Source organism: Equus caballus, chromosome 16 (assembly GCF_041296265.1).
Source record: "Equus caballus isolate H_3958 breed thoroughbred chromosome 16, TB-T2T, whole genome shotgun sequence".
Taxonomy (NCBI): Eukaryota; Metazoa; Chordata; class Mammalia; order Perissodactyla; family Equidae; genus Equus; species Equus caballus.
In genome coordinates, this window is record NC_091699.1 from 41,802,513 (window position 1) to 42,015,695 (window position 213,183).

At 37.3% G+C, this 213,183-nt stretch overlaps 1 protein-coding gene and 1 pseudogene across 50 annotated transcripts; one reads left to right on the top strand and one right to left on the bottom strand.

Moving 5' to 3' along the window:
• Nucleotides 1-9,100: 9,100 nt before the first annotated feature.
• On the bottom strand, nt 9,101-167,780 carry SLMAP (sarcolemma associated protein). 50 transcript variants are annotated; one of them, XM_070237284.1, is made up of 26 exons: nt 167,698-167,780; nt 166,585-167,490; nt 166,188-166,410; nt 98,168-98,315; nt 84,794-84,866; nt 80,800-80,836; nt 79,092-79,154; nt 75,984-76,079; nt 75,650-75,721; nt 74,203-74,343; nt 72,973-73,110; nt 71,419-71,587; nt 71,282-71,332; nt 70,741-70,791; nt 66,258-66,320; nt 44,784-44,843; nt 38,560-38,640; nt 38,273-38,332; nt 26,620-26,742; nt 25,232-25,306; nt 22,157-22,477; nt 21,586-21,703; nt 18,447-18,618; nt 14,410-14,544; nt 12,357-12,446; nt 9,101-10,981 (listed from the first exon to the last, which is right to left on the bottom strand). In XM_070237284.1, the coding sequence occupies exons 3-25, from the start codon at nt 166,383-166,385 to the stop codon at nt 12,363-12,365; spliced, it is 2,529 nt and encodes an 842-aa protein (XP_070093385.1). In that variant the 5' UTR covers nt 166,386-166,410; nt 166,585-167,490; nt 167,698-167,780; the 3' UTR covers nt 9,101-10,981; nt 12,357-12,362. The 50 variants fall into 50 exon arrangements, with proteins under 50 accessions (XP_070093385.1, XP_070093394.1, XP_070093393.1 ...); XM_070237293.1 differs by lacking the exon at nt 71,282-71,332; XM_070237292.1 differs by lacking the exon at nt 70,741-70,791.
• LOC102148930 (pyruvate dehydrogenase E1 component subunit alpha, somatic form, mitochondrial pseudogene) lies at nt 130,372-131,124 on the top strand (annotated as a pseudogene).
• Nucleotides 167,781-213,183: the final 45,403 nt, after the last annotated feature.

Here is a 213,183-nt window from a genome sequence, read left to right on the forward strand (position 1 = left end):
TTTTGCTCATAGTGGAGCTTGCACAGGTAAAATATACCACTCTTACAGAGATGGTTTGTTTAATGGAAAGAAGACAGTAGAACTCTTTTCTTCAAATACAAGCACGGAAAACAATATAGGAAACATCCCTGTACCTGTCACCCCAAATGAAGAAATGTTAATTTCTGCCACACGTGCCACCAATTTTTTACAGCAATAAACATTCATTTCAGTTAAAGCTGATGTGCCTTCCTTGTTTCTCCTTCACTTCTCTAAACCTCCTTTCCCTTCCACCACTGTTTCAGAAGCAAATATACAAAGTTAGTAGTTAAACCATTACTAGTTACACTTTTCCTACATAGACAACAGAGTGATTTTTGTTTTTCATTCAATATTGTTTGAGCTCTGGCAGAGTTGATACATACAAACCCATTCATTTTCACTGTTGTATAGTGTTCCATCACAGAGTCACACACCATAATTCACCTGTTTCCTTACTGATGGACATTTAGGTTGTTTCTAAGTTTTTGCTATTATATAGAATGCTTCAGTGAACAAAGATCCTTGTACACATTTTCTTTTGCACACACATCTGAGCTTCCCTAATATATATAATTAGAAGAGGGATTGTTGGTCAGTCTTATACACTTTCTGTTGCTCTCCCAAGTGGCCCTATCAAGTGCAATGAATGATAATTCCTGTCTTTCTATACCTTTGCTAACCCTTAGCATTGTCAGATCTTCAATTTTTTCAATGTGAAGATGCATTTAAAATATCTTTAAAAAACCCCACAATAAAAAGCAAAATAAAGATAGCGACTTTTATGACATGGTTTCTCATTGGTGTTTTAGTTTGCAGTTCCCTGAATGATCTTTTTACATTTTATTGGCCATCTGGATTCTTTCCCTGAAAGTTGCTAGTTTGTATCCTTTGACCATTTTTCTTTCAGATTTTTATTACCAGACTGTAGTTACTTATCAATTTGGGATACTAATCCTTTATTTATTTATTTTTCTTATTGCATTAACATTGGTTTATAACATCATATAAATTTCAAGTGTACATCATTATATTTCGACTTCTGTGTAGACTGCATCGTGTTCACCATCCAAAGACTAATTACAGTCCATCACCATACACATGTGCCTAATCACCTCTTTTGCCCTCCTCCCTTGCCCCTTCCCCGCTGGTAACCACCAATCCAATCTCTGTCTCTATGTGATTGATTGTTGCTGTTCTTGTCTTCTACTTATGAACGAGATCATACGGTTTTTGACTTTCTCCCTCTGACTTATTTCACTTAGCATAACACCCTCAAGCTCCATCCATGTTGCCACAAATGGCCAGATTTCATCATTTCTTATGGCTGAGGGATATTCCATTGTATATATATATACCACATCTTCTTTATCCATTCATCCCTTGATGGGCACCTAGGTTGCTTCCAAGTCCTGGCTATTGTGAACAATGCTGCAATGAACATAGGGGTCTAATCCTTTGTTTTCTATGTTGCAAATATCATCTCCCAGTTTGTCTTCTAACTTATTAAATACTTTTCATTGTACAAAAATTTTTAATGTTAATATAATTGAATTTATTTTTACCTTCATAAGTTGAACCAATACCAAAGTCATACAATTATCTGTCCTTCCTTCCTTCTTTTCCTAATAGGTTAACATCTTTAATTCACCTGGCATTCATTTCTGGGTAAGGTATAGAGACCAGCTTTTATTTTTTCTGTATGAAAACCCAATTGTCTTCAAACTGCTTATTGAATTATTTCTCCATGGTTTATAACGTAGTGTAACCTCTCTTATAATGTACCAAGATTCCATGGGGGCTTGGATTGATTTCTGAGCTCTTTTGTTCCACGGATGTGTCTGTCTGGCTCCACCCTAATACTATATTCTAAATCATTATAGCTTTACTAGAAGCCTTGAAATTTGATGGACCAAGTCTGTTCATAGATACTCTTTGGTTTTCTATAGAGATCATTATAAAATCTGAAAATGACAAATGTGTGTCTTCCTTTCCAAACCCTATATTGCATTTCTTATGTCATATAGCATTAGCCAGTATAGCTGAGGATTCGGGGTGAGAATGGGCATTATGTCCAGTTCTCAACTTCAATAAAAATGCTACTGAAGTCATCCCATTAAGTATGATGATTGCTGCACATTTAAGACACACTTTATATATATATATATATATATATATACACACACACACATATATATATATATATTTTTTTTTTTTTTGAGGAAGATTAGCCCTGAGCTAACATCTGCTGCCAATCCTCCTCTTTTTGCTGAGGAAGACTGGCCCTGAGCTAACATCCATGCCCATCCTCCTCTGCTTTATATGTGGGAAGCCTGCCACAGCATGGCTGACAAGTGATGCCATGTCCACACCTGGGATCTGAACCAGCGAACCCCAGGCCGCTGAAGCGGAACATGCACACTTAACCACTGCACCACCAGGCTGGCCCCAAGACATACTTTAAAAAAAAATCTATTGTGGGAAATTTAAAACATACACAAAAGTAGAGCAAATAGTATAATAAGTCCTCATTTACCCGTCCCAGTTTTGACAAATGGTGCTAATCTTTCTTCATTTGCTTTGAATGCTTTTGAAAAGAAGATATTCAGGATCCCCTATATCATAGAGCATGCACGTAAAAAAACAGACTTTATTTTTGGCAGCAGTTTTAGGTTCACAGCAAAATTGAGTGGAACATAGCATGCATTTTTAGAAAAGCCCTGAGAGAAATTCTGATTTAGTCTTTGTAGTTCTCAATAATTTATTATTAATCTTGTGGACACTGACTTTGGTAACTGACCATGATTTTTGGTTTGGTTATCAGAAAGCTTAGCCATATGTGCCGGGTGGCATGGAGTAATTTTTTCCTCTCAGTCTTGGCTCAATTTTAACTAATTAATTAATTAATTTTTTTGGAGGAAGATTAGCCCTGAGCTAACTACTGCCAGTCCTCCTCTTTTTGCTGAGGAAGACTGGCCCTGAGCTAACATCCGTGCCCATATTCCTCTACTTTATATGTGGGATGCCTGCCACAGCATGGCGTGTGCCAAGTGGTGTCATGTCCACACCTGGGATCCGAACTGGCGAACCTCGGGCCACCAAGAAGTGGAACATGCAAACTTAACCACCGTCCCACCAGGCCAGCCCTTTGGCTAAATTTTATATCCTCACTCTTTTTTTACTTTCTTTTTTCCCATTCCCCTGCTCATTTTAACCACGATACTTCATATTTTAGCTATCTGTGTAGGACACCTTGAAACCTTACTGAAATAAGGCAGGCATAAATAAATGCTTATTCAGTACCTTTCTACAGTCATGCACCATACAAGGACGTCTCAGTCAACAACGGACTGTACAGATGACGGTGGTCCCATAAGATTGGTACCATATAGCCTCTGCGTGCAGTAGGCTATACCATCTAGTTTTCGTGTATTTGGTGTAAGTACACTCTACAATGTTCAAACACCGATGAAATTGCCTAATGACACATTTCTCAGAACGTATCCCCCTGTATTCCTGTTAAGTGACACGTGACTATACTTGATAACTGGTAAAAACTAGGTCTGGCTTTTCTCATTGTGATGTTTAAGTGAACACTTTAAATAAGGCTAAAAAGCTGTAAGAAACAAAGTCCTCCTCCATAGTCAAAATTTACCTTCACGGTAAGAGAATGTTCACTGCCACTAAAATTGATTTTATTCCAGACCAATGGCACACCATCTACCAGTGGCTATCATTAACAACCATAAAGTAGTGATTCAAGTCTACCATAAGACTTGGATTCTACTTTTCCTTTAGCCAATAAATATTTATTGAGCATCTAATATATGCTAGGCACTGTACTAGACTCTAGATATACTAAAGAGAGTAAAGCCCCAGTAGCAGCCTTCAGAAAGCTTATGGTCTAGTGGGGAAGACAGAGAAGGAACTAGCAATTATAGCCCAGAGAAGGAGGGGTAAGCTGTGAGGAGAGGTGCACCTAGCCCAGAGTGGGCAAAAAAACCTGTCCCCTTAGTTTTTCCCACAGTGGTTGAAGATAAAGGACATAGTTTTAAAAGATCTACTTTGAGAAATCTTGAAAAAACCTTCTAAATTTAAATTGTAGGTATGACAGTTATCTTGAGGAAGCATAAGTTTGATAATTTGTCATCCAAAGAAGTGCATTTCCTAAGTGCTCTCTTGTTTTGGACTTTCTACAACTTGTTAGGAATCAATAATATCAGTGATACGAGGGAAGAATGTAATTCTTACAGAAGTCTCTTTAGTTTGCCCATTTTGATACATTTCATAAAATCAAGTCTGCCTGCCAACAATTCAGAAGTTTCCTAATGGGAAGTTAGGTGAGGAACCAGGCTCCAAATTGGTTCCCAACCATCCCTGCTGCCTCTTGGTTTCCATGCCCTTGGTTAACCCCCAAACTGCACCTGGGTTCAGTCTGTGTGACCAAGAGAACATGGCAGAGTGATGGTATGTCACTTCAGAGATTCAAAAGACTTCTATCCTTTGTGCTCTTCTCTTGAATCACTTGCTCTGGGGGAAGCCAGCTGCTGTGTCTGAGCAGCCCTGAGGGAGAGGCTCAGGTGGTGAGGAACTGAAGCGTCAGGCTAAAAGCCACCTGAATAAGCTTAGAAACGAATCCTCCAGCCCCAGCCAATAGCTTGACTGCAACTTCATGAGATCCTGGTCCAGAACCACCCAGCTAAGCTGTTCCTGGATCCTCAGAAACCATGTGAGATAATAAACGTTTGCAATTTAATTTTTTTTCTGAGGAAGATTCACCCTGAGCTAACATCTGTTGCCAATCCTCCTCTTTTCTGCTTGAGGAAGATTCGTCCTGAGCTAACATCTGTACCAATCTTCCTCTATTTTGTATGTGGGTCACTGCCATAGCATGGCCACTGACGAGTGTGTAGGTCTGTGCCCAGGAACTGAACCCAGGCCACTGAAACAAAGCATGCCAAACTTAACCACTAGGCCATAAGGCAGGCCCCGAACATTTGCTATTTTAAGCTGATAAACTTTGGAGTAATCTGTTATACAGCAATGGATAACTAAAACAATAGGTTTTGAAGATCTTGCTGTAAAACAAGGCCAGAAAAATAAATATATTTTAAGTATTCAAAGACAGATGACTTAGGCAGATAGAAGGTTCTATTCACTCCAGGTGCGATCACATCACTTACTCTCTTCACTGATATAGAGGGCTTCACATGGACATAGCACCTAATTTTTGGCTAAAGTATCTAAAATACTAGTTGTTTTTTTTCTTACCAAAGTTGCATGACTGACTGAATAAACTCTTCTTAGGGTTTTTTTTTAAATGTGATGTTATTAGCTACATTAAATGCTAAATTAGAATGTATAACTTTAAAACTATACCAGATTTAGTTTGCAGAAGAAAATGTGATTAGCTCTATATACACTGACATTTTAAGGAAAATAAAAATTTGATTAAAACTATCCAAACACATTAACTCTTAGTTAGTTATGGAAGTGCAAGAGGGCAGGGGGAGAGGGGGTTAAATAAGCACAGGCTAATTATCTCAGAGCAAGTTTTCAAACAAAACCAGAATGGCATAACTATGCAGATTTTACGGAGTCAAGTAATTTTAGCAGAAACCTGGGATTCAAGAAGTGGAAATGGTAGAACTTTTTAGTGCCTTTGGTGCTCCCTCCTTGTCTGCATGAAGAGCCTGCCACGAGGAAGGGTTCTCAGTCTAGCAAGAAAGGACCCCTGCCATTTAAGAGGAAAAAGAATGCCTTCCAAGGAGGCACGCCTGCTTCAAATTCTACTGGACAAGATGATGGGACAAATAAACATATAAAAACTTAGAATAAAAGAACCCTTTAGGGTGTAATTTCATAGAGTAGAAGTTTGAACCTCTGTTAAATGAAGTCTGGCTACCTAGATGTACTCTGGCCAATTCAAGGGGTCAAAATGAAAAGATGACGTGAACAGCAGGAGCATAACCAGCACAAGTTTCTGCACTCCCCCCTTCCCACAGCTCCATCCTCTGGTCCCTTTTGCTTTTATTTATTCTCAATGTTCTTGCCTTTTTCAAAGGCATTATCTCAGTGTCCTCGCATGACCAATCATATCAGATCTGGACCAAAACATGCTTAATCTTTAGTAAGAAATATACAGTTGCTTAATCTCCTGAATGAGCAGCACTGTAAACACATGCAGTAGGATATGGTGAACACTTGCTTCCATGTGGAAGGGGTTATTGGTTCCATCTAATCCATGGCCCAGCCCATCAATGGGAGAGTTTTTCAAATAACCAGTCTGGCTAAGACACTTTCCCCTGGCATAAAAAAAAATCCTTCATTAGTTACCAGTTATTTGCAAGGTACAATTAAAACCATTTAACAGGGCAAAACTCCAGGACAGTACACAAAGCCCTAAAAATGCTTTCCAATCACAATGACTTTTCTAGGAAAATCAATCTTAGATCTTAATGGTTTGCAAAGCCTGGTACTTTCAGAGAAACTAGTCTTGTTCCCCAGACTACCTAGAAGGGAAACTCACCTTTGGCTCTGCAGCCAGGTGTCTCTGGCTTGGATGGCTGGATGGTTCAAGGTGAGAGGAAATGCACTTCTCTTCTATGGTTTCATAGGCTCGCACGTCTTCCTCTAGTACATTGTATTGCAATTGCCAGCTTCCTTGCCTATATTTCCTCTCTACACCAAAAGCTCTATGATGCTAGGAACTGAGTATTGCCAGGACCTGGCACAGGGCCTCGTATCAGATACTCAATAAGTATTTGCTAAATGAATAGATATAAAACCATCGAAGCCTAGACACACAATGTGGAGTAGCAAAAAAAAAAAAAAAAGAAAGAATCATCTTAATTCTCAACTTTATAATTAGCTATTATTCTGACTCTGAGTCAAAAATTCTTTAGATTTTCTCCCTGGCAGGCAAAAAGGTGAGAATGGATTGCTAAGACCTCCTCCAGCATTCTAATTCTATGTACATATGTAAAAAACACGTTTAAAATTCTAAGACTGATTTTTAAATGAACACACCAGAATTCAGAAGTGCAAATGAACATTAGCCCCTTTAAATGTAGGTACTTTGACAACTTACTTACTCATTCAATCATGGAAACCACTTTGGAATTCTGCAGAATTCTTTTTGTTTCTAATTTAAGCAAAACCAAATCGCCTTTTAAAAATTTACAAAAGCAACATGTATTTACTACTAAAAATAAATGAGAAATCATAAAAGGGGAAGAGAACTGACCCACCATCATACAGACAGAGGCCCTACTGTGGCCTGGCTATAAATCTTTCTGAGTCCTCCTGCTATCAACATATTCTGTACGTCTACATTTTTTCTTTATAGAACCAGCGTTATTCTATACTGGTAACGTCTTTCTTTTACATAATATAGTATGAATATCTCCCCACATACTTTGCAAGCACAGTAATCCATAGGGTGGCAATTTAAATTTATTTAATCAATGACCTATTGATGGATATTTAGGTTGTTTACCCATTACGATTAGAAAAAAATGCTTCACTAAATGTCCTGGAAGTTAAAATTTTGTGCACACAATTATGTTCTCAGAATAAATTTCCAGAAGTGAAATTTTTGGAGCAAGGCCGCACATTTTTAATACAGTTGATTTGTATGCAGTTTTTTCTCTTTGGTAGGAGATTTCCATCCTTTTCATAGTAGATATAAACACTAGCAGCAGCCAAAAGTCACTTGGGGTCAAGTCTGGTGATTAAAGTGAGAGATCAAGCTAGGCAATACTATTTTTGGTTGAAAGCCTCTGACTATTCAGCAATGTGACTGGTTTTCACATGTGACTCAAAGTGACCCTGAAGGGAGTTACAACAGGAATTCCACACTGTTGTAGGGAATTGGCTCATTAGCAAACTAAGCATATTACTTCCCAAAGACACACTATGAAGGGGACAAATAGAGCTGGGTGACAATGCTTTCTTAGGATTCATTATGTTGCAGTTATATCTCATTCACACATTTAGAAAGTGAACAGTTGAGTCAATCACTTCATTTTAAAGATTGGCACCTGAGGTAACAACTATTGCCAATCTTTTTTTTTCCCTGCTTTTTCTACCCAAATCCCCCCAGTACAAAGTTGCATATCTTACTTGTGGGTCCTTCTAGTTGAGGTATGTGGGACGCTGCCTCAGTGTGGCCTGATGAGCGGTGCCATGTCCACACCCAGGATCCGAACCGGCAAAACCATGGACCGCCAAAGCAGAGCGCGCGAACTCAACCACTCGGCTACGGGGCCGGCCCCCCAATCACTTCATTTTAAATAGCTGTACTAAAACTTAAATGTATGCAGTATTTTTTCCAGTATGACATTCTCATAAACACTTATTTAGCTCTCAAATGCCACTTTACATTCATTGTCTTAACTTTCATACTACCAGTAAAAATACAGATATTATTCTCTCCATTTTATAGATGTCATTTTATAGACTCAGAAAAGATAAATGATTGGCCCAAGGTAACACAGCTGATAAAAAGCAGAGCCAGGATGCCAATATGGATCTGTTTAGCTTCAAACACCACATCTTTTCATTTTCTGACCCAGTCATGTAGCAGTGTTGAGTAATTCTTAAATGTATCATTATAGGGTTGTTCAATTCTTAACTGCTATGATTAAAATTTCTTAATGACTCTATCATTAACAGTGAACAATCCTACTCTTTTGTAACCTGGAAGTGAAGTGAACAAAACTGGAGGTACTGCTTTATGAATAGGCTCATTTATATTAAGAAATACTGGCAGTAACTAGAAAACCCATTTATTCAATTTGAATAAAGTAAATATTGATACTAGACTTTACATTTAAAGAGACTTGTCTGGCAAGTGAGTCATGTTTTAACAATAACCATAGTAAAAGGGAAAAAATTAGAGCAGTAAGTTAAATAAAAGGCTAATAAAACCTGGAGGAAACAGTTCAGTGTTTTCTCATAAACCCCAAGAACACTAAACATATATTATGTTGCATAAGGAGTCATTTCAAGAAAAAACTGAAAACAATCCAATAGTAGAGTCAGCACTAAGAATTTCAATGATATCCAACTCAAAAATGCATAGGGAGAGTAAAGTTATTTTATTAAATCATGCACATCACGTGTGTTAGTGCAAATAGTTTAATCTGTACTCGAGAAATTCTATTGTACTTTATATCTTTACAAAATAGATTTAAAACAATTATTTACTTTAAAAAATGTAATTCTGAAGTTAAGCATTTCAGAACAATATTTGCAATAACCTATATACAAGAGGTACTGGGTACCACTGGCATATCAGCATTCTGTGGTGGAGTGGCTTCCTGCAACAGAAAATGATGAAATGAACTATATGACAGTATTTTCTACAAGTCATTTGTGACTAATTCCTCCATAAATCTAGTGATTCTCCCAACAGCAAATCCCAAATAGCTTAAAATATAACCTTTAAAGTATAAACAATGACTGCCAAACAGCACAAGGCAAATTATATCCTAAACTTCTATTTCAATATGTGGCTAGGCCTGTGGATTGCCACAGAACATCCAAGCCAATTCACTGACATTCCCTCCCAGTCTTCATTGACTGAAAATTTTAACTATATGATACTTTAGGATATTCTATGACCTAAATAAACTTTATTGACATAACTGTGGTGCCGCACAAAACCATAGCTAAACTTTCACTTCTGTGTCTTAAATTTATAATATCAAGCAGTGTTTAGGTGCTTCACTGTGCATGGAACACTATTAACCTTGGGAATAGTGCTTCTCATTAACAGAACGTCCCAATTAACAACAATAAAAAGAAAATAACCATTTGCATACCCAACCAGGAAATTTGTTGGTAGGTAACAACAGCTCACCTCAAACGTGAATTAGCTTTGAAATATCATAACCAAATTAAGTCAGTAAAAGCTTATCTAGAGAGATATTAATTCTTTCTTCAATTAAACATGCTTAGAGGAAGAGATGATAGGAAAAAAAAAACCCATGCTTCCTAAAATGCTGTATATGAGAAAGTAACTTGGCTTTTAAAGAAAATATCTCTTTAAATACATGAGGTTTAATAAATTACATTCCAATTGACTCAACAGTTTGGTTTACTGCACTGAAATTGTATAATTACTGTTTTTGCTCCCAGAAATACTTCAGTTTGCTCAAGAAAATACACACTCTCATGGAAAGTTTTTCAAAGTTGATGCCCTCCACATCATCAAATCACATTAAGGCTGAACAAATGTGCACATATTCCCCAAATTATCACTAGAACAGAATATTTTCCAAGTGTATTTCTCCTTAAAAAAAAAAAAATCCACACAAATAGTTGTCTCTAAGTCTTGTTCCCAACAGCTCAGTGGTTTTATAACAAGTAAAAATGGCGTAAATATGTAAAAAATATATATATATGTGTATATATTTCAAACTGATAGGCACTGAGCACACAGGGCCTCTCTTCCCATGTATGTATAGGTTGTTTGGTTTGGGTAGTTATCGAATCACAAAAATGAATTATCTGGCCACTAGAATTCAGAGTAAAATACCCATAAATTTAATGTTATAAATAATTTGGTGTACCAAGAAGCCTACTTTAGGCCACCATAATATTCAGAATCTCAACAGACTAATTTAAAAATTACATGAAAAATTGCAAGCAAATTATTGCTTACAGTAGAATCAAGTCACAATTTTATATCCTCTTTATAGACAGATACATTTTATATAATTTAAAGCAATGACCCTAACAGCTGTATTCTTGCACTTCTGCTGTTTTAAGAGGTAAAAAGGAAGAAAATGGTTCTGTTTGTCCCCAGCATGAGTGTGATGCCAGCTTCTAGAGGGAGGACGGTGTACGGACTCAAGAAACGTTCTCATGGAGAAGCTCTGGCCAGACCTGGCACGTACAGCACGATGGCTGTCACCGCAACCAGGGCAGCCAACATGGGCATCCAGGGCCAGGGTTTCTGTGTGGAAAGAAACCAAGAGTCAATATCACATTCTCCCCTCTCTTTTCATACCTATTAACCCACTGGATCCAGAGAGTCCTGAATACTTAACAGAACATTAGAAAAACCTTATCTTTGCATAAGAATAAATTTTTAAAGAAAAGAAAAAGTGGTGAGGGAGTGCAGGTGTGAGGAGAGTCATAATAGCAGACACTCTTTTAGAGGACCACTGTGAAAAAGCCTGATACATCTCAGGAAAGTCTTGGGCAGTTTCCAATTTTGTTACAGTTAAAACCTAATGGTGACTTCTAAGGAACCCTCTGGGCTCAGCCTGCTTTATTTACTCTAGTATCCATACATTACAACTAACTGATGTATACAGATGCCTGGAGTATATTTCTGCCTAAAATGTTTATTTCTTGATAAAAACCAGATTCACATGTTGGAGTAGTTTTATATAAGGGGCTGGTGGGTAAGGTGATAGAAAGAAAATCATCTAAGCTTTGATCCTCTAATTTGAAACTGCAGAAGACAAAATCAGATGGGGTTCAAGATGGGGAAGTGCTATTAGGGACCACCCCTGACTGTCTGATACTTTTGGTAAAGACCATGTCCAGTGTAAAAATGTCACATGATCATTAATTTATATGTTCTATTAATATGCAAGCATGGATAGGCTGTTCCCTGTTAACTTTCAGAGGGCTTTATAGTATCAACTTGCTTTGGTTGATAGCTTTATTTTCACGAGTTTTCTGAGAGTCTTATTGAAAAAGCTGGCTTTTAATGAAATATTCTGATATTGCAGATCAGGGCTCAGAAAGATATGGGATAGGTTTATAGTCTCATAAGTAAATGCACAATGGGGTTGAGATTGTGAGCCAATGGCCCATTATGCTAATCTCATCCTTTTTCATCTTCACAGCCACAGTGTAAATATAGGCAAAGAGTTGAAACAAAGAAACTCTACACTATGGAAAAGGGAAGAGAGGAGGGGGAAGAAAGCTGGCTGAAAACCTCAAAGAGGCAAACTCTTCATTTCTCATTCAAATCTGATTAAACATATCAATTGGGAAGAGGGTACTAATATTGCAGCAATTCATAGTTTACTCCAGTTTGCTAGAGACAAAGACTCAGTTAAAGGCAGCATGTTAACAACTGGTTAGGTTGGAATTAATTCATGGTTAGCATTACTACAAAGGAAACAACACAAAATGTTATGTGATTAGTTGATTGTTCAGTTCATTCGTATGACACAATACATGGCATACTAAATGAAGGGTTTGCTTCAGGTAACAAAATACCTGTGTGTGGTTTTGCCATGCACTATATTACAGATATGGCACAAACAGGTGACGGGGACAAACAGACAAGGACTCAACAGTAGTGCTTGTACCTTTCTCTACCACAATGGACCGAAACACCAAAACAGGAAAGCCAGGAATAGGCCGATGAATACGGCTGGGACGGGTTGTAATATGGAAGGCTAAAGAAGGGAAGGGATATTAAAATCATTTTATGCTATAAAAAAAATATCAGATAAGATGATTTAGACCCCAGGAGGGTGGGAGGGAAGATAGGAAGACTGAGGTTTTGCACTGATTCAAACATTTTAAAGACATCTAATACAATCCAGAATGATGGACCGTGGTATGTAAGTCGGCAAACTACCAGTTTAAAAGGAACAGCTGGAGGCAATGGGCAACGTGGGTATCCCTAAGACCCTAACGAAATGTAGCACGTTAAAACAGAGCAATGACAATACCTCACCAGCTGATGCCCTGCTTGACAGTACATTATTTTTGTTCCATATTCGGAATCCATTAGGATTTGACAATGTACTCCCTTGGAAATGGCTAAAGTTTATTTTATCCCTCCATCAAAATCTTTTTATTTTTTAAACCAAAACTCTTTTGCCTGAGATGGTATTGCTTTCATGCTTAAAAATAAATGCCCTGTGATGCGTGCTTCCTAAACCAAGCAAGAGATCTGATACAATGTATGATAAATATTTGGTATTATAAAGAATGCAGCTGAGTCTCAGGGCTTTCAGTTATGTTACCAGAATATAATTAATTTTTAAAATTGGAAGGGAATTACTACAATGAGTGTTATTACAGAGTAATAGTTTAATACTATAAGCCAATATCATAAAAAAAGGAAATCACCCTATTTGTACAACTATAAATAATAATAGCAAGGTTACTTTTGAAAACATTCTAAATAGTATTAGGGGGATCCATTCTGATTATGCTAGATGTCTTCATAGGTTAATTTAGTAGAAGGTGGTTTGAAATTCCACACTCAGAGGGATATGGATTAACATAAAAGAGAGAAGTAACCAAACCATTATGATCTGATTTCAGAAGAGTTCTGTAATCTACGTTTTTGAAACAAATGCAATCCATTTTTGCTTAGCATAAAGCCTCCAAACCCAATTCATCAACTTCTAAAAGGCTTCCTTCCACCTAAGTAACAAGCCTTTATTTTCTAAACAACTGAGACTTTCTTTAGCAAATGACAGTTGGACACAACTCATGAGCATTGTGTGTGCAACTGTGTAACTGGATGGCCATGCAACATCACTCTTTTGTACTTGTGCTGCAGGTTAAGCGGAGTGCGTTCCTTGGTAGGAAGTGTGTGGCTCACGCCCACTGCAGTATCCAAGCCATGACAGGGGTTTGAAGTAAGTCAGAGCACAACCAACCACACTGAACATCCATCAGTTAGGGCCCACAAAGGCAATGATCACCAAAACGTGTAACACAACATTTATTTAGAGTAACATCTTTTTAAAGACTATCTGCCTTTTTAGCAAATGAAAAACAAATTAATATTATTAAACTCAATTTATACCATAATGTTCCAATTTAACACACACACACACAAACACACACACAGAGCCCTGCAGAAACTCACCAAATATTTCCTAATATTTATAAGAGGCCAAAAAGACACTAAGCTTTTTAGGAACGTGCCTTAGTGAGAATGTTATTTGTATAAAATGAAAACCATAATTAAGTCTCCATTTTTTGATACAGCTATGCTAAGGAGTCAAGATGTGCTACTATTTCTTGGGTAGGTCCCTGGTGGTACAGTGCTTCATTTCCTAGCAGGGGAAAGACAAGCGCCAGATGATGGCTTAGTGACAAAACTTCAGATTCATCTGGGAAAGCTGATAGTTCTTAGGTAAATTATTTTCTTGCAAACAAGGCTCTTCCTCCAGGCAGTCCTCGGACTCTTCTAGGGACACAGGTTTAAGGGGCAAATTCTTACTCAAAAATTTGACAGCACAACGATTCCATCATGGAATTTCATAATGAAAAGCTTAGTTCATGTGTTCTACAGGCTTTAGTTTCTCAAACCAGTAACAAAGTCCTCTGAAAAATCAATTTCAGGACTCTCACCTGCCTCTCAATCAAAGCTAAGCCAAGTTTGCAAAGACTTACATTATTTCCTTTCTCTCGGAGCAGCTTCAGGTTGTCTTTACATTGTTTGAGCTCATCTGTGATTGATTGTTTTTCCTGCTCAGTCATTTCAAACTTCAACTTCAGTTCTGAGAGTACAGTCTGTGTCTTTTCATACTAAAGGCAAAGAAAAAAGAGTGTGCAGACTCAACTTAAAATTGGTATGAAGTAATGGTTCTAGTCAGGCTTATATACCAGACCCTACTTAGTCACCTGCAACACCAAAGTCAAGCCTTTTTGTTTTAAGGAGGATAAGAATCATTTGCACTAAGAAGAAGTCTTGAATGCTAACTTGGTTTTATGTAAGAATTTTCTGGCCCTGGAATTTAAAAAAAAGTAAGAGAAGTCACCATTCTGTCATCTGTTTGCAAGGTAAAGGGTCATTTTTTTCTATTAAGTGAGTGAAAGGAGAAAATCAAAATTTCAAACTGAGCAAAAGAAAAGCAAATGAAGAAAAACTCCACGGCCTAATTAAATGTCAAGGTTAGGAAGTCTGAGTTTATATCCTGGTAGGAATGTTAGCCAAGCTATTTTAGCCTTAAAGTAAAAAGTGTTAACTCCCATTAGGCCTCCTTTTACTCAGCATTAAAGTGTTCTGGGTAAGTGAATTTCTAGGCAAATGAAGCAAAGAAATGTATCTAAGGTACCAACAACTAGAACTGGGACATTTCTATCTTTCTATTTAAAACGTAAGCACCAAATAAAAATAATTTTTAAAGATCTGTTTCTGATAGACATTTTTCTACAGTGAAACACACCACTTCCTGCTCTGGAAAACAGTTCACTGTATAGAATTTGACTTTCAGATGGACGAGCTATCCCTTGCACAAAGGTGAGGCCAACGTGAAACGTAGTATGGTTTGCCCCTACTTTAAATGCTCTGGGAGGCAGGAATTCTAGACTGATTCTACTTGTAGATATTGCATCTTACATGCAAGCTGAGCTCCCAGTCAAAGAGCAAAGACTGTTCTGCTGCTGGTTGTGCTTTTGTCTCAGGCTCCGCTGCCCCACTCTGCCATCTCTGAAGGTTTTAAAAGGAAGAAAGAAAGACAAGGGCTGAGTATAAAATAAATATACTGCAAGTCTGGCATACCAGAAAGGTTTCTCCTCTTCCCCAAATATAGCCCATGAGGCTGGAAAGTCACCAGTTCTTTTCCGCCTATAACCTAGAAATTCCCCCAATAAAGGACACCCTCTACATGGTGCTTCTGAATAATGCAAATACCTTGGAGTGACTAATTAGGAGCTCATCATTATGCACTCCAGAGATAACTATTAAAAGGATGCAAATGTACAAAAACATTAGTCAGAAGAAGTAGGGGTGGGAGGGCTAGAGTCAGCAGAGAGGTCACCAAAAAGTGGGAAGAAAGATATGGGTACAGAGAAGGAGGTAAAATATGAAAGGAACTCCCTGTTACCTAACAATGTTCCCAGAACAAGTTTGGGTAGGATGCCAGAGAATGAACTAAGGAGTAAGATTCATGGACTTTATGACAGTTTTTTTTTGTGGGATCTGTGGACTTCCTTCCAGAAGGCAGAAGGTTACCAGCAGGCTGCCAAAATAAATTCAGTGTACCCAGGCTAGTCTCTGCACGAGTCTCTTAGAACATAATCAATTCTCAATGATCTGATTCTTAACAGTGACTAACAAAGAATAAGTGAAAAGTGATCTGCTGACCTAAACTTTCCCTTACTTTCCTTTTCTGCCATTCTTACATCCAGCCTGTCCTTTCCACCAAAGTACTTAATCATTTCTCTGCTCCAGGAGTTGTGAAACATAATGACAGGAAGGCAGCTCAGTCAGGAAGATCCTGCTGTTAACCTTCAGCATGTGAGTGGGTGGGAAGGATTCTGGCCCCAGGGCAAGAGTGAAGCCAAACAACTTTCCTGAGTCAGTCTTTGCAGGTGGACTTGTGTACTCAATGTTTTATGAATTCTTAAATTAGATATTCCTACTAAATTAAAATATAGAGATGCTTTCTTAAGTCAAACATAAAGATGATACACTATTATTTTTCTCTTAATACTGAGGATTAAAATTTACTTTTCTCATATACTTTTTCTTTATTAAATGTTCAAATAAAAGCTGCCACAAATATAAAATTTAATTGTTGGAACAAAGGTCACCTTTTGCAGCCTTAGTTGCACATCTCACTTGGATATCATTTTTGCTCCGTCTTGCTTTCTAACTCAGAGGTGAAAAATGAGCTCAGTTCTGATTAAAAGGGAAATACCACACAGTATTACCAATACTTTTGGTTCTTCTTCATAAAAATAATCGTATCTGGGCTTGCTTAGCTTGTAATATTTTAGCTTGTCACAGTGCTGAAGACACATAATCATAATACTGTGCACATAGAAAGGAGAACAAAGGGGAAATGTTGAAAGGGGATATGTACATTAATAAAAAGGAGTAATTCATTTGCAGTGGATTACACAGATATAGGAACCTCATTAAAGAATATGTTAGTTACAGACTAGTATCCAATAGTTGACATCAGGACAAACGGAAAGAGAAGCAATTTTACATTACAAAGAAGTGTGATGACCACATTATTTCACAATGGAAAACACTGAACAAGAAAATAGAAAAGAAACATATTGACAAGATCAGACATATTTTTAAATGTGCTGCATTTAATGCAATCCAAAGGCTATCAACAATTTAGATGCTGTGACAACATGCCACTGCCATTTATGGAAACAGTTAAAGCAATTCGCACTGATTGCTCAGTGACCAAAAACAGGCAAACAAATAATGCAACAAAACGGCTAATGCATTCATATTAACATACAACAGAATTATCTTCCAACCACAGCATTCTTCCCAGACTTTGAAAGAATTATAGCATATGGACTGGAAGGACACAAAGTGCTTACAGTATTAAATACCAGCATATTTACTTTGGCACAAAATTTGTGTTCCAATTAAATAAAATGAGATTTCTCCCAAAACACATATCCTTAGCAAGAAGATAAAAACGAACATATTACAAAATCAATATGGCCACATGTAAATAAAAAAATGTTACAGTTTTTTTTTCTTTAGGAACAAACATGAAGATAGAAGAACAATAATCATTCTCAAGTTCAGGATACTATAAGGAAAGGAAAGTGCAAACAAAAACTGCATTGATTAAATAGATCCAAAAACAACTTGGGGAAAATTCATTATTAAAAACAAAGAATTGTCTTCAACTTCCTTTAATTTATAACGAATCCTTCATTTAAGAGAGTCAGCAACTGGGGTGGGGCCCTGACCAGTAGGAGATCAAGATGCATCAGCCTTCTCCATCCCCCTAAGCTGGCCAGGAGTCTATGCAGAGGAGTAGTATAAGGCAAACTGGACTGAACGCAGCTCTAACTGCCTCACTGTCAACTTCAAGGCTTTGCTCAGAAAGAGACTGGGTGGGTTCTCTGCTCCAAAGTAAACCCTCACCATTTTTAACATGATTTTTTTAAAAGCCACCCAAGTCAAGGTTTTAAGAAAAATGACATGAAAAGTGAGCAGCATATTTGTGAAGAAGAGGAAAAAGGGGTAGGAGGAGAGGAAGTAAAAGGTCATAGAAGATGTGTTTGGCTGGCTGGCTATGAGGTGAATTTTAAGTAACTTTTCAGGCCAGTTTCACCTGAGGAGTTTAGACAGCATTACAGTGTGGCCCCAGTTTGCTTTCCAAAAGTATTCTATGTTAAATATGATACTGTCTTTCAAAGATAAATAATGAATTGAGTGATCCGGTACAAAGTGCTTCTCATATAGGTTAACTAACTGGTAGAGAAAATTTTTTTAATGTAATTTTGCATATTTATATTTTTGAGAACAAATCCTACTGATGAATTCTCTACATATGGACCATGATACATAGCTAGAAATCACCAAGCAGAGATGCTCCAAGTATCAACTTTTTAACAGGTAATGTGACTTCTGCTTCCCTTTATTTCTAACTAGCATGAATATCTGATTTGCTTTTGGCTTTAAGTCCAACCATAATTGGGCTCATAATGTCTTTTCGCTTTACCTCTTTCTGTACATCCTTTGCTTGGGTTTCAGCCTTACTGAGAAGACTTTTTAAATCAGCTGAATCTCGAAGATGCTGTTCTTTCAAGGATCCCACTTGATTCTCAAGCTCTTTTCTAGTCATCTGAAGGATGCTGAGATCACTGGTAAGCTCTAAACTCTGCTTCTGAGAACTGCAACATAAATATTGACAGAGTTATTCATGTAGAAACTAGACACAGCAGGAAGTCCAATTTCTTATACATGTCACTAGGAGGGATGGAGTGGATTTCAGGGGAGGAAAGAAAAGTGTAAAAAAGAATAAGATACTTTCAATAAGTAAAAAGCGTTAAAACATTAAAAAAGTGCAAGTTTAAAGCTATGTCCTATTTTTAGATAATCAAATATATACAAAAGTTGAAATTTTAAAAATAGAAGTAGGCAGTGACATTATATGTTTTGTTGTATTACATTATATTAACTATATCATAAAAAGATTCAATATAGGTCTTCTACAGGAAAAGAAGACCATGTATTTCAACTATTTTCTTATAAGTTTCAGTACTTGACAAATAGGTTGGGGGACAGAAACTTAAAGCTTAGGAGCCACTGCCAACTTAAGTAAAGATAAACCTAATGAAAAGAGAAAACATACCAAAGTGGGGGAAAAGCATGGGACAAAGAACCAGGAGGCTGAGTTTTGCCCCAGCTCTGCCACTATTTAGTTGTGAGATATTAAGCAAGTCACTTAACTAGTGCAATTTCATTCTCTGAGTAAGCATTTCCTGAGTTCTTAGATCTGTGCCAGGCACCAGGTTACATAGATACAAACAACACAAGGAGAGTCTCAATGCCCTCCACTGTCAAACAAGAAGATTGAACTCAATAATTTCTGAGGCTGTTTTCTGGCTTAAATTCTACGATTACTTTTATAACCTGATGTAAAAAAATCCGATTTACATACTAGGAAAACAGCTTGATAGGCATGAATAGAAATTCTTTGTTCAGTTCCTTCTACATCACAGACAACAAAGAACAAAAGATCTGTATAGTGTAGCTGTGTCAAAGAATTTGGCTGCCATCTACAACAGAAAGAGCTAAAGGAGGATAAGGTTTCCAAGATGACAGTTGTATGTCTCAGAACGGAACAAAAGACTCAGACTCAATATTGTAACAGATACTATAGAGTATAAATCCCATTCTGATTGTATGCTAGGCAGATTCTCAGGGAGTAAGTGTGATGCTGTCAGGCCAATACAGCTAGGAACTAAATGGCATATAAGACTCTATAAAGGAAGACTAGCTTCTAAATACTACTTAAATGCTGGGGAGGCTTACCAAATAAATTTAGAGAACTACTAAATCAGAAAAGTTTAAGGAAAAGAATTAGCCTTAAATAGTTTATATGAATTTAGGCAGACAACTTGACCAATGATCTACCATATTCCACCCTTTTGGGGCCTAAAATTTTTAAACCAGAGGCTTCTAACTCTTAAGGAATTTGTAGGCTTGCTTTTCAACACTTCAACAAATTTTGAAGGAATTAAGAAAATAGCATTTAACAATACGCTAGAGTCCAATTAATCACATCTCAAAAATGAGGGATCGAGTCTGAACCTTTATAATACCAATAATTCCAAAACAAGAATAATTTAAGATAATCAATATTGGTAATCAAACATCAGTATTTCTTGCTTGATAGAATACTAAACTAAATGGATTCACTAAGATCCAAATGTATTCCAAATATGAAGAACCTGAGTGTCTGCATCATCTTATGCACACTTTATACCAAATAATTTGTCCAAATGTGCTGTAACATAGATAATCAGTTGGTACATACATGTACATATATATATACACACATGTACAACATTAATAAATTGCTTTTGGACCTTTATTTTGTCATCTTCATATTTTGGAATTTGCTTTTACAAACTTTTACATGTTATAAACAAACATTTGTTTTATTCTTTATTTATAAACATTTGTACTATTCTTTATTATTGTTTTATTCTTTATTCTCTAAACATTCAAAAGATAATACACATAAATAAATGAAAAGACTACAGTAAGCTATGACACTGGAAGAGAAAAAAGCGCTTTACAGATATTGATATGGAGAAGACATGGTATCGTAAGGAGTTTTAGAGAATAAATCAGCACATCTTGTTTCTTCAACTAGTTCTTAATTTTTAAAAATGTATAATCAATATTACAATTGGTTTTTTTTAATAAGCAGATAATGAAGCTTACTATTTTCTGATGTATCTAGTCCTTTATCATTTTTCCGTAAAGCTTGTTTTCTATGGGAACTGACCTTGATCACTGAGTTTTTGCTAACCTTAATGCTCTTCTGGAGTGTAAACATAAGGCTAACAAGAGAGTAATGACTCCCATTTTTTGCGTACCGGCAGGGAGGGAGATGGAGTAATTAAGAGCGGCTTCAATAATAAACAAGTACTACTTTTGTATTCTGAATCAGAACATAAACATTATTTAAATAATAAATATGGAATGGATCAAATTTTTAAGGAAGAAATCAATTTTAAACTATGCAACAAATGTTGGTGGGAAAACAGGACTTCACTAAATTTGCTGGAATAAATCTATTGCATTCATTGGTTTACCTGTAGGGTACTGGATACTAGAAAGATTTAACTGGTTTTAGAGACTTCTTGATGTTACACATTATTACTCTTTATATAATCCTGCTTGAAATTCAGAAGATGAATTTATATCTTTCAATAGTATAAATTCTTTATTATAGTCATCTCCTGATCACCCTTATTAACAGAAAGGATCACTGGCATGGAAGAAAAACAAATTTGTATTTGAAATTTATTATCATTTAGTTTATAGGGAAAGTTCAATCATTAATTATAGATCTTTGCTGTTTGTTTAGGGCTTTTTGGGGGAGGGGGCCTTTACTGAATATGTATTCCATGAGTACACCAAAAGTAAAGAACATATAGGATGATGGTGGCAGCAGGAAAAAAATGCTAAACTGTTCATTTAGCATGGTTAACCTGGCAAATAGCCAAGAGTCTGGCTGAACATTTTGCTCCAAAAAGATATTTAAGTATCAAAATTAAATTTAATTTGGATGAAAATTTAAGAAAAAAAGTATTTTGAAGCTAAAAAAAAGAGTTCTTGCATACTTATGCAATTCTTTTTCTTGCCGCTGCAGTTCTGATGATAGCAAAACATTTTCCTTTTTTAGAGAACGGCATTCGGTTTCCAACATATTCCATTCCTTTCTCAACTTCTCTAGTTCACCTAAAACAGTCCCAAAACATATTTGTTAATATAGGAACATAACTTCCATAGTAATTCAGAGGAGAAAGGGAAATATTTCAGTGAAGAACATACGTTTTTCTCCCTTAAAAACATGTAGAGTTTACATGGCTATCCTTTGATTTCTGTTACATTGCATTTATAACTCAGGGAAGTCCCGTGACCTTGAACTTCAGTAATATTTGTTTCCCATTTCACTTTTATAAGACAAATAATTTTTAACAGCATTTAAATAAAATATAAAATTGTAAAAAATTTCAATTTATTGTAGAACTTGGAAACCTGAAGAATATTTAGAGCCCCTAACATAAAAACACTGCTTTATACAACCAATTGCTATCAAAGAGAAAAACAGCCTGAATGGTTATCCTGTACAACTTACAAAGTTATCATTGTCAAGTGTTAAAGAGCTTCACGTAAAATACATTTACTCACCTTGTAGCCTTGTTGCTTCCTCTCTCTGTTGGTCCTCACATTGTTGACATCGAAGCTGAAAACTGTTTTGCAGACTTGTGATTTCTTTCTCATATTCAGACGCTGCTTTCCGCCACCGCTCAAGCTCAGCTCGCACCTTCTTAAGCTCTTCTTGTAAAGAAGCAATGTCAGTGTCCCGCTCAGAGGCAGCCTTTTCTGCTGCTTGATGAAGGAGCAAAATTTCATCTCGGGCACTAAGCAATTCATCGCGGGTGCTTGTGATTTCATTGTCCTTCTCCTCCCGGAGATTCTCAATATTGATGTGTAACCTCTGCAGTTGGGCTACAAAAGTATATTTATCCATCATTTTCTTAGTCCATAGCAATTAGGAATAAAAGAATAGCCCATATGGGATTGTAGTTACTGCACAGCCCAGGCTGTCAGGACTGTTTATTTCTTTTGATTAAACTGTACAAGCAATCCATGTTTAATGCAGAAAATGTCCAAATACAGAAACACAGAAAAAACCAAAGGGATCTTTATTTCTCCCATACAGAGAAACTGCTTCTAACATTTGGTACTTATTCCTCTAGGTTTTTTCTACGTATTTACACATACATAAAAACAAAAATAGGGAGGGATCATAATATATATAGTGTTCTCTATCCTGCTGGTGATGAACATCTTTTAAAACAAAAAAGTTACACTGTAACTTTCTTGACTAATCCTTTATTTTAGACATTTTAGGCTAAGTTTTAAATTACTAAGCTATAATATAAACAATACTGCTTATAATGCAATCCTGATTTTTTTCTTAGGGCGAATTCTTAGACACAATTGCTTGGTCAGAAGGGAGCATTAGTAAAACCTTTGATGTTCTTTATTCAACTTTCTGTTCAAATGTCAATTCCTTAAAGAAGGCTTCTCTGATGACTTACCTAAAAACAGCCCTCTGTCATTCTCTAGCCCTTTACTCTGCCCTTATTGGAGAACATATTATATATTTATTTGCTTATTGTTTATCTTTTCCACTAGACTGTATTTCTCATGTGTGCACTATCCCCAAACAGCAGAGTAAACAATCAAGAATTGGTTGAATTAATGAATTGATAAAATTAATGAATACGCCTGATCAAAGAGGTATATTTTAATTAATTAATTTATTTTTTAAAAGATTCTTTTTTTTTTTTGAGGCAGACTAGCTCTGAGCTAACTACTGCCAGTTCTCCTCTTTTTGCTGAGGAAGACTGGCCCTGAGCTAACATCCGTGCCCATCTTCCTCTACTTTATATGTGGGACGCCTACCACAGCATGGCGTGCCAAGCGGTGCCATGTCTGCACTCAGGATTCGAACTGGAGAACCCCGGGCCACCGAGAAGTGGAACATGTGAACTTAACCGCTGCGCCACTGGGTCGTCCCCAAAAAAGATTTTATTTTTTTCCTTTTTCTCCCCAAAGCCCCCCAGTACATAGTTGTATATTTTTAGTTGTGGGTCCTTCTAATTGTGGCACGTGGGATGCTGCCTTAGCATGGCTTGATGAGCGGTGCCATGTCCGCAACCAGGATCCGAACCTGTGAAACACCAGGCCACTGAAGTGGAGTGCTCGAACTTAAGCACTTGGCCACGGGGCTGGCCCATAAGAGGTGTATTTTTAAAAGATCTGGTTTTGTGCCCTCTTGACTTGAACTGGAAACAATTTGTATAAAATCATACTTGGTTCAGAACTAGACTACTAGTCTTGGTTACTATAACACAAGAAAATTATAGGTAGAAAAGAAGAATAATTAAAATAATTGAGGCGATTTAAGGCTGGGAGGGGGGAGGTTATCTCATAAATAAACATTAAAGACAAAATTGTAGGAATCATTTTTAAATTTGTAGGAAGCATTGAGAGGTAACAGATTCAAAATCTGAAAAGATACAATGGCCAGACATAACATAACCACAGACTTGTAGATAAAGCCCTGAAATATACATGCTGGCACTAGGGGGCACTCAATGATGCCTAGGTAAGACAGCTTTAAGACAAAAGGCAGTACAATGACATACAACCTTTAGGAAAAATTGCCCATACACAGTACAGGATACAAACATAGACTCAAATCAGAATTATATAAACTGAGTAACAGCATTAAACTATAATAAGAGTTTAAAGAGTTTTCAACTTAAAGAAATAGAACCTACACCAGATATTCTAATTTGACCATAATAAAATTAAAAATTTTAAATAATTCAAATGTCCCACTCAAAAATAAGAAAATAAAACCCCCCAAATTGGTTTTTTTCTCTGGGATATTTTAGGGCAAATATCATAGGTCTCATACAATGACTTCCCATTTCTTATGAACTGAGATTGCCTGTCTATTTAATTTCTTCTCACCCTATGTCTCAAACTAATATTTTAAAATAACATTGGTTCCCTGTTTGACAATGCAGGCAAATTAATTTTGCTTTAGGAATTTTACAATGGCATGGGAACGAAAGACCTCCCCTGGGGTATCTCAAGACTATAGCCTCAGAGTACCAGGAGCTCTGGTTAAGAAAACCCTTGACATGCAGGGAGGGGTCGTTCTGGTCATTTCTGTCATGACCCTGTGATAGTCCACACAAAGAGACAGCACAACAGTGGGTATGAAGAGAAGCCTTCACCAATGAAGGCAGTGAGGGGACCATTATTCTATTCCATGTGGTATATCATTTTTGTTGCAATGTAGGTGTGTTAGGAGCATTAGAAATAATGCCACCAACAAGCTAAAAGTGCTGATGCACAGAGCAGCTCAAACTGGTTTCCTGTCTAAAGGCCCCGTTTGTACTAATTCACTACATAATCCAGAAAGTGAGTCTTACCAAATCTGTGTCTTCACCCGTGATCATCCCACTCCAAGTGTCTACTATTGGAGTACTTGGGAACCTTCCCTTGTAGCTTCTTTAAAAAAAAAAACAAAACCACCAAGAGCCTAGTTATAGTCTCAGATTCTAGGGAAGAACCAAAGCCATGAAAAGAAAAATGGGACTCCTCTGCACTCTTACTTTCCATTCCTTAGGAATCACTACAAACAATAACAATCCCAAATAGCCTTGGGGTGTTCCATACCTTGAAGAACCTGTATTTGTTTAGTGGATTCCTCAACTTGATTTCGATAGGCTTTTCTTTCTTCTTCCAAAAGAGCTACAAGTGAAAGACAGAATATCTAATTTTGTGAGTTAATGAAAATGTTCAGAATTGAGCAGCTGGAAATTTCTAAGAAATTCTCTCCTAAAGTTTATTGACAGAAACAAAAGTTAGGCAGTAAGTATTATCAGTATGAGCAATTAGATTGTTTAAAGATTTTTAGGAGCACAAACAGTAAGTAATAAATCTATTTAATTAAGTAGTGGAGTTTTCTAGACCTTGTATCACCAAGATATTATGTGCTATTCTTTACATGAGAAGGATCCTTGATAGTCGTTAATCAGCACTCAGAGCTTAAATTTAAAAACAGACCTAAAATCCTCATGTTTACGACTAAGCACATAGTAAGTACCCACTAACCGGAAGTTCCCAGTTCCCCTTGGGATATGAATCTTCCTCCTGGTCAGGAAGGCTGTCTTAGAGAACATGAAGACTCCATAGGTCATTCACTTTCTCCTTGTTCTAAGACTTTCTAAGGTACTAATTGACTACAACTAGGTAGTTACTGTGAATGATATAGAAACGTAAACTCTAAGGAATAACACAGAATCCACTGGCCTATGACACTATAGATAAGTGAGCTACTAGAAAAGAAAGTGGTTGGGACATTAGAAGATTCTATACCTTAACCTTGCCTGGTTCCTTCCATTTATTGAAGAATATACTATAAAATCATAGGGAATATAAATTTCCCTTATCTTATACTGAGTAGTTAGCATTAGGTGTAACTAAAACTTAGAAATGTATATACAGTATGTTTTTCCTTTTGCTGTCTTAATATGTAATTAACTACTAAGATCTTTAATTAATACAGGTCTTTTTTATTTATTTATTTTAAGGAAGATTAGCCCTGAGCTAACATCTGCCGCCAATCCTCCTCTTTTTGCTGAGGAAGACTGGCCCTGAGCTAACATCGTGCCCATCTTTCTCTACTTATATGTGGGATGCCTAACACAGCATGGCTTGCCAAGCGGTGCCATGTCCACACCCGGGATCCAAACTGGTGAACCCCAGGCCACCAAAGCGGAACGTGCGCACTTAACTGCTGCGCCACCAGGCCGGCCCAATACAGGTCTTTCTTGATCACATCAACAATGGGAAGGAAGTAGGGCAACCGTAACTCTCCCCACTTTATTGATCTGAAGCATAAGTTCAGACAGGTTAAATCAATGTCCCAAGGTCACATAACTAATAACAAAATTGTGGATCTGGAACAGAATACCATGCTTCTGGACGCCAAGTTTGGGGCCACTCAGTTATATCATGTTGTCTTCACATTCCCTAAAGAATCAAAGTAATCTTGATCTCACCTTGAAGTTCAAAGCATTTTTGTTTACTTGCTCTAGCTAGCTCCTGGGCTTCAATCAATTCCTTGCGAAGATGCTGAATTTCTTGTTTTGCCTCAATTTCTGACTGTGCACCCTGCAAGTCATCTGACAAAAATATGTTTATTTTAAAAGCAAGAGTTAGTATCACACCACAATCTCTACAACCAAAGATTAGCAATCTCTTTCATGTTTAGACATGCATAGTTAAACAACACAGGACAACTGAGTTAAATAAACTTTAGAAGCAAATTATATTAAGCATTTTAGTCATTTTACCCTGGAGAAAGAACACAGGTACAGTTAAATATATATTAGTAATTCAAGGCAATGGTCCTATAAAATACATATTATTATACACTAAGTTAAATATTTCACTCATGTAGAGCTTATGTAAGGTTTGAAATTCAGTAAGATGGGCATAATGCTATTCTTCTTTATCAATTTTGAAATTTCTTCATAACAAGTCAGAAAAATTTCACTTGGAACTTAACTGGAAATGGAAAAACAGAAATAAACTTTTCTTTAGGAGAAAGTATTTTAGCACGATTTCTCCAGTTGTGAAATACAAAATAAAAATTAGGCTGAAAGTTCCACTGTGCTCACTTTGTCATCACTGTTTCCCCAACACTACACACGTATAACAAATGAATATTCGCTGAATTATTAGATGATGGTTTTTATCAAAATAAATTCAATCCAGCATTACATCTCAAATATGCCACCTCCCCTAACCTCTGCCCATTCTAGTCACTCTGTTCATCTTTCATTGTATTAAAACTTTCTGCTACTGAACACTGCTTGAAATAAATATATCATCAGGTGGGCCATATTCTTATAGTAGATTCTATTTGACTATTACTTTGGCTTACAAGTAGCTCAGGCATAACAACTTTAATCCATCAAAAAAAAGCTAAAACTAAAATTTCACAGTACTATCACAGTAGGTCACACACATATTTTCATATTCATAGATTATACCCTACTTTTCTGTCAAAAATTTTCACTCTGGGTTCATCTATTCTAATCAACCTATCAATTCTTCCTTCAAATGGCCTCTGGGTAAGGGGAGAGGCACATAGAGAGATTTTCCAGTGGCAGGAACACTCTCACAGCAACTACAAAACTTCTCTTTCAACCCTGCACATTGGAGTCTGCAAAGGTCCTAGCAACCCATCTTTGGATTTGTCATTACGTAGGACAGTGTCCATATTTTTAAGAGTAGTTAGGAGGGAAGTATCATGATCCTTATATATATATATATTTTTTTTTTTTGAGGAAGATTAGCCCTGAGCTAACTACTGCCAATCCTCCTCTTTTTGCTGAAGAAGACTGGCCCTGAACTAACATCCATGCCCATCTTCCTCTACTTTATATGTGGGACGCCTACCACGGCATGGCTTTTGCCAAGCTGTGCCACGTCCGCACCCGGGATCCGAACTGGCGAACCCCAGGCCGCCAAGAAGCGGAACGTGCGAACTTAACTGCTGCGCCACTGGGCCAGCCCCCCTATATCTTATTTTCAAGTGGTTTAGCAAAAAATATCTACATGACATCCTTCAATAGATATTTTCCTAGTTGCATGCTAGCGTTTTTTTAACCTTAGCATTTTTGACATTTTGGGATGAAAAATTCTTTGTTCTGGGGGCTGTCCTGTGAATTGTGGGTGTTTAACAGTTTCCCTGGTCTCTGTTCACTAGATGCCAGTAGCACTCCCTCTGAGTTGTAACAACCAAAAATGTTTCCATATATTGCCAAATGTCCCTGGGGGTGTAAAATTACTCCATGTTGAGAACTATTGTTCTATGTTAATAATTTGATGAGCAAGAAAAAACAAATCTACACATAGGCTTCTTTTCCATAGAAGCATTGGTTAGTAACTCTGAAACTACTTTTTCTGTATTCTAAAAATGATCAAATAAATAAACATATTGTAGATAAAGGAAGCCAGGTTTCTCACTGTCGGAGAAGAGAATAACAGACATGGAAATAGGGAAGATAGAATTAATCCTGTGGTGTAGGTTATGAATTAGAGTGTGAACTCTAATAGATTTCGATGTATAGAAAAATACAGATGTAGAAATAAATATAGATATGTGAGACTGCATATATATACATTCAAGTATGTACAGGTGTATGTATTTACATATAGTCATGCATCGCTTAAGGATGGGGGATACATTCTGAGAAACGCATCGTTACGTGATTTTGTTGTTGTGTGAACATCATAGAGCGTACTCACACAAACCTAGATGATATAACCTATTACACACCTAGGCTATATGGTACTACTCTTAATGGGACCACTGTTGTATATGTGGTCCCTTGTTGACTGAAACATCATCATGCAGTGCACGACTGTACATCTATTTCTTAACTTTGTTCACTGAGTAGGCCTAGAAGCAATAAACACACCAAATACTCAGATCTTGGTTTCTAAATACCATTCCCCACTAAAAAGAACTAGGGCTCTTTGGAGAAATAGCTGATTTCAGGGCTAAGGCCAGGAAAGTACAAGATGAACAGAGAACATCTTTTATGTCATAAAATCAGAAAGGGCTCAAAAAATGATTGGGTCACATCAAAAAAGACATGAGGGGCTCCCACTGGCCAAACACAGTACAATTTGAGTATCAAAATAAATAATCATAGTGATAGATTATAAACCACTGAATAGAAACATGAATCCATGAATTCATACTGATAAAGAAAAAGGAAGGGAGGGAGGGAGACAGGAGATGAGAAAACTCTTCCTTATAGAAGCCCAGCTAACGTAGAAGGAATGAGAAAATTATGAAATCACAATTTGGCAACTATTATAGTAATAATCGATTCAGGCAAGAATCATTAGTAGATGCTAAAACTAAGTAGATAAAAGTCTGAGGAGTAACAGCATATATTTATATAAAGTTAATATCACCAGTGACAGAATAATTCAATGTGAGGCGCCTTCTGATATGGTGCCCAATATTATTTCTGTTATATTCCTGCCCAAAATGCATAGTCTGAATCTAACCATGATGAAACATTAGATATATCCAAACTGAGGGACATTTTACACAATACCTGTGCTCTTCAAAAATGTCAATGTCATGAAACACAAAGAAAAGTGAGGAACTGTTCCAGGTTAGGGGAGATTAAAGAGACATGACAACTGAACGTAAGTTACAATTCAGCATTTTCTTTTGTTATAAAGGACATTAGTGAGACAACTGACAAAATCTGAATAAGGTCTGTGGATTTGATAATAGTAATGTATTAATGTTAATTTTCTAATTTTGAGAATTGTACAGTGGTTATATAAGAGAAACAGAAAATACATACTGAAGTATTTAGGAGTAAAGGCTATCATGTCTACAACTTACTCTCAATGGTTCATGGAGAGAGAGCCAGGGGAAGGAGCAGAGAGAAGAAGACAGATAAATCAAATTTGGTAAAACGTTAAGAGCAAACGGGGTGAAACGTTAACATTTGGAGACTCGGATAAAGAGTACATGGGATTCTTTGTCCTATTTTTGCAACTTTTCTATAAGTCTGAAATTATACTAAAATAAAAAGTTAGAAATTTTTTCTACTTATATACACATACAAATACAGAAAATATGGCAAAATACAACTGTTAAATCCAGGTGGTGGGCCCATATGGGTGTTTTCAGTACTCTTCAACTTTTCTTGGGTTTGAAATTTTTCATAACTAAAAAAGGTCTCTTGAGATTATCAATCCTAATGCCACAATCTTAGAACAAGCCTCAATCATTTCTGCCCAAATTGTTGTCCTTAACCTATCTTGCTCTTCTGCATTCTATCTTGCACTGTGATACTAGAGCAATTCTCTCAGTTAGACTAAGAACCTACATTGAATCCCTATTATATAAATCCAGACATCTTTGACTTTTAACATTCTCCACAATCCAGTCATTACTTATTTTCCATCACTCACTATTATACTCTATACACTATTATACCTACTAGTCTCCTCAGTAGCTCCGCTCATGACTACTGTCCTCACTTAAACTTGCTCATGCCATTCTCCTTTACTCCTCCAAACCTGCCCATCCTTTAAAGCCCAGGTTCAAGCCTCTGCATCAAACCTCCTGACTGCATCTAACTCTCAGCACGCAGTGGTCTCTTTTGTCTGATTTCTAGAGCTTGACAGTAAAACCCAAGCAAGCAGGAAGCCCTTTCAAGTTCCCTAATATTCAATAGCATTTAGTTTCATATTTAAAAGGAGTATGAACCCATATAGACACATAGGATTTTGGAAGAGACCTTTAAGATCAAGTAAGTACTCCTTTCATTTGAGAGAGGAGGAAATAAACGTCCAGAGATCTGAAAAAGCTTACACATCTGGGAAGTGGTGGAGATAGGATTGGAATTCTGACTCTAGCTCAATTGTCTTTCTCATAAATCATGGTACCTTCTTAGTTATATCATAGCATTAAGTGGCATGCTTTCCTAACAACCAAGTCTTTTTTTCTTCTCCAGAAATAAGAGGATTCCTATCATTGTTTTTCTTTTTAGTAACAAATGTTAAACACATGTACGTTTCACACTTATGTTCCATGTTATATGGAACATACTATTTTCCAAATAATACAATACTAGACATACAGTAGGCACTTAACTATCTGATTAACATACAAGGTAACCGAAGATTTGCATCTAACCTGTGTAGATTTTTGAAATAAACAATAATTGTAAATGAATTAATCCAACAACTAAAAAGCTGTTTTATTTTGAGGAAGGGGATCCTTTTATAAATGAAGAATCATATGTAATCTATCTCAAAGGTCTATTAAAACAGATAATTCTTGTCTGCAGCAGAACAATTCCCTTCATCATTGATGTTGTAAAACAAAACTAATTCTTGCTTTTCAAACTAAAAATAATAGAACAATTTTTATGTTAAGTAATCATGTTTCAGGAGACAGACTAATCTAGGCAATAATGAGTTTGGCTAACACAGGAACCTACTATTTGCAAATTAGTTCTTTGTGCCACATAATGAACAGGATCAGCATTTTAATTAGAGCTAATAAAGACTCCATGTTTCAAATAATGTAAACATATAAACTCTACACAGTGTTTGATTATAGAAGGATACTGACCAAAAATCTTTACAAATTAAGTTTAATATAATAAACACAAATGACTATATTCAAACTAATCAAGTAGTGTGCAGATACTCTTTTCAGAAAACGAAGTATCAATTTTTTATCAAAGATGAATGAGCAAATCTTTTTGTGCTAAGGTTGATCAAGGCCTCATTGTATTTCATATGGTTGTGTGGGAAAATGAATTATTAGTTTATTATGGCTTAGGTTCACTCTCATGGTGCCTCACTTTTGTCATGGAAACAGACTTTTTGTATCAATTTACTTCACAATCTTGTGAAGTCTTGTTATGAGTACTGATGGAAGTGTTTAGATGAAGATAAATGAAAGTCTTACTGAACCAAATCCATTTTATTTACATATGCAAGTCAAATGGATATTTTTTTAGGAAGTATGATGAGGTGGAAAGATTAATAGAATCAGTTTTCCCCTTAACACAGATGGCGTAGCTTTAGAACTGCCTGGTGTACAGTCTGGGACAGGGGCCAGCTTTTCTCAGATTAAGGCTAAATGTTGTAAAGAGATCCATACCACACAAGAATCCACTAAATGAACCAGCCCTGGCACAAAGAATACCTACGTGATATCTTAAATTAAATTTGGTGTCACTATTTCTTCAGAAGAGTGACTAGAGATATAACTTAAATTTTGACCTTTGCTCTAAACATGGTTGAGATACTCTGAACCACTTGGTAAAGGGCCAAATCAAAGCATTTCTTCCCAAGATCTATTTCATCTGTGCATGTTTGTTGAAGGCTGATATAGCCACAATATGTGTTACCTCATCAACTGACAGAAGTTAGCTGGCCGAGGCAGCTGGCCAGGTGGGTGCATCCTCTTTCCACTACTATCACTCCTCCCTTTGGAAGGTCTGGTAGTTGCAGGCTTGGTTGATAAGAACAACCTTCACAATGGAGAAAGACTATTTTTCTGTCATGGATATGTGCAGTCATGTGAGATAGTTCTAGGTGGCAACCTAACTATGAATTTAACTTCAGACGCAGCCTCTTACTGTCAATTTTCACCCCTTTGCCATTCTTTCTGACCAGCTGGGTTCCTTCTTGACAACTGGATCTTTTGTTGGCTCCTTTGTCCTCCCTATTGTTCTTTTCTTTCTCTATAAATTCCCCTGCTATCATGGTCCAGCCCTACGCAAAGAATTCCCAAACACCGTTACTGCCTTCTGTCTGATCAAGTCTTATCTTTCATCATATTCGCCCCACACAGTCTGTGCTCCACCACACTTGTGTTCTTGTACACTTTACTCCTGACAGATATTATTCTTACTTTAAACATTATTCCTATATTTAAATGTTAGTACTATTTTAAAGAAATGCATGGCTCCCTTTGCCTTGTTGGCATACTCTCACTTATCTTTAACCACCTCATTTGGGAAGCCATCTTGACTACTGCTCCACTCCACCCCTGCCCTTAGCCAGGAAGTTAGCTGTGCCCTTCAAAGTTACCACCACACCTATTAAAACACTTATTAACACTGTCAACATATTTCTTTCCTCCATAAGACTGAAGCATCCTCACGTGTCTTCTCTCTCTATCTCCCAGGTCAATAAAGGTCTCAGAAATAATTGAAAATGACTTTCTACTTCTAGTTTCTGTCTTGTACTTCCAACTGCATCTCTAGTTCCTAGTGTGACAATACAAAACTGGGACACCTTTGAATGTGAAAGGAAGCAATTTTAATAATTGGGAAAACAGGCATAAATGGTTTCAGGCAAACCAGAACCTATGGTCACCCTTCCTGCTCAACATGTGCCTCACCAGCACATCTCTTCTTCCAGGAATAAATATTTCTGTTAATGACACCACCATCCTTTCAGTCACTCAGGGTCAAACGTTGGAATTATATCTGACTTCCATCTCTCTCTCTTTCAGTTTCTCAGGCCTATGGACAAGATTACCAAAGGAGAGATGATAGAGTAAGACAGGAACAGGGCCCCAAATTGGATTTTGTTCTTCTGTTTAAACTTCCACAGCACTCATCCTCGTTCAGCCTCTCAATGATTACCTAAGCCTCCTAACTGATTGCCTTACCTCCAGCCTTTAACTACTCCAATTCATTCAACAAATCTCCCAAAAGTACAGATCTGATCATATCATTTCTGTGCTCAGAAGTCTCTGAATGCTGCCAAATAATCACCCCAACTTATAGAAAAACACTCAAGTGATTATGTGAATAAACTTTAATTATACTTGTCAAACGCAACCCATATTATCTAGCTTGTGGTTTTTAATATTTTAAAATTAAAATATTTCCTTTGTCTGAGAAGGTCTCTGAATCTTCTCATAAACCTACTCATTCAAAAAATCTATCCATCTATATCTATATAATCTCTAAAAGAACTAAAACCAAAAAAATAAATAACTGTAACACTAGTACCACATTGAAAATAATGAGCAATTCCTTAATATCAAGTGTCCAGTCAATATTAAAATTTTCTCATCTGAAATTTCTTTTACAGTTGAATTGCTTGAATGAAGAGCCAAACAAGGTTCACACATTGCATCTGGCTGAAACATCTTTTAAATCTCTTTTAATTTGTAGGATCCCCCATCCTTTCCTTTTTTCTCCCAAATCTTGCAATTTACTTGAAGAAACTGGGTCGTGTCCTACAGAATTTTCCACATTCTGGATTTTGCTATTATATCCCCACCAATCATTTAGAATATGTCCCTAGTTCTTTACATATCCTGCAAGTTGGCAGTTGGATCTAGAATCTTGACCAGATTCAGGTTCAGTTTTTTGCCACTGCATATGTCATATGTGGTATGACACACTTTAAAGGTCACATCAAATGATACTTCTTTCATGAAGCTCAGGTTGCCTTTCTTCCCCTTCTTCCAAGATAAACAAAAAGAAACCAAAAATCTGGACATTCTTTCTCCTTTCTTTGACTCCTAATGGGAACAACCATCAAGAAGCAGCTTATCATCTATCCCTCTCCTATCACCAATTTGACTAGAAACTCCTCAAACCCCAAGGACAGTCTTATCAGTCTTTGAAACCACCAGAGTCCCTGGCATAGTTCCCCAAATAGAGCACATTTGCATTAGAAACTACTTGGACTGAATTCCAGTTTTCTTTTTACCTTATCTGGAACACGTCTGCAAGCATATAGAAAACTGTGATTTGAGCTACATCCTTATTTCTGTTCAAAAGTAGCATAAATTGATTGAAAATAATTAATATTTCAGGATAAACGTATCATTGCCATCATCATTTTATTTATATCTCATGGTGAATGTTTGACCTACTTTAGATTATTCTCTTAATCCGACATGACTAACATGAAGGGTAGCACACTATAATTTGAAATAAAGATTGGCTGTTTTTTAAAAGGGAAAGAATAAAATTTGAAACTAATGGTTCAAGAGTCAGGAATAGGGTTTCAATGAGGAAAATAAAGGGGCTATTTTCTACCGCTCTCAAGGTTAACACTGTGGTCTAACAACTTATACTCTTCGTTTAAGAGAAAAATTTTGTCAGCCTACTGAACCTAATTATACAGATTACAAAGTATAACTACACATAATCAAGCATAACTCAAATGTTTCTAAGTGCCAGGTAATACATTATTTTTAAGAATTTATACAACTCTTACAAAAGAAAAACAATGGATTAAATAACCACTTAGGGCCATGGTGACCGTTTCTTAGAGACTTCTAAAATACGCCTGCTTCTAATGGGTGATTTTTCTTTATATCTAATCATTGACTGACTATTGACAGTCTGTTCTTAAAATCAAGCTGCAAAACCTTTCAAGAGGTGTTGATAAAGATATGATATCATTAACAAAAGTTGGCAATCATACAGAAATGTGAAGAAAGTTTTGGGGTTCTGTTTTTGCTTTTGTCACCTTAATTTAAAGCAAGGTTAGGGAAACTGATTCATCTTCACTGGCACCCCAAGCAATTACTAGCAGCATTTATACACCCACCCTCCTTCCACATGCACCTTGTATTTTCAAGTGTCTTTCTTTCCCACATCTTTCCCTTTTATTCCCTTTTCCTTGAGACTGATTTCCCAGCCTATATCGTGGGCACTTTCACAGACAAAATTTAGCTTTCCTGTGGTACTCAAGGATTAAAAAAACTTTACCCCCTGACATCTGGCAAAGTAAACAAACAAATAAATACATTATCATTTGGAAAACATCCACCACCAACAACTGCTTTTCCCTAAAAGATAAAGTAGGAAATGCTTTTTTGAAACCACAATCTTATTCAATTAATGAAAAGTTACCCTTTAACAGATAGTTCTGCTTTTATCAATCACTATCATCATTATTATTAACAGCGCCTTCATTATGGTGCTTAACATGTTACGTTCCCAATACCCTGGTAAGTGATCTACAGGCATTATTTCATTTAATCTTCACAATAACCCTATGAAGTCATTTTTCTCCAATGTGACAAATGAAAAAACTGAAGCACATAAGGGTTAAGCAATTTGCCCAAGGTCTTATCACAAATGCAAGCCAGAGCTGGGATTGAACCCAGAGCTCTTTGACTCTTAGTTTCTTCGTTAGAGTGTGTTCCTTTCCTAATGCTCTTGTGGTTTTATAACTTTGATGTAAGAGGTCTATTATTAATTTATTGAATAAATATCTGAATTTTACTGAACATCTGGCATTGTGGTAGGCAATGGGATAAAAATAAAAATCTAAAACAGACATAAAATCACAAAAGCACTAGTAACAGTTGAAGATAATTAACACAATCATAAATACTACTTATAAATCAATCTGAACTTGGGTGCTAAAAAGATTTCTGGGAGATTTCTATAATAAAAAAAGCCATAAGAACAGCTACTTTTGTATGACAGGTGTTCATTACTCATTCACCTCCCCTCTTATTTCTCTGTGTTCCCACAAAGGTCCAGATAACGACATTTTTTTCAGTATCAGCAACAACATTTCATACAGTAACAGTATTGCGTTTCTGAGAAGAATCAGAAATGCTCCAAGATAAGCTTTCTGGACTGTGCGAATATTAACTTAGATTTATTATTATGACACTAGAAAAAAGCACGCCTCCTCAACACCAATGGTCATCTGAGAAGAGCGCAGATCACCAACAGTGCTAGAAATTACGATCATACTTAAAGACAGGTTGGCAATTGGTTGCCTGGGCCAGTATTCCTCAGGGCTTCCCTTGGTAATAGAGCTCAATCAAAGGTGGTTCAAAGAGCCACGTGAGCTTCAGTATCTGTGGGGAAGAAAAGAGAAGGCCAGGATGCCCAGAACAAGGAACGCTAAGAGAATCTGGGTAATCTCTTTGGTAACCACCCCCTATCCCTATCATTGTACCACTAGGCCAGCAGCAGAGTCATGTAGGGTAAAACTAAGTCTTCCTTATATAATCCAAGGCTCAGGGTCTGGACTAGAAGATCTCTTAATAGTCCAGCCAGAAGCACTGGAATTTCTATACAGAGAAAGTTCCACAGCTGCTTTCATTGCCGATTCGAGAGAACTGCCTGGTGTTAGTCCACTGTTACCAACATGTTTAACCCACTGGGCTGAACTTATATGTCAACTTTTCTGTGTGCAATAAGGCAATATAAAAAAGACTAAAAGGTGACAACCACAGATTTATCAATAAGTCACCTCAAGGTACTTTATTTTAAAAACACTTTTATAAATGCTGATTTATTTCCTACCCATTTCATTCTAAACAATATCAAGAAATAAATGTACTTCTTACCTAGAAGTGAGACAAGTGAAAGAGTTTATTATATGCACTGCTTATCTTAGCCCCACCCAAAATTTCTAAAAGAGCATCCTAAGAACCTAGGGACATTTATTGGAGGATAGGGAGGACCAGAAAATGAGGAAATTTAAACTGCTACCATATGGTAACAGAGCAAACAGGTGGTTCTTTCAAGAAAGTTAATGATTTTACCTTTTTCTTTTCTTTTTTCTTTTTTTGAGGAAGATTAGCCCTGAGCTAACTGCTGCCAATCCTACTCTTTTTGCTGAGGAAGAATGGCCCTGAGCTAACATCCATGCCCATCCTCCTCCACTTTATATGTGGGACGCCTACAACAGCATGGCGTGCCAAGTGGTGCCATGTCTGCATCCAGGATCCGAACCGGTGAACCCCGGGCCGCTAAGCAGAACATGAGAACTTAACCACTGCGCCACTGGGCCAGCCCTACCTTTTTCTAGTTTATGTTATAAGTGTTAGTAAGTTTCTATCAGAGACATGAAGGTAAACACAAAAAAACCACAGCTGCATTTCATATGCAGAATATCACTCGCAGTTTCGCCTTTCATAACCTTGATAGATCCCAATTTTATAATTTCAACTTTTTGTTTGAAGCACTGGCACCAAAACTAACATTTTAAATTTTAGTTCCTGCTACCTTACAGGACCTGTTATACAATAAAAATATACAAAAAAGTTAACCTTTCAACTAAAACTTAAAACTTCACATAATACATGGAATTGAAAAGGATGAATCTGATGCCCTGGTTTAAAACGTCATAAAAACATGTTAAAAGTACCTTTTAATAGGGACACTTTAGCAAGAGGTTCATTTAGGTCTTGCTCATCCATTTGGGCGTCTACAGAGAGGGGAAAAAAGAGAATTACAAACAGTAATCAGCTCTATCAGCAAGCTATCATTATCAAAATAAGTAACTGAAATTTATACAGCTATTGATAAATGGAAGCATTGTTTTTTCCCAAAACACAAACTTTGAAATCTCCACTCACATTAACCTGCATACCTAAACTGCTCTATTGGTAACAATAACATCTGTAGATTTGTAAACATTAGGTTAAAACTCACCTGTAGTGTCGTCACTACTTTTTTCCTTGCTTGGACTCAGAGTATCTGATAAATCAGATTCCTTTGCTCTTGCCTGGTTTTCTACCAAGAAAAAAATAAAAGTAGAATCCCATTATAATTAAATAGCTTATATCAATAAAACTGCTTCAGGCTATGCGTGCTCTAAATCTACTGGTATGCAAAATACTTTTAAAATTAACTGAAGTCACTGAAATCTCTTACTTCTGTACCACTCTAGTCCAAAATGGAATGCTGGCTATTACACGTAGCTCATATTAAATTATAATGTGGATTGGTGTCTGCTGTGCAGAGGGCTGGGGCTTTTGTTCAAGGTTGTCCACTGGCCAACTGGAAACAAAAACGAAGCAAGCTTTGCTAAAGTATTCAGAGAAATGCAACAAATATAGCAAAATTCCCAAGGCCATGGGGACATTGTATGAAGATGATAAAAGCAAATGGCTCTATTATATAAAAACACAAGTTAGGTTGCCTTAGTAATATTTATACTCATAATAAAATTCTAAAAAAAAAAAAAATCACAATTATTTGTTATAAAAGTAACAGTTAAAACAAGAAAATTACCAGCTTTTTATATCTAAAGAAAATATAATGATACCTGAACTACATTGAGAAAAACTTAAAATAAAAAAAGTTTTGAAATTATTTGCAAGTAGTGTGCTGCTTGATCCAATAAAAGATATTCTAGGGCTAGTTTGCAATGAATTGCTCTCAAAAATATTAACTATAAGTCCAATAATTTATTAAAGATGACTGACTATTAATTAGGCCCTGTATACTATCGCATGCATTAGGATAGCATTTACAGAGATGGCCATTTCGCTCACCATAATCCTACAGCACTTCCCCATTTCTCCATAAGGCCTCAGCCAAGCTTCACATCCCAGAATTTAGCCATAATCTGGTCCCTGCATTAATTCCCACAGGAGCTCTGTTTCAGTCAGGTCAGCCTCTTTACAGGGCTGAGGCATGCCAGCTCATGATGGCCTGCAATTCTTTGCTTGAGTTTACATTTCCCTAAATTCAACGACCATTCTCTCTACTTGGCCTATTCATTCCGTAAGAGAGAGCGTAAGCCCCATCACCTCTAAGGAAGTCTTCACTTCTTCAGCATGCAGCTCCTTTTAATTGCATCTTCTCTGAGTCTTGTGTTTTAGCAATTAATCATGATCTTTTTTTTATCATTCTGTGTGTCTATATATCTTATTTCCTTAGTGAGATTATAAATTCACTAAGCATATGATTTTTTACAATGCTATGCACTTGATTGTACTGTTTGTGGTAATTTGTATGAAAAATGTAAATAGGCATATCCACTTCTAGTACTTTTTCTAAGGAAACAATAGACTATTTATAGTACATATAAGGATGTTCATTGCAACATTCTTCATTATGGAATGGAAAATATTCAAGATATATTCACTACTATTAAGTAAAAATAAAGTCTGTTAAAGAACAGTATGTATAATATGACCCCATTTATTTATTTTTTGAGGAAGATTAGCCCTGAGCTAACTGCTGTCAGTCCTCCTCTTTTTGCTGAGGAAGACTGGCCCTGAGCTAACATCTGTGCCCATCTTCCTCTACTTTACATGTGGGACGCCAGCCACATGCCAAGCAGTGTGTAGGTCTGCACCCGGGATCCAAACTGGTGAACCCCGGGCTGCTGAAGCAGAACGTGCGCAGTTAACCACTGCGCCACTGGGCTGGCTCCCTGACCCCATTTAGAATGAAAGTAGTTATACATTTAGCTATGAATTTTTAGTTATATTATTTATTCAAGTCTAGAAGGATCTAAAACAGAGTTACCAATGGTCTTTTTTGGAGGTAGGGACATGGCGGACATTTACTTTCTAACTTCACACAGTCATACATTATTTGAAAAACTATAGTGAATATAATTATATTATAATCAACTGTGTTATAAACAACTAAATCAAGAGATATTTTTCATTTTGAAAGTAATCAGAAAGATATCTAAAACCATTACCGTCACCAATATTTAGTATAATATTAAAATATACATTGTTATGGCTATTCCATATAAGAACACCCCTATAATTTGTAGCTTAACTTATGAAACAGGTGATGGATTACAAGAAGGCTTTTGCTTCTTTTCTCACTGCCATTTCTAGCCGAAGGCCAACTGCTGAGAGACAGGGAGCTTAGATTAGAAGTGAAGTCACTGACCACAGAGGCCCATGGGAATCCAATCTATGACCTCTGGTGCACTGATAGGGTGTGTAATCAGACATTTCTGAATGTTGTAGTTTTGATCACAAAGTTACAGTCTCAAATAAGGCATGCTAATACATCTAATCTATAATAGATAGAAAAACAACCACTCTGGGGGAATGGAAAAGAAAACAGAAAAATGACTCTCTTCTGATTTTAACATTCTGGGCAATTTTATGATCAAGATATTGAGGTAAACCAAGAGGAATATACTTTCAAAAGTATTCTTCTGGCTTAGAAGGAACTTTTACTTTATATTTAGAGTATTGGCCAGGAAGGTAAAACTGCCATAAAGGTGGGACCAAATCTTCCATTAAGATCCTACCAGAATATAAACTTCATGAGGGCAGGGATTTTTGTCTGTTTTGTTAACTGCTATATCCTCATTGCACAGAACAGTGCATAGTATATAGTAGGTGCTCCAAAAAAAGGATGACTGAAGGTACAAATTTACTTTGCATAAGAAGGCAAGATTTTAGCAAGTCAAGACATGATCCATCATTATTGTGTCCTGATACTACAGTTCCTATATCAGGGCAAACAAAATCTATTCAAGAATGAAACACAGGACACAACAAATGAGTGGTAGAGTATCTATTTTTCAAAATATCTATTCTTCAGTTAGAAGCAGCACCCAACTTTCTAGTATTAAAAAGTCATTACTGGGGCCAGCCCAGTGGTGCAGCAGTTAAGTGCACACGTTCTGCTTCGGCGGCCCAGGGTTCACCAGTTTGGATCCCGGGTGCAGACCTACACACTGCTTGGCATGTGGCTGGCGTCCCACATGTAAAGTAGAGGAAGATGGGCACAGATGTTAGCTCAGGGCCAGTCTTCCTCAGCAAAAAAGGGGAGGATTGGCAGCAGATGTTGGCTCAGGGTTAATCATCCTCAAAAAAGAAAAAAAAATGTCATCACTGGTTGATTCTCTCTGCAGTACTTAATCATTAAGATACACACCAATAGTATATAAAAGGAAATGGAAGAATAGCTAGATTATCATTATGAATAATTTACTGTGCTTTGCATATGACAATTATTATTGTAGGTAATATTTATTAGGCTTATACTATATAAAAACTACCATCCTGAAGATTATAAATGCTAAAGTCAGGTTGACTGAATTTAAATCTTAATTTCACCACTTAACAGCTCTGTAATTTGACATAAGACACAACTTTTCTTTGCCTCAGTTTCCTCATCTGTAAAGATGAGGGATAATAATGACCTTAACAAGGTTGTTGTGAGGGTTCAATGAAAGAATAAGCACATAGATTGCTGCCTGGCGCATAACTAAGTCTTCAAAAATATGAGGATTATACTTTTTAATTGGTCTTATTTTACAAATAAAGGAAATGAGGTTCTCAGAGATAAATTAATTTGGGTACCAACATCAATATTAAACTGTTCCCAAACTGAGAAATCTACAACAAGGTGACTATTTTCACTGTATCTTTGAGTAGACAGAATGATGGACAGGCAAAACAAACATACTGGCCATAGACCATTTCCTACACCACTGGAAGCACTACTTGCAAAGAAAGCAAGGTTAAAAATCAAGAAAGGAAAGGAGAACTAACACTGGTTGAACGCCAGAATGTTGCTTCCTGCTTCATAAGCAATATTTCACTAAATTCCCACAAAACCCTGCAAGTTAAATATTGTCAATCCCATTCTACAAATGAAGAAATAGGTTTAAAGAGCTAAAGTAGAGGCCGGCCCTGTGGCTGAGTGGTTAAGTTCACATGCTCCACTTCGGCGGCCCAGGGTTTCGCCAGCTCGGATCCTGGGCACGGGCATGGCACCGCTTATCAGGCCATGCTAGGGTGGTGCCCCACGTGCCACAACTGGAAGGACCCACAACTAAAAATACACAACTATGTACCAGGGGGCTTTGGGGAGAAAAAAGAAAAAATAAAATCGTTAAAAAAAAAAAAGAACTAAAGTAAGTTGCCTGAGGGCACATAGCTAGTTGGTGGTAGAATCTGGAGTAGAAAACAACTGTTTTCTTTCTACTTCCACCCCTAAAGCTATTGTAAACATATAATGACTGCAAGTTGAGTTAGGGCTTTAACAGAAAGCATATGCAATCTATGATCACATTTTGCATTAGGTGAAATATCTGAAGGAAATACTAAGATTTGTAATAGCTAGTAATCGGCAATTTCTAGTAATATTTTCAACGCAGAAAATTCTATCAAAAACATGACCAACGAAAGCATTTAAAAAAATAAGACAATTCAGCCAAATCCAAAAGAAAATATTTTATAGCCCGATATAAAGCACTTAAAATGTAACTTATTTCAGCCATCTAGTTTGTTACAAGGTTTAGTGTACTACTGCATGTTAACTGTGAGAAGTGCTAGTAAAATTGTAGTGCTAGTAAAGGTTCCAGTTGACTGCCGATAGAAAAATCTCTGGGTATATAAAACTTCTATCTGGATTATCATTCTTAAAGGACGTATTTACCTGCATGGACTTACTTGCTATAATTTACTTAATAAATGCCCTTATTATTGGACACAAGTTTTCCTCATTTTGCTTTTAAAACAACACTGAAACAAACACACTTGCATATTTGTCCAGTTTGTTCCTTAAGATAAAAACCCAGAAGTGGAATTGCTGGATCAAAAAAGCATGTTCTTTAAAGCTTTCAATACATATTTTACAGCTAGGTTTCAAAAGGACATCAGTAAGATTGCACAAATCTTTTTTATAATGACATCACATAATTCGAAGCAAATATATTCTAATTCAAAATGTATTAAATCGAAATACGAACACACTTTAATTAAAGAAGCACTGATTTTGTTTTCTAAGGTTCCACTTCTATTTCAAAGTGTTGGCTATTCAACAAACTAATCTGAATAGGTCTTCAGGTGGTGAGGTAAAAGCTATTTTAAAGTCTGTTCTCATCTCACTTTAATAAGATGAAATAAATTGCCATATGTACTAAAAATAGTTCACTGTTCTGAAACTCAATGCCTGTTTGCCAGAACAATATTAGTGATGCATAGTCTACGCATTCTTTCCCCAAATATGGCATCTGCCGTGTACAAAATTCAGAAAGGAAGCCCCAGATATTTGAAATAACACTATCCTTTTAAATATTTTTAAAAGCCAAATGGATCTAGTTACTTTCATAAAACAGAATGTGCTGAAGCTGAGTATTCCAAACTTCTTTCGCTCATTTTTTTAATTGACCAAAATGATTGTGAATCTAGTTTTAAATTTTACACTGGTATGTTCTGATGAAAGTCCTAGAATGATAATGAGCATATCCCACCAAATTTATTTGCCCAATTTCCCTATACATAAAAGTGACTTGATAATATGATGTTTTAAAACCCACTTTTCTTCTCTAAATCTAACAATTGTAGCAGAAAAGAATTAATAAACTACTTCACACAATTATAGGACTCCACGATAAAATATAAGAAGATTCTACATTATCACTTTGGTTTAAATCAAATTGAGATGCCAAGAATTAAGAAAATATTAAATATCATAAGAAATGTTAAAGGTACGATAACCACAAAAATGGAATTGTAAGCATTTTTCACCTGTTGTTTCAAAAAAGATTTACATTGTGTTTGATTAAAATTTTGACATCAAAGCTGAAACTAATGCTGGAAGTGAGACAGAGAGATCATAACAAATCTTTAATACCCAAAGAAACTCATTCTAAGCATTTAAAAACACACACATCTATACTCATTTAAAGAGAAACTTTCCAGTTAAGATATCCTCCTTAAAACAAAACTCCAACTACTTTATATTATTATCTGATACTGTTACTGGATTGCCATTTTGTGAGCTATAAGAAATAAACTGATGAAATAAAATACTATGAATAGTATTTAGAGAGAGAAAATAAAATACTATGACCTTGGAAACGTACACTAACCTTCATTATCCAAAAGAGCTGTCAAAACCCACAGGAAAATCCCACAGAAAACCCACAGAAAACGAACCTTTTGAAAGCTTTGTTTCTTCTACCACTTTGGTTAGATGACCCTCGACGATCAGCCTCTCTGCCAAAGAAAATAAACATTACTATCCAAGCCCAAACCGAGTAGCATTTCCCTGAGCGGGGCAGTGTAACACATTCCATGACCAAATTTAAAGATGATAACATTACTCCCATGACTAGGCTTCAACAAAAACTTGAACCTGAAAGAGGAACTAAGAGAATTCGCACTATAATAGAGCAATCAGGTTAGGGGGTAGGGACACAATTTGCCTTTTATTTTCATTAGTTTTCATGTTATTTAAAAAGCCTAGATCTTTTTGAAAAGGACTCAGAAGGAACAAAGCAAGCAACTCTTTCAAAATCAAGGATATTAAGTTGAAATAAAGGAATTCTGAGAAGGTATTTTATTTAAATAAAGTAATACAAATTATATCAATAGCATACTTTTCCCTATTGATACAAGTCAGCCTATATGACGTGTTTCAGTAAAATGAATCATTTTAGAAGAACTAATTATTTAAATAAATTTAAAATATTTTTGTTTTGTTTTATGGGGGATTATCTGTAAATGTCTAATGTAGCTTCTTTATAATTTATTTAAAGTCAGATTTTCATATTCTGTATTTCACTGAGGAAGATAACACATCTATTCTGTATATCCCCTTATTTAATCCTGTATGTCAGTTAGTCTCCTTCAATTTACACTTTTGCGGTACATGAAATAATTTCTCTTTCACTCTGCCACCTCCTGCAACCTGGTCTACACCCACCACTCAACCACTGAAGCTGCTCCAAGATCACTATAACCTCCTATCTGCCAAAGCCCATGGCTCCTTTTAATACTTTTCATTTCATATAGGATTTTTGCAGTATGTAGCGCTGTTTCCCCCTCACTCCTTAAAAACAACTTTTTTTAAGTCAAAGTAATAGATTCAATTTTAAAAGCCATTAGTGTTACAAGATGTACAATGTGAGCTGTCCTATTCATCCTCTGTCCTACTCCACTCCATTCCTGAAATTCAATTCCTGGAAGCGACAACTTTTAATTTTTAGCCATTTCTTCTGGTATTTGCATTTATATTTCTAAATAATATATTGCTATTTGTCTATTTTTCCATTTTAGACATTATTTACTGACAATCTCTTATAGATGATTAAGCTCTCAAATCTTACTATCATCCTCATAAGAGTTACATTTGAGACATCTATAATCAGTATTTATATTACGACCATTATTTATATCTGGGTCATATAATATGCTATGATTACATTTCTCATGTACAACATTTAGAATTTTTGGAGCTTAAAACGTCTTGTTTTGTTTTGCTAGTTTTTTATATATCTATCTCAAAGAGCCCAAGTTCTCACAGAACTATAAAACTCTCAATATTAACATATCAAACATATCAGGTAATCTATCACATTATATATCCCTGTCCCTCCCTCCCCCCAGCCCTTTAATCTTCCTGATCCAGTCTGGACTATATATATCCTGTGCAAAATCCTTTGCCCCCAGATTCCAAATCTTCCTTTTCCTGTTCTATTCCCTTGTTTTAGAGTAACATATCCTCTGAGAATTTCCTGAAAAGTAGTGGATAGAAGGTAAACGCTTTGTGACTTTTGTTCCTCTGAAAACGTTAGTGTTCTATCCTCACATTTGACTAATGCTTTGACTAGATACACAATTCTATAAAAAATAATTTTCCTTCAGAATTTTGAAAGCATTGTTCTACTGTCTTCTAGCTTCAAACTAGAAGGTAATGCCAGTCTGAGTCCTGCTCCTCAGCATGCACAGTAGAGACTTCTTGTGCTCAGCAATGGCTGGTTTGCCTATCCTGTTTGGGCACCTGGGAGGACTGGACGTTCCAACTCCCTAGGCACTGGGGAAAGTCTATATGACTGGTTCTAGCCACAGCCAAAGCATTCAAGAGAGAGCAGGAGTCTTCTATACTTCTCTCTTCCCCTACTCTAGCAACCAAGTGTTGACATGGCAACACCATAGGATGGTAAAGCCTCCATTAGCCTAGATCCATAAATAACATGGTGGAATAGCGTTCTCCCTCACCAAGGACATGTACCATGAGAGAAAAATAAGTGTTTGTTAAATTAAGCCACTAAAATTTCAGGGTTATTTATTGCTACACTATAATTGAGTTTATTATGACTATTACAGTATGAGAGCCTTTGTTTCTCTCTGGCCATTTTCAGAATTTTCTCTTTATTCTTGGTGTCCTTAAATTTCATATACTTCAGTACATGATCTCTTATTTTTTTGCTGAGGAAGATTCACCTGAGCTAACATCCAAGCCAATCTTCCTCTATTTTGTATACAGGTCGCCACCACAGCATGGCCGCCAATAAGTTCCGCACACAGGAACCAAACCCAGGGTGCTGAAGTGGAACACACCAAACTTAACCACTAGGCCACAGGGTTGGACCCACGGTCTTTTTTTTTCACCTGAGGTTAAATTCACATACCATAAAACAATCATTTTAAAGTGAACAATTCAGGGCCATTTAGTACATTCACAATGTTATGCAACCACCACCTCTATCTAGTTCCAAAATATTTTCATCACTCTAAAAGGAAACCTCATGCTCACTAAGAATTTACTTCCCATCCTGCCTTCTCAGTCCCAGCCATCACTTGTCTGGTTTCTGTCACTGTGAATTCCTACACTGGATATTTCATCCAGTATAGTGGATATGTGACTTTTTGCGTCTAGCTTAGTGTGTGGTCTTTTAAAATACATTGTACTGAGCATTCAGTGCATCCTTGCAGTTTACAAGGTCATATCTTCAATTCTGGGGAAGTATCTTGTATTCTATTTCACTGATAAATTCTCTTTTCTCACTTCTCTTCTTCTTCTACTCTCTCCTTTCTCGCGCTTAAGAAATCTTCTTATTTAGACGCTAGATCTCCAGGATCAATTCTCTAATTTTCTTAAATTTGCCCTCCTTTCTTCCTTAAAGAAACAAATTTTAAAAAACCTCTTGTCTTTTTTATTATATCTTCTGCAATGTTTCCTCTATTTTCTCTTCTAATCCTTCTACTGATTTTTTTTTTAGTGTAAAAGGAAGTTTATTGTGCTAAATATCTTTTTTAAAATTTTTTATTTTATTGAGGTCATAATAGTTTACAACACTGTGAAATTTCAGTTGTACATTATTATTTGTCAGTCAACATATATACGTGCCCCTTTACCCCTATGCCCACCTGCCAACTCCCTTGCCCTCTGTTAACAACTGATTTGCTCCCTTTGTCCACGTGTTTGTTTATCTTCCACATATGAGTGAAATCACACGGTGTTTGTCTTTGTCTGGCTTATTTCGCTTAAAACAATGTCCTCAAGGGCCACACATGTTGTTGCAAATGGGACGATTTTGTCTGTTTTATGGCTGAATAGTATTCCTATATATCACATCTTCTTTATCCATTCATCAGGCAATGGGCACTTGGGTTGCTTCCATGTCATGGCTGTTGTGAATAATGCTAGAATGAGCATGGGAGTGCATAAGTCTCTGAATTGCTTATTTCAAATTCTTTGGATAAATAGCCAGTAGTGAGATAGCTGGGTCATATGGTATTTGTACTTTTATTCTTATTTTTATTTTTTTTTGAGGAAGATTAGCCCTGAGCTAACATCTGTGCCCATCTTCCTCTATTTTATATGTGGGACACCTGCCACAGCATGGCTTGATAAGCAGTGCATAGGTCTGACCCTGGGATCCAAAGCAGCAAACCCCGGGCCAATGAATTGGAGTGTGCAAACTTAACCACTACACCAACAGGCTGGCCCCTCTATTTTTAATTTTTTGAGAAATCTCCATCCAGTTTTTAATAATGGTCGCACCAGTTTGCATTCCCAACATCAGTGTGTGAGGGTTCTGTTTTCTCCACATTCTTCCCAACACTTGTTGGTTTTGTCTTAGTAATTATAGCCAATCCAACAGGTGTAAGGTGATATCTCATTGTAGTTCTGATTTGCATTTCCCTAATGATTAGTGATGTCGAACATCTTTTCATGTGCCTATTGGCCATCTGTGTATCTTCTTTGGAAAAATGTCTATTCATATCCTCTGCCCATTTTTTGATTGGGTTTTTTTGTTGTTGTTGAGTTGTATGAGTTCTTTATATATTTTGGAGATTAACCCCTTGTCGAATATATGATTTGCAAGTATTTTCTCCCAGTTGGTGTGAATTGTCTTTTTGTTTTGTTCCTGGTTTCCTTTGCCTTTAATTAAAGCAGCTCTTTAATCTGATGTAGTCCCATTTGTTTATTTTTTTCTTTTCTTTCCCTTGCCTTAGCAGACATGGTATTTGAAAAGATGCTTCTAAGACGATGCTAAAGAGTGTACTGCCTATATTTTCTTCTAGGAGTTTTATGATTTAACATCTTACCTTCAAGTCTTTAATCCCTTTTGAGTTAATTTTTGTGGATGGCAAAAGACAATGGTCTACTTTCATTCTTTCGCATGTGGCTGTCCAGTTTTCCCAACACCATTTATTGAAGAGACTTTCTGTTCTCCATTGTATGTTCTTGGCTCCTTCGTCAAAGATTAGCTGTCTGCAGATGCGTAATTTTATTTCTGCATGTTCAATTTTGTTCCATTGATCTGTGTGTCTATTTTTATGCCAGAACCATGCTGTTTGATTACTATAGCTTTGTAGTATATTTTGAAGTCAGGGATTGTGATGCTTCCAGCTTTGTTCTTTTTTCTCAGGATTGCTTTAGGTATTTGGGGTCTTTTGTTGCCCCATATGAATTTTAGGATTCTTTGTTCTATTTCTGTGAAGAATGTCATTGGGATTCTGATTGGGATTGCACTGAATCCGTAGATTGTTTTAGGCATTATGGACATTTTAATGATGTTTATTCTTCTAATCCATGTGCATGGAATATCTTTTCATTTCCTTATGTCATCAGCAATTTCTTTCAATAATGTCTTACAGTTTTCATTGTATAGGTCTTTCATCTCCTTGGTTAAATTTATTCCTAGATATTTTATTCTTTTTGTTGTGATCGAAGTAGGATTGTCTTCTTTTTTTTCTCTCTTCACCCCAAAACCCTCCCATACATAGTTGTATATTCTAGTTGTAGGTCCCTCTGGCTGTGCTATGTGGGGCGCCGCCTCAGCATGGCCTGATGAGTGGTGCCATGTCCGCGCCCAGGATCAGAACTGGCAAAATCCTGGGTCGCCGAAGCAGAGTGTACGAACTTAACCACTCGGCCATGGGGCTGGTCCCAGGACTGTATTCTTGAGTTCACTTTCTGTTAATTCATTACAGAGTATAGAAATGCAACTAATTTTCATAAGTTGATTCTGTACTCTGCAACTTTGCTGTAGCTGTTAATTATTTCTAATAGTTTTCCGATGGATTCTTTAGGGTTTTCTATATATAAAACCACGTTGTCTGAAAACAGTGAGTTTCACTTCTTCACTGCCAATTTGGATACCTTGATTTCCTTTTCTTGCCTCATTCCTCTGGCCAAAATTTCCAGTACTATGCTGAGTAAGAGTGGCAAGAGTGGTCACTCTTGTCTTGTTCCTGTTCTCAGAAGGATGGCTTTCAGTCTTGTACTGTTGAGTATGACGTTGGCTGTGGGTTTGTCATATATGGCCTTTATTATGTTAAGGTACTTTCCTCCTATACCCATTTTATTGCGAGTTTTTATCATAAATGGATGTTGGGTCTTGTCAAATGCTTCCTCTGCTTCTATTGAGATGATCATGTGGTTTTTGTTACTCATTTTGGTAATGTGGTGTATCACACTCATTGATTTGTGCATGTCGAACCATTCCTATGTCCCTGGTATAAATCCCACATGATCATGCTGTATGATCCTTTTAATGTATTGCTGATTCGGTCTGCCAATATTTTGTTGAAGATTTCTGCATTTAGTTCCTCAGCAATACTGGCCTGTAATTTTCCTTCTTTGTGTTGTCCTTATGTGGGTTTGAGATCAGATGATGTTGGCCTTGTAAAATGTTTTAGGAAGTGCTCCATTTTCTTCAATTTTTTGGAATAGTTTGAGAAGGAGAGGTATTAAATCTTCCTTGAATGTTTGGCAGAATTCTCCAGGGAAGCCATCTGGTCCTGGATTTTTATTTTTGGGGAGGATTTTGATTACTGTTTCAATCTCTTTATTTGTGAATTTTCTACTCAGACTCTCTATTTCTTTTTGATTCAGTTTTGGGAGGTTGTATGAACCTAAGAACTTACCCATTTCTTCTAGATTGTCCAATTTATTGGCATATAGTTTTTCATAGTATTCTCTTACAATCCTTTGTATTTCTGTGGTATCTGTTGTAATTTCTTCTCTTTCATTTCTAATTTTATTTATTTGAGTCTTCTATTGTTTTTCTTAGTGAGTCTGGCTAAGGATTTGTCAATTTTGTTTACCTTCTCAAAGAAACAGCTCTTAGTTTCGCTGATCCTTTCCATAGTTTTCTTTTTGTTTCTATTTCATTTATTTCTGCTCTAATTTTTATTATTTCCCTCCTTCTGCTGACTTTGGGCTTTGTTTGTTCTTCTTTTTCTAGTTTTGTTAGGTGTAGTAAGATTACTTACTTGAGATTTTTCTTGTTTGTTAAGGTGGGCCTGTATCACTATGAATTTCCCTCTTAGGACCACTTTTGCTGCATCCCATATGAGTTGCTATGGTGTATTTTCATTTTCATTTGTCTCCAGACATTTTTTTATTTCTCTTTTAATTTTTTCAATTACTATTGGTTGTTCAGAAGCACGTTGTTTAGTCTCTACATGTTTGTTACTTTCTCAGCTTTTTTCTTGTAGTTCATTTCTTTTTTTTTTTTTTTTAAGATTGGCTCCTGAGCTAACAACTATTGCCAATTCTTTTTTTTTTTAATTCTTCTTCCCAAAGCCCCCAGTACATAGTTGTAGATTCTTGTTGTGAGTGCCTCTGGTTGTGCTATGTGGGATGCTGCCTCAGCGTGGCCTGATGAGCAGGGCCATGTGCACACCCAGGATCCAAACCAGTGAAACCCTGGCCCGCCGAAACAGAGCACATGAACTTAACCACTCAGCCACGGGGCTGGCCTCTCTTGTAGTTCATTCTAGTTTCATAGCATTGTGGTTAGAAAAGATGCTTGATATGATTTCAATCTTCTTAAATTTATTGAGGTTTGCCTTGTTTCCCAAAATATGATCTTTGAGAATGTTCCATGCGCACTTGAGGAGAATATGTATTTTGCTGTTTTTGGATGGAGTGTTCTATATATATCTATTAAGTCCATCTGGTCTAGTTTTTCATTTAATTCTACTATTTCCTTGTTGACTTTTTGTCTGGATGATCTGTCCGCTGATGTAAGTGATGTATTAAGGTCCCCTACTGTTATTAAATTGCTGTTAATATCTGCTTTTAGGTTTGTTAATAGCTGCTTTATGTACTTTAGTACTCCTGTGTGAGGCGCATATGTGTGTGTGTGTATATATATATATATATATATTTTTTTTTTTTTTTAAAGATTGGCAGCTGAGCTAACAACTGTTGCCAATCTTCTTTTTTTCCCCCCTTCCCAAAGCACCCCAGTACATACTTTTATATCCTAGTTGTGAGTGCCTCTGGCTGTGCTATGTGGGACGCTGCCTCAGCATGGCCTGATGAGCAGTGCCATGTCCACAGCTAGGATCCCAACTGGTGAAAACTTGGGCCACCAAAGCAGAGTGCATGAACTTAACCACTCAGCCACAGGGCTGGCCCCTGCATATATATTTATAAGTGTTATGTCCTCTTGGTGGAATGCCCCTTTTATCATTATATATTGCCCCTCTTTGTCTCTCATTGCCCTTTTTATCTTGAAGTCTATCTTGTGTGATACAAGTAGGGCAACACCTGCTTTCTTTTGTTTGCCATTAGCTTGAAGTATCATCTTCCATTCCTTCACTCTGAGCCTGTGATTGTCTTACAGTTGAGAGGTGTTTCCTGGAGGCAGCATATTGTTGGGTCTTATTTTTTAATCCATCCAGCCACTCTGTGTCTTCGGATTGGAGAATTCAAGCCATTTACATTTAGAGTTATTATTGATATATGAGGGCTTAATGCTGCCATTTTATCACTAGTTTTCCAGTTGTTCTGTATTTCCCTCATTTCTCATCCTGTGTATTTCTGACTGCTAATTCAGCTTGGTGCTTATTTACGACGGTTTTCTCAGTTTTCTCTTTATTTATCACTTGTGTCTCTGTTCTGATTTTTTTTTTAGTGGTTACCATGAGGTTTGTATAAAAGATCTCCTAGATGAGATAGTTCATTTTCTGATAGCCTCTTATTTCCTTAGTCTAAGCAGGTTCCATCCCTTTCCTCATCCCTGTCTAAGTTATTGGTGTCACAACTTATTTCATTTTTTGTTGTGAGTTTGTGGTTATAATGAAATGATTATTGATGTTTTCCTTCCTTTTACCTTTAATGCTATAATTGTTTGCTAACCTGTTCTGATAGAGAGCTGCAATTTTCTGATTTTGTCTGCCTATTTATCTCCTTGCTCAAGGCTTTGTAAACTCCTTTTTTTTTTTCAGGTATGAGGGCCTTCTTGATCATTTCTTGTGGGGGAAGGGTCTTATGGTGATGAACTCCCTTAGCTTTTGTTTATCTTGGAAAGTTCTTATTTCTCCACCACATCTGAAGGTTATTTTCATTGAACAGAGTATTCTTGGCTGAAAGTTTTCATCCTTCAGAATTTTGAATGTATCATTCCACTCTCTCCTACCATGTAGGGTTTCTGCTGAGAAATCCACTGAAACGCTGATAGGGGTTCCTTTGTAAGTTATTTTCTTCTGCCTTGCTGCCCTTAATATTTTGTTTTTGTCATTGACTTTTGCCAGTTTTACTAATTATATGCCTCGGAGAAAATCTTTTAACACTGATGTAATTAGAACTTCTGTTAGCTTCTTTTATTATTAAAGATTTTATTTTTCCTTCTTCTCCCCAAAGCCCCCTGGTACATAGTTGTGTATTTTCAGTTGTGGGTCCTTCTAGTTGTGGCATGTGGGATGCTGCCTCAGCATGGCCTGATGAGTGATGCCATGTCCACACCCAGGATCCGAACTGGCGAAACCCTGGGCCGTCAAAGCAGAGCACACGAACTTAACCACTCGGCCATGGGACCAGCCCCAGCTTCTTTTATTATTATTCCAGCTCCTTCCCCAGATTTGGGAAGTTCTCTGCTATTATTTCTTTGAACGTGCTCTCTGGTCCTTTCTCCCTCTGGAATGCCTATAATCCTTATATTGCATTTCCTAATTGAGTCATATATTTCTCAAAGAATTTCTTCATTTCTTTTTAGTCTTAGTTCTCTCTCCTCCATCTGAAGCATTTCTATGTTTCTGTCCTCTAAATTGCTAATTCTGTCCTCCATGATGTCAGCTCTGTTATTCAAGGACTCCAGATTTTTCTTTATCTCATATTGTTTTTCACCTCCAATGTTTCTGATTGTTTTTTATAGTTCCAATCTCTTTTGTGGAGAATTCCCTCTGTTAATTTTATTCCTGATTTCATTGAACTTTCTGAGTTTTCTGGTAACTTGTTGAGTTTTTTTATGATAGCTAGTTTGAATTCCGTCATTTAGATTGTAAATTTCTATGCCTTTAGGATGGACTTTTGGGGGCTTGTCACTTTTCTTCTGGTCTGGAGTGTTAATATACCTCTTCATACTATTTGATTGGGTAGATTTGTCCTTTCACATACTGGTAGTATCTGGTTACAGATGCCACCTGCTGCCATGGGTGGGGGGGTAGGGGTGTCAGGAGCTGTGTATTCTGGGCCTTCTGTGATCCCTGACAGCTATGCCTATCCTTTGGAAGCTATGCTGACAGAGCCTGTCTGTGTTGGCACACTTGCCGCCACTGCTTTATAAATGTATGTGCAGGTGCTCTGGCTGGGGTCCCTTGCTCAAGCCAACCTGCTGAGCTGATGTGCCAGGCAGGAGGAGGGGCATTTTGTTTTGCATGCGTGATCCCAGGGTGCACTCACTCTCTGCCCTGCTGGGGTGCTCAGCTTGGTGAAGATGCCCACACAATTGCTTAGGTTCCTCAGTGTGGAGCTTTCCCACAGGCTGGGAGGCAATTTCAAGAACTAAGGCGTTCCTGCAGAGGGCACGCCCTCCCCACCCCTCACCCAAGCTGCATGCGGTCCTGTGACCTAGGTTGCTGCCATTGGGGGAGGGAAAGGAGATCCCATTACCTCCTTCCACTGCCTCCCAGGGGGGTCCAGCACCTCCACCTTCAGAAGTATGGTTGTGTGGATCTCTCAGACTTCTGTTGTGTCATGTGAATGTCCTCTGTTGGTTTATGTGTGTCCTTTTCATTGTATCTTAGCGGGGAGAGTCCAAGGGAAGAGCTCACTCTGCCATGATGCTTACTTCACTCTCCCTACTGGTCTAACTTTTTTTCTTAAATCTGGCATTTATATTTTTAGTTTTCAAGAATTCTACTTGCACTCTGCTCCTTTTTAAAAATAGCATCTTTATCTTGTTTCATCCATGAAACACTCTATCTTCCTGAAGAAATTATTTATACTTTTTTTTTTTTAAGATTTTATTTTTTCCTTTTTCTCCCCAAAGCCCCCCGGTACATAGTTGTATATTCTTGGTTGTGGGTCCTTCTAGTTGTGGTATGTGGGACGCTGCCTCAGCGTGGTTTGATGAGCAGTGCCATGTCTGCACCCAGGATTCGAACCAACGAAACACTGGGCTGCCTGCAGCGGAGCGCGCGAACGTAACCACTCGGCCACGGGGCCAGCCCTATTTATACTTTTTTAAATATAGTTTTCTTCTGCTTCTCACATTTTTCCTGTTTCTTCTCCAGTCACATTTTCTGTTTGTTTTGATCTCTGTCTTTCTCAGCAGAGAATTTCCTCAAAAGTTTGGTGATCTTGGTTGTCTCTTCATTTTCAAGGGTGAGGCAATACAAAGCTGACAAAGCTCTGTGTGCACATGCAGGGCTTGTTACCTGCTGGGCTGCACCGTGGCAGTTTGTTGTGAGACCTTCAAATGTCACTATCAGTAAGTATTTTCTCTTGGTCTGATCAGTTCCCCCAGAGAAGAATCCTCTCAGCTCCTTTCTAGGGAGTATAAACCCGGTGACCAGCATTCTGATTCAGTATACAGACTTTCATTTAATTCTCCCACCTTTTTTTCAGTAAGATGTTCAGACCCTGCCCTCAGCCATGTCTGAAGTACCCCAGTCTAGAGACTCTCCATTTCAGCCTCCAGAGAACAAACCTCCAGTCTTTTTGTGGGAGGAAAGAGATACCCGTCTGTCTGCACGGACCAAGGGAAGAAAACGAAGGTTGAATGATTCCTCATATAAACTTTCAATCCTGTTTTTAGCACCACCCAACACTCCTGCCCTGGCTAAGAGGTACTAAGTGCCTCTGACAACTGTGCCACAGTATTAACTCGCTTTTTTTGGCTTCCTTCACACCACCTCCCCCTTGCAGCCCCTTAAAAAAGAAAGAATGAAAACCCAAATCTCTTATCATTCAATTATCTGTTTTACATTTTCCAAAATTTTGTTGACATCTACTATCTGCTATAGTCTCCATTCCCATTCTCTTTGTCCCTGTGGCCTCATGTCTTCTATAATCCTTTACTATGAATGGGTCCATTTTACTATATTTAATCAAAAGTTTACTGCCTCCCTTTTAAAACTCTTTTCCTTTGACTTCTAGGATACCACTCATTTCTACTACTTTTATGTGTTTGCCCATTCCTTTCTTCTCAGCTTTTCATTGGCTTTCCTTTCTTCCAATTGTGATCTAATATGTGTTACAGCTCAATAGCAAAAACCAAACAATCTGATTAAAAAAACAGGCAAAAGATCTAAATAGACGTTTCCCCAAAGAAGACATACAGATGGACAACAAATACATGAAAAGATGCTCAACACTGTTAATCATCAGGGGAATGTAAATCAAAACCACAATGAAATACCACTTCACATCTGTTAGAATAGCTGCTATCAAAGATAAGAAATAACAAGTGTTTGTGAGAATGTGGAGAAAAGAGAACTCTTGTGCACTGTTGGTGGGAATGTAAAATGGAACAGAGACTATGGAAAACAGTATGGAGCTTCCTCAAAAAATTGAAAACAGAACTACCATATCATCCAGCAATTTCACTTCTGGGTATTTATCAGAAGAAAATGAAAGTACTAACTTGAAAAGATATACATACCCCCATGTTCACTGCAGCATTATTTACAATAGCCAAGATATGGAAACAACCTAAGTGTCTATCAACGGGCGAATGGATAAACAAATTGTGGAATACATATACATGGAATATTATTTAGCCATAAAAAAGAACGAAATCTTGCCGCCTGCGACAACATGGACGGACCTTGAGGGCATTATGCTGAGCGAAATAAGTTAGACAGAGAAAGACAAATACCATGTGCTCTCTCTTATATGTGGAATCTAAAAAATATATATAGATATATTTAAAAAAAAAAAACTAAGCTCATAAATACAGAGAAGAAATTGGTGGTTGCCAGAGGCAGGGAGTGGGGAGTGGGCGAAAATGGGTGAAGGTAGTCAAAAAGTTCAAAAAAAAAACAACAAAAAGGCTTTAGGCAAAACGAAGAACACAAAAGACATGTGAAAGAACTGATAGATTTGACCTCAAATAAATGAAAATTTTCTGTATGATTAACCTTATCATAAACAAAGGTAAAGGGCATGTGACAGACATGGAGAAAACGTCTGAAAAACAATAAATGAACTCATTCATTCATTGAACAATTAATTAGGGAGTCCCTACTATGTGCCAGACATTGTCCTAGGTGCTGGAAACATTAGAATGAACAAATCACAAAATCCCTGCCCTCCTAGTCTTACATTCTAATAGGGCAGGTAGGGACAGGCAATAAAGAAATAAACCAACAGTATGTCAGATAGTAGTTACGGAGAAAAATAAAACAAGGAAGGAGGAAAGGGAGTATAGAGAAGGCAAGCAAAGATGTGAAGCCCTCCAAAAATGAGTAAGAAAAAGTCAAACACCACAATAGAAAAAGGGGCAAAGAATAGCAACGTAGAATTCACAATTCCAGCAAACATGCGAAACTCATGGTCTACTCACTGAAACAATGCCCTAGCATTATTTGCCCACCAGATTGGCAAACATTCACTACTGAGATGGGTAGGTAAATGAGTAATCCGGTGTCCTTCTGGTGGGAATGTAAATCAGTATCATTTTTTTTAGAGGGCAATTTGGCAGGATGTCTCCAAATGTTGAAAGCGCATGTCCTTTAACCCACACCCTTCTGCGTATCACTCTGGAAAGAGAGAAACTTATACAAAGATTTCCAATGCAGCACTGTGTGCACTGAGGTAGGGGTGGGGGAACAGAATATAAAATTTTTATGGTTCTACAAAGCCCCCCCCCAAAAAAAAGTGTGTTAGTCTTCAAGATCTGTCAACAACAAAAACTCTTTTTTAATGGCATTAACTACCTACTACACTTGAATAATTTCTAAATGTTGATACCTAGTCTACCTCTCTCTCTTAGGTCCCAGAATCTTACTGTTTAACAACTTCTCAGACATCTTCACCCAGAAATCCCACAGGATCTTAATCTCGCCATGTCTAAAACTGAATTTATCTTCTCTTCTTTTCTCCTAGATGGATTTGGTATCTCTCCTCTTGTCTTCCATAGCTCTTCATTCATATCTCTATTATCCTAGATTGCAAGTATCTATTTATGTCTACTTTTCCCAACATAATATGAACTCTTTGAGGAATATACTCATGCCTTCAAATATTTACTATGCACCAGTTACAGTGCTGGGTACTCCTGACAGATTATCAAGATAAATGTGATAATTTAGGGTCTAGTGAAAGCAGGTAGGTATCTTATTAATAATTTAATTCCCAACACAGTTCTGACACGTAACACAGGTTCCACAAATGCTTGTTACATGAATACAGCAAATAATAATATAATATAAACAAAGACTTTGAAAGCCATTCCAATCTTTTTCTAGTATGTTAAAGATCTAAGAACCATCTTGTCTAAAAAATTATAAATACATATTAGGAGTAATTTATTGCTCGAAACTCCCTCATCCTTAGAACAAAATCTGAAGTCCCTGCCATGACCTACAAGGTCTATATGATCTAGCCCAGGAGTCAGCCAACTACAGGCCTGCAGGGCCAAACCCAGCCTGCTGCCTATTTGGTAAATAAAGTTTTATATGAACACAGCCAAGTCCAATCATTTACATATTGTCCATTGCTGCTTTCCACTACAATGGCAGACTTTAGTAGTTGCAGCAGAGACCCTATAGCCTGCAAAGTCTAAATATTTACTATCTGGTCCTTTATTTTTTTAAAAAAAGCAATTTTATTGTTCTAAAACTCCAATTTTATACCTGCCTTGGGTATTTACATGGTTTCTTTCTATTTCACATACTCTTTCTCCAAATACATGTACAACTCACTCAGCTTAGTCTAGAATCTGTTCAAATCCCCTTGACTACCTTTGTCGCTCCCTATTGCCTTATATTCTTTTATTTTTCTTTGGTGGACTTATCACTACCCGACATACTATTAGTTTATTAGCTTTTGTTGCCTCAAGAAAATGTAAACTCCATGAAGGCAAAGCTTTCTTTGTCTTGTTCATTTCTATACCCCTAACAACTACTAAATAATGCCTGACATGTAGATTGTAGATGCTTAATAAACATTTGCTGAATGAATGAATTGAGCATCTATTTTTAAAGAGCTAAAACTTGGAAAAAGTAATCTGAATGTTTTCCTTATTCTTATAACTACGGATTAAATATATATAAAAAGTTTTAAGCAGTACTAGTATACAAGTGCTAAATAATAATTACCTGCTGCTATTATCACTACTGAAATTATTTAAGGTTATACTATCAAATCTGGTGAATCATTAGCGGCCTGTGATTAAAGAATTAACAAAGAGAATATTGTTTTTAAAAAACTTTCTAATCAGGGCCAGCCCTGTGGCCGAGTGGTTAAGTTTTGCAAGCTCCACTGCAGCGGCCCAGCGTTTGGCTGGTTCAGATCCTGGGCGTGGACATGGCACCGCTCGTTAGGACACACTGAGGCGGTGTTCCACATGCCACAATTAGAAGGACCCACAACTAAAACATACAACTATGTACTCGGGGGATTTGGGGAGAGGAAGCAGGAAAAAAACACAAAACTTTCTAATCACTGGTTCTCAAACTTGTGGCAGAGACTCAATTCTTCAGGAATACTAAGTCAGAGACCTCTCAGAGACTCAAAAGAGAACTTCCATGTAATGATAACTGCAGGTCTTAAAAGAGCTATTTGCCTTGGCACAACTGTAAGATAAAGCAGAGGATTTTCTTTCTTTTTTAAAACTCCCTCTTTTTGAGGGATACTATAGAGAGATAATTATTCATGTTTCCCTATTTTAAAACCATATTTATTTATTGTGAAAAATAACACTCAGAAAGGGGCATAGAACACAATGGTGCAAAGTTAATAAATTTTTTTTAAAGCAAATGTCTATATGATTACAGCCCAAATCCAGAAACAGAACCTAACCATGCTCCCCACTGCTACCCCGCCAAAGCCTTCCACATACTCCTTTCCAATCAAAACTCCATAAAGGTAACTACTACCTTAACTTTTATGGTATTTAATTTCTTTCATTTCTTTATAGTCACACTATCTAAATATACATGACTGAATAATTTAATATAATTTTAGTGGTTTTGAGCTTTAAATAAATAGAATACTATAGTATGTACTCTTTTGTGTCAAGAGTTCTTTCATCCAATATACCTCAGTGTATTCATCCATTTGACTACCGGAGGTCTTCTAGGTTATTTCCAGTTTTGAACTAGCGTAAATAACGCCACTGCAAACATTTTAAATTTGTACCTGATATATATATGTAGGCATTTCTGTATAGACCCTACCAAGGAGTAGAAATCATGGGTCTAATAAGTTTGACAACATTTGAGAACCATCACCTAAGCACTTAGTTTAGTAAGAAAACATATGATGGAGTTGCAAAAACTGTCAAATCTTGTCAAAGACTGAATAAGAAGAGAGCCAAATTTATTTCTTGGTTGATAAAAATAAATTATATACTACCTATATTGCCATGTGGCACAAAATAAAAACAAGAAACAATGCAAACAATGCATTTCAAAGAAGCTCAAAGGAGCACAGGTGTGCCTAGACTGGATTAAGTTCTTTTAATTTTTCCCTGCTCTTCTCTTGGATTAAGTTCTTAAAGCTAAAGAGCCATTTACCTTACATGACAGCCACAAGCAATTGAAAGCAAAAGATAAACTCAAATAGTACTGACTATCAGATACTGATGTCAGTTGCCTAGGGATCTTAAACAAACTGAAAGAAGAGTAGATGAATATAAAAGAACTACATAAACTGCTGTTGTAACTGCCAGCCTGGAAAATAGAATAGGCTGGAGTACTAGCAGAATATTAGTAAATTTCAAAGTCAGGTGTCATTCAAAAAATAATATTATGACTAGGACATCAAAATAATGTGCTTGAGATCAAAATTTTTAAATGGCATACTGGTATTTAAAAAGTTAGATAATCTCCAGATTGTCAGAAACATATTACTTTAACAGGAACAACAAAGCTAATCAATCAGCTTTCACTGTCCTGAGACTGGGAATAAAAAGGAGGAAAACAAGCTACTTCAACAAAAAAGTTCCCATAACACCCTTCTTTACCCCTGCCAACAAGCTTTCTACCTACCAGTTAACATGTATTTCTGTGTACCAGGCACTACTTAAAGCACTTAGTAAATAGGATCTCATTTAATTCTCATAATAATCCTATGAAGTAGGTACTACCATTCCATTTAATAAATGAGGAAATTAAGATTTAAAGAGGTCATAATGCCAGCAAGGGACCAAATGAGAATTCACATGAAGGTTCCTCTGATTTAAATCTAAACATCATAAATAAAAATGAGCTAAAGTTACCTAAATGATCATTAAAGGGAAATACGGCAAAGAAACTGAGATTAGAATAAACAAGATACAGTTAAAGTAAAAGTTAACAATCAGCGTTCGACATCAAGCCAACAATTTATTTCTCTTCAGAGAGCAGGAGTTCACAAAGCAGAAATAGACTTTTTAGAACCTCACAGAGGAGGCCCTGTGAGGTTGCTAAATTTAATACAGACTTTCACAAGGTTATTCATTTCTACAGCAAAATAAAATTGGTTAAAGCAATTCTTGCTACAGAAGATAGTCTGCCTTTTCATAAAAACAGTTCCAGAAAGCTATTTGTCCTAAAACCAATGAATAAGGAAGAACAAAATAGAAAAAACAAAATTTAGAATTTGAGGATAGATTTAAAACTAAATGAAATGGACCAATTTCAAGAACACAGAAACATATCTTTTTTTAAAAAAAGGAAGAGTCTACATATCAAAACACTGTTGGCATGAACTTAAGACTATCTTCTGTGCAGTTACACTGGGAGAAAAATCTGGTAAAAATGTTGGAAAGCAAGCTGACTGGGGAAATGCTTGGTACAACAAAACAATAAACAAAACCCTCCAATATACCCTAGATTGGACAACTACTCTAAGAACGAAGAAATAAAGAATAGCAACATCTAATTTAAACTCAAGAGTTTTCCTATAATAGGGACATAAACTACTATAAGTAGGAACTACACCAAATGTTTTCTAGTCTTTGTCATAAATAAATTGCTTTGGCTTAGAGAAATAAAAGTTCAAAAAATGAAAATTCAGGAATCTGTTTCAAGTAGAACGTATAATCAGAATAATCCAGAGATTGTTCAGAGAGGCTGATCTCATAGAGTGATGAAAAGTAAACAGTCACACAAGCAACAATGATTCAACGCATTACTCCAAATAAGGCAATTTCTATGTGAGAGCAAAGCCGTAAGAGAAAGGAGGACAGAATGAGAGAAGCATAACAGACAGTGACTGTAATTTCAAAATGGGGGTGGGAGGCAGGGAGAAAATTCTTTAAAGATCAAGAAAAAACAATAAAACATGAAATATTAAGAGCACTAGACTTTTGCCTAATAAGAAAAACCATTAAGTCTCACAGTAAGAATGGATTAAGAATACAAAGATATGAGGTTTATTTCAGGGCACTTGTTAACTCCATCGTCAAAAGGCAGATGCCCTTGGGGGAAGGGGCAGTTTCTCTCCAAAGCAGACCTCAGAGGAAAGTTTCTCTGGCAACCAGCAGTGATGCCTCTGCCCTCACCAGGGCAAAGAACAGCAAGAGAAATCAAAGGGGCAGGCAGCAGCCCAGACAAGGCTGTCTTTCACTCTATGCCCACAAAGGGACGTTAGGTCTGCAGATCCTTAGATTCTCCACCTTTTACCCTTCATCCTCACTCGGCATACAAGTTAATCAAGTGACAGTTTAAGGAATATGCATAAAACAGATTTAGAGATGCACAATTTACAAGTTAATATACAATATAACATAACAAGACAATATAAAACACAAGTTAATCAAGTGACAGTTCATGGAATATATATGAAACAGATTTAGAGATGCACAATTTCTTAACTCAGAAAGCACCTTTAACAGAACACAAAAGTCTCAATGTATTCATTAAGTTTATATGGTAAAGTCTGAGTAACTAAAATTTGAAGGGAACATGGAATGTGGAGTTCTGCTTAAACCAAATTTCATGCCTGAATCTCTAAAGAAGAAAATATTGCTAGAGCTTTTTAGCAAGTCCCACTAAAGTTACTTGCTAAGTCTAGATTTTATATGGTGTATTTTTCTGCATAAAATTTATTTCACAGTTCTGGAATTATGCAAAAGGCTATTTAAATCTGTTCAAAATCCAATTTCATTGCATGGGATTAAAAGCTTTTCTCCTAAAAGAGAATTAAAAGAAACACAGTCTGTTTTACCATAAAAGGAAAACAAACTGAAATGTATTTCAACTCATTTAATTTCCTCAAAATCACCTTATAAACGGAGAGAGCCAACAACCAAATTGTTCTCTTGTGGATTCATACACCTAAACTGAAAAAAATCTGTCGATATATTAAAAATAGACATGATGAATCCTATGGAAGTGAATTACTTGCTTTCTAATTTTTAAAACACAAGGCGAATTTATACTATACAAGCACATTAAATAATGAAAGTTAGGAACTTAACATTTACTTTTTAAAAGACTGGAAACAAGAATATGAAGTATCACTGCTCACAGAATATGCACGTCATGTTCAAGATCATAAATCAGTTCAAGATGCTTATCAATGAAAATAATAGCAAAAAAGTTTGTGCGCTTGTCAAAAAATAATCCAAAATTGTTTCAAAAGTTCTCTTGAATAAAATTTTTGTTGAATTTGCCTTGCTTGCCTTAATACTTATGAAACACAACAATTTCTATAATGGCAACTTGTCATAAAATAACAAAAATGTCCCTTCTGTCAACAAATCAAACCAGAGGCAACCCTTACTATGCCACCTCTGGCTATCCAAATTTAAGGAGCCAAACAGATTTGGAAAATTTTGAGATACAACTGGTAGGTATCCTCATTAACCAAACTTTTGCTATTTATTACTGAAACTCAAGAACCAAACAGATTCAGATAATGGGCTATATCCCTAGATACCTGAATTCACACTCCAAACTTCTATTCGCACTTAGAAACCCAACGGATTCAGATGGTTAGGAACACTTGTATTTTATGTTTTCTGTTCTTTGGTTCACTCTTTGTCCACAAGAATAGGATTTCATCTTCTAATTTTCCCCTCTATGTACCACATTTTGCATTTTCCCATGCCCTTATAGTCCTCATAAACATCATTTTATTGGCTAATATCCCCACTGAGAGGATTGCTACAATTTACATAACTTCCCTCTAACTCTGAATATTTATTTGGCCAATTTCCCCCCACAACTATAATATAATAAAACTCTCCAAACATCTTTTTCTTTTATTTAAAACAAACATTATTCTGTGTTATAATTACAGCTAAATATTTTACGTATTTTATAATAATATTTTAAATGATTGTTGCAAACTTAATAAAAACACACTTTTGATAGTTTTCTGTTCTTATTTCTTTGAGTTCAAAATATAAATCCCAAAAATTCAAAATAAAAATAACATTAAAAAAGGGCCACGTATAACAAAACTAAGTATAAAATTCTTCTCCTAAAGATCTATATTTTAGATTATACATTCTACTTTTAGTTGGTTTCAGTGAGTACCAATTATTTTGCCCCAATTTCCTATAAAAGTGAGATTTAGAAATCAGAAGACCACAAAAAAGACGCACTACTATTTGCTTTACGAAAAAATTTTAAAGGACAAAGAAATATGCATGCCATATTTATTAACCAATTTACCTCAAAGTAATGTTAAACTTACACTCAACATTATAGTCTCTAAAATGGACAAAAACAGAAGCTCTTCTAAAATTATTAAATGAAATTCAGGTTTCTTTAAAGCATTTCTAAATAGTATAAATATTTGATCTGTTGAGTTTGCATCCGCTATAATTACCAGGTGTGATCCTGACAACCCCCAAGTGCTCCTGAGATTATGTATGTGTGGGGGAGAACCATACATGCATGCACACCCAGAAAATGAATTTATGGGCATAAAAACATGGAAAATCACTCATTTCAAAACGAGAGCAAGCAGGAAGATAAAAATGCCTGACAAAGTGCGTCTGACAGGAAAAAATACAGACATTATCAATAAATCTTTACTACACATAGTGACAATTAATTGTCACTAAGAAGACTGAGAGAATATCACAACCTTGTGATTGTTACAGATTTAAGCAGCCATGTGATTTTCAAGTAAGAGGGAATTCAAGATACTTTTGTTCAGAATCCAGCAGAGGTCTAAACCACCTCAAAAGCCAACCTATCTTTAAAATATGATTAAAGATAGTCTTTGCACAACTTCCCAAGGGTAGGTAGTTGATGTTAGACTGTGGGACAGTCCACTGCTACTCCTTCCCTAAAAAGCTCCTGCCACCCTAAGGGCCATCTTCAGATCTGAGTGCCCAAACTAAATCATTGCTTTTGTGGTTTCATTTAATCATTTAAGAAATGTATTTAAGAACCTCAAAGGCCAAATCTGTGATAGTACTAGAACTTAAATAAACAGGTTAACGTTATTACTATCTCTTAAGTATCCACACAGAAAGTTTAGGTGCTTGACATTCTATTTCCCACTCAATGACGATTTTTAATTAAAAAGCTTGAAACTTCCTGTTTTTTGTGAGCAATATGAAATGCTCACCTCCATCCGTGAAGGCAAATGCAACAAAAATATTTTTCTCAAAAGAGAGAAACGGAAACAGCATGAAAAGGACTGCTGCTGTCTGCAGATTGCCCTTTGTGCACCTCTACCATAGCAAACACATTGAGATCTTCATTGTCCCTCTCGTTTTCCAATTTTAGCCCCTGACTTCATTAAAATCAATGTGAAAAATACTCTGTACTCACTCTGGCATTCTATGAATTGATGAATAAAAGTGCAGTCCCCGCCACTCTTTGAAAGCAAGTGCTCTAATAAAGAAAGAAACACCTTTAAGGATATAGCTTGTTGCTGTTTTTGAAAACCAACAACAGCAAAGGTAGGAAAACCGAAATATATTAACATGGGTAACTCTAAATAAGATTAATAAAAGTTTAATATATTTTAACACTAACAGCAGACATATTGTGGAGTTAAAGTTAAATAACTGAATATTATAATAATATAATCATTAATTTGTACCCTGAATGGTTAGCTTTTAAAGGTGCAGTTTCTATCCAAAGAGGTCAAGAAAACCACAGAAATATATTGCTTTAAAAAGCTTCTCCCACTTTTAAAATACGCCTTTCTCCATGAGAGCTTAACAAATATCCTTAAATAATTTTACAATTTAACATTTGTTCTTACTGTTCTCTAACAGTCCCTCTTCCAAACTATCCATCTTAGTCAAGAGGCAAAAAGTAAATATTTTAAGAATACCATAAAATAATGCCTAAAAATTTTAAGAAACTGATGAAATATTTTAATTTTTACACTTCCATTTCACCGTCTTCTCCTTTGAATCACTTAATCTGTACTTCATACATTATCAAAACATTACATTGTTTGTCTCTGCCCAAATGATTAAAACCAATGCCTGCACATTTTAAAATAAGAGCTTGGTAAATAGCTTTGCTCATGTCAAACAGAATTTGTTTTTTGGGGTTTTATTTGTTTTTTAAATAAGTGGAGAGAATCAAAACCTAACATAGTAGTTTAATAAAAGTTTCAGTCTCTTTCTTACAATAACATTATTATTTACTTTGATTCAAAGAGTTAACTTCTGAATCTGGATAACATCCTTCAATTAGATATTTACAGCTTTCAAAACTACCAAACAGACTTTGGAAGTTCAAGTGTTAAAAACATATTCCAACATGATGACTCTCTAGAAGGTGTGAAAGCACTAAAACCTGTCAGAGAGGACAATGAATTAGCACCACGCTGACTGTAAAAGCTACTTTTCTCTTCATCCCCAACTCAACCCACCTCATCCTTCATCATCTCAACTTAGCATCTCCTACTCTGATCGCTCATCAGTCTCTCTTGACATCCTTACTGACAGCCTTTTTCTTAACTTTCATACTCAAATCTATCATCATCCTTTATCTAGTTATATATGTTTATGTGTGTGTGTGTATAGTTATATACGGTTGTATATAACTGTATAGTTAAATACAATTATATTATACAGAGATACAATATAGCCCTTAAAAGAAAAAAAGGCTAACCGCAACAGAAATTTGAAATTAAAAAAAAAAAAATCTAATAAATAGCATTTGCCAATTGGAGCCAAGAAAGCTAAAACAAGAGTCCTCAGTTGAATAGTTATTACCAAGGTAAAGAGTTGTTTTACATAAATCCTAAGCTATGATAACATTTTCAGAACTCAAACTACACGACACCACTGTTAAATATGAAAACTCATTTGAAACCAAATTTTAACCTAACTAAAGGACTTTACAAAACTTATTTGAAACCAAATTCCAGGCTACATCACAGGACTTTAGATGATATTTGTTAATGCAGGACATCCCACCATCGCTCATCAAGCCAAAAATCCCCCTTTTATCTACTCTGATTTTAACATAAGGACTCTACATTAAAATATTTACTATACTAATTTAAATAAAATGCAAGATTAATGTAAGAAGATATATATATGACTTCCACAAAGGCATCTCCTAAGACACATTAGATAAAAGTCTTTCAGAGAGTATATGTAAAGGATTTGGATCATGACACTTTTAATACTTCATTACTTGAATTCAGGCCCTTGGGAACTCACTTAGCCAAAATTATAAAAGATGTCACTGATAATCCAAAAAGAATCAGATACTTATGGAGGGTTGTCTAGGATACTAAATAGGGCTATAGAAATGTAAAGAAAAAAACGGATACAGAAACATAATAGAGAACCACGATACTTAAAATGTGTTTTATTTATACATACGAGTTTCCTATGAATTTTGATTTTCTGTATCTGTGTTGTCCAGAACAGTAGCCATTAGCCACATGTGGCTACTGAGCTTTTAAAAAGTGCTTAGAGCAAACTGAGATGTGCTATAAGTGTAAAATAAATATACACTGATTTCAAAGACTTTCTAAGGGAAAAACAATGTGAAATACCCCATTTTTAATCTTTTAATATTAAATACATGGTGAAATAATATTTTGAATATAGTGGGTTAAAGTAAATACGTTATTAAATACATTATTAAAATACATTATTAAAATTTTACCTTTTTTAATATTTTTAATGTGGCTACGAGGCATTTTTAAACTGTGTATATGGCTCTTATAATATTACTATTAGACAGTGCTTTTCTATACCCTTTAAGACATATTCAAATTATGTTTATCAGATAAGATAAAAAAATTTACAGTACAGAAACTATGTTTACAGCAGCTACTTTAGATTTAAATAATTTCAAAAATGAAGTTTACTGGAGAAGCATTAGTAATCTTAACATCTCTGGACACTTCTGAAATATTCTCTTACAATTTAAAGAATTTTAATTAAAATCATATCATATAGCACATTATGGCTATGGACTTTGGTAACAGTGGGATACTTGATAACTGGTTTCTTATTATATCACAAATGATTCAGAATAGACCCATCTTATTCCAAAATCCACTCTGTAACTAAATCTGGTGTAATGAAACTTTTGTGCAAATCCAGATATTTACTACTAGATTTATTTAAAGATATTCTATTAGTGACTCTTACACTACTCAATTTATCACCACTAAAAAAACAAACACACCAGCAAGGGAAAAATAATTATAGGAAGGAGTATCTTAAAGTATCCAAAATATCTCATTCAGTCTTAAATCAAGGATTTGTCTACAACTATTCTTATCTAAATCAACTGGAATTGGCAAAAAATTTTGAGCACTAATTCAACAACTCTAAATAGTATAAAGATGATTCATTGTATATAAAAGGATTCTCTTAAGTGAAGGAATAGAATGTCCCCAGCTTGAGTTAACACTAACATTATTAATAAACACATGCTCAAATCAAAAGGGAGATGTATTTGAATAAAAAGTGTACATGTCAGGAAGAGAAAAAAAGGCAAAATAATGACAACAGGAAATATAAATTCATTTGAAGATGACAAGCTTCCAGAAGATGAAGACTAATTCATTTTACATGTTTGCTAAATACACTTAAAGAGAAATTAGTAATATTGGTGCAATGAATATAAACTACACCTTTAAAAATTCTCAAATTGAAATTCAATCAAACTGAAATTTTAAAATACCAATGCATTTTACAAAACATATATAGAATAGTCAAATAACAATGATTAATGAAATTTTTTTTTAATTTAGAGTTTCAAGATTCGTCATATATGTAATATTGGGTCTTGACTTGCAGCTCACATATACATGATTACCTGAGCCTATTTTGCCAGTTCTTGATGAAAAATAAACCAACGAAATGAAGACAAAACAAACAAAAAAGGACCTCCTAACTTTATCAGTTTGGTTGCTGCTCAGGTACTATAAAGATATCCCCTGATACATGGAAAAAATACTTAATAAGAAGTTCTCGGTATCAATCCTGACTTCTTCCACTAACTTCTGTATAAAAACTGAGATGAGAGACACATAGATTTGTAAACACAGAAGATAGTATTATTCATTCTGTAATCCAAGCATCTAATGCAGGATCTGGCACATAGTTGGTGCTCAATTAATGTTGGATGGATGGGGAGGGGAGAAGGATGAATAGGGATCTTTGTGACAGAAGGAATATAGAAACCACTGGGTAAAAAGTACCCCATGCAGTAGTAAAAAAAAACAATAGTGGCTGTCCATTTTTGGCAAGAGATAACACAAGCTCCCCAGAAAGAAGGGTCACAGTACCAAGAACTAACAAGGGATTTTTCAGATGGCAGAAAATGACTGACCCTGTTTTCTCTGATCAATGAAACGATAGATAAAGAAAGCAGTTTCTATGACATGTCCAAGGGTTCAATGGGCTCTTAACTAAACTCTTGGCTGGGAGGGGGGCAGGGCACAAACATTAAAAATGGGGGTCAATTATCCCCAGGAAGCAGTACTTAATGGAAGAAAACGGTAGTATAGTTCTTTGAAAAACATAGGGGGGTGGGGGGAGCTATATTATATCATACAAGCCAATGCTAAAGTTGAACTTCATCATTTTCTTATAATTTGAATAATTGAAATTTCCATATAACAAGGGATATCCAACCACAGATCATAGCATGAAGAATTACAAAATAAATGGAAGCTTGATTTTAAAGGATAGGATTCGATGGTCTAGGAACAGCATGCTTTTCATTCCAAACACTTAAACCTTAAAATCCTGACCTCTCTATCCTGCTTAAATAGTAAAAGGATATCATGAAAGAAAAATATTTAAGTATTTTACACTACCTTTTTCTGTGCTCCCATTTATTTTAGGTAAGAAGTCATCAACTTGTATCCCTAGGATTAAGAGAGTGTATCATTGCCTGATCAAAGAAAGTATTCCTTTAAAATTGGTCTCAAGTGTAGCCATGGCATTTTGTATTCCTCCTTAGATTGAGACTGTATAGAACACTTCAAATTTATTTTCACAAAAAGGGTTCAACTTGCCATTTTCTAACAAGTCAGATAAAAGGCTACAACTGCTTAGTAGCCTTCCACAGAACCTTAAAAGAAAAAGGATCCTGCTGTTTGTGTTTTTCTATTTAAATATCTCTAAGTAGAACATCTCAGCTGCATAAATTTCATTCACTTCAAGGACTAAACAATGGTGCCCACTGGTGGCAATCCAGCATATTTTTAAAGGAAATTTTCTGAAAGCGTGTAGATACTTTATACCTAATATTTAAAACATCCCTCTTAAGGAAAATAAGTAACTAATGTGAGGTAGTAAACATCAAAAGTTCAATGATAAAATTCAGCTTTAAATAAGAAATTTGATGACACCTACCTAAGCTGCTGCATTCTTTAAGAGTTTTCTCCTGAAGATGTTCTAACCGTACTGTAAATAAAAGTCCAAGAAAAAGGTATTTCACAGATTAAAAAAAAAAAATCAAATCAAATCAATTTCCGGATTAGCTAATTTACCTTGTAAAGCTGTTAGCCTTTCATTGGTGAAGTCATTATCAGCTTGCAAAGCTTCTATTTTTGCCTGGAGCTCCTGTTCTTTTTCTTCCATTTCATCTATTTTATGTTGTAATTCTTTTTTCTCAGCTTGTCCCTTCTGTTGGATTTCTTCTTGTTTTCCCTCTGCCACCTATTGAGAAAGCAAAAGAAAATGCAGTTATTTAATAAAACTTGAGCTTGTTTTAAGAGGCCCAAAGCAGGACTGCTTTTATTCACAAAAATTTCTAAGGAGAATATTCAATATTATAAAACATATTTATAAATGTCAAAATAATGTCAAAAATGACCTGCATTGGAGTCATGTCACCATATCACCTAGGACATAAAAACTTGCAGCAAGCAAACAGGCTCAATACACAGAGAGATAGAGTCAAAATGAAAAGCTCCACATTTTTCAAGAGGGAAATAAGGTTTTCCCCTGATTACTACTGTTTCAATTACTATGCAAATGCTAAAATGTAACTTATTCTGAAATTTTAAGCAAAATTATGTTTAGCTAAAACAATTATGATTACAAGCACTTTTCAAAACGACCTCCTTTTAACAAGACCAATCTTTAAAACTGTTATAGGTTAACCAACCACACAGAGGGGAGGTACGCTCTGGTCTTTTCTAACAAACGTTTATCTTCTAGCCACTCAATACATGGTTTGAATTATATAAAGATGGGTCTTCACAAACTCAGTTATAACATTTTATTGGGGCTTTTTTGCTAAGGAAGATTCGCCCTGAGCTAACATCCATTACCAATCCTCCTCTTTTTTTTTGGCTTGAGGAAGACCAGCCCTGAGCCAACATCTGTGCCAATCTTCCTCTATTTTGTATATGGGACACCTCCAGGGCATGGCTAGTGACTGGAGTAGGTCCACACTCAGGATCAGAACCTGCGAACCCAGGCCACCAGAAGCAGAGCCAAGGAACTTTAACCATTCAGCCATAGGGCTGGGCCCTCAGTTATAACATTTTAAAGGACAAACTTGAGCTACCTACGGTCTGGTTCCATCCTTATCTTAAATGTCCTATAGCTATATGGCGCTGCAGCTGAAGAGGAGTCAATAGCATCCCCTGAAGAGGAGTCAATAGCATCCCCGGAGGCTACAAGGGTTTAAGAAGATCACTTCAAGGTTCCCTCTGGGCTTGTTCTAGCACTAACATATCTGGGCCCTGCTTTTGGGACAGTCTAAAGATAAGCAGATGCAAGTTCAAAAAAATTCTGAATATCCTGGGTTTTGCTGATTATCAACTACTTCCTGTTATATATTAAAAGATGCCTATTGTGAAGTACTGACTATTTATTTCCATCCAGAGGAAATATGCCAACTTCTAAGACTTTCAATTATCTGTGGCAATGGGGTCTGAGCTAAACGACCTGATTTTTACTACAAATTTCAACCATTAGCAAATTTTATATCAACAATTATTCAGCAATACCTAAAATTTTAAGTTACCCAGTGTGTTAGGGACAATTAATAACATACTTTTATGCTTATGTTAACATGTTGAGTAAACACATACCTTTAATTTATCAGATAAATCTTTAATTTCATTAACTGCTCCATTATATTTATTGGCTAATTCTCTTAATTCTTCCTGAGTCCGTTCATTCATTTCTTTCAGGTGGGTACATTCATCTTCAGTATTACTCAGACTTCGCTGTAATTCAAATTTACAGGCAATTTAGAATAAATGCACATTCTAAATCCAATTTATAACAAGTGTAACTCTATGGGCTGTTCTAAATCAACATCTGCCCTGGATTTTATATAAGGCTAAGTTAAACAACACAAGGATTTCAATTTACTTCAGGTACCAGCCAAGACAGAAAATAAGACTAAGAATTTGGGGAGGGGGTTGGGAGGGAGGAGAAAAAAAGACACCAGGTAGGGAGGAGATGATACTACCTTTACATAATTACACTTTTATGACCATTAGCCTTGAAAATATTTTAAGCCTACTGATTGTTGAAAGCAAGTTTAATAACATGCACAATTAATTTAATAAGAAAATTAGGAGACAGCTAGCGACTTTCTTTCCTTGCATGTCCAATTACGACATGACAGTGAGTCAGTCACTCTGGGATGAGGCTGTTACAGAAGCTATCCCTACACTGAAGTATGCTTACCATTTAGTTTACAATGGGTACTTTACTAAATCCAGTAACAGATAAATTCTGTGGTAATTTTGCAGTGGTTCACAGGAATGAGTTGTATTATCAATTAGCTTGTCTATTGCTTTGAAATAGACAAAGCAATGAGAATCACATTTTGATTGTTCCTAAAAGACTCAGAAAGGACCACAGAGATAATTTCCCCTTTGAACCTCCAAAGTTAAGATAGTTTTCCTCTCTGGAGGATGGGTAAAATAATAACAGTGGTATAAGGCTCTCCAACTTACACAGACTATCGTCAACTGGAAGAAAAGCAAAACAAGGTGACGAGATCAATACCCTGGCACATGGTCCACTGAGTGGAGGCTGAATCCTAAACAGACTGCAAATATTAAGATTCCCTGATTAGGCCTCTATTTCCTCAATCACTGACTACAGACCATAAGCACCAGAGCTCACATGGTTATGTTGAGAATTCCTGACAATGAAAACAGCACACTGCTCCTTCCCAACTGATAGACAGGAAATCTTTCCTGGCTACATAACACTACTCAAATTTAAAATGTTCTGAAATGTAAGCAATTTTAGTAGAATTTTAAAATCATGCTACTATTTAGTATTTGTTAAATTGAAATTACCTCAACTTCTGAAAGTTTTCTAACCACATCAATTTTCTCCTGAAGAACCCGCCTCAGGGACTCTTTGGCTGTCGTCTCATAGTTGTGTTTATCCTCCTGTAATGCTATAAGTTCCTTCCGTAAACTATCGTCCGTTTGATTCTAGGATTAAAAGATATTTATAATTACAGCCAAGTTATTTTTTTTAAAGTATTTACCATTTGAAAAAAAACCACACTATGATGCTCCTTGAATTCTATATTAAAGTACTTCGAAACACAAATGATGTAGGCCTTGTTTTAATTGAAGCTGTATTTAAAAGTTGCATTAATAAATTATGCTTCACAAATATGGAGAAAAAAATTCCAAGGAAATTGAGAATTTCTCCTAAATATACAAAATGAATGAACCCTTCTACTTGTCATATTCTCTGCAAGCCATACAATTTACACTTGTGGGCAAAAATAATCTCTTACCTTCAAAGGGGCCAAGCATTTTAAAACAATGGTTAAAACAAAAGGAATAAAAGTACCCTGGGGAAAAAGCTGATTCCAGGTCTGAGGAAGGAAATGTACAAGATGAATCTGGAATATCTTGTCCAATATAACAGGAGGAAGCTATCAAAGTCTGCTAGGGTTCTAGCAGGATTCAGGTGCCAACCTGAAGAAGTTCTCATGGACCAAAGATGGGATAATTTGACTATCAATAAGAAAAACACATGGAATAGGATGAAACACAAGAAATATATTTAAATCTAAGTTGGGGAGAAAAACCACTTCACAGTCATTCTTTGGTGGATGAGAAGAAACCAATTCACTATTTCCAAATCCAGTAAATAAAAGGAGAAAACCACTTATCCTGCTTTTCCTAAAGAAAATGTACCTCAGGGTAACAAAATGGTTTATGAGGGGAAGTTTCTCTCTATAGTAGTCCAGTTAGTAAGTGAAAGGATGATGAAGTTACAATCACCATTTTTTTGCAACCTTTAATAAAATAATGGATCTAGGCAAGGATCATCAAAGACTGCTAATATCTCAAAAAGAAAGACAAATAGACATTATGGTGCCTCGTGGTGAAAGTATACACTACTAGCCACGAACAGCTGTTAACAAAAAAAAAAGCTGAAGATAAATCTCTAGATCAAGCTACCAATTTATGGTGTGGGAGGGGGAGCTAGAAGAATGTTTAAATAACCCAGGTGGAGGGAAATTATTGATGACAAATGATACAGTACCTACAACAAATATCAATTGTGATGGAAAGAAGAGAGAGAGTTGTACATGGGTATTCACTATACAATTCTTTCTACTCACATGTATGCTTGAAATTTCCCATAATGACGAAAGGTTTAAAAGAATGGTGAAAATGTAGTATAAATGTTTTAGCATGTACTCAAAATGGCAGTCAAAGACATAAAGCTCATAAAAAACTATGCATTTTTCTTTATGTACTTGAGATTAATACCTACTTTGGAGCATGCCTGCAATTGGTTTCCCATAACTTCTAACCGTGATAAGAGTCTATCTTCATCTATTAAAGCCTGTTGACGAAAAATTAAGTATAAATAAAATCCCAGGGTAATTAAAAAATACCATATTAAAAAGGTTGCTAATGCCAAACAAAAGATATCAAATCATAAAACTGAGCAATATCTACTGTAAAATGCTAAATTTTCAATATTTGTTCATTAGGAAATAATTTTGCCTTTGCTTGCCAAAAAATTTTAGTTTTAGTTTAAACAATATCTAAAGGATATTAAACTATGCTTAAATGCTTCTAGAATATAAAGGCAATTGGAATACCTGCCAACTGGTATCTGAAGCCTCTTGGGTGATGGCTAGTAGCCGCTGAAGCGTGGCTAACTTCTGTTCCAACATCTGTTCCCGGTGTAAGGCCTCCTAATATTATAAATCACAAAAGAGATTCTAATAAACTCAGCATGATTCCTTTGGAGAGTAATCAGTTTTTAGCACATTCTGAAAGTATTCTCATTTTACATCCCATTTAGTATCTTACTTTCAAACCTGAGAAATCTACTCTGTAAAATATATATGGGCGACATCATTTTAGTTTCATTTGTTGGGGCTGTTAGGGGTGCTGGCTGCAACTTCCCCTATAACAGAAAACAAATCATCTGTCTTTGTTTCCTTTGTATTCAGAATTCACTGAGAGTGAGTTAAAAAAAAAAAAAACCCAAAACGTAGAGCAGAAGAATCCAACAAATGTTTTAACCCTGAATTTTACATATACATATGAAAAAATTTTTTTTAATTTATATATGTATCTCAGAACAAACATTCCAAACTAAGCCAAAACAATCTGATCAGTAGCAAAGATACCTATTAATGGCTTAGCTGCACAGGAATGAAACCTAACAAAATGTTACGGATATAAATATGTATATTTAGAAAGAAACTGCTTCACTCTCACAGTCTATTGCATTTTCAGGGCCTCTGATTCTCTCGGGTGACTGCACACCACTTAGCAGCAATCAAATGTCCCCAAAATAAGTAAGAGTCCACCAGTGCTAGTTCAATGTAATTAAGGGGTCAACTATTTGGCAGCTCCAAAGGAACATTTTACAGAGAAAGACATTGATGAGCAAAACCTTATCTCTAGGTCACTTGTTAATATTTGATAGCTGTTAACAGCATCTCCTTCACTGAAAGTCAAGGCGAAAACGCTCATACAGCATTTAGTTGTGGTTTTGGCACATCTCTAAATTTCACTTTTTTCTATTCCTGTCGTTATCCAAAGAAGAACACTTACTACCCTAATTCCTCTGAGCCACCTCAACTGAGAAGTGTATGCTTCAAACATAGTACTTGAGGTTTAAAGCATGCACTTATTGCTCTCCACATCCTTGATAATGACTACGAAAAATCTGGTTTAATTAGAGTTAGAGGTACTGTTTTTAAATATAACTCTAAATATATAGATTAAGGAATCTAATAAAAGCCATATCACCTCAGAACTCACATTAAAACACAGCTTACACTTAAAAGAGACTAGTTGCCAAATTTATTTTAAGCTTCTAAAACATTCGTACCATCCAGGAAATTACACTAATGCTGCAAAAAGTTTTACTTAAAAACAAAGCCACCAAAAAACTACTACTTCCACTAGATGGCGTAATTTCACCTGTTTCAGTCAAATCCATTTAGAGTTTTGTAACTCCATGAACCACATCCTAATAGAAACTTAATACTTTCAAGAATGGGCTTTCAGTTCTAAGGCATAAACTGCATCTATCCCAGTTTTTATTCAAAAGGTTTACCACTTACATTAGAACTTTAGTAATTCAAAAAGATGTATACGGAAAAGACAGTGCAGCATAATTTTCTCTCAAAGAATTAGAAAAAGAGTGAAAGATTATGCCTTACTAAAAATATTCAGAACTGACAAGAAAGTTGGAAAGAGGACTGGAGTGAGTAAGGATGTTAAGATTCACAGTCCATGATGACTAGTAACAATAGCTTTAGGAAATCCTTTTACCTATATGAGCCCCATATTTCGTATATGAAAAATGAAGGTTAGACCAGATTAATCTCAAAATTTTCTTTCACCTCTAAAAATAAGAGAGATGTAGGTCAACTAATGTGCCTTCCTACTGCATGGTAAATAACTACTAATATTTATGGGATACATTCTATGTGCCAGACATTGTTGTAAGTGCTTTATATATATTAATTCATTTATTCTTAATTCTGCAAGGTAAGTGCTATTATTATATCCATATCACAGATGAGATAAATGAGGCACAAAAAGGTTAAACAACTTTCCCAACAGGTCAGAAGTTAAACCCACAGATCAAGTCCAGGGAATTCTGGCTAGAGTCTATGCTTTTAACTATTCCACTAAACTGCAAGTGTGTAAAACTGCTTTTCTACGCACCATTACATTTATGCCCAGTGGAAGATCTGATTAATACATTGATAGTTTTCTGTTTATTTTCACAACGTGTACATTCTTAACTGAGGTAGAAATGCTCTTAGTGACTGACTCCTATAAAAGAATGTAGAGACTCAGGATCACTGGTTTGGTCCTATAATTTTAAACAAAAGGAAACTGAAGACCCACCCAAAGTCACAGAACTAATTGAGTAGCAGAGCCAAGATAAAAGCCTCAATGTCTAAACTCCTGATCCAGAGTTTTCCTTAACCACGAGAATCATAATCCAGTGCAAATCTACCAAAACCAGGAAAAAAAAAATAACATTTGTTTCCTTTTTAGAAATTTGTATGGCTCTTTAAATATGGTGTTAACTTCCTGCAGAACCCATTCCAAGCATCTGCCCTATCAAGCAATCTTTCCATAGATCCAGCAGAATAGCATAGTGGTTAAGAACATAGACTCTAAGATCTAACTGTCTGGGTTCAAATCCCAGCTCTACCACATACTAGGTTTGTGATATTGTGTAAATGATTTAACCATCCTGTCCCTCAGTTCCTCCACCTGTAAAAATGGGAATAAGAAATGTACCTTATAGAATTGTTGTGAGGATTAAGTAAATTAATATAGGGAAAGTACTAGACTAGAGTCTGGCATATATTGAATGCTATATAATTGTTTGCTATTAATATCAAATTAAGCAACCAAAATCTCTCCAGGTTTAATTTTACTTAAAAGTCATCTACAGATAAAGAACTATTTTGGAACTTTTTCATATTTGAAGAAAAATATTCCTCTTGTACAGAATCTTATCTTCTTTAGACTTAACAATCCTGATTCTTTTTATCTTTTCTTCATAAGATCTATTTTTGATTCTTTTTTTTACTTCAAAAAGATGTTTCTTTTGTACTTGTATCCAACCAATATTTCTTTAGCCAATATCTGTGAACTAGCAAAATCAAATCTAAGTTGTTTAATTCTGCTTTTAAAGACTAAGAAGTCTCAAGATTTACTTTTACCTGTAGATACTGAGAAAGCTGGAATAGTTCCTGAGAGTACATACTTGGAGTGTTAGCAGCAACCTAGAAACAAAATCACATAGCGTCAATAGTCACACAAAATATTTATATTAGACATTAAAACCAAACCAAGTCCTTGAAATGCCTATTTACTGAAATATGCAAAATAAAAATTATTTTTCAAATTAACCAGTGCCTTTAGTCTTCAAAATATTTCTGTACCATGTCTAGAATTTGTAAATGGCATTATATTATGCTGACCAGTTTGAGATTTATAAGCAGGGTGGTGGAATAAGTGCTACTCATGAAAACATTCCTTGATAAACCAAATCACAAATTTACAGCACAAAGGCAACACAGCCGTTTCTTAATCCAGAAATAATACCTCCTAATCAATAGATCTACATTTTTCTCCTTTAAAATTCATTATTAAATAGTAATACGTCAACAAGTCACAATTCATTTAGAAGTAGCCATCTTCAAAATGATATTTGTATATGGGGGTGTGGGGGAGGCAGGACACGAAACAAAACTTTGTCCAATGGCCAGAGGCAATGAAAATAGTTTCGTCTTTTTTTTTTTAAACTATAGGTAGGTTTTAAGAAGAAAAAGATAGGAATAACGTCGTTTAAACATTATAAATCACTGTCAAAAATGCTTAGAACTCAAGAGTATTAGAAGAAATACCTTCTTATAAGGGGTATCTCCCAGGTGTGGAATAGAGAACCACAGCATTATTCCAAAAAAAAAAAAATAAAAGAAGGGCACTAGTAGGTTGCTGTAACATTTACTCACATTCTCAACACTACCAAGCCTTATGCATTAACTTATTAATGACAGTAATAGCATCATTCCTTATTAAGCTCAGAAAGTACATTTTTATTAATATGCCAACTAGAAGACAGAGAGGTAGCATTATTTTCAAAGTTAGTCCTAAATCAGGAAGCCCATTATTTACTTCTAAAATAATTCTTGGTATTGCTGAAGTTGATGATTAACCATTTTTACTTCTAAAAAAAGAAATCTAACAGAACTTCAGTTTCAAGCAGGCTTTCATTCTTCATCCAAATGGGAAAAAAAGGGAAAATATTTTTCCCAATAGTTTAGTTAACTGAACTAAGAGAACTCAACATCCACATTAATGTGAAAAGATACAAAAGATGTATTTTCTTTTTTGCTATTTAGCAAAGATATCTACAGTTTAACACGCCATTTATTTCTGAACAAAAAATATTTTCTAACAAGTAATTATTGCAGAGTCCCTGACCCAAATCAAGTTAAAAAGGATCTTCGAAGACAATAAAAGAGCAATTTGTGTAAGCCCATATTTCTGTGTTATTTCCATGTGTAGGTATATGTTAAGTGAACTATTTGGGCAGAAAGCCTTAATAAATATTTCTAGACAGAACTGTATTCCAGAATAAAAAGTAGTAACTAACACTTCTCACTCTGGCTACGCACAAAACAAGTACTCCTGGTCTACACAGTCAGCCATTTACTTGCAAAGGCTTTTTCGTAAGAAACAGCCGTCCTAAATTCTCCAGATATTGAAAATCAGAAGGCTACAGTAACTATGTAGTTATATGCACTCTAAATATACTGTTAGAAAAGAGAAATAAGTTTCTAGGTAAAGTATATTAAAAACAGAAACATTTTCCAAAGCAATATAGCTGAGTCAGTTTAGAAAAAGGAATCATTAGCAACTTACTTTGTCAACAGGACTTGGTAATGGAGCATGGATGACACTGAAAAGTAAAACTTAGAATTTTTATCTCATTTCCTGACAACAGAGGAAACAAAGTACAACAGTACCAATATATCCTCAACCCCAAAGTTGATATATAATTGCCTTCACATAATTAAGAGAATGTGAATTATTTTTCAATCCTTTATAAATGTATAGAATTCTTAGAAAACACAGTGATAAATACAAAGTCTAGCTTTGACACATAATATATTTCTAAAAACAAATTCAAAATCCAAAATCTATTAAATGTTCTTTGAGGATTCACTACTTAACAGGGACTATGGTGAATTCCTTGGTTAAGTCTATATGAAAAAGAAGCATTCCTTAAAATATCCATTTTCAATTTTGGAATGTATAAATTAAGTTCTTTTAAAATTTAAATATTCCTACACAGAAAGTCTTAACAAGCAAAGTTCTACCGGAATGAAGGCTACAATTTGGAAACTTGCTCTAGTGGAGAACAACTTTAGCTAATCAAAACAGTATCCTCTCTACCCAGCCACCTCACACACTAATGACTGAAAGCTTAGATGTAGGTATGAAACTAAACTCAGTACGTCAGTTTAAAACTTAATTAGTAGACAGTACTAATTGGTACTAAATGCCTTTTGGGCCTTAAAAAGTACTACTGACAGAGAGGCAGTATGTGTAGCAGTTAAGCACACAGGCTCAGAAGCTATACTGACTGGGTCCAAATTCTGGCTCTACTTCCAGATATGCAATCTCATGCAAGTAACTTAATCACTATAGGTCTCAGCTTCCTTGTCCATAAAATGAGGATAATCATAAAACCAACCCCATAGGATTACTCTGAGTATTGAACATGTTAATATAAACAAAGAGCTTAACACAGTACCTAGGACACCGTAGCACTTGATCACTACTACCATTTCTAAGAGAACAGAGCAGTTAAGGAAGCCAGGCTCTCTATCTCACAACGCCCTGTAAGATACTGTACGTGGGCTGCATTGGGGATGAGTAGCAGGAACACAGAGCAAGGCTGCCACCCAAGTCCCCGACCAGATGCTAATCACTCCATACCCTGGAGGCCATTCATGGTCAGCTTGAAGGCTGACTGGGAAAAGTTCCAGATTCAATGGGTTAATCATGTATAAGCTGCAGAGAAAGTCATCTTGCAGGACTTAAAAATAGGAATGACAATTCTGGTCCTACTGAAATAACTGCAAACATCCTAAGAACTGTTTCAACTCAATTATCACAAATACACTAAAATGTTGAATAAAATCAATATTAAATACCAGCAGCCACCTCCCTTATGAGCACCCATAATAACATGCACAGACTCCTACTGAGACCATAAAACTCTTTACGTACTCTACATCTTTGATTTCACATCTGTGTTCTCAGGCACTGTGATCAATTCACCTCTGCATCCCCAAAACCTACTGCAAGGCCCTAAAAAAGCTAGTGCCTTATGAGGGTTTAAAAAATTATAAACAACTTTAGATTTTTTTCTCTACCTCATAAAAATGAAATAGACATCTTAAAACAAGTTTCTTTTTCTTGACTATACAAGGAATATATACTGATTATGGGAAATATATAAAGTAAAGCATGAGGAAATAAATAAAAATTACCCAATGCTAGCACCCAGAGATAAGCATTTTGGATATAAATTTTCTGTTCTCATGAAAATCAGACTAAACTTGCAGCAAAACATTTCATAAGTGATATATACTTGTATTTTACAAAAAATATCTTGGATATAGGTGTATTTTGTTTGAATTATGTAAAAAGTTCATATTGAATAAGGGAATGTAGAAAAGGAAAACCATTATTTAGTGCTAGGGTAGTGGGATTACAGCCAAGTTCTCTCTGTTTCTTATTATTTGAAAATTATTTGTGCAATATAATAAAAATCAAGGCAGAAAAAGAATCAGCTCTTCAAAAACTACCTACTGAAGACCTTAAAAGCATTAAAAGCTATATATACAATGTACCTTAAACTCTAAGCATTCTGGCATAAGCAAAAGCATCTTGATTGCTGAAATATGTTAAATTACAATAACAGAAACAGCTAATGTTCATCACATGCTTATTGCATGCCAGGTACTACATTAAGCTCTTCATGTGCACAATCTTGTTTAATCCTCATAAAATTCCTGCTCAGTAGGTACTATTATTATCTTCATTTTTCAAGTAAGAAAAGGGAGGCCTGATCAAGTCACAGAATAGGTGCAGTCAGGCTTTGAACTGGACTATCCACCTCTAAAGACCCTTTGACCTTCCTCCACCTCCAGAGAACTGCCTGTTCAAAATTTATCTTCTCTTGAAAGTCAGCCAGATTATGTACCATGAAACTGGAAGCAAAATTTTAAATGATGCTAATATTTAACCACATAAGAAAAACCAAACAGAGCCAGCCCTGATAGCCTCACGGTTAAAGTTCGGCATGTTCCACTTTAGGGGCCAGGTTTGGTTCCCAGACATGGAACCACACCACTTGTCTATCAGTAGCCATGCTGTGGCAGTGGCTCACATAGAAGAACCGGAAGAACTTACAGCTGTACATCATAACTATGTACTGAGGCTTGCGGGGATAAAAGGAAGAAAAAGAGGAAGATTGGCAACAGATGTTGGCTTAGGGCAAATCTTCCTCTGCAAAAAAAGAAAAAAGAAAAACCAAACAATGAGAAGGAAACAGAGGCAAAGATCAAAAACGCTGGGAAAGAGACAGGAACAAAAGTCACTAAAATAGACTGTCAAAAAATTTGTATGCCCTACTAGATTGAAACTGAGAACACAGATGACCCTTTATGTAATTGCTCAAAGTTCTTGACTCCATGAAAGAAAAATTTCATTATCAAATACAACATCAAGGTCTTTACGAAGCCATATGTCAATAGTTGATTAATAGTTACTCATTTTAAAACCTTAACTCTCAACTCATAAAACCTGAGTCATATTAAAGTTCCCCAAATTAATGTTATTTTTAATAATTAAACTATAATTTAGAATGAGAAACATTAACAGCTTAAATTTAAAATGTTTTAAAATTTCTGCTTTGTTTCAGATAGCCTTAAAGCTAAAAAAAAAAAAATTGGTGGCTTCTAACTGAAGCATAGTATATAATAATTCTAATGAAAGCACAGACTATCATAGTAATAGGAAGGCCTTGTTCTGCTTTCTTTTTCCTTCTCTCTCTCCTACTCACTACTCTACCTTGCCTTCATCTTACTGCTTCTCTCAGTCTCCCACCCTCAGATCTTCGTCTCTGCTTTTGAAAGAGAAAATATTATGTTGGGTATAAAAACAAGCTTCTAGCATATTCAAGGTTTTCTCCCCAAATAAAAAAAATGCTGAAGTTTAAAGATTGTTTAGCTCTCTCAATACTTCATAATGACAATCTGTGAAAAGCACAAGATCAAATTGTACTTATGCTTACGTTTTGACATTTACATTTTATTAGTATTGTTTTCAAGTGTGTCCTCCTCTAAGTGATCTTTCCACTGCTTCTTTAAAAAAAAAAAATTACAATGTTCTAAAATCCCTCCGAAAACTCCCACTAAAATAGGCTACTAATGATAACAACTTCCTCAAGGTCCTATAGGATTGTGACACTGGCATTAACTTCAGACACAATCATAGTCTAAGAAGTCCTATATTAAATGCAGATCAAAATGAATACAGTTATCACTTACCAATAACTTACATACCACAAATATTTTGAAAAACAACTAATTATCCATCAAAACATAACTTATAAAATTAAATTTGGAAACAAAATAACCTGCCTCCTTATATATTATTATTTACTAGAATTGCAACTAATGTGAAAAGCAATTAAATTGAAATGTATTATGTTCCAAAAGTACTACATCAATTTCCTAACATTATTAGAATAATCCCGAAGCATTAACAGTACACCATCATCTAGAATATTATTAACCAAAGTAATTAATACAAAAACTTCATAGCACCAAATTATACTCACTCTGAGCGGAGCCGGGCTTCCATACCATCTGGTAGAAAAAGTTTTATTGTGGAAACAATACACCCATGGGTAACTGGTTAAAACAAACAAATAAGATAGATAAAATAATTGTTTAAAAATATAAACCTTTGATATAAGCAGTACACTCTGTGACACTGATCTTATAAGGATCTTTTTGAATACCATGTCTTCTTGGACAAGGGAAACAAAAGAAAAAATAAACAGGTGAGACTTCATCAGACTAAAGAGCTTCTGCAAGGCAAAGGAAACCAGGATCAAAACAAAAAGACAATCGACCAACTGGGAGAAAATATTCGCAAATCATATATCCGACAAGGGGTTAATCTTCATAATATATAAAGAACTCACACAACTGAACAACAAAAAACAAACAACTTGATCAAAAAACAGACAGAGTATGGGGCTGGCCCAGTGGCACAGCGGTTAAGTTCACACACTCCACTTCGATGGCCTAGGGTTAACCAGTTTGGATCCTGGGTGCAGACCAACACACCACTTGTCAACCCATGCTGTGGTAGGCATCCCACATATAAAGCAAAGGAAGATGGGCAAGGATGTTAGCTCAGGGCCAGTCTTCCTCAGCAAAAAAAGAGAATTGGTGGCAGATGTTAGCTCAGGGCAAATCTTCCTCAAAAAAGAAAGGGCAAAGAATATGAACAGAAATTTCTGCAAAGAATATACACACATGGCCAATAGGCACATGAAAATATGTTCAACATCACCAATCATTAGAGAAATGCATATCAAAACCATACTAAGATATCACCTTACACTGGTTAAAATGGCTATAATCACCAAGACAAAAAATAACAAATGTTGGAGAGGACATGGAGAAAAGGGAACCCTCATACAATTTATGAGGTATGAACACTCGTACCTCATACACTGCTGGTGGGAATGCAAACTGGTGTAGCCACTATGGAAAACAGTATGGAGATTTCTCAAAAAAACTAAAAATAGAAATACCATATGACACAGCTATCCCACTACTGGGTATCTATCCAAACAACTTGAAATCAACAATTCAAAGTGACTTAAGCACCTCTATGTTCATTGCAGCATTATTCAGTTATTATACAATGGAATACTATTCAGTCATAAAAAAAGACAAAATCATCCCATTCGCAATGACATGGATGGACCTGGAGGGTATTATGCAAAATAAGCCAAACAGAGATAGACAAACACCATATGATTTCACTCATATGTGGAAGATAAACAAACACACGGAAAAAGAGGTTCAGTGGTTACTAGGGAGAAGGGGCATGGGGGGTATGCACAAAGGGTGAAGGGGAGCACTTATATGGTGATGGCCAAACAATAACGTACAACTGAAATTTCACAATGTTGTAAACTATTATGAACTCAATAAAAAAAATTCAAAAAGAAAAAAAATTCATTTATGTTTTCTAAGAATGTTAGCTCCAAAAGTAATCTTGGAAATCATGTGTTTCAATTTCCTTATTTTCTAAAAGGAGAAACTAAGACCTGGAAAGGGGGAGAGATTTTGCTGAGGCCACCACTGAACTGACATGACCAGAAGCCAATGTTTTGCTCCACAGAGATTGTTTTCATTAGGTCTCTGAAGCCAAGATGACTGATGTTTGCATTTCCCGTATCACCAAAATGCCTAGTCTTAAAGTACACAAAATCTTATCGGAATTAACTTCCTCTTTTTTGGTTGTTTTATTTTCTTTTACAATTTTGTGACTACAAAAAGCTGAAAACAGAGGTGGGAAATAAAATATAACTTTCAAAAAGAATATAAACCTTTGTACCTCTCATATCTAAACATGTATTTCATTCCTATATGTAATAACTTGTGGAAAAGAAAATAAATCTGGTAGTTTAACGACAACATTCATTTCCCTGGAGAAACTCATCCCTATCCATAATGAATCGCAATTGCAAGGCAGAATTACAGACAGAATTGTTTCAAGTGTCCTAACCTCCAATGCTTTAATAACAGTCAATAAAAGGTCAGCTGAATATATGGGAAAAAAATTGAGGAAGGAAATGCACTTTCTCCCCTATCTGCCAGCATCAAGCCTAACTCCAACTATTCCCCAGTTTAAAACTTAGCCCTTATTCCTGATTCTCCAACCTACAACTCCTAATGGCACCTCACAAAACTCTGAAGTTCTGCATAATACAGCTTGGAATATGCCATTCAATTTCCTATTTTATGGGTGTCCAAGACCTTGGACAAGTGAAACTGCTTCTACAACTCTCTGCTATTAGCATCAGAGCTGTTTGCTAGAACTCAAGTCTGAGGTTTCCAGTGTGGTATCTAAAATTTTGGTTTTGTTTTCTTGGTGGTTGTTTCTTCCTCCACTCCCAAACATCTTTACATAATGTCACAGCAGTCACTCTGTAGGCAACTTCTTACTGTTGCTTCTTACTTCCTCCTTTTCCTTCTAAAGATTTCAGGAGACAACACCCTCCCCCCCCCCCCCACCCCGAAAGCAGCACTTGTATAGAGCTTCTCTTTATGTGCAGATTTTATAGAAAAAGAATATTTTTGCTGGTTTAAAGGTTGATAGTTTTTCAATTTCTCTATTCTTCAGATATTATGTCTTTCAGGGTTTAAAGAGTTCATTTATTTAGTTTATCAAACTCTAATTAAAAGCTAATGCAGAGTGAGGAAAATATACTATACCATGACTAGAGGAACGGTGGGTATGTGACTGTATACATTTGTCAAAACTCACTGAATTGTAAACGTGAAATTGGTGTTGTAAATAAATTATATCTCAAATAAAACTGATTTTTAAGAATAGAGCTAATGCATTTATATGAGGGTAACATTAAGTGATCAGGACCATGAATCATCAAGATGACATTTTAAACATGAAGTAATAATTACTCTCATTTGGAAATGCACATTAAACTTAAGAAAGTTAGCATAGTTTATTCAATATTAATTTTCACTAATTAATTTCTTATATGAAAAGTGCTAGTAGATCAAGAACCATCTATGGGTCAGTCTTCTAAACTCTCTGCCTAACATAGCAGGTGCGGCCATGAACCACTGGGCTCCTTCCTTCCTTTCGGGCCTTATCCTCCATCCTGCTACCACAAATACCCTATACAAAACCAAGCTACCTGCATCTCCAAATACCTTACTTTACACAACCCCAGGCCTTTTACACAAGCTGTCCTCTCTGTCAGTGATATCCTTTATCCCCTTGCCTGCAGGACCAAATGCTTATCCTCCAGGCTCAGATTTTGTTCTTCCTTCACCAAAGCTCAGTATATGAGTTAGGTGTCCCCAGAGCCTCCTATCTCTACATCTTATAACACTAAGCACAAAGCATTGTGAATATTTATCATTTACACAACCGTTGTCTCACCAGTTAGATTCAACTCTTTGAGGGCAGCAAGGATTGGCTGCTTCTCACTTTTTAAACACTAGTACTTAGAGTTATCTAGTATAAAGTAGAAATTTAATAAATGCTTATTGAATGTGTCAAAGAACATGTCTGGTTAATACTTTACGGCCTCCCTTACTCGGGGGTAAAGATGTCTCTTACTTTGAGGACAGTAGGGTTTATCTCTACTTGCCAAGAACCACCTAACTTCCTCCTTTCCCTGGCAGAAGACAGGGAAGGACAGATTTATCCCAACTCTATGGTTCCCCCAGAGAGTTACTATAAACAGGTTACAATCAATACAGGAGCACAATACAAGAAGATCCAGCAATACTGACACAACCAATAGATTTAAATTGATAATAAAGTTGTTTTTTTAAAAAAAATAAGTGCAGCGAGTAACAGAAATAAAACTGCAGTGCCAGAGCTGACAACCTGTGATACATTACATCAGGATTTCTGTTGCTCAGATGTATCACCCCAAAGCCCGGAAAGTAGACTGATGCACAAATCTGTGAGATGAACCAAGGGCTAATACTGACTGGGCAATACAAGGTTGCAGTACTACTGAAGGCAGTAAAGACTGCGCGTTGACAAAGCTGACTATCTAGTCTAGCCAACTCTGCCTTTGAAAGGGGTCCTGTGACAACTAGATAATAGATGCATAGAAATGTTCTCTCTTTAATTTGCAATAGGTAAGTATTTAAAGCAACCTGATAAAAATGTTTTGTTCTAATATTTATATTAATCAACTCTACATAGCAGCATTTCCCAAAGTGGAGTGCTAGTAGGTATTAACAAAAGAGGATTTTGAGTCAGAAGAGCTTGGAAAATACTTGGTTAAAAGAATTTTTACTTTTTTAAACCACAAGCTTTCTCAGAGCTTAATGGGCTTTTCATCCACTATAACGCTCTAAAAGATGCATTTTCCAAACATATTTGAGGACTGAGCATTCCTGTCCTCCTTTTTAGGAGCACTTACACAGGAACTGGTATTATGGTATTAAATGCATGGTATATATGGTATTATGAAGAAAGACCTCAGAAAATATTGCTCTAAAATATTCTATGAAGTACTTTTAAAATAAATTTTGCTCTCAAAAATTCACCCAGAAATATTACTATTACGGTATTTCCAAGATTCAAAGACAAAATTGATTGTAAAACACACAATTTAGAAGTTTCTTGGGCGGGGTAAGGAGGCCACAGAAACACTGCCAAATTAAATATACACACGCATTGTAAGCTAGATGTAAATTTCATAAATGTTAAAACATGAAAAACAAGTGCGTCTGAATCGAGGAAACAAGGCGTTTGTGGAAAAAAGTCTGAAATTACCTGCTGTAGTTAAGACTTTATTAAAAATCAGAATTAAGACTACACAAGCTGACTGCCATTTGTGTGGTTTTTTCCTCTATGATCTTATACAGATTATTTAGCTTTTGAATTAACATATTTACTTTATGGTTTGCAGTCAGATTTTTCTATTACCTCTTCACAAAAACATCACATAAAGAACCTGTGTTCACTTTGATTAGTTTAAAAACTGTTTAGGCCCTGGGCTGGGAGACTGAAACTTCTGGGGTATGTTGTAGTTTGGTTCTATCTCTGTTCCTACCTCAAGCAGGAAGGTCAATACTAGTCTATACTTGAGTAGTTTGAAGGATCTCTTGAAACGACTGGCAGTAATAGGAAGTACAATGAGTAAGACCATAAAAGCCCAAGAAACAACCAAAACCTAATATTTGGTTTAAAAAACCAAAACCTAAATGAGAAGTGTTAACATTTCCAGACTGGGGAATTCTCTGCTTAACTGCCTTTTGATTGCAATCTAAAATAAAAGAGTTACCAAACATCCATTCTTGAATTTTTTGCTTCATAAAGCTTCTGATTCAAAGACCTTTTTCTTTTAAGTTAGAAAAGAGGCAGGGAAAATTAGCTGAATAGACAATTACTCTTTTAATTCTAAAAAAAATTTTTTAATTGATATTCTTTCATACTGTCTTCATTTGTGACCTGGAGTTCAGTTATAAAAAACTTTCCCTCTTCAACTATTTGTTGATCTCAGGTATGATTCCTACAGGAAAGGTAGCATAAAAGCTTTACTCTTTCTCTTTATCTACTTGTTTTCAGAATAATAAATGGGTTTCCTAAGTTCTTCCACAGGTGATCAAATTTTTTTCTTTTTAGTATCATTTTAAGTTCACGGATTTAAACATATTTGATATATTTCAATCTTCTGCTGTTGTTATTATTTGATGCTCAAACTGCCCCCATCTTTGATCAGTTGGAACTCCACATTAATTCCTGAGTCCTTGTGACAGAACCCCAGCAGTCTTAGACTGCTTCATTGCTTTCTGGGATATGACAAAATCTTCTAGGCTCAATTTGTACATTTCCTCTCCTAGACTCAGAGGCTGCTATTTCTCCCAGGAATCTTGTTTCTACCTATCTATTTGGTGGGAGGAATCCTTTCCGTAGGTATATGAATTCATTTGCTACTTTATTTCTCTAGCATACTATTGAGTGATACTGCTCCTTGGCTTATTTTTCGATTCACCCATGAGGAGTGGTGGTTCTTTGGCTTTACCTGTTTATTCAATATTCACTGAGAACCTGGTGGCTACAAAGTAGTATGCTGGGAATGATGGGGAAAACCAACATTATGATGACTAGGTCTTTGTCCTTGAGGAGATTTCAATTTAGTTTGTAGAGAGAACAAATTAGAAATATCTAACGTAACAACAAATAGAGAAAAAAATTCACAAATGCTACAAAAGGTACAAAACACTACGGGAATCTGGAATGGACAAGAGCAGGGGAAGGATTTATGCAAAGGGGGGAAAAAAGAATAGGATTTCAAAAGCTGGAAATGGAAGGACAGGCAAAGAGAATGGCATGAGCAAAGAAACAGAAGAAGAGAAGGATGTGAGAGAGTGCGCAACTAAGGAGGGCAGCTGGAGGAGACTGGAGAGTGGTGGTAAAGAATACCTTTCAAGGCCCTATAGGTGCCAGGTCCCATACTAAGCACACTATACATATTGCCTACTTATGACAAACCATGTAGTTATTTTTATGTCCTATTTTATAGATGAGGCAAGTAAGGTCAAAGAGGCTAAAGTAACTTGCTAAAGGTCATACCTTTGGTAAGTGGCAGTGCTAGGATTCAAAAAAATCTTTTCTATATACCATCTAACCTCTAAATAATCTAGTTAAACAGCTTAGCATATATTAAGGGAATTAATGGGAAACAAAATCAAAAGGTTGAACTGAGTCCACATTTTTGAGGACCTCAAGTGTACAATTAAGCATTTCAGACTTCATTCTGCAGTATGGCACAGCCACTTAAGGCTTCTAAAAGCAGGAGAATGACATAAATAAAACTGAAACAGAAGAATATTCTGGAAGCAATGAATTGGCAGAGTATGATGGCCAGAGTAGGGTGCTACAGTAGCACCCTACTACTGTAGCACCCTAGGTTGGCAAGAAGAAAAACAAGTAGTAGCAGGGAAAAGAGGCAAACGGTCTAGATGACACAACTGCTAGAGATAAGGAAGAGACAGGATTCAGAAAAACACCAAGATTCTAGCTAGAGTGTTTGGGAGAATGATGGAGCAATAAAAGAAATTGGGAAGTCAGTAGAATGTTCTAATTTGAAGGCGAAATTAAGCTTTATACAGAGTAATCATAGGGCAACAGTAGGATATTCAAAAGGAACCAACTAACAAGCATCTGGAAATACAGGTAAAGAGCCAGCAAGAATGGATTCACAGCAGACAAGGTGAGAAGGGAAACTTGGGACTTGAGGATAAGGGAAAGCAAATAAAACAGCTGCTGCCAGGAACTTAACTGAGTAGGGTTCTTAAACCTAGCTGTCCAAAAGAACAACCCGAGGCTTTTTAAAAATAGGCATGTCCAGTCTCCACACCTAGCAATTCTCCTTCTTAGGGCTGAACGATACGATCCAGGCATCTATAGTTTTACAAAGCTCTGCAGGTAACTCTGGTGCACATCCTGGGTTGACAATCCATGTTTTTAATGAAGAAAAGAGATTGCAGGGCTGCCCCACGGCCAAGTGGTTAGGTTCACGTACTCCACTTCAGTGGCCAAGGGTTTCACTGGTTTGGATCCTGGGCACAGACATGGCACCACTCATCAGGCCATGCTGAGGCAGAATCCCACACAGCACAACCAGAAGGACCTACAACTAGAATATACAACTATGTACTCGGGGCCTTTGGGGAGAAGAAGAAGAAAGAAAAAAAAAAGAAAGAAGACTGGCAACAGATGCTGGCTCAGGTGCCAATCTTTAAAAAAAAATTTAAAAAGAACATTGCCATGCCATCTGAAAAATTCTCTCAGTCAACCTAGCAAATTTGGCGTAGTCTGCGCTGAATCAGCTTTGTGATTTTCCCTAACAGCTAGAAAGTGGAAGTGTGTAAAGCTATGGTGAAAGTAACCAAGAGCAAGGAATGAGTGAGGACAGCACAGCCAAAAGTCAAGTAGTCGTCTAGGAATCGGCGAGAGTACCTTTGAAATGGCCAGTGATGGGTTCCAAAGGACAGACAGGTAAAGGAGCCTGGGGTTGAAGCTACTGAGAAAGAGGAGCAAACTTAACGGCAAAAAAAGATAGTACAAATGATTGCCAAGGGTTTTAGTAATAACAATAGTACCTGGCCCTGAGATGAGCACTTTATATACACGCTTTCAAAGTTCATGTTGAACATTGTGCTACAATGTAAACACTGAAGATTGTAGCACAAACCTTGAGGTAGGCAGTAGTATCATGCGTCCTATTTTACAAGATGAGGCAATTAAAGATTAGACAGGTTAACGAGAGGTCACTGAGTCACAGCAGAATAAAAAGGGTAGCGGGAAAAAGAAGGTTGCCAATTTCCAATCCTCATATTAAGGTTCCAGATTAGGAGGCAGGTTGTCAAAATCTTAGTTGAGATAAGTTGGTAGAAAGAACTTTTATAAAATGGTGGATGAAGATTCATGCGACATCTCAAAATTTATTCAACCAACATGTGCCATGTTAAGTGTGGAGATTCTACCACGAAGACAGAAACATTGCCTGCTCTTGTACAGCTTACAGTTTAGTGAGGGAGGCAAACACATAAAAGGGAGTACAGTGTGCAAGAGGGACATGGTAGGGCACCTCATCTGGCCTAGAAAGGTTTCTAGGTGAAGGAAAAAGCATGTGAAAGAGCTTGAAAGCCAGAAAAGGCAAGGTCTATTGTGGGGAGTAAAAGTAACTCAGCACAGTTTGAGCATAAAGCAAAAGGAAGATCCCATTGATCTTGCTCATAATAGGTCCTCTGTTCATAGGGGCTTAACCTAGGAAGAGATATTGGGGAAGTGGACCTGGGCTGATGAGCTGATTGGAGTTATATGCAAAGATTATAGAACTAACTTGCCCCAAGCTTTGCAACAGAGGGTTACTGTAGTGTTGTGTGACCCAGGAAATTCATGCCCTGTCTGAGCAGTTTGTGGGTTCGGGAAGAGAGGAGTGGGCAACAGTTGGGTTGCTAAGGCCTTTGTTGCAGGAGGATCTGACAGACTGTCTTTCTCTCTTCCTCCCTTCCTTTTTTTTTTTTTTTTTTAATCTATTAGAATGTCACTTTGTTTACAGTGATATTTTGTATCTCTACAGCAGGTTATTTGTACAGTGCTGACCAGTGAGTTTTCTCCCCGGAGCCGTACTATGTGGAAAGCCAAACATCAAAATCAGTTCGTTTTTGGAGAGCTTGGATTGGAAGAGACACTAATATGAACTGATATGTTCAATAACATCAAGCTCATATCACCTTTTTAACAAAATCCCGATTTTATACACACACATATACATGAAAATCTTTATATGTTATATATATTTTTTTGGAATTTCCTTTTACACATACCTGATTTTGCATAAATACATAAATGTTATACATACTGGCGTGTTTCTACTGCAGTTTCATTAGCCCTGCCCTTTTTAATTTGGCTCCCTTTTCTCCTTTACTCTTCCCTTCTACCCACACTCCAGGATGACTCACCTTCATGACCGAGAATGCATTCTTTCACTTTTTTCCCTCATGTTCATATAATCCTATACAAACACATACATATATATACATTTATAGGAACTGGTGAGACTTTTTACAAATTATGAAATTATTAAAAGTAATTCTTTCTTTACTCAACAATATATCTCATAGAAATCCCTGTAATTCATATAATCCTAATTTATTCTTTTTAATAGCTGCATATTGGGAAATTTTTAAATTATGCTTCCACTGTTTTTTGTACTATACAAACTGATACAAAAAAAAAATCCTTTCATAGATCCTCACAAACTATATTTATCATTCCAAGTGTCTAACTTTATATCTTTACTATAAATGTATTCAAAAGCACTGTATAGCATTGTTTGCGTGAATTCATGCTTTATGTAAATAGTATTATATCACACACATCCTTCTGCAATTTTCTTAAGATACTGTTTGAGCTTTATCCTTATTGATACATGCAAATTTAGTTGAGACATTTTTATATCTGTAAAGTATTTTTGCTATTTTTATTCTATTTTAATTAGAATTTTTATTTTAGTTTTTCTTTTCATTCTATTTACCTAGAATTCTTATTGGGAATAACTCCTGAACTTGATCAAACGTCTTTGCAATATCTATTGGTTATACAGTTAAATGTTTTTCAGTTTTAGTTTATTGATAGAGTTCTCCAATATTGAATGATCTTTGCACTCCTAGAATAAATTCTACTCTGTTATTTTAGCTTCATTTCTGAATTTAATTTACTAACATCTTAGAATTTCTCATCTATTGTCACAGTAAAACTAGTTACAGTTTTCTTTTTTGTATTCTATCTTTATCAGAATTTGGCATTAATGATAGGCTGCTGACTTCTTTAAAGGATTCTGAGAGCTTTCCACCTTTATATATGTTTGGATTATTTAAATAACATTGGATTTATCTGTTTTCTAAAATAAGATCAAATCAGCTATGAATGCTTCTGTTTCTGGTCAATCTTTAATAACTTTTTAGTCTCTTTTAAGGAAATCGATTTACTCAAGTTTTCCATATCTTGTGATAACTTTGCTAGGAAAACATCAATTTACTATAGTTTTTTTTTTCTCTCTCTCTGTCAGAGGTTAGCATGTAATACAGTCTCTTAGAATTCCTTTAGTATGTCCTGTATCTGTGTTTACATCTCCTTTCTCATGCCTTACCTTGCATATTTTCTCTAGTATTTTTTTTAACCTAATGAAGAAATCAAGGCTCATGAATTACCTATTTTATTGTTTGCTTATAAAGAACCAGCATTTGAGTTTGTTTATCCCTTCTAGAGTTTTTTATTTCATTAATTTCTGCCTTTTATTTCTTCTTTCCAGCTTCTTTTTTTTTTTCCTTGAGGAAGATTAGCCCTCAGCTAACATCTGCCACCAATCCTCCTCTTTTTGCTGAGGTAAACTGGCCCTGAGCTAACATTCATGCCCATCTTCCTTTACTTTATATGTGGGATGCCTGCCACAGCATGGCTTGACAAGCAGTGTGTAGGTCCACACCCAGAATCCAAACCAGCAAACCACAAGCTGCCAAAGCAGAACGTGTGAACTTAACAGTAGTACTGTGCCACCAGGCCAGCCCCAGCCCAGCTTCCTTTTCTTGTTACTCTTTTTCTAATTTCTTCTAAGTGCCAAGTTCCTTCATTGTTTGCCTTTCTTCTTCAATACAGAAGAAGTTTAAGATTATAAATTTTTATCTGAGTAAAGTATTTAATGTATTTTGGTGTAAAAGTCTCCTTTCCTTTCTACACTGTTTGAAATTCCCCTTTTGATTTCCTCTTTGATCGAGGGGTTATCCAGCAGTGTTGCATAATTTCAGTAGGATTTTTCAAGTTATATAAAGCTTATCACAGTACTGTTTAGCATAGGAGAAAGTCTATACTTCTTTTTCTGGCATATGCTTAAACAGGTAGTATTCAAATGTGACACAGCTGTGTCCCAAGAGGCCATGCATAAAATAAGTCAACGTTTTTAAGTGAATAAATACCAAAAGAAACAAAATTTTAAATGAAGAAATTTTTCTTTACTTAATTTCCTTAAAGTTGGCATAAAAGATAGTTAAATTTTCAAAAAAGCCTGCAAGAATCTAATGTTGCTAAAATAATACTCTACTAATAATAACCCTCCATCTCAGGGTTGTCCTCTTAGCTTTCTACAGCATTTTCTAAACAGCGTCTCTCACAACTAGAAGAGTAGGAAAGAGTTTAGAAAGAGCTGCATTCTCTAACAGTCACCCTCTTGGAGCTCTGCATATATGTTAGCATATCAAAGACTCCGAGAAGTCCTGCTTATCTTTGGTTAACTAAGCATTTCCTAAATGTTATTTGATTATCTCATTCTTTTATTAATTAATACCTATTAATTCTCTTTGGGAAATGCAAGCCAAGAAGATAGACATTCCTTGGAGAGAAAGACAGTGTAATCAAATTCTCTGTCTTCTCTGGGGGTTACTCACAGCTGGGGCTCAGAAAATGTCTGCTGAATGGCTTGGTACCAGAGGAGGTGTGATGTGGCAACAGCAGATGTTAGCGGGTCCACTGCAGCTGTTCTCAGTATGGTCACATATAAGTTGAGTTCTCTTAATAAGGAGTACTCAATATTTTGCATCAAAACACAAACTTTCTTTTCTATTTTACAATTGTAAATGGAAACTCCTAAGACTTTGGCCCTACCCAAATTCAAACATCAAAATCTAACTCCCTGAGGAGGCCAACAAAAACTCAGTTAAAATAATATTGCAGTTGCAACACCAGTCAAAGTATATAAACAAATATACACATGCACACACACACCAGAATTATCACCACCACGGCTCCCCACCTCATCCCCATGTCTACTATGCAAAATGTCAGAGACTGATGACTTAGAATATCACCAGATCAGAGTATGTTCAAAGAAGCAAAAGGACAAACATGACAATTGGTTTGATTGTCCATATTAAACTAACCTAGTGGAACTGCATACTTATGATTCACTCATATAATTTCATGGTCACAAAGTGGTCAGTGAACTAGGTAGAGCCACCAAGCTTCAGAATTGCAAAAATAAGGACAATTTACATTGATTTAGCAAGAGAACTTCTAGTTTCAAAAATTGAGACATGAAACTTTATATTTGTGATAGGTACAACTAGCTCCCCGTAGAACTCTGATTTTGTTTGGGGCAACAATGCATACACAACTGGAAGGGATAAACCATAACTGATCTTTGCCAGTCATGGATCTCCTGATCCCCTTTGCCAGGTAAGCAACTTTTCAGGCTCCTTTGTAGTTACAAGTAGCTATGCCCGTGACCTAACCATGTGGGCAGGGAGACAAAGGAAGAAATCTGCTGGGAGGATTCTACAGATTATTCTTTCCAACATAAAGAGAGCCACACAGGAAAACATTTGTCCTCACCTCGTCCATTTTGCCTAGGCCAGTGGTGTGAGGAAAATAATGCCTGGGGCTAAATTCATCACCCTTTGACCATGAGGCAACAAGCAAAAGCACAAGAAACTGACACGTTAAGGACAGTAGACTAGGAAGACAGTAAGACTCTGGATTCCTGACGACACCATTGAGTCAAGTGAACAAAGTCTGGATCTATCTACCTCCAGACTTCTTGTTAACAAATATCCTTACGGTTTAAGCGCCTGTTGGTTGGGTATGCTGTCACTGTAGCCAAGTGTTTCCTAACTGACATGGTAGTGCCTATGTTTTCACACTGTGATGAAAAACATAAACTACTTATTAAAATTTCAGAACTTAAGATTTTAGAAAAGCAATAGAGAAAGTAAGAGACTTTTAACTTTTCACTGCATGTAATGCTGTATTTAAATTGCCTTTACAAACACGAAATGTTTTGTAACATTAAATAATAGAATTTTTAAAAAATTTAAAAAGACAAACAATAGGAAAAATCGATCCATACCCGTACCTTTCCGTGTGTTCTCCGTCACATCTACCCCAAACTGGATAATGTCACCGGAAAGAATTTCACATGGTGGACTTTCTTCAGAGCCTCGACTCAATCTCTGGCTATTTATAAAGGTACCATTACTACTTTTAGTGTCTTGGAGATAAAACTGCAAAAACAAAATTTAAAAACAAAAGGCCAAAGATTAATAGTAATAATTCCAAACCTATTTTTTAAAAAAGTTCTTCCAACTTTGCCAACTACTGCAGGTGGATATTTTCCCCTATCAATTCAAACCATTCCTATCAGCTAGGGTTCTCCTTCAATATATATGAAATTAGAACCCTAAAACTGGGTGATTTAAAATTGAGCTAGACAAAATAGTGCGGTTACCTTGGAAAACAGTTTATAAGGCCCTCAAGATGTTAAACGTAAAGTTAGCATATGACCCAGCAATTCCACTCTGAGGTATATGCTCAAGAGAACTGAAAACATGTCCTCCCCAAAACTTGTACACGAATGTTCATAGCAGCATTATTCATAACAGCTAAAAAGCAGAAACAACCCAAATGTCCATCAATTGATGAAATGGGTAAATATCCATATGAAATTATATTATTTGGCAAAAAAAGTAATGAAGTACTGATTCATGCTACAACATGGATGAACCTTTAAAACATTACACTACGTAAAAGCAGTCACAAAATACCATAACATAATTCCATTTATATGAAATATCCAGAATAAGCAAATTCATAGAGACAAAAAGCACATTAGTAGTTGCAAGGGGCTGAGATGCCAGGGAAAGGAGGGTAGGGTAGGTGGAGAAAAGACTGCTAATGGGTACAAGGTATCTTTTTGGGGTAATTAAAATGTTCTAAAATTAGATAGTTGCCATGGTTGCAAAGCTCCATGAATATACTAAAAACCACTGAATTCTACTCTGAAAGGGTGAATTTTATGGTATATGAATTTTATCTCGATAAAGTTATTCAAAAAGAAAAATCCAGCTAGATAAAATTCTAATTCTATCTTTGGTTTTCACTCTGACTTTGTAACTTTGTTCCTAGGATGTCTGGGTTAAATCAAAGGCAATGTTTATTCCACAGGCAAAGACAACTGGTTTTAAGTAACACCTATAATTAATAGCTATCAGTTAGCTAACATACTTGGTATCAGAACAGCATCTTCAGTAAATTCTTTGCAATAAAGCAGACTGGAAGCACTAGAAACCAAAATACTGGAATCAGCTATGAAAGTACTATTTCCTGGCCTCCCAAACTTGCCTTTCATCACTTGGGTAATCTTCCCCCTTTAAAAAGGGAAGAAGTAGCAGGAGGCACAGGAAGCCTATTTATTTATTACTTACCTATCCTAAAAGAAATTAGGAACAACTAGGACCACACACAATAGACTCACTAGGAAGAAAACAACCAATAAAAAAAGATGTACCTTTCTTTTTGCATTTTTCTACACTCTCCAGCCCTGCTTATTCTAGCAACATATTTTCACTGAATTCCTTCCTAAGGAAGAAAGGAAAGAAGAAACTAATATTTATTAAAATACATGTTATGCCACGAGGCCCTCATTTAACCTTAACATTAAAGCTATGATATAGATATTACTTTCATTTATAAACGAGAAAAATGAGGCACAGGCAAGTATCTTTCCAAAGGTCACAGAGCAAGGGAACACAGGAGCAAGGATTCAGATAACAGAATTAAAATGACCATTTTTTCCCATTACTTCATACTGACCTTTATGTTTCATTTATCCTTCACTCCTCCCACAAGCTCTCTTCCAAATGAAAGACAACAAAAGAATAAGCAATTTTCAGAAACTATGAAATGACATTTCTTTTCATTAATTCTTAGGTGACAATTTAAAGGCCACCAGGCTGTCTATAAATGACTTAGCTCTGTTTACAATTCAGAAGAGATCAACTGTTACTTCAGCTGGCAGTTTGTATATTTAATTACAGACCACTAATAAAACTGTGTTGATATTTTATAAGTCCACTTGAAATTTACAGGCCTTAACATTTCATGCCAGGAAGATAAGCACAGGCAATCCACTCAAGTAGAAACACTTACCCACAAATTTTTACTACACTGGAGCCTACTGTTATACTGTATAAAGGAGTTTGCTTTCTGTTTTTTAATAAATATATTCTTGAAAAATGTGGCGGTATCTAGATTGTTTTGGTCATTTTCAGTAATGTATTCTTTGGCAAGCCAAATAAAGGAATTACACTAGATTTACAGACTTCAAGTTCTGATCCATTAGTGTGTTGCTAAGCCAACTTAGTGGGCTGAGACTAGCGTTTTGTTTTAAACATTGAAGAGAACAGAATAGAAATAAGAATATATAAAATGAGGTTTAGTACTATTTAGCAAACTTTGTTTGGAAAACAAAAAGGGGTGTGTGCGTGTGTATCTCAACACCTCATGTTTGTAGTTCTTAATTCTAAAATCACAAATTTTCAAATTAAAAAAATTTTAAATCAATATTAACCCAGATTCCTTTCATTGTGACAGGCCTATATTACTGTCCAAAGCACATTTAGCTTGAACATGTCATTTACACCAGTTGTTCATTCTTCCTCCGTTCTCAACCTGCTAATGGCTTCTAAAAACTTTAGAATAAAATCGAAAAGCCTATAAAGCCCTACATGACCTGGCTCCTGGTTCCCTCTCTAAACTCATTAACTTCCACTATTTTCTTCCCTCATCCCTCTCAGCCAACACTAACCTCCACTCATGTACCTGAGCCTCTGCTCTTGTGTACAGCTAGACTGCATTAGTTTACCTCCCTGCAGAAATATTTTCATTGATGTGATTTATCCTTCTACCCTTGGCTGTTTTGAAAGATTGATATTAAAAATGTTTCTGTACCTCCTATGAAACAATCTGCCATTATTCAGTCTACATTGTACAGAAGCTAATCTATTTACTATCAGTTAGGTTCCTGAAAGTATAAAGAAGTCAACTTGTTTGCAAGGAACTGGGAAGGGACTAGGCTCACAAACCTCTGGACGCATTTCCCATAAGCAGGTATGTTTGTCGGTCCTCTGTCACTTTCAAACTAGAAATATTTTTCTCCTCTCTGCAGACAAATCTTCTTCTATCAGGCAGCTTTTATTTTCCTTAAAAGAGATCAGTTTTGGCCACTCTAAAAAAAAAATCCTGTCAAAGCTTTAACTGTCTTTACTTCCTAGTAGCCTAAGGAATGCCCAAGTAGCTCTAGTGTTTGCACTAGCCACCGGGCAGTCACTTTGATGTTGAGCAAGTGTGTAAGTAGTACTGAATTTATAAAACCCTCTGTAGCTTGTGGCCAAAGTTCAACTTTCACTGATTTCAGGTTTTATCATTAACCCCTTACTTTCCCCGAATGAATGTCAAGCTCCCATAAATCGGGCATTGATGATTATCCTAGAACTGAAAGGTTGTCCCTGTCCCATCAGTCACTTTTCCTCATCTCTTGCTGATTATGATTACCTTCAGTGACACAGGCACTGCACTTTAAAGGTTACATAATTTGCCCTTCGGCCTTCAGAAAGTTCTTGCTTTTCATTCCACAAACAAATACACTTCGTGTCACTTTCAACTTTGCTAAAATCTGTAAATACTTTCGTTTCCACTATAATGATAAAATGCTCCTTTCTAGCCCTTTCTACATTGACAGGTTTTGCAATATGTAAACACCAGTAGACTAACAACATTTGAACTAAAGCTTCAGAATAAAGCACAAACATAGTAGACATGCCATAGGCCAGAAGCCGGAAACTCTAAGTATATAGAGGGGAGTTTTTAAAATGTGAATGCAGAATGGATTATGGATTCCAGTTGGCAGATGCTGAGCACATCATGGATTTTGAATCTACCTGAATCACCACCTAAGATCAAACAGAGTGACTAACGTAGAAAAACCAAAATCCCACAGACAACATTTACAACAAAAGTAGGTAAAAAGGTATCCTTATGAACCTCAAAACACAAGTGAGCGGAAAAAACCATCAACAGCCACCAGACAAGCATGAAATCAGCATCTGTGAAGAAGGATGCATAGGGAAGCAATGGGGCATTTGAGAGACTTGAGGAGAACATCAAAATAGTCACTATGAATTCACTGGACAATATGATGGCCAATTTGAGAAGAAAAGCTGAAAATGGGAAAGGTTTAGCCCAATTCAGTAACAAGTGAGTACAAGCTAAGTTCTGAAGAAGGCTGGAGCAGTCCGAGTTATATAAATTCTCTTTTTTTCTTATTTTTTTTTAAAGATTTTTTTTTTCCTTTTTCTCCCCAAAGCCCCCCAGTACATAGTTGTATATTCTTCGTTGTTGGTCCTTCTAGTCATGGCATGTGGGACGCTGCCTCAGCGTGGTTTGATGAGCAGTGCCATGTCCGCGCCCAGGATTCGAACCAACGAAACACTGGGCCGCCTGCAGCAGAGCGCACGAACTTCACCACTCAGCCACGGGGCCAGCCCCTATATAAATTCTTATAATCAACCTACCTACCAAAACTGCCTTCCAAGATAGGGCTCCACACTGAGAGAAAGTTGTGGAGTATGGAACCAAAATTAAGCAGGGCAGGGACAATAGAGACAAGAAAAGAAAAGGTCCAGATAAAAGTGAAGAAGAGGAAGGAAGTGACCATATTTCTGAACACTTTACAAAAGCAACAGAAGAGGGAGCTCTTTGACATTAGAAAAGTTATCCTGAATCACAACCCCTTCTAAAAGTTCAGGAAACAAATTTCACATAAAAATGAGCAACAGGAAAATATCAAGCTTCCATCCCAAACAGTTATTTTAAGAAAAAAGGGACTAAAGAGCAGAATAACATCTCTTCAGATAACGAAAGACAGACCTTGGGAAGAAATAAAAATCATAACATACTATTTCAAAACAAGCTAAAAGACATGAAGAAAATAATTCAAAAAAAAAAGAAATATAAATCACAATTATAACACTTTAGGAAAGGTGAAAGACCTCAAAAAAGAAAGAGAAATAAAAGGAAAAAAATTTCAGAAATGAAAACTAAATTAGAAGGACACAAGTGACTAAATATAACAAATAATGCATTAAGAGAAATAAAAAGCAAAAAGGAGGAGTTTTGTTTTTTGTTGGGTTTTTTTGCTGAGGAAGATTCACCCTGAGCTAACATCTGTTGCCAACCTTCCTCTTTTTGTATGTGAGCTGCTGCCAGAGCATGGTCACTAACAGAATAGTGGTGTAGGTCTGTGCCCAGGAACCGAACTTGGGCCACTGAACTGGAGCATGCTGAACTTAACCACTAGGCAACAGGGGATGGCCCAGGAAATTTTTAAAAATCAAAAATAAATGAAATAAGTTACATCAGCAAAATAGTGAAGTAGGCAGCACCAAGCTCCCATCACTCTTCAGAAAACTGAAAAACAAGCAGAAACCTTTAGAATCAACTTTGTTAGAACTCTGGAAAACAAAGTTTTACAGCAACCAAGTAAACACTGAATCAAGAAAAAGGCAACTTAAAAATGGTAGGAAATCTTTGTGGCATTACTTACTCTTGTCCCATCCCCTTCCCCAGTACAAGAGAAATCTTGAAGACATCGTCCTGCATTCCCAGTACCTGGTTCCAGAGAGAGCAGAACACATCCAAATTGCAAATAATTGTGCTTATCTCTTGTAACCTGTCTGGGACTACCTGAGGACTGACCCAAGGCTCTCATCTCTGTTTAGCCTAACTGGGACCTCACCCAAGCTGGAAAAGCAGTGGCTGGTTGAAAAAGTGGGATTTAACCCAAGTGGTTCAACATAAGAAAGTCAATCAATGTAAATACCACATTAATAGAAAGAAGGGGGAGGGGGGAACCACACAATAATCTCAATTAATGCAGAAGAGGCATTTGACAAAATCCAACACCCTTTCATGATAAAAACACTCAGAAAGCTACAATTAGAAGGGAACTTCCTCAACATAATAAAGTACATTTATGAAAAACCCACAGCTAACATAATACTCAATAGTGCAAGATCAAAGGCTTTCTTCCTAAGATCAGGAACATGACAAGGAAGACTGTTTTCACCACTGCTATGCAGTACAGCACTGAAAATTCTAGCCGGACACAAGAAAAGGAAATAAAAGGCATCTTATTGGAAAGGAAGACGTAAACTAAGTCTATTCACAGATAACATGATTTTATATATGGAAAATCCCACAGAACCCACAAGAAACCTACTAGAGCTAATAAATGAATTCAGCAAAGTTGGAGCTGGCAAAGATAAACACACAAAAATCAGCTGTGTTTCTACACATGAGCAATGAACAATCTAAAAAGGAAATGAAGAAAGCAATTCCATGTACAACAGCATCTAAATAAAATACCTAGGAATAAATTTAACCAAAGAGGTAAAAGACTTGTATACTGAAAACTACAGAATATTGCTGAAAGAAATTAAAGAAGACTTAAATAAATAGAAAGACATCCTATGTTCATGGATTGGAAAACTTAATATTGTTAAAGTATCAATATTAACCAAAGTGATCTACAGATTTAATGCAATCCCTATCAAAATTCCAACAGCCTTTTTTTGCAGAAATGGAAAGCTGGTCCTCAAATTCATACAGAATTTCAAGGGAGTCTGAATAGGCAAAACAATCTTGAAAAAAAAAACCCAGGAAATTTGGAGGATCCACAATTCCTGAATTCAAAACTTACTACAAAGCTACAGTAATCCAAACAGTGTGGTACAGGCATAAGGACAGACATAAAAGGAACAGAATTAAGAGTCTAGAAATAAACCCATACATCTAGAGCCAAATGAATTTTGACAAAGGCGCCAAGACCTTCCAATAGGAAAAAAACCAGTCTCTTCAACAAATGGTACTGAGACAGCTGGATAACCACACGCAAAAGAATGAAGTTGGACCCTTACCTCATCCCATATACAAAAATTAACACAAAATGCATCAAAGACCTAAATATAAGAGCTAAAACCACAAAATTCTTTTCAGCCATTATGTCTTCCAATATTTTTTTCTGCCCCTTTCTTTCTCTCTTCTCCTTCTAGGATTTCCATAATGTGTGTTGATGCACATGATGGTGTCACATAGGTCCCTTAGGTATTGTTCATTTTTCTTCATCTTTTTTCTTTCTGGTTCTCAGAAAGGGTAATTTCAATTACCCTATCTTCAAGTTTTTTGATTCCTTCTTCTGCCTGCTCAAATCTGCCACTGAACCTTCCAGTGAATTTTTATTTCAGCTATTGTAATTCTTACAATTTCTCTCTCCCTATTGATATTCCCCACTTGTTCACACATTGTTCTCCTGATTTCCTTTAGTTCTTTGTCCATGATTTCCTTCAGCATTCTGAGCATATTTAAAACAGTTAATTTAAAGTCTTTGTCTAATAAGTCCACTGTCTGAGCTTCCTCAGGGATGGTTTCTGTCAATTTCTTTTCTTCCTGGGTGTGGGCCACAAGGTCCTATATCTTTGTTTTGTAATTTTTTGTTGAGAATTGGATATTTTGAATATTGTAATGTGGTAACTCTATAAATCAGGCTCTGTCTTCTCCCTGAGGATTGTTGTTATTTGATGAAGGCTGTCATCGTCTGTTTAGTGACCTTTCCAAACTATTTTTTGCAAAGACTATATTCCTTGTCACGTCATCATTGAAGTCTCTATTCTGTTATCTCCATGGTCAGCTAGTGACCTGACAGAGATTTCCTTAAATGCCGGGCTCCAATAAGAAAAAGAAGGGGAGGGGTTGTCTCTTTAAATCCCCTTGGCAGATGCCAGGGAAGCCACTTTAGCCCATGAGGTTTGAAACAATGGCCAGCCTCTGTGCCGGACCCTTGGCAATCAAAACACACAACCCCAATTTTGGAAGGACAAGTAAGTCCACCAGGAACCATGGGCCACCATCCCACAGCTGACTGCTGCAGGTCTGGGGAACTAAACATGGTAGCCACTATGCAAAACACTGAAATTCTTGTAAATCTACTAGCCTCTTTCTTCATTAAGCACTCGCCTGGAGGCGTAAGTGTTTGATTAGACTCCAGAGTTCCAAAATAATTGCTTCAAATAGTTGAGGCTAGCTTAACAGTTGTCTTGGTGAAGAAACCAATTTTTGGACTTCCATCTCCACCATTTTCCGTGATGTCACTCCCACTAGCCTCGTTTTGACCTACAAATCTTTTCTTGGGCCAAACTAAACAAGTCCTTAATCTATAAGAATAGCCACCATTTATTGGCTACCTGCTATGTGCAGGCACTACTGATCCTCACAACAATCCTACCAAGTAGATATTACCATCTCCATTTTATAGATTAAGAAACTGAGCCTCAGGTATATTAAGTAGATGGCCATGGTCTCATAGCTATTGCAGATTTGGCACTGCTATTCCTTCAAAACCTCTACACTGCCTTCCTCCTCTCCTACTTAGACTTTTAAACGTTTTCCGGTCTTTGAGTCCAAACTTACAAAATCCTACTTTGTTTATGCAGTATTCTTGAAGAAATTAGAATAGGAAGAGCCAGTTCCAACTCTAATTCCACCATTAAGGCAAATCATTCATTCTACAACACTTACTGGGCAACTGTCTGGGCAAGATTGCACATCCATAAAATCAAATGCAGGGCAACTCTACACTGAGAATAAATTAAGAGAGTATGAATTAAGTACCAAAATTCTGAAAGGCTGGTGAAAAATACAGTTAGGAACAGTCAGTTGCTAAGGAGGACTTACAAGTGAGGGTGGTGATTTGAATGAAAGGCAAGGAGAAGAAGGAGGTGAAGGAGGAGGTGAAGGAGGAACAGGTATTGCAGTACATTTATATATAGTTAAGGCCCAGCTCCAGAGGGTAACAAAAACCAAAGAAAGAAAGAAGTGGGGAAATGCATGATAGAGTGAAGCTATAAGAGAGGGCTTTGTGCACTGGACTAAGGAGTTGTGATTTCTTAAGAGATAAGCCACTACTAAAGAATTTGATGAAAATATTATTTTAGGGAGATTATTCTAACAGCTCTGATAATCTAGCAGCTGTATGTAGGATGAATTGCAGTGGGAGTCACTAGAAATAGGGAAATCCATGACTTGTACCTTTTTGCCACCAACGATTTACAGTCATGTACCACAAAATGACGTTTTAGTCAAGAACAAACTGCATATACGACGGTGGTCCATAAGATTTAGTACTGTATAGCCTAGATTAGTACCATCGAGGTTTGTGTATGTACACTCTATGATGTTCACCCAATGACAAAATCACCTAATGACACATCTCTCAGAACATATCCCCATAGTTAAGCAAAGCATGACTGTAGTTATTTCTTAGAGTACACCAAACTCTTTATATGCATGTTACATATGCATTTATCTGCTTATATAATCTTCCTGGCTTCCTGACTAGCAAAGCACCACGTGTTTCAGAGGCTGGAATTTTTAAGCTGTGCCACTGAAAGAGGAAATACAAAGATTTATTCATATGCTATACGAAAACACACAGAAATGTGGTAAAGTGTTCTCGCCAAAATGAAATCTCACATATAAACTCAAATGAACTTATCAACATACCACTCAAAGGTCTTGAAAGTGTTACGAATTTGCCGGGATTTTTTCCATCTCCCAGTGACATTCCAGACACATTTACTGTACAGTAATTTTTTCTTGCAGAGACAGCTCACAAGAAAAAAGGGAAAGAAAAAGTATTTCTCTCTCTCTCTACATCAGAATAGAGATAAGATTATGAAGGACAGAAGTAGAGAAGGTGGGAAGGAGAAATTTTTAAAAATTTAATGAGAACATTATAAAACATACAAAATACAGCTAGAATGATTACATCCTTCTTAAATATGCAATCAAATTGTGACAGTTCTTCACCGAGAATTGAGAACACAGTAAATTAGATTTCTGAAGCTCAGCAAGATACAAAATAAACATATCATCAAAACATTACAGTTCTGAGAAGTAAGGCTATTGAAAGCCTACATCAAACTCTAATTCGGAGGGGCTGGCCCCGTGGCTCAGTGGTTAAGTTTGTGCGTTCTGCCTCAAAGGCCCAGGGTTTCGCTGGTTCAGATCCTGGGCACGGATATGGCACCGCTCGTCAGGCCATGCTGGGGTGGCGTCCCACATGCCACAACTAGAAGGACCAACAACTAAAATATACAACTACGTATTGGGGGGATTTGGGGAGAAAAAGCAGAAGGAAAAAAAGAAAAGATTGGTAACAGTTGTTAGCTCAAGTGCCAATCTTAAAAAAAAACCCTCTAATTTGGAGGAGATTAACCTATTTCCCATATCCCAAAACTGTTGTGGTGACAAGCAAATCCTGATTCTTTTCTCCTCTCATGGAACATTAATCACTGCAAGATGCATTCAACTTTGTCTTTGAGGTTCCTACTCAGGTAACTGGTATTAAAGAACAAATACTGATCCGAAACTGAACCCATTAGACCCCAAGAGGTCTCTAATTACCTCAAAGAACGTCAAAATTTTAATTCCAATATTTAAAATATGTATTTGTAAAAATGCCACGTATTCTAGCACATTAAGGATAAAACAAGGTGATACTGTCATATTTTAAATACACAATGCTCTGACTATAATTTATAGTCATTATTTTCCTCATAAAATGTTAGCTTAGGGGGGCAGCCCCGTGGCCGAGCGGTTAAGTTCGTGTACTCCGCTTCGGCGGCCCAGAGTTTCGCAGGTTCGGATCCTGGGTGCGGATATGGCACTGCTCATCAAGCCATGCTGAGGCAGCGTCCCACATGCCACAACTAGAAGGACCCACAACTAAAAATACACAACTATGTACCAGGGGGCTTTGGGGAGAAAAAGGAAAAATAAAATCTTTAAAAAAATAAAAATAAAAATAAAATAAAATGTTAGCTTAAATCATCCTGAGATCAGCTGAAACAACAACAAAATAATTGCACCACTACTCTTTATCTCTGATAGGCAAAAAACCTCACCCATAGAATAATAGCCTTGTTTGCCGCAAAAGGAAATCATAGTGATCACATTTGTGGGAAATATAGAACAAGGTGACTATTTTTAAAGGATGTAGCCTTGCATACTGTTTAATAATGCACATGATAGGCTCAATCTAGGGACAGTTGATATTGATTTATATAGTCACTAAGAGGTAGGGGAGAGGGAGAAGCTAAAAAAAAAATCACATCGAAGATCAGCAAAATTGGCAAAACACAGGAATCTAGATAGTATTTAGAAAAAAAAAACACCCACACATAAAAACAATTTATTTGGCAAAGAAATTCAATGGAAATGTTGAAAGATGCAAATAGTACATCTGCCTAAAAAAGGAACATTCATAGCTTTTCCAAATGCTTATTAAAGTGGGCAGCCCCCATGGCTGAGTGGTTAAGTTTGCGTGCTCCCCTTCAGCGGCCCAGGGTTTTGCAGGTTCAAATCCTAGGCGCGGACATGGCACCACTCATCACACCATGCTGAGGTGGTATCCCACATGCCACAACTGGAAGGACCCACAACTAAAAATACACAACTATGTACTGGGGTGGTTTGGGGAGAAAAAGCAAAAAAAATCGAAAAAAAAAAATGCTTATTAAAGGTAGTGAAAATAATCATGATGGCCTTTTCCATTCTTTAAGCACAACTACTCAGGTTAGCATATAATTTTAATGTTTAAAACACCTTGGTCTTTACTCATGTCTCTCCATTTTTAGTGATAGTTAATTCAAGAGATTTATCTCCTCAATGCTTTGACAATTCACACATCCATAGGTGAGTTCTTTAAAAATTGTAATAATTCTACTTCGAAAGAGAAAAAGAAACAAAGTCACTAACTGAGGATTATATATAAATAGAAATAATAACAATGCAATTTATGAAACAATTATTTTGACTGAGTTGGGAAATGACTATCAGGACCAAAGAAAATAAACCCCTTACACAGTTAAGTAAAGTGCAAAGAATCCCATTTTTCTGCCGTCACATGATTCAGATGTTCAAACACAGTCTATCCCCAATATCCCTCATGATCTCAGAATGGGTAGATGATGCCCTCAGTTAAGAGTCACTAATTCTTTTCTATTTTGAACTGAAATTTAATAATAGAAAGTATCACATTCAAATTCTACCTCCATTTATGGTTTAAACAGAAGGCCTTAAACATTCTTCCCTAGGAAACTTTTTAAGGGGCTAAGTCAAGTTTTCTTTTAAAAGGGTCATTGATTTTTTTTTTTACTACCATAAAAGGTAACATCACCTATATTCGGAATTCAGCTATACAGAAATTTTAACCACTGAGTAATGCCAAACAAGAATTCATTGTTCAATAGTGTCAAAAGGATACCACATAATATACAAAAATCACAAGTTTTTGAGTGCTTATCATGTGCTTAGATAAACTACTTTCCGTGCATTCTTTCACTTAATCTTTACAGCAATCCTATGAGGTATATGTTTTATTATTCCTAAACTACAGATAAAGAAATTGGGACTAAAAGAGGTTAAGTAAATTGCCAAAGGGCCTCCCAAGCTAGTAATGAGGAGAGATGCGCATTTCAAGCTTTTTTAGCTCAACCACTCTGCTGTGCTACTTATGTTTGACTGGCAATTTCATATCCACAATCTCTAATATTTCTCCCAACCACTCTGTGAAATAGGAATGATTTTGTTCATTTTACAGATCAGCAAATTGAGGCTGACATTTAAGCTCAGTGACCTATCTACAGTCACAATGGAGAAAATAATAAAATAGCAATTCGGCCTTATGATGCCAAGTCATCAGGAAAGATAAACTTTTTTGGGGGGGTTGAGGAAGATTTGCCCTGAGCTAACATCCGTTGCCAATCTTTCTCTTTTTTTTGCTCAGAAAGATTACCCCTAAGCTAATGTCTGTGTCAGTCTTCCTCTATTTTGTATATGGGTCACTGCCACAGCATGGCTGAAAACTGGTGTAGGTCCACGCCTGGCATCTGAACCTACGAACCCAGGCCACCAAAGCTGAGCACACCGAACTCAACCACTTTGCCACAGGGCTGGCCTGCAGGAAAAGTAAACTTTTAAAATTTCTTTCAAAAATGCATTCACTACCTGCTGCCACCTACCTGACACACAATCCTAATAAATTTGAGTTTCCCAGCTTCTGTGTCCACCGCAGATTAAAAGAAAACAAGCATTCGCTTATCCCGGGGACTATGCCAGGCACTTTACACACATTACCTCATCTAAACTTCAGAATACTATGAAGTAAGCAGTATCTCACGTGAACAGATTGAGTCAGGACTTAAACCATATGCCCAACAATTGCACAGAAATTAAGAATGGCAAATAAGGTCTACTAGACTCCTCATGGCTGTGGCAAATTCCTTGAAGATCAGAATCAGTGATGTCCCTAGCCCTTAACAAAATGTCTGCTGAGTAAGCACCAAACAAATATTCTAAATAAATACTTCATGAGTATAATATTTACAACGCAGACTCATTCCATCATTTACCCATCACTTCCTGAGCACCTCTGGACAGGAATTCAGCCATCAGTTACTAAAAACAGAACGCATAATTGACTACCAGAAGCCACTTAGAGCAAATGCAAAAAAGTGGCAATAACAAATACTATCAGTAATAATAAGTAATAGCAAACCAATCCAATATGTTACAAATTCCTATGAATTCTGATTCAGAACAATCTCTCCATTACAGACTGCCTTTCCCTTCCCATTACTTTTCTTCTAACTCAGCCCCATAACCGTTGTCAAGATGATGGCTATGATTCCACACTCTCTCCACCCTTCACACTGATGCTAGAGTTATTTCCTAAAATACAAACCTGATTACATTGCTTCCCTTTATACAAAGGCAGCTTCTGCTGCCTTCAAAATCAAATCTGAGAGCTGCAAAAACTTCAAAAATCTTTAAAAATGAACCCAATCACCCTATCTAACCTGATCTTCCACTCTTCCTAAAAGTACTATCCATTGCACCCTTACTTAACTACTAGCAATTCCCTTCCAAGCCCTAAGCCTCTGTGTGTATGCTTACACTGTTCTTGGACCCGAAAAGCCCTTGCTTCCACCTACCCACACTCTGTACTTGTTAAAAATCTCCTTTTGTTTCTGAAGCCAAGTTTTAACATCTTAACAAATAAGATTTCTCTCTCAGATAACATTTCTCATTAAATAAACACCTAAATCAGTGACTCAAGGCTTTATTCCAAGTTAAGCAGCTAACTCCCAAACCTCTGTGTCCAAATCACACTTTCAACAGCACTATAATCCCATCTTTTCTAATCTATAACATTCATTCCCTGTCAGAAAGTTCCAATAGGTAAAAGTCACAAACGATTTTTTTAAATGTAAAATGAATAAATGAAATAATTCATACTCTAGAATGGAAGCTATCAAGTTTTGATTTAACACAGGATGGCCCAACTGCATTATATTCAAATAAGTCTATGCTTGATAGTCTAGCGGTTAAGATTCAGCACTCCCACCGCTGGGGCTTGGGTCTGCTTCTCAGTCAAGGAATCACATCATGCATCTACTGGTTGTCACACCGTGGCTGCTGCGTGTTGCTGTTATGCTGAAAGCTTTGCCACCGGTGTTTCAAATATTCAGCAGGGTCACCCTTGGTGGACAGGTTTCAGCGGAGCTTCCACACTAGACAGACTAGGAAGAAGGACGTGGACACCCATTTTCGAAAAAATTGGGCACGAAAACAGCAGTGAAGCATTGTCTGATATAGCACCAAAAATGAGAGGATGACACAAAAAAGACCAGGCAGGGTTTCACTCTGCTGTACACAGGGTCACTAGGAGTTGGAATCGACTCAACAGCACTAACAACAAAACAATATGCTGTATGGAACACAGCATACATTATACGTATGAATTCTAGCTCTATCACCTTCTAACTTACTGTGTGACCTATACCATGTTACTTAACCTCTCGAAGCATCTCTTTAGTTTTAAAGCGCTATTTATAAATCCCTATTTATAAATTGGGGATAATACCAGTACCTACCTCAGAGTGTTTGCTGTAAAAGTTAAATTATGTTAAGCACGTAAAGTATTTAGCACATTATTTGTACATAGTAACTGCTAAACAAATGGAAGATATTATGACTAAATTCACAGAATATGCATAAATATGTAATCACTTTGACTTTCTTCAGTCAGGGAACCAGTGCAAGACTTTATTGGTTAAGGTACTTAAAAATAAGTCCTTTGCCAATTAATTATTTAAACAGTAAACAGCTGATAGAGATATAAATAGATCAGTAACAGCTGAACTCTTACACACACAGGTGTTAAAAATAGTATGCTGTTGCCCCCATTACACGTGAATATTACCATAAATAACCACAACCTGTACACAGAAGAAAAGCAACTAAGCCTTTGTCTCACAGCATAGACTGAAAACCTTTTATGAAAAATATGAAAAACATATCACAATATGGGTCAGCAAATTCCCTAATCAAAGTTAAATCAAAAGGAAATTATACTCTCAGGCATGTGTAAATATACTTAGAATATATTATATAGATTAGCAATCTACAGCTCATTTAACAGTGTGACCCAGTTTATGAATAAATTAAGCCAAGTGATATTTAGCAAATGTCATAATTCTAAACCAGAGCACTACTGTACTCCTGCCCCTGAGTGACAGAGCTGGAAACCCAGTAAAATCATGGAATAATGCAAACAGACGGTTATAACTCACTCATTTCAAAACTTAAAATGCTACTTGGGACACCCTATAAACTATTAAGGTGGGAGTAGAAGTTTTCCCATTATACCTTCCTATATTATTTCAATTTTCTGTTTAAAAAAAAGAGAGAGACGTTGAGAAGAGGTGAATAAGCACCTAACTCTAAAACTTGAGAAACCTAAAAGCTCAAAAGATGAGCAATGAACGAAGTGGTCAATATCAACTTGGCAAAGATTAAGACTAGTGACACTTGGCTCCAGCAAGAACGTAGAGAAACGGCACTCTCATATACTGGGCATCAGAATGCAAACTGCTACAACTTTTTTGGAAAATGATTCAGCAATGCCTTTTAAAATTTTAAATGCTTATAATACTCTGAGTAATTCCATATCTAGGAATCTAACCTATAGAAACAATAAAATACACACAAGTACAATGGCAAATGCATAAGCATGTCCACTGAAGGAAGGTTAATAGAAGTTTAAAACTGGAAACAACTAAAGCCCACCCAAACTGTATTATGCTCATTAGATGAAATATCAGACATTACAATCACAATATAACAATCATAAAAAATAATGAGATAGAGTTTTAATTTCAGCACTGAAATTAAAATATATCAAGATATACAGTGATACTTTTTACAAAAAGAATGATATATGCTAACACACCATTAGACAAAAGTCTGAAAGAAAGTATACAAACTGTTCACAGCGTTTATCTCCACAAAAAGAAATCTTAAAGAGTTAAACTTTAAAATTAAGAAAGATATAAAACTTTATTCAATAAGCCTAACAAATCTCCAATTCTGGGTTATGATTATTTAGTGAAAGAGAATGGAAGGAAAATAAAAAGAAGAAAACAAAACAAAACAAAACAGGGAAACAAATATAACTACACAATGAGGGAAAACCACATAAAAACAGAATTTGCCAGAAAGAAAAGAGGTAAACATCAAGGAAGATCAAAGAGGAAAGTTCAATAAATTCAAAAGGGTTAGTAAACTAGTCATCACTTGGCACAACTGAAGAGCAGACTTCAGGAGTAAAATCACTACTTTTGACATATACTTAAGAGTTTTCACAGTTCACTTCGTCTTTGTTCTTTCAGATTACAGGAATCAATTCTGAATGAAATAGTTTCTGCAACCCACGAGAGACCATCACCTGGGGGTAATTCAAACCAAAGGACCTGGTATAACTATGGTCTTCAGGATCTCTGCCCTTCAAATAAAACAATGCTGTAAAACTGGAAAAGCATTATATTAACCTTTTACACGACACAGCACACACTGAAAATGATAATATTTGTAATACCACAAGATTTCCTGACCGACTGGATGTACAATATGAAAGAAAGGAGTCAAGAAGGATACCAAATTTTTTTACCCAATCAATCTTCCAAGGATGTAGCTGCCTCTACGTGACCTGGGAGGGCTGAAGATGGGAAGTCTTTTTTATGGAGGTTGGGGGAGGTGTTAGGAGTTCAGCTTTGGACATATTAAATTTGAGGTGTCTGTTAGATATCAGTTGGAAATGTCAGAAAGACAACTGGATATGAGTCTACAGTTCAGGAAAGAAGTCTGGGCTTGAGATAAAAATTTGGTTGTCATCAGCATATACAAAGAATTTAAAGTCCAGAGACAGGATGAAATCACCATGGTAGTTAGTATAGACAGACAAGAAGAGTAAGGACAGAACCTGGGAGCATCCAAGGTTTACACGTCAGCGAGATGAAGACCAAGCAAAGGAAATTGGCCAGTGAAATATGAGGAGAATCAAGGGAAAGTGGTATGTCCTAGAAGCCAAGTGAATGATGTTTCCCAAGAACAAGGGAGAGATCAACTATGTCAAATGATGCTGAAAGATCAAGTAAGGTAAGAAATAAGAACTTGCCACTGGAAAAGCAAACTGAAAGCCACTGAAGACCTGGACAAGACCCGTGTGGATGTAGCAGAGAATGAAAGCCTGACCAGAATGATTTAAGAGAAAATGGACAGAGGAGTGGGTCAGCATAAAGATGGAGTGAGCTGTTTCTTTAGTCTCTCCCCACTGGGTTACAACCAAACGGACATTCAATAACCAAGAGAGGATTCCCTACAAAGCACACTAGGACGGCTGAGAGATCCACACAGCTATACAGCTAAAGGAGGAGGTACTGGATCCCCAGGAATCAGTGAAAGGAGGTGAGAAGATCCCCTCTACCTCCTCAGAGGCAACAATCTTGCTCTCCGGTCCTCACACAGCAGCCAGCATATGACTGTGACATGAGGCAGGGGAGCAGGCAGGCTTGTGGGCAAACACTTTTGCTTTCGGCACTGCAGCCCAGCCCAAGGGAATGCTCCACATCAAGTGGTGTGGTTCAGCCACAACATGGGTGCCCCCACCAAGCACTGCAGCCCAAGCAAACTACCAGTGAGCACAGAGCAGGCCCCAAGAGCATGAGAAAGAAAATGCAGCTCCCTCCCCATCTAGCAAACCAGGTTGGCCTGTCCCCAGCCAAGGCAGTGGATCCACACCAGAGCACCTGCACAAGTGTGTGTGACCTGCAAAGCAGCTGTGGTCAGGGCAAATGCAGAGGAGCTGATGGCAGAGCAGCCCTATAGGCACAGCAGCCAGCAGATGTGGCAGGTTGAGAAAATACAGCTCCTGGCCCCCAAGTGGTTGGAGGTGGAACCTGTGATCTGGTACTACTACTATGAGCCAGAAAAGAATCACTTCAAACACCATGAAGAACTATGTTAACACTCTAGAGCAGAAGGAAAATGACAAGTCTCCAGAAACCAATCCTGAAGACATAGGTATTTACAATGTAAATGACAGAGAATTCAAAATAGTTATTATAAGGAAACTTAATGAGTTACAAGAAAACAGAAAGTTCAATGAATTCAGGAATAAAATTACTGAGAAGGAATTCTTCACAAAAGAGATTGAATCTCTAAAGAAAAGAACCAAACAAATTCTGAAGATGAAGAAAACAATGAATGAGATTAAAAAAACAATCTAGAAACCCTAAAAAACAGAGCTGACAGAATTAGTAATTTAGAGAACAGAAATATAGAAATGCTTCAGGTGGAGGAGGGGAGAGAACTAAGACTTAAAAAAAATGAAGAAATTCTTTGAGAAATATTCAACTCAATTAGGAAATACAACATAAGGATTATGGATATTCCAGAGGGAGAAGAGAGGGAGAAAAGGAGCAGAGAGCTTGTTCAAAGAAATAATAGCTGAGAACTTCCCAAACCTGGGGAAGAAACTGGACTTACAAGTATATAAAGAAAATAGAACTCCTAACTACATCAATGCAAAAAGACCTTCTCAAAGTCATATGACAAGAACTGGCAAAAGTCAATGACAAACAAAAAATATTAAGGATAGCAAGGCAGAAGAGAATAATCCACAAAGGAACCCCTATCAGGCTTTCGGTGGATTTCTTGGCAGAAACTTTGCAGACTAGGAGAGACTGGAGTAATATATTCCAAACACTGAAAGAAAAACTTTCACCCAAGAATACTCTATCCAGTGAAACTATTCTTCAGATGTGATGGAGAAATAAAAACTTTCCCAGATAAACAAAAGCAGAGGGAGTTCATCACCACTAGACCTCCCTTACAAGAAATGATGAATACCTGAAACAAAAATGCAAAGGTTTACAAAGTTTTGAGCAAGGAGATAAAGAGAGAGACAAAACCAGAAAATTGCAGCTCTCTCTCAGAACAGGTTAGCAAACAATTATAACATAAAAAATAAAGGGAAGCAAGCATCAAAAATAACTATAAACCCTTTATTTTAATCACAAACTCACAAAACAGAATAATTTGTGACAACAATAACTTAGGGAAGAGTAAAGGGATGGAACCTGCTTATGCTAGTTAACAGGCTACCAGAAAATGGACTATCTGATCTATGAGATCTTTTATACATACCTCATGGTAACCACTAAACAAAAAGTCAAAGCAGAGACACAAATCATAAATAAAGAGAAAACTGAGAAAAACATCACAGAAAACCACCAAACTGAAATGGCAGTCAGAAATATAGGGAAGAGAAAAACTGGAAATATAGAACTAGAAAGCAAGAGACAAAATGGCAGTATTAAGCCCTCATATATCAATAATCACACTAAATGTAAATACACTGAATTCTCCAATCAAAAGACACAGAGCAGGTGGATGGATTTTTTAAAAAAGACCTAACAATATGCTACCTCCAGGAAACACATCTCAGATACAAGGACAAACACAGGCTCAGAGTGAAGCGATGGAAGACGATACTCCATGCAAATGGTAAGTAAAAAAAGCAGGTGTAGCCATACTTATATCAGACAAAGCAGACTTCAAGCTAAAAGAGGCAGTGAGAAACAAAGAGGGACAGTATATAATGATAAAAGGGACAAAACACCAAGAGGACATCACACTTCTGAACATATATGCACCTAACACAGAAGCACCAAAGTAAATAAAACAACTATTAACAGACTTAAAGGGAGAAATTAACAGCAACACAATAATAGTAGGGACCGCTACACCTCACTTACATCAAAGGATACATCATCCAGACAGAAAGTCAACAAGGAAATAGCAGACTTAAATGAAAAAGTAGACCAGATGGAGTTATTTGATATATATAGAACATTCCATCCAAAACCAGGAGAACACACATTCTTCTCAAGTCCACAAGGAACACTCAAAGATAGACCATATGTTGGGAAACAAGGCAAGCATCAATAAATTTAAGAAGACTGAAATCATACCAAGCATATTTTCGAACCACAATGCAATGAAACTAGAAATCAATGGAAATAAAAAGGCAGGGAAAGTCACAAATATGTGGAAACTAAACAATATGCTACTGAACAACCAATGCATCAATGAAGAAATCAAAGGAGAAGTCAAAAAATACCTGAAGACAATGTGGGTCTGGCCCAGTGGCATAGTGGTTAAGTTCATACACCCCACTCCAGGGGCCCAGGGTTCATGGGCTTGGATCTGGGGCATAGACCTAGACACTGCTCATCAAGCCATGCTGTGGCAGTGTTGCAAATACAAAACAGAGGAAGACTGGCACAGATGTTTAGCTCAGCAACAATCTTCCTCAAGTTAAAAGAGGTAGATCGGCAACAGATGTTGGCTCAGGGCCAACCTTCCTCACCCCCCCCCCCCCCCCAAAAAAAAATACCTGGAGACAAATGAAAATGAAAAAACATCATACCAACTCTTATGGGATGCAACAAAAGCAGTTCTAAGAGGGAAATGCATAGCACTATAGGTCCACCTAAATGAACAAATCTCAAATAAGGAATCTTTTTTTTTTATTTAATTGGCACTTGAGCTAACATCTGTTGCCAATCTTCTTTCTTCTTCTTCTTCTTCTTCTTCTCCTTCTCCCCAAAGCCCCCAAGTACATAGCTGTATGTTCCAATTGTGAGTGCCTCTGGATGTGCTATGTGGGACGCCACCTTGGCATGGCCTGATGAGCAGTGCCATGTCCACACCCAAGATCCGAACCGGTGCAACCCAGGGCTGCCGAAGCAGGGGACATGAACTTAACCACTTGGCCACAGGGCCAGCCTCTCAAATAAGGAATCTTAAACTACACCTAACTAGAAAAAGAAGAACAAACAAAGTCCAAAGTCAGCAGAAGTAGGGAAATAATAAAAATTAGAGCAGAAATAAATGAAATAGAGACCAAAAGAACAGTCAAAAGGATAAATGAAACTAAAAGCTGGTTCTTTGAGAAGTTTAACAAAATCAACAAACCCTTGGCCAGACTAAGAAAAAAAGAGAGAAGGCTCAAATAAATAAAATTAGAAATGAAAGAGGAAAAATTATAACAGGAGTCACAGAAATACAAAAGATTATAAGAGAATACTATGAAAAACTATATGCCAACAAACTGGATAACCCACAAGAAATGGATAAATTCTTAGACTCATACAGCCTCCCAAAATTGAATCAAGAAGAAACAGAGAATCTGAATAAACCAATAACAAGTAAACAGATTGAAACAGTAATCAAAAACCTCCCAAAAAAACAAAAGTCCAGGACCAGATCACTTCTCTGGAGAATTCTACCAAACATTCAAAGAAGATTTAATATCTATCCTTCTCAAACTATTTCAAAAAACTGAAGGGAGAAGACTTCCTTACTCATTCTATGAAGCCAACATCACCCCGATATCAAAACTAGACATGGACAACACAGAGGGAAAATTACAGGCTAATATCACTGATGAACTGAGAAGCAAAAGTCTGCAACAAAATATTGGCAAACCGAACGCAGTAATACATTGAAAGGATCATACACCATGATCATGGGGGATTTATACCAGGGATGCAGGGATGGTTCAACATCCACAAATCAGATACACCACATTAACAAATGGAGGAATAAAAATCACATAATCATTTCAATAGATGCAGAGAAAGCATTTGAAAATATCCAACACTGATTTATGATAAACAAAAAAACCTCAATAAAATGGGTATAGAAGGAAAGTACCTCAACATAATAAAGGCCATATACAACAAACCCACAGGCAACATCATATTCAAAGGGGAAAAACTAAGTCATACATCTGAGAACAGGAACAAGAGAAGGGTGCCCACTCTTGCCACTCCTATTCAACATAGTACTAGAGGTTTTGGCCAATCAATCAGGCAAGAAAGAGAAATAAAAGGTATAGTATTCGGCAATGAAGAAGTGAAACTACCACAGTTTGCAGATGACATGATCCTATATACAGAAAACCCTAAGGAATCCACCAGAAAACTATTAAAAATAATCAATAACTATAGCAAAATGGCAGGGTACAAAGTCAACTTAGAAAAATCAGTTGGATTTCTATACAATAATAACCAATTAGCAGAAAGAGAAGTCAAGAATTCAATCCCATTTAGAGCAACAAAAAGAATTAAATATCTAGGGATAAATTTAGCCAGGAGGTGAAAGACCTATACAATGAAAACTATAAGACATTATTGAAAGAAAGTGAAGATGACATAAAGAAATGGAAAGATATTCCATGCTCATGGATTGGAAGAACAAACATAGTTAAAATGTCCATATTACCTAAAGCAATCTACAGATTCCATGCAATCCAAATCAGAACCCAATGACATTCTTCACAGAAACAGAACAAAGAATCCTAAAATTTAATGGAACAACAAAAGACCCCAAATAGCTAAAGCAATCCTAAAAAAAGAACAAAGCTGGAGGCTTCACAATCCCTGACTTCAAAATGTACTACAAAGCTATAGTAATCAAAACAGCGTGGGACTGGCACAAAAACAGACACACTGATCAGTGGAACACAAATTAAATAAAACCACGCATGTATGGACAACTAATCTTTGACAAACGAGCCAAGAACATACAATGGAGAATGGAAAGTCTCTTCAATAAACGGTGTTGGGAAGATTGGACAGCCACAGGCAAAAGAATGAAAGTAGACCATTCTCTTACACCATACCCAACAATTAACTCAAAAGGCATTAAAGACTTGAATGTAAGACCTGAAACCATAAAACTCCTAGATGAAAATACAGGGAGTACATTCTTTGACATGGGTCTTAGCAGCATCTTTTCAAATACCATGTCTACTCAAGGATGGGAAACAAACGAAAAAATAAACAAGTGGGATTACATCAGACTACGGAGCTTCTGCTCCATGTACGAAGGAAACCATGAACAAAATGAAAACACAACCCACCAACTGGGAGAAAATATTTGCAAATCACACATCCGAAAAGGGGTTAATCTCCAAAATATATAAAGAACTCATACAATATAACTCAACAACAAAAAAACAAACAACCTCATCAAAAAATGGGCAGAGGATATGAACATTTTTCTATACATACAGATGGCCAAGAGGCACATGAAAAGATGTTCAACATCACTAATTATCAGGGAAACGCAAATCAAAACTACAGTGAGACATCACCTTACACCTGTTACAGGGGCCATAATTACCAAGACAAAAAATAACAAATGTTGGAGAGGATGTGGAAAAAGAGGAACCCTCATACACTGCTGGTGGGAATGCAAAGTGGTGCAGCCGCTATGGAAACTAGTATGGAGATTTCTCAAAAAGTTAAAAATAGAAATACCGTATGACCCAGCTATTCCACTACTGGATATTTATCCAAAGAACTTGAAATCAACAATTCAGAGACTTATGCAACCCTATGTTCACTGAGGCATTATTCAGAATAGCCAATCCATGGAAGCAATCCAAGTGCCCAGTGACTGATGAACGAATCAAGAAGATGTGTTATACGTGTGTGTGTGTGTGTGTGTGTGTGCATGCGTATACACACAGAATTGAATACTGCTCAGCCACAAAAAAAAGACAAAATCGTCCCATTTGTAATAAGATGGATGGACCTGGAGGGTATTACGTTAAGTGAAATAAGCCAGGCAGAGAAAGACAAACACAACATGATTTCACTCATATGTGGAAGATAAACAAACACATGGATAAAGAGAACAGATTAGTGATAACCAGAGGGGAAAGGGTGGGGGTAGGGTGGGCAAAAGGGGTAAAAGGGCACATATATATGGTGACGGATGAAAATTACACTATTGGTGGTGAGCACAATGCAGTCTATACAGAAACTGATAACTAATGTACACCTGAAATTACACAACATTATAAACCATTATGACCTCAATTAAATAATGGAAAAAATAAGAAAATTTAAAACAAGAAAATGGACAGAGAAAATGAGAAACCACACATGTAGACAAATCTTTTAAGGAGTTTTGCTCTAAAGGGAAGCAAAGAAATGAGCAAGCACAGCAAAGGAAACCATCAACAAAATGAAAAGGCAACCTACTAAATGGAAGAAAATATTTGCAAATCATTTATCTAATAAGGGGTTAATATCCACAATATATAAAGATCTCATACAGCTCAACAGGAAAAAAAGGAAAGTATTCGATTAAAAAATAGGCAAAGGGGAGCCAGCACCGTGGCCAAGTGGTTAAGTTCATGCGTTTCGCTTTGGCAGCCCAGGCTTTCACCAGTTTGGATCCTGGGTGTGGACATGGCACCACCCATCAGGCCATGCTGAGGCGGCATCCCACATAGCACAGTCAGAAACACCTACAACTAGAATATACAACCATGTACTGGGGGGCTTTGGGGAGATGAAGAAGGGGAAAAAAAAAAAGGAAGATTAGCAACAAATGTTAGCTCAGGTGCCAATCTTAAAAAAAAAAAAGGCGGGCTGGCCCAGCGGCGCAGCGGTTAAGTTCCCACATTCCGCTTCTCGGCAGCCCGGGGTTCGCCGGTTCGGATCCTGGGTGCGGACATGGTACCGCCTGGCACGCCATGCTGTGGTAGGCGTCCCACATATAAAGTAGAGGAAGATGGGCACGGATGTTAGCTCAGGGCCAGGCTTCCTCAGCAAAAAAGAGGACTGGCAGTAGTTAGCTCAGGGCTAATCCTCCTCCTCCAAAAAAAAAAAAAAAAAAGGCAAAGGATCTGAATAGATATTTTTCCACAGAAGACATACAGATATACAGATAGCCACAAGTACGTGAAAAGATGCTCAACATCATTAATCATCAGAAGAATGCAAATCAGAGCCACAATGAGATATCACCTCACTCCTGTTAGAATGTCTATTATCAAAAAGATAAGAAATAACCAGTGCTGAAGAGGATGTGGAAGAAAGGCAACCCTTGTGCACTGTTGGTGGGAATGTAAATTGGTGCAACCATTATGAAAAACAGTATGGAGGTTCCTCAAAAAACTAAAAATAGAACTACCATATGATCCAGCAATTCCACTTCTGGGTATTAATCCAAAGAAAATGAAAATACTAACATGGAAACACTAACACTCCCATGTTAACTGCAGCATTATTTACAATAGACGAGATAAGGAAACAACCTAAATGTCCATCAACAAATTAAAGGATAAATAAAATGTGGTGTATATATAGAGATACACAATGGAATATTATTCAGCCATTAAAAAGAACAAAATCCTGACATTTGTGACAACATGGATGAGCCTTGAGGGCATTATGCTAAGTGAAGTAAGTCAGACAAAGACAAACACCATATGCTCTCCCTTATATGTGGACTCTAGAAAATATATATACATTACAAAAAAACAAACAAAACTAAGCTCATAGATACAGAGAACAGACTTGTGGTTGGCAGAGGTGCAGGGTGGGGGTTAGAGGGGATTAGGTGAATGGAGTAAAAAATACAAACTTCAAAAAAAAAAACAAACTTCCAGTTATAAAATAAATAAGTCATGGGGATATAACGTACAGCATGGCAACTATAGTTAATAATACCATATTGCATGTTTGAAAGTTGCTATGTAAGTAGATATTGAAAGTTCTCATCACAAGAGAAAAGATTGTAACTGTATGGTAATGGGCATTAACTAGACTTATTGTGGTGATCATTTTGCAATATATACAAATACTGGATCATTATGTTGTACACTTGAAACAAATATAATGTATATCAATTATACCTCAATAAAAATTTTTAATCAAAAATAAAAAAAGAAATGAGCAGTAGCTAGAAGGCAAAATGAGGTCATGATAATTTTTTTTTTTAATAAGAGAAAAATCACAGTGTTTCATATATTAACAAGAAATCCAGTAGAAGGGAGGGGCACTTGGCTCAACTCTGAGGATTCAGAAAAGGCTTGGAGAAGGAGCTGTCCCACGCTGAGTAAGAGTTAGTCATGATCAGTGGGGAGAGGACTGAAACAGCAGGAGCAAATAAAGGTAAGAAACAACATCGGGTGGTGGGAAGGCATGTGAAGTACAAGACTGAGAATGACAGGTGAGGCTGAAGAGGTAAGTAAGCAGTCACTAGGCCTTTTAAGATGTATCAAGCGGTACAATCTTTATCATATAGTTGAAAGGGGACTTGCCACTACAGGGTTTAGGCAGGAAGTAGAGATCAAACTGCCATTTCACTCAGGGGGGGAATGGCTTGAGCAGTACTATACTGAAAGCAGGGAGACCAGCTACGAGGCTACTGAAATAAACAAAAAATAAGGTCCTAAACAAGGACAATGTAAGAAGTAATGAAAGGGGCTTAGTAACAGAGCCTATGTGCTCAGCGTCGAAGGCGCAGTTTCTAGTGTGGGCTACTAGGCAGATGCTAACACGATTACCTGTATTTAGAAATACTGAGGAGGGGATAGTGAATGATTCACTTCAGTTTGGGGTACACTGCTTTTGGAGTCTCTATAGGACATGCAAGGAAGTAAACATAAGTAGAGAGTGGGTAGAAAACTCAGACCTTAGGGCTCAAGGTATCTGAAAGGCATCAGCATTTGGGTGATTATTAAAATTATTTTAATATATGAGATGATCCAAAAATAACATTTACAGAGAAAACAATGAACTTTTAGGAACACTAACATATAAGGAGAAATTAGCGGAAAAAAGGTTGAAGGAATTTCAGATAGAACAGTCAGAAAGGTGCAAGAAAAATCAGGAAAAGAAACAAACATCCAAGAGGCCAGAGAAACAGCCATGGGCTAATACCTCTACCAGTGTAAAAAGAGATTTTGTAGTGACCTGAATAAGCTGGCAGAGATCAGAGATCAAGAAAAGTCAAATCACATAACAGTCCGGACTTCGCAATTCTGTTGTATTAATTTTTCAAAAATAAGTAGAACCTACAGATCCATCTCTTCCTGAGGTCCTTAAGCAGTCAAGCCAGTCCGAGTGGAAAAGAGTAAAAGGACTAAATACGGTTGTACCACTATCTATAGTAGAAAATTATTTACAGTTTCAGTAGAAGAGTAGTATTTATGGTTGTTCTAGACAAAGAAAACTGGTAATATATTTCTTAATAAAACAAAAATTGTTGTCAATCAGAATAAAACAGGAAAGTTTTTACTTTTTATCAATCCTGACTTTTTCTTTTTAAAAGACTGGCACCTGAGCTAACAACTGTTGCCAATCTTCTTTTTTTTTCCTGCTTTTTCTCCCCAAATCCCCCCAGTACATAGTTGTATATTTTAGTTGTGAGTCCTTCTAGTTGTGGCCTATGGGACACCACCACAGCATCATCTGATGAGCGGTGCCATGTCCGCCTCCAGGATCCAAACCAGCAAAACCCTGGGGCAGGCCCCCATTGTTGACTTCTTGATTGTTACAAACTACCTCACCTATGACTTCACATAAACTCAACTAACAACGGAAAAATCACACAGCCTTATATAACAGGTATTTAAGCATGGATCAAGTAATAATAATGCTAGTAATTAGGGAGAAATATTACCAATACAACAAAAAAATTATCACAAATAGAATTTTTGATATTGGAAGTAAAAAGATAAGTTGAAAGATACAAGAAGGAAATAAATAAATCAAGGATCAATTTCCGTTTCTTGATTCTAGCTCTACTTTACCACTTTTTGGCAGACAATTTGTCAAACTAAAAAATCACTTACTTTTGGATGGCTGTACTGTACTAACTGGGAGTGACTCACAAGTGTTTGGTCCCACCCATACAGAAGAACTCCACAAAGAGCTTAAAAAAAAACCAACAGAAAACATATTTCAGATGAGTGCCTAAAGCAAAATCAGCAAAGCACAGAAAGGACATGACAGAATTATTTACGCAAAATGGGAAAGTTAATAGTATTTTCTTGGAGTGGGGTGGGGGGAACTCCCAAGGTGTGAGTCATTGGATTAAAGAACCACTGGATCCAGGATTTAGCCAGAACCGGAAATGCAGGATTTAGAACACAGCAGAGCAAACACGCAGCTCTCTAGGCCAGAAAGAAAAAAAGCCTAGTTGGGTTAGTGCCGCCAGAGTTTGGGTGAGTCACAGAGATAGAAAGGAAAGCATGACCAGCCTCAACTTTAGCACAGGAGGAAAATGTGCAGCTGTTTTCTTATCTTTTGGTTTATTCCTTCCTTTATTAATTTACTATTAAAGCACTTAATTACATTCAAGGAAGCTAAAATGAAAGTTACTGGGCCAGCGTCCCTGGCCTAGTGGTCAAGTTCTGCACCTTCTGCTTCGACAGCCTGGGTTCAGTTCCAGGGTGTGGACCTACACCACTCTTTTGTCAGTGGGCATGCTGTGGCAGCAGCTCACATACAAAATGAGAAAGACAGGCAGCAGATGTTAGCTCAGGGTGAATTTTCCTCAGCAAAAACATAAAGAGAAAAAAAGAAAGTTACCTCAGAATCCTACTACTCCAAGGATCCGGACAGGCTTGACCACATAGCTTTGCACATGGACTAGACCCACATACAAAGCTAACATCACTACCACAATCTTTCTAGCACTAGACAGTTTGATTTTACCAATTTAATATAACAGCCCATTTGTAAAATATTTATTTCTGCAGTTATTAGCAAAAGTGAATGTTTATTTACTACATATAATCATCCTGAACAAATTGACTGCTTGCTGCTTTGGCCTGTTTATCTACAACAATCTTGATGGCCTTCTTTTATATTGGAAAGGGCATTTTACGTGTTTTATATATATATTCATTTTTATGTCATAATGAATGCAAATGATGTCCCATTTCCATTTTTCTCATTTTTCATGGAACTGAAGTTTTCACTGTTTATTTAGATGCTCACTGATTTTATCTGCCTTTACTTGGTTTTCGGCTCTAGGAGTTCCTCATCTACCAATAAATGCTGAAGTGGTTTCCGTCATTACACAGTCATACGGCATATCGTAGAACTTTTCACTTGCCTGCTCCGATTGTTCCATTTTAAATCTTTCATATCATTTAATGGTGCTTCTTCACAAGTACAGTGCTGCCATTTATTCTTTAAAAGAAACATTTTTGAGGCTAAGTATTGATATGAAATTTAACGAGTTCCAAGCAATTCTAATCCTAGGTATCCACCCAAGAGAAACGATGGATCCAAAGAACTGCACATAAACTTCCTAGCAGCACTGCTCATAATAACGAAAAGTTGGAAGCAATCCAAATGTCCATCAGCCACTGAATAAATAAGATAAATCAGCAATAAAAATGAATGAACTACTGACACATTCTGCCACATAGATGAACCTCAAAAACATACTGCTAAGTGAAAGAAGCCACTCACAAATGATTGCATTGAGTATGGTTTGGTTATTTGATATTTCTAGAATATGTAAATCTATACAGACAGAAAGCAGATCAAGCGGCTGCCTAAGGCTGAGTGTGAGATCAAGGACTGAACTGAATGCAAATGGGCATAAGGGATCTTTTCGGGGTGATGGAAATGTTTTACAGCTGGATTGTGGTGATGTTTGCAAAACCAGAGATTTTCTAAAAGTCATTAACTTCAAGTAAACTCAATTTACATTTACAATGGGGGAATTTTATGGAGTGCAAAGTATAACTCAATAAAGCTATTTTTAAAAAGCCCATGAACGGAGGAAGGATAAAAAGAATACATACATATATACACACACATATTAAATGACCATGAAATATAAAAATTTAAAAGATTCAATTTGTTACTGATAAAAGTAGCAGAAAGTATTTTAAATAATAAATACTTAGTGCTTCCAAGAGTGACATAAGAGAAACATTTTCACAAGTTGGTCATGGGAGTATAAATTAGCACAACCTGGGGGCCAGCCCAGTGGCGTAGCAGTTAAGTTCACACGTTCCGATTCAGCAGCCCAGGGTTCACTGGGTCGGAGCCCAGGTGCAGACCTATGTGCCAGTTGTCAAGCCATGCTGTAGCAGGTGTCTCACATATAAAGTAGAGGAAGATGGGCACAGATGTTAGCTCTGGGCCAGTCTTCCTCAGCAAAAAGAGGAGGATTGGCGGCAGACGTTAGCTCAGGGCTAATCTTCCTCTAAATAAATAAATAAATAAATTAGCACAACCTGTCTTGAAAGTAGTCTGGGGAGGTACATCAAGGGAGCTTTCAAAATGTGCCCTTTGCAGTATGATCTTTGACACTGGTCTTAGCAGTATTTTCAAATACCATGTCTACTCAGGCAAGGGAAACAAAAGAAAAACTAAACAAATGGGACTACATGAGACTAATAAGCTTCTGCATAGCAAAGGAAACCATCAATAAAATGAAAAGACAACCCACCAACTGGGAGAAAATATTTGCAAATCATATATCCAAAAAGGGATTAACTTCCAAAATATATAAAGAATTCATACAACTCAACAACAAGAAAACAAACAACCTGATCAAAAAATTGGCAGAGGATATGAACAGACATTTTTCCAAAGAAGATACACAGGTGACCAACAGGCACATGAAAAGATGCTCAACATCACGAATCATTAGGGAAATGCAAATCAAAATTACAATGAGATGTCACCTCATGCCCGTCAGAACGGCTATAACTAACAAGACCAGAAATGACAAATGTTGGAGATGTAGAGAAAAGGGAACTCTCATATACAGCTGGTGGGAGTGCAAACTGGTGCAGCCACTATGGAAAACAGTATGGAGATTCCTCAAAAAAATTAAAAATAGAGCTACCATACAATCCAGCTATTCCACTGCTGGGTATTTATCCAAAGAATGTGAAATCAATAATTCAAAAAGATTTATACACCCCTATGTTCACTGCAGTATTATTCACAATAGCCAAGATGTAGAAACAAACCCAAGTGCCCATCAATGGATGAACAGATAAAGAAGATGTGGTATATATATACAATAGAATACTACTCAGCCATAAAAAAAGACAAAATTTTGCCATTTGCAAGAACATGGATGGACCTTGAGGATATTATGCTAAGTGAAATAAGTCAGACAGAGAAAGACAAATACTCTATGATTTCACTCATACCTGGAAGATAAACAGGGGGAGGGCGAAAGAGGTAAAGGGGCACATATGTATAGTAACAGATAAAAACTTAACTATTGGTGGTGAACACAATGCAGTCTACACAGAAACTGAAATATAATAATGTACACCTGAAATTTACACAATGTTATAAGTCAATGTGACTTCAATAAAATAATTTTTTAAATACGTCCTTTGATTCACTTCTGAGAATTCAGCCTAAAGAAGTAATAAAAAATATGACTAAAGATATAGGTATAAAGATATGCAGCAAAGCAAAATACACAATAGTTTTTAAAAATGGAAACTATGGAAATATTCAACAACGGAAGAATGCTTAAGAAAATTATAGCCCACCCACGAATATTATACACCCTTAAAAAATGTTTGTGGGTCTATGGCCCAGTGTACAGCAAGACATCATAACCACCACCACCATGGCCCGCACTCAGGAGGAAGATGTGCTAAGAGAAATATACTCATTGTTTCCCAAATGTCATGGCTAGGAGAGTGCTGGCGGCATATCACGTAACTTTGTAAATGATGCTACAGTTGAAATTAAGAAATGTGACTGACCTTCACGGGTTTGAAGAGGGCCCTCCTATCACAACAGGGAAAAGGGACTCAGTACAGGATGATAGAGACTATTAACCAATGGAATTAAACAGAAAATTCTTAGTGGTATCTATCACTTGTATAATGTCAGGAAGTCTGGGGGGTCTCGATGTCAGGATAAATAATGCAGATCATCACATCCAACTGGGGTCATGGCTTTACCTTTACTTGTGGATCTTCTATCCCATAAATTTGCAGAGTTTACAGGACCAAGAGAAAGTTGCACTAAAAGAAAAGTAGGATCTATGCACATGTACGTCAAGAACTTCTGGGGCAAAAGCATTGTCAGAGCTCATGTCCCTGTGAGAGCTGGTATTGGTCTGGCCTGTAAGTATAATGGAAAAGATCAGGTCTGTCTGACTTCATATTTGAAGCTTACAACATGGCAGCTTTGTGGAAATCACTGTTTATTTTCACCTGTGAGAATAACTGCTATGGAATGGGAGCATCTGTTGAGATAGCAGCAGCCAGCACTGATTACTACAAGAGAGGCAATTTTATTCCTGGGCTAAGGGCAGATGGAATGGATGTTCTATGTGTTCAGGAGGCAACAAAGACTGCAGCTGCTATTATATTACAGATCTGTAAAGGGGACACTACTGCAGATTTACCATTATCAAGGACACCATACGAGTGACCCTGGAGTCAATTATCATACACGAGAAGAATTCAAGAAGAAGAGCGACCTTATTATGCTTCTCAAAGATAGAATAGTACACAGCAATATTGCCAGTGTTGAAGAAGTAAAGGAAGCTGATACTGAAGAGAGGAAAGAAATTGAGAACACGGTCCAGTTTACTAGAGTTGATTCTGAACCACCTTTGGAAGAATTAAGCCATCACATCTACAGCAGCGATACACTTTTTGAAGTTTATGGTACAAATCTGTGGATCAAGTTTAACTAGATCATTTAACAGAAGACTGTAAATTTACTATTATGCCTTCAATGGAACATCCATCGTCAACTTTAAGAAACTTTGTGGTCTCAACTTTAAAAGGCATAAAACCCATAAAATACCAAAAAGTTTATGAATGTGTTACGCTGTGCTACAAAATTAAGTTTAAAAACTCGGGGGGGGGGGGCGGGGCTGGCCCCATGGCCGAGTGGTTAAGTTCATGCGCTCCACTGCAGGCGGCCCAGTGTTTCATCAGTTCGAATCCTGGGCGCGGACATGGCACTGCTCATCAAACCACACTGAGGCAGCATCCCACATGCCACAACCAGAAGGACCCACAACGAAGAATATACAACTATGTACCGGGGGCTTTGAGGAGAAAAAGGAAAAAAATAAAATCTTTAAAAAAAAAAAACTCGGGGGAAAATGAAATGAGTTCCAAAGGTCCAGCGGTACAGTAAAAAGTACGTCTTCTTCACTATGTCCCACAGTTTCCCAATTTCCCTCCACAGAAGCAAACATGTTACCAGTTTCTTCTACATTAAAAAACGAAATTTCTCTTAACTGAAACAAACCAACACACACAAAAAACTCTCAAAATGTTTAAAAGAAAAGCCTCATAAATTCTCACATTCAGAAAGTAAAACTTGGAGGGAGAAATATAAACACTATGTAATTAATGTGAAATATAAACACTATGTAATTAATGTGACCCAAGCAGAAGATACAAAATATATATATTCACTCAGGGAATTTGAAGTCATTGAGTTAAATCTCTGGGAAGATAGAATAAGATATTTGACACATAGGGTAGGAATTCTCTCATATCTATACTTATACAAACAACTCATCCTAAAATAAAATCCAATCCCTAAGGCAAGCAGAGCCCTCCTCTCTTCTGTCAATGAGTCAGAAAGCTGTCTTGATTTTTGCCCATCAAGCCAGAAGACACACCACCTCTCTCTTGTTATGGGGGTTAGTTAGGTATGTTTTATAAACAAAAGTTTTTACAATTAGAGGAAAACATCCTCTAATATCTGTTATAAGTAACAAATTGTATCCCTTAACTGTGGCAGTCAAACTCTTGCCTTTTGCTTCCTGGCAACGTCACTCGACTAATTTATTCTCTAACACAGAAATAATGACCCCCCATGGTGGGCTGCCTACTGCAGCTAAACCACACAGAGAAGAGAACTTCTGAAGATCTAAAAATAAATGTATTAAAATACAACTCTCATTCTTACCCCTAGTAGAGAAAAAATATAATTATCTTATGAGTACCATTATAAACTGAGGTATCAGAGTGACTTGCTCACAGACAAAAATTTCCAAAGCGATGGAATACCTGAGTCACTATTCACCAAAGACTTAATTATCTCATATAGTCAGTGAAAGAAAATGATATAATATTATCAAAGTCATGTATTTCTGTAGTCTTTGTTCGGGGTTCCAAAATGAATTTCAATATGGTTGCTGATTCTGAAAGTGATTTTCACACACTCAGATTTCTCTCTTAAAGCATTTAGATACATCCTTTTTCTGGGATTAAATTAAATAACATCTATGCATGAATTGATTTACACTATAGGTCATGCTCTACCAACTTCTAGCTGAGTTTACCTTATAACGTTAGCTTTTCCTAGAATGGGCTACTCAACTGAGCTATCACATTGCTTTGGGCTTTCTGCCATATCCTAAATTTAAAATTGAAACAGCACTTGAAGAAAAATAGGTACAACCTAACAGCCTATGAAACTTAATTATGGAGAGATTAAGCTGCATACATTAGCTCCAGAACAAAAAGAGTGAGGAAAAAAACCTAGAAAATCAAATATGAGATTTTTACTGCTGCAAAGGTCTACAAAATAGCCTCATCAATGAGAGATAACTTAGGGCCCCAAAGAAGCTGTCTATACAAGAACGCAAGACAAATAAACAAAACCAGGGGAAGGGGCCAGGACTCCAAAATATTATATTTCACAAATCAACAGCCTCCACAATCTCAAAAATATATAAATAGAAAATTAGCTCAACTTTCAAATGATAGACAAATTTAAGAATCACTTACTTGATTAAAAATATTATTGGCAATAAATGACTGCATTAGAAAAGATCTTATATACCAGTAAAAATAGTTAACATTTATTGAGTCCTTATTATGTGCTAGATTCTATCTTATTAAGTCCTTTATATATATTAACTCATTTAATTCTCACAACTACCCTGTGAGGTATTATTGTTATCCCCACTTTATAAATAAGAAAACTGAGGCACAGAGAGGTTAAGTTACTTGCCAGAAGTCACCAAGAGAATAAGAATCAGGATATGAACCCATGCAATGATCTCCTCAGCTGTAGTCCCTAATTCCCACTTCTGAGCCCCCAGCTCTTAATCACTCCACTATACTGCCTTTATAATTTTAGTACAACTCCTCATTTTGCAGATGAGGAAACTGTGTCCTCTGAGGAAAAGATAAAATTCATTCAAGGCTCAAAACTATTTAAAAGCAGTACTAGTACTAGGACTCAGGTTTCCTATTCACATTATGCTTTCCTATTTCACAATGGGCTTTTCCTATTTTCCGATCATTTTTCCTATTTCACAGTGGGCTGCCTCCATTTAGTCTTTTTCAAATAATTTGTTTTTCTGAGAATAATACACTTATTATTGACGTCAGGAGAGTACAATAAAGTATGGAAGAAAATTAAAATCACTCCTCTCAGCTTCCAAGGATAACTACTGTAACAGTTCAACGTATTTCTTTATATGCATTACAAGACTAACATTCCACCTCTCTGCCCTGTATTTTTAAAGAAGTTAAGAGACATACTTTATATATAGTTGTATATTTATTTTACTTTTTCATTTATATCATTATTTTCCCATGGAACTAAATATTTTTTGAAAATATGACTAAACGGTAAACGACATTTCGTAAATTCCATTAATTTATTTAACCATAGGTCTACTATCACATAAGGTAGATTTCTTGCAATTAATCTCAGCGATGAAATTGTTATACATACATTTTTTTTTTTTTTGAGGAAGATTAGCCCTGAGCTAACATCTGCTGCCAATCCTCCTCTTTTTGCTAAGGAAAACTGGCCCTGAGTTCACATCCATGCCCATCTTCCTCTATTTTAAATGAGGGACGCCTATCACAGCATGGCTTGCCAAGCGGTGCCATGCCTGCACCCAGGATCCAAACCAGCAAACCCCAGGCCACTGAAGTGGAACATGCAAACTTAACTGCTGTACCACCGGGCCAGCCCTACATACATTCTTATGCAACATCTCTGATAATTTTCCTAGATTAAGTTCCTAGAAATGACATTATTGAGTTAAAGAACATGACAATATCTAACACTTCTGTGGTGCTTACTATTGCCAAACTGTCCTAAGTGCTTCACAGATAGTATTAGCTTGTTTAATCCTTGCAACAATCCAATGAGAAAGGAAATGAATGCCCAGAGACAACAAGTGACTTGCCCAAGGTCATATAGCTAGAAAGTGGCAGAGCCAGGATAAAGACCCAGGTAGTCAGGCTCCACGATCCATGCTCTTAATCACTATGCTGGAGTGTTTTAATCCCACACTTTTCCAACCACATGATGTGAAGCCTCCTACAAGTTTACTAAAAATGTACAAAAATCATCTGAGGAAACTGTGTTTTAGTAAGCATCCCAGGAGATTCTAAAGATTGAAACACACCATCTCGATCAAAAAATTTAAAAGAGAGGGTAGTGCCTGGTGGTGTAGTGGTTAAGTTCACACGCTCCACTTTGGTGGCCCAGCATTTGCAGTTTGGAGCCCAGGCATGGAACCACACCCACTCATCAAGCCATGCTGTGGTGGCATCCCAAATACAAAATAGAGGTAGATTGGCACAGATTTTGGCTCAGTGATAATCTTCCTCAAGAAAAAAAAATTATAAGAGAATATTTAATAAACTTTCCCATAAAACCTTTGATGGTTATATTGATATTTTAAATATGGATGGGAGGGCCAAGTAAGAAAGTACTCAAAAATGGTTAAAATAAATCTTCATGACCTTGAATTAGCCAATGGCTTCTTAAATATGACACTAAAAGCACAAGTGATAATGTAAATTAAAAATTTTAAGATCATCAAAAATTATTTAAAAAATAAAAAATAGATAAACTGAACTTAATCAAAATTAAAAACTTTTGTGTTGTAAAAGACACCATCAGGACAAATATGATATGATTCCACTCATGTGAAGCAACTGGAATAGGCAAATCCATAGAGTCACAAAGTAGAAATAGAGGTTATCAGGGGCTAGGGGAGGAGAAGAAGGGGAGTTATTGTTTAATGGGTACAGAGTTTCTGTTTGGGATGATGAAGAAGTTCTGGAAATGGATGAAGATTATGGTTGCACAGCACTGTGAATGTATTTAATACTGCTGAATTGTACACTTAAAATGGTAAGAATGATAAATTTTATGTTACATATATTTTACCATAACAATTTTTAAAAGGCATCAACAAGACAATCTACAGAATGGGAAAAAATATTTGCAAATGATCCATCTGAGAAGGGAATTGTATCTAGCATATACACTCAACAATAAAAAGATAAATAACCTAATTTTTAAAATAGGGAAAGGATATGAACAGACATTTCTCAAAAAATATACACAAGTGACAGTAAGTACATGAAAAGTTCAACATTATTAGTTATTAGTGAAATGCAAATCAAAAACACAATGAGACACCCCTTCATACTCACTGGATGGCTACAATAAAAAAGACAGACAATAACAAGTGTTGACCAGGAACTGGAGAAAATGAACCTTCATACACTGCTGGTGGGAATGTAAACTAGTACAGACACTTGTGGAAAACAGTTTGGCAGTTCCTCAAAAGGTTAAATACAGAGTTACAATACGACCAAGCAATGCCAGTCCTGGCATATAACCAAGAAAACTGAAAATATATGGCCACATAAGAACTTGTACATGTATGTTCACAGTGGCATTATTCATAATAGCCAAAAAGTAGAAACAACCCAAATGTCCATCAACTAATGAATGGATAAATGAAATGTGGTATATCCCTACAATGGAATAATATTTGGCAGTAAGAGGTACGAATTACCGATACATACTACAACATGGACGAACCTTGAAAACACTATGCTGAATGAAAGAAGCAAGACACGAAAGGCCAATGTTATACGATTCCATTTATATGAAATATCCAGATAGACAAATATATAGAGACAGAAAGTAGATTAGGGGCTGCCACAGGCTGAGAGAGAAGGAAATGGGGAGTGATTGCTAATGGGTACAGAGTTTCTTTTCAAGACAACAAAAATGTTCTGGAATTAAATCGTAGCAATAGCTGCACAATTTTGTAAATATACTAGAAAACCACTTCAGTGTACACTTTAAAAAATTAAAAATATGATGAAGAAATTCATGATAAAGACATAAATTCTGAAATAAAGTGCTTAGAAGTGGTAATTTAAGACAGTAAGTATGTGAATTTTGAAAGAGAATCTTGGGAGAAAAATCCAAAGGATTTATAGAAACAACAGACAATGGAAACAAAGATAAAGATATTAAAACTGTCAAAAAGTTAAGAACTAGGAAAGTACAATGTCATGCAAACAAAAGTTTGAAAAGTTCTATTAAAATTCATGCTGAGGAAGATGGAAAAGAGAGTTTCAGAGTAGAGAGAAAACAAAAGGAATAACCATCAAAACAAAATCATTCAATGACTCATCTAAGAGGTTCCCTGATGACTTCAAAAAATAACTTAAGTGAAGTTTTGCCTGTTAGTAAAGAACAAGGTCAAGAAGACACATACATGATCTAAATTTATAAAATTGAGGGAGATATGGACAGATTTCACCAAATGCAGAGCGCTAGTAATTGAAGGCAAAACTGAAATTTAACCAGAATATTTTGGGGACATAGGATAGTTTTGCTTTTACACAGCAAATTTCTAGAATAAGATGAACTGAACTATGTTGGACTCCCTGTCAATAAATCAGAAGCATTTGTCCTAAATAAGCTGAGGGGATGATGAAAGATGGATGGGCATACTGCACGCTAGAGTATCAGCTCTATGGGGGCAGGGACTTCGTTTTGTTTAACTAGAACAGTTCTTGGCACATAGGAAGTGCTCAATAAGAATGGCTAAACGAATCAACAGCACTTTGAAATCTACAGAATACTGTGCATATGCTTCAGGAATTCAAATCTAGACTAGGGAATTCTACACATCTAGAAATGGAATCTTAATGGAGGAAAGACCAGAGTTATCTGAGATATCTGCATTTCCCTCTAAATACCACACTGGGTGGAAGCAGACAAGAAGCCTACATCACTTGTTTGTGTTGTTAAATGTTTAAACATATTCATAAATTTCCTTTATTTTTTACAATTGTCAGTATAAGGAAAAATATAAATGAGTCCATACACTTTTACAGAGTTAACTATTTAAATGGTAAAAATAACTATATACGCTTAGAATTCACCATGGCCAAGTTAAAAGAACACACAATATAGAAGATAAAATCCCATAAAGGCAAAGTATGATTTAAGTAAAATATAACAGACAAAATCAATATCTAAGAGATACAAGGAGAAAATATAAAACCTAACTGTTAAAACCTATTCAATACTAACTAAACTTCAAACAATGAATACAGAAGTAAGACAAAGTCCCCCCACCTTAAAGGAATTCAATTCATAATAATAAACAAGAAAGAACTAAAATACAGTGATAAAAGTCATGACAGAGATAAAGACAATTTCTAACGATGACTGATTCAGCTAATTTACTTAAGTGCACATGGAGAACTTAAGACACATCTTATTTTAAAGCATTAGTACATGTATAAAAAGTTTCTATATCTGCCACATAAATAGTAAAATCAATACCAAAAAAAGGTATTTTATATTAAAATACCACTGAGAAGGTTGTATTTAAATATTTAATCAACACAATTATTACAAAATTTTGTTCTTTAAATCAAAGTACTCTATTGTGAGAATAATGACCAATGTCACTAGTTAGTTCATTTCACCTCACTTTTTAAACAAGACACCTGCAGGCAAGAGACATGCAATTAAAGCTGTAGCTCAAGTTCAAACAATTCCCTTTGAACAGACTAAAAAGACAGCCCACTAAAACATCCTGTTATACTTCTCATATTTGAATACTGTTTCAGATTTATCTTTACCAAGAACTTTACTTGAATCTAAATTATCAAGCAAAATTTGAGATGAAATGTTGTTTTGCTTTGCATTAATAAATAGATATGTCTTTATATCAATCAGTTTCAATCCTAAAGTTTAGTAAAGGACATAAATTGGTTCAAGTAAGAGAGATCTCTATTACCCAGTAAAATTACAATTTTTAAGTACTTACTCTAAGAGAACTTAGATACTATATCAAAAAACAAGCTATTTTTGGAGTTTTCTCTTGATACAGGAGTTTATTTGATAGTTTTTTAAAAAATTATATTGAAAATGTTGAAATGAACTTTCAAATGGTCATAACTTATAAAATTAGTCATACCTTAACTTTTTTTTCATCCTCAAACTGCTTTTCAAGACCCTGAGAAATTTACATGCTGTTTCAGGCATATTCTTAGCAGCAAAGCCGGGTTTACAATAAGGAAGTGACAGTGCAGATTCTGGGTTTTGACATACATGCTGTACAATACAAAATATTGTGCAAGTGAAAGAGTACTAGTGTTCAGAACTGCAACACATGCTAAGCAAAATGGTTCGTTTTTAAAAAGTAAGACTGATGCTATATACTTATACTGAGCCAAAACTTATAAAAAGCCACTCTTTCAAAATCTTCTTCTCCTACTCTTCTGCTTAAAATAACGTTTTCCGTCTAAGAACTCATAAAATTTATTTAAAATAAATATTTCAGTACATCTTTATTATCTTTACATTCATGGATATAACACCTTGAAAGTGAAAACATTTTATTTGACCACTTTGCTCCAAAATAATGTTTTTCAATTAAATTTAGAATGAATTTTAAATATTTTTCCTATCTGTAAAATTAACTACTTAATTTCTAATTACCAAGTTTATAAAACAGTTCTGCATAGACCACCTCATTTCATTTAGTATAAATTCAGAGGAATTATTAGTCTTACATGTTTAATTAATAATTGTTTGATATCCTCCCTTTTTCCTTAATGTTGAAAGCACATTTTAACAGTCATATATTCAGCACCTACCACAAAAACAAGCATGCAAAACTGAAAATTATAAAATTATATAAAGAGAAAATAAGTGACCAAAGTAACATAAAATTAAGTAATAGAATTTGATAATTCACAAAATGTCTCTCTCACTACAAAAATATTCAAATTTTATCATGGTGTTTCCCTTCTTTTTTTATCCTTGGTTTATAAGTTCCTGTAACCATTCTTTAATAGTCAGGTGTTTGTCAGGATGGATACTAAAACATTTAACCCTTTTGTTGAATATTATAGGATTTATGCTAAAAATTTAATTTGGGCCAAATGTAAACTATCAGTAATCCCAGATTAAGCCATCCTCAGAGAGTCTCTCATTCATATACTTTGGACAGAGTAAGACCTGGATATGTATCTAGCTATACACACACACATACATTTACACACATATATACACAAATTTTGCATAGAAGTACCTTTTTACCAATAGAAATGCAAAGATAAATTCCTAGCATTAAAAACTCAGAACATCAAAAACATAACAGGGAATATCATCTTTGGCTACTGAATTTCTAATTTGTGTGGAATTACAAAGTTTTTAACATTCCTATATATTTTTGACATCTGTGACATGTCCCACTTGCACCAATTATATTTAACTCAGTAAGACTTCAGCATACATTTAAGTCTATGAGCAAATTAATCAGAATAGGGAATGCCTAACCTATGTGGCTCTTCTCATTCCACACACACCCCGCCATGCACCTGGAGAACCACCACAGTCTCCCTGGAAGTAGCAACAATTAAAACTGAAGAAGAGGGGCCAGCCCCGCGGCTGAGTGGTTAAGTCCGCGCACTCCACTGCGGCAACCCAGGGTTTCGCTGGTTCGGATCCTGGGTGTGGACATGGCACTGCTCGTCAGGCCACGTTGAGGCAGCATCCCACATGACACAAATAGAAGGACATGCAACTAAGATATACAACTACGTAGCAGTGGGATTTGGGGAGAGACAGCAGAAAAAAAAGAAAAAAAAAAAGATTGGCAACAGTTGTTAGCTCAGGTACCAATCTTTAAAAAAAAAAAACCTGAAGAAAAAAATTATCATCACTGAAGTATATGTACACATATCTTTCATACGGAAAGACCCTTAATTACCCTCTGCATCCACTCAGTCAAGCACTTTCAGGGCTATCACGTTCACTAACTAGCAGACTTCTTAACCCACTGCCAGTGAGTTTCCACACCCACCACTCTAGTGAACAGCCCTCATGCCACTCATGAGACTTCCACCTGCCAAATCCAAGGACTACTTTCAGCCTTTATAAGGTGATATTTGAGTGCCATTAACAATTACCTTCTCAAAAACGTTCCCCTGCCTTATTCCTCACAAATCCAATCTTTCCTGGTCCTCCACTTCTCTGCTAGCTGTTCCAATGTTGATCATCCCCAGGAAACTTCCCTGGAAAAGTATTTCCTACAGCCTTCACTACACATGAGCTCATGACTCCCAAATCTGTCTCCCTCAATCCAGATGATTTGGTTGCACATCAGGATGTTATTTCTAACTGTCCTTTCTACGGTATCACTCTTCTGGGTCTCCTTGCCTCTAGTTGCAATACTGATGTCTTACACTATCACCAAAACTGCTGCTCTAAAACCAAAGATCTAACTATCTTCTGTTACTTAAAATCTTTTGGAACTCATCACCACCTGTCCTAAAGGAAAAAGCTGCATGATGTTAAAATTCTTCATGAGTTGTTCCTAAACTACCTTTTCTGCCTCATCTGTCCCTTCCCCCACATGATATCACACAAAATCACTCAAAGTTTCTCAAACAAGCCACCTATTTTTACTCCTTCATCTTATTACTCCTGCTATCTATTAGTTCTGCCCGAAATGTACTTCCCTTTATTTGCATGCTAAAATCTTGCTCTTCTTTTAAGACTTGTTTCAGATGTCATCTGCAGAGAAGACATTCTTTTCCCTCCTTCATTGTCTTATCAATTGGTCAGTCCATCCTCAACATTTCTACTGAAGTTCATTTGAATAGTAGCTCTCTTAGCAATTATTTCACTGCATTATAATTATCTGTAGACATGTCCACTGAATCAAGGGTCATATCTTTTCACCCTTGTCTCCCTGTCAGCTAGCAAGCATGCCACGTAGTAGATGCTTAATAAAGAGATGCCCAATAAGTAAATGCTACATAATTAATGTCACTATTTTAAATACTCTGTTTGACCCTATGAACTAATATATCTCAGTGTTTTATTTGAAAACATGATTGTTGTAGATTCAGTCCATGACAAAGCACATGAATAGGAAAGATAACGTAAACTGAAGAGATGTTTGGGGGGGGAGGGGAATTAACGACTAAACCCCATAATTCAACATCAGTGTTATCCACAAAAGATACTAAGTAGTGTATCAATGATATAGTCTTCTATCTCTCATAAAGAGAACAGCACTACTTCAAATTATAATTTTTCTGCCTTAATTTTCTCTTCTCTGATAGAGATACAAACCATTTTTCACTTTATGTCTATTAGAACACTCATAAAGGCTAAGGAAACAACTTTATTTTTGCTAAAATGCATTCTTATTTGATAGCTCCCAGAGCTACATAATTTTTACTTTGCGTTGGAAAGTAAGTGAAGCATAGTAGAATGTAAGACTGTACTCAATTATTCCACTGCTTCTTCCCAAATGAATATTAACTACACTGCCCTACCCAAGTGCATCATACTTGGCCATGTGACTTGCTTCAGCCAATGAAATGTGAGTGGGAGTGACATACGCCATTTCTTTTTCTTTTTCTTTTCTTTTTTGCTGAGAAAGATTAGCCCTGAACTAACATCTGTTGCCCGTTGCCCATCTTCCTCTTTTTTTGGTGGAGGAATGTTTGCCCTGAGCTAACATCTGTGCCAACCTTCTTCCACTTTGTATATGGATTGCGGCTACAGCATGGCTGATGAGTGGTGTAGGTCTATGCCTGGGATACGATCCCATGAACCCAAGCTGCCAAAGCAGAGCACGCTGAACTTAACCACTAGGCCACAGGGGTGGCCCACGTATTCTATTTCTAAACAGAAGTTTTAACTGTAATTACACAGCTCTGCATGGCTCTTTTCCTTCTACCACCAAAACATGTCCTAGATAGGAGCTGCTCCTTTAGCTGAATTCCAGACATGAGAACAACTGTGGATGGAGCTGCCATCTACCTATACAGGTAACAAGAACAAAAAATAAATCTTTGTTATTACAAGGCACTGAAGTCTTGGGGTGGTTTATTACCACAGTATAAACAGCACAAACTAACTCATACCCTGAATTCAATGCTCCTCCTCTATAATATCATAACACCCATGCATATACTGCTATAAAATTATTATACTATTCTTAAAGGGTTTTTTATTGTCTTATGCAAATAGACATAATTTCAAGAAGTCAGACATTTGTTTCTTCATCTCTAGTACTTGCCAGTAGAAGACTGATAAACGATTGTTGAAAGAACTATAAAGGTACCCATCATACATTTTCCAATAAATGAAGCCACAAAGTTACTGAAAATTTTGAAAATGTAATACAAATATAACTTACATTATAAAGACGAGCTGAACAGATCAAAACAACATATATTGTAAAAAGCTGAAGAGATCTCACAGTCATTTGTTACCTTATCTTTGGTTAAATATCTTAACATTCTTCTAAAAGGTTTCAGCAATATATTTATCAAAGATTCCAAAAATACCAAAGATTCCAAAAATTCCAAAAAAATCTTACTTACAACACATTCACTTAATAACCAGGAAGGAAAGAAGAGAAGCATGGGAGCAGATGTCCAAGTTCATGTATTGTAAAATTCACATGCTTTCTCACAGATCCATATTTATATATGTTTAGTTATGCTGTTTCTAAACAGTGCCTAAAGGAATGGCTGACCCAGAAAATTGACCAATACCAACTCAGAAGAACCAACACATTACAAAACCACATAATTCAGTAATTTTAAAATATGTTAATCTGAAGTCACTTAGCACTGGGGTAAAAAGCCTACAGCCTCTAATGCCTCTAAGTGTGTAACTCTATTAGTAAATACAACCAGGTCATTAAGAAAAGGTTATGTCCTTTACTCTATTTAAGATCACAGAGAAATGTTTAATCACTTTAGGAAAATTTCCATCCAAAATTGATTTGGGTGCAAAAGGTAAATTTTCAGCTCATCAGAAAATCCTATTTTCTAAAACAACTCATTCTCTCATGGTGTCAGAAAACTATGACATAATGATGACTGGTGTAATTCCTAATCTATTACAATATATTTGAGTTTTAAATTTTATACAGACTAAGATGTACCTCAAATTCTCTAAAATCAAGTAAATGCCTGTGTTTGCTAAATCTTGCTAGCATTTTATTACATAATGGAGTACATGCATTAAAAACTACACAAGGTGGAGCTGGCCCCATGGCCAAGTGGTTAAAGTTTTGCACGCTCTGCTTTGGCAGCTTGGGGTTCGCAGGTTCAGATCCTAGGTGCGGACCTACTGCACTCATCAACCATGCTGTGGAGGCATCCCACAGACAAAGTAGAGGAAGACTGGCACAGATGTTAGACCAGGGCTAATCTTCCTCAAGCAAAACAGAGGAGGATTGGCAACGGATTTTAGCTCAGGGCAAATCTTCTTCACACACATACAAAAAAACCCAAAAAATAATAAAAACCACATCAGGTGATAGGAACAGAAATTTTAACATTAAGTTAATACTACAAACAGATTCTCAATCTTTGTGATTTTCCTAAACACTTGTGCTATTTTTATTCTAAAGAATCTAAAACTATAACAGCACTTCAAAATGAATGGCTTACTCATTTTATAAGTTAACTTTACTATAACAACATCTATATGGACAATTTAAAAACAGCACTAACCAAAAGTCACACAGGACATTTTCTATGTGCTTTTTTTTCTTGTAAATATTTTTTTTAAGTAGGGTGTTTTTACCTATGAGCAGTCTAAATAAGAAAATAAATGCTAAGATAAAAGTTGTCACTTATTCCATTTAAATACTGAAATGTACAGTTAGGTTAATATATTTTTACTTCTCAACATTCCATCAAAATGCTTTAGTCATGTCACCAACAACCTTCATAGATATTAACAGTATACAGACTTTTAAAATATGAATAATTGATAAGTATTAAATAGTAATCTCTGGAGGATTGGGTGCAGGTATCAATGCATTTTTAAAACTCTAGATGATTCTCAAACTCTTTCAAAAAACTGAAGAGGAGGGGAAGCTTCCTAACTCATTCTAGGAGGCCAATATCACCCTGATACCAAAACCAGACAAGGACAACACAAAAAAAGAAAATTACAGGTCAATATCACTGATGAACATTGATGCAAAAATCCTCAACAAAATGCTGGCAAATCGAATACAACAATACATTAAAAACTCATACACCATGATCAAGTGGGCTGTATACCAGGGACCCAGGGATGGTTCAACATCCGCAAATCAATCAACATGATATATACCACATTAACAAAATGAAGAAAAATCACATGATCATCTCAGCAGATGCAGAGAAAGCATTTGACAAGATACAGCAACTATTTATGATAAAAACTCTGAATAAAATGGGTATAGAAGGAAAGTACCTCAACATAATAAAGGCCACATATGACAAACCCACAGCTAACATTATACTCAATGGAGAAAAACTGAAAGCTTATCCTTCTAAGAACAGGAACCAGACAAGGATGTCCACTTTCACCACTCTTATTTAACATGGTACTAGAAGTCCTAGCCAGAGCAATCAGGCAAGAAAAAGAAATAAAAGGGATCCAAACTGGAAAGGAAGAAGTAAAACGGTTACTATTTGCAGATGACATGATTTTATACATAGAAAACCCTGAAGAATCCACCAAAAAACTTTTAGAAATAATAAATGAATACAGTAAAATTGCAGGATTCAAAATCAACATACAAAAATCTGTTGCATTTCTATACACTAACAATGAAGTAGCAGAAAGAGAAATTAAGAATATAATCCCATTTGTAACTGCAACAAAAAGAATAAAATGCCTAGGAATAAACTTAACCAAAGAGGTGCAAGACCTATAAACTGAAAACTGTAAAACATTGTTGAAAGAAATTGCAGAAAACACAAAGAAATGGAAAGATACTCTGCGCTCTTGGATTAGAAGAATTAACATAGTTAAAATGTCCATGTTTCCTAAAGCAATCTACAGATTCAATGCAATCCCTATCAAAGTTTCAACGACATTTTTCACAGAAATAGAACAAAGAGTCTTAAAATTTATATGGAACAACAGAAGACCCCAAATAGCCAAAGGAATCCTGAGAAAAAAGAACGAGGTATCACATTCCCTGATTTCAAAATACACTACAAAGCTATAGTAATCAAAACAGCATGGGACTGGCACAAAAACTGGACAGAGATCAATGGAACAGAATTGAGAGCCCAAAAATAAACCCACATATCTATGGACAGCTAATTTTCAACAAGGGAACCAAGAACATAAAATGAAGAACGGAAAGTCTCTTCAATAAATGGTGAGAAGAAAACTGGACAGCCACATGCAAAAGAAAAGTAGGGGCTGGCCCAGTGGCACAGCAGTTAAGTGCACACGTTCCTCTTCGGTGGCCTGGGGTTCACCGGTTTGGATCCTGGATGCGGACACAGCACCGTGTGGCAAGCCATGCTGTGGTAGGCATCGCACAGATAAAGTAGAGAAAGATGGGCACGGATGTTAGCTCAGGGCCAGTCTTCCTCAGCAAAAAGAGGAGGACTGGCAGCAGTTAGCTCAGGGCTAATCTTCCTCAAAAAAATAAATAAATAAATAAATAAGAACTCATACATCTCAACAACAAAAGAACTAACAACTCAATTAAAAAATGGGCAAAAGATCTGAACAGACATTTTTCCAAAGAAGACAGAGGGCCAACAGGTACATGTAAAGACATTCAACATCACTAATTATTAGGGAAATGCAAATCAAAATTACAATGAGATGTCACCTCACACCCGTTAGAATGGCTATAATTAACAAGACAAGAAATGACAAGTGTTGGAGAAGATGTAGAGAAAAGGGAACTTTCACACACTGCTAGTGGGAGTACCTACTGGTGGGAGCCACTATGGAAAACAGTATGGAGATCCCTCAAAAAATTAAGAATAGAGCTACCATACAATCCAGCTATTCCACTGCTGGGTATTTATCTAAAGAACATGAAAATTCAAATGCATAAAGATATATGTACCCCTATGTTCACTGCATCATTACTCACAATAGCCAAGACTTGGAAGCAACCTAGGTGTACACTAAGGGACAAATGGATAAAGATGAGGTATACATATACAATGGAATACTACTCAGCCATAAAAAAAAGATGAAATCTTGCCATTTGTAATAACATGGGTGGACCCTGAGGGTATTATGCTAAGTGAAATAAGTCAGAGGGGGAAAGTCAAACACCACATGATCTCACTCATAAACAGAAGATAAAAACAACAACAAACACACACATAGAGACAGAGATTGGACTGGTGGTTACCAGATGGGAAGAGGAGAGAGACGAGGACAAAAGGGGTGATTAGGCACATGTGTATGGTCATGGATGGTAATTAGTTTTCGGATGGTGAACATGATGCAATCTATACAGAAATAGAAATATAATGATGTACACCTGAAATTTATATGATGTTATAAATCAACATTACCTCAACAAAAAAAAAATTCCAAAAAAAACTCCAGATGATTCTAATATGCAGCTGAGGTTGCATTTTATATTTTTTTCAATGTGCCAACAAAAGATTAACACCTTTTTTCTTTCAATTTAATTCATTTTTAAGGGAATGGCTTTAAACATTTCGTTAAACTAGTATAAATTTATACTATTAACCTCCATTTCAACTTCTGGAGATTTTGATTATACAGTAATTTTTATCATGCTTATAAAATATGTCTTAAAATGACAATCTTTAAAAAGGAAAAAAGAACACTTTGGCCATCTAAACACTAAATTTTCCTATGTTTTATTTTAAGTTAAATGATGTCAGAATGCTCAAAGTCACAGTACCAAGGCACTTTTTAAATTATAAAACAGTTTAAATATAAGGTTGTATTATTAACAAAAAGCCTTCTCATTAAAAGGAAAGTTCTGCGTATATAAGCACAGCATCCAAAAGAGGCAGAAGGTAATCAAAAAAGAACTGAAATAACACTAGAAGGGGAGACTCTGGAATGATTTTGGAAATTTAAATGAAAAAGTCCTCTTTGAACATAAGTCCTTATTAATGGTATAGTATTCCCAAAATTTCTCTATTTCAAGAGGTTGTAAGACCAAATCTCCTGAAAATGGGAATATCTTATAGGCAACAAATAAATAAATTTAAGTCTCAAAATAAAAGGACATAAATCTGAGTCTACCTGAAAGAACCATGCTAAACACATATTCTTTTTAAATTAACAAACTAATGTTTATTTATTTAGAATTGGTTGAATAGTCACATGGTTCCAAAAGAACTAAAAAGGTATATATAGGGAAAAGTCTTCCTGCCATCCTTATATCAACCTAGTCTCCACCCCTATCCTACTCCCAGGTAACCATGGTTACTAATTCCTTACGTATCCTTCCAGATTTCTTTATGCATAAACAAATAAATAACAAATATAGATTCTTATTTTTCCCTCATTTGCACAAAAGGTAGATTACTATATAAATTATGCTGTATAACTTTTTGTTGTGTTGTTTTGTTGCCTGGCAATATATAACCACTTAAACCTTTTCAATGAAGCAGAATCTCAAAAAGAAACCCCCTTTACTTTATAACTCATTTTATAATCCCCTTATGATCATCCAACAGAGACATATAATACAGCTGCAATTAAAAAATCTTTGGAGTTTAAAAAATCTTATCTGATATTTTTATTATAAAGAATTTATTGAAATATGGAATACCTACACAGTATACAAATCAAAAGTGTACAGCTTGATGAGTCACCACTAAGTGAACATACCACCGTAACTACCACCCAGGTCAAGACACAAAAAACTAACACATCATCTATCTGACTTTTTAATATTTATGGTCTACTAGTATCTAGGAAAGATGTTATAGAAAATTGACAGTGTTGACTTCCTAAACTTCCACTTAGGATACAGTTTAGGGAATTATGTTTCTTACATTCCATTTCAGATGGCTTGACCTTTCTTATTTTTCTTTTAAATTTTTAACTAAATAGTTCATACATACAAAAGTAAACATGAACGCAGAAATAAGAACTAAAGAATTATAAAACAAACATCCATGTACCTAGCACTCAGCTTAAGAAGCCCCCCTGCCCCTCCCATCAGGGCAAGCAGTTGGCTTAACGATTAAGAGTGATGACTCTGGAGCGAGACTGCCTGAGTATGATTACAAGGTTTACACTTATTAGCTGTGAGATTTGGGAAAGTTAAAGTTTCTGCACCCTTATTTATAAGCTCCTTTGTTTATAAATGAGAATACTAATAGTGCCTGCTTCCCAGCAGGTACTCAATTTAATTATGACAATTAAAGCAGGTATTCACTTAACTATGAGAATTAAATAAGTAAATATTGGTAAAGTATTTAAAACATTTTCCAGGGGCCGGCCCCATGGCATAATGGTTGAGTTCAGTGCACTCTGGTTCAGCAGATAGGGGTTCGTAGGTTCAGATCCCAGGCGTGGACCTATACCACCCATTAGCCATGCTAAAGTGGCAACCCACATACAAAATAGAGGAAGACTGGCACGGATGTTAGCTCAGGGCTAACCTTACTCAAGCAAGAAAAGAGGAAGACTGGTAACAGATGTTAGCTCAGAGTGAATCTTCCTCAGCAAAAATAAATAAATAAACAAAATACTTCCTAGCATATATTATGTAAAATTTAGCTATTTTTGTATTCACTCTCTGCCTCCTTCACAAAGAAATATGTTTTCCATTCTATTACTATATATGTAGCATAAACAGATATATGAACAAGTATTGTGATTTTTAAATTTTATATTAACTAGTATCATGGTCTAAGTTTTCCTTCGCAATTTGCTTTTTTCATTCAACATTTCTGAGATTCATCTACAGTGATATATACAGTCATTGTTCACTCCTGTGTAGTATTCTAAGGTGTAAATTAACATAAGTGTTTACATATTAATGTCAATGGACATCTGGATTATTTCCCGTTTTTTGCTATTATGAAAAATGCTACTACAAACATGTTTGAACACGTCTACTGATGGAGTTATAACAAAGTATTTCTAGAGTATATACCCAGGTGAAGAACTGCTGAGCCATTAGGTATACACAAATTTAGCATTATAACAATGTCGAATTGTTTATCAAAATGATTATATTATAGCATTATATGCCTTTATTAGAAAAGAAGAGAGGTCTTAAATCAATGATCTAAGCTTCCAATTTAAGAAACCAGAAAACAGAAGAGGAAATTAAACCCAAAATAGGGAGAAAGAAGGATATAATAAAGATAAGAACAGAAATCCATGAAGCAGAAAACAGAAAAATAAGAGAAAATTCTACTAAAAATAACTGATTCTTTAAGAAGATCAATAAAGTTGATAAACTTCTACCAATGTGATAAAAAAAAAGGGAAAAGATACAAATTACCAATGTTAGGAATAAGATAGATGACATCACTAAAGATTCTATAGATATTAAAGGGGCAAGAAAATAATGTTATGATTAATTTTATGCCAATAAATTCAACAACTTGGATAAAATAGACAAATTTCTTGAAAGACACAAAGTACCAAAGTTAAAGAAGAAATAGATAACCTGAAAAGCCCTATATCTATCAAAGAAATTGAATTTATAGTTTAAAACTTTCCACAAAAATACAAAAACAAAATAAAACACAAACAGATCCAGATGCCTTCATTGGTGAATTCTAACAAGTATTTAGAGACTAATCCTTTGTAAACAGAGATGCAAAATTCCTAAATAAAATAGAAGCAAATCAAATCCAGCAATGTATAAAAGGATAATACAGTACAAATAAATGGAGTTTATCCCAGGAATACAAAGGTAGTTTCACATTCAAAAATCACTGTAACTCAGCATATCAACAACAGTGCTGGAGATTTTCTATTACTCTACAGTGTCACCCACATCTGGTATTATCCAACTTTTTAAATGGGTATAAATGGTATCTCAAGGTTTAAGTTTACAGTTCCCTAGATACACTGAACACCTTGTGTTTGTTTATTGGCCATTCTTATTTCTTCTTCTGTGAAATTCTTACTTGGGTCTTTTGACTATTTTTTCTGTTGGGTTGAATTTTTTAATTTGGACAAGTCCAGTCTCTATTCTGGATAGTAATCCTTTGTAAGTGATACGTATCACAAATATTTTCCCCTAGTTTTTTTATTCTTCATTTTTTTCACTCTATTTTAATGAAAGAAATTAATTTTAATGTATTCGAATTTATCAATCTTTCACTTCAATGTGTGCTTTTTGTTAATTACTTATAATATCCTTCCCTATCCCACAGTCTTAAAGACATTCTCTATTTTCTTTTAAGAGGCTAAAAAAAAAAAGACATTTCTTAAGTTAGTACTTCTATAATTTCTTTGGAGAAAGGTAATGAATTGGTGATAATTTTCTTAACTACACACTAAGTACTAGGCACTGTACCTATGCTGCAGGGCTACAAGGCAGTGTAGGCTATTACAGTTGCCTTTAAGAAGATTATAAACGAATTAGGGCCATAATAATTAAAGAGCTAAGAATAATATATAATTAAGGGTTAAGTTTTGTGATAGACTTGATCAAAGTTCAAAGTATTAGGAGAAAGGATAAATTAGTGATAACTGGGGCTATCAGTAAAATTTCATGAAGAAAGCATTAAACCTTCACTTAATAATTCTGATTCAGAATAACAACAAAATCCAAAATTTATCCAAAACACAACCATATTTTTTAAAACCAACAAATAAAAACCACAAAGTCTGAATTAATGCAAAACCTCCTTGTAACAGCAACAGAAAATGGAAAATAGAATAAAATTAACAATGTAAAACATACATAAACATTATATAAATTTTTATTTTGTATGGCTGCATTGCTTAGGGCCATATATAATTCAGATTTACCCAGCCCAACTCTGCAGACAACCAGGAAATTCAAAATCCAAAAGTAAAACAGAAAGTTGACACTGGTGCAACCAGCATATGAAAAATAACTAAATAACAGTTATTAATAAAAATAACTGAGGGCCGGCCCAGTGGTGCAGCAGTTAAGTGTGCACATTCCACTTCGGTGAACCACGGTTCACCAGTTTGGATCCCGGCTGCGGATATGACACTGCTTGGCAAGCCATGCTGTGGCTGGAGTCTTACATATAAAGTAGAGGAAGATAGGCACGGATGTTAGCTCAGAGCCAGTCTCCCTCAGCAAAAAGAGGAAGATTGGCAGCAGATGTTAGCTCAGGGCTAATCTTCCTAAAAAAAAAAAAAAAAAAAAAATTTTTAAATTTAAAAATTTTAAAAAAATAAAAATAACTGAAACCAGAAAAAAATAATAGTTGACAGGTTAAGTGAGTTGGATAACAGAATTAACTGGTACTATCAGAGTATTACGTAGTCATAAAAGTGGAGCTATGACATTGAGTCCAGAAAAGAGAAAGAGTATCCTCTTCTAGCAAGTCTTTTTTGTGTATGTGTAAGGAAGATTGTCCCTGAGCTAACATCTCTGCCAATCCTCCTGTATTTTGTATATGGAATGCTGCCACAGCATGGCTTCACAAGCAGGGTGTAGGTCCGCACCCAGGATCCAAACCCTCGAACTCCAGGCTGTCAAAGTAGAGAGTGCAAACTCAACCACTACTCCACCAGGCCGGCCCCCACATTTTTCATTCAAAGTATTAAATCTATACTTCTGGCAATATCAGAAACGGTATTTAAATGAGTTTATTCCAGAATTAAAAATGACTGACCAAAAAAAATACACCTTAAAAGGATGCACACAAGCACAATCTTTTAATATGCCAAGAGAGAAACAATGTTTGGTTTTTTTTTGAGGAAGATTAGCCCTGAGCTAACATGTGCCACCAATCCTCCTCTTTTTGCTGAGGAAGACTGGTCCTGTTCTAACATCCGTGCCCATCTTCCTACTTTATATGTGGGACACCTGCCACAGAATGGCTTGCCAAGCGGTGCCATGTCTGCACCCAGGATCCGAACCGGTGAACTCTGGGCTGCCAAAGTAAAACGTACAAACTTAACTGTTGTGCCACCGGGCCGGCCCCAAAACCATCTTGAAAATAAGAAATCATACTTTGGAAACTTAAAATCTTGTCTACTCACTTTACCTATGAATCCAATTTTCATCACTTTTCAATCACCCTATTATGAATATATCCAGCATATTAAAGCAGATGAGTGTTTCATAACCCACTAGAGAACCTACCAGTTTAGTGATTAGGGTTATCTAGACGGATTAAGGGAAGGCATAGCTTTCCCTAAAGTTGCAAATCCAAGATTCTTACCCCTAAGGTTTGTGCCTTGGTTCCATAAAGGTTCTTGCCCTATTGCCCCATCAACTCTTGTACCTCCAACAGCCTTCCTGAAACAGAACCTGACTCAGGTTCACCTCTATCATTTAAACTATCTGATCAATCCAGTAGTAGGGCTCCTCAACATACAACTGCCTCTTGACTATCCCTCTGGGCTTATGCCTTTTTATGCAGACTTTTATATACCAAGAACACCTGTTATTTTCTACCTGAAATCTTCAGAGTCCAATACAAGTTCCCCTTCCTAGATAAACAAGCCTTCCCTACCTTAATCACATGGAGCTTTAAATTCCACTTAGAACTTCTTTCCTAATTGTTTATGGGGGGAAGCTTTGCCTCCCAGTTAAACTATAAGCTCCTTGAGGACTGAAGTAACACTCAACAGAGTTATGCACCACACAACAACATTTTGGTCAACAATGGACCACATAAACAACAGTGGTCCCATTATACTAGCACCATACAGCATAGGTATGTAGTAGGCTATACCTAGGTTCGTGTAAGTACACTCTATGATGTTTGCACAACTACGAAATCACCTGACAATGCATTTCTCAGAATGTATCCCTGTCATTAAGCAACGTATGACTGTCCCTTCATTATGCCCCATGTTGCCTAATATAGCATATACACTCTTTTCCATGTTTCCTGATTGACTAGATTCTCATCATATAACTTACTCAACTCTTAATTGCCTTCAAGTAAGGTAGGCTAAGTATGCTACCAATTTTTATTGCTTCTAACAGGAAAACTATACAAAGTTGGTACTAGTAGCAAATGGATATTAATTATAAGACTATTTGAACTGTTTTTATTCACAACACTTCTGACACCAAATTCGCGGTGTCTTTTCCAATACTATTTCTCTGACTCTCCGACAAAAGCTGGGTGTCCTACAATTCAATTCAATTTTGACATTATCTACCTGGAGTTAATGTCAGATTCCACAAGTTAAGGGCTCAGTCCCACAAGACTGCTCCCACTTCAGATGGCAGTCAAAAGCCCCAGGTTAATACTTTCAACCAACTGGCTATAAATTCAAGGGGTTCCTAATTTGCACCTCAGGTTCAATAATTCCCTAAAATGACTCACAGAACTCAGGAAAGTGCTTTACTTACTATTACCGGTTTATTATAAAGGATACAACTCAGGAAGAGCCAAATGGAAGAGATGCATAGGGAGAGGTACAGGGGAAGGGGCTCAGAGCTTCCATGGCCCCTCCGGGTGAGGCGCCTTCCCAGTACCTTGAGGTGTACACCAATCTTAAAAGCTCCCCGAATACCAATGTTCAAGAGTTTTTATAGAGCTCTAGCTTCAGCCAGCCCTCGTCCCTTTGCTGGTGATTGGGAGATGGGGCTGAAAGTTCCAACTCTCCAATCACTGGGTCTTTTTGGTGATCAGCCCCATCCTGAAGCTACCTAGGAGGCCCCAAGGCACCAATCATATTATTAGCATACAAAAGACACTCTTATCACTCTGCAGATTCCAAGAGTTTTAGGAATTGTGTGCCAGGAACCTGACACAAAAACCAAATATTTATTTTTTACTGTATCACACTATTTCTTTAAACACACTCAAAAAAATTTCAAGATATCAAAGAATTTACTTAGTTTAGGAAACTGATACTAAAAGGAGAAAACTTTTTTAACAATGAAAAAGTACACTTCTGGAAAATAAGCATACAGGTCTTACTTACCATGCAAACGCACGAACTGAAACAATAAAGAAAAATTATAATAGGCCCAAGTTATTGAGTACTCATTCGGTGCCAGGCATTCTGCTAACCACTTTACATAAATTTTCATTAAATTTCTACAACAAGCCTATGAGATGAATCCCAATATTAGCCTCCTTTTACAGATGAAGAAAACTGAGGCACAGAGACTCCCCAAGGTCACACATCTGGCAAGCAGTGGAACGAGGATCCCGACGCAGGTAGACCAACTCTGGAACCTTTAACCTTTAGCCACGCTGCCTCCCCTCGGCCCGCTGCCAGCAGTGCTCAATCCAAAGATTTGACAGCAGCTCTATTGTCCCCTGCCCAATTCTGCTGGGTTTAATAACTTTTGGGTTTGCATTTCCCAGAATACATCATTCTCTTTCAAGCTTTTCTGCCTTAAACACACACTGTTCCCTTGGGCTGGAATGCTCTGCTCTTTTTTATCCAGCTAGCAAAGCGCCACTCATTCTTCAAACAGCAGCCTAAAAACAACTTTCTCTGTGAAGCCCTCTTCATTCCTTCCACATTGTCTGACCCTAATCCTGGGGGAAGGAATACACCACTCCTGTAGCTCCCTGGAAACAATGATGCAGAGATACTTCTATTATTGGACTTACTTGTATTATAATTCTATTTTTCAGTACTACCTACTGGCGAGTACACTACACTGCAAGCATGAGGCACTCAGATACTTGTTAAAGAGCATGGTCCCAGTTCAAATTCAACTATAATTTAAATGAGTACTTTCTTCTAGTCAAGACAACATCATTGCCCGTGGCCAAGTGGTTAAGTTCGCGTGCTCTGCTTTGGCAACCCAGGGTTTCACCGGTTCGGATCCTGGGTGCAGACATGGCACCGCTCATCAGGCCACGCTGAGGCAGCGTCCCACATGCCACAACTAGAGCGACCCACAACTAAAAATATACAACTATGTACCGGGGGGCTTTGGGGAGAAAAAGGAAAAATAAAATCTTAAAAAAAAAACAAAGACAGCATCATTCATTCCAACAATATTTTACCACCCTCTGTGGGCCTGCATACTCGGAAGATTCACTGGTGAGTAAAATTACCATCTTAAGTTTCCCAGGTTCAGACTGGGACTTTTAAACCATATCTTTCCAACCATTTCTCAACTGCTATGTTAAGACTTTGGCACTACAACTTTCAATAATACCAAAACTGTGCCTATTAACAAATATTTCAAAATTGGAAACACTCCATCTATTAAATTTGTTAAAAGTCTAACCAAGAGTAAGACATTTAGGCTAAGGAAGTAAGGATAAAAATTAAACTACACAGTACTTTAAAAGCTGTTCTGCTAATCCTACCCACATCTGAACACTCAGTCTACACTCTTTCACTTCCTACACCCTAATGTGCTTTCACTAAGCTATTACTCCATCTAACATGCCTCTTTTTATAAGAGCTTTTCTGAGATATAATTCACATACTATGTAATTTGCCAATTTAAAGTGTACAATTCAAAGTTGTTCGACCGTCACCACAATCAACTTTATAACATTTTTATCACCCCCAAAACAAACCCATACCCATTTAGCAGTCACTCCCTGTATTAGTCAGGGTTTTTCAGAGAAACAGAATCAATAGGATGGGTAAATATACAGAGAGAGAGTTTTATTTTAAGGAATTGGCTCATGTGACTGTAGGGACTGTCAAGTCTAAAATCTGCAGGGCAGGCCACCAAGCAAGAGACACAAGGAAGAGCGGCTGTTGCAGTCTTGAGTAGGATGGCTCTCTGAAGGCAGAATTCCTTCCCAGGGGAACCTCAGTCTTTTCTCTTAAGGTCTTCAACCAACTGGAGAAGGCCCACTCACATTCTGGAGGGTAATCTACTTTACTCAAAGTCTACTGATTTAAACATTAACCACTTTTTAAAAATACCTTCACACCAACATCTAGACTGGTATTTGACCAAAAACTGGATACCATGGCTTAGCCAAGTTGACATAAAATTAACCATCACACTACCTGTTACTCCCAGCCCCTGGCAACCACTAATCTACTTTCTCTCTATGGATTTGCCTATCCTACACATTTCATATAAACAGAGTTATACAGTATGTGGCCTTTTATGTCTGGCTTCTTTCATTTAGCATAGTGTGTTCAAGGTTCATCCATGTTGTAGCATGTATCAGTATTTCATTCCTTTTTATTGACGAATAATATTCCATGTTATACTACATTTTATTTATTCATTCATCAGTTGATGGACACTTGGATTCTTTCTACTTTTTTTTGACTATTATGAATAATGATGCTATGAAGATTCATACAAGTTTTTGTGTGGACATATATTTTCATTTTTCTTGGGTATACACCTAGGAGTAGAATTGCTGGGTTATAAGGTAACTCTATAACATTGCTTTTTACTATGCAATTTTTTTATAAAATTCAAAACTATAAATTTTGTTTATTCTACAAGCATAACTACCATAGCTATACTGGTAACACACAGCATGATCTTATTTTCTGTCCCTGGATTTTTGAAATGGAAAGAAATTTATGACTAGCATCAAATAATATAGTTGGTATTTCTACAGTTAAACAGTTAAAAAAACAAACATAGTCATTTTTTCTAAATCAGATTTACTTATGAGGGTTATATATACATTCCATTTAAAACACAATCTCTAAACATATTAAACTTAGAAATTATCCAATAAAAGAAAAAAGAACCTTTTTTAGTATATTATAGTATCTGAACAGTGATACTCCAATATCCTTACACGTAAAAAGTTGTTTTTATTCAACCTGTAAAATGTTAAGTGATGAATAAATACCGCTTGAGGAACTGATCTTCAGTTAAAACCCTAAACTGATGTTCAACATCACCAATCATCAAGGAAATGCAAATCAAAACTACAATGAGAACATCACCTTACACCCTTTAGAACAGCTAGAATCACCAAGACAAAAAATAACAAATGTTGGAGAGGACGTGGAGAAAAGGGAATCCACATACACTGCTGGTGGGAATGCAAACTGGTATAGTCACCATGGAAAATAGTATGGAGATTTCTTGAAAAATTAAAAATAGAAATACCATATGACCCAGCTATTCTACTACTGGATATTTACCCAAAGAACTTGAAATCACCAATTCAAGGGGCCCCCGTGGCCGAGTGGTTAAGTTCATGCACTCCACTGCAGTGGCCCAGGGTTTCACGGGTTTGAATCGGGGGGACACAGACATGGCACTGCTCGTAAGGCCATGTTGAGGTGCCATCCCAAATGCCACAACTAGAAGGACTTGCAACTAAGATACACAACTATGTACCGGGGGGATTTGGGGAGATAAAGCAGAAAAAAGAAAAAATTCAAAGAGTCTTATGCACCCCTATGTTCACTGCGGCATTATTCACAATAGCCAAGATGTGGAAGCAACCCAAGTGTCCATCGACTGATAACAGACAAAGAAGATATGGCATATTTATGAAATGGAATACTACTCAGGCACAAAAAAACCCGAAATCATGCCATCTGCAATAAAATGGATGGAACCTGAGAGTATTATGTCAAGCGAGATAAGTCAGACAAAGAAAGACAAACACCGTATTTCACTCATATGTGGAAGATAAACAAATACATGGACAAAGAGAACAAATCAGTGGTTACCAAGGGGAAGGGGGATAGGTCAGTGGGCATAATGGGTAAAAGGGCACATATACATGGTAACGGACAAATAATAATGTACAACTGAAATTTCACAATGTTATAAACTATTATGACTTCAATTAAAAAAATGCAAAAAAACTCTAAACTGATTTACAGCCAAAATATCTAAGAGTTAATAGATAAGAAAGTTTTTATTTCAGTGTATTTTGTGTGTGTGTGTGTGAGGAAGACTGGCCCTGAGCTAACATCTGTTGCCAATCTCCCTCTTTTTGCTTGAGGAAGACTGTCGTGGAGCAAACATCTGTGCCCATCTTCCTCCATTTTTTACATGGGATGCCACTACAGCATGGCTTGATGAGTAGCGCGAGGTCTGCACCCAGGATCCAAACTCACGAACCTCAGGCCGCTGCAGCAGAGCAGGTGAACTTAACTACTCTACCACTAGGCTGGCCCCATGTATTTTTTTCTTTTGATTATCGCTAACAGTGTGGTGATGAGATTAATAACGACTAAGAGTTCTTAGGTAGCAAGCAATAGAGTATTCAAGAGTGTGCATTCTGCAGTCAGATGACTGGGGTTTGAATCCTGACTCCACCACTATCTGTGTCACCCTAAACAAATCATTTTCACCTCTCTGAACCTCAGCTTTCTCATCTGTAAACTCAGAATAATAGTACTACCTACTTCAAAAGTTTGTTGTGAGGATTAAATGAGATTATGCACATAAAATCCTGAGCATACTACCTGGTAAGTGCTCAATAAATGGTAACTATTAATTTTACAGCAGTTTGGATGCTGGTCAGAACTTAGAGGATATTAACACATTCCAGATAAGCTTACTACAATTCACTTGATGTCATCAGCTAAAAGCACATTTTAAATTAAGATCCAATAACTTATGGAAAAAAGTAAAAACAAAAAACTATGTCTCTTTGTCTACATACCCAAGAAGGTTAACGGACAGAAAAAGTCCAGAAAATTACATACCAAACTAATAACAGTTACTTCTGGAATGGGGAAGAGGATGGGAGGTGCCCATGTGAAGGAGGACATATATATACTCCATATATTTCCCTACTGCTTGAATTTTTATGAGAATCTATTCCTATTATTTGTATAAGGAAAAAACAAGAAAAGAAATAACAGCTTGAAAGTCCATACTGCACACTCATTTCTACTTGGCTCAGCTAGAACAAGTCAGTAGTTATAAATGTAGATAAAATTATAAGCCTGAAAGTACTGATAAACATTAAGACAAATAAATAAGAAAACATAGTTTCGTATGCCTTTAAATTAAAATCCAACCCAAACTGTATACCTGACAAAGGTTACAGTACTAATCACCAAAAACTTTGAGGTTTTCAAGTGCCTAAACTTTACTTTTTTTCTCTACATCTATTAGCTAGTCTCTTTAAAGGATAAAAAATTTACATAGCAAACAAGTTTTTCCAAGGCTGTTTCATTTATTTGCATAAACACCCAAATCCAAATCAGTTGCCTGAATACAAGCCTCAGAAAAAATATATTTATTGCTAGAAGTAGTAGAGGTATGTCTAAAAAATGCTAGCTGACTCAGAAATAATTAACTCAAGTTCTCTCGGTCTTTGAAAGTCTGTCATACGACAAGCATTTTAGTTATGCATCCAGAAAACAACAGCTTAGATTACCTTTCAAGAGAGCAAAAGACAGATTTTCATTACAATAATTGTTCAGTCCATAATCAGATAGTTCAGAATAAATGTCTAGCAGTTGGCTTTTATTTCAGGGGGTGAAAATCTAGATTCTGTTTCTAACTCGCATAGGTACTAATAGATGACCTTGCACAAATAACCTCTAAACATCAAACTCTTTTTGGATAAAAGCAGTCTGTACCTGCTCTACCTACCTCCTAGGAGTGTTATATAGATCAAGGGAAATAAGAAAGTACTCTGAATATTATAAACTCTTAAAACAGAAGTATTACTTTGCATGAGAATGGATACATGTGTAATAGCTCAAAATTAATACCACCAACCACAAAATTATCTATGATGCCAAAACACTTAGCAAAGTGTCTTGCACACTGTAGACTCTCAATAAGTAATGATTTATACAAACACTACCTATTGGTAATTAAGTCCAAGATTCCAAATTGAGAACTAACTCAAATGACCTTCTACCTTTTGACCCTCCTCAGGTTAGCAGAAATACAGACTGCTCCATTGTTCACATTTCACGCATTCAAACATTTATGTAGTTCTTGTTCTCAAGAGCTCACATCTGGCAGGGCAATAGTACACTTGCATCATAGTTATTTCGTTGTCTGTGTCCCATAATGAAATTATATACAAAGTTCTACGGCAGTATAGAGGAAGAAGCAATTAATTCTTCAATTAGTAGGAGTCAGGGAAGGTTTCGCTTTGGAACTGGGCCTCAAGAGATGAAGGGGAAAGGTCATTCTGGAAGACAAACAGCAAAAAAGGCACTTGTTCTAGGAACAGCAAGCACTGTCACACAGCTACTGCACAAAGTTTGGGGCAAAGGAAAAAAAGAGCAATAGAAGACGGAGCTGGAAAAAAAACGAAATGACAGATTTTGAAGGAGTTGTATATCGTGCGAAAAATTAATGGTGCAAGAACCAAGATTTTTGAGCAGAGGTATGAACTGTTCATTTACCTGTAGTGGCAGTGAGAGAAGCATGGGCAGGATAGAGTCCTTAGAATACTTCCGCAGCTAACAAATGCCATCATTTTTCTTGATTCAAGTAACTGATACACAGAAAGAACTTATCTCACAATCTTTTCACTTAAAACTCTAAATGACAGACACCCTCTTCTCTATTTATCAAAGAAAATAGATAATAAGCTCTAACATAAACACCACTTGAGAAGACCAAATAAGAGCCTGAAAAGGTAAAGAGTAAATTTAATCTAAGGAGTAAAGTAAAATAACTAAGTAGGAAAAAAATGTTTTAATTGCATACAATATCCATATTTTTAACGATTTGAAATAATAGATAAAATATTTCATTAATGTTCCACTACCGTGAAAAGTAACACAGAAGGAAATGAGTGCATTTTGGATATACAACCTGGCCTTCTAAACATGTTTACATGAATGTGACTTAAACATAACATGTGCCAAATACATGACTTTCTCACAGAAACCAGCACCTCTTAATGACCTTTTTACTTGTCAATAAAAAAATTAGGTAAACAAATAAACAAAATCAATGAATGTATGATCTGTCATTCTCCCAAAAGGTGAGGCCAGGATCTTTGCTGTCATGTTTAGATATGGGGAGGAAGAAGGAAGAAACTATCTTGGTTGTCAAATTCTGGAGATTCTTCCTTCGCAATGACTTCCTTGCAATGTTCTTGGAATGTGCTGTATCATTCCTGCTTCTATGCCTTTACTTGAGCAATTCTTCCCACCCAAAACTCCTTCTCCTGAATGACTCTATCTACATTCTGCCCTATTTAAAAAGACCTAAGGTGTAGTTCAAATTGCATCTCATCCATGAAACTGTCTCATCCATGACACCTTCCCTAAAATATCCAGTCCATACAGAACCTCTCTCTTTGCTGAAGTCCTAATAGACAAGTTAACATACTTGTCTTCTTTCACTTTCTGGCACTTAATCATTTTCATTCCTACTGCAAACCTGGTCTATGCCCTTACAAAATGACATCATATCTAAACTGATAGAAAGCCTTGCAATAGCAGAGTAGTTAAGAGCTTGGGTTCCAGACTCTAAAGTCAAGAATCAGAATACCTTGGTTCACATCCCAGGTCTACCATTTATTAGCTATATGAACTTGGGCAAGTTAACCTAATTGAATCTGTCTATGCCTTAATTTCCTCATAGGTTAAGGAAAAATAAGCACCCATCTTAAACATTTATTTAAGGAGTAAATAAGTTAACATGTAAAGCATTTAGAACAGGGCATGGTACATAGTGCCACAAGTGTTAGTTCAGCTGTTACCCATTTCCCCTTGCTCCAGGCCTCTCTGCATATTGCTCTATCACCCTTACAGGGTGGTTTTGTTAAGTCAGTGCTCTGCACAGAACTCTCCCTGGACTTCCATATCCCATGGGTCCATGACCTGAGCTTGGTAATCCAGGCACTCCACAACTCCACACTATCTAGTCAGCTTCAGTTATTCAACATCTGCTTTATACAAAATAAGAAATAGACACATAAGGCATAAATCCTCTCTTCCAGGGTCTGATAGATAATTACAAAAACAAGGCACAAACATAAAAACATCACAGAGAATAGATGTTCACCCATAGCTACTCTGCAAAAGAACTCTCCAATCCAACACAGTTTCCTCAGTGTTTGGAAGATGCCAAATTCATTCAAAATTATCTGCTTTTGTCTGTTTTACGCCACTCTCAATCCTTTAAAACACACAAACAACTCCAAAAAGCACTGTTACTTAACTCGTATCTATACACCCCCATTTTAAAGTCTAATTCAAACACCATCACTCTCTTGCCATTTAAACTTATATAATCCTATCTCACGTCAATCAACTGCTCTCAAGTTGTAGAGTCACACTCTCTATCCAAAATATAAGATCCTAGAAAGAAGGAACAACAATTTCTTACTAGTTCTTGTCATTTCCTCTCCCCTCAACACGAGGCCCTCCATTAAAACAGATCATGATAGAAGAGGTGCTCAAAAACATGCATTGAATTTAAGCAAAAAAGCGAAACTGGAAATAGGCAATTACTGCTCCTACTACTAAGTAAACTACAGTGAGACTGGAAATAACACTACCATGTCAAGCACTAGAGTACACCTGTCCACAAAGCCTCAGTCAAATAGGATCATCCAAACCAGAAGGAGGCAGTCAACTCACTCTGCCTTCTATGTAACCACCATATGGCAGATTTGCTTGTTCAGTGGCACCGTAAGTCAACAGAAAGATTAACAACCATTCTATTATCTGCCATCTAATTTAAAGAGCTTGACCTCCAAAAAGGAGTGAAGGACGAAACACAGGGCCAGCATCCAACCAGCACAATATCCAGCTGCTACGTCCCTGAGTAGATGATCTGGGAAAGCTTATTAAATTCCACTTTGTGGCAAATCTGTCACCCTCCAACATGCAGGTTTTAAGTACCATAACACATTCCATGAACTTAGCACTAAAAGGTATTACCTAGATTTCCATGTACTGACATTTTGCAAATTTTCTACAATATACATGTGTTGATTGAATAATCAGGAAGTTTCAAGTGTTTATTATTTCTTTCAGCTTTTAATGGGCTTCCAATAATGACCAATGCAGAATGCAACAATCACAAAGTGAAAGTCAACCAAAGAGCATACTACCCCAATTTTCCACTTCCCAAGTAAAGTGCCAATTTGGACAAAGTTCTCAACTCTGTATGTTTCAATTTAAAACATTACTTCTACATATGACATCGCATGAAAGAAAAAAATTTCCTATTATCTTCCTAAGACTCCACAGCACTATAACAAATTACAAAGAGCTGTTTCCCTCTTCCCCTCAACCCAAACACCCACCTCCCTAAGTACTGAGCCCTTAATAAGGGCCAAGAACAGGGTGCTAAATGATTTACATAATAATCTCGATTCTCAAAACAATAGCAGGTACCATCACTATCCCCAGAAGAGAAAACTGAGGTTTAAAGATGTCTTTTAAAAAAACTTGCCTGAGGTGATGCTTATAGAAGGAGGGGATTCTTGTGTTGTACAAAGGAATTTGCTGGGAATATATAGTAGGCCTGGGGACCTTTGTTACAAGACAATTATAGCAGAAATTCTCAAACTGGAAATTTCACACAGAGAAAACAATTAACGATATTTGGTCAAACTGTGGGTTTTCCTTGGAACTGTGTACCTCACAATATCTGACAGATAATAAATGCTCAATAAAAACCTACTGTCTGTTCAAACCTAAATTTTAAATAATTAATTTCTAAAACAATTTGATCACATGGCAAGATCTGACAGGGCATTTGTTTTAACTAGATTAGGTCGTACGATAATCAATAATTATATCTACACCTAAAGTAATGGCCTCATATCCTGAAGATGGTTTAGCTTGTAATACAGTTGGAAAACAAAAAGTGAAAAGGGTAAAAATAAGCTGTGTATCCTTTAAAGATAAGTTTTTCTAATAACAAATTCCATTCAACATTTTAACAAGTCATCTCAATTTAACATACACAATAAACACTCACTACTGACCTATTCTTAATCATCTCAAAATAACCTATTGTGGGGGTTTTAGTATAGCCATGAAAAGCACTGTTCCTATAATCACTATTTTTCAAATAAGTAAAAGAAAAAATCTAAGTCTCTTTTGAGTACTGAATGAAAGTAAAGAATGTGCATTTGCAGAGTGTGTACTTTAAGCAAACCTGTTATCTGATTAAGCTGGACCTTAATTGTTGCTCAGGGACAAAAAGAGACAAATACATAAAAGCTGGCTGAGTTAAGACACTAGCAGTTAACTGACGTTTGAATTTAATTTCTGGAAAGATGAGTTCTATGAATATTCCCTTTAAATGATTACGGGTAATCTATGAAGTCTTTCAGGTACCTAAACTTTAGTTTCCAGGGAGAAAAAAAAAGGGTCTGACCCAGGTAAAGGATCACCTGGCATTACACAGAAAAATTAACATATTTTCCAGTTCTCATCCCACACACACAGTAGGGTATAGGTATTATGCAAGCACATAGCACTTGGGCAATCTTTTCCTCCTTTCTCTGAAAAATAATTTATTTAATAATTCCTTGATTCAGTAGCAACTGAAGTACTGCCTTCTCTCTTCCTCTTCAGGCTCAGGTTTCTTTCATTTCAAAACACCACTTGACTTAAATTCTTTTTTTAAAAAAGATTTAATTATTTAACTCAGAAAGAGGGAGCAAAAAGTCAGGAGATGAAACCAGAGATATTCTTATTAGTCTTACATAACTCCCTCTAAGTTAGAACTCTGAAATCAGTAGCACAAAGGTGAGCTCTTTAGTATATACTCCCAACACATAAAGAGTTTTAAAATTTGAAAAGGTCTGTCTTTATTTTTTTTCTTATATTTTTAAAATACAAGGACCCACATGTATAGTAAATTAGAGTGCCTAAATAAAAATGCTAAAATGGTCACGCTTAAAATGAAGAGCACTAAAATCATCCTATCACATCTAGGTAATGCAATAATTGATAGAACTGGATATAATATCAGAAAATAAATTAATTTCCTAAATATCACCTCTGTAAGTATGCATTAAGAATTTTTAGTAAATGCTGCAGGGAACATCAAAAAGTGATTTTCAAAAGCAATAGGTATATGTTCTCCCAATATGCAAACAAAACTGAAAATGTAAAGTTAACAGTTGTTCATGCTTAATTAAATCGCCTTTGATAACTGCAAATTACTCCTACACGGGTAAATATGTATCAAATCCTTCAAAAACATAAATTCACACAAAGCATTGTCCTTACTAGAAAGGCCCTGATCTGAACTCAACTAAAAGCTATGTGTTAACTACCTCTCACCACTGAGACACTTGAGCCCCAGTGTAACACTGGCCGCGGATTCCCTGCATTGCTTTGAGAACTGCTGCTTGCTTCATCAAGCGCTGAACTGCGAATTCACCTTTCTAAAAAGACTGAAAGCAAGAAGCCAAGTTTCACTATCTAGTTTTCCCAAAGGAATTAGGGTTTGGGATTTCACTGGGAATGACCAGGTTATCAAGATGCCATCGCCCTCCAGAGGCATTTAATTACAATACCTTCTCTGTTTTCCATTCAACCACCTCAACTAAATTTCCACTAGAATCCAACACACAAAAAGTTGATTCCGTGGCCTTGCTGAAAGTCTCCTGCGCGTGCGAACCCTGGGATCCTGAATACGTTACGCAGAAAGAGCAAAGGGAAAGGAAAAGTAAAGACTGTCAGACAGCGTGGGGACATTACCTTGCCCGTCTTGTGATCAAACCAGACGAGAGCATGGTTCCTTGACAGCACTTTGCAATCGAAAGTAGCATTATTCTGCGCTGGTCGACAGCGGGCCACGGAGCGGCCGATTTTAATGGGCTCGTCCAGGTAGACATGACGCTCCTGAAACGGGTGCGAGTTCGGGCGGCAAGTGAAGATGGCCAAGGCTGACGGCATCGAGGACAGACTGGGGGTGTTTCTCCTATCAAGGGACAAAGAGGAGTTCCACCGGATCCGGACTGCCCTTCACAAGCCTCTACCCCTATCCCCCCCAAAATTTTAAATTAAAACAAACTGTGCATGGTCTAAGCATAACCAGCGAACATCAACAACTCTTCACTTGAGTGGGAAGACAAGCCAGCGCAAGCCCCATTACCTCCTTTAAAACCCAGCAGCTCCCTGATCACAAAAAGTCCCCAACTGGCAGCTTTCAGTCCATCCTCTTCCCTGGGAAGAAAAGGCTCAAACATCGGACAGCTTCGGCCAAGAAAACTCCTGGAAGACAGTTTGGGGACTGGAGGTATCCAAGCAGATGAGTCACAAACCAATTCTTGTGTTTTGTTTGGGATCGCGGCCGCCTTTCCCCCTCGGTGGCGGAAATGTTGCAGCACTGCAGCATGAAGGAAGGGTCGGTTCGGGGCGGCCAGCAAGGTCCTTTCGGGCCGAAAGAAGGTGTAGCCGAGCAGCTCTGGGCAGCCACCGCCCGTCCTCGAGGGCCTCGACAGTGGAAAGGCAGAGGCGAGGGGGTCTACACGGCCAGCCGGACAGTCTGCATGGCCCCTGCGGCGCGGAGGCCGCCCGGGAGGTGGCACGGGGTCCCTGGCCCAGCACGAGCCGAGGCGGCGGTGGCCGGGTTCCTGGGCGCGAGGAGCGGGCACCGGCGGAGGCGCGGGCAGAGGCCGAGTCGGGACTCCCCGGCACCTGGCGGGCGTCCCCGCGACCAGGGCGGGGATCCGGCTCCGCAGGCCGGTGCGGACCGAGCGAGGCGCGACCCCGGGGAGGCTCGGGGGCCTCCGCCCGCAGGAAGTTGGTCCCTGGACGCCTGGGCTCCTGGCTGCTGCTCAGCACACCGGCCGCCTCCCTTCAGGGTCGCCCCCGCGAGGGTCGCATCTCAGGGACAGCAGCCGCAGCTCCCGGAGGACGAGGAGGTGGGGGAGGGAGGCCGGCCCGGAGGTTGGGGGAGAGGCCTGGAGGCCCCGGGCTGGGTCCGCCGCAGCCTCCACCACTCGCGGCCGGTGGGACACGCTCAGGCTGTGCCCGACGAGGCAGGAAACTTTCCGACCTGGTGGGGGAAACATCAAAACAAACGGCCGTCAGGCGCCGGTGCCCGCCCGCCTCAGCCCTCATCTCCCTCAACCCGCCCCCCGCCAGTCCCCGCCAGGGGCCACGACCTCGGTCGACCTCTCCGCGGAGGGGCTGCGGGGATTTGGAGTCCGGACGCCACGACGGGTCCAGCCTCCCTCGCCGCCGCGCCGCCGCCTCAGCTTACCTTGCCAGCGCCGGCCGCCATAGTGACTCTGACTGAAACCTACCCGGTGCACCGCCACGGGAACGCGCACCCTTCAAGGGCCCTCCTACCCCCTCTCCCGCGCCGTAGTCCGGGGACATCACGTGATCGACGCCGCGGAAGCCATGATAGTCGAGGGCAGAAAAGAGGGCAAGGGAATTTTTAACAAGCCTCCGGGCGCCATCTTAGTTAAGGGCCGAAAGCTTCAAACCATGAGGCAACGTTTACCACCATTTTGGTTAATGGCAAGAAAAAATTTGACCTGTTGAAGGTTTTCTGAATAAAACGTACTAACTTCCTACTTTACCATCTTGGTTAGAAATCACCAACGTTTACTAAGTTTTATTCACTATAATTCTCGTTGAAAGTGGCGACGGGCAAAAAAAACAGGGCCATCCAAAGGAGATGTTCATTAGCAGCCATCTTAGCTGTGGGCAACACTGTCCCTCACAGCCGCCTTAGGTGTGAACAACCATATACCCACAAGTCTCAGGATTTGTGAATCTAAGATGAGAAGGTCCATCCTCCTCCTGCTCAAGTGTCCTCTGTGTATCCGAGCTAGAGGAAAACTCTTTCTTAATCCCCGCGTTCCATTTCGAATGACCATTCTGCTCCCTGGTAACTATGGTGTCCCCCAGGGCTCCAAACGCAGATTCTACCCCGGAAAGTGTGACTAAAGAAAGTTTAAATTCACGTTGCTTCTAGAGAGAGATAATCAATTTATAATGAAAAAAAGGGGATATCGCTCCTCACTCATGATATTCAGCTAGATGAGGAGTCATTGGTCGAAGGAACGAAAGAATGCAAAATCTAAAAGAAAATTTCAAGAAAAGGTGGTGAGAAGGAGTCATTCATTTAGAATCAATGGTGGCTTCATTCTCCACGACCGTGTGACCCTGCTCAAGTTTCTAAACCTTTTCAAGCCTGGTTTTCTCATCTATAACATGGAGATAACACAAGAGAATTGTAAGAACTACAATTATTATTCTGAGGATTCAAGATGATAATCCATGTTGCTCAATAAAGAGTAACTATTGTTCATTTCAATACTTAAAACATAGGCTTTTGTCCCTGTCCTAAACTCTGTGCTGAGCCCCAGGGGTGAATGAAACCTCAATCCCTGCCCTGAGAGGGCTCACCGGGGTGTTGTGGGATAGGATAAGAGGTGACAAACATAGATACAAATAACTTTGATGTAATCGGGGCTAAGATGGAGACAAGCACCGGATGCTAAAGGGGTCAGGGAGGGCCTTGTAGAGGAAGTAACTGAACTGAATCAAGGAGGGTAGGAAAACTAGAATAAATATGGTATTTGCTGAATGGCGTCATAAATTTCCAGGAAGAGGGAATAGCAAGAAAAGGAACAAGGCTGTTTGAAACAGTGGACCAGTGTGCCAGGCACGTCGTAGTGACTCAATAAATATTTGATACCTGAATAGAAATTGCATATTGTTACTCATTATTCCAGGATAAAGTAGGAGTGGCACAAAGTGAATCTGGAGAAAGAATATGCACTAGTTTATGAAGGCTTCATATACTTTTCTAAGATTCTTCACTAATTCAGCAAATATGTGTTGAACAAGTACTCCATCCATGTACTTTATTCTGGAGAAAAATAAGAATATGTTGAAAAGTTTTATTTATTTATAAGAAGAGTTTTCATTTCTTGTAACTTTTAGGCTTATGTGGAATAAAGTAATATAGGTCCCTCTGCAAATCCCTGATGACTTCTGTGCGTGAATTTATAAGTGATTTATGCGCTCTTTCATTCATTCGTTCAATAAATATTTTTGTTGTTCTTTTTTTTTTTGAGGAAGTTTAGTTCTGTGCTAACATCTGCCACCAATCCTCCTCTTTTTGCTGAGGAATACTGGCCCTGAGCTAACATCGTACCCATCTTCCTCTACTTTATATGTGGGATGCCTGTCACAGCATGGCTTGCTAAGCAGTGCATAGGTCCATACCTGGTATCTGAACTGGTGAACCCAGGCCCCCAAAGCGGAACATGCCAACTTAACCCCCGTGGGACTGGGCCAGCCCCTTGTTCAATAAATGTTTAATTGAATGCCTACTGGGAAACAGATACTTTGAAAGGCCCTGAAAATACAACAATGAAAAAAGACTCCTTCGAGTTGCTCACAATTTAGGTGATGATGCAATAAGATCCCTGCCATAATGAGTATATAAAGAGTAATGGCAGGGGACCCGTGCAGCAGTTAAATTCACATGTTCCGCTCCACTGGCCCAGGGTCGCTGGTTCGAATCCCGGATACAGACCTACGCACTGTTTGTCAAGCCATGCTGTGGCAGGCATCCCACATATAAAATAGAGGAAGATGGGCACAGATGTTAGCTCAGGGCCAATCTTCCTCAAAAGAAAAAAAAAAAGAGTAATGGCAGTATGGTGGAGTAGTTTAAACTAAGATTTGAAAAATGAGTAGGAGGAAGGCAGCTAGTCTGGCAGTAGTGGGATAATGAAATTTTAGACCAAGAAAATATCATAAACAAAGACCAAGAAACTTGAGAGAACAGGACTTTAAGGGAATTACAAATAGGTCTGTATTACTGCAGCAGAAGGGGATGTGGGGGTATTCAAGGAGAGGGGCACAAAAGCATGGTTTCAATTGCTGAAGGACTTGTAGGCGATGCAACAGACTTCAGAACATTTCCATCTTTCTCTTACAAAGTCAAAGTAGAACAATGAGAATCAAGGTTTCAGAATCAGACATTGCATCACCATTTACCAGCACTGTGAATGGTAAATTATTTAGTTTCTCTAAGTCTCAATGTCCTCATTTGAAAAAAAGTAGAGAATACCTCATAGAGTCTTGTTAGGGTTAAATAAGACAAAAAGGACAAAGTGCCTACCACGATGCTAGGAAAATAGTAGATATTCAGAGAATGTTAGTTTTTTTATTATTCTTACTAACAAAATTCCCCCAGCTTTCCGCATACAGTAAGGAGCGAGTTGTATTATCCCTAATTTGTGTACGAAGAAACTTGTTCATAAATAAGAGAACAAAAAGTCTCTTTATGTTCAGTTCTACTATAATGTCTTTTAAAATTAATGTTAAACAAATAGAATAGGCTTTTTTTCTCCAAGAAAAGCTGGGATTGCTATAACCTGGAAGGGTAAAGAATCCTACCAAGCTACACAGGGTGTGGAAATGCCAAAACGGCATTGAAGGCGTTCTTCACCCACTGGTATTCGGCAGGCACAGAAAAGGCTTAAATTAAGAAATCTCATACATGAGATATTTTGAATTCTAAACCATGTGGGTGTTCCTCTCTATGATTCTGTATCCATACAGTATTTTAATTAAATTAAAAACATGTCATGTTTTGAGAGATTTCAAATGGTAGTATTTCCCAATCTTGTAGCTTTCTCTCCCTTTTTTTATTTTTACATTTTTAATAGACTGATAACTATCACCACTGCTATGATCCATGCTACTTTTCAATCTTAGAAAAGCAAAGAGAGAACTGTAGAATTATTACCCTGGTACCCGGAAAGACAGGTAATTATTAGCATTTCAGATGTGTAGGAGACAACTCTGTAAACTCACTTAATATGCAACCTTCCCTAAATGATAATGATCTAATTGGACTTTAACCAATGACATATGATATAATGAATTATGGAAGACTTGCATAACTGCTTGATCAGAGTATCTGGATTGCAAATATAGGTAAGCAAACTAATTAAAGAGGAGGCCTGAAGTAGTCAAAGATTAAAATTGAGAGTATATAATATTTTTAATGGCACACACTGGCTTATTAAAACTGAAGTTTGATCCTCTTCCTAATAAGGAAGGCTCTTCTCATCAGGGAGCTTCTAATGAGTGGAAATACCCTGTCATTTCCCAGGTGCCCAGGGTGGAGTGGCCCAGACATTCCAGAGGTACTGCTCATCTGTTTTTGGCTTCCTGGTTCTTCAGGAAATAAAAGAAAAATAATTACATGAAGACAAGTAAAGACATGTATTTTTCATTTGGCAATAATTATCTGTGAATATCAAAAGAAGGAATCAGAATATTAATTCTCACAAGGATCATGGACAACTAATCCAACTCTCTCATTTTGGCGGCAAGGAAATTGAGGTTCAGAGAAGGAACCTTTATGAAATGTGTGTTTACCATGTGGTAAGCCATTTTCCTCATGACATCTCTGTGTCATTTTATAAGTAGGGAAACTGAGGCTCAAAGTGATTAAGTTACTGATCCCAGATCACCATGCTAGATCTAAAGTACAGGCTGGGGTTTTTTTCTTTTTAAAAAATATGCTTACTGATTTTTTTGGATTGATAAAACTAATATATATTCCTTGCATATATTCAAATACGCAAAGTAAGGAAAGTAAAAATCCTAGCCTCATCACAAATCTTTAGTCTAAAGCTAACTACTATTACCAGTTTCTTAGCTGTATCCTTCCAGATGTTTTTCCAAGTTACATGAGTAACTTTTAAAATCACCATTTTATTTATTAGAAATGGGAAAATCAACACTAGGAGCCTTTTTCCTAAAAGTGATAAAGACTTTATATCAATGGCAAAAATCCTGTATTGAGGGGAGGTGAAAGAGGAAGGGAAGAAATTATGTTTATTTTTGTCACTCTTGTATAAGTCTCCTTTTGATTACTGGAAGTGTCCTCTTGCTTTTTATAATCGATTTAAGAATGTTACTTGGAATGCAGCAAAGGCTCAAGAATAAAAGGGATGGGTCAGAAAGTCACATGAGGCATTTTCTTTCTGAATTTTTATTGGTACATTGGGGTTTGTTTTTAAATAACTTAGTTACCAATTAAAATACCAGTAGCTGTTTATGTGTGGTGGTTTTTTCATCCAGTGATTTTTAAAAAAATATTTTAAGTATATTCTTTATTCTGGGAAAAGTATGACATTTTGAATCATCATTTTTTGATATAATTGTATTTACTTTTAATAAGCTCCATTGGAGCTTTTGTTTTAGATAAATGCATTGTTGCTACAACTGTACAACACTGTCATAGATAATGGTTGACAACATCTCACCAAATGGCTATACTTTGGAAAACTGATAGATTTTTCGGGGATGTTTGGTCTTAAGCATCCCTAAGAAGACTGGTTGAAATGGAATGAAGAGACCTATGCAGTAAAATGAGTCTAGAGTGTCTGCTCCTCTTCCACTCCCATCCCCACCAAGCATGCCCGGCATACAAGGCTTGGTGGGAGATCATTTGTACATGGCTGATTTCTTGGGTGTGTAACCTTACATAGGGCCTGGGTTTGGAAGGACTCTGCTCCCTTGAAATGCTTAATAATTTTTTAACAAAGGATCTTTCATTTTCATTTTGCATTGAGCCCCTCAAAGTATGGAGCTGAGGGGATGGCCCACTGGGGCAGCAGTTAATTTCGCATGTTCCCCTTTGGCAGCCCAGGCTTCGCGGTTCGGATCCCAAGTGCGGACATGGCACTGCTTGGCAAGCCATGCTATGGTAGGCGTCCCACATAGAAAGCAGAGGAAGATGGACACGGTTGTTAGCTCAGGGTCAGTCTTCCTCAGCAAAAAAGAGGAGGATTGGCGGCAGATGTTAGCTCAGGGCTAATCTTCCTCAGAAAAAAGAAAGAAAGAAAGAAAAAAAATGGAGCTGATCCTGCACTGAGCATACTGCTTCGAGAACCCAGTCTCCTCTCTACAAGTCTAGCATGTTGATAAGCATGACAGATGAAATGCTATAGGAGAAATTAGTGGCCTGTTGACAGTGAAGAAGCATCACTATAGAAATGAGACCTTTCTTTTTAACATTTGTTGCCAGTCTTCCTCTTTTTTAGTTTTTCCCAGAGCCCCTGTACGTAGTTGTATATCCTAGTTGTATGTCCTTCTTGTTCTTCTATGTGGGGCGCTGCCGCAGCATGGCTTGATGAGCGGTGTGCCGATCCACACCCAGGATCTAAACCTGTGAACCCTGGGCCGCCCAAGCGGAGCACACAAACTTAACCACTACATCACCAGGCCGCCCCTGAAATGAGACCTTTATAAGTGAAACCAGACAGGTCCATCTTCCCTTTTCCTGGGGTCTAATTATGCAACTTGGTATCAGTGGTAAAGATGGTTGCAGAAGAAAACGTGCCTTGATTTTATAACTTATCTTCTTTCTCTAGCTTAGACTCTGAATTTATTCTTTTGTGTGTGTGTGTGTGTGTGGAAGATCAGCCCTGAGCTAACATCTGCCGTCAATCCTCCTCTTTTTGCTAAGGAAGACTGGCCCTGAGCGAACATCTGTGCCCATCTTCCTCTACTTTATATGTGGGACGCCTACCACAGCATGGCCTGTCAAGCGGTGCCATGTCTGCACCCGGGATCCAAACTGGCGAACCCCCGGCTGCCAAAGTGGAACGTCTGCACTTAACCACTGCGCCACCTGGCCAGCTGAATTTGTTCTTGAAAATGATAATGTGAATAATATAGAATCAATATAGAATCTCTGTCCATTAAAATTTGGCTTTTATATAACTTTTTATTATAAAAAAATTTCAAATGCGCAAGAAAATTGAAATAGAATTACAACAAACATACATATATACCCCTCCTTGATTCAAAGTTGTTACTATTTGGCCATATTTGCCTTATCTATCTACGTGTGTGTTTTCTGAACTCTTTGAGAGTAGGTTGCAGACATCATGATACTTTACTCCACAATAGATCAGCATGCATTTCCTAACATTACAGACATTCTCCTAAATAACCACGATAAATGGGGGTTTAAGTATTTTATTTTTAACGTACAAAATTTGGAAAACAGAGAAGCATAAAAAAATTACCCATAATTCCACTACCCCGAAAGAACTCCTGTGAGCACTTTGGTGCTACCCAGAAAAATGGCATCATCTTCTATATATTGCTTTGTCCACACAGAATGAAGCATCTTTACTTTTTTTACCCTTAACAAGAACATTTTCCATGCCTTCTGTGGTAGGCAGAATGATGACCCCTCAAAGATGTCCATGTTCTAATCCCCAGAATCTCTGAATATGTTATGTTACATGGCAAAGGAGACTTTGCAGGTATGATTAAAGGTACAGAACTTGAGCTGGGGAGATGATCCTGGCTTATCTGGGTGGATCTACTTTTAGTCATATGAGTCCTTAAAAGCAGAAGAGGGAGGCAGAGAGTAGGTTAGAGAGATGTTACACAAGGACTCAACCTGTTGCTGACTTTGAAGATGGCGGAAGGGGGGCTACAAACCACGGAACGAAGGAAGCCTCTAGAAGCTGGAAAAAGGCAAGGAAACTGATACTCTCCTAGAGCCTCCAAAAAGGAACTCAGTTCTGCCAACACCTTGAGTTTAGCCTAGTGAGACAGTTGAACTTCTGACCCATAGAATTTTAAGATAATAAATTTGTGCTGCTTAAAGCCCTTAAATTTGTGGTAATTTGTTACAGCAGTAATAGAAAATGAATACGTCTCCTCATTTGTATTTGCCTTTGAAATGGTAGTCTTTAATTCTTTACAACCTTTTATCTGAGTAGTTTTCCTCTTCTAGCTGGCTTTGAAAAATGATAATGATTAGTTCAATGAGGAAATAAAGGCAGAACCTGTAGGTTTTGCTCTGAAAGGGGGACTAGATCTTCTATGAGTTTTCTTTGACCATGGCTGGGCTGGTACATTTAAAGAGCACTTACAGATTAGGAGTAGGAATTGCCCTATAGTCCTTTTAAGAAACTCAGTTGGAATTATGGAAACCATTTGTTTTGCGAAAAACAGTTTACTCTTAGTCTCTCTCATGGATCTTTGTACTTGTCTTTCATAGCACTTGTAACAATTTATAACGGGGTATGAGTATAGTATCTTCATTAATGTTTGCTTTCCCTCCAGACTGGAAGCATTGTAAGAGTAAGGACCCTGTCTGTTTTTGCTTTCTGTTGTTTCTCCAGAACCTAGCACAGTGCCTGGCACACAGTAGGCACAAAAATATTTATTAAATGAAAGGATCTTTGGCTACGCAAATATCTGGTTCTTGAGTGGCTAATAAGAAGCTAAACTGTTCTGTGTAATAAGATTAAAAATAATGTTAAATTATATATAATTAATTATATATGATATATAATTATACTATTTTAAATACTAATAAAATAATTGTTTTGAGAAAAAAGCTGTTTTCAACAAGAGCTTGGGACCTCTTTGCAAATGATTATGCTTTTATGGAGACTTTTTTCCTAGATGCAGATTCAGACTACACTATCTGAATGTCATTCTGGGGACAGCAGTGTGTTCTTGCATATGTGTGTGTTCCTTCCAAAAGTCCTCTCAGGAGGTCAGGAACAGATTGTCAGGAAAGACAATGTGCAGTGTCTTCACTTCCTGCTGGCAGCAGGCCCTAGAGTCACTCTGGCAGAGAGTCCACCCTGGGCTATTGTGCTCAAGTTAGATTGTATTTCACCACTCTAACTGCCCAGATGGAGCAGTCTGGGGGCAATGGAGTTAAAATAACCACTGACTAAGCGATGTTCCCTTGCTGGAGACATTTCTAAGCACTACAACTAACAGAAAGCTTGCTCTGTTTTTCTAGGAACAGTCACTTCTGGGAGAGTAAAAGTGGAGTGTCATTGGTGAAACTGAACAGCAGAGAGATGAACCTGAAAAGCACTTCCACACTAAGCTTTGAGGAAGGGTGTATACCCAGGCCCAGCTTTTTTCTATGCAACCTAAGTCACAGTTTTGTTTGGGCAAGTGTTTCTGTTTTTGTTTGGGCAAGTAAAAATTTTTTTCTGATCAGCTGTTACTGGTTAGGGTCCTGTGTTTGCAAGCAACAGAAACTAACCCTAGCCAACCTAAGCTTATGGAAATTATTAAAAGACATGGGGGTAGTTCACGGAATGGAAATAAATGCTGAAAAAGGAAGTCTCGAGCAAGACGGGAATCAGAACTGATATGCAACAAGAGCTAATAAGCAGCCTCTTCAGGGCACCACCTTTAGGAGGAATCAGCTCACCCTTTTTCAATCCTTGAGACCCTCTCCTCAAGATTCAAGTGCCCCAGACATCATTGACCTAGGTTGGATTACATGCTCATTTCATGGCCAGAAGGGTAGGGCACTTTGAAGGACAGTCCCACTCACTCTGTATCCAATGGAAGAAGGATGGTTTCCCAAAGCTGTTGTCAGGAGCAGGGGTAAGGATTGCTAGGCAGGCAAAAGCATTAGGTGTCCACTTGTCAGCTTATTCACTGAGTGTGCATTCAGGAAAATTAGTCTTTTCTTTGAGCCCCTTAGCAAAGAGGTATGGCTGCCTATGGAATCTAGGCAAATAACTTCCTATGTGACCTTAGACAAATCATAAACCCTCTCTAAGCCATAGTTTCCTCATTTATAAAATTTATTGAACAGTTTGGACCAGATGATTCTTAATGGCTTATAGAGTAGAAAGAGCCAGAAGAGAGGGTCTTCTTGCAGATACTGGCAGTGCAACCCTGGCTGACTCATTTACCAATTCTGTGTTTCCTTGTATAAAATAAAAGGGTTGAACTGGACATCTTTAGGTTCCTTCTATCTCTTAAAGTCCATGATTCAGTAAAAGGATAGGTGGAAGTAGTCAGGTCAGTCTTTCTGCCCAAAATCAATGGTATATCCTTGTTTTTATGAAATACACACTGAAATATTAAGGGGTAAAGGGGAATTATGTATGCAACCTACTCTCCAAAAAAACCCTGTTTATATATAGAAAGAGAAAGAGGAGAATGTGGCCAAATGTCTCTAAGCGTAATTATTTCAAAACAAAGTTGAAAAAAAGTCAATGGGAAGGTCAAAAGGAAATCTGCTCCTCCGCTTGCGTGTCGAAAGGCCTTTTGATGAATTATTTGTATGACAAATGAATATTTGTATGTCTGTGTTGCTAGATCCAAACTCTCTAGGGGAAGTTCTTAACGCCAAGGCATGGACTCCACAATGAGTTCTCAATATTAGTGTGACAAAGTTCCGCCGTGGGCCTCGAAGACCCTGGAGAAGGCCTATCTATTTACTCGTCTTGGGGAGTCTGACTAAGTGGGTGGAGGTTTCCTGTTGGCTTGTATGCTTTTCTTTTGTTTTTAATAGTCGTCTGAGGGAACATATTTCAGACATAGCATATATATTTAATGCTTTGTGCTTTTAATATTCATCTATAACCTAACAAATGTCTCTACCAAGTACTTATTAACTTGATGTGAGGCCAAACAATACTACCTTCACACAGTCATTTCTTGTTCCAAAATGATTTCAGTATCTAGAAGGGTATTCATTGCAGGATTGTATTAGCAAAATATCGGGACCAACCTAGGGTTCCATCAGCAGAGTACTGGTTAAATACATTCATGCAGTAGAAAATTGTGTAGATGGTAAAAAAGAATGAAGCAGCTCTCTAAGAGTGGCTACAGAATGATCTCCGAGTTAAAAATAAATGACGCAACTCTATATGAACGGATATGGAACAACCTCCAAGACATAATTTTAAGAGCAGTGTGCAAAATCATGTGGAAGAACAGTATTATTGTATTAAAAAATTGCTTGAATGAGTAAGCGATGAGTGGACAATTAATGTTTTGGCCTGCTCAGCATATGTCTGTATACATAGATGAGCATTTTCTGGGAAGATATACAGGAAATCAGTTATAGTGGTAACCTCTGGAGAAGGGTATGATGGATGAGGATACAGATCTGGGAAACAATGATGAGAGGGAGACTTGCTTTTCATTTATATCTTTGAATTTTGTACAAATTTAATGTACGAGTCAGTGCCTCTTTAGGAGTAAATCCTTAGGGTCTATTCTTATCATGTAGGTTTAAGTGAAGATAAATCACTGGAGCCAAGGAAATTGCCCTATTAGGTTGTGAGTATTCTGAATATTAAGTCCATGGCTTCTCGTTTTTCTGCTCCCAGTAGCTAGCCTTATCTTTGCATGCAGTAGGTGCTTAATAATTGCTACTGAATTCAGTTCAACTGGATTGATTTGCAGTGCTTTTAGGGGCACTTCTATATACATTCTTGCTTGCTGGTTTAAATCTAAGCATATTAGCCCTTCAAGGGTTTCCTTCTCTTCTATAGTAAAGGAAAAGATAAACATTTATTTTATATTGTTAAGAATTTAAAACTTAGGCAGTCAGTGGTGCAAATTGGTGTCTTCTTTTTGGAGGGCATTTTAGTATCATAAGCCAGCATGTAAAATGTGCTCAGGTTGTAACCCAGTAATCCCACCCCTGGCAATTTATCCTAAGAAAATAATTACACAGTTCAGAAAAAGATGTATGTACAAGGATGTTCATTGCAGGGTTGCTGATAATCCTGAAATTTGGAAACAATCTTAAATGTTCATGGGTAGGTAACAGGTTGATTAAAGAACAGTATGTCTAGTGTTGCCATTAAAAATGATGATTCTGGGGCTGGCCCTGTGGCCGAGTGGTTAAGTTCGCGTGCTCCGCTGCAGGCAGCCCAGTGTTTCGTTGGTTCGAATCCTGGGCGCGGACATGGCACTGCTCATCAAACCACGCTGAGGCAGTGTCCCACATACCACAACTAGAAGGACCCACACGAAGAGTATACAACTATGTACTCGGGGGCTTTGGGGAGAAAAAGGAAAAAAATAAAATTAAAAAAAAAATAATGATTCTGCCCTATGTTTATTGATCAGGAAAAATATCTATAATATATTGTTAACTGATATAAACAGATTATACATGTGCATGATCCCATTTTTATCAAATTTCATACATAGATCACTATAGGTACATATAAATAGATATCTGGGAGAAATGTCATCAAAATATTAAAAATATTTGGATCAAAGACTTAAAACCTGAAACCATAAGACTTCTGGAAGAAAATATAGGTCGTACACTCTGACCTCAAACTTAAAAGGATCTTTTCGAATACCATGTCTTCTCAGACAAGGGAAACAAAAGAAAAAATAAACAAGTGAGACTTCATCAGACTAAAAAGCTTCTACAAGGCAAGAGAAACCAGAATCAAAACAAAAAGACAACCCACCAATTGGGAGAAGATATTTGCAAATCATATATCTGATAAGGGATTAATCTCCATAATATATAAAGAATTCACACAACTGAGGAACAAAAAAAAAAAAAACAGCCTGATCAAAAAATGGGCAGAGGATATGAACAGACATTTTTCCAAAGAAGATACACAGATGGGCAATAAATACATGAAAAGATGTTCAACATCACTAATCATCAGGGAAATGCAAATCAAAACTACACTAAGATACCACCTTACAGCTGTTAAAATGACTATAATCACTAAGACTAAAAATCACAAATGTTGGAGGGGGTGTGGAGAAAAGGGAACCCTCATACACTGCTGGTGGGAATGCAAACTGGTGCAGCCTCTATGGCAAACAGTATGGAGATTCCTCGAAAAACTAAAAGAAATACCATATGACACAGCTATCCCACTGCTGGGTATCTATCCAAAACTTGAACTCAACAATCCAAAGTGACCTATGCACCTCTACATTCATTGCAGCATTACTCACAATAGCCCAGACATGGAAGCAATCCAAGTGCCCATCGACCAATGATTGGATAAAGAAGATATGGTATATATATACACAATGGAATACCACTCAGCCATAAAAAAAGACAAAATCATCCCATTTTCAACAACACAGATGGACCTGGAGGGTATTATATTAAATGAAATAACCAGATTGAGAAAGACAAACACCATATGATTTCACTCATATGTGGAAGATAAACAAGCACACGGACAAAGAGAACAGTTCAGTGGTTACCAGGGGAAGGGGAGTGGGGATTGGGCACAGGGGATGAAAGGGAGCAATCATGTAGTAAGGGACAAGAAATAGTATACAACTGAAATTCACAATGATATAAACTATTATGAACTCAATTTTTTAAAAAGCCAGAAAAAATGTATAAAAAGTGTTTATCCCTTCATAATGGGTGATTTTTAATTTCCTCTCTGTATTTTTTCATATTACTTATGGTTTTTTCTGGACTATACATTGTATCACTTTTACCAAAAAATGAAGCTGTTCAAAAGAAAAAACAGGGGCCAGCCTGGTGGTGCAGCGGTTAAGTGTGCACATTCCACTTTGGTGCCCAGGGTTCGCCGGTTCAGATCCCGGGTGTGGACATGGCACCGCTTGGCACGCCATACTGTGGTAGGCGTCCCACATATAAAGTAGAGGAAGATGGGCACAGACGTTAGCTCAGGGCCAGACTTCCTCAGCAAAAAGAGGAGGATGGGCAGCAGATAGCTCAGGGCTGATCTTCCTCAAAAAAAAAAAGAAAAGAAAAAACAGTCAAGTGATTTCCTTAGTTTTACTCTTTGACTCAAAAAATAGTTGGTGATTGCATCAGAGTATCCTAGACTTATCCTATTTTACAGTCCGTAGAATTTTCTATGTACCCATGAGAGAAAACACTGAAGCTAAGTACTTATAAAGGCCCTTTTGAAAAATCTGAGCACCAGAAAAACAAATCAGAATAATAGTTGTCTCTGGGGAAGGTCAAGATGGAGATTGATTGGGAATGGATAAGAAGGAACTTTTTAGGGTGATGGCAATGTTGTAGATGTTCGAGTTACAGAGGTATTTGCATTTGTCAAAACTGAGCAAGTTTACTCTTAAGGTCTGTATGTTCCTCTATATGTCAATTTTACATCAAAAGAAAAAAAGCTAAACAAGTTGAACTTTAGTTAGTGGTATTGATGTTTGGAATTTAGTTTGAAATGCATCAAAAGCAAGATAGATTAATGGATGGTTTGAGGAATAGATAGGTGGATAGATATATAATAAAGCAAATATAATAAAATGTTAATTGTAGAATCTAGGTGCTGTGTATACATGTGTTCACTATAAAATTCTTATAATTCTGCTGTTTCAAAACTTTTCATAATAAAATGAGAAAAACAAAAGCACAAATCATCTATGGATATACTGAATATGTATATATTTTATCCTTATAAACTAAATTCAACAGATTGAGTTCTGAAACTTGCCACCAGGCAAAATTCAACTTTTTTGGATAGGTAAACTACGTAAATACATAATATATGTATATATGACATAGTTCATGACAGGACTGTCTTGATGCATCTGTTAACTATGCAGTCACACAGGGCCTCAGACTTGGTTTAGTGCTCTGCTGTTGCTGTATTGAAATTCTTCTTCTTCTTTTTTTGTGAGGAAGATTGGTCCTGAGCTAACATCTGTTGCCAATCCTCCTGTTTTTGCTTGAGGAAGATTGTTGCTGAGCTAACATCTGTGTCAGTCTTCCTCTATTTTATGTTGGATGCCTCCACAGCGTGGCTTCATGAGCAGTGCTAGGTCTGCACCCAGGATCTGAACCTGCAAACCCCAGGCCGCAGAAGCGGAGTGCACAAACTTAACCACTATGCCACTGGGGCAGCCCCCGCTGTATTGAAATTCTTAATAATTTTTCAACAAGGGGCCCTGCATTTTCATTTTGCACTGGGCCCTGCAAATTATGCAGCCAGTCCTAATGAACAATAATAATATTATTAACCCACATTATCTTCTCCTTATGTCAAGCACTATGTTAAACACTTTATATACATTATCTCATTGAATCCTTCATAAAAGACTAAAGAGGTAGATACTAATATCTCCATTTTAGAGATGAACATATTGAGGCTCAAAGAAGTTAAGCTATTTGCTCAAGTTCACACATTTATTGTACCCTCAATATGCCTAGTAGCACAGTACACATGGTAGATACTCAATAAATATTTATTGAGTAAGTGATAAAACGTCAGGTCTCCTTTTATGATACCCTAGTCGTCTTCTTTATAGCATTAATCACAACCGTAATTAAGTAGCTCTTTGTTCACTGCCCGTCTTCCCTTCTGAACTGGAGTCTCGGTGAAGACAGTGACTAATTTTTATCTGTTTGTCATTCTATTGCTACCATCCAGTGCTGTACCTGGAGTACAGCCTGCCTGCCTGTCAGGGCTTGCTTATATATTTTCTCATTTAATCCTCAACCCTATGAGGTAGAGATTGTTACTATCATTTTACGGGTGAAGAAACCAAGGCTCAGAGAAGTTAAGTCTGAGATACCCCACCATAGGGGAAGCATCCACGGTAATGTGGACCTACATTTGCCTGACTCCAAAATCTCGAGTCATTTCAGTGCAGCCTACTGTTTCCACATGACAATCTGCTTGACATTATTTTCTATCTCCAGGCACCACTTACTCCTTCAATATCTCTTTCAGATCCTATTTTTGCTGTCTGACCTCCAGCCTCTCTAATGAAGTGGAGACGTGCTTTCCAAGAAGTAATTATGGCAGGTGATATAACCAGGCTTGCCAGGATTTTGTTTTTTAACTTTGATGAGTAAAGCAGCTGGAAACACTACCATCTAAAAGCAGAAGATCCAATTTCACTTTGATACTAACTCTTCCTTAGTCCTGGGAAACACCTTAAAGTGGTCTCGTGGGCAATGTAAATTCAAAGCAATCACCCACATCTAGTTCTTGAGGAAGCCCTGAAATAATTAAGGTAAAGCAAATGTAGATACTTTGGGCTGTTAATAAGATGTCTCTTAGTAGTTTTCAGCTTCTGTAGATTATGAATTCTACAAGGAAATGCTTTTCCCTAAATGTGGATTTAGGCTGTCCTATGCTTAAGCATTACTGGATATCTTTGCAGAGTTGAGATGACTATTCTTTAGGCAATTGTTTGTGAGGGTCATGGAAGTGGAATGGAAAGGAATGCTGGGAGAGTGCACAGGCTTATTTTCTTCAGCCACTGCTGGAGGAGAGGCAGTGAACAAGAAATGCAGAGTGCTGAACCAGCGTGCCATGGTGTGGATTGTTGAGTTCCACCTGTGGTGTTATTTAAAGACTGAAAATCCCAGACCTTAGGAATTGGACTGATGACAGATTGTGTTGTACCTTGTCTTTTGTAGGACGCAGGAAAATAGAGAACATCCTCTGGTGGTGTTAGACTTTCCAAAGGACCTAGGTTTGTGCCTTTCTGAGGCTAAGTTTAGACTGTGGACCTCTTAGAGTAGCCACTGCTAATACCAGTGTAAGTTACCTTGTTTATTACACTTCTACTGTGTCTGTTACACTTCTTTTCTGGTATTCCCAAGCCTTCTGAAAAGACTTGTTAACAGCCACAGCCTGGCCTCAGCTGTGCTCTTGAGTTTGTTCCACTTTCGCGGAGGAATATCCAGCGCTTCTCAGAGTCAGTGGTAGAAGCAATGTTGACAGTCATCTGTGCAAAACAGTGGTGCCCAGTGGGGCTACATCCTCCTAAGGGTAAGAGACAGCAGGGAGATTTGCTTCTCCCCAAATCCCCCCAGTACATAGTTGTATATTTTAGTTGTGGGTCCTTCTAGTTGTGGCATGTGGGATGCCACCTCAACATGGCCTGATGAGCAGTGCCACGTTCATGCCCAGGATCCGAACCAGCGAAACCCTGGGCCACCAAAGCAGAGTGCGTGAACTTAACCACTTGGCCACAGGGCCAGCCCCATCATGAAGGTTTCTTAAGCAGCTCTCTGGAGAGGCCCACAAGAGAAGGAAATGAGGCCTCCACCAACATCCAGCACTGACTTGCCAGCCATGTAACTAAGCCATTGGAAGTGGATCTTCCAGCCCCATTCAAGCCTTCAGATGACTGCAGCCCCAGCTGACATTCAAATGAACTTCATGAGAAACCCCTAGCCAGAACTTCCCAGTCAAGTGGCTCCCATATTCCTGACCCATAGAAATCATGTGAGACAATAAATGTTTATTATTGTTTTAAGCTACTAAGTTTTCGGATAATTTTTTTTTCCTCCTTCTCCCCAAAGCCCCCCACCAGTACATAGTTGTATGTTCTAATTGTGAGTGTCTCTGGTTGTGCTATGTGGTAGCTGCCTCAGCATGGCCCAGTGAGCAGTGCCATGTCCACACCCAGGATCTGAACTAGTGAAACCCCAGACTGCCAAAGCAGAGCACATGAACCCAACCACTCAGCCGCGAGGCCCACCCCACTACTAAGTTTTTGGATTATTTGTTATGTGGCAATAAATAAAACACTATTCTATAAATTCTATAGAATAAATATCTAAATGAAACTCTGACTAATAGGCCAGAAAAGTCTTCAGGAAAAAAGGGGACATGCGTTGAGTCTTCAAAGATGAGTAGGAGCTTGCAGGTAGATATAAGGTGGAGACAGGGGAGTCATTTCTGGCTGAAGGAATAGCTTGGCCACTGGGCCAGAAGTAACAGGGCATGGCTTGTTTGAAAAACAGCAATTAGTTGAGCATGACTGGGGTGCAGTGTATTTATAGAATGAGGTAGAAAGAGATTAGAAGGGTAGACAGAAACCAACTCACGAAGTACCTTATATGCCATGCTCATGCATTTGTTTGTTTTTTTTTTTTGTGAGGAAGATTAGCCCTGAGCTAACATCTGCTGCCAATCCTCCTCTTTTTGTTGAGGAAGACTGGTCCTGAGCTAACATCCGTGCCCATCTTCCTCTACTTTGTATGTGGGACACCTACCACAGCATGCCTTGCCAAGCAGTGCCATGTCCACACCTGGGATCTGAACTGGCAAACCCTGGGCCACTGAAGCAGAATGTGCGCACTTAACAGCTGCACCACTGGGCCAGCCTCAGCATTTGTGTTTTTTTTTATCCTGAAGAAAATGAGGAGCCACTGAAGAATTTTTAAGCAGGCGACTGACATGATCAATTGTACATTTTAGAACGATGGCCAAATGGGAGATGGATTGGAGGCAGAAAAACCATTTAGAAGCTACTGCAAGTCCAGATGAGAAATGATTAGTGCCTGCACTAAGGCCTTAGCAGTGTGAACAGAGAAGGGGGAATGGATTCAGAGGGCTTTTAGGAGGTATAATTTTTAGAATGTGAGGGAGGAGGGAAAGGGAAGATGTGGGATCCAGAAGGAGAAGCAAGTTTTGAAGGGGAGAATTTGAGTGGTCTGTGGAACATCCAGGTAAATATGAACAGTGAGCAATTAGAAACAGTGGCCTGGCGTGGAACTCAAGAGGGCATGAGGTCAGGTTGAAGACGGACACTTCAGTTTCGAAGGCTTTTTCATGCAAACACCCCTTACTAAAATGATATAATTTCATGGGTGGAATAAAACCTAAATAAAATTTAGAGTTTTAGCCTTATCTTTCACTGATAGCAAAGCCATTTAGAAATAAGATTCACAGTAAGAAGCTGGAATAGGATTGGAGGAACAGAATTAGCAGTAGGTACAGGTAGAAGAGTAACTTGAAGACCATTTTTTAATATCTTCTGGTTTTGCTGGGGATTCAACCATCAGCAGAATCTGGTGACTAGATATAGAGATTGAAGGAAAGGGAAGAATCTAAAAAATTATTATTCCCTTCCCCAAAAGTTTCCTTTTTAGATCTACTTTTTTCATCACCTCTAATATCTTATGATCTATGCCCTATTTCTATATCACTGATTTAAAATTTGTTGAATTAAATTTTGCTTCAACTATTTTGTAGCAAAGTGGTATCAGTTTTGTGATCTTCTACTTCCTCTTTTTTTTTTTTTCTTTTTCCTCTTCCTGTTTTTCGTAAACAGAAGAAAATAAAGCCTCTCCCTTTACTGGATATATAACAGGTGTGGCAGAGTTCCTGATTTCTTTTATTGAGTATTTTACAGGCATGGTACCATTCTTGATTTCACTGTCAATAGCTCTCTGAATCTTTGAAATTGTTTTTCACCGAATACAGTGATTTTCGTCTCTTTAACACACCTAAGTATGACCTAGCACCCAACGCTCCAAGATTGGAATTCAACCAGTTCACTTGATTTGACCTCATCTGCTTATCCAAGAACTATGTATTTAAAAATATCACATACATGATAAATGCAGTGGCCGTAGCATTAGCATTTCAAGGATTAAAGAAAAAGTAACTTGCAGGTCACATAGTTTTGTAATTGGGTTGGGAAGAAGAATCTTTGCTATATATGTGCTAAGATCCCAGAGTTTGAACAGTCGTTTTTCCTTTGCTTATTTCAAAACTATTTCTGCCTCAGTAAAAATTAATATCAGTAGAATTCATGTCATCTCATTTGTGGAAATAATTGTGGTTTTTAAAAAATAACCACTTAATTTTCATTAGCAAAAAAGCCCAAGGAAAATAATGTTAAAAATGAGTAAATGGAGCTGAGTGTTTTTATCAGAGTGCTTAGTGGTTAGCATAAAGAGACACCACTTAATGTGCTTAACTTTCTCAACATTTAATTGATGAAAATGGAGGCTTAATAAAAATTTTCTAAGGTACAAAATGTTTTAAATTTAGCTTTAGATAAAACACTTTTACGGCTATAATTAAAGGTAAAATTGTGAAATCCTAGGTAATAGATTTCTAAGATGAAAATGTTCTTTCTATTACGTAAATGAGACATGCTCATTTTTAAAAATTCAGTTAATCCAGAAAAGCAGGAAATAAATTAAATTACATAAACCTCACTAGCCACAGATAAGGGTTGTTAACATTTTGTGAACTTGCTTCCAACTGTCTCTTAATACATATATTTGTGTATGCATATGTATGCACATGATTGGACTTACACAGAATCATACTGTACATACTGTTCTGTAAACTGATTCCTTTCATTTTTAACACATTATGGACACCTTTCCACATCTATAAATATAGATCTGTTCCAGCTTTCTCAACAGATGCATAGCATCACACTTTATATAAATACCATAATTTAATCAACCATTCCCACATTGTTGAACATTGAGGTTGTTCCCAAGGTTTTCCTTTAATTAGCAATGCCATGGTTAACATCCCCATCATATTTCTTTATTTTATTTATTTATATATCTATTCATTCATTCAAATAAAACATGGCTCAGAGCCCTGACTCATCAAGGTGGACAAGAGTTATTTCTGGGATTCTTTTCCCCATTGCAGTGAACTATACAGGACCTTTAGGGTTTGAGTGGTCCTGGGAAACTGGATTGGGGTTACGCTGTTAATCTTCCTTTGTCTGGCCAGAGATAGCCCTCTCCAGAGGTCTTCTCCATGCTTGGTAGCACTCTTACAGCTACTTCCAGGGTCTCAATGCCTACTGACCTGTCTCCCAGGCATCCTGCAGCCATCCCAACCTGAGTCCTGTCCTTTTCTGGATGCTTTAAGAGAGGCAAACACTTGGAAATCCTAAAATCCCACAACCCCTCCCCAGCCTTAGTGTTGTTTTTACATTGGCAAAGGCTATTTTCTTGAGGAGATAGGGAAAAGGGGACCTACCACTCAATGTTTCCAGATAAATCTATAACAGACAACTAGACAGTTGACTTTGGAGGGGTTACTTAATCTCCTTAAAGCTGAAATTCTTTATCTATAAGATAGCAACAAATAGCAACTCTATCTTGCCAGTTGTGGAGGCCAAAACACTTAGTTGTCTTTATCTCCTCTCATTCTCTCACTCCCACTCATATTCTGCTTCCTGAAACTTCTGAATAGATCCAGAATCTGACCACTTCAACCTACTGCTTCTACCCTGGGCCAAGCCTCCATGATGTCTCACCTGGATCTTTACAGTAGCCTCCTAACAGGTCTCCCTAAATCTGCCTTTGTTCCCCTGTGATCCATTTTCAAGACAATAGCCCCTAGCTCTTTTAAAAAGGACTATGGCTTTACACCTAACTTAGAGGAAAAGGCAAAGTTCTTAGATTAATCTATAAAGCCCTCCTATATGATTCTGCCCCATCTCTCCCACTTCTCTGACCTCAACTCCAATCACCCGCTTCTTCAGTCCATCTCCCCTTGCCGAAACAGGTTAAGCATACTTTTTGCATTTGCATTTTTCTCTGCCTCCAGCTGTCCTTAAGGGTAACAGTTCTCTTCATTCAAGCATTTGCTCAAACCATTACCTTTATCAGTATCCTCATACTCTGCTTCCTTTTGCTTCACAGCACTTATCACTGACATATTGTATATTCACTTACTAATTGTTTGTCTCTTAAAACTGAAATGTAAGCCTGTTGAAGGAAGGGACTTATCTATTTTGTTTTTCAGTGCCTAGAGTAGTGCCTGGCACACGTTATGGGCACAATAAATATTTACTGAATGAATGAATGGACCATCATAATGATCATTATCTTTCACAGCTGTAGTGAGGATTCGTCTGATGATGCAGTGCCTACCAAATAATATGGACTATGTAAATATTGATTGTTGTTGCATCGTCATTACTATTATGTTTAAACTAGGCTTTGAAGAGTATATTAGAAAAAGGGCATTCCAGCAAAGAACTGACTAGAGCAGAGGCCTACGAGTAGGAAATACTCTGTAGGTAGGTACGACCTGTACTAAAAGTGTGTGAGAAAACTGGATATTGGTAACAGATAAGGTTGGAAATGTAAGGATGGGGCAGAATGTGGAGGAACTGAACTCAAAGCTCAGAAGTCTGAGTTTGCCCCTAACAGTGAGGAGCCATCCAAGATTTTCAGCAGAAGATGTGATAAGATCTTGGTTTTTGAAACTTCTGTGGTGATAGTCAGTTATCCTGTGTTGCAAAGTTGCATTTTCTAGCTTGTGGGAGGTGGTTTTGTTAATCCGAGAAAATAATGAGTCTCTTTAAGAACTTTGCTGGACTTTTTCGGGTATAGGACCTACCTGTGACCTTTTCCATGACCCCTCTTTTCATGCAGACATCAAACATGCTCCATGTGGGGAAAAAAAGGCTGAGAGCCAGAGCCTTGGTGATTCACTCTTAGCCAGTCTGAGTTGCCAGCTATTTCCCCTTTCATGACTCTAATTTGCTTAACCTTTGGATTAAGTCTTATTCAGGCCTTGGCTGTGTTTCATGTCTTAGTTTTCCACTTCACATGCATTTTCTGACCATATTGCTCTCCATTACATAACCCCACTTTCAGTTAAAATCTTGGCATTCAAAGTGTAGTCCTGGGACCAGCAGCATTGGCATCATTTGGGAGCTGGTTAGAACTAGAGAATGGTCAGGACCCACTCAGCCCCACTGAATTAGAATTTGCATTTTAACAAGATCCCTGGTGATTTGTGTGCACATTAAAGTTTAAGAAGCACTGCCATTAAGCATCCCTTAACGAATGGCTGCACCAGTGTCCCTCAGGAGCCCCTCATCACCTCAAACAAACATACAGGGTGTTTGCTTTCTAAATAAACTTTCTGGATGAGTCTCCCTAGCCACCCTCTCCAACTAGAGAGCTTTCCACACTCTACCTTCTGCATAGAAAATCTGAAGCAGTGGCTGCTCTAAATGTGCAGTGTTTCTCAAGGTACAGTTCTCAAATCACCCGCATCCAAATAACCCAGTGGGTTTGTTAACAAAGCAGATTCCTGGCCCCCATCTTACACCTACTAAATCCAACCCTTTAGGGGAAGGGCCCTGCGAACCACTTTTTCAACTAATGTCTGATACGTACCAACCATCAAAGAACCATCAGAGAACTGGCTGCAGAAGCAAATCCAGTTTCTGACTTTAATAGCTCCCCATTCTCCATATCGTATCCTCTTTCCAGCTTTGACCCCACTCCCTCATCCAGTTCTGCAGTGGGTTATTTGGAATACAGTAATTTAGTTATGATCCTATTGTTAGTGATATTTTTGCAAGAGATTTCACACAAATGCTGTCCTGGCACCTCTTTTTCAAACATATGCAAATAGCAGTCTAGAATTTCATTTTTTATTGGTTATCAGTCACTAAGATACAAATGAAATGTAAATCCTCCTATCAAATAATTTAATGTTTATTTCTCGGCTTCTTAGTATTTTCTTATGTAATAAAAGAGAATGTTTTATGTCTGATGCTTTTTTTAAGTCACCGTGTTCCTCTTTATCAATATCTTCTATCAGGCCAGATAGTTTCATATTGGAAAAGTACTGGAAGAGGAAGGAGGAAGTGGCAGATATATTGTTCACCAGGTCATGATATTATATAACTAAACCTGACTTCTTTACACCATTCTCCAGGGCCTGGGAGTTGTGGGGCAGGGATAAGAGCTGAAACAGGTGTATGGTGCCAGCAGTTTGCTGGTCTGCCTCTTTATTGCTACAGACTAAATCAAGGGCTCCTACCACTGACAAGGAAGTCCACCAGATGGGTGAGAGAACAGCAGCACTAGTTGTAAAACTTTTATGAAATTAAATTACACAATTTGAATCCACATCAATAGATATTAAATGTTAAATTAATAAAATGACGTCTCTTGCAAATAAAATTTAAAGGAAGTCTGAATCTTAATGAAGAGAGATCAAAAGAGAGAATAAAATGTATTCTGGACTTCTGCATCCACTCCCAACAGTGTTGTTTTAAATTAAAAAATCCTTCTTTAAAAAAATTAGAAAATCAAAAACAAAAGTCTCTTTTCTCTCAAGGAGTTTAAGACTTCAAGGGCATTCTTTAATGAGTCTATCTTTATGCATCCTTTTCTGAATCCTCAGCAAGATCTAATCTTGTCCTTTTAGAGCCCCTGACAAGAGTGCTTCCTTTTCTCGTTTCCAGTTCCCTTACTCTTTCTTGATTTGTGGTCATATCTGGGCCTCTTCTTCTTGGTTTTTCTTCCTTGGCGAGTTGTAAATTCCCTTAGGCAGAAACTGTGTATTCTCCTCTTTGTACCTATCAACAAGTATTTATTGCATTCTCTGTGCTCAGCAAAGTGAGGCAAACAAAAGCATAAATTATGAAACAAATAGTTTAGCTTGGAAGAAAAATCTTGCATGTGTAAAACTGTGACAATTACTACAAGAGAGTATATAAGTATATGGCTAATAGAAACGTGAGCTTTGATCCCATGATCATGAGAACCATGAGCTTTGATCTGTCCTGGGAGATGCAAAACCACTGAAGAAGATGACTATTGATGACTGGGCCCTCGATACTAAGCAATTTAGCCTTGAAACCTGCAGCAAAAATCCCAGTGATCTAGAGAGAATAGATGACCTCAGTAGAGCTGCTCATATTCAAATGGAAAATGAGGGCAGTGAATATCCCCAAGCTATCATGATATACCAAGGCCAAAGCTCTTGGTTCAGTTTCCCTGGCTTCTATCATTTCTAGGACTTACGTATGCTTCAGGGGGAGGGGCACATGAAGACTGGTTGCTAACATTAGCCAAGCAGGTGAAGACAGTGCCAAATTTAATTTGATTTATAAACATAAAGATGGGTGAAATTTCTGCATGTCACGAAGCAGTTCATAAAGTTACATGAATTATAACGGTCATAGGTGTTTTTGCCTCCCAGATTCCCTTCTTCTGATAACCCTATCTCAATTTTTCCTTTAGGAACTCTCTTTACTCCATTCTCAGTCCCCTTGATTCAGCCAGGGCTCTAATCCCAGTTCTGATGGTGGAGTATGTAACCCAGATCTGACCAGCCAGTATCCAGAATCCTACTTAGTACAGTGTTGGTCCTGGTATGGGTGTGATCAATCCAAGATAGAAAGGGTGAATTCCAACAGTTGCTTGAACATTTCCAGGAAGAAAGGCTCTCTGTTTTTCCGTTGGACTTGAACCTGGGAGGATGTGGAGTTGGAGCTTTGAGGTGTATTGGTATGCAGGAAGGGAGAAATCACAAAGATAGAGCTCGAGAAGAAAGCCAATTCAACGGAAGGCAGAACTCAGAAATGGAAAGCAACCAAATCCTGATGACATTGCTGGAGCTTTTGGATAGAACCCTACTAAAGGAAGATATATTCTGAAATTTTAAGTTACATCAATCACCAAATTTCCTTTTATTGTTTAATAAATTCACGTGAGTTGGGTTTTCTGTCACTTGCAACCAAAAGAGTCCTAACTGGTATATACACAAATTCTAAATGATGTGGTACCTACTCTAAATGTTTTGGTTGGGAGGGCCTAAGGAGTATAATCAGGTCAGGGTCAGACAGGCAGGGCTTTATAAATAAAATGGAACTTAAATAAGAGATGAAGAGAAAGAAAAGGGAGAAAGTGCATGACTTAAGTTTGGAGTAGGAATGAACACACTGGGTGAGTGGAGCCCTGGGGAGAGGAGAATTGTCAAGGAGGATGTGGATGGGAAGTTAAACCAGATAGGGTGGAGCTAGCTTATGGGAGAGCCATGAAACTGAGGTAAAGGGATTTAATGTAATGAGAGTAGGAAGGGATTGGCAGCTAAGGAAGATTAGATTATGCTGAGTGTGGTTAAGAGTGGGAGAACCTGATATTAAGAAGACTGACTTCCTAAATTGAATGGTGAGACCAGCAATGGTGAACAGACAGAAGGGATAGAAATGGAAAGCTGTTTAAAGGGAAAAGGTACAGATTTTGTTGGATATGGATAAGATAACAGATGAGTTACATAAAGCTGGTTTCACCCTTTGAACATCAGGCACATATGTACTGAGTAATTGAATCAAAGTTAAAACACAAAAAGAAGTGAGGAATTGGGGAGAAAGAATCAAATTTCCCATCACCGCATCAGCCGAGGATTCCTTTTCTAAGTCTATATTTCTGCAATGAAGATAATGTTTTGAAAATTTTGATCTTTCACTCTCCATCTTAATTGCCACCATTCTAGTCCAGGTCATTATTATCTCTGATCTGGATGGATGATTGAAATTGCTTCTTAAATGTTTTTCCCACTTCATTGTTATCTCCTACTCCTTTGTGTCAGGGATCCCCAAGACCCCCTCCCATGTCCAATGATTTGCTAGGAAGACTCACAGGACTCAGAATATAGTCCTATTTATGGCTATGATTTATTACAGCAAGAAGATTCAAAGCAAAATCAGCAAAGGGAAAAGGCACATGGGGCAAAGTCCAGGGGAAACCAGGCCCAAGCTTCCAAGAGTCTTCTCCCTCTGGAGTCACATAGGATATGCTTAATTCCCCTGGCAATGGGTTGTGACAACACATGTGAAATGTTGCCAACCAGGTAAGCTTGTTTAAAACTCAGCAACCAGGGATATTATTGGAGGCTGTTCACATGGACATCCTCTGCCTAGCGGGTACCAAAATTCCAGATTCCTCAAAGGAGATCAGGTGTTCAGCATAAAGCAGACAGTTTAGGCAATGTGAGCCATTCTTGTCAGTTGGATGGTGGGAACTCTCCCAAAATCCAAGTTTCCAGACACCGGCCAAGGTCCAATCTTGTAAGTCAGATTTTCAAAGGACAACAGTCAGGCCTGCTATGTAAACTCTTTTCTGCACAATTTCCAACCCATTCTCCAGTCAATAACCAGAAGGAATCTTCTTAAAATATAAACCAAATTGTGTGTATGGTACTTATACTAAAATTCAAACTCTTTACCATGGTCCACAAGTCCCTTCTTGATATTGATAACTCCTTCCCCCCAAACTCATCTCTTGCCACTCTCCTCAGCATCATCCTTCCACCATATTAGCCTCCTCTAAGTTCCTAAAATACCACTGCCCAATAGAACTATGATAACGGAAATATTCTTCTGCACTGTCCAGTTGTCTGTTGGTGTCCACCAACCACGCATAGCTACTGAGCACTTGGAATGTGGATAGTGAAACTGAGGAAATGAATTTTTAATTTTATTTAATTTTAATTAATTAAAATTTAAATAGCCACATGTGGCTAGTGGCTACCATATGGGGCAGTGCAGTTCTAGAATACATTAAGCTTTTCTCATTTTAAGGCCTTTTGTTGTATGAGAAACTAACTTGATGCAATGGTAAATGTCAATTATACTATCAGGCAGGCTATCCCAAAGGTCACAGTACAGAAGGGCTCCCAGATCAAATTAGAATGCTTGAATTGTGGAGTTTATTAAGTCAACTTAAAGCACACAGCACAAAGCAAGGGGAAACAGACAGGGTAAGTTAACACACTATTAGGAAAGGCTGTAAGAGAGGTGGAAGGATCACACTACTTAAATCCTGGGTTCTATAATGTTTGCATGTCCTACATCTCTCTGCTCTTTCAGCTTTCTCTGCTGATAGACCAGAGTTGAGATTCAAGCAAGGGGGCCCACAGACGGATGATGCCCTGGGCCAATGACATACATTTGTTCTACCAGAAAGATGCTGGGACGAGTACACCTGGCCAATAACTGCAGCTTGCCAATTAACCTGCTGAACAACTATGGGTTTTATTTGGGCTATGGGTTTATGAGTTTTGGGCAGAGGACACATGGACCAGAATAGTTATAACCAATGAATGGCTGGATTAATGCCTCATAAATATTAAGTGCTCATGTATATTTAGTGTATCTTAGATATTAAATATCTTGTATATATTTAATTTGTCATGAATATTTAGAGTCTCAGTGCCTCATGTATATTTAGTGCCTCTCAAATATTACTCTTAGTCCTTTAATTCCTTTCTATTTACGTTTAACGCACTACCCACTAACTACTTATCTATATTATCACATCTTATGAGTGTCATTTATCCCACTTGTTTTTTCTTTCCTTCTGCATTTTAACTCTATTCTCAAATGGTATAACAAATGCGTGTTATATCTCTGCACGTGTTTCTTCTTCGTGTAGTGACCTTCCTCTGGCTCATCCCACAGCAAGCTCATATAGCCTTTAGGCGTCAGTGGAAATGTCACCTCCTCTGAAACACTTTCTCTGATCACCCACGTACTTTGGACTGAATTGTGTGTGCTTCATCCCGAACCCCCCGCTGCAGCCCCAAATTCATAGTTGAAGCCCTAAACCCAATGTGGCTGTACTGAGATAGGACCTTTGGGTTGAATGAGTCATAGGGGTGGGCCCTAATTGGATAGGACTGGTGTCCTTATAAGAAGAGGAAGAGACACTAGAGATTTCTCTCTCTTTGTACACACAAAGGGAAAGCCATGTGAAGACAGCAAAAAGGCAGCTGTCTACAAGCTGGGAAGAGGGGTCTCACCAGAAACCAACCCAGATGGCACCTTGATCTTGGACTTCTGGCTACCAGAACTGTGAGAAGATAAATTTCCGTTGTTTAAGCCACCCAGTCTGGGATATTTTGTTATGGCAGCCTTTGAACTGTTTTTGCTCCCAACAATTCTGACACCAAATGTGTGGATTCTTTCCTCACATCAACCAGTTCTCCAACTCTCCAGACACCGATTGGGTGTTCAACAATTCATTTCAATTCTGACATTATCCACCTGGAGTTATCAGCATCAGGAACCACAAGTTGGGCCAGCCTGGTGGTGTAGTGGTTAAGTTCACACACTCTCCTTCAGCAGTCCGGGGTTCACAGGTTCAGATCCCAGGCACGGACCTACACACCACTCATCAAGCCAGGCTGTGGCAATGTCCCACATACAAAAAATAGAGAAAGATGGGTACAGATGTTAGCTCAGGGCTAATCTTCTTCAGCAAAAAGAGGTAAATTGGGAATGGATGTTAGCTCAGACCCTAACTTCCTCACCACCCCCCAAAAAAAGAATCCACAAGTGAGAGGGTTCAGTCCCACAAAACTGCCCCTACTTAAGACTCCAGCCACAAGTCTCAGGTTGCCACCTGTATTTCTGACCAACTGGCTATAAATCAGCAGCTCCTACAATTCCCTCCTCAAGTTTGATAATTTGCTAGAACAGCTCACAGAACTCAGGGAAACACTTTAATTGCTACTACTAGTTTATTATAAAAGATGCAAATCAGGAACAGCCAAATGGAAGAGATGGTACAGGGCAAGGTATGGGGGAAGGGGTATGGAGCTTCCACGGTGTCTCTGGACATGCCACCCTCCAGCACCTCCGTGTGTTCACCAACCCGGAAGCTTTCTGAACCCCATCGCCTAGGGGTTTTTATGGAGGTTTCATTACATAGACATGATTGATTAAATCATTGGCCGTTGATGATTGACCCAATCTCCAGCCCCTCTTCTCTCCCAGAGGTCAAGAGGTGGGGCTAAAAATTCCAACTCTCTAATCATTCCTTGGTCTTTCTGTTAATATCCCCAATCCTGAAGCTATCTAGGGGCTCCCAGCCACCAATCATCTCACTAGCATATAAAAGACAATCATCACTCCAGAGATTCCAAGAGTTTTAGGAGTTGTGTGCCAGAAACCTGGGACAAAGACCAAATATTTATTTTTATTATATAACTCAGCCCTAGCAGGCTAATACAGCATCTATCAGACCCATTTAAAGTAGGTCTTCTCCACCCCCATTAATCTGTATCTTATCACAATGTTTACTTCTTCACACTTATCATAATTCATCATTATTTTAGTTATTTGCTTGTTTGCTTTCTTTTTACCTATCTCTCCCAATAAAATGTAAGCTCTGCTATGGCTGCAACTATATTGTTTTGCTCATTTTTGTAACTTGAGCAAGTTGTCAATGAATAGTTACAAATGGAACTTGAAAGCACATATTAATATTTGACCAAAAAGGGGGCTGGCCCCATGGCCGAGTGGTTAAGTCCGTGTGCTCTACCTTGGCGGCCCAGGGTTTCAGCAGTGTGGATCCTGGGCGCGGACATGGCTCTGCTCGTTAGGCTACGTTGAGGCAAAGTCCCACATACCACAACTAGAAGGATCCACAACTAAAATGTACAACTATGTACTTGGGGGATTTGGGGAGAAAAAGCAGGGGGAAAAAAAAGGAGAAGATTGGAAACAGTTGTAAGCTCAGGTGCGAATCTTTAAAAAAAAAAAACCTGAAATTTGACCAAAAAAAAAATTCTTATAAATCAGCAAACCTGGCTCTGACACATTATTTTCAATGTACTTATGTGCCTAAAGGCAAATTTTTTATTTTGTTGTGGTAAAATATACATAACATAAAACTGGGGCCGGCCCTGTGGCTGAGTGGTTAAGTTTGTGCACTCTGCTTTGGAGGCCCAGGGTTCACTGGTTCTGATCCTGGGTGCAGACCTACACACACCTCATCAAGCCATGCTGTGGTTGCATCCCACATAGAAGAACTACAATTACCTACAACTAGGATATACAACTATGTACTGGGGCTTTGGTGATTAAAAAAAAAAAATATATATATATATATATATATACACACACATATAAAAAACATAAAATTTACCATTTTAATCTTTTGTGTCTTTTTTGCTGAGGAAGATTCCCCCTGAGCTAACATCTGTGCCAGTCTTCCTCTATTTGTGTACAGGTCACTGCCACAGCATGGCTGCTGACGAGTGGTATAGGTCTGTGCCCAAGCTAAACCCAAGCCACTGAAGTGGAGTGCGCCAAACTTAACCACTTGGCCACGGGGCGGCCCCTTAACCATTTTGAAGCATACAGTTCAGTGGCATTAAGTCCATTCGTGTTGTTGTGCAACCATCACTGCTATCCATCCCTAGAATTTTTTCATCCCCCCAAACTGAAACTCTGTACCCATTAAACAATAACCTCCCATTCTCTCCTCCTCCTAGCCTCTGGCAACCACCATTCTACTTTCTGTCTCTGCGAGTCTGACTACTCTAGACACCTCATATAGGTGAAATCATACAATATTTGACTTTTTATGTGTAGCTTATTTCGCTTAGCATACCGTTTTCAAGGTTCATCTATGCTCTAGCATGTGTCAGAATTTTATTCCCTTTTAAGGCTGAATAGTATTTCATTGTATGTATACCCCAGATTTTGTTTATCATTCTCCTGTAGATAGACATATGGGTTCTTCCATCTTTTTGCTATTGTGAATAATGCTGTTATGAACACTGATGTACAAATAGTTGTTTGATTCTCCATACCCTCTCCAACATTTATTATTTTTAGTCTTAGTGATTATAGCCATTTTAACAGGTGTAAGGTAGTATCTTAGTGTAGTTTTGATTTGCATTTCCCTCATGATTAGTGATGCTGAACATCTTTTCATGTGTTTATTGCCCACCTCTACGTTTTCTTTGGAAAAATGTCTGTTCATATCCTCTGCCCATTTTTTGAGTGGGCTGTTTGTTTTTTGTTGTTCAGTTATGTGAGTTCCTTATATATTATGGAGATTAATCCCTTATTGGATATACGATTTGCAAAAATTTTCTCCCAATTGGTGGGTTGTCTTTTTCTTTTGATCCTAGTTTCTTTTGCCTTGCAGAAGCTCTTTAGCCTGATAACTCACACTTATTTATTTTTTCTTTTGTTTCCCTTGTCTGAGAAAACATGGTATTCAAAAAGATCCTTTTAAGTTTGACGTCAAAGAGTGTACTACCTATATTATCTTCCAGGAGTTTTATGATTTCAGGAGTCATCTTCAAGTCTTTGATCCATTTTGAGTTTATTTTTGTGTATGCCATGAGATAACAGTCTACTCTCATTCTTTTGCATGTGACTGTCCAGTTTTCCCAACACCATTTATTGAAGAGACTGTCTTTTCTCCATTGTATGTTCTTGGCACCTTTGTCGAAGATGAGCTGTCCATAGATGTGAGGTTTTATTTCTGGGCTTTCAGTTCTGTTCCATTGATCTGTGTGTTTGTTTTTGTACCAGTACCATGCTGTTTTGATCACTATGGCTTTGTAGTACATTTTGAAGTCAGGGATTGTGATGCCTCCAGCTTTGTTCTTTTTTCTCAGTATTGTTTTAGTAATTCGGGGTCTTTGGTTTCCCCATATGAATTAGGATTCTTTGTTCTGTTTCCATAAAGAATGTCATTGGGATTCTGGTTGGGATTGCATGGAATCTGTAGATTGCTTTGGGTAGTATAGACATTTTAACTATTTTTATTCTTTCAATCCATGTGCGTGGAATCTCTTTCCATCTCTTTATGTCATTATCTATTTCTTTCAGTGATGTCTTATAGTTTTCATTGTATAAGTCCTTTACCTCCTTAGTTAAATTAATCCTAGGTATTTTATTCTTTTTTCTTTTGTGATTGTAAATGGAATTGTATTCTTTTTTTTTTAAGATTTTATTTTTTTCCTTTTTCTCCCCAAAGCCCCCCGGTACATGGTTGCATATTCTTCGTTGTGGGTTCTTCTAGTTGCGGCATGTGGGACGCTGCCTCAGCGTGGTTTGATGAGCAGTGCCATGTCCGCGCCCAGGATTCGAACCGATGAAACACTGGGCCGCCTGCAGCGGAGCGCATGAACTTAACCACTCGGCCATGGGGCCAGCCCCAGGAATTGTATTCTTGAGTTCTCTTTCTGTAACTTCGTTATTAAAATACTGAAATGCAACTGATTTTTGTAAGTTGATTTTGTACCCCGCAACTTTACTATTGTTATTAATTATTTCTAATAGTTTTCCAATGGATTCTTTAGGGTTTTCTATATATAAGATCATGTCATCTGCAAACAGTGAGAGTTTCACTTCTTCACTCCCTATTTGGATTCTTTGTATTCCTTTCTCTTGCCTAATTACTCTGGCCAAAACCTCCAGTACTGTGTTGAATAAGAGTGGTGAGAGTGGGCATCCTTGTCTTGTTCCTGTTCTCAGAGGGATGGCATTCAGTTTTTCCCTGTTGAGTATGATGTTGGCTGTAGGTTTGTCATATATGGCCTGTCTTATGTTGAGGTAATTCCCTTCTATCCCCATTTCGTTAAGAGTTTTTACCATAAATGGCTGTTGGATCTTGTCAAATGCATTCTCTGCATCTATTGAGATGATCGTGTGGTTTTTATTCTTCATTTTGTTAATGTGGTGTATCACATTGGTTGATTTATGGATGTTGAACCATCCGTTTGTCCCTGGTATAAATCCCACTTGATCATGATGTATGATCTTTTTGATGTATTGCTGTATTTGGGTTGCCAATATTTTGTTGAAGATTTTTGCATCTATGTTCATCAGCAATATTGGGCTGTAGTTCTCCTTTTTTGTGTTGTCCTTGTCAGGCTTTGGTATCAAAGTAATTTTGGCCTCACAGAATGTGTGAGGAAGCTTTCCATCTTCCCTAATTTTTTGGAATAGCTTGAGAAGGATAGGTATTAAATCCTCTCTGAAAGTTTGGTAGAATTGCCCAGGGAAGCCGTCTGGTCCTGGGCTTTTATTCTTTGGGATGCTTTTGATTACTGTTTCAATTTCTTTAATTGTGATTGGTCTATTCAGATTCTCTATTTCTTTTTGATTCAGCTTTGGGAGATTGTAAGAGTAAGATTTTATCCATTTCCTCTAGATTGTCCATTTTGTTGACATATAGTTTTTCATAGTAGTCTCTTATAATCCATTGTATTTCTGCGGTATTTGTTGTTATTTCTCCTCTTTTATTTCTAATTTTGTTTATCTGAGGTTTCTCCCCTTTTTTTTTATAAGTCTGGCTAAGGGTTTGTCAATTTTACTTATCTCCTCAAAGAACCAGCTCTTTGTTTCACTGATCCTTTCTACTGCCTTTTTTGTTTGAATGGCATTTATTTCTGCTCTGATTTTTACTATTTCTCTCCTTCTGCTGACTTTGGGCTTTATTTGTTGTTCTTTTTCTAATTCAGTTAGGTGTAGTTTTAGATTGCTTATTTAGGATTTTTCTTGTTTGTTAAGGTGAGACTGTATTGCGATGAATTTCCCTCTTAATATGCCTTTTGCTGCATCCCATATGAGTTGGTATGGTATATTTTCATTTTCATTTTTCTCCAGATATTTTTTTATTTCTCCTTTAATTTCCTCAATGATCCATTGCTTGTTCAATAGCATGTTGTTTAGTCTCCACATCTTTGTCCCTTTCTCAGCTTTTTTCTTGTAATTAATTTGTAGCTTTATAGCATTGTGTTCAGAAAAGATGCTTGTTATCATTTCAATCTTCTTAAATTTATTGAGGCTTGCCTTGTTTCCCAATGTATGGTCTATCCTTGAGAATGTTCCATGCACACTTGAGAAGAATGTGTATTCTGCTGTTTTGGGGTGAAGTGTTCTATATATGTCTATTAAGTCCAACTGGTCTAGCTTTTCGTTTATTATTATTATTTATTTATTTATTTTTGAGGAAGATCAGCCCAAGCTAACATCTGCTGCCAATCCTCCTCTTTTTGCTGAGGAAGACTGGCCCTGAGCTCACATCTGTGCCCATCTTCCTCTACTTTATATGTGGGATGCCCACCACAGCATGGCTTGCCAAGTGGTGCCATGTCTGCACCCATGATCGGAACCAGCAAACCCCAGGCCGCTAAAGCGGAATGTGCGCACTTAACCACTGCGCCACCGGGCTGGTCTCTAGTTTTTCATTTAATTCCACTGTTTCCTTGTTGATTTTCTGTCTGGAAGATCTGTCCATTGATGTAAGTGGAGTGTTGAGGTCCCCTACTATTATTGTGTTATCATTAATGTCTTCTTTTAGGTTTTTTTAATAGTTGCTTTATGTACTTTAGTGCTCCTGTGTTGGGTGCATAGATATTTAGGTGTTATTTCTTCCTGATGAAATGTCCCTTTGATCACTATATACTGTCCCTCTTTGTCTCTCTTTACCTGTCTTATCTGGAAGTCTACTTTGTCAGATATAGGTATTGCAACACCTGCTTTCTTTTGTTTGCCATTAACTTGGAGTATCATCTTTCATCCTTTCACTCTGAGCCCTTGTTTGTCATTGGAGCTCAGATGTGTTTCCTGGAAGCAGTATATTGTTGGGTCTTGTTCTTTAATCCATCTCGCCACTCCGTCTTTTCATTGGAGAATTCAATCCATTTATGTTTAGGGTGATTATTGATATATGAGGGCTTAATGCTGCTATTTTATCACTCGTTTTCCAGTTCTCCTGCATTGCCTTTGTTTCTTGTCCTGTGTATTTTGGTCTACCAATCGAGTTATGTAGTTTTTGTGTTGTGTTTCTTTGTTTTCTCCTTATTTCTTATTTGTGTCTCTGTTCTGCTTAAAAGTCATGAAGCTTTTTTCCTATGTTTTCTTCTACGAACGTTATAGGTTTAGCTGTTAGATTCATTTTGAGTTATTTTTGTATATGTGCAAGGTAAGGGTCCTACTTCATTCTTTTGCATATGCATGTCCAGTTTTTTCAGCACCATTTAATAAAAAGACTATTTTTTCCCCATTGAATGGCCTTGGAGCCCTTGTTGAAAATCATTTGCCCATATATGCAATAGTTTATTTCTGGGCCCTCTATTCTATTCCATTTGTCTATATGCCTGTCTTTATGGCAGCACCTCTCTGTTTGATAACTGTAGCTTTGTAGCAAGGCTTGTAATCAGGGAATGTGAGTCCTCTGACTTTGTTCTTCTTTGAAACCAAAATTTTAACCCACTTTCTCAAATTATTCGTAGGGGGTTGCCATCTCAGCAACAATGGAAAAATATCTTCACAGCAATTATTTCTAGTGAGAACTAGTCTTTGTAAATTCCTGACAAGAATGTATCTAGGAACAGCAGTCCTATTTTGGAATAATTTTATTTCCCTTATTTTCCTTAGACAAAACTCTTACAATAGAATTAGAATTTGCAGTGTTCTAGACTTTTGTGCAGGCTAGCACTGCCCAGTTGGGAAATCAGCCAGAGAAGACTTCCTGGATTAAGTTTAATTTAGGTAACTCTTTTAGTTCGGGCTATCAGACTCCATTCTTTGCCAAGAATACAGAGAAGAACAAACATGTTCAAAACAAGCTGTTTGGGATTTTAGGCAGGGTTGCTACACAAAGTTAGACCAATAAAAACCAATAGTCAATGAGAGAAGTCAATGACAGAAAATTGAAGGCAAAGTCTCATACCTGAGGCAGAACCTTGCTGCTTTGCTCTATAAATGATAAAAAGAGAATCAATCACTCTCATTTTAGTGTGGTCTTCGAGATTCTGTATTTTAGGTTGTGCAGAAGAAAAATTAGTTTGGGAAACTTCTTGGTATTTTGTTTTTCTCCTAACAGAAGTAGGGTGGGGTAGTACGAAAAAAATGTTGGACTGTGTCTAAGGAAGTCTGGCTTCCAGCAAGATTTTGATGCTGACTTGCAATGGGAACTAAGTCACTGGCTCTCTGAGCTACAATTTCCTCAACCATGTGTTGAAAGAATTGTTGGATCTCTAAGAACTCTAAAAGCTTTAATAATATTACAGAATTCTTTTTTTACCTCCCCTAGATATTTTTCTCATTACTCTCTAATTCTTAGAAAATGGTGCATAACTGTTATTACCCTTCGTATTTTGTCTGCTCTGCTAAATTGCTAGGTCCTAGAAAATATATCATATTCGGTTTGCTATCCCTCACAATTTAACACTGCAACTTACGTAAGTTAAATAAATATTTGAAGGAAGGAAGGGAGAAGGAGTTAAGCTATGTTTTCTTTTGTTTGGAAGATTATTTTTCAATGAAAATTGTTTCATTTTTTTTGGTGAAATAAATATCCTTTAGCTAGGTGATAATGATTCTATTATAGTAATGCTATTTCCCCCTACTTTGTCCAGTTAAAAATAATCTGTGGATTATTTTATAATATAAAAACCCAGAAGCAATGCATTATGCTAGTCTTCTAGTATATTGCTTTTTTGGCAGGTAAACTCTCAGGGAAGATTTCCTATGAGCATTTGGCATAGTAAAAGGCTAACATAATGACTCCGGATTATTGACCATGTGTAACTATCTTAGTCAGGACTCCTATAGTTGCAAGTGTCAGAGGATCTAGCTCAAACCGGTTCAACCAAAAAGGAGAATTTATTTGACTCATGTGTCTGAAAAGTTCAGGCTTGGCTGAATCTAAGGCTGAATAATTTCATTAGGGCTTAGTCTTACTCTTTCCATTTCTTGTTTTTTTATTTTTTCTGCTGGCTCCATTCCGGGGCCAGCTCTTTATTTATGATGGTAAGGCTGCTAACAGCTCCAAGCTTACATTCTATCCTCTCAGCAATCCTAGTGTTAGGACAGTGCCTCTTTCAGAACAGTCCTAATGACTCCCAGAGTTGAGTTGCCTTGTTTGATTGGGTCATGCATAGGGATATGCTTGCACTCATCACTGCTTTAGGTATATGGAATACACTGTTTGACTAGGACTGTGTTATGTGTCCACACTGGAGACTAGGGTAGCATTTACCTCCTCCTGAACCTCAAGGACTGAGAATGATGGGGGATGGGGGGGGACTCCCTATTGGAAAACTAGGGACTTTTAAGCATAAGAAGGTACAGTAGATGATGGGCAAGTAAGAGCAGTGAAAATACACAAGAAAACTAACAAAAACCCAATCCTAGTTTTGAAAAACAAAACTATTTTTGTTTGTTTTTATATAAAAGTAATTAACTGAGATGTCAATTCTAAATACCAATTTGTTTCTAACCTCTACCTACCATTTGAGCTTTCTGATGTAGCTTTGCACATTGTAAAAGTTTTAAGGCAAAAGCTGACTCACGTCAGTTATGAATTACATTTGACTGCAAATGACAGACCTAACTAGTGGCTTAAACAGATAAGGGTGAATTTTTAAGTACAGAGGTAGGTTGTTGCTGGCATTTGTTTGGTGCTTTATGGATGTGAGTTTCCTGATACTTTCTCCGTGGTCCAAAAATGGCTGCCGGAATTTTGGCCTTCATGTCCAGGTTGGCAGTAGAAGGCAGCAGAGGAGTACAAGAGGGTAAGAACAGCTTGCTCTATTTATTTATTTTTTCTGCATGCTTTTTAAAGATTACAACCAGATGTTCCAATCAACACTTTTGCAGACATCTTATTCATCACATGGTCACATATATCTTCTATGGAGGTTGAGAGAAATACAGTCCCTTAGTTGGGCTCAATGCTGCCCCAAATTACACTAGGCTACTCTACTAAGGAAAAGGGGGATAATGGATATTGGCTGGCTGTCTTAGTCAGCTTGGGCTGCTATAACAAAATACCATAGACTGGGTGGCTTAAACAATAGATATTTTCTTCTCATAGTTCTAGAAGCTGGGAAGTCCAAGCTTAAGGTGCTGGCTGACTCAGTTCCCTGGTGAGGGCTGTCTTCCTGGATTGCAGATGGCCCCCATCTTGCTGTGTCCTCACATGACAGACAGAGAACACTCTGGTCTCTTCATATAAAAAGGCGCCAGCCCATAGGCTAGTGGTTAAGTTCCGCATGCTCTGCTTTGGTGGCCTGGGTTTGCTTCCTGGGCACTGACCTACACCACTCATCAGTGGCCATGCTGTGGCAGTGGCCCATATACAAAATAGAGAAAGGTTGGCACAGATGTTAGCTCAGGGCAAATCTTCCTCGGCAAAACAACAACAACAACAAAAACACCCCCCAGCCCCACTAATCACAGCATGGGGTCCTACCCTCATAATCTCATCTAAACCTAATTATCTTCTAGCTCCAAATACTACCACATTGGGAGTTAGAGCTTTAACATGAATTTAGGGGGACTTAACATTCAGTCTATAACATTCCACCCCTGGTCCCTCAAAATTCATGTCCTTCTTGCATGCAAAATACATTCATTCAATCCTAATAGCCCCAAAAGTCTAACTTATTCTAGCATCCATTCTAAAGTCTGAAGTTCAAAGTCTCATGTGAATATCATCTAAATCAGACATGGGTGCAACCTGAGGTATGATTCATACTGAGGCAAAATTCGTCTCCAGCTGTGAACCTATGAAACCAAGTAAGTTATGTGCTTCCAAAATACAATGGTGGATCAGCCATAGGATAGATATTCCTATTCCAAAAGAGAGAAATTGGAAGGAAGAAAAGGGTGTCAGATCCCATGTAATTCCAAAATCTAATAAGGCAAATAACATTAGATCTTGAGGTCAAGAATAATCCTCTTTGCTTTGATGCTCTGCTTTCTGGACTCACTGAAGTGGTGGTCCTGCCTCTGCAGTTCTGCCAGGTAGGGGTTGCACTCCCAAAGCTCCGGGAGACCCTGCCTCCAAGGCTCCAGGTGACTGCTGTCTGGTCTGTTGAATCTGAAGCAACAGCATTGCTCCCAGCCCCACCCCCAACCCGACTCCCACCCCCAAACTGAGGAGGCAGCCCTGATGATCTCTGAATCACCTTTGTGTCATTCTTTCCCTGTCTTGAAGAATAGCACACCTTTGCAGCTGCAGAGTTGTATGGTCCAATCCCGTGGGATCCAAGAAGTGTGACAGCCTGCCTTCATTTTGTGCTGGGGTAGCTGATTAGGTCTGTTGTTCACACCCATACTAATCTCATTATCAAACTGCTGTTTGGCCACACCCTTAGTGTTCTCTTCAGAACAATCTTTCTCATTTTTCGCAGTATGAATAGGGTGAGAACGTTCCAAATCCTTAACTTCTGGTTCATTTTTGCTTAACAATTCCTTCTTTGATTCGTTTCTCTCTTCTTGCATATTACTGAGAGCAGAAAGGAGGAAATGAACCCCTCCTTCAACACTTTGCTTAGAAATCTCCTCAGCTAACCAACCAATTTTACAGCTTGCAAGTTTTACCTTCCACAAAGCACTGGAATATAGTTCAGCCAAATTCTTCTGTCACTTTATAACAAGGATCATCTTTTCTCCATTGTCCAATAATATGTCACTCATTTCCGTCTGAGATCTCACCAGAATAGCCCTACTGTCCATATTTCTACAACATTCTACTGATGATTATTTATGTATTCTCTAAAAAGAGGGAAGCTTTCTCTCCAGCTCTCTTTTCTTTGTGAATCCTCACCAGAATCACTGCCTTTAATGGCCAAATTTCTATTATGCACCTCAAAACTCCTCCAACCTCAACCCATTATCTAGTTCCAAAGCCACTTCCACATTGCTAGGTATTTGTTACAGTAGTGAGACAGGAATCAGCCTAACGAGGCAGGGCCATCTGCAAGACCCCTGGCCTAACAAGATAAGGCCCCTAACCAATCTGCAAGCTAGGAGAATCAGATAGAGACCACCAAGATCCACATTCTGCAGTTTCGGGACTTTCCTGGGCTTACGAATGTGCCCTAGCACCCAGGAGTCCACTGAAGGTGACCCTAGCCCCATTAGCATAGTAAAAATCACACCCGGGGTGGAGAGCTAGCATGCTAATGAAACATGCATCGCACGTAGTAGCATGCTATGGGACAACGCAGGCACAAGCACAACCCCGCCTCTACGTGCCATGACAAGGCACTCCTCCCCAACATTTGCCTAATAAAATCCCCACAGTCTCGTTCTCTAACAAGCTGGTCACCTGCCCCTTTTCTTTCTGCACTGGCTCCCTTGTACCTCTCTTGTGCACAAGCTAATCAACTTTTATTTTTTCACTCCCATTTGTTGTCTCTCTTGATTTCTATCCTGGGGGACAGTAAGAACCCAATGTGCCAGTAATAGTGGCACCCCACTCTCAGTACCAAAATCTGTGTTAGTCTCTAGAGAAACAGAACCAATGGGCTGGAGATATACATACAGAGAGAACGAGAGAGAGGCAGAGAGAGAAACATTTATTATATGGAATTGGCTCATGTGGTTGCGTAGGCTGAGAAGTCCCATCATCTGCAGTGGCAGGCTGGAGACCCAGGGGAGCTGATGGTGTAAGTTCCAGTTTGAGTGTGAGTCCAAAGGCAGAAGACTGATGTCCCAGCTCTAAGACAGTCAAGCAGAGAGCTCCCTAACTTTGCCTTTTTTGCTCTATTCAGGCCTCCAAAGGATTGGATGAGGCCACCCACTTTGGGGAGGACAATCTGCTTTACTCCAGTCTACAAATTCAAACGTTACTTTCATCTAGAAACAACCTCATAGACACACCCAGAATAATATTTAATCAAACATCTGGACCCTCTACGGCCCAGTCAAACTGACACATAAAAAATTAACCATCACAGTGACAAAACAGTTTCTGCCACAAAGATATTAGTGAAAACTTTGTAATTTAATTTCTTTCCCTTCTGTTTCAGCTGTTTTCTTATTTTATACACAAAAAAGCTTTCAGTTACATAGAAATTACACAAAGGAAATAAAAGAAATGTTAAATTCCAAGCAAAAAATTTCTCCTACATCAGGATATTTTTTAATCAACTCCAGTGTCTTTTTTTTTTTTTTTTTTTTTGGCATATAGTCTATAAATAAACAGGACCGGTCATTATATCTTTTTTTGTAACCTACCTTTTTCTACTTAAAATATATACTTTGAACATTTTTCTGCTACAAAATATTCCTCTATCACATTTTAGTTGACTGCATAATAATCTATTGAATGGATATATGATATTTTTCAGTCAATCCCCTATCATTGGTCACTGAGGTGGCTTCCAGTTTTTCATTATTATAAGCAACTCTATTACGCTCTTATTATCTCTTAATGTTCAGTTACAAAAGCAATACATGCCCTCTCTAAATAACTAAAACAATACAGAATTGTGTACAATAAAAAGCAAATTTCCCTGGGCCCAGCCTGGTGGCTGAGTAGCTAAAGTTCTGTGTGCTCTGCTTTGGTGCCCCAGGTTTGCAGGTTCAGATCCCAGGCACAGACCTACCCTGCTCACCAGCCACGCTGTGGCGGTGACCCACATATAAAATAGAGGAAGGTTGTCATGGATATTAACTCAGGGCTAATCTTCCTCAAGTGAAAAAAGAAGAAGATTGGCAACAGGTGTTAGCTCAGGGCTAATCTTCCTCAAGCAAAAGAAGGGGAGAATTAGCAACAAATGTTAGCTCAGGGTTACCTTCCTCAGGAAAAAAAAAAATCCCTACTTCTATTCACCAGCATTTCCATTTCCCAGCATTTCTAGTCCCCATGAGGCAACCACGGTTAATAGTTTACTGTGTATCCTTCTGAATGTTTTTGTTTTCTGACTCCTTTTTTTTTTAAGAATTAAAAAATTATTTTATTGAGGTCATATTGGTTTACAATATTGTATAATTTCAGATGTACATTATTATATGTCAGTTTCTGTATAGATGGCATTGTGCTCACCACCAATAGTTTAGTTTTCATCTGTCCCCATACATATGTGTCCTTTTACCCCTTTCACCCATTCCCCGACCTCCTTCCCCTCTGGTAACCACCTGACTCCTTTTTTCTTTTCCTTTCATTCTATTAACTTATAGCCTTTTGTTTTCTGCTCTTTTCATGCTCAGCCTCAAGCAGCCTCTTCACTGTTCTAATTTGCTGTTTAGTCTGGGGAACCAGACATGCATATCTGTTAGAATCACGTGTAAATTTAGACAAAATAACTTACAAGTGAAGGCCTCACACCTCTCTGATTAAGGAGCTTTTTTCTGTTTTGCATGTTGACTGCTAGTAGGGCCTATTAAACCTGCCTCCTGGTAGTAACTGGGCCAGACAGTTAGAAAAGTGACCTTCAAATAAGTGATGTGTTACTATCTTTATTTTCATAAGCCAAGAGTAAACTACATTTAAGAAACATTTTTATATTAACTTTTCATGTGTTCATACAACTGACCATGAAAGGAAAATTCTGTAAAATAGAACAGCAATTAGAGATTTTTTTAGTGTATTCCTTCATTCAGTAAATATTTACTGAGTGCCTGTCATATGCCAGGCACTATATAGGTATTAGGAATGTGAAGATGAAAAGCCGAAGCTCTTCATCTTCCTTTTTTAAGCTTTCACAAGCACTATTTAGGAGGCACCTAACAGTGTATTTTATTGTCTTCTTTGCCTGGATCCTCCCTTCAAAATTTGCATTTGAGTATTTTATCTCTGAGACATGTGGCAGTAAACTCGGTTCTCTATTGATATCACATTGGCACTCGAGCCTCTGAGTGTTTCTCTGAGTATTTTCTTGCCACCACAAGTGTAGTTATGTCCTAGCAGCTGCGGCAGCATTTAGATCAAGAGTAAGAGGGAAGTCCTCCAGCTGCCCAAGTAGGTGGCTATCTAGGGCATTTGGACTCCTTTCAGGTCCTTTTGGCAAAACTAAGTCCAGAGACATGGCATTGCAATTCACACAATTATCTAAAGCTCACTCTTTCCTTTTTTATTTCTTCTTTTTATTTTTTTAACTATGAAAATTGCTGAAATGCCAGGAGTTTGGTTAGGAGTGAATAGGGAAGTTGGGAATGTTTTTAATCCTGTGCTCAGTGTTGTTGGTAATATTAGAAGAACAGCAGAGCCACGAATCCAGTCATACTCTTGGCTAAAGCATCCTACCCTGACTTAGGCGCTCTTCACATGAAAAGAGACCCAGGGCTTTAGTTGACAGTAAATGCAACCTGAGCTAGTGATGTGACCTCGCTGCCAAAACAAGCAAATGTGATCTGAACTAACATTAATAGAAGGCTAGTGGCTAGGACAAGTAAGGTAATAGTCCCAGAGTACACTCTGCAGTGGTCAGATCACACCTGGAGGCTGGTGTTTCCTCCTGGGCACCGCATTTTAAGAGCAATGTTAACAAGTTGGAGCATGCCCAAGTTGGGCAACAGGATGATGAATCGCCTAGAAACTACATCCTTTGAGGAACAGTTGAAGGAACTGCGGTAGTTTACCTTGGAAACTAGAAGGCATGAGCATGTGGGATAAGCATTTTCAAATATTCACAAGGCTATCATGCAGAAGAGTTGGACTCTTCTGTGTAATCTCAGCAAGCAAAACTTAGACCGATGGGTGTACATTACAAAGTGGCTGATCTTGTCTTCATACAAGGAAGAATTTTCTAGCCCTTATGAACATTCATAAAATAGCAGCCTTGTAAGGTAGTGACTTTACCTTAATAAAGGGTGTTAGAATGGCAGCTGGCTCACCAAATATCGGAAGATTCATGGATATGATGGGAGGTTTGGAGAGAGAACCTGAGCCAAGATCCTTTCAGATTCAAAGGTAATAATGACAGAACCTTAAGAAGGAAGGAAGCATTGGTACTTTCCCCCTCAGATTCCATACAAGTATTAACCACAGAAACTATGTTAAAATTGATGCTAAGGCCAAATATCAGTCATGAGGGTGGAAGGTAAAAAAGCCATAGGAACTTCCTGTTTTCCCTGGTGGTTGTGGATTTTTTGTATAAAGGTTTGAGTAGTACTGTTTGTTAGTTTTTTCCAAAGTAGACTGATAATTTTTTTTAAATGATGTGGAAATAGCTACTTTTGTTTTAAGATTGGCAGCTAGCTAACATCTGTTGCCTATCTTCTTTTTTTTTCCCTTTTCTTCTTCTTCCCCAAAGCCCCCCAGTTCATAGTTGTATATTCTAGTTGTAGGTCCTTATGGCTGTGCTATGTAGGACGCTGCTTCACCATAGCCTGATGAGCGGTGTCACTTCTATTCCCAGGATCGCACTGGTAAAACCCTGGGCTGCCAAAGCAGAGTGCTGGAACTTAACTACGTGGCCACAGGGCCAGCCCCGCCTTTTTTTTTTTTTTCCACTTATAAGAATCTTTAGAGCCATGGTGTGCTTTTCTTCTCCGCAAAGTTATGGTCCTCTTAATATGTTGTTTTCAGGATACTACATTTTGAGAAGATTACTCTTAATCCAAAATTAGAAAGCAGCCTTTCAAGGAACGGCATTCTGTATCCACGTGTCAAAGAACCAGCCCTGTGGAACAGCTGGTTTTTAAAGTTTATTGATTACTAATAACGAGGCAGCATCCAGGAAAATGTGTGCACTGGGATAACTTGGCTCTTTCCGACAATCTGTGAGGTAAGTAGGCTGAGAATGATCATTCCTATCTTACCAATGAAGAAAGTGAGTCTTGGAGCAGCTCCCTAGAATCCAAACCCCCTGACTTCTAGTCGAATGCTCAAATACTGTTTAGCACTAAAGGCTACTATTCTTTCCTAATATCGCTTTAGAGACTTATTTAACTGCAGAATATTGTTTTTCTCTCTCAACTACAGTGGTTCTCTGGAGCAGGAGGGCAGATTTGCTTTGGTCAGAGTCAGCCTTCAACTTTAATGCCATCCCTACTTCATCTTATGTCCTAAAGAAAGTCTCGAGCAAACATCACTACCGATGTCTGAGGATACTTGATCCTCTGCTTGAAAATAGGGATGCTAACACTTGCTCCAAACAAATTCCTAAGGATGGGGACAGGACAATCTTTGTCAAACAAGATGAATTTGACTGGTCAGTAAGGCAAAATGCTTAGGAGCTCAGGCCGAGTCAGAGACATCTGGGTTTAAAGCTTTGTTCTGCCACCTACTGGCTGTGACATCATCATCTCACGGAGCCTCAAGGTCCTTACCTGTAAAATGGGACTAATAATAAGACCTGCCTTTTTGGGCTATTGGGAGGATTAGATAAGATAATACGTGTAAAAGCATGAACACTGTACTACTGTTTAAAAATACGTTGATTGTGTTTCCTGCTTAGTTTCACTGTGTGGTTTATACTCAGTATAGCAGGTGTGGAATAAACCTAGTCAGTAGTATCCTGCTGGATCAATAATCGGTAACGATTCAAAAGACCAAGTGCCTTCTGAGTGCCCAGCTCAGTGTCGATCTCTGAGAATACAAAGCTGCCTGAGACTACGCCTTTGCTAAGAGAGAGTGATCCACAGGTTGCTGTGGAGGCCAACCTGGTGCTCCAGAAAGGTCAGGAGATGGTGACTGTTCACTGAGTCATAGGCAACCATGCCAAGAAAGGCGGGCGGGGCGTTGGTGGAGAGGACACAGCTGAGTGAAGGCACAGATCTCTGAATCAGCCAGAGGGTAAACTGAGCGAGTAAACTGTAATCAGGCATCGGAACTGTAATAGTTGTTGGGCTGGTCATGTAACCGCTCAGAACCTCAGTTTCCCTATCTGTAAAAAGAAAGAAATAGTGATGTCGACCTATGTAGTATGATGTGAAGATT

Bases quoted from the DNA above. Each gene is read 5' to 3' on its own strand.
- SLMAP (XM_005600520.4), bottom strand. From the start codon at position 166,385: ATGCCGTCAGCCTTGGCCATCTTCACTTGCCGCCCGAACTCGCACCCG. The intron at 71,333-71,418 runs GTAAATTAGCTA...TTTTATTTACAG, and splicing joins AAGGCTAACAGCTTTACAAG to TACGGTTAGAACATCTTCAG. The intron at 66,321-70,740 runs GTAGTGTAAAAT...TTTCTTTATTAG, and splicing joins AAATGGGAGCACAGAAAAAG to AGCACTTGCTTTCAAAGAGT.